The sequence below is a fragment of the Hesperophylax consimilis genome, chromosome 26 (assembly GCF_061612785.1).
Source record: "Hesperophylax consimilis isolate HC1 chromosome 26, BYU_Hcon_1.0, whole genome shotgun sequence".
Taxonomy (NCBI): domain Eukaryota; kingdom Metazoa; phylum Arthropoda; class Insecta; order Trichoptera; family Limnephilidae; genus Hesperophylax; species Hesperophylax consimilis.
In genome coordinates, this window is record NC_142861.1 from 10,298,429 (window position 1) to 10,562,639 (window position 264,211).

A 264,211-nucleotide genomic window follows, 5' to 3' on the forward strand; every position below is an offset into this window, starting at 1 on the left:
GGACTTCTTCCACCATTCACTGCTTTATACCACAATGTTGACCCGGCAATGCTTCGCTATTGCGAATATCTTCCTCTGGCATCTGGACTTCTTCCACCATTCACTGCTGTATACAACAATGTTGACCCGGCAATGCTTCGCTATTGCGAATATCTTCCTCTGGCATCTGGACTTCTTCCACCATTCACTGCTTTATACCACAATGTTGACCCGGCAATGCTTCGCTATTGCGAATATCTTCCTCTGGCATCTGGACTTCTTCCACCATTCACTGCTGTATACAACAATGTTGACCCGGCAATGCTTCGCTATTGCGAATATCTTCCTCTGGCATCTGGACTTCTTCCACCATTCACTGCTGTATACCACAATGTTGACCCGGCAATGCTTCGCTATTTCGAATATCTTCCTCGGGCATCTGGACTTCTTCCACACCCAAAATGAAAACATCAATATAAATTGAAATTTTTTTGCTATTCAACTATTTTTTTCAGAACCGTCAGATGACAAAACCATGCCCGGGATCCGAAAACTGTTATTGATTTGGAGCTTTTTTTTATCTTAGCTCCACAAAGGAGGCCCTGAAAAAAATAATTTCCCTTATAGTCCAAGCGATAACCGTAAAAATCCCACCCCATAGGCCACATGAATCAAATTAGTACTGGGCTTTAACCAGGAAAAGTACCTAACAAATGACATTATAGGTAACCTCCAGAGGCAGCAAAATATCTCATCGGCCACAAGAATGAAACCGATGTCAGAATTTAGATAAAAATTCCCTGTTTACGAATATATCGTTCGGCCAAAATTATATTAAGGAGAACCTTGTGGTCTACGAGGCTAATTTAAAAATGTCGCTAGAAGACAGGTATTTTTCGCTTGAATGATCGCTTAGACCACAAGGTTCTCCTCGGCTGAATTTCGGCCGTACGACATATTCGTAAAGAGGGAATTTTTATCTAAATTTTGACATCGATTTCATTCGTGTGGCCGATGAGATATTTTGCCGCATCTGGAGGATACCTACAATGTCATTTGTTAGGTACTTCTCCCCACACAAAAGTTAGCCGAACGATTTTTTTTTTCATAACAATTTGCAATCAACTTTTGCCGTTAGTTTTGGTAATGTGGCACGTCGGATATTTTCATCCCAAAAATGACACCGGAAGTCGTCGCTTTCCAGGACTCCTCCCGGGCCGAAATCTGGATGAATGCGTTTTTTTAACTAATCTTATTTGGGGTTAAAGCCCAGTACTAATTTGGTTCATGTGGCCTATGGGATGGGATTTTTACGGTCATCGCTTGGACTATTAGGACCTATCTGTGTATATAAAGATGTGTTGTGTGGAGAGTTTTTTTAAAGAGAGGAAGATTTGGGAAGGAAAAAAGTATGTGGGGTGGGTAGGAATTCGGGGGTCCGTGTGTCCAGGAGTGACGAACATCTGAATTCATCCCTCCCACTGCGGCTCAAGGCGATCGGTCAAGAGAGTCCTGCTGAAGAGGTAAAAAGATCTCTCTCACTCAGTCCGTCGCCCCAGTGCTTAATTGTCCAAACGACCATTTTAGCGAAAATGACTTTTTAACGCAATATTGTTAAGGATCAAATTACGCGTCGTTCGATGAAGAAAAAATAGTTTTATCAGCCTGCTACAATTAATTATAAGCATTTTAAAATGTCAATGTCCACAACAATATTCTAAAAGTGAGTCCTTGTTTGGCCAATCTCCTTACTAGGCCAACCTCCTAGAGGCGAGAATTAAAATTGCGTGCTGGTTTGTTCAAACTCCACCAACCGACCAATTACAGCACGATGCGAGGATCACGTGATGCCGCCATCTTATGTTTTTACATTCCAACGGTGTTTGTTTTATGGTGTTACGCGGAAGTAAAAAAGCATTTAAATATATACCAAGGAGTTTTTGATTGACAAAACAACAGGAAAATGTCAATAACTAATTACAAAAGTGCATACATACGCAGCAGTGCGGAAATAGAGCGGTAAGTGTTAGTTTTAAAGATCTCTATCAATACCAAATTTGTTTTGTTTTTTACATTGCAATGAACTTTGCTATACAGCGTGTTCATTTTTCTGTTTTCGCTCAGACTCTACTTTTTGCAAGTTTTTGCTGTCAAAATTGGTTTTGTTGACTGACGATTCATATTAAACTTAGTATTTCAATTCGAAAATTTCAGTATATCCGTATTTGTATGTAGCCGTTTGAGATTTACAAATTGATTTATAGTGATTAGGCAGTTTAATGAAATAAATTATAGATATATAATAAATTGTAGTTATATAATAAATTATAGTTATATAATAAATTATAATTATGATTTTTTCCTCATTTGTGTGTTTTGGGGTTTTGATTACTAATCTGAGTATTACAAACAAAAAGGGTAGGATTTTAAATTTTAGCCAAAAAACATGTATAGGTATATTATTCACTGAAATAATTTGCATAAATTTCATAAAATTTAAGTGATTTAGTTTTTTGGCCACGCGTACTGTTTAGGCGCAATTCCTAGTTGTAGTTTGATGGATGAATTGGAAATTGACGGCCAAAACGTAAGAGTACTAAATTTTACTTTTTCTGTGTAGATATTACATATTATATTTTATAAAATCCACCCTAAATAATAAAATCTAAAAAAGTTACTTGTGGCTTGGTAAGTCAGTTCCTACCTTTGTACCTAATCATAGAATTATGTTTTACTTTTTTTGAATGGTAAATATTCCATAAACCGCCTATTGCTTAAATGTGCTGTATTTACATAATTTACCCAAACCACGAACCTAATAACCTATTTTGTGCTTGTAAATAGTTGTTTCATATAGTTATTGTTGAAGCGAAGTGCAGTTTCAATAAGTTATACCAAAAAATAGGCGGCTTATGAAATAATTACCTTAATGAGTACTATCAGATTTTGTAAGAATGTTGTATTATTAGTGTTGATTCTCATCACTTTTGTGTGTTTTGTCTACAGGACCACAAAAGTGAAAAAAATATTGTTTTTTGACGACAAAAACAACAATGGACCCGGTGAACCTGAACCTGTTTGTCAAAATAATGTTATTTTCCTTCCTATAGAAACACCACATAATATTCCATCGCTGTCCAATGATGGTTTACATGAATACGATGATATTGTAAATAACGAAACAAAAATTAATAAACAGATAATATCACCAACGAGAAAAAGATTAAGGCAACCAGACAAATGGAAAAGAAATATATTAAAAAAACTTAGAGAAGAAGGTGAGGAATATATAAATATTGAAGGGAAATTAAGACCAGAGAATAACGCATTGTGGGATGAAACAACAAATGGCAGAAGTGGAGACGATCTGGCAAGCGCCTTAGTAAAAATTTTAAAGAGCGTTATAGAACATTTACCATCCACTTTTAATAAATTAATATTATGGTCAGATTCGTGCGTGCCACAAAATCGCAACTCTCCCATCGTATGGGATCCACCCAACCCTGCATAGTTGGACTGCGGACTTTCTGAGGGGAAGAACAATTCAAACCGTGGTTGACGGCTCCTCTTCCTCACCGCACCAAATCAATGCGGGGGTGCCACAATGATCTGTGCTGTCACCGACGCTGTTTTTGTTGCACATCAACGATCTCGTTGAATGTGCACCAATTCCCTGCTACGCTGATGACAGCACCGTTCACGAGGGTTATTTTTTTGACAGGCTTCCTTCCACCTATGATGTCCGAACAGCTCGGGAAGTTTTGAAGTAAAAACGAGATGGTTCGTGCCTGGGGTAAGGCCAACTTGGTCAGTTTCAACGTCTCAAAAACCCAAGCGTGTCTGATTTCGGCAAAGAGGGAGATCAATATACTTCGCATCCACCTTCTTTATTTGATGACCTTTCTTTAAAGAAAGGTAATAAAGTCTCCATCATGAAAGTATATGACGACGCTATCGTATAAAGTCTGGTGCAATTTGATGGGAGCACTTTCCATAATAAAGACTCCATTGAAATGCTTGGAGTTAGTATATCAGACCGGCTCAAGTATCGGGGATCCATAGAAGCCCAAGTAAATCAGGCTTCCAAGAAGCTGGACGTCTTGTACACGGCTAGGAGATTCTTCAACAGTGACCAGCTGCTGACCCTGTACAAGTCTCAAGTCCGCCCAACAGTTGAATTTGGGAGCCACCTCTGGGCTGGTGCCGCAAAATACTAAATTAACCTACTTGAATCTGTGCAAAGGAGGGCGATCCGTCTGATTGACAATCCGTTGTTAACAGACCGATTGCCTTCTCTATTGCATAGACGCAATGTGGGCATGCTGTGTCTGTTCTACAGGTATTTCAATGGACCTGCTCCAAGGAGCTAGCAGCATTGATCCCTGATGCACCGGTGCACGTGCGCGAAACTCGACGGACACGAGTGGAACACCCGTTTACGGTTGACGTTAGCTTCATGAGAACGGGTCGTTTTTTGTAAGTCTGCTCGTATGTGGAACGAGCTACCGGCATTTCTCTCCTATAATCCGAGCCTCTTCAAGACCCGCATTAATAAATCCCTTCCTACAGCCCCTACCTTAACCCGCCTCACAACGCCGCCCAACCGGGTGGTTACATACTTCCCCTGTCTGTACACTGGAAGGGACGCTCTTGTGAGGAGTAAGAGATTCAGCCTACTGAGGTCATCTTCAGATTGGTACAGATATTCCTTAAACTGTGCTTTATATACATTAAATTTAGGGAGGGGGATTAAAAGGGGTGGAATGCAATGATTTTATTCAAATTATATGGATATCCCATTTTCGTTGCTATGTCGTAACAACGAAGATGGAAGTCTGTACCTGGCACGCGTTTCAATGCCACTCAAAGAAAGATTTGTCCCGCATCCCACGAACCCTCCCCCCTCACGGATTACCCTCACCCTTCCCTCTTTCAGTCCCTACTGCTAAGCTACAAGAAATAATGCACATATTTTTATAACAACTCGAGCGCCACCTATTATACAATCTGAATGCAAATTTCATAACACCAGAGTTCACCTTTATGTATGGAAACCTTCGCCGGCGTGCGCAAAGCAACACACCAAAGTTTCATCGCAATCGGTTGAATGATATAGGAAATAATAAGAGAATCTTTATACAAATTTCACAATGCCATAGTTCAATATAATATAGGGAAACCTTCGCGGGCGTGCGCACAACTCAAAGTTACAAAGTTTTATCGCAGTCGGTAGAGTGGTATGGGAAATAAGATGTGAATTTGTATATAAATTTCATAACGCCAGAGCTCACTTTTATGTATAGAAAATGTGTAGGAAATAAGAAGGAACAAACAAAGAAAAAATCACTATTGTAAATATAAATATATATAGAAATATTGAAAATAAACTCATCCTGTATATAACTAAAGGTGGTCGTTTGAACAAACAAGCACGGAAAGTTCTACCCAAAAGTTGAACTATCTCCAATTCCAGTTTGTTCAATCTCCTTTTACAAAATTCTGGTGGTGCGTTTTTGTTCAATCTCCATTTTAAAATGTAAAAAAAAGTATCAAAAACTATCCTTAGTCAATTAACAAAGAATTACTTAAACTGATCAGACCTTTAGCTTGACGGAAATATCTTCATCTTAAACACCTTTCATAATGTTTCATTGAAATAATTAAAGAAAACCTCCTCCTGTAAAATTTGCAAATGGTCGTTTGAACAATTAAGCACTGAGGTGACGAGTCACCAAACGTAAAGAACCACTTGGTGTGACCTACGGCAGGGGTGTTGGTAATCCAATGAATGGTTCCGGGGCGACGGTACCCATACTCGCCTCCCAAGTTGATAATTATAAACTACAGCTTTGGCTATAGATATGTTTTTCAAGATTCAGTTCTTAAAAAATAACAATTGCAATAAATTTTAAATATTTTTATTTCAAAATATGGAAAAATGTTTCAGTAATATAATTTATACATAGAATAAAAAATGTACATGTTTAAAAAATATGCAAAGTGATTTTTATTTGCTTTTATAAATTCTGTAATTTTTACACGCAGTTTCTAACATTTAACCTTTGCACCATTTTTAAATATTTTTGGCACATCAAATTTACCATTCAGTTTGTTTGACACTAAAAAGGCGTTTTGAATAATAATACCTATTATGAACATGTTTTAATTGATTTTAAATCAGTCATACTTTTTACAGGTATATTTAAATTTATTCCTGAAATAATAATTAAAATTTTGAAAAGTCAACACAAAAATGACTACCCTACAAATTAACATGGTTAACATATTTCACAGAAATTCAGATGTAACATTGTTATCAAATTGACTATCTTTTTTTCTGACATTTGAAAGTTCTCCGTTAAACACGGACTCCAGGTCCATTTTCAACTTTTGAACAATTTTTGATCAACAAAAAAGAACAACTGTCATATTGATGTACTTATCAGCTGATCACAATTTGTAAGAAAGCTGAAACAGGGTCCTTTCAAATTTCAAAAAAAAAACAAAATGGGGTTGATTGTCTATTTGATAACAATGTTACATTTGAATTTCTGTAAACACTCCAACCTAAATAATGTTTTTTTTTTGCTGCTATATGAATGAAGTAACAATAGTTTGTGCCTCTTTACAGTAAAATACTCGGCAGAATTTTTTCATACCTTATTGAAACGGAATAAATAATACCATTAAAATACTTATAAATTTAGTTTTAAAATTAATTTCTTGGACGGAATGTTATAAGGACAATTCTCTCACTAAACCTAACAAGGCATACAACTAGTTCATAATAAAATAAAGTAGGTAATATTATTTATTTAACAGTACACAGTAAAAAAAATTAAATATATTTATTACAGTGTAAATGGGTACAAAACGCATTTTTTACGCGATAAATTCTTGTCAGTTATGATTATAAGTAATATTGGTCTCTAATTCTTATGAAAATCAGTTTTACAGTAAAATACTTAAAATATTTTTTAACATAAGTAGATATTATTTATAATACAAATTATGTTTTGATTCGTATTATTGACTTAGGGTGAACTGCAGGCAATGCGGTAACTATATTATTGTAGTACAAAATGTTTTTGAAAAATGCGCTTAAAAGACAGAAACAATTTTTTTTTGGTAATACAACTGTATTGTAAATTTGTGAAAGGTGAATTCTTGAAGCAAGTGTAAGAATGAGTAACTAAAAGCAAAGATGTAAGGAAAAATGCTGGCACTTTTATAAACATTTTGTACAACACCCCAGGAAAAAAAAAAATAAAGTAAAAAGTTTAGCAATATTGGTTTAATAAAAAAAATTTATTCATAAAAGTCAGGTAAATTTACAGAAAATAGAGACAAACTCAATATGCACATTTTATTTTTTAAATACTTTGTATCAGTTAGATAATAATGAGAAGTAATTATTTCAGCTTCGGATAATGGAAAATAAAGCATTTTAGTTGATACTTTAATTAAAAAAAAATGATTTTTTTAATTTAATTTAATTAAATCCAAACTCAGAACCTAACAACCTATTTTAGAAACATTTTTTTTGGTTGAATAAGAGAAGAAAATATACTTAACTTCTAATTTTAACATCGATAACAATGGCCGCTATGTGAACAATCGATTTTAATTTGAAATGCAATATTTTCCATTCCAATTACAATGCAATATTTCTCATTACTATCTAAAAACTATTTTCTGTATATTTATCAAAAGTCGTAACATCCGTAATAAGGATTTTGACAGCTAAAACTTACATTACATAACCTAACATAACCTATTGGCACAAATAAATTTTGTGACTAGTATATTAAAATATTTCTCTGCAAATATTATCCCTACTTTAAAAGTAAGCTTTACATTTTGTAACTGTTTAATTAATTTAAAAAATAATGATTAAAAATTGTTAACATAAAAAAATTAAAAATTCCATTTTATGAATATAATTGTTAAGAAAAAAACATATTTATATATTTACATATTTTAAATCATAACTTGATAATATATTACATTAAAATAAAATGATAAAGGGTTATACATTTAATTAGTATGTATACAGTTTTAAAACATTTAATTTCATATTATATTTTTTATCTGAAAAGTGTTAAAATTAAACAGATGGACCATTTTTTCCATTTTAACAATTTTGTTTTGCACAAGTCGGCCTTAGTAAAATTAATTTATTTTCTAATTTAGCCAACAGATAAAAATAGGAATAAAAGAAGGAATTGTTTAGATTTCCAAATCATATCAAATAGTTATTTTTCTACACAATAATGACAGAACTATGCCTGTATATAAATGACTATTTACAATGTGATTATGAATCCATAATCATAAAGAAAGAAACGTTATCAATATCATCAATTGACTTACAACTAAAATCCGGTGAGTATTTTCAATCAAAATTAGTTAATAATATCACCAAGTGTAGAAAAAAATACTCTATGGTAAAATTCATAATGTGTTCGAGACACTTAAAAATTTAAAAAAAAAATAATAATAATTTGCGTTTGCATTTTTCCCCCCAAAAATTGAATAAATTGGATTGAATCTTGTACGTTTTATCCAGTAAAATATTATATGCATGTGGATTTTAGTTGTAAGCCGATAATATTTTCAAAATAGAAAAAAAAATTAAGTTTATATCATAAAACCATGCATTGAAATAATAGTAGAAAATAATGCATTGGCATCAAAACATGTGATAGAAAATTTTTTTCATTATTTCATCAGCATTCAAAACTTCTTATAATATTTACAAATCGTTGAAATTTCACCACTTCTTCAACAAATAACATTAAAATCATTATCAACAGATTTTGGCAACAAAATACCATCAACAGATTTCGACACTTCATCAGATTTTAACATTTCATAGATATTCATTTATTGTATTCTAACATAGCATTACATTGAAATATGATCACTTCATCAACAAATTAATAACCAGTCAGTGGAATCTTTTTCAACAGATTTTGATAATTCAATACCATGAATAGATTTCGACACTTCATCAGATTTTAAAATTTCATCGACATTCATTTGTTTTGTTCTTTATTCAAAGTCGTTCAGATCTGTTGACGTGCTGCCTGGCGGGTATAGTACCCTGGAGCCATGTTGAAGTGGGTGCTTGGGTGATGGAGGTGAAGATTGGTGGATGGTTTGCTCTTCCACAGTCGCTGTGGTAACTCAGAAGACCGTGGAGCTCCCAAGAACCAGCGGAGTCGTTGAAGCACATCAATGGCGCACCTTCATCATTCTGGAAATCACGCAATTTATCAGTTTACAGATAAAAATGGTTTTGCTAAATTTACCATAATCCAAAACTCTTTCAAGTAAAGGGTTTTCCAATAAGAGGTGTTATTTTGATATTCAATCGTAAAAGATCAATAGTTTCATTGCTTGTGTGGCACGTAGCGCCGTCTTGTTGAAAGTAAACGTTGTCCAGATCAATACCATCCTAATCCGGCCATAAAAAATCATTAATCATCTGTCGATAGCGTAATCCATTCACCGTAACTGTTGCTCCAGCCTCATTTTAGAAAAAGTAAGGTCCAATGAATCCGCCGAACCATAAACCGCACCAAACAGTCACACGTTGAGGATAGAAAGGCTTTTCAACAATAACTCTTGGGTTTTCCGAGCCCCAGATGCGACAATTTTGCTTGTTGACGAAGCCACCGAGGTGGAAATGGGCCTCATCACTCAAGATGATTTGCATTTGACTCACTCAAGTGAATTTTAATAATTTCAATGCGTTATTGAAGCGTGTATCGTTCCATTTTTATTAATGGCGTAGTTTCTACTTGTCAAATGTCAAAAAATGACAGCTTCAAAAGTAACATCTACCGAAATAGCGGGCTATTCAAAATAACACCTCTTATTGGAAAACCCGTAGTTTTCAAAGTTGCTATCTACATAGCACAGATTCAATTTAATAGAAAAAAGAAAGATGGACGTTGAACCATTATTACAACATTGTTTTTTATTTACCAAGCCTTTGTTTCTGTCTAGATCAGTGTTTTCCACGGTGGGGCGTACTCCCCACGGTGGGGCATAACGCCTCAGAGGTGGGGCACCACGGTTCAGAGATGAGACACGTAGGCATTCCACATATAAAGGGGAATACTCATCGGTCATCCAAAAAAAATTTAGCACCATAAGCGATTTACTCATTAAAAAACGAAATCGATTGTATATAACTAATAGAGGGGACCTAAGACTGAAATTAAATAAGTTAGATCCGGACATAAAATTTCTTTGTAGCAAGCGTAACTGAATTTAATAATGAATTAGGCGTCAATATATGTGTGTGTTTGTACTAAATTTCAATTGTAACTTGTGTTTTATTTTTTGTTTTATTTTTTATTTTACTCTACTTAATTTGTGTTTGTAATCATTTCAGTTATAATGTATGTATTACAATAGGTTTTATTTAATTTCGTTAGGGGTTCATAGGGATTTGAAAATTTACCTGCTGTTTAATTAAATTGTTTAATTAAAAAAGATGTCGGTGGGGCATATGACTTTTGAAAAGACTACAGTGGGGCATTGTATAAAGAAGGCTGGGAAACACTGGTCTATGTCATAGACATATGAATATTAGTAGACCTGCCCTAAGTGATTAAAAGCGTATTATCCCCACTCCCCATACCGGTTCCATTGGAGCAGGCTGTGCTCGTGTATGGCCTCAAGTGAAATTTGAAAACGTGACGTCATCATTCTTGTGCGAACTATGGTCGAGGCATCATCGGTTCATTTTACGAAATAACACGGCAAAATGTTGACTTGTACTACGAAAACTTGTAAAAATAGATGTGAAAAAGAGAATAAACCCAATTGTCGTATTACATTCCATAAGCATTATTTTACTTTATTTTAAGCATATTCACATCGTATAATATAGATCAGTTTTAGAAACATATACTATCACATCGAGAAACGTCTGGACGCGAAACACAAAGCTGGTTGGTTGTTGGGAAGTAAATTATGAACATTTATAAAAGTGTCTTAACTAAATACTTAAACGAAATATTCGACTCTGAAAATAGAACCGAATTTTTTTGCCGAATTTGGACTTCGCAAATTTGTTCATAACGTGGCGAGTAATTTGTGCTCCCATGTAAAAATGTCTATTCATTCAAAAGCAGATTTTACTTTTAAGAAGTAAATGGTGATATTATAATGCGAGATGCCTATTTACTGTCAGATTGATTTATTGACGAATCACAGTCAGCCTTACTCCCTTCGTTCTTCAACAGTTGATTTTACCCCTCGCCATTATCTTCTCGTCTATTAATTCCTATGTCTGTGGGTCTATGTACACACCAAATGCACAATTTTCATTGACTCAACAATTTTCTCAGTATGTTCTCCAAAGAAGTTGTTATTAATCAATTTTGTGCCGGTCAGTCAGAAGAATATTCAGTGGTTTTTACTTTGAGAAAAAAAAAAGCTGATGGAAGATTTATCACGCATTGTGGGTACATCACTGTGTATGCTGATGTAGGATACAGTAGTTAAATGATTTCTTACATAACAAGGTGTCTTCATGCTGTCACTGAAGCCAGCACAGATGTGCTGGTCGTTGATAAGACCATTATAATGCTTGGTGGAGTTACATTCCACTGGGTCGATAATGGGTACTGGGAGGTAGTGAAGATACTGCTCCAAACTCGTAACTGGAAACAGAAAATACCGTTGAAAACATGTTTTGTTTAACCTTTGAAATGCCAACCTCCCGTCATCTAATACCTCTGTGGTATGCAAAGGGTAAATGTCATACAAATAGAAAGTATTATTTCAGATTACCCTATGGATATACAGGCACTCAATGGATTCAAATTTTGTATACGATTGGCAAATACTTAGATTGCTGTTAGCAATCAAACACTTTGATTTGATTTTGAGTTTATTTATTAATTACAAATTTAAATTCAGTTACGATTTTGAAAATTTCAATAAAAAAAAATTTCTATTAAAAAGGTAGGCACTTTATCATTTGCGTGAATTCTTCACACAATCAGTTCCAATTTTGATAAAAAAAACAGTTAAATTAAAAGCAAATTTGAATTCATTGAACCTGAGTTACGCAGGACAGACGCACAACCAAAATTAATACTTTTGATAGTGGTGAATAATGTTACATAAACGTATCTTATTTTCTTGTGTGGAATAATTTTAACATGCAAAAAAAGGATTAGTCTAATTTTAGGATTTGGCATTATTTTCAGGAGTCGGTATTCAAAACTGACGTAATACCGGTGGCAAAATTTTCTGGTAATCATAAATGGTGAACCTAATTTAATGAACCGAATGAATAATATTATACTGTTTAATGTAAAAATATATATAATAATAATAATAATAATAAGCCTTTTATTCTGAACTTCTCCCGAAGCTCAGTTTGCCTCTTGGCATAGGCCTCCTCTAACAATTTCCATTAGGACCTGTCACGCGCTACTCTTCTCCATTGATGTCCAGCCGTGAGTTTATGCCCAGGATATCCCATTTTAATTCTTCGAGAGCTATTTCTAGCTCGTGTAGTCTTTCTTCGATTCAAAATATATATAAATTATCTTAAATATTTTTCAGCAAAATGAAGACAAGAATCTCACCGTTAGTCTGATGTACGCCCCAGCCCGCAGTGACGCACAGTTGTCTCGGTTGAATAGGTTCGTCCGCTATGCAGACGGCATCTGCGGTACGATTGAGTGTTAATGGCTCGGTCAGCTGAATGGCCACAATATCCCCGTTGTACATCACTTGGTTGAACTTTACCTGAAAAAAAAAATGTATTAGATTTATTAGGTCAAACGCTTAATAACTGATGTTTATGTGAACAGTTGTCCTTGCTCTAAATTTCTCTTATTTAGTAAATCAAATACAAAATTTCCTCTGAACGCATTATACATATTTGTGAGTAGGTACTTAAATAACCGCCTCCTTAAGAATAAACCATATATTTTATTTCAGATGTTTTTATTTCAAATGGAATTAAACGATTTTTTCAAAATGCGCAATGATTGCGAATTCCACTAATTTTCAGCTCAACTTCAAAATTCGAGTTGGCTAACTATGTTTTTACCAAAGATATTAGAAGAACGAGATATGCTATGTTGGCCGCTGGACCGTAGGCGGAGTACTACCTAATTAGGGTACTTTGAACGGTATCGGGACGTGTACGCACAGAAATCTGTTCTATGTATTAGTGCGGATACCTTAGCGTAAGCGAAGGTGTGCAGTAGTATTGGTGAACAAAACCGGCGACACTCGGCAAAACAATTCCACACAGTATGAACTGCTCATAGCACATCTCGTTCTTCTAATATCTTTGGTTTTTACCATTTGAGTTATAGATAAGCGACTTACCCCGCTAAAAGGTACGATCCTCTTCACTTCAACACCGCCATCGTAATCATCAAACACCGTTCGTCCAACAACCGCCATCCAATCCCCGCGTCTGTCATCCTCCACTCGGTCGTCAGTCTCTATGTCTCCCAGCACACAAGTCCTGCTTGCCAACATCCATCCCGGCGAGACTATGGAGGCGGTACACTTCTCTCTCAGGCGACGATTGTGCAGGAGAGCAACGCTAGGCCACTGGGCAACACTGGAGCGATCGCCTCCCACGATTCTGCCGGACGTGGTGTCCGTATGAGAGTTTGAACCACACACTGGAATTAAGGAATTTCTTTTAGTTATGGCATGATTACATAGATGGTCGTGGGTTAATCAAGAAATAAAAAAATGGGTGGAATCATCACTTGCATGTACATATTCTGAGGGAGTTGTAGTGGTATGTTCATTAAATGAGTCAAATGCCAGCATTGATAGGAATAAGAGAAAGCAGTATCACAAAATATCAAGTGCTCTTGGATCACAGAATAAAGAGGAATATAACAAATGCCTTATAGACAGTCTTTGATATCATAACTTGACTATTAGTGTTTCATGATTCAAATATTTGTCCAATCGAGTCTTAAATTTCCAATACAATACCTACTGTATTTACAAAATTTGAATCAGATGGAAATCTACGATGTCAGGCGAGTTTAAGTAAGTTCGATTACCGGGCTATTGTGCTAAATGGATTATTTAAAATTTGTACAGAAGGGAATTTTAGTTTTTTTCTTTATTCTATGTGTTGGACAGTTTAAACCCCAAATACGCCAGAAAACTACGTAATGTTTTATTTTTATGTGATATCTCGAAAGAGCGCCTCTATCTATAGAGTGTAAAGGCCGGGGAGCTATGTCACCACCCGGTTGGGCAGCGTGAGGCGGGTATCCCTTTCAATAAGACTTGATACAATTGTGCATTCAGGAGAAAAAATAATACTATAGGTATGCAAGGTATAACACAGACCCGAAGCTCACAATAGTGAGGTTATGTTTTTGGAAAGAAGGGTGAGGAGTCCTACAGGAAGCCAAAGGTAAGCCCTGAGTATAGAAAATACAAGATTTAAAAGAAAACATTCCAGGGCTTTAAGGTATATTGATAGAATTGCACCGAGGCTGCTAAAAATACTATTATTAGCAGACAAGTCACCTCATTAGACGCATGCAGCTGTTATAACAATAATAACGAGTTTATTCCGGAATATGGGGAGGTTAAGAGTGTAAAGCACCAATAGCTGTAGAAAACTTGGAGAGACAATCTTATGTAATGTTTTTATAAGTGGTTGTAACCTCAAACAAACCGGATAAATAATAGAACTACTAATAACAGCAGGGCAGGCCATGAGCCAAACGGCGCCTGGCGCTGTGTTAGGCGTTATCAGCACGTTGGCTCGGAGCTGACTGCTCCAATTGCACCCGCACATGGCCGGCCCTGCATAACAGCTACCTGAGGATTTGTGTGCATCTCTTGGAAGTGGAAAGAACTAATAGCTGTAGGAAGTGCGAAGGGGATGAAGAGACACCTATTTATCTGTGGTGTCAGTGTTCGACCTTGATGCTAAAAACCTCAGATACCTGGGGATGTACTAAGTTTACCTAGTATATGGTTTCGGGAGATATCCAAACACCCAACTTCTGCGGTGTTTATAAGGAGTGGGCCACTGTTAAAGAAATGAGGCGAAGTGGGAGACAGCACAATAGAAAGCGTAATGGAAATATAGTTTTCTTACTATATATTATGATGATATATAATTTACTCACCGAAGTCTTGACAGTGCACTGCCACAACCAAATCACTTTCACATTTGTCTATCACTTCGACACTGAGCAAAATATTGTCCAAGTTAACCTTGCCTTCTTCAAGACTTAACCTCAAAAATCTATCTCTATTGGCAGCCTTAATATAATCAGTGTGTATAGCGCCAACATAGCCTAGTTGTTGGCAAATTTTGTTGGAGTGTTTTTTAGTCCAAGTTTCTGAACAGACAGATAACCAATCTTCTCCGCTTTTCTTTATTCTCAATTTGCTTTTCTCCAAGTTAATCTCGGTTGTGTTCATGTCTGATTCATTGCTGAATGTTTGGCTTTGGTTGTTTATCGTTTGATTGGATACGGAGAGACAGTTCCATTCGTCTGACAGGTCGGCACATTGGTCTTCCCCGTCGCAGACTTGTGACTTAGGAATGCATCCGCCGCCAATCTGGCATTTGAATTCGTCTATGGCGCAGTCTGAAATAATAAAAAATAACAATTATTTAAGTAAGCATGCAAAAATAGTAAGAAGTTAAATTGGCAGAAATGATCAGAGCACTCATTCACAGTCAATTGATATCAGCAGCATGAGAATGAGTCGTTTCTCCATTGTTGTATAACCAAGCTAACTTTTTTCCTCCCTCATTTATTCCAGGTCTCTTCACTAATTACTAAAGGCAAAATGTGCAGAAGACAGTCATTGAACTGACTAAATATCAAGCCATTGTGCACGTTAGTATCAGCACAGATGAGGTTTAGAGGAATCTCGGTCATCAAGGCTAATGAAGTGAGAGTCACGATCCTCGCCAATCAGAAAACGGCTAAAGAATAGGTTATTTCAATATTACTAATAGGAAGTTAATGATAGAAAAAGTCGAGGGAGCCCGAGGAAGACTTGGTATGATCAATTAAATCAAATACTTGAGTCGGATTATGTTAAGTTTCAGAATCTTCTGAGAGTATGAGATTGCAGGACATCAAGAGACTTATCTTAATTACTTTCGACAGTGATTCCTGAGATTATTTGAAGTATATAAAGGAGATGTCATTCTGATCTTCGGTGACTTTGATTTTTTTCAAATCAAAACATTAAAAAAATCAGTATGTATCACAGGACATCTAAAGTGATTGGGGTTGGGCGTTTACTTGGCAGAATCACCAGTGGTGACATCTTAAAGTTTTTTTTTGTTTATTATTGAAAAAACATTAAAAAATGTCACACGGGACCAAAATTTTCTTTTTTTAATCCAAATAACGTTACGAATCACCTGTTAATGTTCCATCCGAAGTTATTTTAATCCAAATAACGTTACGAATCACCTGTTAATGTTCCATCCGAAGTTATTTAAATCCAAATAACGTTACGAATCACCTGTTAATGTTCCATCCGAAGTTATTTTAATCCAAATAACGTTACGAATCACCTGTTATGTTCCATCCGAAGTTATTTTAATCCAAATAACGTTACGAATCACCTGTTAATGTTCCATCCGAAGTTATTTTAATTTAAATAACGTTACGAATCACCTGTTAATGTTCCATCCGAAGTTATTTTAATCCAAATAACGTTACGAATCACGGCATTAACTACTTGTACTAGATATACAATTTAAAATTTGAAAGCAAAATAAAATAAATTATGGCTATCTGAGGGAAGGCCTTTTAAGATAGCGGCCTTAATTTGTGACGGCTTGGAGGGAATGTAACACCCTGTTTGAATGTGAATGAAGCAAGGAGTGTGCGCCAAGATAGAGTTGTGTTGCGGGTCATCCTTTTTGCCCACCCCTTTGTGGAAAAGGAGTAATGGTTAGTTAATTTATTAGTTAGATCACTCACCGCAGAGTTTCTCATCCTCACCGCCGGCGCAATCCATAGAACCGTCGCACCTCCATCCTCGGGGAATGCACATCCTGGAGTCGGAACAGTGGAACTGTGAGTCGGTGCAGCCCGCCTCGGTGGGCTGACAACCGGCCTCATCGGAGCCGGAGGGGCAGTGAGTGCGCCCGTCGCAACGCCACGGTAACGGGATGCAACGCCGGGAATCACCGCCACATGCCACCTCGTCAAAACTGCACTGCCAAGAGTCTGGAATGTTGAAAGTACACATTTGTGATGAATTATTATTTAACAACATGTCAATGCAATTTGTCTGTCTATAAATATTTGTGTGTTTCGTGTCCTGTCCCTGTCAAGATGGCGATGGTAGCAGTATTTTATAGTACCTTTTTATTCCACCAGAATGCATGATTATTGCAACTGTTAAGTCGGAGTAATTAACATCACGCAAAGTCTATGTTTACTGAACTACTAGTGAATATTTTATGATTCAGTCATGCCCAACATTAATTGGTATTTACAGTTAGTAGGTACCATAATAGACTCGCTAACTAATAACTAAACACTTTACGTCAGTTATTGAGGCCTTTTCAAACAAAGTGTGATTTTAATAAATTGAACCTTAATGTTTTCAAAGCCAGTTTCAAATTCAAACTCAAATGTAGATACATTTTTTCATCATTAAAAAGAAAAACAAACATTCCCGGTTTACTAATAACCTGATAATTTTATTAATGCATATTTTTTTAAGGTAGCATGTATTTCTTTTTTGATAATGTTACTTTAGTAGTTCCAGAGAAAAGTCGTACATAACATCATGGCTTAAGAATTTTCTTTCTTTTTCTTTTTCATACAAGACATGTGAGAAGAAAGATTTAATAATTAACTTACGACATTTCTCTGGGACCACAATTTAAATTTCTTCTTCAATTTTATCAAAAATAGGTACTTATGTACATATATGATAATTAATTGTGACATTAATTAATCATTAAAAGTATATTTTTGACATCAGGCAGTGACAATCAACGTTTCATTTCTTACTCAGATTGTGAACAAATATGCCAAAATAAAGGGCATAATGGCCTTCAGTGATCACAATCAGTGCTTAAACTATTAAATTTCTTCACAGAAAAATGACAACTTTAAGCAATACAATTAAAAGGAAATTTCTACAAAACAATGTGGAAGAACTGATTGGTTAATATCCTGATGTAAGATCATCATTTACTAAACCTACGCCATTTCTTTAAAACTGAAGTTGCGAAGTTATTTATGCAATTTGACATTTAAAATCTTGGACTTGCCTGCCATTTTTTTCACAATACAGAAATGTTAGTCATTCAATGTTTTATGAAACGATTGAAGCATTACAATTCTTAGTGAAAATTGTTTTGAGCAATGGGAAACTGCTACTGCGAGAAACATATTTATGATGTCAAATAAAATTGTACAAAATTTAAAGAGTTCATAAACTGTCCGAACCCTGTCCAAACCCTATCCAAGCAACAATCAATATGGATTGAAATGTGAAAGGTGTGAAAAACGTTATTTCATCTAATCAAAATGTAGTCATATGAGATAGTATTTAATTGTGAAGTTCTAAGAAAATACCACAGGAAAAAACTCGTGAACAAAGTTATTAGAATATTACATTTTTATATTAGTTTAATAATAGTATTCATTTAACTTACTGCAGTTAATCTCATCCGTCCCATCATTGCAGTCCAGGATTCCATTGCAGACTAGATGCCTCTTCAGGCATTGCCCACTCTTGCACTGGAAGCTGCCTGGACATCCATCTTCCTCACACCCTTCTTCATCAGAACCATCGGTACAATCCCTGTTAGAGTCGCATCTGTCAGACAGAGCTACGCACACACCACCGTCTCTTATAGATGTTCCGTTTGTACACTGAAACTGTCCCGATGCACACTTAGAATAATGAGTTTCACTACCATGATTGTCTATTTGTGTTTCACTGTAATTGTCTTTTGTTGTTTCACTGTGATTGTCTTTTGTTGTTTGACCATTTACAGATGTTGGTGTTGTTAGAAGGTTTGCCCCCTCTTTGGAATCATTTTGATTCTGCAGGGGGCTATTCACTAAAAAATGAACCGCGGTAGTGGTGTCTTGGTTGGCTTCGAATTCGCTCTTTTTATCTTTGAATTTGTCACCTATATCGCTGCCATCTATTTTTGAAGTCATTTCGAACTTGTTTAATTTCTTGGAATAGTTTTTTTCGTCTTTTTCGCGTTTTTTGTCAGACTTTTTTGACGGTTTGGTCAATGGAATCACACCAAGTGTTTCGCCACTGGTAAATTCATCTTTTGAATCTGCTCGGTTGTCACTGATGTTATTTAGTTCCTCATCTGCTCTGGATGTTACATCCTTGAAGTCAAGATCATTGCTATCAAGGTTCTTTACATCCTCTGAGAATGTAGGCATTGTAGTAAACACTTGTACCTTTTCTGTGGTTTTGGTTTCTTCCAAGTCTATCTTGGTTTCATCAGTTGAAACATTTTGCTTAATTTGAAATGTGGCTGTAGGGGGTGTAGTTATAATATTTAAACCAATCACCGTTACGTCTTCATCATCTTGAATAGTCTTGACTGTGGTAACTTCAGCACTTTTGATTTCATTCAAAATTGGTACAACACTTAAGACTTCCGATTCCTCAGTTACCACTGGAACGATGGGCGTAGTCGTCATCATGACAATATCAATCAGTTTGGTTGTCATTACTTCAGGAGATATCTCAGAATTCATAGAAATCTTTGTAGTTTTTTCAACATTTTCTGTATCTGTTGAGTTGGTAATAGAGGATAATGATTCTTTTGCTAATTCTTTAGACGTTTCTTCAATAACTCTTATCTCTGGTTGAATAGTAGTTGTTGTAGCATTTTCCATAGTTTGTGTGGCATTTTTCTCATTTGTCAAAACTATTTCAGTCGATGACGCAATCAAGTCATCAGTTTCTACTTCTACAATTGCTGGTGGTATACTAGCTTCCTTTGTTTCTTCTTTACCCATTCCATTATTTGTTTGCACATTAGCATAAGTGACATTCTGCAAAATTACATCTGATGACACAAGCTTATCTCTGGTATCAAATACTTTCTTAGATTCAGGGTTTAAAGGAACAACTCCTAAAACTTCTGACTCATCAACGGCAGGCTTAATTGTTGAAGGAACGGCTTCACTGTTTCCAGTTGCTTCTTCGTTGGGGTTTGTCTGATTTCGTTCATCATTATCTAGTCTGGGAGATTTCTTCTTCAGAGAATCTAAAATTGGCATTTCAGTTGATGGTGTTTTGATATCTGACTCTACTGCGTTTACAACAGTGTCCAGTTCATCATTGGAATGTTCATCGGTGTCGTTCGTTTCAATATCATGACCATGATGCAAAATATTCACAAGGGTGACATTATTTTCAATGTCAGGTAAAAATGGACTCATGTCTGTGACAGAATAAAGGCTCTCACTGGATTTTGGTTCCGAATTATTTGAAGTAACAGTTATCTTGACTTCTGATTGATTGAATCCTGATACTTCATGAATTGGAAGAACAGTCGAAACAATTCCGTCCTTCATCATAATGTCTGAACTGTTCATCATTTTAGTTTCTGTGGAGTTCATTACTGCGTTGTTGATGGATGGTTCCTGTGTTGTAACAATGTAAATATTTCCATCTGGTCGTGGCTTAACTTCTGGATTCATTTTCACCACACCAGATAAGAATAAAGTATTCTGAGTTGTATAAATGGGACTTTCATTTACTGTCTCGCTGACTTCATACGGCTTTGTGTTCATCACATTTGTGGTTGTTTCTAAATCTTTACCAAGGCTTACTCTATTCATGTTTTCTTTGTAGAGAGTTGTGATTTCGGCGTCAGCTGAAACAGTTGTCGGTTGATCAAGCCAGTCATCTTCATCGTTAGAAGCGGGCAATTCTCTAGCTAAATCAGAAGACTCATTGCTGTTGATATCGTTGTTGTCTACAGAAACTTTTTGCATATTATTTCCAATGGATTCACTAATATTTTTTACAGATTGTGCCATAACTTCACTTGCTTTTTTCTTATCCTCTTCAATCTGGGTATCATTATACACTGTGAATATATTATTTTCAGGAATAGCTAAGATCGTTGGAGATGTAGAATTTTGTTCTGATGTCACATATTTTATAGACTCTGTTGTAGAATAATTTGTTGGAATACTGGAAAAGACAACTCTATTATCAGTATTGAATTTATTTTCATTGTCAACTTCTGTTGGCTCCCAAACTGGTGCTGGCTTAGACAGGATAACATTTATTTCAGATGTTCCATTGGATGCATGCTTCACTATTAAGCCATCATCTTTGTTCTCGTCCATCTTTCTGGCAGGCTCAGATAAAACATTGTTGTGAGTTTCATTTTCATATTCATCTGTGGATGTTGGGAATACAGCTTCTGGTAAAATCTCGTCTGGTTGTTCAAAATCATGCATGATGTGAGAGTCTTCTTCATTGAAGAACCTTCCTTGGGCATGGAGATTTTCCTCTAAGTCTCTAGACATGGTATCATTAAAACTATCCTCAGGTAAAGCCAGGTGCATTTCTCTCATTGTCGATTGTGTTGTTACTAAAGAGTTCGGTGTCATTTTCATTTCTTCCAGTTTTGTAGTCATTTCCATTTCAGCCTTCATCGAAGTGAAATCAACTTTTTCTGTGCTTGAACCAGATTTTTCAAGCAAAATTATAGGTTTCTTTGAATCGGATGATGGCTCAGCAGAAGGTTCTGTTATGGGTTCTGGTGCTGATGTTGGTTTTGCTGCTGGTTCTGCTGCTGGTTCTGCTGCTGGTTCTCCTGCTGGTTCTGCTGCAGGTTCAGACTTTGGCTTCTCTGTTGGTTCGGAAGTGGATTCAGATTTCGACTCGGTTGTTAGTTCCGGAGCAGGTTCAGACTTGGATTCTGCTGATGGTTCAGAGATCGGTTTAGCTGTGGGTTCAGCTGCTGGTTCAGCTGTTGGTTCAGCTGTTGGTTCTGCCGATGGTTCAACAGTTACAAGATCGATAGAAAGAAGTGGTCGAACTGTGAGATCAATAGGCATATCAGTCGATTTCTCGTCCATTCTATTCATTCCATTGACTGAATCCTTTGAGGTGCGCATTGTGGTTGCTGTTTGGCCATCAGTTTCTTCTTCAGGGAGAACTGAAGACTTTGGAGACCTATCAGAAGTTGATTCAGTTGTTGGTTTAACAATCAGAATTGGTTCAGCAGATGGCTCTGCTGATGGTGGTGTTGTTGGTTCTGCTGCAGGTTCAAAAGTAGGCTCAGCTGCTATTTCAACCCCTGGTTCAGCTATTGGTTCTGCAGAAGATTCGGATTTAGGTTCAGATGTTGGTTCTGCAGCAGGTTCGGATTTAGGTTCAGCTGTTGGTTCTGCAGCAGGTTCGGATTTGGGTTCAGATGTTGGTTCTGCAGCAGGTTCAGATTTAGGTTCAACTGTTGGCTCTGCAGCAGGTTCAGATTTGGGTTCAGCTGTTGGTACTGTTGTAGGTTCTGCTGCTGGTTCAGACGTAGGTTCTGCTGATGGTTCAGATTTAGGTTCAGTTGTTGGTTCTGCAGCCGGTTCAGATTTGGGTTCAGCAGTCGGAACCGCTGTGGGTTCGGCTGCTGGTTCAGACTTAGGCTCTGCTGATGGTTCGGACTTAGGTTCTGCTGTTGGTTCTGATGCAGGTTCAGAAGTTGGCTCAGTAGTAGTTGGTTCCGGTGCTGGTTCAGCGATAGGAGCGACGGATAAGCTGAGTGTATCTTTCTTTTCTTTTAAAACTTCTGGTTCAGATGTTGGTTCTGAAGCGGGTTCCGATGTTGGTTCTGCTGCAGGTTCTGATGTCGGCTCGGTGGTAGGTTTCGCTGATGGTTCCGATGCGGGTTCAGATGTAGGTTCCGTAGCCGGTTCAAAAGTTGGTTCTGCTGCAGGTTCAGAAGTTGGTTCTGCAGCTGGCTCTGATGTAGGCTCAGATACCGGTTCTTGTATTTTTGTGGAAGCTCTCAGAGAAGCGCCATCTTCAATAGCTGGTTCGGCTGAAGGTTCGGATGTAGGTTCTGCAGTGGGTTCAGACGTAGGTTCTGCTTCATTTGTCTTACCAGGTTCAGGAACTGGCGCATCATGTTCATATTCTGATTCGCTTTCTGTGATGCAAATCTTTCCACCAGAGTGTAGCTTCAGATAATCTGGGCACTTGCAGACAAAGTCCATAATATTTTTGTCGAACTCGCAGATGTATTTGCAGCCATTGTTGTCGATTTGACACTTGTCCACCACTCTTGCGCTAGTCACGGAGTTCATGGAAATCCTGTGGTCAGCGATGTAACCAAGGTGAATTTGGAGATAACGCATCAGTTTAGTCTTCAGGTTAGATTCTGTAATGGGATCCGGAGGATTTTCAATTCCGTGCTTTTCAGTCCAGCCGATTCGGTACTTCACCACGATGGATCCAGGTCTGAAAGAAAGAAAAAGAAATATATAAATATACAAGGTATAGATACCCTACAACATTTATTTAACTATCTATTCATGAGATTATTAGTGTGATTAAAGATGTGGCTGTCGATTTGGTTACAACTTTAGGTCAGTCTTGTATAAAATCGAAAAAACAGAAGATACAAGATAAAATCTATTTGGCACTAGTACTAGTCATTCTTTAAACAGTAGACCAGGAGTCCAAAGAAATTATGTTTCTTATTTTCTCTTATTTAATAAATCAAAACAAAAAAATCTCTGAAATTATAAAATTTGTACATACATAAGTAAGGTATTTAAGTATCTACTTCTTTAAAAAATATTTTATTTTTCGTAATTATACAATTTGGCCAAAGAAATTTCGTCAAGCCTGTAGGTACCATAATATTGATTATTACGATTTGACAGCTCGTAGTAGGAACCACTATCATGCGCGCTCTGGTGGGATATAAAGGTAGTGGTAAACGGATAAATCATCACAATGATAATTCATCACATCTTTAAAAAGTTATATAGTCATGGAAAGTGATGAAACAAAAACTTTATAAACTGGGTTAAGTAGGTTAGGCTAGGTGTTTTTCATCGTTTCCAATGGCTTTATATCACTTTTTAAAAGTGTGTTGAATTGTCACTGTGTTGAGTTATCATGGAACCAAAGGTAGTATCCAACAGGGCCACCATCTGAAACGGAACCGGAACGTAATAAACAAACAAAATAAAATAAATAAACTTTACTGTCCTGGTCCTAAGCTATGCTGCAGGAAAGGAACGGTGTGGCACAATGCTAATTTAAATTTTTTCACTTAGACTAAAATAATTAATGACATTTAAATGTTTTAGGATACAAGTTAAACATGGCAAAATAGTGTTAAACATTCTTCAACAAATAATTCTAAATACTTCCGTGGCAATTTGCAGGTAATGGAGGCATTCGTACTTGTAATTAATTACGGTGAAGTTATTCGCTCAGAGTGCTACAGTATTTTTCAGTTCTTGCCTCCGGAAAAAACTCGTCTTATTAAACGATGGCGACACATCCGCTACCAAAATGTAACAAAAGTGAAGGAGACACGACTTATTATTAAAAAGACTGCATTGCGAAATGATAACAGTAATCATGATTAAACAAGAACGTGTATAACTATAACGTCTCTATTCAGTTATGAAAAAAATAATTAAATAGCAAACAATGAATTCCTATAACCTTTGTTTTGTAAACGACGATGTGTAAAACACGTCGTATAACGTTTGGAATCAGGTCGCTAACAATAACAGTCCTTATGTAGATGACTTTAAGGTTTTAATTCCCGTTGAACGCCAGTCGCCAGTTTTGATTAATGCAGTTTTAATTAAATACACCAGAAAGTGTGTTTTTATTTATTTTGCGAAGTTCAAGCACATTTTTAAATATTTTACTTAAGGCGAAGCTTAATGCCAAATCACTATTTTGATTGAACGAATTGGTGTACATTATAAATACCAAAAAATATGCTTTAGATAAATTGAAGGTTTTCCTATTGCTTCGCTTGAGTAGAATACAAATAAAAAAATAAATTACTCAGTAAAAATATAAATGCAAATTACTATAAAAAATATGTTTTCAATAGAAATGTATGAACGCATAAAGGAAACAACTTAAAAAAATACAGTATTATAGCATTTATAAATACAGTATTATTCATCCAGCTAAATAAACGTTATTTATAATAAAAACACGTCATATGGGGCTTTTCTATAAATAAATAAATTCATTACATTATATATTTTTTTTACAAAATTAGAAAAAAACATTTATCTATATATGTTCATATAAGTAGCTATCCTGTGAAACTAAATAAGAAAGATAAAGTCGGCGTCCCAAGGGTTAAACGATCATATTTTTTTCGCCAATAGAAAATAATAGAAATGTCCAGAATAGATACAGAAGTTTGATCTTTAATTGTTCTATGCTATATGAAAATATTTTTTTTTATTCACTAGGTACCTACATACTTTTCATTGAATTTCCCCTTTTTTATTAAAATAATCGATATTTTCGAAGTAAGTATATATATTGTCCATCACTACGGTATAATAACATTAAATTATTGTGCAAATCAGAGTATTATTTTTTTTCAAACCGGTTATAGTCTCTCAGTTAAATGCAATCTCGTTATGCATTATGCAAATAGTGTATCTAATTATACAGATCAATCTATTCAGAAGTAATGCGACAGGAAGAATTGAATAAATAAATAAATAAATTGTCTACAGCAATTTATGCAGGTATTACAGGTTTTACTACCCAACTTCGCCCGAGTAAAATCAATGTGGCATCTTTTCTTATTTCACGGCAGTAAAATTGATTGAAAAGCTTCGAAGCTCATTATTGAAAAAGCTTTGCGAGCTGAAATCGGTTTAATTTCAGACGAATATTTTTCCAATTTCAGAAAACAGACATTATTTTATTCAAATCTAAGACTAGCTGGCTTCGTTCCAACGAGGTTTATTTTTTGTTGTAATTACAGTTATAAAAACTTGTATCTTTTCTAGTTTTACATTTCAACAGTTAAATGGATATTTGAAAGCTCCTTAGCTATTTAGTAGAAAATTTACACATAGAATATAACACACTAAACACAAATATCTACACGCAATAGTTTAGGTACTGTTAGGACTGGTTGTTTCACAAAATTTCAACAATTCATCAAATTTCAAAGCTAATATTCAAGTTCTGTGGAAGTCCTATTCAAGTTCTGCTACTATACGAGTACTGTGAAACAACAGGGACCATGGTGAAATAATAACAGAACTTGAATAAAACTTTCCCCGAACTTAATTTTTAACTTTGAAATTTGACGAATTGTTTTTTGTGAAAAAACGCGTCCTTCGAGAGTTTTTGCTGCTTTATAGCTTGATATAGACAGATTTCTGCTTTATAGTTAAGATTTACAGATGGTATCACGTAAGTATTTCAAATGATCTTTAAACGTTTGTAGTTGTTTTGATCAAAAAATATTTTTCGTAATACCGACCTTATGAAAACGAAAGGTCGAGGCTATGTTATATAATCATAAATGAGTTTTAAAAAAGCTTTTGAAGTAAAAATAACAAGCGATGTAGCTGTGATCACCTGGGAACCAGGAATTGCTAATCTTAATAGGTACGTAAGAATCTTGTCATGAACAAAAGAGATTTAACGACTAGACATGAATAGCCAGATGTCGAAATACAACGTCACTGTTGTTTTAGAAATTGGTTTGAGAATGGATTATTTTTAACACGATACGATTCACGAGAAATGCCGCTAAGGAGATGACCATGTTGTGTAACATTTGGAATAACAATAACACTCCTTATGTAGATGGCGATAAGGTTTAAATTCCCGCTTTACATCAGCTGCCAGTTTTGGTTTATACAAGAAAAAACATTGCCGAAAAGTGTGTTTTATTTATATTTTGCAAAGTTCAGGCACAAATATTTAAATGTTATTCCATCATTTAAAAAATAATTTAATTTGCCACATCTCTAAATAGTATAAAATTAAGTCGCCATCCGCGTCTGTCTGTTTGTGCGCTTAGTTCTTCTAAACTACGCAACGGATTTTGATAGGGTTTTCACTATCATTTAGAAAATTTCTCCCGAATTTTTTATGTATATAATACTTGCATATTATATTTATAGAAAGTAGAGAAAAGTCGAAGTTATGTAATCAAGTCACAAATAAAATATTTTCGGTCGCTTACATTGCTAACACTGGATAAACCTTACGAGATGCATCAAAATAATGTACTACGGAATTGTATATCTTAAAAAGGCCAATAGAAAGTTTCTTGATGATATATGTCTATCTCCTAAGAATAACTCCCAGCAACGCCGGTTATATTTTATACAGTAAAACCATTACCAAAAAGGTATTTGTAAAGTAGGAGATTTTAAATTTAAAGCAGTTTTTACAGGCCTTATACTTCATTTTTTCTGGGTTCATAAAAGTCTTAAAATGCTTTATTATTTCAATGGCCAAGATGTGTTCTGCTCGCAGTATTTAATTAAAGCATCTTAAATATTTGTAAGCGATCAAATTTTCAAACGAAAGACACATGATTTTGCATTACTTAAAATCTTGTAAAAGTGTTAAATCTTAAAAATTCCTGCAGTATCAGTTTTGTAGAGTTACTCAAGTATGACACCATGTTAAGAGCCTAAACGTCTGCGCCGTTTAGTTTAGTTAAAGTGTAAAGTAGGTGAGTGTGTAGATACTTACTGAAAGTCAATAATCTTCACAGAAATGTCGTTAGCTCCATAGTTGAGGGTCTGGAAGTCGAACAAACCCTCCCTGAGCAGGCTCTCCAGGGACTCGGCCAGCTTTTTGTACTCCGAGGAACTCTTGTTCAGGAGATTGTCATTCCAGACGCCATTGTCAACGTGAAACTCTCCTTCCACTGCCTTGGGAACTGTAAAATAATGCAAAAATACGGTGTTATTTTTATGATGAAAAATCGCATTCGTCCTGAACGTATGTGAAAAATAATTTGCGGTGTACCGCAGGGCTCCATTCTCGGAACACTTTTATTTCTGATTTAATTGTTATTGAATAATCGTAAATTATAATTCAATCAAGTTTTAAATTCTTAACATTGCACATCTCTTAAGTTTGTGACTTCGTAGGTCAGGACATACGCAGCGCAGGACTGCCAAGAGTGGAAGAGCCAAGGAAAATGACTCAAGAAGCAGAAAGTGTTATTAGACTGCAATTTATAGTTAGGTTCGATGCACGAATTTTGTTTTGCCCAGTTCATGATACAACAGAACTGTGGCAGAATTGAAGAAAAGATTAAAAAAGGAACAAACAAACTTAACACAGCCTAATCTATACTAACCTTATCTAATTACTTAACCTATCTATTTTTTTTTTAAACAAAGACAGATATACCCAGGTCACGAATAACTTGACAGTATTTCAAAACCTCCTACTACATTCATCATATGCGGAATATGTTGTTTGTGCAATGATGAAGGAATTAGCCTGCCGAGGAATTGAACTCACGACGCCTGAGTGGGATGCCGACGCATTTGTCGATTCGACCACTAACCTGTCTGTTCTGTTTTATCCGGTTATCGTTTTGTCCACATCGCCGCAAATTAAAAACAAAATTAGCGATGCGAGCCAAGTAAAGAATTTTCTTTTCTGTGTATGAAGCATTAATAATAACATTTAATATTTATTGTTTTTTTGTGTAGGTACTTCCTTGGGTAGGTACTAAGTACCCGTCTATTTGCCAAAAGCCTGTCAATCATTTAACAAAATTACGCTTCAATTCGACCTTGATGGATTTATTCATGTCAAAAATGTCAACAACAAACGCGTAAGAATAACATTTTTTATAACAATTCAACTCACAAAGAATGGCAACAAACAACACGCGATTATTATTTTGTAGATACGTTAATTTTCCCATTATTTTTCGACATGCTTTTCCGCCAATTGTCCAATGATCGTGATCATGAAAATTATTGTAACTATTTGGCAGTAATTGACGCCAATTTTGTCTATGGACCAACGATTATTTTTTTTAAATCAGATGGAAAGATTTTAGCGGTTAATTGAGATACTCGAAGTGGATATTATATATAGTTACTATCACAATCGAAACGTTGCTTGAAATGGCTTTAGCCGTGTTTGGTGATCAGATTTGAATAGTCAGGTACTTTCCAACCATCCCCTTCCCCTGCTCATTACATTTCCATTAGCTTCTCAACATACCCCAATGAGGAATTTCCTGCTTCTTCACTGGCTCTGGACAATTGGGATTCGAGAGCAGTTGGAACTCTTGTACGGCAATTAAAATAATGTTAAAAATACAAAAAATAGGCACACGGTTAAAACGCACTTTTAATAGAAAAAAAACACCGTGTATTAGTTAGATAATAATGAGAAGTAAATATTTCAGTTTCCAAAAATGAAAAATAATGCATTTTGGTAGCTATTTCGTAAAAATCTGATAATTTTTTCACGTCCATGTTTTGACATATTAATTATAAATTATTTTTTTTATGGTTTGTTTATTAATTTATGTTTTAATTAAACTCAAACTGACAACATAAGAACCTATTGATATTGTGGTTTAAATAAGAGAAGAATTAAAACTAACCTTACAACTTTGACATCAATAACAAAAGCTGCCAAGTAAAATTCAGTTTAAATTTTAACGAAATAGCCATGTATTAAAATGCATTGTTTTCCATTTTCGGAAACTGAAATACTTACATATCATTATCATCTTCTACGAAGTATTTTTTTAAATAAAATGTACGTATAATGGAGCTGACAGATTACGCTATACGCATCATGGTTTGGCCTATTCTCTCAAAGATAGAAATAGAGATAGAAAAATCTCAAAGTAAGGTCCAAAAATTATTGAAAACACGTTTTGTTCTGTTATTTAATGTGTTATAGACATGAAAAACTCACAGTATTTGTCAAGAGATTTTTGCTGTATTTCAAACGAATCGTGGTTTATTAATTATTTTCGCTTAGTTATTATCGTTTTTTTCTCTAACATTCGTATTTACATCTCCCTTTCAAAACCTCTTTGAACGCTTACTACGGGGCCTTAAGCGTGTCCCACTTTCTGTATATTTACCAAAATAAATAAATACAGCAATCAACTGTGTAGAGGATTTTTTAATTAAAGATTTGATATGTCTTTTTTCAAATCAACAGTTTAAAATATTCAAAAGCAGCAGTGGCGGTGCGTGATTTTCAGTAAGAGTAAGTCTAGATTGGTGAGATTGAAAAATACGACATCAAGTGACGGACTGCCACTGCTAAGTAGCTTCAGCTTGGTCACGACAACTCGAGGTGTTAATTTGCATAAAGAATTCAAAACATGTTTTGAAACATTTGTGTAATCATAACGATAATAAAAGGTTGTTCCAACAATAAACCAACTATTTAATATTGTTGTAAAACAATTTAAATGTTGATTAAAAATATCTGAATACTTTCTTAATTAAAAATAAATGCTTTATTACTATCGAAAACTAATTTGACTCGTATTAATTTTGTTATTTTCTGTAAAACACCCATTGCTAAATGCAAACATACTTTACAACAAACGGTTCATGTTTTGTTGTCATAAATATCAACTAAGTTACTACACATTTCTCTGTAACTACTTTCATAGTTCCTGAAGTACTTATTTTGGACTATTGTTATTATAATATCATACTTATAAATAAATACTTTATTACTATCGAAAACTAATTTTACTCGTATTAATTTTTTTATTTTCTGTAAAACACCAATTTGCTAAATACAAACATGCTTTACAAAAAACTGTTCTTGTTTATTTTCTATAAATATCAAAAAAGTTACTACATATTTCTCTATAACTACTTTCATAGTACCTGAAGTACTTATTTTGTACTATTGTTATTATAATATCCTACTTATAAATAAATGCTATATTACTACCGAAAACTAATTTGACTCGTATTAATTTTGTTATTTTCTGTAAAACACCCATTGCTAAATGCAAACATGCTTTACAAAAAAAAGTTCCTGTTTATTTTTTATAAATATAAACTAAGTACCTACACATTTCTCTGTAACTACTTTCATAGTTCCTGAAGTACTTATTTTGGACTATTGTTATTATAATATCATACTTATAAATAAATACTTTATTACTATCGAAAACTAATTTTACTCGTATTAATTTTTTTATTTTCTGTAAAACACCAATTTGCTAAATACAAACATGCTTTACAAAAAACTGTTCTTGTTTATTTTCTATAAATATCAAAAAAGTTACTACATATTTCTCTATAACTACTTTCATAGTACCTGAAGTACTTATTTTGTACTATTGTTATTATAATATCCTACTTATAAATAAATGCTATATTACTACCGAAAACTAATTTGACTCGTATTAATTTTGTTATTTTCTGTAAAACACCCATTGCTAAATGCAAACATGCTTTACAAAAAAAAGTTCCTGTTTATTTTTTATAAATATAAACTAAGTACCTACACATTTATCTGTAACTGCTTTTATAGTACCTGAAGTACTTATTTTGTACTATTGTTATTGTAAACAATTATAGAACTCGTTTTTACAACAGATTTCTCTATGACAACTTGTATTGTACCTGATTTCTCAGTTTATTGTATTATCTACTATAATACACTTATTTTTGTACTCTAGAACAACTCATCTGTTATAATAAAAAGCTTTAAAGGTGTGAATAAATAAAAATATAACTGTTTCGATCGGATTGTTGTCGATGATATTACTGTTTTCAATTATTCGTTCTAATAATGGTTAATGACCTATCTTCCTTTTTGTTTTTATATATTTACCTGCTCTATCCCGCCACGTGTTGCCTTGACTCAGTCTCTCTGTGCAGATAGAAAAACAACGTGTTTTGCATTGTTTTGCATTTACATCCAACAAATGGCACTGTTTCTCAAAATACCATGATTTTACTTGTTGAATGTGACATCTATATAATATAGGTAAATAGCACACACGTGTATTCGAATGCAACGTGTCAAAAATTCAAAGCAATCGGTGAAGAACTCTAGGAGATTCACGATTTTGAACAAACGAACATTTGTATTTAAATAGATATATTGAATCAGTATCCGGCGTGAAATTACCAATGCGGCCCTTTGCAAGTATTATATAAGATTAGAAGTTAAAAGCAGTGAGAATCACATTATAACAAGAGAATGTAAGTAATTACGTGTGAATCGCATCATTTCTTACATGAGAAACAACTTGGAGCTATTTTAATGAAATGTGTAATGTCGGTACAAGGTAATTACAATAATTAATTATGAATAACTCAAGTTATTCAGTTCAAATTTAGAATATATTTTAATTTATCATCATTTTGCTTTTACTTAGTTGAAAAATGTCTATTTACTAACGTAGATTCGTGAAAAATCACGTCTGAAATTCAATGACATTACGAAATAAATGTCGGTCCTACCCGATCGTGATTTGGCTCGAATGTTAGTGCGGTTGACTCCAGTCCCTGGAGGGGATGTTTCATTCGCCAGATTTTTTGCAATTGCATCTAATAACACTGTCTGACAGGAGAATTATTTCAGACCTGGTTGTGTTACACAGAGTCATTAACAATTTAATTGATAGTCCTGCCATCGTTGCCACTATTAAATTCCATGTGCCGACTAGGAATACAAGACAAAATATAACATTCTTCTGCAATACATACACGATCAACTATCAGACACACTCACTGACCAATAGGATGCATGATCTTGGCAACAAGTATAGGGGTGCTATTGATTTATTTATTGACTCCATTTATAGAATTAAGCATAATCTACACTAACACTTTGTCGAATCCTACAAAATAGAGTAGCGTTGGTAAATTAGATTTAATGATTTGTCTTATATGTAGTGTCGTTGTAATTCTTTTTTTTACTTTATGGTACTCTTAAGTTTTACTTATATTGCTTCATATTTAGTTTTTTTTTCATTATTTCTTGATATTTTCTCATTATACTTGTAATAACAATTTTAAAATTGTGTATTTTGTACCAACTTTACAATGGATTACATCTATTTACTGTCAGTATCTCTTGTATAATACAGATATTCTCCTGTGTACACTGCATCATGTATCACTTTTATGTAAAAGCCTATTTAGGCGTATATATAAATAAATATTCACAGCAGTTCGCAACTATCCCGCAGCCAAGTGGGGGAGTAGGTAGTACCCAAAATTACTATCCTCCTTATATCAGCTTAAATACTTTACATGTCATATTAGTATTTTACGTATTTCTGCGCATTAGTTACCTTTAATTTTTGACTGAATAATTGGGATTTCTATAGTTTAAAAACCTATAAGACGGAAAAATGCATGGGGTCGTCGGAAGACACATTTTGTTACAGACGTTTTGTTTGGCATCTTGGCCTGTCAAGAGTTAAGTTCATTTTTATTTAATTTATTTTCTTTTCTGAAGTCGAATAAGAAGTTTAAACACGATGTAAAGAAGCAATTCATCTGTATGAGCACTATTTTCGAGTTGACTTTGGTTACGATACCATCTATGAACGAGCTACTTACCAAAATTTTTAAAACATCTCTTAGTTGAAGACAAACAATACGATGGTAATCATTTTATGATCATGTCACACTCCAATTATTTTGCTTTTGAACACAATGTTGTGTAACATTCATAATGTCTGCTATTATGTATTATGTTTGGAGTGTTGTTCAGTATGACCGTGAAATAGTATTATGAATGTTAACTTTCCATCCCTGTCATCAATTACATACTAATTATTGTAGTAGTAACGCACCTAACTGTATTTGATCAAATCAAGAATCGGAAACTGTTTTGTTATTTAAAAACAGTTTATTTTCGAACTATAGACAGTAGAAACAAACGGAGATATGGCATAGAAGCGTGCTGACTGTTACAGAACATGTTTTCAAATAAATAACCACGTTTTACCAGGAATGTATCTGACGCATGTTAGATGCCTAAAAACACTTGCATTACGACTCGCGAAAATAAAGCTACGATTAATCTAGTCGATATTTCAAAGCTCAAGAGCTCACGAGGGAAATGATGAGAGAAGTTAAAAGTTGTTTCGCTAAGCTAAAAATTCTAGAAGGAGTTTTTACTTGCTATTCAAATTGTTTGACATTGTTGCTCGCCCTAGTATTTTGATGTGTGCTTCATAATAAATATTCTGTTTATTCATAATGACATTAAAATTATTTTAGGTTCGTTTAATGCTAAATCACATTTTAATGCAAAAACTTGAACGCTTAAAACAATGGGCGACAATTTGCTTAAGCGCTCGGATTTAGTTGAATTTTTAATTTGTAATGGTGATTATCGCCTAGTCGTAGACAAAAAATAATCTACTTTTAACTATGTGCGCTTTTCAAGGCAGATTTACACAACGAAATCCGGGCTTTGGTGATATTTTTTTAGTAAAAGGATATCCAGATTTTTAGCAAATTATCAACCAACTGAATTGAACCTACATAAATACAAGATAAATATTAGTAAGATAGACTAGTGTTGATAGGTTGGCCAAGATCACTCTTAATGGGTGAAAGCCAAAATAAAGAATAAAAAAAAAAAAAAAAAAAAAAACCATAACAAGTTACCGACAAAACATTTATCAATCGACCGTGCTAGATACCTTGGATGTCTAGCACAGTCGATCGACAAAGCTTTATGTCAATGCAATATTGACTAAAATCATAATCTTCACTCAGTTAGCAATATTTGCGATCGCGGTAAACAATTGATAAGAAATGTTCCGACCGACGATAGACAAATTTTAACGCGACCTCCATAGTATAAAATAAGCTTTGGCTAACTGTCAATATACACATCTTTTTGAAAAATGTCCTTCGATGCATATTTACTGGCTTATTACGGAGTTAAACTTACGAAGCTCTTAGAGTTGAAAGAAGTCTATACGCGGTGAGTTGAATCTGTTCGTGCAAAAAACGCTATTATTGGTTCGAGCTTGGAGAAACGAAATTTGTCACATAACATGTTGTGAATAAAGGGTGACTGGATAAATCATCACAATGATAACTCATCACATCTTTAAAAAAGTTATATAAAGTCATGGAAAGTGATGAAACAAAAACTTTATTAACTGGGTTAAGTAGGTTAGGTTAGGTTAGGTTTATTTTTTTTTCATAGTTTCTAATGACTTTATATCACTTTTTAAAAGTGTGTTGAATTGTCACTGTGTTTAGTTATCATGGAACCGTTTGACGTTTCGGAATGTCAATTTTTAGACAATACTTCCAGTGCTGCCAGTGTACATCGATTTCTTATTTATTACATTATCGATATCTGTCTAGTTATCGACAGCGCGACCGTGCTCTGGAAATCAGTATAAAAATCATCGGTAGTTACGCTTATCGACCCGACACTGTAAAGTTTTCAATTTCACTATGCTGGACCCCTAGTTAGCCAAATACGAAGTCAGTGCTGTCGCTATGTAAACATTGCTCTTTAAAATAATCTAATGACGCTGTTTACTTAATAAGATACTTGCGGAATAGTAACACACAAATCAGCAAAATCAACGGATAGCAACAACAATCTCCTCCATTTTCAAATTGTCATTGATCGATGGCACTGACTTGATCGCGTGAATCCGACAAAATCCGATGCGCGCCATCTGTAACTGTAGTCGGCCTTGATTCCCTTATTGGTGGACTTATTCGGAAATAAGGAATTATTAACTTTGCAATACGTCAAGCGATGAACTAATGAACGAACTGTGTATTTTTATAACTAGCGACATAGCCGAAAGCAAAAACTAAGTGTGCCATCCTGTAATCTATTTAACAGGTATTACAATGACTCAGACAGAGAAACTAGCAGAATCGATCACCTACGCACCGTTACACCAGCAAAATCATTCGATGAAAGTTAGTCAAATTATTGATGTCGATGGGATTTGCCTACGTGATATCTAAAATGTCTCCAAGCAAGTATAAATACCTAACAACATTCTTGATGCGTCATTCTGCGAATTGGACAACTCACATGTTGGTTGACCTTACACAGCGTGCAGTGGCTTTGCCAGCCCCGAAAGGATATAATACATCCTTTATATTATTAGTATAAGCTTTTATGCTTTTATGCTATACCTGCATAAATGAATGCACGCCTTAGTGACACTATGTTACCTGAATTGAACGGGTCGAGGAATAAAAGATACTTTTATTCTTTTTTTCCCCTTGAAAACTTTTCTAAAAATCTAATAATTTGTGCCACTTTACTTATGGACATTGGACATTGCGCAATTTTCTTTAAAATTTAATTTTGAACTTCGTAATTTTCTTTTTATTTTTCCCTTTGTACGTAAAAAAAAATACGTAGAGGTTTATTTGTCTGCTGCTAATGTTCTTCGTGAGGAAAACTTAGGACGGGTTGTTTCGGAGAATTTGAACAATTCTTCAAATTTCAAAGTTAATTTTCAAGTTCTGTTATTATTTCAGTTCTGTCAAGCAACTAGCCTATAATGATATAATAACAGAACTTGAATAGGACTTTCACAGAACCGGAAAATGAACGAAATCAAATTTCAAAGAACCGGAAATTAAATTTGATGAATTGTTTAAATTCTCCGAAACAACCCGTCCTAAGTTAGGATTCAGGTGAATTTTTCAGATAATATTTTACATTATTCATTTTTACTCATTTTTCTTTGTAATTTTTCCCTTTATGTGCTCCGAAATTCCGTAGAGTTTGATCGTAATCCGGTGACAGTAGGCACGCTTCCACGCCATATCTTTCTTCAATTCTCTTATCAATAATTCAAATTGTTCCACATATAAATGGTAGGTAGGTTCAAATGGATTAAATTTAAATATTTTCGGTTTGATTTTGCCGGCTTTACAAAAAAAAACAACTGTCGCCAGGGAATTCACAAAAAAAACCACGGAAATGTATTATGATTAAAAAATATTTGATTTCGTGATATTCAGTATAATTTGTGGTGGAATTGTGGTAGGAACATTATTTCGCAATCATGTGAATGCATTTTTTTCAGAATTCATCATAACGTTCAGATTTGAATGTGGCTTCCGCTCTCCGACCTTCGCTTTGATTCGGTCCAATTGATTTCTAAAGAATTATTATCATTGCGTGAATAAAAATATTTTGTGCATATCGAATACATATAATTATTGCATTATGTCGGAAGCGGACAGACGCTCCCGGCATGGAGCTCTGAAGAAAAAATGCACAGGATTCTTCGAACAGTCAAGCGCACTAATATATCCGGTCTGGAAGAGTTAAGCATCCACAAAAGGCTAACAACTGTCTTCCTAAGTAGTATTATAAGATACATTGGACAGGTTGTTTGCCAAACTGAGAACTCAAACCTGGAGAAACTCATGGTCAATGTCGAAGCAAAAGAAGGTCACCGATGAAGGTCACAATCCTCAGCAGTGAGGGAACGAATAAGTAAGAAATCAGAAGAGGAAGTCGGGGGAGTAATCTGGTCAAAGCTGGACACAAGAAAACTGACGGTGAAGAAGTTGACAAAATCTCTTTTAGCACACAATTTGTTTTTCCAAATAATTCCCATCTCGTTTACAGGTAGCTTTCATAATTCTGTTTATTATTTCGAGTCTTGGTATTTTACTCTGCTTGCATAAAAACAATTTATAAAATACATTAAGTGTGGCGCCATATTCTTCAGAAACTCAGCAAGAAAAAACTAAATTGCAATATTATTATCATGAAAAAAGAGAGATAGAGCCTTGAAAGTAGAAATCTATAGACGCATTAGAATTTCAATACTAAATCTGTCACCACGGATAAAATTGCTGAGACGTGACATTTTGACTTCCTATTGTTGCTAATCCTATTTCAAGTCTAAAATATGTCAAAATAAATGTATTACGAGTACAAAAGCGTCGGGCTCACACCCTGGCGTTGCGGATTTAATCTTTTTTTTTTACATTAGGTCCACACTGGAGGCCCTGAGGAAAAAAAAATCCGTCAGGGTTTATGACTATAATCTTTACTTCTACTAACCATCTTTAAAGATGCTGTGTGGAGGGTATTTTAGGGAAAGGAAGGAGAGTAAGTTCTGGGAAGGAAAAAGGTACGAGGAGTGAGTAAGAATCTGAGGGTCAGTGTGTCCACGAGTGACGGACGATGAGTCTTTAGAGATTCCGGCTGAAGAGGTCAAAAGGTCTCCCTAAACCAGTCTCTCCCGATCCGACCCGCCACGCGGTAGGTGGGCAAACGTATCCGCCGATAAGGTCTAGATAAACTTTACCTCATGATCCCGGGCACCCCTGCTAAGTCACCAAACGTAGCGAACCACTTTGGGTGACCTATGGCAGGGGTGTTGGACTTATATTTTCAGGTCACTCGCAACCTTTATTACAATAAATAAAACGTGTGACTATATTTGAATATCGTTTTATTCCAAAATAAATTGTGATCGATTTTTAATATCATGTACATAATGAGAATGGCCAGAATGTCATATTAAATAATCATAAATAAATTATATATATTCTTGTGATTAACGAATGATTTTCAGATAAAAAAAATGTCAAATGAGTTTGCAAATATTTTGCAATCGTTGCTACATTACATTCTCTGCTCGGCGTAATAACATTTAATTGGTTTGATTTGACATTACACTATTGACAATACATTATTTGATATATTACGTATACTACAAACCACGAGCCACTTCCATTAAAAATGGGGAGTCATTCATTTGGCGGCCCCAAGCGAAATTGGAATCAAAAGGAAAAGAGAAGTCCAGAGGATGTGCGAGGAGAGGCTAGAGGTCACTAAAGAGCGCAGAACAGGAACACATGGAGGTACCTTCTCATGATGGGTCCTCAATCCCAATAAAATATATATAAAATAAATAATGGCCATGTCAAGAGTCAGAATAATAGAAGAGTATGTATGAGACGATGTATGAATGTGAATGAGGCAAGGAGTGTGTGCCAAGACCGAGTTGTTTGGCGGTCCGTCCTCTCTGCCTACCCCTGCGGGGAAACGGCGTGATGGTTAGTTAGTTAGTTAGTTAGTTAAAATAAATAAACTTATAAACATACATACACCCACAGTAACAACACGACAAAATACAATATTCTACAGCAGCACACATAAGCGTAACTACATTGCCCACTCTCCGATACAACGACTTCACACCATGGGAAATCATTACTTGGGTGATGTTGACATTGTTGACATATTCAATACCAACTTAGCAAGTTTTGTGGATCATTTAAAACATTTATTTCAACAATACTCCTAAACACATCATGTAAACCAACAAATAGCTGTAATTTTCTGTTTTTGTTTCTTGTGTTTGTATGACTTGTTGCATAGCTTTTATCAAATGTAATTTTATTCTTATTTTTTATGTTTGAAAGTATTTGTCAAATTAAAATTATACTACCAACCATGTAAAAGCCCTCTGGGCGTTAAATAAATAAATAAAAAAATAAAAATGACAAGAGGAAGAACATGAAACCACATCTTCAGCACTATTTTTGACAAGAAATAGTGATGGTACTTACTGTGTACCTTGTGGTACACCAAACAAAATGTTTATTTTCACAAGTACCAAGTATCATTATTCGATTTGGTAATAACAACAACGCTACATTACAAGAATAAATTAGTTCAGACAAAGCGTTTCATGATTTTTTAAACGCATTCCGATGACTAACGATCCTATATACATACAAATATACCCGGTAATTTAGTCGAAGGTCAATCTGTGGCACGCAAAACTACTTTGGTAATTACCACACCAATAATTATTTATATCTGTGTTTTTCAGAGCAGAGATTATGATACCACACACATATCCTCACTTTAGCACGAATGATATATTAAATGGTTATTTTATTGTATTCGTTTATTCAAAACGTTTGATCAGGTGTTCATTAGGATGAGAGGATTGGGTCAACATGAAAATAACACGTTATGACACCAATCGATGATTATTTTTTATGTTTTTATATCGATAGCGCACAATAATCCCAACCAGCTGTCTGGTGAAGGTGGTACTTGTTGGGGTATGTTGTAAGGCTGTAAGGCTTGGGAGTGGGGACTGGAAAGAGATAGGGTCGAAGAAGAATGTGGAGTACTTGGCTAGTTTGATCTGGTCGCAAGACTTGGCTCAATCCATTTCAAGCAAACCTTAAATTGGTGGTATTTTAACAGTACGATACTGAGATTATCTAGGTACTAAACAAAAAACTTTATTAAAATTTTGTTTTTAATTTTAATTCGGTAGACGGTTTGAACCAAGCAAAAAAATGAATAAATTATTTAAATTATGTTTGTACAGTCAATAGTTTTTAATCAATTCACGTTTGGTTTAATTAAAAACATATATACGTCATACTGTCGTAAGTACGTATAATTTTTTTTAGATGTTTCAAAATTTCAACCACTTTCAGTTTCGTTAGTTGAAATTGAAATTCGTTTCGCATAAAGTTCAATACAAATTCCTTGTTTTACGTTTGTGTTCTTGGTATTGGAATTTAAAATGGGAATTTGCATAAAATGGTGAGGCGATTAGCATAATATACCTTGATATATTAAATAAAGTGTAGGCTCACAAAATAATAATACGAAAAGTATTTACATTTTTGTGTAGACCTGTTTTCAATCGACCATTTGGCATTTCATCTGTCTGTATTTTTTTGTTACGTTCCTGTTCCGGTTTCAAGATGGTGGCCATTTTAACATTTTGTATGCTGGAGTAGCTGATAGGTACGATAGAAAAAATATATTCTTATGGTGGGTAATGTACTGTTTTGATTATAAAAATATGTAAACACGTTATCTAGTAAGACATTTCAATTTACAAAAACATCATTGTGCAAAAAATAAGTAAGTTATTACGAAAATAGAATCAGCTGGCTCGGAGAAAATTTTGCGTCGGCGCACGTTGGGTGAATGGTTCAGACAAGATTGTTTTTTTTTCAAATGCGAAGTTATCGTTGTTTATTAATTAAGTAGGTAGGTATAAGTACCTACTCACAAATCTTATGATTTGAGAGGAAATTTTGGTTTTGATTTTTTTTAATTTTGAACTTTCTTTTTTGGACACGAGGTCTGCCGTTCTCAAAACTGCTAGCTATAACAATATATTACGCATCAGAACAAACAGAAAATATGAAAGTATTATCTGTTAGAAAATGGATCCATTTTTCAAAATTTTCAAAATTTTCACATTGATAACTTTCTTTAGTGTGAGTCATCTTTGCTTTGTAAGCGAAGGTTTAAACAATATTTTGTTTTGGTTAGGTTAGGTGAGATTGTTGTAACAGAAAACGAAATTTTTTTTTAACCTTATAAAAGAAGGTAAAAAGGAAGGTTAACACCTCAAGCTAATTTGTTTTTTTATAAGAACAAACTATTACCCTTAGTCAATTTTTTTGCTTTATGGTCTGATAGAATTCGTTGTGTCTTCCTTGCCGTTATAGAAATATGAACTAGACGGTGTTAGAAAGAAGAAAAATAACACCATGTTTTTTAAATATTTAAATATAGAAGTTAACTAGAGATCATTTAAAATGTACATCTATATGAAAAAAATATGATTTTGTTATTTTTATATGAAACGACAAAAATTTTAGGTGGCTGTCATGTTTTTTTGTCTAATAAAATGTGTTCTTTTTCGTTTTAAGTAATTTTAGTTCACGGTATATTTTTATGTTTATTTTCAAAAATTATATGTTGATTTTTAATAACAAAAATTTAAAAGCACATACCTATCATCACCTTTCAAAAATAGTTTTTATTTTTCGGATACGTTCATAAATATTCCATTAATTTGGAGTTTATTGAGATGCGAAAATATACATAAATTCTCTGACTTTCTGACGGCATCTATAAGAAATACAACGGTCAATATGCCAGAGGCCAGAATGGTTAAGAACTATCTAACTTTTCAGATCTAGCCACTAAATAGAGCTGAAGCCATTTCGTCTAACGTTTAGATCCTAAATCGTAGTTCTTCGTGGGCAATACTGGAATGTATAATTAATACTTGAATGAGGTGCAAATACACAATATGCCTTTTTTAAATTTCAAAATGTGAAAAAAAACAACACAACGCAATTAATTAAACATATTAATTTAAGGACTCTTTCGCACTTTTATTACATAACTGTCTATGGTATTGCCTTCAATTTGGCATAAAGGTAGGAAATCTTTCGCACTTTTATTACTGTTTAATACCATAAACAGTTATACTGTTTATGGTATTGCCTTCAATTTGGCATAAATTTAGGGACTATTTCGCATTTTTATTACGTACCTAATTGTTTATGGTATTGCCTTTAATTTGGCATAAAGGTATGTTGAGAATTTTTTCGTAAAGCAATAATTTTTAAATATTGAAGACAATATTAGTGATTTCTAAACGAAAATCTGAAACAGAAAAATCAGAAAAGGAAACGGTCACATCTAGGACTCGAACCCAGGACCCTTGTCTTTCCGGGACACTGCTCTACCGACTGAGCTAATGGGACCCTATTCCCCTCGGTCACTTTTAACTGTATCATACTTCGAATAAGAACCACTAACATTGTCTTCATTTTTTTTTCACCGCACATTTTTTTTTTATTGGCAACTATCTTTATGTATGATCGCAAGATTCAACCCGAACTAAATGCAATCTAGACAGCGTCTTTTTAGTCAATAATTTTTATACGTTTTGCCAGGAATTTGGTGTTGCCACAGTTTATTTGTTTAAACATAAACGAAAGCATTCAAAGAACGACAGATTAAAAGATCATATTGCATAATTCTGGGCTTGAACCAATCGAACGTTCCTCGCCTCGCCCACAAAACATTCCTATGAAACAATCTGTCTCGTGGACTTGATACAATGGATGAAGTCAATTAATAGATTTTTGTGCCTAGTCTTACTGGCATCATTATAAGCTGAATATGTTGTTTGTGTAATGGAGAACTCAGTTAACAGAGGGATACAGCTTAGCTTTGAATAACTTGGGTGGGAAACGCGACGTATTGGTCCACTCAGCTTTTAACCAAGCCCTCCAAATTCTCTGGAATGGGTGTAGAAGTAGGTAATGAAAGAAAACTGACGTCGCCTATAATTTACAATATGTAACACTAATACAAATTGTACCGAAACTAATGGTACAAACGGAAAACTGGTGAATCTGGATCAATCAATCTGGATATCAGTGACTATTCAACACATCAAGTGATATAAAGTCATGAAAAGCGATGAAAAAAACTAACCTATAAACCTTACCAATTTTTTGTTTCATCACTTTTCATGACTTTACCTCACTTTTTAAAGCGTGTTTATTTGTCACTGTGTTGAGCTGTCTAGTTACTGATAAATCTACACCAGGAAACCCAAAAAAAAAACCTCTTTTTCGATCTGAGCATTTCAACTTTTTAAATTTTCTAGGCAACTTGAGGGTTAAACAAAAGTTTTGGAACCGGTTCTCCCTAAATTTCTAGCGACCGATTTTTTTCAAATTGATTTAAAAATTTCAACTTTTGGCTCCGAAGTTGGAATTTTTAAATCAATTTGAAAAAAAATCGGAATCTAAATTCACCAGTTTTTTCAGCGTACTACGAGTTTCCAGACACCGTGTATAACATCATGTTATTAATACTTCATTTAGACTTTCTCGTTCAGTTCCCTCTGAATAAAAGAAGGTCCCACCCAGTGTAAGTTGTATCCACGATTGCACCAATAAAATACAATGGAATTGCCTGGCGATACAAAACAAATAAAAAACGCGCACTGAATGAACTATTATACGCGTGTGGTCTTTTTACTTTCGTCGGAAGAAATTCCAACTCAGGCGCCCGACGCACAGACGTCTGAAACGCAAATATAGCTGGACATAAATACGATTTCGATAATATGTTCAATGACAAAACAGAAGAAGAAAAGCGTACAAAAAAGAACAAACAAATCAACAAACCTAACTTAACTCAACCTAACCTAACTTAACCTAACCTACTATTTTATTATGTTCTGTTTTATCCGGTTGCCCGACAATTATTAATACCTAGTCAAATCTTATAACTAACTAGTTAACCAATTAGTTTCCTTGTAGGGATAGGCAGAGAGGATACAATGCAATCTTACTCTCTCTTGGTACACATTCCTGGATTCATTTACAATCGTATATTAATCGTGTATTATATACAATCATCTGTACGTACATTTGGACGTGGCCTGATGGCAGTATATGATTAACTTGACCGTAAAATGTCTCCCTCGCGCGTCCCTCACTTATTCTACTATCCACTTCCACCCCTTTCTTCTTTCGTCCGCTCTAAAAAACTACGCCAGGGATTTCATTTCGACCACATTCAACCTACCCCAATCCATTCTCTGCCAGATCCATGCCACACTAATATACATTAAGGTCAACTTTAATACCAATATCAGCTCTGCATTGTGAACTGCTAGCTTAATATCTATGAACCAAATTTGATTTTCTTAATTCGCTGGATAAGAAGTAAGTGGTAAATAATTGTTTAAGATTATTGATATAAATATGACTACAGCAAAATTCCACTCACATTTCAAACTCACAACAATATTATAAAATTTAAATTTAAAAATAAAAAGCTAGATACAAAACGTAGGGAGATCAGAAATAGATAACATCCTCACATGAAATGCAGACTGAAACCGAAACCATGTAATATAGGGTTTTCCAATAAGAGTCGTTATTTTGAATAGCCCGCTATTTCGGTAGATGTTACTTTTGAAGCTTTAATTTTTTGACATTTGACAAGTAGAAACTACGCCATTAATAAAAATGGAACGATACACGCTTCAAAAACGTATTGAAATTATTAAAATTCACTTGAGATAATCAAATGCAAATCATCTTGAGTGTTGAGGCCCATTTCCACCTCGGTGGCTTCGTCAACAAGCAAAATCGTCGCATCTGGACTCGGAAAACACAAGAATTATTGTTGAAAAGCCTTCCTATCTTCAACGTGTGACTGTTTGGTGCGGTTTATGGTCTGGCGGAGTCATTGGACCTTACTTTTTCGAAAATGAGGCTGGAGCAACAGTTACGGTGAATGGATCGCTATCGAGAGATGATTAATGATTTTTTTATGGCCGGAATTGGATGGTATTGATCTGGATAACCTTTATTTTAAACAAAACGGCGCTACGTGCCACACAAGCAACGAAACCATTGATCTTTTACGATTGAATATCAAAATAACACCCCTTATTGGAAAACCGTGTATAATTATACTTATTTCAGAAAAAACCTTCTAAATTTTAAGAAAACGTAAATATATTCCTCAGCACGGGAAATCCCAGTGAAGATATCATTATCTCTATTTGTTACAAAAAGGAAGATAATAAAACACTAATCTCTAAATTTCTAAATAGTATAAAATATAGTCGTTTTCCGTGTTTGTCTGTTTGTGCGTTAATTTCTTCTAAACTACACAACGGATTTTGATGTGGTTTTCTCTATCATTTAGAAAATTTCTTTCGGAAGGTGTAAATATACAGGGTTTTCCAATAAGAGGTATTATTTTGATATTCAATCGTAAAAGATCGTTTCGAATTTCGATCGATCGAAGAATAATTTCGTTGCTTGTGTGGCACGTAGCGCCGTCTTGTTGAAATTAAACGTTGTCCAGATCAATACATTCTAATTCTGGCACTAAAAAATCATTAATCATCTCTCAATAGCGCAATCCATTCACCGTAACTGTTGCTCCAGCCTCATTTTCGAAAAAGTAAGGTCTAATGACTCCGCCTGACCATAAACCGCACCAAACAGTCACACGTTGAGGATATACAGGCTTTTCAACAATAACTCTTAGGTTTTCCGAGCCCCAGATGCGAAAATTTTGATAGTTGACGAAGCCACCGAGGTGGAAATGGGCCTCATCACTCAAGATGATTTGAATTTGATTCACTCAAGTGAATTTTAATAATTTCAATGCGTTGTTGAAGCGTGTACCTTTCCATTTTTATTAATGGCGTAGTTTCTACTTGTCAAATGTCAAAAAATGACAGCTTCAAACATCTACCGAAATAGCGGGCTATTCAAAATAACACCTCTTATTGGAAAACCTTGTATAATACATGCATATTATGTTCATAAAAATTAAAGAATATTTGTTTTGAAATCAAACTGAAAAAAAAAAATTTCGGGTGCTTACATTGCTAACGCTTGCTTAAAGCTTGTAAGATTTATCAAAATAGTGTAGAACGGAATTGTATATCTTAAAAATACCTACAGAAAATTCAACGACGGTATATATCTATCTCCTAAAGATTAATCCCAGCAACGCAGGGTCACATTATTATTAATATTATCTTCATTTTACGAGGGATATTTTTGTCCAGCTATAATTGCGATTGAGACCACTGTGTGCCGATGCTGCTCTACACTTTTCGGAACAATCATATGCGTGGTACAAATTAGAATTGCTAATCAAAGCAGAATAACATATATTATATTATTATTACAAGTGTAACAATACGGGTATTACATAAAAGAATGCTGTTTTCATTGTACGTATTATTGTAATGCGTGTTTTATTGTTGGCGAGCGAACATTATCAGCAATGAAATAATACTTGATGGATATTTGCAGGTATTTTTATGATATTGATTTCCAAATCACCGGTTAGTAGCGCTTACATGATAACTCAACATAATGACAATTCAACATACCTTTGAAAAGTGATAAAGTCATTAAAAAAAAGTAAACTAGTTTTTGTTTCATCACTTTTCATGACTTTATATCACTTTTTAAAGGTGTCTTGAATTGTCATTGTGTTGAGTTGTCTGGTTACCGATAGCGCTATAAGATGCCAGGCAAGTAACAGAGACAGAGCGCATGCTAAATGGGCTAGAATCAAAGGGTTTTTAGCGAAATTGGTTCTCAATTCAAATCTATATGTATGCGTTTCTAGTGTTTATTAGCCAACAGTGTATTTGATAATTAAAAACGCGTAAAATTTTGGGCTGTAGTGATTCAAACTTTTTCACATTTGATGTAGGTACAATTAATTTGTCAGAAACTACATTCTGAAAGCAATAAGATTAATAATGGAATACTTACATTGTTTGTTCATGTAGAGCGGATGAACTCAGAAAGAAGTGCAAGGAGAATAATATATAGGGTGTATCGGCAAGTACCCGACAAACTTTAACCAGCTATTCCTCAGCACATTTGGAGTAAAAAATGTTATGGGCGCTTTGCTGTCCGGTAACATTTTTTTCCATTAAAAACAAAAAATAAATAAAAAAATCCAAAATCCGTCACTGTCATTTGCCTTGTTTCTCGCGTTCAACAGCTGTTATTAGCAAGTGCATCAAAAAGTGTCCTCGCTCTTTCGTACACACTAAATAATAATAGTTAAAAATGAGACGAATGGTGCTGTGCCATTTCGTTGTGATTGTAAAAGCGCGCCAACGTAGGTACGTACGTACATTATTCAACGAAACTCGAACAAAATATTGCCAGACGGGTTTTCAAACTTTGACAAAGTATAAAACATTGGTGACATGTGGTGAAAATATGAAAAGTAAATTTTTTATTAAAAAAAAATGTTACCGGACAGCAAAGTGCCCATAACATTTTTTACTCCAAATGTGCTAAGGAATAGCTGGTTAAAGTTTGTCGGGTACTTGCCGATACACCCCGTATAAAGTTGAATGGTAGTAAAGGTCACAATAGTAATATTATAGGTGAGTACTCTATCGCTTGTCTGAATCTTAACACAGTCAGTTCCAATTTTAAATGTGACACATAAGACGACACAAAAAACTCAGAATCTTAACGGCGTAAGTGAAGAAGTCGTTCACAAAAATATGCGGCGCGCATCCCCTACTATTGGACGGACCTACTGTCGAATTTGCCCTAACAGGCCTAGAAAATGGATCTTCCCGAGGTGTATATTTCAGTTAATTCTGATGAACATATTATTAAAATCTCTGATGTTTTAGACAGCGATGTTTAGATTTAGATGTTTTAGTCGCTTCGGGAAATTACTAATTCATCGTCTAGAAAAATATAATCTCGTGCTTGTCGCTAAATTTTATAGTTTTAAATTTAAAAAAATAAATGATGAAATATTGGATAAGTACTTTTTTTATACTTAAAATATTTATTTATCTCTAAATAATATAAACAAAGTGGATATCCGCGTCTGTCTGTTTGTGCGCATAGTTCATTTAAACTTCGCGACCGAGTTTGATAGGATTTTATCATTTAGAGAATTAAAATATGCATATTATATTTATATAAAGTAGAGAAAAGTCGATGTTTTGTGATCAAGTGTTAAAAAAATATTTATCCATTCCATTGCTAACGCTGGCTAAACCTTATGAGATAAATCAAAATAATGTACTACGGAATTGTACAGCGTTTCCCAAGAAGAGGTGTTATTTTGATATTCAATCGTAAAAGATCAATGGTTTCGTAGCTTTTGTGGCACGTAGCGCTGTCTTGTTGAAAGTAAACGTTGTCTAGATCAATATCATCCAATTCCGGCCATAAAAAAATCATTAATCATCTCTCGATAGCGATTAATTCACCGTAATTGTTGCTCCAGCCTCATTTTCGAAAAAGGAAGATCCAATGACTCCGCCAGACCATAAACTGCACCAAACAGTCACACGTTGAGGATAGAAAGGCTTTTCAACAATAACTCTTGGGTTTTCTGAGCCCCAGATGCGACAATTTTGCTTGTTGACGAAGCTACTGAGGTGGAAATGGGCCTCATCACTCAAGATGATTTGCATTTGATTCACTCAAGTGAATTTTAATAATTTCAATGCGTTGTTGAAGCGTGTATCGTTCAATTTTTATTAATGACGTAGTTTTTACTTGTTAAAGTAAAAAAAAGACAGCTTCAAAATAAACATCTACCGAAATAGCGGGCTATTCAAAATAACACCACTTATTGGAAAACCCTGTATTATGCCAACATTAATTGTTATTATTACTGAGTAAAGTCATTATAGCCTTCTTGTAACTATATTCCGTGCAGTTAAACACATCTACGAATTCTGCGAAAGTATTGCCAACTGGATGCAATCTAGGTACAAGCGAGTATCTAAATGTTATACTAGTCTTGTTATTATGGTCGCAATTGAAAATAGTTTCAATCGAGTAGTCCTAGTTGGTATATTTAAGTAAATCAGGGCTGCCTATAATTTCTTCAATAATTAAAAAAAAAATACAATTACAAAAAACGTTAAAAAATATATATTATAGTTTCAAATTCGTCGTAATCAATTCAATTCTGAGCCTGGGATAAAGACAATCGATTTTTTTGATAATAATATAATATGTTTGGCCAATGCAATAGGACTCGACATCGAAAAACCATTGTTTTGTGATTTATGACCACTGCTATTTTTCACTAGTATTTTCTCCGTATGTTTCGGTCCAAGGATGTTGCTAGGTGTGTTCAATAATCCGGATTGCACGACTGGATCTGGATGGGTGGGTGTTACCGGTTTTTCAGGACCGAATAATAATAGCGTCATCTACCAGTCCCATTTCACGAAGGTACCCATTTTGTTTGTTCGAATTGAAATTCATTGGGCCAATAATACTTTAAATTAAATACTAAATACTGCATGATAAATACGAGTAGTTCTGTGAACGTTGTTTCCAAAAAATTATATTTCTAAATTCTGTTATTAAATCAAAATTTCATCTGAAATCATAAGATTTATAAGTAAACACTAAAATTCCACCTACTTCAATTATAAACCAAATATTTTTTGTAGCTTTTGGTTTCAAATAGAGAATTATACAATTTAACCAAAAAAATGTCATTATTTAAAAAAATAAAAAATAATGTTTAATGAGCGACTAAAACGAACACCATCTTGAACCGGAAATGGACGGTACAGACTAATAAACAGGCAGATGAAATTCAAAACGGTCGAGTTAAAACCGGACTTCGCTATGCTCTGTCAATTCGGGGGTTTAGGATCGCATAGGCCTATCTTCAAAAACATAGTTTTTAGATTAATGCAAATAAATTTTGGAATGCTCATAAACCCACCTGTATTCCTAACTGATATGCCTAACTGTACTTAAAAGACTGTAGGTACGAGATAGAGCTTTGTGCCACTAATAAATATGATTTTGGCATTACCGAAACAAGCTTAACTAAAACACCAGTTTTGTTGTTAGCACCCTGTGATGCTAAGCACACGATTTATTATTTTATCATTACGTTACTACCATAATATGGTAATTCCTTTAAATTAATTTTAATGAATTGTACCACTGGTTCCTTGTTCAGTATTCGTATAGCAAAAAATCAACACATAAAAAATAAGTTTTTTTACTGTAATACATCTATTTTCAATTATTGACCTAGTTGCGTCATCTCTTGGCTTTTTTTACTGAGGATTGAACCTTCCTCCCCAGGGACTGGAGTCAACACAGCTAACACCTAAGCCAAATCCTAATTAGATAGCACCAACACTTACTTCGAATATTAACAGCTGTAAGTTTTGAAACACAATGTGATCCAATTTCAGAAAAATACGTGTGTGCGCGCGATTTTGTGCATCATTACCACAAAAAGTTTTTTTTGTACATTACAAATTGATGCAATCCTATTACAATACAAATGAAATAACTAAAATATACAAAATATAACAAAAATATAACGAAAATATACAAAGCTTTAAACGAAATATTTTACAATAACCGATATTTTAGAGTTCTTGCCTAAAATGACTTTTGAAATTATAGACCTAGAAGTATCATTTAGCAGTACCATACCTCTTGTCATGCTATGCTGGATCCATTACGTCCGTTCTTCCGTGTGGAATACATAGCAAGTCGTGGCGTCGACACTGACGGTAGTTGTTCGGTACAAATAAATTATAGCATTCCAGGAGGTATGGGCTGTCAATGTAATAGTTCATGATTTTAAAAACTGTTACTTAAAGGGTCCCATTTCTCCTAGATTGGAGACTTTCGTAGTGCATTTCGGAGAGCAAATCTATGTGATGCATGAATCGTGGGTATTCACCATGCGTTCTCATATAAAGATATCTTAGAAAATTTAAAGTTGATAGAATTCATTGTCATTGATAAGGAGTCTATCTACCAACTTTCAGTTCAAAGGGAAATAGGAAAGCGGGTTAATTTCCACTTGCAAGATTCCATTTCGTTCATCCATAAAACCAAATTTAAATTGATGTATTTAATAAACAAGCTATCATTCCATTACAAATCACTTAATTCATTGTATCCTTCCTTACAAAAAATCAAAGCCTATCATGTTAGAACATCTCAACATTCCGACACATATGTTGCAAGCAAAGTTGTAATATTATAGACATACCACCTTATTAAATCACACTAACTACAGCAACAGCAGTCTGCTCTGTACTGGTTTTGCTAAAAAGGGCGGTCTGCCAGCAAGTTTACAGGTTTTAATCAATTACAGAGTTTCGCTTTTGAAAATTCAAAGTAATCACTGGCCTAACGCCACCGCTAATGAATGGATATAATGTTCAGCACACACTATACAGCAGGGATTCTAAACATGGAGTCATTTCATTATGCTAAATATTCGGGACACATATTATGTGATGTAAAGGGTTCGAAATTTTTAAAAATTATTTTTGTATTTACGATTTCTATTTGCCTTTAGAGAAGAAATAACATTTTGAATATAACATTAGATCACATGAAAGTATTCTGTCATTTGCCTTAGGGGCCATTCAAGTATTATGTAAGCACTATAGGGGGGCAGGGGGGTCTTTGCTTGCTTATTTTTGATGACACGGGGGGGTGGGGGGTCGAGATAGTGATTACGTCAGCACTGCTCAGCAGTAGTTAGTTTTTTTACACATTAATACAACGGTCAATATGCCAGAGGCCAGAATGGTTAAGAACTATCTGACTTTTCAGATCTAGCCACTAAATAGAGCTGAAGCCATTTCGTCTAACGTTTAGATCCAAAATCGTAGTTTTTCGTCTGGGCGATACTGGAATGTATATTTCATACTTGAACGATGTGCAAATACACAATATGCCTTTTTTAAATTTCAAAATGTGAAAAAAACCACACAACGCAAGTAATTATTAAATCATATTAATTTAAGGACTCTTTCGCACTTTTATTACATAACTGTTTATGGTATTGCCTTCAATTTGGCATAAAGGTAGGAAATCTTTCGCACTTTTATTACATAACTGTTTATGGTATTGCCTTCAATTTGGCATAAAGGTAGGAAATCTTTCGCACTTTTATTACATAACTGTTTATGGTATTGCCTTCAATTTGGCATAAAGGTAGGAAATCTTTCGCACTTTTATTACATAACTGTTTATGGTATTGCCTTCAATTTGGCATAAATTTAGGGACTCTTTCGCACTTTTATTACGTAATTGTTTATGGTATTGCCTTTAATTTGGCATAAAGGTATGTTGAGAATTTTTTCGTAAAGCAATAATTTTTATACGTTTTGCCAGGAATTTGGTGTTGCCACAGTTTATTTGTTTAAACATAAACGAAAGCATTCAAAGAACGACAGATTAAAAGATACCATATTGCATAATTCTGGGCTTGAACCAATCGAACGTTCCTCGCCTCGCCCATAAAACATTCCTATGAAACAATCTGTCTCGTGGACTTGATACAGTGGATGAAGTCAATTAATAGATTCTTGTACCTAATCTTACTGGCATCATTATAAGCTGAACATACTGTTTGTGTAATGGAGAATTCAGTTAACAGAATGATACAGCTTAGCTTTGAATCACTTGGGTGGGAAACCCGACGTATTTGTCCACTCAGCTTTTAACCAAGCCCTCCAAATTCCCTGGAATGGATGTGGAAGTAGGTAATAAAATAAAACTGACGTCGCCTATAATTTACAATATATAACACTAATACAAATTGTACAGAAACTAATGCTTCAAACGGGAAACTGGTGAATCTGGTTCCATGATATCTCAGCACAGTGACAATTCAACACATCAAGTGACACAAAGTCATGAAAAGCCATGAAAAAAAATAACCTATAAACCTTACAAATTTTATGTTTCATCACTTTTCATGACTTTACATCACTTTTTAAAGCGCGTTGATTTGTCACTATGTTGAGCTGTCTAGTTAACCGATAAATCTATATCCTGTTTTTCGACCTGAGCATTTCAACTTTTTCAATTTTCTCGGCAACTTGAGGGTTAAACAAAAGTTTTGGAACCGTTCACCCTAAATCCCTAGCGACCGATTTTTTTTCAAATTGATTTAAAAATTTCAACTTCGGAGCCAAAATTTTTAATGATTTAGATTCACCAGTTTTCCCATCGTACTATGAGTTTCCAGATACCGTGTATAACATCATGTTATTAATACTTCATTTAGACTTTCTCGTTCAGTTCCCTCTGAATAAAATAAGGTCCCACCCAGTGTAAGTTGGATCCACGATTGCACCAATAAAATACAATGGAATTGCCTGGCGATACAAAACAAATAAAAAACGCGCACTGAATGAACTATTATACGCGTGTGGTCTTTTTACTTTCGTCGGAAGAAATTCCAACTCAGGCGCCCGACGCACAGACGTCTGAAACGCAAATATAGCTGGACATAAATACGATTTTGATAATATGTTCAATGACAAAACAGAAGACGAAAAGCGTACAAAAAAGAACAAACAAATCAACATATCTAACTTAACCCAACCTAACCTAACACAAACTAACCTAACCTACTATTTTATTATGTTCTGTTTTATCCGGTTGCCCGACAATTATTAATACCTAGTCAAATCTTATAACTAACTAGTTAACCAATTAGTTTCCTTGTAGGGATAGGCAGAGAGGATACACTGCAATCTTACTCTCTCTTGGTACACATTCCTGGATTCATTTACAATCGTATATTATTACATTTGGACGTGGCTTGATGGCAGTATATGATTAACTTGACCGTAACATGTCTCCCTCGAGCGTCCCTCACTTATTCTACTATCCACTTCTACCCCTTTCTTCTTTCGTCGGCTCTAAAAAACTACGCCCATGGATTTCATTTCGACCACATTCAACCTACCCCAATCCATTCTCTGCCAGATCCATGCCACACAAATATACATTAAGGTCAACTTTAATACCAATATCAGCTCTGCATTGTGAACTGCTAGCTTAATATCTATAAACCAAATTTGATTTTCTTAATTCGCTGGATAAGAAGTAAGTGGTAAATAATTGTTTAAGATTATTGATATAAATATGACTACAACAAAATTCCACTCTCATTCCAAACTCACAACAATATTATAACATTTTAATTTAAAAATAAAAAGCTAGATACAAAACGTAGGGAGATCACAAATAGATAACATCCTCACATGAAATGCAGACTGAAACCGAAACCATGTAATATAGGGTTTTCCAATAAGAGGTGTTATTTTGAATAGCCCGCCATTTCGGTAGATGTTACTTTTGAAGCTGTCATTTTTTGACAATTAAAAACTACGAAATTAATAAAAATGGAACGATACATGCTTCAACAACGCATTGAAATTATTAAAACTCACTTGAATGAATCAAATGCAAATCATCTTGAATGATGAAGCCCATTTCCACCTCGGTGGCTTCGTTAACAAGCAAAATTGTCGCATCTGGGGCTCGGAAAACACAAGAGTTATTGTCGAAAAGCCTCTCTATCTTCAACGTGTGACTGTTTGGTGCGGTTTATGGTCCGGCGAAGTAATTGGACCTTACTTTTTCGAAAATGAGGCTGGAGCAACAGTTACGGTGAATGGATCGCTATCGAAAGATTAATGATTTTTTATAGCCGGAATTGGATGGTATTGATCTGGACAACGTTTGCTTTCAACGAGATGGAGCTAAGTGCCACAAAAGCAACAAAACCATTGATCTTTTACGATTGAATATCAAAATAACACCTCTTATTGGAAAACCCTGTATAATTATAATTATTTCAGAAAAAACCTTCTTAATGTTAAGGAAACGTAAATATATTCCTCAGCACGGGAGATCCCAGTGAAGATATCATTATCTCTATTTGATACAAAAATGAAGATAATAAAACACTTATCTCTAAATATTATAAAATATAGTCGTTTTCCGCGTCTTACTGTTTGTGCATTAATTTCTTCTAAACTACACAACGGATTTTGATGTGGTTTTCTCTATCATTTAGAAAATTTCTTTCGAAAGGTGTTTATATACAGGTTTTTCCAATAAGAGGTGTTATTTTGATATTCAATCGTTTCGAATTTCGATCGATCGAAGAATGGTTTCGTTGCTTGTGTGGCACGTAGCGCCGTCTTGTTGAAAGTAAACGTTATCCAGATCAATACCATTCAATTCCAGCCATAAAAAATCATTAATCATCTCTCGATAGCGATCCATTCACCGTAACTGTTGCTCCAGCCTCATTTTCGAAAAAGTAAGGTCTAATGTCTCCGCCGGACCATAAACCGCACCAAAAAGTCACACGTTGAGGATAGAGAGGCTTTTCAACAATAACTCTTGGGTTTTCCGAGCCCCAGATGCAACAATTTCGATAGTTGACGAAGCCACCGAGGTGGAAATGGGCCTCATCACTCAAGATGATTTGCATTTGATTCACTCAAGTGAATTTAATAATTTCAATGCGTTGTTGAAGCGTGTATCGCTCCACTTTTATTAATGGCGTAGTTTCTACTTGTCAAATGTTAAAAAATGACAGCTTCTAAAGTTACATCTACCGAAATAGAGGGCTTTTCAAAATAACACCTCTTATTGGAAAACCTTGTATAATACATGCATATTAAGTTTATAATAATTGAAGAATATGTGTTTTGAAATCAAATTGAAAAAAAAAATCGGGTGCTTACATTGCTAACGCTGGCTAAACCTTGTAACATTTATCAAAATAGTGTAGAACGGAATTGTATATCTTAAAAATACCTACAGAAAATTCAACGACGGTATATATCTATCTCCTAAAGATTAATCCCAGCAACGCGGGGTCACATTATTATTAATATTATCTTCATTTTACGAGGAATATTTTTGTCCAGCTATAATTGCGATTGAGACCACTGTGTGCCGATGCTGCTCTACACTTTTCGGAACAATCATATGCGTGGTACAAATTAGAATTGCTAATCAAAGCAGAATAACATATATTATATTATTATTACAAGTGTAACAATACGGGTATTACATAAAAGAATGCTGTTTTCATTGTACGTATTATTGTAATGCGTGTTTTATTGTTGGCGAGCGAACATTATCATCAATGAAATAATACTTGATGGATATATGCAGGTATTTTTATGATATTGATTTCCAAATCACCGGTTAGTAGCACTTACATGATAACTCAACATAATGACAATTCAACATACCTTTGAAAAGTGATAAAGTCATTAAAAAAAAGTAAACTAGTTTTTGTTTCATCACTTTTCATGACTTTATATCACTTTTTAAAGGTGTCTTGAATTGTCATTGTGTTGAGTTGTCTGGTTACCGATGGCGCTATAAGATGCCAGGCAAGTAACAGAGACAGAGCGCATGCTAAATGGGCTAGAATCAAAGGGTTTTTAGCGAAATTGGTTCTCAATTCAAATCTATATGTATGCGTTTCTAGTGTTTATTAGGCAACAGTGTATTTGATAATTAAAAACGCGTAAAATTTTGGGCTGTAGTGATTCAAACTTTTTCACATTTGATGTACAATTAATTTGTCAGAAACTACATTCCGAAAGCAATAAGATTAATAATGGAATACTTACATTGTTTGTTCATGTAGAGCGGATGAACTCAGAAAGAAGTGCAAGGAGAATAATATATAGGGTGTATCGGCAAGTACCCGACAAACTTTAACCAGCTATTCCTCAGCACATTTGGAGTAAAAAATGTTATGGGCGCTTTGCTGTCCGGTAACATTTTTTTTCCATTAAAAACAAAAAATAAATTAAAAAAATCCACACTCCGTCACTGTCATTTGCCTTGTTTCTCGCGTTCAACAGCTGTTATTAGCAAGTGCATCAAAAAGTGTCCTCGCTCTTTCGTACACACTAAATAATAATAGTTAAAAATGAGACGAATGGTGCTGTGCCATTTCGTTGTGATTGTAAAAGCGCGCCAACGTAGGTACGTACGTACATTATTCAACGAAAGTCGAACAAAATATTGCCAGACGGTTTTTCAAACTTTGACAAAGGATAAAACATTGGTGACATGTGGTGAAAATATGAAAAGTAAATTTTTTATTAAAAAAAAATGTTACCGGACAGCAAAATGCCCATAACATTTTTTACTCCAAATGTGCTAAGGAATAGCTGGTTAAAGTTTGTCGGGTACTTGCCGATACACCCCGTATAAAGTTGAATGGTAGTAAAGGTCACAATAGTAATATTATAGGTGAGTACTCTATCGCTTGTCTGAATCTTAACACAGTCAGTTCCAATTTTAAATGTGACACATAAGACGACACAAAAAACTCAGAATCTTAACGGCGTAAGTGAAGAAGTCGTTCACAAAAATATGCGGCGCGCATCCCCTACTATTGGACGGACCTACTGTCGAATTTGCCCTAACAGGCCTAGAAAATGGATCTTCCCGAGGTGTATATTTCAGTTAATTCTGATGAACATATTATTAAAATCTCTGATGTTTTAGACAGCGATGTTTAGATTTAGATGTTTTAGTCGCTTCGGGAAATTACTAATTCATCGTCTAGAAAAATATAATCTCGTGCTTGTCGCTAAATTTTATAGTTTTAAATTTAAAAAAATAAATGATGAAATATTGGATAAGTACTTTTTTTATACTTAAAATATTTATTTATCTCTAAATAATATAAACAAAGTGGATATCCGCGTCTGTCTGTTTGTGCGCATAGTTCATTTAAACTTCGCGACCGAGTTTGATAGGATTTTATCATTTAGAGAATTAAAATATGCATATTATATTTATATAAAGTAGAGAAAAGTCGATGTTTTGTGATCAAGTGTTAAAAAAATATTTATCCATTCCATTGCTAACGCTGGCTAAACCTTATGAGATAAATCAAAATAATGTACTACGGAATTGTACAGCGTTTCCCAAGAAGAGGTGTTATTTTGATATTCAATCGTAAAAGATCAATGGTTTCGTAGCTTTTGTGGCACGTAGCGCTGTCTTGTTGAAAGTAAACGTTGTCTAGATCAATATCATCCAATTCCGGCCATAAAAAAATCATTAATCATCTCTCGATAGCGATTAATTCACCGTAATTGTTGCTCCAGCCTCATTTTCGAAAAAGGAAGATCCAATGACTCCGCCAGACCATAAACTGCACCAAACAGTCACACGTTGAGGATAGAAAGGCTTTTCAACAATAACTCTTGGGTTTTCTGAGCCCCAGATGCGACAATTTTGCTTGTTGACGAAGCTACTGAGGTGGAAATGGGCCTCATCACTCAAGATGATTTGCATTTGATTCACTCAAGTGAATTTTAATAATTTCAATGCGTTGTTGAAGCGTGTATCGTTCAATTTTTATTAATGACGTAGTTTTTACTTGTTAAAGTAAAAAAAAGACAGCTTCAAAATAAACATCTACCGAAATAGCGGGCTATTCAAAATAACACCACTTATTGGAAAACCCTGTATTATGCCAACATTAATTGTTATTATTACTGAGTAAAGTCATTATAGCCTTCTTGTAACTATATTCCGTGCAGTTAAACACATCTACGAATTCTGCGAAAGTATTGCCAACTGGATGCAATCTACGTACAAGCGAGTATCTAAATGTTATACTAGTCTTGTTATTATGGTCGCAATTGAAAATAGTTTCAATCGAGTAGTCCTAGTTGGTATATTTAAGTAAATCAGGGCTGCCTATAATTTCTTCAATAATTAAAAAAAAAATACAATTACAAAAAACGTTAAAAAATATATATTATAGTTTCAAATTCGTCGTAATCAATTCAATTCTGAGCCTGGGATAAAGACAATCGATTTTTTTGATAATAATATAATATGTTTGGCCAATGCAATAGGACTCGACATCGAAAAACCATTGTTTTGTGATTTATGACCACTGCTATTTTTCACTAGTATTTTCTCCGTATGTTTCGGTCCAAGGATGTTGCTAGGTGTGTTCAATAATCCGGATTGCACGACTGGATCTGGATGGGTGGGTGTTACCGGTTTTTCAGGACCGAATAATAATAGCGTCATCTACCAGTCCCATTTCACGAAGGTACCCATTTTGTTTGTTCGAATTGAAATTCATTGGGCCAATAATACTTTAAATTAAATACTAAATACTGCATGATAAATACGAGTAGTTCTGTGAACGTTGTTTCCAAAAAATTATATTTCTAAATTCTGTTATTAAATCAAAATTTCATCTGAAATCATAAGATTTATAAGTAAACACTAAAATTCCACCTACTTCAATTATAAACCAAATATTTTTTGTAGCTTTTGGTTTCAAATAGAGAATTATACAATTTAACCAAAAAAATGTCATTATTTAAAAAAATAAAAAATAATGTTTAATGAGCGACTAAAACGAACACCATCTTGAACCGGAAATGGACGGTACAGACTAATAAACAGGCAGATGAAATTCAAAACGGTCGAGTTAAAACCGGACTTCGCTATGCTCTGTCAATTCGGGGGTTTAGGATCGCATAGGCCTATCTTCAAAAACATAGTTTTTAGATTAATGCAAATAAATTTTGGAATGCTCATAAACCCACCTGTATTCCTAACTGATATGCCTAACTGTACTTAAAAGACTGTAGGTACGAGATAGAGCTTTGTGCCACTAATAAATATGATTTTGGCATTACCGAAACAAGCTTAACTAAAACACCAGTTTTGTTGTTAGCACCCTGTGATGCTAAGCACACGATTTATTATTTTATCATTACGTTACTACCATAATATGGTAATTCCTTTAAATTAATTTTAATGAATTGTACCACTGGTTCCTTGTTCAGTATTCGTATAGCAAAAAATCAACACATAAAAAATAAGTTTTTTTACTGTAATACATCTATTTTCAATTATTGACCTAGTTGCGTCATCTCTTGGCTTTTTTTACTGAGGATTGAACCTTCCTCCCCAGGGACTGGAGTCAACACAGCTAACACCTAAGCCAAATCCTAATTAGATAGCACCAACACTTACTTCGAATATTAACAGCTGTAAGTTTTGAAACACAATGTGATCCAATTTCAGAAAAATACGTGTGTGCGCGCGATTTTGTGCATCATTACCACAAAAAGTTTTTTTTGTACATTACAAATTGATGCAATCCTATTACAATACAAATGAAATAACTAAAATATACAAAATATAACAAAAATATAACGAAAATATACAAAGCTTTAAACGAAATATTTTACAATAACCGATATTTTAGAGTTCTTGCCTAAAATGACTTTTGAAATTATAGACCTAGAAGTATCATTTAGCAGTACCATACCTCTTGTCATGCTATGCTGGATCCATTACGTCCGTTCTTCCGTGTGGAATACATAGCAAGTCGTGGCGTCGACACTGACGGTAGTTGTTCGGTACAAATAAATTATAGCATTCCAGGAGGTATGGGCTGTCAATGTAATAGTTCATGATTTTAAAAACTGTTACTTAAAGGGTCCCATTTCTCCTAGATTGGAGACTTTCGTAGTGCATTTCGGAGAGCAAATCTATGTGATGCATGAATCGTGGGTATTCACCATGCGTTCTCATATAAAGATATCTTAGAAAATTTAAAGTTGATAGAATTCATTGTCATTGATAAGGAGTCTATCTACCAACTTTCAGTTCAAAGGGAAATAGGAAAGCGGGTTAATTTCCACTTGCAAGATTCCATTTCGTTCATCCATAAAACCAAATTTAAATTGATGTATTTAATAAACAAGCTATCATTCCATTACAAATCACTTAATTCATTGTATCCTTCCTTACAAAAAATCAAAGCCTATCATGTTAGAACATCTCAACATTCCGACACATATGTTGCAAGCAAAGTTGTAATATTATAGACATACCACCTTATTAAATCACACTAACTACAGCAACAGCAGTCTGCTCTGTACTGGTTTTGCTAAAAAGGGCGGTCTGCCAGCAAGTTTACAGGTTTTAATCAATTACAGAGTTTCGCTTTTGAAAATTCAAAGTAATCACTGGCCTAACGCCACCGCTAATGAATGGATATAATGTTCAGCACACACTATACAGCAGGGATTCTAAACATGGAGTCATTTCATTATGCTAAATATTCGGGACACATATTATGTGATGTAAAGGGTTCGAAATTTTTAAAAATTATTTTTGTATTTACGATTTCTATTTGCCTTTAGAGAAGAAATAACATTTTGAATATAACATTAGATCACATGAAAGTATTCTGTCATTTGCCTTAGGGGCCATTCAAGTATTATGTAAGCACTATAGGGGGGCAGGGGGGTCTTTGCTTGCTTATTTTTGATGACACGGGGGGGTGGGGGGTCGAGATAGTGATTACGTCAGCACTGCTCAGCAGTAGTTAGTTTTTTTACACATTGGCAACCCACACATTGTCTATGTTTGAAAACCGAATACATATTCGGGGATTCCCACCGTGTCAAAAAAGTTTGTTTAAATGAATATTATGTGCATTAAAGTCCTCTATCCTAAGTCTATTTTATAAGTGCTGCTTATGAATCAATAAAAAAACAGAATACATTAACAGAAAAATGCATATAGGTTCCAATTTTTACGTAATCATGGGAGGGGGGGTAAGAGCTTTGCTTACTTTTGGTGACAAGAGGGAAGAGGGGGTAAATAATTGTAATAAATCTGCTTACGTAATACTAGAACGGCCCCTTTGGCGTTGCTATCAACAAAACCTAGGCACGAAATTCACAATAAAATAATTGTTTTACAACTATATAATTTTTGGATTAATTTAAAATTTATGTTAAATTTTTTAAATTGTAGCATAAACTGCCCGGATTTAGTTAAACTCATTGAATTTCATATACCTCCGAGAGCTACTCGTTCCAAAATCATGTTTAAATGTAACAATACTAGGACTGAGTATTTCAAACACTCACTTGTACCTAGATTACATGAAATTAGTAATAGATACGCAGATGTAGCAGATCTATTTAACTGCGTCGAATGTTGGTACAAGAAGGCTATACTATCATATATTTTCAATCAATACTAATTTAACCTAAGTCTATTTATAAGTTTTGCATGCAGGACAGGCCTTTTGCAGGCGCAATTGCAGTCCGCTACGGGTGCCAAGGCGAGAAGATGAAATAGCGCCCTCGAGGTTTTTACTAACGCCAGGTGCCGTTTGGCTCAGGGTCGGCCCTGTTTGCATGTATTTGTTTCACTTTCTTTTATTTCCGTCAGGAGTTTCTGTTTGTTTTATAGTTTCTCTATGTTGCTTTTACGTCCAAAAGATGTTTTAAAAAAAGCATTTTTTTACCTTTCCCAGGTGATATCTATATAATATAGGTATACAAAAATACACGCGTATTTGAATGAAACGTTGTGTCAAAACTTCAAAGCAATCGGAGATTTAAGATTTTGAACAAACGAACATGTATGTGCGAGGAGAGGCTAGAGGTCACTAAAGTAGCGCAGGACAAGAACACCTGGAGGTACCTTCTCATGATGGGTCCTCAATCCAAATAAAAGGACAAGAGGAAGAACATGAAACCACATTTTCAGAACTATTTTTGACAAGAAATAGTGATGGTACTTACTGTGTACCTTGTGGTACACCCAACAAAATGTTTATTTCGACAAGTACCAAGTATCATTATTCGATTTGGTAATAACAACAACGGTACATTACAAGAATAAATTAGTTCAGACAAAGAGTGTCATGATTTTTTAACGCATTCCGTTGACTAACGATCTTATATACATACAAATATACCTGGTAATTTACTCGAAGGTCAATCTATGGCACGCAAAACTACTTTGGTAATCACCAATCGGCGAAGAATTCTCGGAGATTTAAGATTTTTAACAAACGAATAATTACATTTGTATTTATATAGATAAGATAATACTGTTGAGAACCTCTGCAATACTGTACACCACGGAACTGAAAGTGAATGTAATACGGTATTTTATCTCGTCGTAGTGAACAGGTTAATAACTAGTTATTGCCCAACCAATGGAGTGGTTGCTGATTGCAGTCGGAAAAATTCCTAAGCCTACATTGACTGAGATGAATGCGACTTGGTCTAATACTGAGCTATTCAAAATGTAAATGTCATAGTTGCCAGAGTTAATGTAGGCGCATGTGACCAAAAAATATACATATCTGTCAAAATATGGGCAAGAGCTGTGGGTGACAGGTGATTCAGTATGGTATGGAAATAACCTTCATTACTACATCCATAAAAAAAGGTTTTATTTATAAAATGAGCAATTATATTAACTTCATTAGTGGAAATGTTGCTAGTTTAATTCGTTTTATGTTTTAAAAATTGATAAAGAAAATACATACAATCCCACTTTCACCAACATATTTATGACCAGTACAGATTGGTCACTAAGGACAAGAAATTTAATTTATGAAGACTACAATTCTCATCTCATATTTTTTTAGCTGTTGGTTTAATTTTTCATTTGGTTTTACACCCAGCTTGACTTTTACATGGATGATAAGAACATACTATACCCATCGGAAATTATACACAAAGTTTTAAAAAGCATGAAATCAAGTTGAACTGATAAACTAAATAATATTAGTAAGACATTTAACAGTAACAATAAAATAGAAACTAGAACAGTACTATATATAAGACAAATCGCTAAAACTACATTATCAATGCTACTTTAATTTGTAGGATTCAAAAGAGTGCTGGTATAGATTACGCTTAGTTCTATAAATGGTGTCAGTAAATATATAAATAGCACGCCCAGACTTGTTTCCTAAATCATGTATCATATTGGTTAGTGAGTGTGTCTGATTGTGTATGTATTACAGAAGAATGTTATTTGAATAATCTTGACGATTCTGTCCACTTCAGTATCTGTTTACCTTTTTTTCATTTTGTGTATTGTTTCGCAAACAAATCATCTAAAATTATTAATTTCTTTTTAGTTCCCGCAAAGCCCAAATTCTTGAAGGTACTATTTCAAAATGCTCACGCACTGAGATAATATCGCTAAAAGCCTACGACAATGTGAAAATGTGAAATGAAATTCAAAGCACCCACAAGATGATGTCATACATTTTAGTTACAATTACAAACGGTACTTATTGACACTCTGCAATTAGAATTAGGAAATCCAGATGGTTCATCCAAAAGATAGACACCTTGACATAGTTATTTCAATGGTCCTTGTTCTTTTGTGTAAAGACTGTCGTACTTATTAAAAGAAACAAAAATTTCCTGTGTGTAATTTTCTAATCACAGCTGACAAGACTTTGATTTAAATACGGCTTTGAGTATGTGATACCTCCAGCCTAAAGTCTGAAAATATTCCTTGACTTTGTTAAAGAATGTTTTTTTCCTCCCAAAACTTCCTTCCCTTCCTTTCCTAAAAAGACCCTCCACACAGCATCCCTAAAAATGACATTTTGAAAATACACGTATTTGTGCGTGAGTTAATGGATAGATTGCAATGCTTGATCAAATACTCCAATATCTTGATCAACTCGATTGTAGTATAACTGGCATTAGAGTTTTTACGAAATATATCTATTTAAAACACAGGTTATATTCTTCTCTCCTTCTTCACACACCTGTTTCCAAGAAGTTTTTTACTCTGGACAATTTATTACAGCAACCGGTTGCGCCAATTTTATGAGAATACAGGATATAAAATGAACACTTTCATTTACTAAACACAAGATAATAGTAACAAATTCACGGTAACAAGAGAGAATGAGTGAGCATGCACTACTGTATATAAAGCATTGCCTATTGCCATCTCACTCTAACAACTTTACTAACACACAGTTCCTGTGCCCGAAGGCAAAAAGTCCTCCAGCGAGGAGATAGTACATATTTAAAAAACGACACAATATTTATCGAAATTTACTATCTTGATTGATTTGTACTAACGGACCAACGTATTATATATTAAACGAATTTAATACAAGGAGAATGTCACAATACAGAATAATTCAAAATAACAGCAATGACAAAAATAGGGCACAAAAAATAAAGGTAGTGTCAAGCCAAGACAAGAACAAGGTTTTGATGGAGTTCACGACTTCAATACAAAATATTACTTGCGTAATGACTGACAACAATCATCTAACTACGGGTTGTTTCAGAAAATTTGAATAATTTTTCAAATTTCAAAGTTAATTTTCAAGTTCTGCTATTATTTTAATTTTGTCAAGTGACTGGCCTATAATGATATAATAAAAAATGTGAATAGAACATTCACAGAACTCGTAAATGAACGTTGAAATTCGAAGAATTGTTCAAATTCTCTGAAACAACCCTCCTAAGACTTGCACCAAAAAATTGAAGATCCTGACTTGAGATGACAAGTCTTGCCATTTTGGACATTAGTGAATGATACCCATAATTTTTACAGTGTTGATTAAGGAAAAGCAAATTGTTATAGAGCAAAGGGTTATTGAAAGGGTTAGTGCAACAATGTAGGTGAATTAATCACACTGTAAATAATTTTGAAAATGCAGATTAGATTTAGGCCCTTCCACGTTTTTCTAAAGATAAAGATTTAATTTTAATTCAAGTATTAGAAATCGCCCATTTCTAGAACTTACAATCAATTCCCCTTAAGAAGCAACGATGTACGGATTCGATATGATTAATGTAAGCATCATCAAATGGAGACCAAATAATGCAGGCATAGTCTAGATTAGGACGAACCAATGAGCAGTAAAGAATTTTAGGGGTTTTAAAAAAAATTATTTCAATTTTTCATTAGTTTTAGGATAATTATATAATTGAAGCCAGAAGTAGGTAAGTCTATTTATAAATGTAAGTGAAAAAAAAATCTTGGAAGAATTTAATTATTTTGACGATCTTATTGTAGTTTGTGAAAAACCGAAAACCCATGTAAAAAAACATCAATGATATAGTTAATAAATAAGATAAAAAGAAGAGGGGCTATATGAGATCCTTGGGGCACGCCAGACATTACATCAATATTAATAGATTTAAAGTTATTTATTTTAACTATCTTTATTTTAAATTTCTTGAGATGTAGGAAGCGTAAAATGACATATTTATGTTGCACTTTCTCCACACTGATCGAACGTTTCAGACAGCTTTAGGATGTCCATCATCAGGGCAAATGTGTAGATTGACCACAATCAACAAGAAACTAATTAAGTACAAACTATTTAAAAAAGTGTTTTCTCTTCCGCCAATGCTCAAATTCATGCTAACGATAAATGTTCAATCTAGCAGTCTCCAGTCAGAAATACCTACAATTACGCAGCTTAATTCAAAGTACACGAGTTGCTTGCGGGTGAATTAATTCATTTGATCCATGACGTAATTTTAGAACCATTAAACCAGTCAGTGGTATCATTTGTAAATATTTCTATTAACTAATTTTACTAAACATACAAATCAACAAACGCAATGTATTTTATTGGTAAACGGAACGAAATTGAGAAAAAACCATCGTTGACTGCCGATTTGGATACGTATTTGAAATTTTTATTTAAATTGATTTCTCAGTTCGGGCCGATAATTTTTTTCTTTGTACATCTTATCTTTTCTCTCTTTTGTGCTACCCGGCTTCGCCCAAGTTTCAAACCTCGTTTTCGCAACATTTTTTCACATTTTAGAGAAATGTAAAATAAATGTATTATTTTGTTTACAGTTAATTTAGTAATATATAGCTCATGATAGAACTGATGTCATGAGCTAAAACAGTTGCATTACTATTGATATACTCAACCGTTAGGTAACTAGCTAACATCGCACCATTGTCTTGTGCACACTATTCTGTTATTCTGACTTGCAGGTGCGGTTCCTTGGTATGTGCATTTGTATATTGCACTGCTTGTCTTCAGTCATAGAACGCTATGAGCAGTCGTAATTCCCGCCAGGTCATTTGAGCTATCTTCTAGACTCAAGCGCAAGCAAAAACGAGCCCATTGTGCATATTTTGATGAGCACAAAACTTTATTTTCCCATATTAGGGGGACAGCTTGGCACGCCAAAACGGTGATATGAGCGAGACAGATTACACTCATACCGGAAAATATATTTTGAACCTCTTCGAACATGGGTATCTCACGCATCTGGAATGGATTACTACAGGAAAACGAATTTACAATGTTAGCGCTACAACATTCACACTTCGGCAATGCGTGCGCGGTCATTTTTGACGGTTTTGCGAGATTATCAGCGATTTAAAAAACTTAATTGCGTGTCCTTTACTAGAATTTTATTTTTTCGCATCATTTTACGAATTTAGTGCAGTAAATTAATTAGAATACACCCATTAATTAATTTCACACACCTGTTATTACACGCTAGGTAAATTTTAAAAGTTAATAGCACTGCCAGCAATTTCAGTCACAGACTTGTACCTACTTCTAGAAAATCAGTATACAAAGCAGTATTGATATAGCAAATCCCGGAGTAATTCGGGTGATTTTTTTGTTTGCTTAAATATAATAATAACTTTCTTATATTCACTTGCGCAATGTCACTTGGTCAATTGCGCAGTGAAATTAGAGTGGGTCACGATTCTCAACAACGAGGAACCGTCTTAAAAATGTCACTTCAAAAAAATAGTTCAAAAACAGTTATGTAAATGAAGAAAAAGTGTACCCAAAAATTTTACCGAATTTTTGCAAGCTTTTAGATTACTTCTGGGTTGTTATATATGATATTATTGTGTTATGAGTATATGTAACTACATTTGCAGATTCCGTAATGTATGGTCCGTCATTTAGCATTCACTATGTCACGAATAAAAGCTTAATATTTTTGACACGGTTCAATTTTTCGTTTTGTAATGCATTCGATGTAGGATTCTTGCTAAAAATAATAAAGATCTAATGCGCGAGAATTTGAAGTAAATCGTGATCCAGCCATCAAATTAGATTACATGCTTGTGTTAAGTTTTTTTTGTATTACTTCATGGTTGTATGACATATTAGCTAGCTGTTAAAACATTACCAACGAAACAGTCAACTTGATCAACAAGTTCCTTTCAGAGAGAAAAATTAACAAATTTGTCCTTTAGATTCAATAAATGAAATATCAGTAAGAACAAAAAATATTTTTGATTTGAACCTATTTGATTAACCAAATATTAAAACCTAAAAGAATCGGTTTTACTTAAAAATTAAATTATCTATTAATATTCTGTGGACTTCATTACAAATTCATTTTGTTTTTGAATTCTATTGTCTTTGACTTTATCTATGAAAAAAAATAATTAGCAAAAAATGTGCATGGTTCACAAAGTATATCCAATAAAAGAGTTGAAACCTTAACTAATCTAGTAAGTTTTCCTATAGTTCCAAGTATCAAAAGCAGGTGTTTTAATAATCTTTAACATTTCCGGAAATTCTATCCCAGCTAAGATTTCAATGTGGAAAGCCACGTGGACTAAACATAACCCCTAAGTAGTTTAATAATTTGGGTGTTCAGTTCAGAACGAAACATAAAACTTTGAGGAAGTTCATAATTTATTCCTAACGTAACATGAAACACAACAAAACACAGTAAATAAAAACGGTAACGGTTACAACTGGGAATCGAACCCAGAATCTGTGTCTTAACGGGTCATTGCCTTAAACCACTCGGACATTAATTTTTTGTCTTTTTATGTTGAAACTTTCGTTGCATGGAATTGAAAATTGATTGCGGTGCGATGCAGACCACCGAACACGTAGTCAAAGAATGACCGCTGCATTCGTTCCCCGGCGGGACTGATGAAGTCCACAGTCAATGCCTAAGGCCCTAGACTGGCTAACTAACAATATGTTCACCTCCTCACCATACGAAAGAAGAAGAATGTTTTGTTTAGATTTGTTAAGATTTTCTGTTTTAATTTAGTTGATTTTTAGTTTAATTTTTAAATAAGTTAATCCTTTCTCCGTTTAAGAATCCAATCGATATATTTATTGATTTACATTTGTATCATCGATGACATGTTGTGGAAGTTTATTCCATGTATATTTTTAAGAATTTATTGTGAATAGTCTTAAAAACACTCACCGTATATGAGGTTCATCTCAGTTGTGGGTGGAGGGCCAATAGGTTCAATTGGTGGCCCTGGAGTATAGGGGTAATTTTTCGCCTTGTTGAGTTCCACGTCATCTTCTTCGTTGCCGTGTTCATGATCGTGTTCATGGTCGTGTTCATGATCATGTCCATGGTCGTGTTCATGATCGTGTCCATGATCGTGTTCATGATCGTGTTCATGATCGTGGTCGTGGTCGTGGTCATGTCCTCCGCCGAGATGGTTAGTGTCTCCAGCGCCAAAGACGCTGCCAGTTTTGATCTGACCGTCGAGGGATCTGGCTTGGGACTCTTGGAAGGTGCTGTTGTCGTGTTGAGCCGCGATCGCCATGTCCTTGGAGAACATGCCAACTGAAACAGAAGATAATAATGTTATTATGTAATTCAATGGAGAGCAGTAAGGATGGAACACCGCACATTAATTAATTTTATTAGTTTAAAGAATTTTATTCACTTGATCGTTGGAGTCACAGTCACTCTGCTTGCTTTATATACCAAATATGTACAAATTGAAAGAAGATAAGGAAATGCAGAAAACGAATAGACGAAGTTGGCCCTGACAAACATTTTTCGAAAGAAGCGAAGTTAGAAGTGCGAAAAATAGTGCTGCTTCCTACCCTGGTGTAAGGCAGCGAGGCAAAGAACTGGCAGAGGAAGGATGAAAGTAGACCAAATGTTGTTGAAATGATATCCCTGAGGCGTATGTGTGTACAACCATGTATGATCGTGTTAGAAATTTGGAGATTTGCAAAGAATGCAAGTCTGTAAGCGTAATGAGTAAAAATGGTTTGGGCACTAAGAGGGACTCAACGAAGAAAGCAGTGTAAGAAGAACATATGACGCGAATGTGAATTGTAGAATAAGTTTGTGACTCCCGTGGAGGATATGGCACTGTCAGAATAAATTAAAAGAACGAGACGATTTATGAATGTGATTGAAGCAAGTAGTGTGCCAAGAGAGAGATGTTTGACGGTCCACCCTCTCTAAGTACCCCTGCGAAGAAACCGCGCGATGGTTAGTTAGTTAAAAATGTGACCTAATTGATTCTGAGTTGTGTGTATGTAGACGCTTATAAAATTACAGAACACATCATAGAAAGATGTCCATTCCACCTGATTCCCTGAGGCACACCTGGGCCGAATAAAGTGACTCCATTTGCCATTTTCTTAAGCGAACATCTACACACTATTTAGTTTTTTTTTAAAACGCATAATAAGAAATACAAACCAAATAAATGAAGGAAGTTCTCTTCCTGAATGGGATAATATAAATGAATAAAGATATCTGAATTACGATTGTACTCCTATTTTAAATCATTGCCATTTTCTATATTACTGTTGCAAAGTATCTATTGAAGCGGATTACGGGTGTTCTGTAATACAATGAACACCTGTTTACAAAACACCCAAATGACGCGTGTGGACATGCCATACTTCTTGCAATTAGAAAATTCATTCATGAGGCGTTTATACAAGTAGTAAGTATACACTTTAATAGTCCACATTATGGCCAATTCGAACGAGAACAGTCATTACACATTACTGCAATATAACTTCTGTCTATGCAACATTTTCATAGAACTCAGTCAAGCAAAGTAGGACTATGAATCTTTAATTCTGTAAGACTTTAACGCAATATTTCAACTTAACACCAAAACTTGGCTATAATTTCGGATAGTGTTATTTTAAGGCATTTTTTAAAATTGAACGATTTAAAACCATTGAGTATATACATCAATGTTTAAAACACGAATAGTGGCGACACATAGCGTCATTTCAAACAGAAATTTTAACAAAGTTTGTGTCCAAAGTTGTATTGTTTCGCGAATCAACATCTTTATTCTCTAGATATGTGTTAGATACTCTGTTAAAGCTGTGCTGCTATTGAAGGACTAGTATTAAAATCTAAGGTGATATTCTGCAAAACCATTATGTTTACCAAGCCATAAAAAACTACAATAATCTCCCTTCTGAACTGCGCTGTATTGTCAACCAATCAGAACAAATAAAAGAAATTAAAAAAATTAATTAAGCATTACATTGAAAAATCAATATTCTATACAAAAATATTATTATAACATAAAACTTATGTAAGAATCGTGGCTTCCTTATCAGGCACAAGAACAAAGTCAAGGAATCTGCAATATGCCAACATCTCCAGGAATCCATATCAGAGTTACGGTATTACCAGAGCTTTGAACGGAGGCTATCAACTCTCGCACGAGGAATACAAAGTGATAATTAGGATGAAGAAGAGGAATGGATTTAAGTTTTTGGAAGGAACTAGGAGAATCAGCGAGAACAAAGGAATGTTCAGCTGAAAATATTGAAAATTGGTTTGAAATTGAATGAAATTAAATTCTGTCATTAGAATTATTGTGGTAAATGTGAATACCTATACCACAGTTAGAAGAGTCAAATCTGCCTTTTTCTTTTACATTTGTTCTTCTTTAGGCTTAGTTTACCAGTTACGGGATATGTGCCTTCTTTCTTCATTTTGATAAATGTGAAGAAATTTACAAAATATTAAAAAAGTAAACGTGTTATAGCCATTTTGGCAGTATACGCTTGTGTTTTAGAATTTTGCGATTTTCAGCGGAAAATATCTACAACAGAGGCAAGGTCATTCAATAGCGTGATCATTTTTCCAACAGGCAATGATCGATTAGTTCCACATCTCGGAACAACATTTTCTATATTTAAAGTAATAAGGATATTATTATCCAGCATTTCAACAATTTTGAAAAACCAGAGTAGTAACAAATTTTAAATATTGATATCTTAGATAGGAGTTTTTGTATCAATTTTCCGCATTATTGGTGTGATCGTTCACCAGGTTTTTGGCCAATATTAACAATACATTATTGAGCCAGCACGTCGTTGGTTTTGTGACTCGTTTAAGCATATTGCTGTACGAGTACATATTTATATCTGTTCTGATATTCCTTTTATTTTCTGGTGTTCTTGAAACAAATTATTGCACTAAGTATCCTTAACCTTTGGGACCTGTTTTCTAGTGTTTTGACTATTTGGCTCCAGATCGTTCAATTGATCCTGACTTGTGCAAATATTTTTTTGTCTACGTTCACTAAGTTGTTCAATCACAAAAAATAAAGTGTATTAGCTCTTTGTCTAGAGTTGCAGACACTTTCAGTATCGTTCTGGTATTGGTCACCAATCATAAAGTGAGGCTGAAGATAGTGGGGAGGGGAAGGGGAAAGTGGAGAAGTACCTGGTTATTCCTTTGATCACCAAACACGCCAAAGCCATTTCAAGCAAAGTTTTAATTCTGAATGGTGGTCTTACAGCATGGCGACACTGAGAGTATCTTGCACTATGAAACTTTATTTCAAACTGTATTTCATTTCATTTTAATTGTAATTTTAATTGTATTTTTATTGTTATCCATTCACGGCCCGTCTTTCAAAGCATCATCAATGTAATTTTTTAGACATGTGTTACCAACCTCCGGCCAGGATAGCGATGATGATGGCCAGGATGAGGATGGCTCCAACTCCCCACCAGATCCAAGACTTGCAGCCAGCCTTGCCGGGCCTCTTGTCCATCGTCACTATCAGTTTCTCTCCCCTGGAAAGTACAAAATGTTTAAAATCCTCGAACTCACAAACAATAAAAATATATTAAAAACAAAAACATAAATTAGTTTCCACAAATTATTAATACTAACAAGAAAAACCACATGTACGAATAACCAGATTAAGGAAACGTAAAATTAGTACAAATTGTAAATTATAAAAAAGTGTAAAAACATTACATAACATTTTTATAAAGAAACAAAAAAAAACTGAAACCATATTAAATTTATTGATAAATAAAGTGTATTAGAAAAACACACGATACATAAGTTTATTTCCGAGACGTGATTTGACGATTGCTTTTAACTGTTACCACTAAGCTATTGTGACAACCATAAAAAATCAAAATAAATACTCTCACACTAAACAACAATGCGTACCATCTATTGTTTTATCCGCCAAGTGTGTTTAATACTCTCACACTAAACAACAATGTGTACCGTTTATTGTTTTATCCTCCAAGTGTGTTAAATATTCTCACACTAAACAACAATGCGTACCATTTATTGTTTTATCCGCCAAATGTGTTAAATACTCTCACACTAAACAACAATGCGTACCATCTATTGTTTTATCCGTCAAGTGTGTTAAATACTCTCACACTAAACAACAATGCGTACCATCTATTGTTTTATCCGCCAAGTGTGTTAAATACTCTCACACTAAACAACAATGCGTACCATCTATTGTTTTATCCGCCAAGTGTGTTTAATACTCTCACACTAAACAACAATGCGTACCATCTATTGTTTTATCCGCCAAGTGTGTTAAATACTCTCACAATAAACAACAATGCGTACCATCTATTGTTTTATCCGCCAAGTGTGTTAAATTCTCTCACACTAAACAACAATGTGTACCGTTTATTGGTTTTCCGCCAAGTGTGTTAAATAGTCTCACACTAAACAACAATGCGTACCATTTATTGTTTTATCCGCCAAATGTGTTAAATACTCTCACACTAAACGAAAATGCGTACCATTTATTGTTTTATCCGCCAAATGTGTTAAATACTCTCACACTAAACAAAAATGCGTACCGTACCATTTATTGTTTTATCCGCCAAATGTGTTAAATACTCTCACACTAAACGAAAATGCGTACCATTTATTGTTTTATCCGCCAAATGTGTTAAATACTCTCACACTAAACAAAAATGCGTACCGTACCATTTATTGTTTTATCCGCCAAATGTGTTAAATACTCTCACACTAAACGAAAATGCGTACCATTTATTGTTTTATCCGCCAAATGTGTTAAATACTCTCACACTAAACGAAAATGCGTACCATTTATTGTTTTATCCGCCAAATGTGTTAAATACTCTCACACTAAACAAAAATGCGTACCGTACCATTTATTGTTTTATCCGCCAAGTGTGTTAAATACTCTCACACTAAACAACAATGCGTAGCATTTATTAATTTATCGGTCAAGTGTGTTAATTGTTTTAATAATTTCATTTGATTTAGATACTATTCTGGCAAATATTTATAGTTTTTATTCTGCACGATGATACTGTGTTTAGATAATTAGCTATTATATTCCGCTTTAAAAAAATGGTGAAATCCTTTTCATTCTTTCAAAACATACTCAGTCAACCCCTTAAACAATCTCTCATCTGCGCACGCGCCAATCTATCACTCATCTCTCTTGCAAACAAAATAAATAAATAGCAAAAAACTGGTGACTAAATACGTAACTCATGCTATTTAATATTTGATTTACCTAATTCATTGTAGTTTTCACAAGAATATTTTGAAAACCGTTTATTCTAATCTGTTGACAGTCTCTCATCTGCGCTTGCGCCAGTCCATCACCCTTCTCTCTTGCGCACAAACAAGAAATAAATAGCGAAAAACGGACGACAAAATTGATTAATACATAAAATTTTATTTGATTTACTAAATATAATTGTTGCTTTCACAAGAAAAGCTTGTAAACTTTTATGAATATCGTTTATGTTCAATCACCGCCATCTTTATTAATACAGGCCGTAGAAAATTTTCAAAGAGACCTGTTCTCGGACTTTTGCAGTGGGTACGTATATATAATAGTATTGCATAGTGACGGGGATTAATACAGAATCCTGCTAAACTCAGTGAAAAAGTTCGAAAACAGGTCTCTTTAACTGTCAGTTCATTTTCTACAGAACGGCCTGTATTAATAAAAGATGGCGGTGATAAAATTCCATAACAATTTCTCATCTGCGCGTGCGCCAGTATAACACCCCTCTCTAAATGCGGCAACATTTACTTCTTTTGAAAAAATTCTAAAATCATTGTTGTATTAATAACTGGTTAATCCATTCAATTGGTAATTTATTAATTACATGCAAACTGAAATGACTGAACAATTCACACGGCTGAGCATGGATCAGTCTGGAACTTGCTGAAAACACAGTTCAGGTTGCGGAACTTTCATTAGAAATCAGTTGGCATCCTATGCCGTTGGCAAGGACTGTGTTTAACTTAGTTTGTCAATCGTTATTGCTTCGAATTTTGTAATTTGTGACCCGGATAAGCGAATAAACCCGAAGGTTAAATAGTCAATATTTTATTAACCCAGTGTTTTCCGATCTAAACCAGTAACTCTGTGAACAGTAGACCTCGCGTCCAAAAAATTATGATTTTAATTTTCTCATATAAAATAAATCAATTTTAATAGGTACTTAAATATCTGCTTACTTAATTATAAACCTTATATCAAGTAACATTTAAAAATTTTCAAAAAAGGAATTATACAATTTGTCCAAAGAAACGATATAATTCTTTTTTTAAACTTTCTTAAGGCGATGCACTACGTCGTGTAATATTTTAAATTGAGCCACTATCAATAACAACCCTTAGGTAGATGGCGATAAGGTTTAAATTCCAGCTCAACACAATCCGCCTGTTTTTATTTATGCAAGAAAAAAACATGGCCAAAAAGTGCCTTTTATTTTATTTTGTAGATTTTCAGGCATAAATATTTAATTTTTATAAATAACTTAATTTTCCACATTATACATTAAATCATAACCGAAAATGGGTTCGTAAGTAGGAGATTTTGAACTTTAAAGCAGTTTTCATAGGCCTATCCTTTTTTTCTGGGCTTATAAAAAGACTTATCTAAAAAATACTCGATTATTTCAAAGGCCAAGATGTATTCTACTCGCAGTATTTAATTAAAGCATCTGAAACATTTCTAGGCGACTAAATTTTCAAACAAAAAACACACGATTTTGCATTACTACGTATGGCATCGCCTTAAGGCGGTTAGGTGATTGGTTTATTTATGGCGGTTAGGTACTATAATGTTGATTGACAGGTCGTAGAAAGATCCACGCTCATGCGAACTCTAGCGGGATAAAAATGCAGTATTCAACACGGCCACCATCTTGAAACGAAAACGGATTTACACATCGACTAAATGCAAAACGCTCAGTCCACTATGGCATCCACAATTTGGGGTTTATGGTGAGGTTTATAGAAGCGAGAAAGTAAAGTACATGGGATTGGGGAAGTAATTAAAGTGAGAAATGTAATTAATTTGGCCATTTCATCACTCAGCCGGCTGGATGGAATGCCAGACAACTTTGTCAACACCTTTTTTTTTTTTTTTTTTTTTTACTATTTTTTTTAATATATTTTAGGAAAAGTTGACTGCAAATCTTTAATTATACAATGATACAATAATAATACGTAGATGCATACATACTATATGCATACATACTGTTCAATTTTGCAGGCTACCGACATCTGTAGTCTAGAAATTTGAAGTTACTACGTTTAACCAAAATGGTGTGAGTCCTTGCTTAGAAAATAGTGTCAATTTGGTCGGTATAGCAGGTTTCATTTTTACTGCTAGACATCACAATGACAAGTGTTTTTATTTACATGTAGTGGGTTTTGAAGTCTTTAAAAAGGCTCGCATTATGTGTTTTTTCGTTCTTTTCTCAACAATAACTCGATAATAAACAAGCTCATAAGTCAGAGCGATCGTAGCAGTGTTATTCGCACAGTTTCTTTATAAATATTGTACCTGTTTCAATAGTTTGAAATAAATGTAAAGTGGTATCAAGAAAACCAGTTTTTATTCAAAAAGGATCATCCCCAATTTTTAACATTTGATCCTTCAACCGGATTACGATCAGGAGATTGTATGTAAAAAAAAACAAAGAACCAGCAGCCAAAAGGATACAAAATTGATTGAAACTGGAAATCATTAAGGAAAGTGGACCACATCGCAAATCTGAGATAAGTATTCAGTGCTTTCCTTCCTATCATCCATTTTATGTTTATTCAGGTCTCATGTAATTTAAACGAGATTAATCTTAAATAGAGTCAATATTATAAATAAAATCACTACCCACTTGAAAATAAGAATATAATATTATTGAATAGTGTTCTCAAATAGTATTGTCAAGATTGTCGTGGTATTCTTTCAAACGGGTGTTTGCTAAAATAAAATAATTGTCAACCGATATTAACAAAATATAATTAAAAATGGAAAATATGAAGTCATTAATAAACAAACGCGGCGTAATCAAAGGAAAACTAACCCGATTCGCGGATTCCTTAAATGCATTGTCGGTAAATGAAATTAAATTAAGATATGAGCGGGTGAAATCATTGTTAGATGAATTCGAAGCAGTTCAACAGAAAATTGAAATGTTACCGGATTCAGACGAAATTGAAAATTATAGTCAACGAGAAGCTTTCGAAAACCAATATTTCTCAGTTTTGGCAACGGCCAAAGGCGCGATCGAATCCGTCGATCAAAGTAAGGTGGAAATTAAACTACCCAACCTCCAATTACGGGAATTTCATGGCGATCAGAAAAATTGGGTTAATTTCGTCGAAACCTTCAAGACTTTAGTCCATAGCAATAGTAATTTAAGCAACGTACAAAAATTCTTTTATTTGCAATCAACTTTAAAGGGAAACGCATTAAAGATAATTGCTAATCTAGAAATTTCTGAATTAAATTACATTTCCGCTTGGGAATTATTAAATGAACGTTATGCAAATTTAAGAACTACCGTTCATAAACACATCCAAGCTCTATTTTCATTAAAAGACATGAAACAAGAAGAGCCTGTAGCATTGAGGTATCTAATTGATGAAACAAACGTTAGTTTAAAGGCATTACAAAATATCGGGGTCAAGGTAGATCAATGGGATCCATTGGTTATTTATATAATATCAAATAAATTAGACACAGCTACCCGAAAAAATTGGGAACAATATATATTACAAGACGAATTACCGACGTTAAAGGAATTCTTAAAATGTTTATCTGCTAGAGCCCAAGTATTGGAACTGATGAACGCTTCTGAGAAAAAATTTTCTAGCTTACATAAAACACAACTAGGCAACAATAATTGCAAAAACGATTCATCAGTATTTTTAGCGGTAAAGGCTAACAACTGCATTTATTGTAACGAGAAAGGTCACCATATTTATTATTGTAAAAAATTTCTGAAATTAAAATTACATGAGAGGATTGATGCTACGAAATCAATCCAAGCTTGTTTTAAATGTTTAAAGGTGGGTCACCAGGCACAGAGTTGCAAGGCAACCTTTTCTTGCAGGCGTTGTGGCAAAGATAATCACAACACCTTACTACACAATGAGGTACCTCTGCGGGAGGCCTCCAATATGGATGCTGATAACGAGGTTTCAGTATCGAATTTTTCTGCATCGGATAAAGCAGAAAAAATAATATTATTGTCAACTGCCAACATAGGAGTTGTGGGTAGTAACAATAAAATTTTTAAAGCCCGCATTCTGATTGATTCAGGGGCCCAGTCAAATTTTATGAGAGCAGAATTTGCTAATAAATTAAATTTACCATGTGAATTGATAAACAAACCCGTTTCTGGGATCCATAATAACATCACTCACATAAAAAAGAGAATTTCAGTGGAGATGAATTCGCTTCATACTGATTATAAAAGTGAAATATCATGTCTGATTTTACAGGAGATTACAACAAATTTACCACAAGTGACAATGGCGAAAAAAGACTTCAAGTTACCACGAGGATTGGAGCTAGCTGACCCGAACTTCAATATAGCTGCACCCATCGACATCCTGTTGGGCGCGGAGAGCTTTTGGGAAATCCTAACCAACGATAGATTGAAACTCGAATCGGGACCAACACTTCAACGTACGCAACTGGGATGGATCATATCAGGACCAATCCACATGTACCCAAAGCAAAGGCCTGTATCAGATTGTTGTAATTTATCTATAAATAAAATAAGTCACCAAATAGAAAAATTTTGGAAATTGGAGGAGATTAATCCCACTAAGATTCTAAATCATGAAGAAAAGGCTTGTGAAGCCAGTTTTGCTAGTACTCATACTAGACAAGACGACGGTAGATACGTAGTAAGTTTACCGCGTCGAGCATGCATTGATCAGCTGGGAAGTTCATTGCTCACTGCTGAAAAAAGATTTAAAAATATAGAAAGAAAATTTGTGTCAAATCCCGAATTGAAGACACAATATATACAATTCATGCGTGAATATGAGGAATTAGGTCATATGGAGGTGTGTGACCAGTCAAAGGGGGATCGTGAATCCTATTTTTTACCTCATCACGCTGTAATAAAAGAATCAAGCACTACTACTAAAGTGAGGGTCGTTTTTGACGGCTCCGCCAAAACTTCAAATGGAATTTCTCTCAATGACGCCTTGATGACAGGACCTGTTATACAAAAGGACTTATACACCCAACTATTGCATTTCAGGAAACATCAAGTAGTACTGACGGCTGACATCGAGAAGATGTACCGCCAGATTAATGTGTGTGAAGCGGACCGTGACCTGCAGAAGATAGTGTGGCGCGAGTCGCCGCAGGAGGTGCTCAAGCATTACCGTCTGAAGACAGTCACATATGGTCTGGGGCCTTCCTCTTTCTTAGCCACTAGAAGTCTACGGCAAATTGGTATGGATAACAATATAAATTTTCCTAGAGCTAGTCAGGTCATAGAAAATGACTTCTATATGGATGACTTGTTAACCGGAGGAGATGACATGGAATCCTGTAGAGAGTTAAAAGAGCAATTAATCAACATCTTTTTGTCTGCGGGGATGACCTTGAGGAAATGGAGGTCCAATGTCTTGGAGTTGTCAGCCGAGTCGGGCCAAGCTAAGATTGCCGAATCAGGCAATTCTGAAAAAATTATTACTGACAATCCAAAGACTGAGAAAATATTAGGATTAATATGGAATAATGAATCTGATTATTTTTCTTATGTAATAATGAAACCATCAAGTCGAACCGAGAGTAAAAGACAGATATTATCTTGCATCGCATCAACCTTCGATCCATTAGGTCTTCTAGGACCGATTATAGTTGTAGCCAAATTGATAATGCAGAAGTTATGGCAGTCTAAAGCAGCGTGGGATGATCCATTGCCTAATGAAATATTAGCACCCTGGAGGTCCTACCTTCAAGAATTAATTCAACTAAATGTGTTGAAAATACCAAGAAAAATTATTTGCAGGCAATCTACATATCTACAACTACACGGTTTTTGCGACTCATCTGAGAAAGCTTACGGAGCCTGCGTTTACATGGTGTCAGTGGACCATGTCGGTAAGCGGCATTCACATTTAATAACGTCCAAATCAAGAGTGGCGCCATTGAAGTGTATTTCCCTGCCCAAGTTGGAGCTTTGTAGTGCTGTGCTACTGGCTAAATTAATTAAAAACGTAAAACAAGCGTTAAATATAGTGGAGATCGACACACATTATTGGTGTGACTCCATGATAACGTTGTGCTGGCTGAAAGGTCAACCTACGAGATGGGCTACTTTCGTTGCAAACCGAGTAGCCGAAATACAAGAACTTAGTGATCCAGATCTATGGAGACATGTATCATCAGCCGACAATGCAGCAGATATACTTTCAAGAGGAACCACTACAGATAAATTGATAAATTCTGCAATATGGTGGAATGGACCAAGTTGGTTGACCGAGGGAGTCAACGCTTGGCCTATATCAAATATTTCGTGTTCAAACCCTCCTGAACTCAAAGGCAAAAATATTCTATTATCCACAGATATTCAAGAATGGGAGATATTTGAAAAATTCTCATCATTTATTAAATTGAAAAGAGTTACTGCGTATGTATTGCGATTTGTCAATAACTGCAGAAGTGTTAAGGGTAAAATTTCAGACAATTTAAGTGTGGCTGAATTGGAATCAGGCTTGAAATGTCTATTGAGATCAGCTCAAATACACGCCTTTCAAAAGGAATTGAAAGAATTAAAAAACCATGGCATCGTCAACAAGAAAAGTAATTTAAAATCTCTTAATCCCTTCTTACATGATGGTCTAATATATGTAGGCGGTAGGTTGAATTTGGCTACACATTTATCTTACCAACAAAAACACCCAGTTATCTTGCCGGCTAAACATAAGCTAACTGAATTGATAATACGTCACTACCATTATGTAAACCTACACGCAGGACCTCAAGCTTTGTTAGCTAAAATACGATTAAAATTTTGGCCCATCTTTGGTAAAAATACTATTAAAAAGATATTACATAAATGTGTTGTATGTTTTAGATGTCGTCCCCGAACCGGTCATCAAATCATGGGAAATTTGCCACCCGAAAGAATTACGCCGAGTCGTCCTTTCGCTATCACCGGAATAGATTACGCCGGACCAATTCTAATTAAAAGTGGGACGCTGAGGAAGGCTTCCCTCGCAAAATCGTATTTATGTATCTTTATTTGCTTCTCAACCAAGGCCGTTCACTTGGAATTAGTTTCGGATTTATCTAGCAATGCTTTTTTGAACAGTTTAAAAAGGTTTATATCCCGTAGGGGACAACCTGAAAAGATCTTTTCCGACAATGCTAGTAATTTTAAAGGAGCTAGCAGCAGACTCAAAGAGCTGTACACCAGCTTGAGGGAAAACAACGACAATATTCAAAATTATTTAGTGAACAGAGGTATTGAGTGGAAGTTCATAACCCCTCGAGCCCCTAATCAGGGAGGTTTGTGGGAAGCAGCAGTAAAATCAGCAAAATTCCATTTATATAGAATCACTAACAATTCTTCATTAACATTTGAACTCTTATATACCTTAATTTGTCAGATTGAGGCCTGTTTGAACTCCCGTCCATTAACTTCCTTATCCGACGACATCCATGATTACCAACCTCTTACCCCAAACCATTTCCTTATAGGCACTGAATCCTGTATCATTCCTGAGAGAGACGTCCGGGCGATACCGGACAACAGACTAACTCAATATCAGAGGATCAGTTCGCTAATTCAATCTTTTTGGTCTAGATGGAAGCAAGATTACCTGATGGAACTACAAAAGAGAACTAAATGGCAGACCAGCACTCAACGGGCACTGCAAAAAGACGATCTGGTGATTTTAAAGGAAGATCATTTACCTCCACCTTTATGGAAAATGGCCCGAATTCTGCATACACACCCTGGAGCGGATGGAGTAGTACGAGTTGTTACCCTAAAAACACCTCAAGGAGTCTTTGTGAGGCCCATCACAAAGATATGTCTGATGCCCCTGGATTCAGACACTAAACCTGTAATTGACGTCCCGGACCTTACCAAGGATTGATTATGTACATTACACTATGATGCTTATCTTCTCGACTCCACCTTGGATGGATCAAGCAGAAGACCTGAGAAGAAAGAAGAAAAAAAAGGAACAATAATTGTGTTGTGTTCAGTGTGAACTATATTATTTGTGTTATTGAACTATTTAAATATGTAAAAATTAGTATGCAGACGTGTGTAATTTAGTCATTTTTGAATTTTTTTTGGTTATTTAATAGGATTAATAATTTTCTAGTTATTTTTAGTTAATTAATAGAGTAATTCAACAGCATTTATACAGTTAAATTTATAAGTTTACCAGTAGGGCATAAAAAAAAAGGGGAGTTTTATTTTGTTAATTTCTGCTATTTTGAATTATTTTGTTAGTATTTTTGTGGTATATTTAGATTAAGAATTTTTAGTTTATTCTGTTTGGTTTATAGTTTATTTTTAAATAGATTATCATTCAAAAATTTAGTGCAATTTTTGAATCCCGCCCCCTGGCAATATGTTCAATTTTGCAGGCTACCGACATCTGTAGTCTAGAAATTTGAAGTTACTACGTTTAACCAAAATGGTGTGAGTCCTTGCTTAGAAAATAGTGTCAATTTGGTCGGTATAGCAGGTTTCATTTTTACTGCTAGACATCACAATGACAAGTGTTTTTATTTACATGTAGTGGGTTTTGAAGTCTTTAAAAAGGCTCGCATTATGTGTTTTTTCGTTCTTTTCTCAACAATAACTCGATAATAAACAAGCTCATAAGTCAGAGCGATCGTAGCAGTGTTATTCGCACAGTTTCTTTATAAATATTGTACCTGTTTCAATAGTTTGAAATAAATGTAAAGTGGTATCAAGAAAACCAGTTTTTATTCAAAAAGGATCATCCCCAATTTTTAACACATACTATGATTCACTTGATCGTGCCATGTTTTAATTTAGAGTTACCAAGTTCTTCTTCCATCCACTTGCGGCTAATATAATCACTGCTATTTGCATGTATTCACCTGTTTTCACAAATAATCCAAAAGCATTGCAAGTGAAAATAGATTTATGCATATAATACGATAATTTGACAGCCTCCGTGGTTGAGTGTTAAGGCTCTCGACTAAGAAGCCGAAGGTAGCGTGTTCAATTTCGGTGTGCGCAAGTAAATTTTATGAGATTAATTTTTGTTATTTCACAATTAATTCATTAAAAATACTGAGAGTACCTTCCAGAGTGGAAGTATTCTCAGTATCGCCCCGTTGTAAGACCACCATTCAGAATTAAAACGTTGCTTGAAATGGCTTTAGCCGTGTTTGGTGACCACATTTGAATAGTAAGGTACTCCCCACCTTTCTCTTCCCCATCTCTTTCTCCTCCCCACTACCTTTAGCCTCACAACATGCCCCAATTGGGGATGCCATAGTCTCACTGGCTTCAGACGCGGGGAGCAGTTGGCACTCTTCTGCGGTTTTCACATAAAAATTTAAAAAAAAATAAAGCATTGAAGTATGTAGTTAGAAAGCGAATAAAGCGAATTCAATTTTTGGAATGCGATAATTTTTAATTCAATCAAAAGATTTCCGGAAATCATTGCAAGCAAACTAGATAAAACGCACTCAACATAGGGCAAAGCTTGCGTGAAATTTGCGGATTTTTTTTTACAATTATTATGAGTCATATTGCACATCTGTGACTAAAGTGGAAATAATCGTTTATGGATTTATCAATTACGATGATTGTCTATTAATTTCAACGGAAATCATTGAGAGGCTATTATTGGACGTTGCAGTCGATTTAATAAATTATGAAAAAACTGTGAATCGAATAAAAAGCAATATTTCAACCGTAAAACGTTCAAAGATAATCTCGTGGTTTAGCGTCGCGCGTCGTTCTATAGCGTTACAATAAAAAATAAGGTCTTTAAAGAAAGACAAACATTCTTGGGTTACGAATAACTTTAAAATATTTGATAACCTCTTACTGCAATAATAATACATTAGACAGGTTAGATAGCTAAGTGGACAAATGCGCCGGATTCCCACCCCGCCGTCGCGTCTTGTGTACAAATACAGCAAAGTCCTTAAGGCGAAGCTTAAGCGAAGCTTAAGCTTAAGCGAATGCTAAATAACAATTTTGATTAAACTTTATAACGAATTGGTGTAAATTATGAATACCGAAAATATGCTTTAGATAAATTGAAGGTTTTACTATCGTTTCGCTTGAGTTGAATACAAATAAATAAAATAAAAATACTCAATAAAAAATATAAATTTAAACTTCTAAAAAAAATATTTTTTCAATAGAAATGTATAAACGCAAAAAGGAAACAACTTTTAAAAAATACAGTATTATAGGTAAGATTATTTGTGACAGTTTCACTGGATAAACTTTTTTGCTTTCTTATAAAATTATTTACAAAATAAATAAAAACCAGTCTTGTGCTTGAAATCGAACGTTTCTAGAATCCGTTTATCAAGCGATTTTAATGCCTATTACCTACAGTATAAGGTAAACTAAGAATATACACATTTTTGGCTTGTAGCTTCCTCTTAAGAATATCTGTCCTTGTTTAAAAAACAAACAAATAATGGCTTAAATTTTGTGTGAGCAATGATGCAGGACCTAGCTAGTAAAATCTCTATCTTGTAAAAACCAGAATTCAGAATCGAAACTTTAATTGCAATGGGTTTAGACAGCTTTGGTGACCAGATATGTATAGACAGGTACTTCCCAACCTTTCTGTTATCTTCTAAATATATTTCCACAATATACCCCATTATACAACATAACCTCACAATACATACATATTATTTTAAATGCCATAAACACTGGCTCATGCGATGCAGTTAGTATTCATAACAAAGATTTAAACATGGTTAAACGTTTTAACCCTGTATGGCTAGCGTTGTTATTGTACGTTAATAAGAGAATCGGTCGTCTTTTTGACGAACATATTTCAAAGGACTATTTTTTAATTACATTTTTACTATTTTTATTTTATGTTGTAAATCATAGAATAATCAAGTTATGATTGAGGTGATTTTGCACAAAAACGGCGCTATACAAATCATCCAAATATCATTATTATTACTATAAACAATATCATAACAAAAACATACCTTTCTTAAAGATTTGAGTATTAAATCAAATATATAAAATGACATTTCTTTTTGAAATAAATTTAACGTTTCAACTTAATTTCACCGTTCAACACTAAAAACAGAACGATATTTGACAAAAAATTGGCGTTTTCTCATTGCCTTCACAAACTTTCAGATGGCAATGGAAATACTTATATTGGACAAAACCATAAAACTATGAATTCGACAAATTGAAGAGTAGGTAGTAGATAGTCTCCGACTCAACACTAATACTCAAATCTTTAAGAAAGGTATGTTTTTGTTATTATATTGTTTATAGTAATAATAATGATATTTGGATGATTTGTATAACGCCGTTTTTGATTATTCTATATTTTACAACATAAAACAAAAATAATAAAAATGTAATTAAAAAATAGTACTTTGAAAAATGTTCGTCAAAAAGTCGACCGGTTCTCTTATTAACGTACAATAACAACGTTAGCCATACGGGGTTAAAACGTTTAACAATTTTTAAATCTTTGTTATGAATACCAACTGCATCGCATGAGAAAGTAGGTTTATGGCATTTAAAATAATATGTATGTATTGTGAGTAGTAGGTAGTCTCCGACTCAACACTACCGGAATTCGCACAAGTCTTGCGCTAATAAGTTAGTGACGACTAATATTAGAAACATTTCAGATTTGATGCTCGTCATTTTGACGAACGTTAGCTATCAAGGGTTAATAACATTTCTACAGAATAAACTGGCGCCGCCTCAATGCATTTCTGCTAAAGATAGTTGTTATGTATAGTAAAAAAGTTGGCTCGCTTATATTATATAGAGTGACAATTCGACTTTAATGGACTGTGGCGAGTAGTCAGTACTTGCTTGTGGCTAGACTGGACTTATTCACTTTTTACAGCGGTTACGTTTCAATATTACCTTCGTTTTTATTCAATTTTTCAGTGTTATAACACGAAGTACAATGTTTATGTGCGTGATGGTCTGGGTATTTATGATCGCTTTCACTAATCAAAACTGAGCGAACGCTAAGTAAAAATAATTTTTTCATAATCGGAAGATTACTAGGTAAGTATTTTCAATTGTATTCGCGTATATTTTTCGCTCAATTTCCAAACAAGTACACTGCAGTATGGCAACTGATGGTTCTGATAGAATTGCTAGGCATATATGACAGCTGTTTTTCCTCCCGAAGTCAGCATTAATCAAATATATCAGGATAATATTTAATCACAATCTAGAACTCTCTCAGAACAACCTTGATGCGATAGACCATTCAGTGTCTTGAAATGACTTTAACTGTGTTTAGTGACAAGATATGGATAGCCAGGTACCTTCTTTACAACTTTCATATTTCCAATATCTTCATTCAGTCCCACAGCACACCCCATTGATGATTATATAATGACAATAAATAAGTCAAAATTTGATCTAAGATTTTTGCAACCTCCTGTTCCAAAAAAATACCTACAAAGTAACGTTCAAAGTTCACACTTTCACTGCACATTGTATAAATACTGTAAAAGTTTAGATTTGAGTTGGTACTAATAAAAAATATTATCTACTGAAAAACCTCTCATGTAAATTATATTTCACGTTACATTGACCCCTCCGTGAAATCAAACCACAAATGAAAACAACTGTTCTATTATACTATTATTAATTTATTATTTCCTTCCGTTGTCTAGAAGAAATCTCAGTTTATCACGGTTCACAGTCCAAAAGATATCGTTGCGATATTATTATTGGCGCTGTAAAAATAACACAATACACCTGATGCAGCAAAATACGAAATACCCGAACAATGTATACTCGTAGACAGTCACTCGCGAACATAATGCTGGCCGCCAAGTTTGTGATGAGTTCTTAGTGCATAATAATGAGAGAAAAAAATAATCCTTATGCAGGGTTTTCCAATAAGAGGTGTTATTTTGAATAGCCCACTATTTCGGTAGATATTACTTTTGAAGCTGTCATTTTTTGACATTTGACAAGTAAAAACTACGCCATTAATAAAAATGGAACGATACATGCTTCAAAAACGCATTGAAATTATTAGAATTCACTTGAGTGAATCAAATGCAAATCATCTTGAGTGATGAGGCTTATTTTCACCTCGGTGGCTTCGTCAACAAGCAAAATTGTCGCATATGGGGCTCGGAAAACCCAAGAATTATTGTCGAAAAGCCTCTCTATCCTCAACATGTGACTGTTTGGTGCAGTTTATGGTCCGGCGGAGTCATTGGACCTTATTTTTTTGAAAATGAGGCTGAAGCAACAGTTACGGTAAATGGATCGCTAGCGAGAGATGATCAATGATTTTTTATGGCCGGAATTGGATGGTATTGATCTGGACAACGTTTACTTTCAACAAAACGGCGCTACATGCCACACAAGCAACGAAACCATTGATCTTTTACGATCGATTATCAAAATAACACCTTTTATTGGAAAACCCTATACTACACAATTTGCTCGGTTTTTTCAACAAACAGTAAGTATCCGTAGAATCAATTTTTTTGCTTTTCGTAACAGCTCATATGGTATCATAGAAATCGTTGTCTCCCTTACCAATATAGTTTGAAATATAAAGTAAACGGTTTCAGAATGGAAACATACTTAGCTTCATATTTAAATATAGAAGTTAACCACAGAATAATTAAAATGTACACTTCTATGAAACCAAAGGTTCTGAAAAATAACCTTTTATATGAAGTGACAAAATAGTGAGGTGAGGTGAAGTAAAGTTTATAAAATATTTCACTAATAAAATACGTTTTATTTTTTGTTATCAGTAATTTTAGCAATTTTTAAAACTTTTCGTGTTTGAATTCAAAATTTTTATATTTAAAAAAATATACGTTTACATATTTTTAGTAAAAAAAATTGAAGGCGTATTTCAACGCCTTTCAAAAACAGTTATTAGTTTTCGGATACGTTAAGAAATATTCCATTTACTTGTATTTTATTGAGAAGCGGAAATACACATAAAATTCTCTGACTTTCTGACAGCATCTTTTAGAAATGTAATGTATGCCAGAGGCACAGTATGCACGGTCTTTTTAACACGATTTTCACCAAACTCGGGTAAAGCTAACAGGGCGATACTAAAAGTACCTACCACTCTGGAACGTGGTGAGCGTTCTCTAAACTAGTCAAGTGATGGTATTTATTTTTTAACTGTGAAATAACACAAAATAATGAAATAAAATTTATTTATTTATTTGGAAAAGTTGACAGCAAATCTTTAATTATACAATGATACAATAATAATATTATTAATTATGCCAATTATGAACTTTCCACTGATGAATAGTTAATGGTGTTACAATGGTGTACAATGGCATAGAGATGTTCTCTTAAATTAATTTCTTGTTTAGTTAGAAAATATTAAAAATATTAAAATAAAGGAGGGTGGGGGGGGAGGAGGGGGAAATATAGGATAAGGATTAAGAGGCAAAGGACGGGAATATATAGGAATTGAACTTCTAGTTTGAGTTTTGTTGATTATTGAGTTTTTGTTTTATGTCGCGTAAAGTCGAGTTAAATATGTCAATATGGTAATAATTTAAGTTAAAAGAGTGTGTGGATCTGTAGATAAATGAGTTTTGTTTGGAATTCGTCTTACAATGAGGGAGATTAAAAGTAAGCGACTGTCTGCTGTTGCGATTGGGAACATGGAATGATGGGCGTTGAAGAAGATCAGGACTATCGATTAAATTGTGTGTAATTTTGAATAACATTACCGAATCTGCTATATTTCTTCGGAAAGTTAACGTCTGTATATTGAAGAACTTTGCAGAGTCTTCATTACTGATATGAGATCGAAAAGAGCGGAAATTAAGGTACCTTAAAAATCTATTTTAAACACTTTCAATTCTATTTTTATGTATTGCATAGCCTGGGTTCCACACTTGTGATGCGTATTCAAGGATACTACGAACGTATGAGAAATACAGTGTTTTGAAAGTAGCAATATCTTTGAATTGTTTACAGGAACGGATTATGAAACCCAGCATAGAAGATGCGTTAGTGACTACGTGGTCAATATGTTTATTGAAATTCAGTTTACTATCAAGTATAACCCCAAGGTCCTTAATTTCTGATTTGGTAGATAAAGGTTGATGATTAATTGAGTATTCGTGTATAAATATGTTTTTGTTTCTAGTAAAGCGTACGATGAAGCATTTGGATATATTTAATTCCAGACAATGGGCATTAACATACGCGTTTAAACTTTGTAAATCCTTTTGCAGCTTGTGACAGTCTTCGATTGATTTTATAGGTGAGAAGATTTTCATGTCATCTGCATATAGGATGGTCTGCGAGTGTAAAAAGCAGTGACCAATATCATTGATATAGATATTAAATAGTAACGGTCCTAACAGGCTGCCTTGAGGAACTCCCGATGTTACAGCAACAGAGTCGGATTTAAATCCAGAAACCACTACTATTTGACTACGGTTGGAGATATAAGAAGAGAGCCAACGATAAAGATTGCCGTGAATACCAATCTTTAAAAGCTTGTTTAACAAGGTTGAGTGATCGACCTTGTCAAACGCCTTACTATAGTCGGTATAGACAGTGTCCACTTGTATTCTGTTATCCAAATTATCCTGCAGGTACTCTGTGAAGGTTAAAAGATTTGTGGTTGTAGATTTACCACTAATGAAACCGTGTTGTGGCGTATTCAGGCTGGGCTTAAGAGCAGAATATAGACTATTTTTTCAAAAATTTTGTTAAATATACAAAGTTTGGAGATTGGCCTGTAGTTTTTCACGTCTTTTTTTTGCCATTTTTGAAAATAGGAGACACATAAGCAGATTTCCATATAACAGGGACAGTGCAATCGGTTAGGGAACGATTGAAAATTAAATAAAGGGGTAAGGCTAGATTGTGTGCACATTGTTTGATAAAGATTGAAGGTATTTCGTCAGGACCGGCACCTTTGCGAGTATCAATTTCCTTAAGGTATTTTAAGACAATTTCTCGTGTCACCTCAATATTGCTTATATTGGATGTATGGTTCCCGACGTCAGTTGGATCAAGGGTAAGTGGATCGGAGGGTTTACTGAAAACTGAACTGAAATATTTTGAAAATAAATTTGCAATTTCCGTTCCATTATTGGCTTTCAGCTCTCCAAAATACATACATTTTGGGACACCTTGGGATGCGTTAGAAGATTTGACGTGGCTCCAGAAGTTTTTAGGGTTTGAGGAAATATTGTTTTCAATATTACTCAAGAAACGGGATTTGCTTTTCCGACATAAGTCTTTGTGCCGTTTACGAAGCAGGGAAAATGCGTCATAGTCAGCCTGGTTCTTGTGTTTTTTATATTTGCTAAAGTATTTTGATTTTTCCTTAGTTACCTTAATAAGGGCAGCACTGTACCAAGGAGGATATTTCGAGTTCCACGAAAGTTTATGAGGAATATGAAGATTTATGAGGTATTTCAAAAACGTATAGAAACCGTCAAGCGCTGGTTCTATTTGAGAGGTAGAAAAAATGGAAGCCCAGTCAGCTTGTTCAAGGGCGAAATTAATTGAATCGTAGTCTCCACGATTATATAGAAAAACTTTTCTTTTCGCATTTGTCAATGAAGGAGTTTCCTGAAATGGCACACTAATGGATAGAGCTTTATGATGTTCATCTTCGGGAACTAGCGGGTCGTCATTAGATTCGACGGAGATTAGTAGATTTGACAGAATCAGATCTAGGATATGGCCGCTTGAGTTTAGTTCACCGTTATATTGAGAGAGGTTCAGAAAATGCATACAGTCTACGAAGTAATTACTAACGTGAGTAGAGTAATTACTAGCTGCATAGTGAGCAGATGGCGTAGTTTGGATCCATGAAATTTCAGGAAGATTAAAGTCACCTAAGATAATAAAAGAATCATTGGGGTTATTTGATACTACGTCTGATAAAATGTTCAGGAAATTTTCGATAAATATTGATGTTGAGTCCCTCCGGGGATGTACACGCAACATATATGGACCAAACTGTGAGGTGTAGTATTGGTGCGAATGGTGACCCAAATGTCTTCAGCACAAGAAGTCCATTCTGGTCTGGCGACGCTGATCAGCTCCTGTTTAATAGCTATCACTACACCACCGCCAAGACGCTGACCGGTGGAAGCGTAATCGCGGTCTCTACGATATACATAGTATCGAGGATCGAAAAGTTCTTCGTCTCTGATACTTGCGCACACCGGGATTTGAACCCGCGACCTCCGGTTTCATAGCCGTAAATGAAACAATTTTTAGATTTCCTTCGACATTACCATCATTAGCTATTTATGACATTTCAGTTTATAAGAAAAAAAATAACATTGTTTAATTCATATTTTTCAATAATGAAATACGAAATATCTTCAAAATTAAGGGCGAAACCGGTTAGAAACTAGAACGTACATAATTTCAATAAAAATAATTAATGAGTATCTGATTGCTGTTTTAGTGTTGACAGTTGACAATGCTTTAAAAAGGCGAAAAAACTGCCACGCTTAAAAAAAAGCTAAAATACATCAAATTAATTTATGAACATAAATATTTATATATCCGCAATTTAAAGATAATTTACAGTATTTCTTCAGAAGCCATCAGTTATTTGGACGACAGTAGGCGCATGTAACTTGGTTCAGTAGCCCCGCTTCATGATCTGCAAAAACTGCATGCATTTACTATTTCATAATGATAGTAGGTAGGTACTGCTTCGGACCACTTTTGTTCTATGCCCGATTGTAAAGGTCTGTTGAAAGTTTCCGAGCAAATAAACGACGATCGTATTGTACTTGTACTTGAATAAAATAACTTACTTAAACAAAAATCAATAGAAAATAATTTTTATAAAATTATTAGAAAGCGTTATTACGCTGGCCATACTACAGGGTTTTCCAATAAGAGGTGTTATTTTGAAAAGCCCACTATTTCGGTAGATGTTACTTTTTAAGCTGTAATTTTTTAACATTTGACAAGTAGAAACTACGCCATTAATTAAAATGGAACGATACACGTTTCAACAACGCATTGAAATTATTAAAATTCACTTGAGTGAATCAAATGCAAATCATCTTGAGTGATGAGGACCATTTCCAGCTCGGTGGCTTCGTCAATAAGCAAAATTGTCGCATCTGGGGCTCGGAAAACCCAAGAGTTATTGTTGAAAAGCCTCTCTATCCTCAACGTGTGACTATTTGGTGCGGTTTATGGTCCGGCGGAGTCATTGGACCTTACTTTTTCGAAAATGAGTCTGGAGCAACAGTTACGGTGAATGGATTGCGCTATCGAGAGATGATTAATGATTTTTTATGGCTGGAATTGGATGGTATTGATCTGGACAACGTTTACTTTCAACAAAACGGCGCTACGTGCCACACAAGCAACGAAACCATTGATCTTTTACGATTGAATATCAAAATAACACCTCTTATTGGAAAACCCTTGTATATATAATACTGTTGTTATAACGTTGTGCATACTATGATACTGCGTTACAAAGTTGTTCATACTATGATTGCGTTATAACGTTGTGCACACTGTGATACTGCGTTATAACGTTGTGTAAACTGAGATACTGTGTTATAACGTTGTTCAATGATACTGCGTTATAAAGTTGTTCATACTATGATTGCGTTATAACGTTGTGCACACTGTGATACTGCGTTATAACGTTGTTCAAATATAATACTGCTGTTATAACGTTGTGCATACTATGATACTGCGTTACAAAGTTGTTCATACTATGATTGCGTTATAACGTTGTGCAAACTGTGATACTGCGTTATAACGTTGTTCAATGATACTGCGTTATAAAGTTGTTCATACTATGATTGCGTTATAACGTTGTGCACACTGTGATACTGCGTTATAACGTTGTTCAAATATAATACTGCTCTTATAACGTTGTGCATACTATGATACTGCGTTATAAAGTTGTCCATACTATGATTGCGTTATAACGTTGTGCAAACTGTGATACTGCGTTATAACGTTGTTCAATGATACTGCGTTATAAAGTTGTTCATACTATGATTGCGTTATAACGTTGTGCACACTGTGATACTGCGTTATAAAGTTGTTCAAATATAATACTGCTGTTATAACGTTGTGCATACTATGATACTGCGTTATAAAGTTGTTCATACTATGATTGCGTTATAACGTTGTGCAAACTGTGATACTGCGTTATAACGTTGTTCAATGATACTGCGTTATAAAGTTGTTCATACTATGATTGCGTTATAACATTGTCCATACTATGATACTGCGTTAACATTGTGCTATATAATATTGTCAAAATAGGTAGGTACTAAAATTTTATAGTTTACAATAAAATTACTGAAGCAGACTTCTAGTTCTTTTAGCAGGAAAACCTTCAAACGGTGAGCTCTGGCATTATAAAAATTTCCTTAACTCTTCTACTCCGTTATTTTTTGTTGAACGATACAATTTTCAGCTAGTTACGTCAATTCCACAATAATCTCCAAAACATTTAAATATAACCGACAAACTTTCAAACAAAAAGGCTCAGGTTACAAAAATATATTAAGTCTGCTGGTGAACTGTTCAACATCGGAGAAGATTTGTTTGCTTCCAAAGTTCTTTAAATATTTGATAAAACTAATAATACACGAATATAATTGATAAAAAAATTTATACATAATAATCAAATTTGAGCAAAACATTGTATATAAGAAAACCAAATAGCCGAGAAGGATTTAAACTGAAGATAATTAAACATTGAAAAGATGATTTTAGAAATTATAAAAATTAACTTATTAAAACCAAATCTTCATTGCTGAATACTAAAACTGATAATAAGTGCTTCGTAATTGCTTTTTACTGCACATAACTAGTTATGATGACTATACTAATTATCATTAAATGCAGCATCCTAAAAGGCTTTAAGTCTGTGTTCATGGTAAGTTATAATGATTTTGAAGCCATTGACAGTAGGTAGGTACTTAAGATATAGCACTTATCTATTGATTTGATACTTAAATTTACAGAAATTATTTAAAAAATTTATTTAGCAATCTTAAATTTAAAATAATCATTATGTCTGGCGATTTTCCATTCTACGCCAACTTCCCAAAGACCCTCTCCCCCATTTTGTTTTCCCTTCCGATTCCTACATTTTTTTCTTCGGGGATGCTGTGTGGAGGGTCTTTTTAACCAAAGAAAGGAGAGGAAGTTCTGGGAAGGAAAAAGGTATGAGGGTTGGGTTTACCACCATTCAAAATTGAAAAGTTGCTTGAAATGGCTTTAGTCGTATTTGCTGACCAGATCTGAATAGCCAGGTATTCCCCCACCTTCCTCTTCCACATCTCCTTTCCCCTCCCTACTACATTCAGTCTCATCGCATAGTCTCACTGTCTCCAGACGGTTGTTAACAGTTGGAACTCACATTCGGACGTTATTCACTTTAAAAAAAGAAGATATCTCACAGTTGCTTAGGGGTCTATATAATGCATCTTTGCCACGCAAATTAAAAAGGCTTCAATTAAGCCGTTATAGGAGGTAAATATCTTGCAGCAACTGTTCATACACTTTTCAATTTTATTTATGAAGTCTTAGCACGTTCAATTATTAAGCCGTCACGCATTCTCCCTCTGAAAGAGAAGTTAGCAAATAGAAAACGTAGATTCTTGCTTCAATATTTGCTGAAACTCTCAAGACGTCGATACGTCACTCCTACAGCATCCGAGAGATCGGTGTACCAGGCTCTCAAATTGTATGCTAATTTTATTCACACTCCTTCAGTAGTCGCTTTCTAATATCGACAGAAAAATTTTCATCTTTGACAAACAAGAGTTGAAACAATATTAAAAGTATTACGAATGGTTCTGCCTTCTTTGAAGAGAAATCGACTGCCAAACAGAAGCAGGAAAAAAATATATTCAATGTTTTATGAGACGAGAATTTTTGTCGCTTCTTATTGGCGTTTATTGTTCTTGACTACATAACTAAATTAATACCATCGTTATACATATTTACGTGGATATGCAATTATGTTACCATAAACAATAAGGTTTTGCACTTTCCTTGCATAAAATCACGTTTATACTTCTGTTTTTGAATTAATGAATTCCTCGTACATCCCCTATTTCTTCTTCCGTCCCTTTCATCTGACATATTCTTCTTGATATGCACCCCTCTCTCAATCCATACCATCTAAGCGTTATTCTAGTCATCGAGTTCTAACTTTTTGTATTAACTCCTTCACTATCGGCTCATTTATCGTTTTACTACACATGTTCCTAGGGAATTTATTTTCTACTGTTGCTGCCTCACTGCTATTCAAAAGAGTAGCTGTCATAACTTCAATGTTAACTTCTATCCTCGGTTTCCTTAAAAAACTTCCTTTACCAAAGAGTTCTGTATTCAGTTCTCCATTTCAGCCTTCCCAACTTTCTCCAACGTACTTCCCAAGTACACAAACTCATCCACCAGCTCCACGGATTTACCGTTCAAGACTGATTTATAGAGTGATAATTTTAGTCTGATAATGAACAATTATCACCTTATAGATTTTAATTTCTACTCATTAAATCTCAAGGTCAACAAATTGTGATTCTGCTAAGCTTAATTGATCAGAGTTTTGTAAGATCCCAATTACAGAAGACCTTCGAAATGACATTATAGATTCACTATTTTTGGTTTGTAAGAGGTACAGAAATACAAACTTTGTTAAAGGACATGAGTGTTATGTAATTATTTAAACACATGGATTTTAATAAACATGAAAGGCAAAAAGTAATTTTGAAAGGGGGGTGATGTGTGAAATGGTTTCATATTTTATATATAAAGCGATAAAGCAATGGAAAAGCACATAGAATTATTGACTAATTTCTTAGCATCGTCGAAGGTTAAAATCAGCGGAATCTCAGGGTCATTTCTACAGCAATGATTGATTATTTGTAATTGTTCTATGAACATTCAGCAAGCGTTCGATACCTATTAAAACAAAGCATTAATATGACGTGAAAACCTTGATTAAACCAGTAGTTGCGAGCAATAAACCTTTTCCAACAAAGCCTAACAGTATTGTTGTCCTACCAACTGGCTAGACTTGCAGAGTAACTACTTTTGCTGGATAGAAGGAAAACTTATCTGGTCGTTAAGAAATGATATAGCACTAAATTTAACTCGATTAGCATCATTCCAAGGGGAAAACGGTATTCAAACACATTTATATTGCTTGTCAAATATATTGACAAGTCCTCAAAGGTTTTCTGAGTAATCAGTAATCAAGTACTATTCGTAACAAATCTTGTTTCCAAACAAGCTCTTGTCTTTGTTTTATCTAAGGTAGACTAGCACTCTTCTACCAAGACTTTCTGAGTAAGCAGTAACCAATTGCCATAAACGTAAGACACCTTATTTATCAATAAGCGAATTGATATTGTATTATGTTAGTCCGATATAGGCCAGGATATTTCTACCATTTTTTTTTCTGAGCAACCAGTAATGAAGTACTGTATATTTGACCGTTTCTCAACAAGCCATTTTGTCGTTTCTGTTAAAAATAATGCCTCTCTCTTAAAAGCTCCCGAGCAAGTATTGTTATCAAAGATTATTAACGTAACTAACAAATTGATCTAGTTTCAACTAAATGTTACTGGAGAAGCAATTTGCCGTTGCTTTCCGCTTTGGCTTTCCGGCAATTGTAAATGAACATAAAATATCTTGTATTTAAATAAGCGCTTTTGCCATTACTGTTAGACCAATACAGACCAGCGTTCTTCCTGCAAGCCTTTCTGACAAAGTAGTAATCAAAATTTTTTCACTAGTCCGTAACTAAACAATCAAGTTTTTCGTTGCTGTTAGACCAAAAAAAACTTCTTCTAACATGCCTTTTCTCAGCAAGTTGCAAGCTGTTCGTTAGTCAGTTTCGACGCTTTTGTCGTTGCAGTTAGACCAGCCACTCCACCAAACCTTACTAAGAAATTAATGATCAGATGGTGTTCGTTTGTAAACAAGCGATTTCTCGTTGCTGTTAGTCATTGATAAACCAGCGTTCTTCCACCAAGGCTTTCCGAGCAAGCAGTAATCAAGTGCCATTATTTACCTAGAACGCGATAGCCACTCCGAGTAGGAAACAACTCCCGGGGCGGGCACCCGCACGGAGTGGCCCTGCATGGTCACACCCGAGGAGGCCCTCGGGTAGATGTACCGGTCGCCGAACGAGACGCTGAAGGATAGGAGAAAGGAACTTTAGACATCCAGAAAGACACATGGATTTGAAAGTGGAGTGTGTCGTGTTGAAGAGAAATGTCTGGTAGTGTCAGTGGCGCAAATGTGATACATTTCGGTGGCTCAAGTTGGCGTCTAGACATTTTAGATATCCAGAAAATTGAGTGAATCTTGTTGAAGCTTGTCGTGTCAATGGTGTAATTCCTTTATACGCCACGTCTATGCAATTAGTTGAAGTTCGTGTTTTGCATTGATTGGTGGCAATAGTAAACATAGAAAGGAGAAAAACAAAGATACATAAACTTGAAAGTAGTGACGTGTTGAATTGAATGTCAGGTCTTGTCATGTTCTTGATCGGTTACCGTATAAACTATCAAAGGAGTTACGCAAAGCAGCAGGTCTATAGAATGCAGTTTTGCTTTAAAACAATGGTATACAAAATATACAGATATCTTATAACATTTTTCGGTGTTTCAAGATATGCCACGACTGAGCTGCTGGTGGCTAAGTGACTCTATCCAATTATTATAATTGATAAATATAACAAAAAATTTAAGCAAATGTTTTGTATTGATACGTAGGCCAATAATAAATACGGAAAGAAATGATATAGAGGTTTGGGTTTGGGCATCCAGAAAGAAGAGAAGATAGATGATTTTTAAAGGCAGTATTAAAGTGGATGTACAAGATACATCATGTACTTTTTTTTTTTTTTTTTTTTTTTTTTTTTTTTTTTTTTTTTTTTTTTTTTTTTTTTTTTATATATACAATAATATTATTATTGGGTTTATAAAAACAGTTTATTTTTAAACAAGTTCTGCTGTGTAATTATTATTACGCGTGACAGCTGTTTCGCCCTCTGAAGGCATTATCAAACTGTGGGTAGCCCACTTACAGACGATAAATTTATATTATTTCTAGGTAGGTATTTTAATTTCATTTACTGATTTCTTAATTGATTTCTAAGTAAAATATCAAAAATTATTAATGGTTATTACCCCAGCAAAGTTTCCCCAATTAGTGTAATGTTTAAATTTGACTGAATGTCTTTATGTTAGTTATTCCCAAACGATGACTCATAGGGTTATTTTAATAGCATAATTAAGTACTTCATAGTGCACTCATATTTGCATTAGGTTTGAAGATATCTAGTAGGGGTGAACGAATTATATTTGTTTGTTCATTAATTAGAATAGCTTTTGGATTATTAGAGTTTTTGTTAATTTCTAACTGCTCTAAAAGATTCAGTTTACGGCCTTTATTTTGTATGTGTAACGGAGTTGGTTTATTATTATCATTAAGTGAGTGATTTTCATCTAGGAGATGTTTGGCAAATTGAGATTGTATTTTATTATTATTTTTAAAAGATCTTATATGTTCTTTAAACCTAGTGTTAAAGGACCGGCCCGTTTGTCCAACATAAACAGCGTTGCATTCGTCACACTGGAGTTTATAAATGCCACTATTTTGTAATTTGAGTACCTTACTTTTTGAGTTTTTAAGAGATGATCCTAAGTTGTTATTTGTGCGGAAGGCAATATCTAAACCACACTTTTTGAGGACTTTGGCAATTTTATTAGATGTCTGTCCGATGAATTCTAAACACCCGAATTTATTATTCGTCTTATTATTAGTCGTTGGGTAAATTAATTTAAGGTTATTTTTGGGTTGGGTTTTGGGCAATTATTTATTAGGTTGCAACCTAATAAATAATTGCCAATCAATATTCCCAAATAAATTCGCTAGAAGAAGTGCAATGGTGATGAATCCAAGGGCTCCTGCATTATACGGACAACCTAAAATTCACAAGGATAATATCCCCATACGTCCCGTTGTTTCTTTTATAAACGCCCCAACGACAATACTCGCCAAAAAACTTAACTTTCTTTTCAAACAACATACTAAATTCTACCCAAAACATAGCGTTAAAAATTCTCTCGAACTTGTAAATAAAATAAAAAACATTAATCTACCGCACAATTGCCAGTTCATATCTTTAGACGTGGTCAGTCTCTTTAGCAATATCCCTATTCAAGAATGCCTTAAAATCATTGAAGATATTTTAGACGAATCTAATATAAACCCAGTTACTAAAAAAGACTTATTCGATCTATTTAAAATTTGTGTTGAAACTAACTACTTTGAGTTTAATGATAAATTCTATCAACAAAACGACGGATTACCAATGGGATCGCCCCTCAGTCCACTTCTTGCAGAAATATTCATGGATTACATTGAAAAACAAATTTTAAATTCAATCTTTAGCAAACACATAATATACTATGTTCGTTATGTTGACGACATTTTGGTCTGTTGGAAAGGTACCAACAGACAATTAGATCTTTTTGTCACATTTGCTAACTCCATCAACCGTAAAATCTGCTTTACGGTTGAAAGAGAGTGTAATAATAAAATTAATTTTTTAGACCTAACTATCGGTAGAGAAAATAATAAACATACGTTTGAAATTTTCCGTAAGCCTACGTTTACAGATACGACCATTAATTATAAATCTTTACACCCATGGTCACATAAATTATCTGCCTACCACTCAATGGTACATAGGCTTACTAATATCCCACTTGACAAGAAAGCATACGAGAAGGAAAAAAATACAATCCTAACTATTGCTAAAAATAATGGCTTCAAGGGTAGAGACATTGAAAAAATAATTAATAATAACAAACACAAAAATAACCTTAAATTAATTTACCCAACGACTAATAATAAGACGAATAATAAATTCGGGTGTTTAGAATTCATCGGACAGACATCTAATAAAATTGCCAAAGTCCTCAAAAAGTGTGGTTTAGATATTGCCTTCCGCACAAATAACAACTTAGGATCATCTCTTAAAAACTCAAAAAGTAAGGTACTCAAATTACAAAATAGTGGCATTTATAAACTCCAGTGTGACGAATGCAACGCTGTTTATGTTGGACAAACGGGCCGGTCCTTTAACACTAGGTTTAAAGAACATATAAGATCTTTTAAAAATAATAATAAAATACAATCTCAATTTGCCAAACATCTCCTAGATGAAAATCACTCACTTAATGATAATAATAAACCAACTCCGTTACACATACAAAATAAAGGCCGTAAACTGAATCTTTTAGAGCAGTTAGAAATTAACAAAAACTCTAATAATCCAAAAGCTATTCTAATTAATGAACAAACAAATATAATTCGTTCACCCCTACTAGATATCTTCAAACCTAATGCAAATATGAGTGCACTATGAAGTACTTAATTATGCTATTAAAATAACCCTATGAGTCATCGTTTGGGAATAACTAACATAAAGACATTCAGTCAAATTTAAACATTACACTAATTGGGGAAACTTTGCTGGGGTAATAACCATTAATAATTTTTGATATTTTACTTAGAAATCAATTAAGAAATCAGTAAATGAAATTAAAATACCTACCTAGAAATAATATAAATTTATCGTCTGTAAGTGGGCTACCCACAGTTTGATAATGCCTTCAGAGGGCGAAACAGCTGTCACGCGTAATAATAATTACACAGCAGAACTTGTTTAAAAATAAACTGTTTTTATAAACCCAATAATAATATTATTGTATATATAAAAAATAAAAAAATAAAATGGAGTTCTACAAATTAAACTTAATAACAATAAATACATCATGTACTTGTTTATTTATGAATAAAATACTATGGCATCTATGTACAAGGATTTGATAGAAGATTCTCACGATCAATTTTATAATGATGTTAGATTTTAGTGGTACTGATTTTGCTGGCCAAATCATAGAGGCGATTCGTATTAATTAGCATTTACAGGGATACTCTGCATATCTTGTTAGCTAGTTTTGGAGGGTTTTTCCCTAAAGTTAGAACACGTGATAGAAGACTATTATACATTTTTTTATAGAATTAACCAAGCGTCTTTTAAACATTGAACAACTTCCCCGATGATTGACATTGATAGGCTGTCAAAGCGTTGACTCAATCAAGACGTGGAAAGATTTGCAATACGGCACAATACGCCAAAAGCCAAACAACATAAATGTGACAGTGTTCTAAGAAGTTGTCGTGCACGATGAAGTAAGTTTAGGTCGGTACGTAATTTAGAAAGTCACAAGGACGTCTGAAATGCTTGAACTAAAAATATAAATAAATGTTTCCGTTTCAGTGAATCAGTGAATCATTGAAGACAGTTTGAAAACCTACAAGAGTATTGCTTCATTGGAAATAGTTTCAAAGTGTTTTTGTTGGACTGGATGAATTTGGTATTCGGAGTGCATTAGTAGCCAAACCGTATATTGCGATCTGAGTATTGTACGCATATCGTTAGTGGTATAATATTACCATTTGTCTTACAGTATTGGGTTTGAGATCGAGTGAACGCAACAACATTTCAGAAACTTCTTTTTGTATGCCGAACATTGCATAAAAATCATTTTTAGAATGGTTAGTAAGTTTTTTCGAATATATTTGTTAGAATCTCTTCAAATTATTGGTGATCTGGTTAAAAACGGGATTGCAGGCCTTTAAATAATGAATTAACAAGTGTACCGACAAGTGTTCCAACATCGTAATAATATATTCCTATTTTACTCAAAGTTTATCAGGAAACCTGTTAATGAATTCGTCAAAGGCCTGCAATCCCCTTTTTAACCGGATTACAAATAATTTGAAGAGATTCTTAACAAATAATAAATACTCATTTTTCTCCGTGTGAAACTCCCAAACGGAGATTCCCAGCTTTCTGTCTGTGATCACTATGGAATCTGTGTTACTCTAATAATTTTGACGTCAAAAAATTATACAATATCTTAAGAAATGAGAAAAAAAGTTATTCTAAGGACCGGTTGTTTCGGAGAATTTGAAAAATTCATCAAATTTCGACGTTAATTTGCAAGTTCTGTGAAAGTCCTATTCAAGTTCTGATATTAAATCATGATAGGCTAGTTGCTTGACAGAACTGAAATAATGACAGAACTAGAAAATATCTTTCACAGAACTCGCATATTAACGTTGAAATTTGATGAATTGTTCAAATTCTCCGAAACAACCCGTCCTAAGTCGATCCTTAGCGATTTTTAACTATTATTTGGTTGGAGAACTCTGGATTAACCAATATTCGCTAGATAAATCAACAGTAACAAGATTTCACTTAATTCCAAAAACAATTCTTTAGAATTAAGATGACGTATTCTGACGTAATAAAATATTGTGCTTATAAAAATTTCTACTTAGCGTATACCTACATGGAAAGATCGATTGCTTCGTAAGTAATAGATGACACGCTTAAAATATACTTAAAGTATGACCTTTGAGTAGCTTATTATAATTACCTAATATACAGGGTGACTAATACTACATTAAAACTATTGAAAGACGAATAAGATGAACGAAGCTCTTGGTGGCAGCAACGTGTCATGTGAACAATGTTAAACTTTAATTACGTACCAAATACTTCACACCGTATTTTTACATTATTTCACGTTTATTTACAGTAACTGATAATAAGCATGTACTATAAAATTAGTTAAACAAAAAAAAGATTATTACATTTTCATCGTTCAATTGAAAAATAACTAAATCAGGCATTGAATAATACTAGAATTGTTTTCCATACAAATTTGAACCGAAACAAATGTTTCATTTAGCCCAATAGCTCAACGCTCTGTATCACTTAAAATCGCCTGACATAGTGGAGTTTCGTCCCATTTGTGTTCGTAAACACTGTTTTATTTTGGTAATTTATGCCTCGTTTAGGCAAATATTTTAATTACGAAACACGTCCACGATACATTTCTTGTCTTCTTCTATATTATGATATCAGTGGACAATTTATTTAAATAGAAGAATCATTTTTCCGAGCGGCATTACCAATATATTGTAGGTTAGTTCTGCATCTCGGAACAACAAAAGTCCTGTGACTGCGTGTTCTTGTGAAATTGTCGGGAATATAAAACTTAAATGTTTGTACAGGGTTTTCCAATAAGAGGTGTTATTTTGAATAGCCCGCTATTTCGGTAGATGTTTCTTTTGAAGCTGTCATTTTTTGACATTTGACAAGTAGAAACTACGCCATTAATAAAAATGGAACGATACACGCTTCAACAACGCATTGAAATTATTAAATTTCACTTGAGTGAATCAAATGCAAATCATCTTGAGTGATGAGGCCCATTTTCACCTCGGTGGCTTCGTCAACAAGCAAAATTGTCGCATTTGGGGCTCGGAAAACCCAAGATTTATTGTTGAAAAACCTTTTTATTCTCAACGTGTGACTGTTTGGTGCGGTTTATGGTCCAGCGGAGTCATTGGACTTTACTTTTTCTAAAATGAGGCTGTAGCAACAGTTACGGTGAATGGATTGCGCTATTGAGAGATAATTAATATTTTTTTATGGCCGGAATTGGGTGGTATTGATTTGGACAACGTTTACTTTCAACAAAACGGTGCTACGTGCCACACAAGCAACGAAACCATTGATATTTAACGATTGAATATAAAAATTACACCTCTCATTGGAAAACCCTGTATTACGTCCGGAATATAGATGTGGCAATATTGGTGGATTCTTTTGTAAGTTACCCGACTTAAAAAGTAAATTTCAATATTTGTCACTTTCTTTAAGCCGATGAAAATGTGTTGTATTCATGTGTGAACAGATTATCAATGTCCGTTTGTTCAATGATTTTTCCATCTACGTAATGGAGTATGTTCACAAACTTTGGACATAATTAAAAGTTAACATCTCTAATTCTGATCATGTTTCTAAAAACGCATAAGTTTAATATTTTCGTTTCCAATTATTGATTATAAAAAGATCTAAAACCTAAACGGTTCGAACTGGCTGTAAGGCAAACACGGTTAAGAAAACGCTACTGACTGTCTGTCACCGTCGTTGGCTGGCGTGAAGTCAACAACGCCATATTTACAAACCGAAACGAACATTTCGTTTTGGCACCAAATCACAACATTCTTTAAGTCGTTATGGAAAATTTATTCGGCAACATAGAGTAAAACAAAAAAGTCAGCCACAATTACTGTAAGTATTTTCTTTCGACATTATTATGAACTGACAACGTTTTTTTTCTTGAATTTGTCTGACACCTGATTTAACACCGACCCTGACAATGTCCTTTCGCAGCGAAACTCTGCTATTATTTAGATTTTTGAAAGCTCTGCTAAACGAGCAACTTTTTACGGCATTTTCTTGCCGGCAATGTATTGCCGTCTTCTTCTTTAACCAGAGACCTTACCCCCACGATCTTCGCAGCTGTACGAGTGAAACATTCCAGAATCCAACCATATTTCAAACGTCATTTGTTTGGACTATAATCCTCACCCTGTATATCCAACATATTGCATGGATGAGAGATTAATAAATTTATAATATCAATAATTTAAGACAAAAGAAGTAGCCTCTACGAAATTAAACCAAAACCCAACATCTGACGTGACATATCACGATGGATTGTGTCTATTAGACCCGTTATTACCAGGGATCGCTGGCTAAAACCGAATCTATAATCATATCGAAATATTGTGTAGGAGACGAAATTTAATATTATTGTGGATGTGTAAAAGTGAATGTCTTAGAACAGATCAGTAATAATGGCTATTGTGTGAAACGTCAGAGCCAGGTTGAAGGTCGTTCCGCCTGTGAAATTGAGGCAAAACAATTCATTACATCTTGAACGCTCTCCGAAATGTTGGCTAAAGAAAGAGGAAGTATAACAAGACATAACAACCTTAAAATAAATCACGATAATACTTTTGGCTGTAAAAATATCAAATTATTTTCAATCTATTGATGTTCACAAATATGTATACATTTATACTTGTCGCTTATTGTTAATCGTCTGTTATTTTGTTACTGTCTGTCGTGTCTTCTTCGGGCATTTCCGAATCTTTCTACGTATGTACCTACAAACCATCTAAGCTCTCTTTTTTTATTTTCATTCACTATGCTTACATCATCCTTGAATTCTTTTCGAATCTCCACATTTGCATCACGGTAAAACATGATTTTACCAAAAAATCCCTTCATCCTTCCTTGGTTAGTTCCATGCCTCACCATTTTCATACATCAAGAATGTTATTACTACTCCATTGTGATCTGCTTGCCTCGCTTCTTTGGACAAATTTTTATTAGCAACTGCGCTCTTCATACTCCAAATAATAATTGTCTAAACTCTAACATTGACATTTTTTAGGATTCACTGCCCAAATTCAAACGTGGCATAATGTCAATAATATAAACTGTTCAATGCGCATACGTACAGACACACACACACAAACAATCACACATACATAATTCACACACACCTATATACTACACACGTCACCTGGTAATTAAGTAATAATAATAAACATTCCACTTGAAGTATCTAATTCCTGTATATTGTTTCATTACTGTAAATCATGTACTGTTTGTTTCTCTAATATCAAATATAATTTTAAAACACATATCGCGTCCTGTCCCTCATTCACGGAGTTTCCTACATTCGTACTTCTTTCAATGTCCTTATTAGCATTTTCATCTTCAGCGAACATATTTATCAAATACATATCTCAACTACATATATTAAACATTGTTTTCGTACTTTCTCTTTCAAACAAAGCAACTAACATTTAAAAAGCATAATTATTCTTAATTTTGTATCCAAGGGAACATGTCCAAAATTGTTTAAACGGTTACCACATCATAATAGTTGCCGAAGAAACTGATTAAAACTCTCACTTGTTTAATAAGAAGCTATTTTAAATTAGGTACACACGTGATTGTAAAACATGTTTGATCTTTAATCCTAAAATGCCCACTATATATTGAAGTAAATAATACTCTACTGTTATTAATAATGCTTACCGTGCTTTGGAGACAGTTTTACGACGCGTTTAGGCTAATAAACTTTTGCATATTTTTGGATTATTTTATTGTATGCTAGAGCAGATCCAGTACTCATTTGAAAACGTATCCCAAAATTGAAGACAAGAAAATCGAGAATGTATGAAATTACTGCCACATAAAAACGTTGAAAATTACATATGAAATTTTTGAGAGGATGGTAATTAGAAGCCATGAAAGTGTTGTCGGGAGGACGAGGTATAACTAGGTATAGATTTGAAGAGCCGTTTAAAACGAAGTTTAAAAATATGTAGCAAGAATGGAAGAACTGACAACCTAAGAGGCTTCTTTATAATAATCCTGAAGGACTAAAGAGTTTTGGGAGGTTCAAAAAATACATAATAAATTCAGATGACTGGTGTGATAGACAACGTAATGTTAGAGGGATCGCGCTGATATATAAAAAACGTTTACGATTTAAGTGTAGGCGACTGTTGTGAAAACATTTAATGAAAGACGACATATTCAAAATAGTGCAACATTATTTCCATAGTGAGGAGGACTAAGATATACAATTTACATAATACATATTATAGTGATTTATAGTGCCCCACGGCATAATACCCCAAATGATGATGGACACTGCAATGCTGTCCGAAACGTTGGCTAAAGAAGGAGGTAGCGAAACACGGCATAATACCCCAAAAACAAATCACTATAATACTTTTGGCCGTGAAAATCTCAAATCAATACTACTATACCTATTCATATTTTGTATATAAAATAAAATAGACAACAAAAAACTTATGTTTTTTTGGTTTTAAAGCAAGAATTTATTGCGTTTCATTCGACAAATATAATGTATGGATAATTCCAAAAAACAAGGTGTACAATGTACCAATACTGCAAAAAATTGTGACACTCACCGTACTGTCAATGCATTTCGACTATGTTACTTGCCACGAATAACAAGCAATTTTACACAATCCTCCAAATAAAATGTGTGAAACATATTCAGCGAAAAATAGCTTGACCCAGATGCGGTGGATCGTCTTCTCAAAGAGGTATTTTCGCATTTCAACAGACTTCACTTTTAGATCTCCACTTGCATGCAGATAATGTTATGTAAGTATTGGAATTTGAAGTCAAGTCTTCGAAGAGGATTTCACAGCGGTAAATTGCCGGTAGATGATTTTTCTTGGCTCATGCGATGACGTGTTAATTTGACGGTTTATTCGTGTTTTTCTTCTGACATCAAAGGTGAAAATGGAAATCACTTTCTATCGGATTCAAAGGTCTCAGTGATCAAAATATGCCCACATCGATTCATTGTTAATATAATATAATTTTTTTTTTATATATATTAACTCCACACAGGAGGCCCTGAAGAAAATAATTTCCCTCAGGGCCTATGTCATCTTTGGGGATGCTGTGTGGAGGGTCTTTTTGTGGAGAGGAAGGAGTGAACATGGGTCTTGAAGAGTCCCATGTTGTAGGAGGGAGGAGACACAGAGGCCGGCAGTTCGTTCCACAGCCGAGCTGTTGAACTTAAGAACGAATCGTAGAAGCGACCCGTTCTCATGTGACAAATGTCAACCGTGTACAAATGTTGGTCGCGCGTTTGGCGTGTATCCCGACTACGCACCGGTGCCGAAGGGATCAATGACGCTAGTTCCTCAGAGCATCTTCCATTGTAATACCGATAGAACAAGGACAGCCTACCTACCTGACGCCTGTGCTCTAAAGATTGCAGTCCGTTTGTTAAGATCGGGGAATCTATCAAACGGACCGCCCGTTTTTGCACAGAGTCAAGGGTTTTTTTTAGGTATTTAGGGGCTCCGGACCAGAGATGGCTGCCAAATTCGACAGTAGGGCGCACTTGCGATTTGTACAGGGTCAGCAGTTGTGTACTATTAAAGTATCTGCGGGCCCTGTACAGTACGCCCAGCTTCTGAGAGGCCAACTTTACTCTGGCTGTTGCTGATTTATTAAAATCCTTTCATAAACGCGACAGCAGGCCGTTTCGAATATATCGGAACATATTATGTAGGTACATGCATCTCCGTTTATTAATGACGAAATGCGAAAACATTTGAATTTGTATGAAGACGTGTTCCGACATCTTCTAATATTCGTGTTTAACTGATAGTTAGTAAATCTGTCAAATCTTTCGTTAAAGGCCTACAGTCCCGTTTTTAACAGGAATACGAAAAAATTGACCAGTTTTTCAACAAATTTGCAATACTTTGTGTCATCAAGTTTTCTCCGTCTATAAAGAATTGTGTCTGTGGCAGGCGGCCAGCCGCGAGGTCGATAAATTTTTGCACACTTGACCTTCAAAACAACAGGAAGGTCTCTGTCTACATGATATTTTGAAAAACAACCACACATTACCCTTTCAGAATGTTGATTATAATGATGAAATTTTGCGCATTTGAAGTTCAAAATTAGAGGATAATTACTGTCTATAGTTTCTGATATATTTTCTATTATGGGATCGGTATGAAAAATGCTTTCGAACTTCTCTGTTAGAATAACAACCTGATCGACTAATTATAGCTTTACAAAAACCTTACATACGTTCTTTCTCTTTCATATTCCGTAATCCCATAAACCTAGTAAGTCATGTGCCACGCACCAAGCATCACGCGCGATATGCGTGTATTAACATTACACCACCCAAGAACACGCCTTGGTTTTATCGTGTGGCAACCATTTAGCCAGTTTGTTACCGTTCCGGTCTAATTTAATCGGTAAATGGTCTCAGAATCTACTCCATCTGCAGACTGCCATAGAAATCAAACGTGAAACTAATCAGTCTAATCACATTCAAAACAATAAACGCACAAACGAGGTTTTACTGGCTTCACTGCATTCCGATGATAAAAGTATAGGTAATGTTGAAAGTGGTGAAAATGTTTCCATCTAATTTCACAAACTTTGTTCCATGATTGCACAGTTTCGTAGATTTTATTGTACTTTATAATATTTTTATTGTTTTGTGTTGTTCGTTGTTTTTGTGAATGATTTGCAGCGCATAGCGTTTAACTTGAAAACTGAGAGTAAAAAATCTACCTATATATGTGGCATATTTTTTAATTATTTTTTTATTCGAGTTTACAAAAGTCTAATTTATACACATTTATAGTATTTATTGCATTTTATTTTATTTAATAATCACTCTACAATTCAGATTAAATCTGTGAAATGGTGCAGACTTTATGGTTGTCGGCAGCGCATTGAAATATTGCATTCATTTGATGTAAATTTTATTTGATGTAAACTACAGGGTTTTCCAATAAGAGGTGTTATTTTGAATAGCGCGATATTTCGGTAGATGTTACTTTTAAAGCCGTCATTTTTTGACATTTGACAAGTAGAAACTACGTCATTAATACAAATGGAACGATACACGCTTCAACTACGCATTGAAGTTATTAAAATTCACTTGAGTGAATCAAATGCAAATCATCTTGAGTGATGAGGCCCATTTCCACCTCGGTGGCTTCGTCAACAATGAAAATTGTCGCATCTAGGGCTCGGAAAACCAAGAGTTATTGTTAAAAAGCCTCTCTATCCTCAACGTATGACTGTTTGGTGCGGTTTGTGGACCTTAATTTTTCTAAAATGAGGCTGGAGCAACAGTTACGGTGAATGGATTGCTCTATCGAGAGATGATTAATGATTTTTATGGCCGGAATTGGATAGTATTGATCTGGACAACGTTTACTTTCAACAAGACGGCGCTACGTGCCACATAAGCAACGAAACCATTGATCTTTTACGATTGAATATCAAAATAACACCTCTTATTGAAAAACCCTATATTTAGTGTTTTGGCTTTGTCTTTTTTTGGTAGCCTTATTTCATTGCGGGTTCGTGTGTTATGTCTGTAAATATCCTTGTTGTTTATAATATTCTGTGCAAAGTGTTTTGGTAATAGGTTATTTATTTTTTTATGTATAAATACAATCGCGTTCAAGGTCAGCGTCTGTTTCACATGTGACATTCTCATTGCTCTATTTTGGTAAATCTCTGGAACTATACGTAACCCACCTTTGTTGAAAGTAGTTAACTTGTACGTTTCTAACAAGTATACCTACTTGTGGGAGATCCCACGTACGTTTTTTATGCTCCAAAAAGCGAGGACTTATAAGAACGCCTATAAGAACGCGATAATCAACGCGCATTGACCGTTGATATTTTCAATGTAACTTACAGAGACAGTAATTTTAGCGACTATATTTTGACACGTGCACAAAATGGTTAAACTGTCCCATATATTTTTTATAAATAAACATGTAGAAGTTGACATTATTGTATGACTTTACGTTGGTGAGTGGTTTATTTATTTTACGTTTGTACAACTATAAAATTTTGATAGGAAACAGAGCAAAGCACAAGTATAAAAAGGACATGGGGACAGTTTTACTCTTTTGTGACATGCGTCAAAAGATAGTCGCTAAAATTAATGTCTCTGTAAAGTGGCGTTGAAAATGGTTCCATGACAACACATAAAGTAAACTATAACCTAACGTAACCTTACTTTTTCCATCGCTTTTAATGACTATATCACTTTTCAAAAGAGCGTTGAATTACCACTGTCCTAAATTTCACGGTTACCGTTTATTTGATATTGTTGCAATGTACGTAATTCTACTATTTGTTATTACTACCTACAACTTACTGTATCAACCTTTATGTTCTACATTTGTAATCTCTGTAATACATTGGTGTACGTATACTAGTGTCAGGTCCATAAAAACGCGAATTTAAAGCGTGTTCCATTTCGCAGTCGAGGATGCGTGTTGCGGGGAAGAAACTATGGGTTCGGATTGATTCGGCTCTTTCCGCCGAAAGTATGCTGCCCTGTTGTGGTTGCATGTAAACCAAACATTCCTGTACGCATGCCGACATTTTATTCGGTCATTCGCTGAGAATCCGTATAATACGATGAAACGTTGACCATAAACGTCGACGGTCAGCAGTCGACTAAAGTAATAAATAATAAATCTAGAAAAACGCTTCGTTCGGCCAGCTTCGTTACTCGTCGGCTCTTTCCGCCCGGCTGCCAAAACTCTGTGCGGAATATTTCCTTCTATTTTCACGAAAATTGGCAATGTATTTTTTTCTAAATGATGGTGATTTTTTAATTTGTTATATATTTATTTAAATAAATGTATTTTTATAAAAATTAAATTATTGCTCATGATCAAAAATATAAAGACTTGATAATTTTCATTCTTCCTGCAATAAAAATTGAATTTCGATGTTTCACATCTGCCAAGCGTCCCGTGACGGCTATTTTTTAATGTTATTATTTTTCCTATGAACATTATGTTGTTACGTGCTTCATTGTGATCTAAGTATCATAAACCAATAATTGGTCTTTCCGATCATTTTATAATAATTACCTTCATTGTAAGTAGTTTCAGAATGTTGATTAAAAAATTAAAAATTATAGCTAATTGATTAAGTAGGGTTTAAAAGCTCTACGATTTATCGATAATGAATTAGTGGTAAGTACGTAACTGTAATCGTATTTGATTACCTTGTACGTAAATGTTGGAATTTAAAATACACTTAAAATAGCAATGTACTAATGCCATTAGCTTGTTATTGGATTTTTGTTATTTGATTGTAAGTGTTTATGAAAATAGCAATCAGAATACAAACTATTTTTTTTACTATTACGTATTAGGATAAAGCACGTGTAAAATGGTAATTCCAACCCGCTTTGAGGGTAATATTTCTTGGACAATCTTTTCTATTGAATATTATTGTCATTATGTCATATTGTCTGAATCTTTGTAAAGTGAAAGATTTTGTCGTAAACATAATACACGATTCACTCAAAATGGAGGATTAGTCGTTCCGAAATGTATCTTTAACTACGGTGAAAGAACCCTAAACTATATTGTAAACAACACATTTAATGATCTAAGAAAATGGCTATTAGATGCAGATGATTTATATCGATGAATTCACATTATGACTTTTGATTACGATAATTTTTTGCTACCTTATGAATCTTCTTATATCTACGAAACTATTCATGTGACTTTACATTTGTAATGGTTTATATGCTTCTTGAGCTACTTTTATATATTAATACTATTTCATTTATCCCTTTGATTAATGTTTAATGTATCATCATCATTATTGTACATTTATATCGTTTGAAAATTTACCATGTAATTAGATAAGATGTTGTCAATAAACAGTTGTTGACAAACTACATAAGTAGTCCTAATTAAAGTCAGAGAATTTAAACAATTCATCAAATTTCACAGTTAATTTTAAAGTTTTGTGAAAGTTCTAATAATAATATAACTTTTACAGACCTTGAAAATTAAATATTAAATTTGATGAATTCTAGAAATTTTCTGAAACAACAAGTCCTTCGTTACATCAAATTTCGGCAAATGGATGTAAAATGGTCTATAGAATACAGTGATTTAATGTTTTTGTGCATTTTGTCAAGTTTTTTAAAATACCAATTAAAAACGGACGTGCGTATCTGTATTGTTTTGTCGTTAGTTTAAAATCATGACTTAATAAAATCAGAACGGGTTGTTTTACAGAATTTGAGCAATTCACACAAATTTAAAGCTTGAAATTCAAGTTCTATTCAAGTTCAGATAAAATTTCATCATCGGCTAGTTGCTTCACAGTATTTGGATAGTAACAGAACCCGAATAGAACTTAAAAATATACTTCAAAATTTTGTGAAACAACCCATCGTGAATAGTCCAGTTTTGAAATACGTATTGCAGTAAGTTGGTTGTTCGTTCAGTTACCCAATCTTGATCAGACAGCAAGATTTTATGTAAAAATGTTCGTTGTCTTATTGGTGTTTACAGAATAATATTGTCTTTGGCAGCTTAGTATTATTATGCTATGAGAAAAAAATCCAGAACCCGAAAATCCAATGCTCTACAGCTGGGCAACTAGGCTGAGGAAGCAAATTGTGTTGGTAAATGCACAAATCTAAAGTATTGTATCAATGTTAATAAGCAAAAGATCAAAGAAAAAATCGTTTCGAAAAATTAAACAGATTTTTGTAAACTACTTTTACTAACCTCATGTATTTCCTATGCTCGTTGACTGGAACGAAATACTCATCGTAATGTTCTCCGCCAAGATCTACTTCAGTGTCCTTCTTCACAGGGATGCTGTTTAATCCTGTCACATTTGGTGGTAGACCTCCATTATTGTCCACTGACTTGCCATTTGACTTAATAGGAGCCATGTTAACAAGCTCTAAATTCACAGCTTCTGGAATCTTGGTATCTCCATTATGCTCTGATTTGGTTGGAGATGTCAGACCAAGGGTGATGGTGGTATTTGCTGCACCTTTGGTACCATTGCTGTCATGTTTGGTCTTATCCCTTCCATGGTGGTCTTTGGATTTCTTCTCATAATTATCAACTTTAGCATGAACGTTCTTTCCGTCATGCTCTTTAGCAAATTTGTTGTTGTGGATGTCACCACCATCATCATTATGGAAAGCTGGGTTATCAATTCCAATGAATGTGTCCGTTCTACTGGATCTCGGAGTTCCCACGTGAGTAAGATTTTGAGTGCTTTCGTAGCTTTGGAAGTTTTTATCGCTGATTGCTACGTTTTCGTAGTTGGGAATGGTTTCATTTGAGTCGTAGCTCGGTAATGAATCGCTTTCATTGTGGGTGTTTGCGGAATGTCCATTCATTTCATTATCCTGGTGGTGAATTTTGAATTTGATCTTTTCGTCGGGGCTGACGTTGATTTCATCCTGGATGTTGAAGGAAGGGGGGGATTTGAACATGTCGTGAGGATCATTTGGTGTGAGACCAACGTCGTCTGGTTCTGCTATTCCAGAGACGTTGGTGATGGTAATGTGGTGAGCATTGTCATTGAAATGCTGGCCGTTGGGGACGGCGTGTTGGTCCTCTGGGTCTGTTATGATGATGATAGCTGAATCCCTATTGGCTCGAGACACGGAGTCCTCCTCCATGATGGATTAATTTTCTGCAACAAAGAAACATAAACATTAGAATTAATCGTAACAAAACCAATCATTTCATTTAAGAGGCAAATTAAAATAGGCTTCATCAAATAATTTTTGTACTTGGCCGTACTATGAATTACAATATATATTGTGTATTTTAGATAATTGAGGACACAGCGGTATGATATGAGGGTAGGAATCAAATCAGCTAATAGTATATTATTGATATACTGAACAGAGATCTAAAATCTTTATCTTTGCCAAATTTTATGCAAAAATTTCTTCCTAGGTTAGTGGTAAATCAGCATTTTTGAACAGAGTCGTTCAGCTACGATTAATGAATGGATTACTTGTATAACGCCGTTTTCGTGAGCAAATCACCTCAAGGGCGCTTAACAACTTAATTTATGCATTTAATCTATTCCTATCACTTATAACTTATTACTTGAGGCTTATAACTAAGTTTCATAGCTACATCATACGTGGACCTAGTGTCTTATTTACTTCAACTATTTTGCAACTATTCCGAACATAAAATAAAGAAAAACGCAAGAAATGCGAAGTGGGCGTGTTTCTGTGATCCAAAAGTCTGGCCATTTGTTCCTTACTTTCCAATACAAAACAGTGTTTTATCATGATTATGAAATTCAAATCCATTGGCGATTTTATCTCTCTTTAAATACACGTAGAAATATTGCCCTGATTAAATATATTTTATCTTGTACTAAGCGGTCACATTCTGGCTCAAATAAATTTATTTGTACCAAAGCTATTTGATATCGCCATAATCTTCTTTATTGTAGAGCGAGCCGCACCAATTTGTTCGTGAATTCCCCGTAGGGAGAGCCACGAACTTTTTAAATGTAGTTGATCAAAAGACAGATGTGTTTTTCATGTCCTACAACGCACTTATAAGGTTTTTGTCACTGAAAACACATTGCATAAATGGTACTATTATAATCAGTAATGTTATAAAAAAATGTATAAAATGAATAAAATAAATTTCTATATAAGACGTCAGGCAAAAAGAAGCATGGGTTAGAACCAAAATGCATTCAGACCCCATATTCCGAATTTCTACCGACTTATAATATACTTACCTTGAAAACCTTTTGTTTTTATTTGAATTTCGATTTTGTTTTCTTGAATTCAAATTTACATGAAAGGCATTTCTAGTGTGTGTTTTGTATTCAGTGATTCCAGGAACACAGAAATAATTGAGCGATGATCTTTAAAAGACAGTATAACAATGCTTGGGATTTTGGCAAAATCCCGTTTTACTGCCAAGGTATACTCGTTCGTATTACAGCTGAAACCGGTAAGTTAGCTTCAAACTCAAACACAGACTAGAGACTCTTTAGATTAATGAATGAACGTAACCTTTTCTTCCGTGTAACCGTTGGTACTTTATTTGTGATAAAATCCATTGTTTTTCGTGGGAAAATTGTGTAGAAGGCTATGTGTTATGGGTGTATTGAACCGTTCTAGCTTTAAAACGATCTCAAAACAATAATATTTTAATGTAAAAGTTTACATCATTAGACCGCGAGGGTGTACAGAAAAGAAAAACATTTCTTTTCGGTTTCTCTTATTATATTGAATATTTTTTTACCCACAAAATACTACGTAAAAAAATTCTTTATTTTATAATAAAGTTAAAATATGCTTCCACATTCTCGGGTTATGGCGATGCACTACGTCGTGTAATATTTTAAATTGAGCCGCTATCAATAACAACCCTTACGTAGATGGCGATAAGGTTTAAATTCCAGCTCAACACCATCCGCCTGTTTTGATTTATGCAAGAAAAAGACATGGCCAAAAAGTGCCTTTTAATTAAAAATAATTCACCATAAAGATTAGTTATAATTAGTTGTTTTTCGTGGGAAAATTGTGTAGAAGGCTATGTGTTATGGGTGTATTGAACCGTTCTAGCTTTAAAACGATCTCAAAACAATAATATTTTAATGTAAAAGTTTACATCATTAGACCGCGAGGGTGTACAGAAAAGAAAAACATTTCTTTTCGGTTTCTCTTATTATATTGAATATTTTTTTACCCACAAAATACTACGTAAAAAAATTCTTTATTTTATAATAAAGTTAAAATATGCTTCCACATTCTCGGGTTATGGCGATGCACTACGTCGTGTAATATTTTAAATTGAGCCGCTATCAATAACAACCCTTACGTAGATGGCGATAAGGTTTAAATTCCAGCTCAACACCATCCGCCTGTTTTGATTTATGCAAGAAAAAGACATGGCCAAAAAGTGCCTTTTATTTTATTTTGTAGATTTTCAGGCATAAATATTTAATTTATAAATAACTTAATTTTCCACAGTGTACAATAAAATCATTACCGAAAATGGGTTTGTTAGTAGGAGATTTTGAACTTTAAGGCAGTTTTCATAGGCCTATACATTATTTTTTCTGGGCTTATAAAAAGACTTATCGAAAAAATACTCGATTATTTCAAAGGCCAAGATGTATTCTAATCGCAGTATTTAATTAAAGCACCTGAAACATTTCTAGGCGACCAAATTTTCAAACCAAAAACACATGATTCTGCATTATTACGTATGGCATCGCTTTAAACAAGATTTTGTATAATAGTGTTTAGATAAATTGACTTCTGGGTAAGAATACTTTATTGTAGACTGCCTGCGTTGATGCGGTAGTCACGATATTTTTTTGAAGTATACAACGCTTTCGCTACGAGCATTTCGTAAATCAATATTTTCCAATGTGAAGTGATAATGAATGTTCATTTATAAATTGATTTTCTTTTCGTTATTTATCAATCAAAATGAGAAACACAGTCTTAGTTGAAAGTTTTTTTGATTTCTAATTATAACTAATCTTTATGGTGAATTATTTTTAATTAAAAGGCACTTTTTGGCCATGTTTTTTTCTTGCATAAATCAAAACACACGATCTGTCATATCCCAATCGGGAATCGGGATGGTGTTAAGCGGGAATTTAAACCTTATCGCCATCTACGTAAGGGTTGTTATTGATAGCGGCTCAATTTTCAAATATTACACGACGTAGTGCATCGCCTTAATGTTTACGTCTACGGTTTACATCCAATAAATATAAATACTTATTTATTTTACTTATTTTATTCATTTTACGTCCGTAAGGCTTTTACATAAGTATTTTGACCATGAGAACATGAGAAAGAAATAATAAATTCACAATAGATAAAAATACGCAAATTAAATAAAAATATAAGAAACAAAAATTTAAAAATTACAGTGATCAGATAGGTTTACAAAGAGACAACCAAAGGTTCAAAAATGGTCGGAATAGGTTTTTATGATCCACAAAATTCACCAAGTTAACATTAAACACATCAATATTACCTAAGTGTTGATTTCCCTAACGTGAATGTAGTAGCGCTAATGCATACTACGGTAGAATAAAATATTGTGTCGTGTTGTTCTTGTGGGTATGTGTAAGTTTATAAGTTGCAGGAGTTTGGAACGGTCCAATTTAGAGTTAAGTATTTTAAATAAGAAAGTTATTCTGCGTCTGTCTTATAATGTATGAGTATTTAATAGGAAAGGATATTTTTTTATTTTAGCGGGATATTTAGTTTAAAATTCATAAAACGTAGATATGAATTTTGTGAGAGGGAGACCAAACTATTGACTTGTTTTGGATTAGGCTTCTGACTAAAGATACAAGGGCTTCAAATGCAATCAAATTAAAAAAATAAAGTTGTTAAGTTTTCTTTAAAATTTAATTTAAATCAAATTTTTTAATGTTATTATTAAGTTTTGCAATAATTGAAATTTTTTTTACTATCGTGAGAGCTGTTTCGACGTTCAGTGCAATTTTAAAACTATGGCTAGGCCACTTTTTATATGATTCTATTTACCTCACCCAATTAATAAATTATGATAAAAGATTCTCTATTCTGTAGGGTGCTTTGAAATAACCACAGAATAACCGAATAACATGAAGAGAACTATTGATATTTCATGAAAACGGTGCTATGCAAATAATCAAATCAATATTATGAAAAGGATGTTGCAACAGCTAATAATAATTTATAATTAATCAATAGCTATCGCCTTGCTTTTTACTGTTGGCCATGGCTGCTATTTGTTTGGAAGTTAACGTGGAATCGTGAATTTTGGCTATTGCGTAGTGATTCGTGATATTACCTACTCATGGTCTAAATGGACGCAGAAGAAGATGCTACGTGTAAACATGACATGTTATTTATATTATTTTGAAGAATCGGCAGACTTCGGAAGGAAACGCATAAAGAAAATAAGACTTTATTAAAATAATTTATGTAAAATACACATTAAAAAAAAGTTTACGTGACATTTGTATAATTCCAACTACCAACTATCATTATAGGCGTAAAAAGTTGCTTGTGTCATGAAAGAGGACTTAGCTAGACATAAGGTTGACCTAAAATTTGTATAATTCCAACTACCAACATTCATTATAGGCGTAAAAGGTGGATTGTGCCATGGTAGAGGAATCAGCTAGACAGGGGATTGACCTAAAATTTGTATAATTCCAACTACCAACTATCGTTATAGACGTAAAAAGTTAATTGTGCCATGATAGAGAAATCAGCTAGACAGAGGATTGACCTATAATTTGTATAATTTCAACTACCAACTATCATTATAGGCGTAAAAAGTTGCTTGTGTCATGAAAGAGGACTTAGCTAGACATAAGGTTGACCTAAAATTTATATAATTTCAACTACCAACTATCATTATAGACGTAAAAGGTTGATTGTGCCATGATAGAGGAATTAGCTAGACAGAGGATTGACCTAAAATTTGTATAATTTCAACTACCAACTATCATTATAGACGTAAAAGGTTGATTGTGCCATGATAGAGGAATTAGCTAGACAGAGGATTGACCTAAAATTTGTATAATTCCAACTACTAACTATCATTATAGACGTAAAAAGTTAATTGTGCCATGATAGAAGAATCAGCTAGACAGAGGATTGACCTAAAATTTGTATAATTTCAACTACCAACTATTATTATAGACGTAAAAGGTTGATTGTGCCATGATAGAGGAATCACCTAGACAGAGGATTGACCTAAAATTTGTATAATCTCAACTATCAACTATCATTATATGCGTAAAAAGTTGCTTGTGCCTTCATATAGGACTTAGCTGGGCAGAGCATTGAGCTTGCAACGCCTGCAAGGTCGCAGCAACACTTTCTACAACGCAACACTTTCTACAACTCAACCACTAATCGGACATTAATAGTATATTGTATATATTGACAAATAAACCGCCCCACACAACAACGCTGTCGCTAATCAAAATTCACTGATTAAAATGGTATAATCACTACGTTTATTTAATATGATTGCGGCAAAACAACGTAATCGGTCTTGCAGTGGCTATATAGACATAATGATATTTCTGGTGTGCTTTCCTATCTTCAATATAATGCAGTCGTACTAATCACGTAGGTTACTCGGTTAATTTTATTTATTTTTTAAACTGATAAAATATAAATCTCCCTGATTCATCATCAACTTATAATAATATACACCTAATCATAAAGTATAAATCTGTTTTGTAGGCTTTGTGAGATGTCTGCAGTATCCAACGTTTGAGCAAGACGTTAGAGCAAGGGTACAAAACATTTTTGAGGTTGGGAGCCAGCTTGTATTTTAATTTTCATAGCCATCTACTTCTAACAACAAATTTATTGCAACAAATACACAAGCATTAGTGAAGTGATGGTAAATTACTACATATGGATAAAACATAATTTATTACATTAGTTGTAGCTGAGTGCGATTTGCATTTAAGTGATGATAATTATCATCAGATTCATAGACCAGTTTAATGTACATATTGCAACAAGGAACATATTTTTGCCGTAACCATTTTCCGTACCTTAACATCTCTGATTTTATCTCTATTATCATCAAACAAAGTCGTTATCCGCGTCTGTCTGTGCGATTAGTTCTTCTAAACTACGCAACGGATTTTGATGGGGTTTTCACCCTATTTTATAGATTTTTTCAGGTTTATGTATATAATTCATGCATATTATATTTATAACACACGTCAGCTAGTTACTTTTTTATTTTAATTTTCGCCCTAGTGAAATACCATTATTCAGAATCGAAACGATATTACTTGAAATGACTTTAGCCTTGTTTAGTGGTCAGATATAAATAGCTACATAATTTCTAACTTTCCCTTTCTCTATCTTCTTCCCCTACCCAATCCTTTTAACCTGGTTTCCCAATCTGGAGTTACAGAATGGACCATCTCCAAAAGAATATCAGAAAACTTTCGAGCACGTAAACTCGACTACCCTGACAAGTCGGCAATTGCCGACCATTTAACTTAAATCGGCCATTACTTTGGATTTGTTTAGCCCCACTACTGTGGACTGTATTCTCAACTTTCAATAAAATTGGCAATATTTTCGTCAATGGTACAACCAATTGATCGTTTATAGAGGCAAATGAAGTGATTGCCATTGAAGGCTTATATGATGATGATAATTTTGATTTGCAGCTTTACTGGTCGTCTTCTGAGCGGTTCAGTGATTTTAAGGAATTATTTTGATTAAATAGGGGACATTCAGGAAAATCTTTTTCTTGTATTCTTATTTTAAAGGTTATATACGTCAATCTTGTTCGTTCATCTTTAATCTAGATTTATTAGTATTATTTTCAATGTTAACATTGTCTCATTAATATTATTAACAATGTAAATATTATTCAATGTGACGTTACATTATTAACAACGTTAATAATGTTAACAAGATAAATAACGTGTTTTTTTTATAATGCGCTTGCATAATTTGGATTAACTAGATAATCATTTGTGGAAAAGTGTGTGGAAGGGTTTAGTTTTTCCTGTGGGGAAAATTTAGCCCGGACATAAAGTCGGAAAAACAATACATTAACGACAAAAATCTCAATACTGAGATAAGCTGTATAAACTGGGTATATAAGTGATATCAATTTGTACCTTCAAATTATTTTCAACACGCTCAGAGACCTCCATGACGCACAGCAGTCCAGGTGAATAATATGAAGGTGTTAATTAGTAATGTTATGTTATTAGTTACACCACAAACAGTATGTGCAAGCGGATGAAAGCACTTGTTCAAACCTATGACTTGCGAGCCATCTGTTAGATCATCACCAATAATAAACAGTCTATAAAACGTTTATGAATCATTGCTATTGAACACAAAACTAAAAAAGAAATATCAGTTTTAAGATGTGCACAAATGCTTTGCGCATAATCGTATTATTATCTTAATAACGTTGCAGTTTATGAATGTTGTAAACGGGAGTGGTGCCCTCTGTTATTTTCAAATAGAACCGTTGAAGTTTTCAAACAGTAAACGGCGTCATCGGGTTTTTATCTGCTAGTATTTAAGATTTCGATAAAACATTGAAATCAGTTATTGCGATTATATTTAAAGTGTATTTGCAGCGTCACTCTGTCATTATTAATATTTCCGTTTGAAATTTCGAACTGCGTTAATATAATACTGGCTGATAAGCCAACATTGTTACTTTGTAATACTTATGTGGTCAGTAGAATTTCACATGCATTTTTAAAAGTTTATTAGCTATAATTTTACAGCTGCATATTTTTACACGGGAATTCCCCAGTGAGATGAACGGATTATGGTTTTATTGTAATATACTATTTTTTAATGCTTAAAAATTCCGTGCTCCATGCAATTAATGGCGAATTCATAAAAAAGCGATTATAGCGTCACATATCATTTCATACATTCTTTTGACCTTTTGCTGGATATCTTTGAATCTAGCTGTTTTGAAAAACGAATACTTCCCCCTTTCCAGGATGCTCCCTATATCCTATATCCTTTTTCTTTAGCCAACATCTTGGACAGCATTGCAGTGTTCTTCATCGGGGCAAGTGATTGTTAGATACTGTGTCTACTATTGATGGTTCACTAGTCATGATTTATGTTAAAGAGCGGGAGCCACGGTAACAGCTCAATATTTTCGTACGGCTCAAAGAGTCGCCTCAATTGGATGACGACTCAATTGAACGGGAGCCGTGAGCTCAGAACGTATGAGCAATGATAATACTGCGATCGTCCAATACAACTCCCAGATCCCATCATAAGTGTATGAATGCTCGTACGACTCTCGGTACCGATAAGCCGCCTCTTACAACGAGATAAATAAGATGCTAGGTAGTTACTAGGTTTAGGTACATATGTCCAAATGTCGGACTATCAGACGCCAGACAATGAGTATGTAATAGCAATTAATACTTGGATAATTTTCATAGCACTATTTTTCTAAAATATATCCTGATAAGAAAAGAGTAACCGTTCAATTGACCCGTTGTACGGTTTACCGGGAGTCGTACGAATGCGGCTCATCAAAAAGAGCTTGCTCAATTGTGCGGCTCGTTTATGAACGACTCATCGCTAGTGTGTACCACTCTATCCTCCATTTGTATCAATACAAAGATTCAAGCATTTATACGGTGTACAAACCTCATAATAACATCACCAATGAGTTTCAGTTTGCTATTTATAAAACGTAACCAATAATGTTTATTTTATACGGATTTTCTCATTGTGTGCATTCTTCGAATGGATATTATAGCAACAACGCAAAATAACCTGAACCAACATAATAAAAATATTTACATAAATGAATATGCGGGTATTTATAAATAAACACACATGTTGAAGCTATGAAAATTATTTTGAAACAAAGTCTATTCAAATTAATATAATTTACTTTGTAAACCAATATTTTAATTTAAGGCGATGCACTACGTCGTGTAATATTTTAAATTGAGCCGCTATCAATAACAACCCTTACGTAGATGGTGATAAGGTTTAAATTCCCGCTTAACACCATTCACCTGTTTTGATTTATGCAAGAAAGAAACATTGCCAAAAAGTGCCTTTTATTTTATTTTGTGGATGTTCGGGCATAAATATTTAATTTTTTTTCGATCATTTTATGAATAACTTAATTTTCCTCGCCATACAATAAAATCATAACTGAAAATGGGTTCGTAAGTAGGAGATTTTGAACTTTAAAGCAGTTTTCATAGGCCTTATACATTATTTTTTTTATGGGCTTATAAAAAGACTTATCTAAAAAATTCTCAATTATTTCAAAGGCCAAGATGTATTCTACTCGCATTAATTAATTGAAGCATCTGAAACATTTCTAGGCGACAAAATTTTCAAATCAAAAACACATGATTTTGCATTACTACGTATTTCATCGCCTTATATCTAGAAACATCAGTCCTCCATTAGGATACAGAGTAAGTATATCAAATTATATATATTATAATTCGTATCTTGATGAAACAACCAATGGTTTAGAAACATGTAAATAATTATTAAACAGTGTTTTAAACGACATTGAAAAGTGTACTATGCTTTGTCATTCTAAAATAGAGTAGGTACGAGATAACTGAATAGGTATCTGCCCCTAGTAACACAGAGCGGCTTAACATAGTCCAGAAAGGAATACTAAAGACAATTCTGAAATTTCTGGTTAGAACTCCGACAGGCGAAATATTTAAAAACTTTCAAATGTAAAATATACAAAAACTTTAAAAAAATAATACAACTAGAGACTAAATTTAAATATTTCAAAATTACAGGCCGCCTCAGAACAGTAAATCCGATTGAAAACATTGATATTATTCTTATGTTTTCAATTCAAAACTCGAAAAGTAGTAGACAAATATCGCAGAAAATTTCAAAGTTTGTTTGTATTAGTATCAGGAGTGTTTAGATATTGGGTTGAATGGTGAAAAAAGTCGGGGACCCCAGAGGAATAGTATTATTCATATGATTTTTACGCTCCACCAAGAAGGTCAAAAACAAATTAATACAATAAATAGATCTATTCCAGGTAAATAAGTACTGAATTAGCTCCCACCCAATAACGCAAATAACTACCAGTATAATAAGTAAAAAAATAGATTCATGTGTTGATGTTTATATCGCGTTCATCAGGTAAGAAGGTAAAATAAACAAAAAATTTTAAATAAATACATTCAAGGTCAAACCTTTATTACATACCCAGTTGGGCAAAGGTTATTGTCTCAATTTGTGACTAAAGTACAATATTTTGATAGTGAATTTATTAAATTCTATTTTTCTTAATATCGAAAAAAAAATTATCAGGAAGATTATACTTTGTAAGATTCTCTTATTTGATCGTTGCCTCGTTACTGATAATCATGAACCCCACTTCAAATCTTTGGTGGACACGCTCCATTCTAATGACATCAATCCTTGCGGTTTTGGAAGCCTGTGATATTTGACCTATTATATCACAAACGTAAGTTACGTGCAGTAACAAGAATTCAAAACTTAAGAGAATTGTAATTAACGACACAGTTTCATTAATCAGAAACAATAGTGGCCCTAAATTGGAGCCCTGTAGTACACCACAGATTTCCCATACTGCTTGAATCCTATCCAATGAAAACTTATTCGACTGTACGTAGCTCAAAAAACTTTATGAAGGTAGAAACGATTAAACGATAAAGTGCGTAGTTACGATTTGCAGTAGTACGGGTGAGCAATGTTGGTGACACGCGTTATGCGTGCGGTTTCATACTTATATTGGTTCATGGCCCACCTCACTTATATCTATTATCAATGAGCAATAAATATATATATTTTTTTTTTGTAATTATTTTTTTTTTAATAATATGTTTATATGGCACATCATTCATTTTACATTTTGGGTCTTTTTACTACTCTTCCATTGAAAGCATTTGCTTGTGTATGGAATGTAGTATATAATATACACGGTGTCCGGAAACTCGTAGTACAAGCGGGAAACTGGAGAATCTACACCACATGGGGAACCCAAAAAAATATAAATTTTTTGATTTGAGCATTTTCAAAAAAAAAAAAAAATATATTTTTCGGCTATTTTAGGGTTAAAGTTTTTTCTGGTGTTTAGGGTTGAATAACAGATGTTTTAACCCTGCAGGGCAGAAATATTTTATGATTACACCGGGTTAAATGAAGGGTGATTTCAAAATAATGCTTCAAATCCGAGTTTCTTCATTTGTTTTACTTTCAAATAGTTTTAATTAGTTGGGTACTTTGATCTTCAGTAATAATTTATAAGAATTTGATTAAAAAAAAAAAAAAAAATCAACTTCAAACTCGATTTACTCGATAACGAAAGCTCAAATAAAAAAAAATATACTACAAAATCGACTCCAAATGTGATGTAGATTCACCAGTTTCCCGCTTGTACTACGAGTTTCCGGACACCCTGTATATATATATATAATATAGTTCATGGGTTTCAAATGCTTAAAAGACCTGCGTATCATAACAAAATACTTATTGATAAAAAAAGCAAGAAAAAGTAATTAATTCGTAAACACCTCTTCTAGACAGTTGACGACCGACCGTTATCGGATTTCTTTAATGATAAAATCACTTCCTCGGTACACTTTCGTTTTAGCGTATTACGATAGCGAATTAAGTGGCATAATGCAGGTAGTTACGTAGGAGGTCATATACCCACATTTTGAATTAAAAATAATCGACGAAGAAATAAAGACAGGTTCCGTAAATGTCGCGTCATTTGAATTAAAAATGAAAATACTGATTAGTCACAAACAGTAGTAATTGACATAAAATAGAGAAATCAATGGACAAAAATCGGTCTTCGTATTGTGACATGGAATCTATCAATTTCATATCATTTCCTACAAATTTCTTCGACTTTCAAAACAATATGTATCATCGGCATTTTGTTGGGTTAGGTTAGGTTAGGTTAGCTTAGGTTGGGTTTGGTTAGGTTGGGTTTGGTTAGGTTGGGTTTGGTTAGGTTGGGTTTGGTTAGGTTGGGTTTGGTTAGGTTGGGTTTGGTTAGGTTGGGTTTGGTTAGGTTGGGTTTGGTTAGGTTGAGTTTGTTCATTTGGTTGGGTGTTCACTGTTCAGACTTCATCATATTTCAAAACCATTAAATCGACTTTTGAATATTTGGCAATTGATAGATTGACGTTTTGATTTATTTACCAGCTGACGTGTACCCAGCGTTGCTCGGGGACTTATGAATGGCTTGGGGTGAAGTTGTGAGATTGTAAATTCTGGGTGCATTATTAATGCGGAAATAATATTTTTTTCTGTAATGAGTACTTGTTTCACTTTTTTTTCTTTTCTTTTATTTTATAGATTTTTAAATATTACAATTTTCATATTCCATACTAGGCTTATGCCCTTTTTATGGTAGTCATACAAATTATACAATGTGATAAAAAAATAATATATAGGTGAAGATACAATAAATATTTTTTTAATTAATTTTTTGAAATAGATTCAGAAAGTCTTTAGAAATTCTTTAAAGAATTCTCACCCCTTTTGCGTTGAACATATATAGTAAAAAGGGATATCTTATTAGTTAATTTAATGTCGGTGCTCAATGCGTTGAATATATTAGGGGCAATCGACCAGAATTGTTATTAATTCACTTGATCGTCTTCCTTGGGCGTCCTCGACTTCTTCACCTATTCATTTCCACGTCATGCATTGTCCATTTACCTATTTCTTCGTTTGTCACTAATTTCGTCTCAGTGTGGCATAAATAATTATTTAATTTATGTCTTCCTCGGCGCCCCCGACTACATCTATCATTCACTTCATGTAGTATCATTAAATCCATGTTTCTATAATACGTTAATTTTACTCAGGTGTTCATAACCAGCTGTTACAAGCTGATATAACTTATAATGAATTGTAACACAAAAGATTATCATTGTTATCAATAATGATACCTACGTTAGTAAATTTTACTTGATTTGATTTGAAACGTTATTAAATTTGGGTACCACGAGAGTATTGCATGAGTCAGCTATTAAAAGATGGCTCGGAAGTTTCGTGCTTCGGGTAATACACAACAGCCAATTTATCATTAAATAAATAACACTGTAATTACGAATGTGAGTGCGTGACGAGTTATGTAGCTGGTCACTGCCATCTGTTGAATGGCATTGCAAGATATCAGCGGTAGGGCGGTGATCGTAGTGGCATCCAACAAGTGGACCCAGGAACAACTAATACAACTAACTAAACAATTATGAATTGTTAATTGTGTGAATATGAACATAATTCAAGCACAGCACATCGTATATGTTTGGATCCTTCACCAGTTTTTCGGAGGCATATATAAGATGAACCAAGTGACTCCCGATGCCGTAAACTGGCTGGATAACCTCAGCATCCCAATTTGACATTCATAAATCCTCTACCATACGAAGAATAAATAATAAGGGACCAAATAAACACGACTAGAATACAAACCTACGAGAAATGCGCAAACCACATATGTGGGGGGTTATTGTTGAACAGGTGCCAGTGCTAGCGAGCCCATCCCTTTTTATGGCAAAAGCTGGACGCCAGGAGGCTCAGTTTTTTTGTGATTACAAGAGTTGCTTCCAAATTGCTTCCAACTGCTTGGAACAAGTGGGACTATGGCATCCCTTATGTGGGGTGTGTATTGAGCTAAAGGGAGTAGGGAAAGTATGAGAGATACATAACCCGGCTATTCAGATATGGTTACCAAACACGGCAAATATTTTATTTAAATTCTGATTGGCGGTCTTTCACCAAGAATACTGAGAATATCTACGAATCCTCGTGAAGAATAAGATGATATTATTCTGTGTTTGGATAACTATTATAAATAATTACAAACTCATATCTTTAATCTCTCTCTTTTTCATTCACCACTATCATAACCTTAAAGGTTTCAAATGTCATTTTAATATGAAACTAACAACAAACTCAAATAAACAACTTGACAACGTGACTTAGACATTCGCCACTGTACAGGAACCGTGACGCGAAATAAAATAAATAAAAACAAGACTCGAACAATGGAGTATTCACATGTCTTGTCTTTGATAGTCAGGACACGTCCCCACTCGTTGGGAGACAGGACTATCGACTTCAAAAGGGCGTCCTTACATAAAGTAGTGTCTCCCGAATTGTCGATGATTGTGTATTAATTATACCTTCGGGATCCTTTGTAGTCAGGAGTTGACTTCCTCACCTTTTTAAGGCTTTGTCGCCTATGGTGACAGTTTTTTTAAATTCAATTTTCTCTGAAGATTTCGTAGAATGTGATTATATCATTCTGTACCTAGAATTATTCTTTTCCCCGTTACATTGATTTTTAATATTTTTGAATTTTGTTTTTGTTTTTCAAGGCGTTGTAGGAAATTACTATTGTATCATCATTTTGCATCAGAAGCTTTTTCAACACATAATACATAATAATAATTATAATAGATACATAATAATAATTGTAATACACATAATAATAATTACAATACATTTATTTCACATAAAAATCATACAATAAAACATGCGGAAACTTTGACTAGCCAACTAGGAATGGATCCTGTTTTAGGCCAGTCAAATTGACAAGTTTAGTTCATATCATAACTTAGCACTTAATATAAAACAAAAGCGTTAAAGTAAATAACATGCAGATAGTAGTAATAAAAAGACAGATCACCGCAGGAGTTGTAAGGTAGAAAAAATGGGAAAGGTAGTGTATAATTTTGCACCTACGAACACACTCATATGCACACACTATACATGTCATCCGTTAATTACTCAATGTATTTACCACAAATAAAAAATTATAAGGAAATGGTAGTTGGTAGAGAAAAGTCAATGTTTTGTTATCAAGCTGTAAAAAATTTTTTTTTCAGGAACTTACAATTTCTAACGCTGGCTAAACCTTATGAGATATATCAAAATAATGTACTACGAAATTGTACATCGTAAAAAGGCCTACAGAAAATTCTGCGATGGTATATGTGTATCTCCTAAGGATCCCCAGCAACGCCAGGAACACGTCAGCTAGTATTCATGAATATACAAATCTTTTGTTTACATTTACAACATCCAATGTCTAAGTAATAAACGAAAATCAGGAAATGCATTCATCATAGGATATTACATTAATGTTCCGTTGACCTTTTCAACGTAATACCGCCGCGTTCATTAGAGCATATCGTACCCAATGATGCAATGCTATGTTTTATATCTTTGCTTCAGACCTAACCTAACTTTTACCACAATCCGTTCAGACCAAATTATTTAACTCGATTCATCAATATCAATACATCTTAACTTGTTACTCGCAATAAGGAACTTGAGTGAGAAACATTATGGCTTAAAAACATATGTTCATTGAGTTATATATATAAATAGTGTCTATATTCCATTATCATTATCATGGTGAAATACTGTTCCCGTGCGGGAATTAGGAAGGGGGTGTGGCGGCTGTAGATGTCGCCCGAATACTTCCAATCGCGAACGAACTCAACGAACGGAGTGATTCAACGTTTCGGACAGCATTACATACAGTGTCCAAAAAAACAGTGGACAAAACGGCACTATACCTCAAAAATAAATTACTGTAATTCTTTTGACCGTGAAAATCTCAAATTATATCTTGTTGAATATTTAAATTGGGCTTTCTTGATTTCATACCGACCTTTGTGGGATTGGCCTAAATGTTAACCGACAAAACCGAGGTACGTATGACGTCACGCGTACCTGGCCGAATTTCGATCGTTTTGGCTGGCTTTGAAAAACTACTTTGAAAACGACTTTTATAAAAAATAGATAAAAAGTTGATAATATTATACATAATTCATTAAAATTAATCAAACATGTACTGGAATTCCTTATTGTAACGTTTTGATGAATTTTATTGATTTTATCATCTCTCTTGCAAATTAGAAGACATATCATATTTAAAAAAACCAGTTTGTCATTATCTCCAAGATTGTCATATCACAAGCAGCCACTTTATCCTCTAGACAGCAACTAGGTGTTGTGATTGGATTGGACCTTGGCTCCGATAAAACCAGCCTTGCTGTCATTTGGTATCGGTATGTTATACACTCTCAATAACAATTGAAAGGCACAATCTCGCTCGTTAAATAGTACTGTTCCTTAAAAATAAAATAGTTTTTTAAATATTCATATTTTAAAAGAATGTTGGCCTTCTAAGAGAGTCGTTTTGCCTTGTTTCACGGACGATTGGATGCCGATTTCAAGAACCCTGATGCTGTTCAGTGGATAGCAGTTTCGAAACGTCTGCAAAGGGAATGCTGCGTTTGTTTTACAGGTGTTCCAAAGGAAGGTTCTTCGAGGAAGTTGCATCATTGATCCCCTTGGCAACCCAAATATGTGTACCAAATTACAAAAGCGTTAAATAAACTCATACTAAGTTAAATAAAGTTCAATATCTACATCAAAACACGTGAAAACTTAAACTAACCTCAAAAACCGTATAATAACATCTAAACAAGTAAAAGATGGGATGTTTTTATGGCTTTTTGTGTTTCCTCACTCGTAGAACAGGATTCTCTTCAAGACCAAGATTCACTCCCTTCTTTCCTTTAACAAACCCTCCGCATAGTATTCCCAAAGAAGACGGTTTAGTTACGCCGTGTTACACTACCTCCTCCTTTAGCCAACGTTTCGGACAGCAATACAGTGTCTATCATCAGGGCAGATGAGTGAAAGGCGGACTTAAGAAAGAAGTAGCGCAACACGTCATAACAACCCAAAAATAAATTACAACCATATTTAAGCCGTGAAAATTTCAAATCATATAAGACGGTTTATGTTTAACGGTTAATAAGATTTTTATATAATTTAATGTTACAAAAAAGCACTAACATTACCATAAATTCTTCAGATTAAGAAACTATCCACACGTTTCTTAAATTGATTCGTTTTCGATACTCGAAAAGTAGGTATAATAATTATTTTTCGATCGTTCTTTAAAATTAAGCACAAATTTATCCGAAGATGAAAATAAACATCACTAGTCTCTTGCAAATTTGAACAAATGTTTGGCCCGTTAGTCATGGAATCTATACATGTTTACTCTCAGGCGTTTGATAACATTTACACCGGTTATAAAATCGGCTTCATAAAGTCGTTAGTTTCACAATCTCAAGGCTGTTGAGCGCCAGAGACGCCGAAAGGTCGGTTTTAGGCAGGTACCTACTTACTGGCCTAAGATTTGGGCGTTTGAAATTAAATTTTTATCGAAATGTTGATCACAGCCAATATTCTATTGTAATACCTAAAGGCTCTGGTAAACGAGTAGAACCTATAAGCTGAAAAAAATATTTTTTGAAATGCATAACATAATATTTCCCTTTTCAAATTTGTCTATAAAGAAAGTACTTACTTACCGGTGTGGTTATTAGGCGCACAAGCGATGTGAAAACGTTCTATTTTTGAAATAACATAATATTTCCCTTTTCTTGTTTGCCTATAAAGAAAGTACCTACTTACCGGTGTACTTTTTAGGCGCTCAAGCGATGTGTAAACGTTCTATTTTTGAAATAACATAATATTTACCTTTTCAATTTTGCCTATAAAGAAATTACCTACTTACCGGTGTACTTTTTAGGCGCTCAAGCGATGTGAAAACGTTCTATTTTTGAAATACATAACATAATATTTCCCTTTTCAAATTTGTATATAAAGAAAGTATCTACCTACTTACCGGTTTGGTTTTCTATGTGCTCAGGCAATGTGAAAACGTTCAATTTTTAAAATACATAACATAATATTTCCCTTTTCAAATTTGCCTACAAAGAAAGTACCTACATACCGGTATGGTTTTTAGATGCTCAGGCAATGTGAAAACGTTCTATTTTTGAAATACATAACATAATATTTCCCTTTTCAAGTTTGCCTACAAAGAAAGTATCTACATACCGGTACGATTTTTAGGTGCTCAGGCAATGCGAAAACGTTCTATTTTTGAAATACATAACACAATATTTCCCTTTTCAAGTTTGCATATAAAGAAGGTACCTACTTACCGGTGTGGTTTTTAGGCGCTCAGGCGATGCGAAAACGTTCTATTTTTTGAATAAACATAACGAAATTAGTGGTTCATTAGAATAAAAAGGTACCAAGTAAATTTAATTTGTAACCTATCTCTTTCAGTTGGGTACAGAATATGCATTTGTTTGCTAGGAGAGTACCTTTTTAATACATATTTTTTTGTATCTCTATCGCCTTCTTATTATATCTCGCCATTTATACATAAATCGAACTGTCTTTGAAAAATCCCCACATGTAAAGATAAAGAAGCTCTGTCCATTGTTATTTATTCCATGGAAAACTTTTGCATAGCTACATGCATGAGAAAAAAATATATCGTTCTTAGTCGGCAATTAAACTGAACCATTAAAAATAGAATATTTCTAATATTATCATACCATTTACATGTGTTAGTAAGTTAAGTTATAATACATATCCACGAGTATTCATTTGCGTATTAAAGGCCATACTTTAATATATTACTGAGGAACTATAAAAATGCTAATTCATGTGAAGTAATTTGAAATATACTGAGAATGAAATGAGCGTTTTTTTAAAGACCTTCTAACCCCATAAAAACTGAATTTATTTTTATGTTTATGCCAGCAAAAATATTAACTCAAAAATAAAATTTTTGATGTTTTTATAAGATAAAAAATAAATAGGTAAATTTTGGGTTAATGTATAAACGAAGTCAATTTAAGGTTCCAATTAAAATAAAGTAGGTAAATTTTAGGTTAAAATATAAACGAATGAAGTAAATTTAAGGTTATGATAAAACAAAGTAGGTAAATTTTAGGTTAAGATATAAATAAATTAAGTAAATTTGGTTAAGATAAAAACAAAGTAGGTAAATTCTAAGTTAAGGCGATGCCATACGTAGTAATGCAAAATCATGTGTTTTTGGTTTGAAAATTTGGTCGCCTAGAAATGTTTCAGATGCTTTAATTAAATACTGCTAGTAGAATACATCTTGGCCTTTGAATTAATCGAGTTGTTTTTAGACAAGTCTTTTTATAAGCCCAGAAAAAAATAATGTAAAGACCTATGAAAACTGCTTTAAAGTTCAAAATCTCCTACTTACGAACCCATTTTCGGTTATGATTTTATTGTATAATGTGGAAAATTAAGTTATTTTTAAATGATTGAAAAAAAATTAAATATTTATGCCTGAACATTCACAAAATAAAATAAAAGGCACTTTTTGGCCATGTTTTTTTCATGCGTAAATCAAAACAGGCGGATGGTGTTAAGCGGGAATTTAAACCTTATCGCCATTTACGTAAGGGTTGTTATTGATAGCGGCTCAATTTAAAATATTACACGACGTAGTGCATCGCCTCAAGATATAAACGAATTAAATTGAAGTAAATTTAAGGTTAAGAAAAAACGGAGTAATTAGGTAAATTTAAGGTTAAAATTAAAACCAAGTAGGTAATTTTAAGGTTAAGATAAAAACGACGTAGGTAAATGTTTGCCTTTTGTAGAGTGACATTTTATAATATTACAAGGAGGTTTTAAAACTTCAAGAATTTATCTCCAATGAAAATTCATGTTTAATATTGTTATTGATTAAAATTTACCTACCACAATGAATCGTAATGCTTAAATAAGTAATTTTAAATTTAAAACCTATTAATAAAATTACTAGCAGTCGTGTACTGATACGGGGTTATTTCTGTTACCTTCAAGGTCAAATTAAAACATTTTAATCAACGTTCACTGAATTTTAAATCATAATTGGTTATTTGTAAAGCGTCATAACTATTGATAAACACTTGCTAGAGTGTTGGGTTTCCAAGGAAACGAATTAATGAATTCTTAAACGAGAGGAATTGAAATTATCTGCACATTATTGCAGATGTGGAAAATTACGCAATAGTATTACTGTGAACAGCGTCCAAAAAATTTCTCTTAAATCATAAGATTTTTAAGTAAGTCAACTTATATACGAACCAACTTAATTATAAACATATATTTATTTTACGTAACATTTTTTTATATATTTCAGGTAAGGAATTGATGCCCAAGAAAGGTTACCATCACAATGATAAATCTTTTTTCAAACTTTCTACAGGCAGGTAGTATTGAAAAAATGTAAATAAAAACCTGACGAATACACATTTGAAAAAATAATCTTCACTGAACCATAAAATGGGCACCATCATGAAATGAATACGGAACGCACAAACAAATTTACAGACAGACAAATTTCAAAACGGTCGTGTTAAAACAGCACAGTCAATTAAAACATGACCCACGGAGGAAACAACATCAAGACCATGTTGATTGTTTGGGCCATTTCGTCACCACCCTGGCTGCACTTTGCGAATTCTTTCTGTGGGGCTACCTGAAGGAAACTGTGTTTAAACATCGGCCTCACTCCTCAGAATAACTCAAGGATCGAATTCGGGTGCAAATCGCCGTTATGCCTGTCGATAAAATTTCAGAAATCGCCTTCATCAATGTATCATATTTCTGATGTCTTCTTCAAGATTTGATACAAAAAAGCATGATGTTCCGAATAAAATAGAATCAACCCCATTTTTATAAGTTGGGCCGGTATTTTTTAACTCTTGACAGGCCAAGATGCCAAACAAAACGTCTGAAACCAAGGGTTTCTTCCGACGACCGCATGCATTTTTCTGTCTTATGGGTTTTTAAACTATAGAAATCCAAATTATTCAGTCAATTATTAATGGTAACTTATGTATTTGCGCAGAAATACGATGGAAACGCGATGCCATACGTAGTAATGCAAAATCATGTGTTTTTGGTTTAAAAATTTGGTTGCCTAGAAATGTTTCAGATGCTTTAATTAAATACTGCGAGTAGAATACATCTTGGCCTTTGAAATAATTGAGTATTTTTTAGATAAGTCTTTTTATAAGCCCAGAAAAAAATAATGTAAAGGCCTATGAAAACTGCTTTAAAGTTCAAAATCTCCTTCTTACGAACCCATTTTCGGTTATGATTTTATTCTATAATGTGGCAAATTAAGTTATTTATAAAATGATTGATAAAAAAAATAATATTTATGCCTGAACATCAACAAAATAAAATAAATGGCAGTTTTTGGCCATGTTTTTTTTCTTGCAGAAATCAACACAGGCGGATGGTGTTAAGCGGGAATTTAAACCTTATCGCCATCTACGTAAGGGTTGTTATTGATAGCGGCTCAATTTAAAATATTACACGACGAGCGCTAATATAAGGAGGATAGTAATTTTAGGTACTACCTACTCACTTGGCTGCGGGATAGTTAATAACCCTTCAAAACTCCACTGTCTTTTTTGCTGCACCCTGTAGTTTAGTGTGGCGCGTACGTTGGTTAATAATTTATATTAAAAATTTAAATAAACATGACTGCGATCTTATGCATTAACTAAATGTAACAAACCGTCATCTGATTTTGTGTCAATGTAATTTACTTGGCAGCAAAATGACTCGAGCATTGCATAGTGAACTTGTATACACTAAATATTTTACATCGCTCAGTTATGATATCAAATGATACGGCATAATTCCTTTACCCATGATTATAGCTTGTGGTCGGAGTTCGACCTCATAGCTCTTAGCCAGAGCCCGACAAAGAGTTAAAATTGCCCTGCCTACTTGTAGCTTGTGTACAATGTGTACTCCACCTAACAAATCAGATTTACTAGCAAAATTTTAAAATCTGAAGAGCAAGCGTTTCTTAACTAAATTTAGTGAGAAAAGCTGTGGCAGTTCGTGGTCTTTTCAACTGAGTGGTTAAGAAATTCAAGAGAAGACATATTTAATCAAAATGTACGTACTGTTGTCGGTGTATACTGGAGAAAGCTCAACATAATATTGCAAATCTATCGACAGTATGGCGTTTGACGAATCTTTCGTAAAAGTAACTAAGGAATACATCATCTTATCTAAAAAAAGGGTTTTATTTTAAATACGAAAGAAGGATAAATACAAATACATTGAAATCTTTTCATTTTACTAGTAGATTTACAGATGCAATTAAGTAAACGGTTGGAGAAATGCAGGAATAAGAAAATAAATTAAAATTAAATAAATATTATAACATTTAACTTGCAAATTCCTTATTGTACCCAAAGACCGGCCGGCCGCGCCATCTGTCAATCTCCGGAGGTCACATGGCATCAAATATCTTGCTTCGCGGCGCACCAAGACAGTCTTAATTAACATATTATTGAAATGTTAGGAACTTATCACGGTGTGTTTTTTTACGTATTTTCTTATTTTTCACTTCACTTGGGCGTACAGGCCATCGCTACTGTCAATGTGCAAACTGAAGTGCTCGTCTCAAACCTTTACGACTGGTGGTCTGCAAACGCAACACAATACCCAAACCTAATGAAATTTGTTAAAATCAAGACCTTGCAAGTAGTGTCCGTAATGAGAGACTATTTTCGGAAGCTGGTATAGTCTACGAAGAAAAAACGCAACCGTCTGCTACCAGCAAACGTTCAGTAGTTTTTACTCACCACAATTTGCCTCTGATTGATTTTAAAGAGTAAATAACTTAATAAACACTATTCGGCATTCGACTGAATGGTAGACAGTATTCGGAATTCGACTGAATGGTAAACAACAGTATTCGGTATTCGACTGAATGGTAAACAACAGTATTCGGTATTCGACTGAATGGTAAACAACAGTATTCGTCATTTGAGGGAATGGTAAACAAAATTATTCGGTATTTGACTGTATGGTAGATAGTATTCGATCGAATAAAGACTATTAAAAAACAGCCGAACACCAAATAGTGGCCGATTATTCGTTGCAAATGTAATATGAACGGTTCACAAAAACCTTCGCGCCCTGGGCTACTGTCTAGTCAGCCTGAGTCTGGCCCTGCTTTCAGGTTATAGTTTCTTATAGTTCCTGCTTGCGTGTTCCTCGAACTGAGGTGAGGTGATTCAGGTCTCCTTTGTTACCGACCGTTGAAATACTTCAGAGCCAATGACCGGAAGTAGAGTCGCTGACATTTTACTAACTTAGGTAACTCCCGCATTATGGCCAAGCAAATAAAACAAAACATACTGTTCTGTAGTAAAGTTACCGATTTACGAAGTTTCTGCATTACGATTTAATCGATTTACTCGTTTTGCATCCTTTCGATTACTTACGATATGGAGAACAGTCTTCTCATAAATACGCCTCGAGGCTGAAGCGATAGAGCGAAAGGGAAAGAGAATATGAAGAAAAAGGTCGGTAAGAACATTTCTATTCGGATCTGGTCACTAAACATGGCTAAAGCCATTTCAAACAACATTTGGATTCTGAATGGCAGTCGAGCGATACTTATAGTATCTATCACTATATTGACGTTACATAATAAATATTATTATTCTTATTTTGAAATTGTGAAACAAAATTCATTAAAATTCTTGATTCATGTTTATGTATAAGTACCTAAATCCATATATATGTTAATAAATAGTGAAATGCAAAACGTCAAAGTCCGTTTCTCACTTTAACCCCTGGGATATTCTTAAATTTATTCGTCAAACTACTAAATGATCTGTCAGATACATGATCTGTTAAATACATGATCTGTCAGATAAATGATTTATAAGATAACTTGTCTGTGAGATAAATGATCGTCAGATAAATTCTGTCAGATAAATGATTGTCAGATAAATGTTCTGTCAGATAAATGATCTGTCAGATAAATGATCTGTCAGATAAATGATCTGTCAGATAAAATTTAATGTTTTAATGTTCTGATAACATTTAATGTTCTGCCAGATAAATGATCTGTCAGATTAATTATCTGTTAGATAAATGATCTGTTCGATTCATGATTAAATATTCCCGGTTGACATTAATGATCTAATAGATTCGCTATTTTTTATCCTATCCTTAAATAAAATACTGTTTTTGAAGACAGATAAAATATTATTTAAGATTTTAATATAACAGATGCGTAAGCAAATTAAAAATATTAAAATTTGAAACTTTTTCACGATTAAATTGAATTTTTGTAAACTGTAAAAATACCGCTTCATACGAAACTAAAAAACACATTTCTTTACACGAATGTATTATAAAGTTTATTCACTATTTTTTGTTACATGTAAAAATTATTAATTAAAAATAAACAAACATTGACAATTACAATTATTTGGAATTATCTATGGTTAACTTTTAATTGCAAATTCAATACATAAGTTACATATCTTACAGTAATATGAAAAAACAACGACATTTATTAACGGGTCGGTCTCAGTTTGTGCCATAAATTACACAAAATTAATCTGCTGATATCGAGTTACCGTCAGAGTCTGTTAAAAGGCAAAAAAAACCCGAGTGGTTTTAGCACATATATTATTGAGTTCACATCTTATTCAGCGTACTTGCGGAAATGCGACATAACGTCGTGATGTAATGTTTACTTAAAATCGACAAAAAAGAACAAGAAAAAATATTATTAAAGCGATTACACCAAACTAGGGTTTGCAATCTCGCATCTCGCAATCCCGAGGGATTTCAATAATATTTGATTCATGTGTGGGATTTAAGAAATACTAAATCTCGGTTTTTTACGATTTAATTATTTTTATCAAATTCTTCTTAAAATTCCCACTTATTACGATAATTTTCAATGTATTTTTCATGAAATTACTAGTACCAAAGACGTTTGATCTCAAATAATTATGAGTCTTTCATAGACATATGTCCTATGTCTGTGGAGTCTTTTCATTTTTTACAATCTTATTTTTTTAGTATTAATATACTTAACTTGTAATTGCTTAATTTTTTTTTTAATAATGAAACAAATAACAAAAATGTTGACATCATTTCAAGGTAATACCCATATACAGGGTTTTCCAATAAGAGGTGTTATATATTACCATACAATTCCGGCCATAAAAAATCATTAATCATCTCTCGATAGCGCAATCCATTCACCGTAACTGTTGCTCCAGCCTCATTTTCGAAAAAGTAAGGTCCAATGACTCCTCCGGACCATAAACCGCACCAAACAGTCACACGTTGAGGATATAGAGGCTTTTCAACAATAACTCTTGGGTTTCCCGAGCACGAGATGCGACAATTTTGCTTTTTGTCGAAGCCAACGAGGTGGAAATGGGCCTCACCACTCAAGATGATTTGCATTTGATTCACTCAAGTGAATTTTAATAATTTTAATGCGTTGTTGAAGCGTGTATCGTTCCATTTTTATCAATGGCGTAGTTTCTACTTGTCAAATGTCAAAAAATGACAGCTTCAAAAGTAACATTTACCGAAATAGCGGGATATTCAAAATAACAACTCTTATTAGAAAACCCTGTATATTATTTTTACTGTAAATATTGACATAACTACAATTTTGTAGGCAAAGTTTCAAGTTTCTCTGCAAGTTCGACCATTTTTTAAAACTTTAATAAATATTACACATAATCATTTTGTTGGTAAATTTATATAAATTTAATTTGACGACAATTAAAATTCGGTAAATCTCCCAATCCTGCGATTTGCACACCCTACACAAGATACCAAAAAAAGCTATTTCAGAGGTAACAAGTGATTACGACTAGCAGTGTTTTTTACTTTTATAACACGTTCTATATTTATACAATTGGTAAAGGTAAGTTAAACGGAACGAATCTATATTATTGAATTCGATTTTACGGCTGTTTTACATTCTGCAGTATCATGTTTTTTATTTTGTCAGTGAACAGGTGGGAAGCATCATAGAATACAGAACAACACAAAAAATGCGACGTCGAATTGTTTAGTGTCCTAAAAGACTAGCCAATCGGGACAGCCAAATAAACACAGAACTGTCTTTCATCATCATTATTAAATTCAAACGGGATAGCGATCTACGTCAAGCAAGTATACGAGAGATAGAGCGCGTGGTAAAAATATCAGAACTAAAGGGTATTACGTTAGTGGCGACATTGGTTTCCTTTCAAATTTATCTAAATGGGAGGCAATTACGGTGTGTATTTCTATTTATACAGTGGGAAACATATAAAGACATGAAAGATAAGTACAGATTAATTCGGCAAGTTTAATTCAGAATTCTCGGTCTTCTAGCTCGAGCCATAAGAAATGAATTATTGAATTTAATTCATACGTACCTACTTTACAATGGAAACATTATTTGAAATGTGACTAGCATTATTATGGAGAGGTTTGGGGGATTTAAAAGAAGAAGAAGAAGTGCATTGCGGAGGTCAACAACTTTTGGCGACCGTCTCGCGTTTTGCCAAGTGCGCCTACGGTTCCCAAATATTTTAATTTTTTTGAAATCAGTCACTTGTTCAAAACATATATGTGTGAAAATATTTGTCGAAAGCTGGACGGCAGAATTCTCACGAATAAGATGAAAAATAAAAGTTATATTTTTTCACAAAAAGATATATTTTTCACAAAAAGATATATTTTTCACAAAAAGATATATTTTTCGAACAAAGATATATTTTTTTTACAAAAGATATAATTTCACAAAAAGATATATTTTTCACACAAAGATATAATTTTTTTTCAAATATATAATTTTCACAAAAAGATATGTTTTTGCACAAAAATATACTTTTTACAAAGATATATTTTTTCATAAAAAGATATATTTTCACAAAAAGATATATTTTACACAAAAAGATATATTTTTCACACAAAGATATTTTTTTGCAAAAAAAGATATATTTTTGCTTAAAATATATATTTTTCAACAAAGTAAAACAGTTTTGTATCACAGATGATGTGGTCTAATATTACGAGCACGATTTTTAAAAAAAATGTAATTCTTCCAATAATGAATACTGGAAATTCCTAATCCCACCGCTAATTTTTTATATCTAGCATCGAGTAACTAAATTAAAGTTATTGGTGAAAGAAAGATTTATAAATAAATAACACATTTGTAGTAATACAGTGTGGACTGTAGACAGATAAAAATCTCATAAAAATTCTCCGCATTAATACATGACGCTTTATTAGCTGCAAGAATTTTGTACGAGTATGGTTAAACAGTAAACACAATAATTTTAATTGTTTTGTTTGTCTGTTTTTTTCCACTATGCTGAAATAAAATGAAAGAGCCTGGTGGCAAGGTTAATGCACATGACTTTTTATGCAGGTTGTAGGTTTGATTCACGCTAAAAAGAGCACGAAATAGCTAAAAATGGACAAACACTCAAGTTATGCATTTTTCCCTCTATGTCTATCGTACGAATCTTTAAACATTCTTGTATATCTCGTATATAACTATTATTATACCAACACCTTAACTTTTACTGAAAACATGTTAAAAAATTTAACCAAGCGTTTACAGTTCATAAAATTGTATTTGTATCGGTTTTTTAAAATTTAATACACATTATTTATTTAACATATTTAGCCTCAGTTTTTTAACACCACCAGTCACATTAATTTGATATCACTAGAGATCGACGATTAAGGTACGTTTGCCTGTTTTTACACTTCGATGTTTCCTGTTAAGACGAATCTATAAGCCAAAAATGTGTATATTCTTGGTATACCTTATATTGTAGGTAATAGGCATTAAAATCGCTTGACAAACGGAGTCTAGAAACGTTCGATTTCAAGCACAAAACAGGTTTTTATTTATTTTGTAAATAATTTTATGAAGAAGTAAAAAAGTTAATCAAGTGAAACTGTCACAGATAATCATAGCTATAATACTGTATTTTTTTAAAGATGTTTCCTTGACGCGTTCATACATTTCTATTGAAAAAAGATATTTTTTTAAAGTTTAAATTTATATTTTTTATTTAGTAATTTATTATTTTTATTTGTTTTCTACTCAAGCGAAACGATAGAAAAACCTTTATTAAAAAAAATTATCTTAAGAATATTTTTTGGTATTCATACCGAACACCAATTCGTTATAAAGATTAATCAAAATAGTGATTTAGCAGTAAGCTTCGCATTAACTGTGATACGGTTGGCGGCCAATGCCCAAATACAAAAAAAAATCAAAACGGTAGTATTTTAAAATTGGTTACTGTACTGACCTTTGGGTTTCACGTCGTATCCGAAACCAATTGGCTTCAAACTCTTAAAAAGTTGTATAAGTACACAAGTCATATTTTCAAACATTATAATATCTAGAGAAAACTTATTGTTTACATTTTGGCAAACATTTTGACAATCCGTGGTTAGTTTAGCAAACTGCTACGTCTCTCCAATGACCTGGGGATAAAACAATAGTCCGTGACGGCCATTCATATTGAAGGTAGGTACCAGGGCAATGCTAACACAATAAGCCATTAAACTCTCCTTAGCGGGCAGGATAAATATTATTATAATTATTAATATTATTTTTTACCCACATTGTAATCAAATGTCAAATACTTGAGTCCCTACTCATTTCAAGTTTCGGAATAACAAAATAAAAGATACATTTTTTTGTGTGGAGGTTTATTCTCTCTGACTACCCCTGAGGGAAACAGCGTGATGGTTAGTTGATCTCTTTAAGTTATCCGTGTTAATAGGTGGTAATAAAGACTTCACTCCAATTTGCCGCAAGCTAATAAACAAAGAGTGATACCATTGTTTGAAATGGCTTTATGTATCTTTGGTAACCATAACCAGGTATTTCACTATCGTGCGAAATGACTATTTTTAATTTATTAAGAATCCCTTCAAATTATTGGTAATTCCGGTTAAAAACGGGAGATCAGACCTTACGAATGAATTAACAGATTTCATGATAAACTTTTTAGTAAATTACGAAAATATTTTCAAGTTGTCGGAACACGTGTTCATGAAAATCCGAATATTTTTGCATTACAACGAAAATTCTTTGTATCGTTATGATACATTTTCGAGGCAAATCGACAAAACATTCTTAAATAATTGATGTTTTACTAATAAGGCCTGTTAATTTGTCGTGAGGGAAAAAATCGATTTCTCTCCGTGAACCCTCATTAGAGATGACGAAGACCTACTGGTTCTGGGCTGTTAGGTCTCTTGTGTGGTAGCCATGTGCTTCCCATCTATCCTCTTCCCCATTTTTCTCCCTCACACCCCTCAACATCACAATGTACCCCCTTGTGGATGAACTAGTCCTTCTAACTAGTAACAGTTGAGTCTCTTGTCCGGTAGTCATGTCAAAAATAATTTATTGCTTATTTTACAGTTTGATTTCAGCGTTTTGTATTTAAGTACAGTTCACATGGAAGAAAACTCAAGTCTCGACACGACAGTTTGCCCATAATACCCGATAGAGTTAAAACTATTGGCGGAATACAAATGAGAATATCATTACAGCGTATGAAAGCAGCGCGCAAATACACGCTGCAGTTTGTACCTACAGTTGCAGTACAGTGCTGAAAGTGCAGTGGTACTCGTTGCATAATAAACATGTGCGTGAAAAGCTGCACACATGAAATGCATTTATTATAGTAAATATAATACAGAGAGGCTATGTTTTCAAGTCGTATGTTTTTAAAGAAAGAAAAAGATTGCTTACGAATAACCTGACGATACTTGATTTTCTCCACTGATGTCAGAAGACACAACGCTAAATCTGGATATCAGCTGGAGGCAAACCACGTGATAATCTTTTTGGCACCAGGTAGGTTCAAATGACGTCATTCGTACTTTGATCGCCGACGTATGCACATCGAAAAAGCCTGACGCTGCGTAGAAGTCAAGTTAAATTTTTGCAGCACAGTCCATTGTGGGACTTTTCTGCGCAAGGCCTGAATACCCGACAGCCAGGCGTTCTCTCATATGCCATGTGTTGATGTGTTCGTTTTTACTGCAGTGGTTAAATTATAAAAAAGTGTCTAAACACTAACAAAAGATTGGAAATTTTGGAAACGAGCCGATTTTTTTGACATATGTGGGATTGTTAAAAAGGACTAGAAAAGCAAACCTTTTTTACTACAAATATGCTCCCGAATCGGTGGTTAAAATCCTTCCCTTATAACGTGCTGATACACCCTGTATATCTGCGCTAACTTGACCATAAACAATAATTCTTTCAATTGATCTAAATTATATACGTAAACTTACAAACTCATAAACAGTACTGTGCAAAGTTAATCTACAGTTCTTATACCACTCAACAATATAGTACAAAACAATATGCAACAAGCTGTTATTACATCTACAAATTTGATCCAACACCTTTACATATTTTTTATGTAGCTCATAATATTTTTGATTGCAAAAAAACTTAATATTTATTGCACGGGAATGACCCGTGCAAACCGGTCAGTTTGTCTAAAATCGCCGGTAACTACCCACGCTTTGGAGCATAGTTTTGTAACTCTGACGAGAGGTTAACGTGCCGGAAATTAGGTTCTTAAACTTGAAAAACAATCCAGATTAATGTATGCTCAATTAAAGCTAATCATTTTGTAGATTACCTCCTATAACTTCATGGTATAAATGCAATGAAGACGTAATATATAAAGAAGGTATATTCGAAATAATTTGGTAGATTTCGAAAAATAAAATTCGTGAAGATAGCATAATTAACCTGCCGCCTAAGTGCTGACGAAAACTGAACGTAAACCTTCTCCGATTTATAGTAAAAATACAAATAAATAAATAATACAACAATTTAAATAACTCTACAACAAAAATATGTATTTATAAAAGTGTATACTTTCGTGCGATTAAGTGCGCGATTTTAACGAGTGTAACACGTACGGTTTTCGCAATGTAATTGTTATAATGCGCTGTGTAATTTTTTGACGTGTAATTTATTTTTATGCAATTTATTTCTGTGTAATTTATTTATGTGTAATTTATTTTTGTGTAATTTATTTCTGTGTAATTTATTTCCGTGTAATTTATTTACATGTCATTTTATCATGTGTAATGTATTCCTGTGTAATTTTATAACGTGTAATTTTCATGTGTAGTTTAATCATATGTAATTAATTCTTGTTTAATTTAATCATTTGTAATTTCATCCTAACACACACCATTCAAAAACGTAGAAAGCGCTGTATTAGACTGAAATTTTCTATTCGTCATACATAATGTATAATCTATCTAATTTGCGAAACAGTTGGTAAACATGGTTGATTAGTCCGTATTGAATAGCCAGCATTCCATCAACTATTCGCCGCAGGAAAAACGCTAGTTCTTGCAAAATACCTACAGTGTGTCATTTGCTGCGTGTGACCATTACTTATGAAGACTAGTCATTAATAATAATTATAACTGTAAAATAAGGTGTATGAAAGTGGATGATGCTAGGGACTTAATGATTGAGTATAGACATTAAGCAGGGTAATAATATGTTACTTCTTGCAAGGCTTATAATTTAGAATACTGCCAAAGACTATTAATTCTAGTAACAATTCTAAGCTCTATGTGAGTGGGTAAAACTGGAAGCTACCACATTTAACCCTTTGGGAAATTTCTGGAGATATTCACAGACAACAAACAACCATAGAGTCTTTTTGAGATATACGAGTATATCTCTCAGACTGACAGGGTCTCATAAAAGTTACGCTATATCATTTTGTATTACAGTGAGGAATATGATTTAATCAGAGTTAGAATGAGAGAATACGGCGCTTTCAGTTTGCATTTAAAAATTGGCCACAAACGCTCCCGAATTTTTCTATAACACAACATTTAGAATTTGAAAAATATTTGTGTGACACATTTTCAATGACAGTATAATACTGAAAAATTGCGAATAACGGAGTCCAAATAATTCCACATCTGAACAGAGAATCTTTACTTAAAATGACCATCATCTTGAATCGGAAACGCAATGTACAAACAAATTTATAGACAGACGAAATTGCAAAACATCAGAACAGACTTAATACAGGTATTCGCTACGCTTAATAAATTAGTTAATTATGTAGGTACCTTGTCTCCGCGTGGGTATCAAATGAATAAGTGTTGCCATGCAAAAGACGTTCGTACCGTGGTATTGCCACAGTAATTCAGGAAAAAATAAAGAATGCGATACAATTTAAGTGGAAAGTGGGAGCACTGCCAAAGTAGGTCGAAAGAAGCCTTTTGGGAGAAACAGCATTCTCCGATGCAACCATTTATCAAAACACCAAATTAACCGTTGGAAGGGCGAAATCGCTGTGCCGAGTGCATCCGGCTTTACTAGGGGACTCATTGATAGCCTAAATAACAGCCTCAACGGTTTTAAAGATACCGGGAGGTCTAAAATAATAAAAATAATCGAAAAAAGAGAAAGTAATTTCAGTAATTAACATTTTGTTTGCTTTGAGAATTTCAAAAGACTTCAATAATTTAGGCACATTTATCATGCTGTACAAAACCCTTGGTAGATGCCAACTATAGTATAACTCTACGTTATGGTCTCCCTTTTACAATATTCATTCCGATAATATTGAAAAGATTCAACATAAGTTCCTGAATTATATAAACTATAAATTGCATATTCCTGTAGAAAACATTGATTATAACTACTTACTAGAAAAATTGTCCCTATTAAAGCTTTCTGAAAGAAGAATAAACACAGATTTAATAGTACTACATAAAATACTTCATTACAAAATTGACAGTCCTGAGTTACTCCAATTAATCAGCATCCACATACCCAAAAGATCTTGCCGAAATTTACTACCCTTTTATTTTTACAACACCGGGACACTGTCTTATCAAAATTCCCCAATTCCAAGACTTCACAGTCTTGGAAATAAATACTCTGATATGGGAGATATATTTCATTTTAAAAATAATCAATATAAATATTGTTTATTTCAATTCTTTTATATATCGAGACACAAATAGACATCTATAATTTCCGCAATAGGTATATATATTTTTATTTTGAATATCTATTTATGTGAGACTTCTTATCATTTTTACTAATGTATCTTATTTTATTATACGCTTTTGTCGTAACATTTAATATTTTTTCGTTGTATTATGTTTCCTTTATTGTTTTAATTTTGTAGAATCTATAATAACTGAGATACTCTACTATTAAACTTTGTATTGTGTAAAAGCCCATTAGGGTGTGTAATTATAATAAATAAATAATTATTGTTTCAGTGCAATGGCATTGCCATTTTTTAGGCGACAACACTGTGCTTGACACTTGTCTGATGAGTCTTGGTATTGAAGTTGGCTTGCGCTTTCATTGTTTTAATAGACTTAATTGATTGGAACGACCATTTATCACCATAGTATGTACCACTGTAGTAGGTTATAGAAGTAGCAGAGATACGAACGATCGATAAAACCCTATGTCAATAAGACATTGACGAAATCCGTTATCTATGGTCAGTTAGCGATATTTGCGAGCACGGTTAGAATATATTCGTAGGTCGATAAAAGCAGCTGCTTTTAGCAAGATGTTAGATAAACTGTTAATATACACAACGGATTGGATATTGTCGATCATTATGCAAAATAATTGACTTATCAATTTTTTGAGGTGAACTAACTAAGCTCATAGAATTGAAAGAAATCGTATACTGAATTAATTCATCTAAGAAGCGATCAATTGATTCCATTCCAGCCTGGAGAAACAAAAGTTGTAAGGTATGACTAAACACCTCATGAACTAATTAACTCCTTTTTCAGTATCAAAAAGTACAAGCGTACTGCAAATGTTTATTGAAGTTATTATTTTAATTCGACATTGTAAATTTATTAGTATTTTTTAACATACACATCTATATTAAAATGTTTTTTAGAACTTGGATTGGTTGAGGATTGTGCTTTCCTCCCCAGGGATCGAAGTCAACATACCTTGCCAGATACCGAACGTGTACGACGAGCATTTATTTCGTATATTAAATGCTGTTATGTCGTCCTATTTCAGATAATGCATATATTTCCACGCGTGTTCACGTGATTAACAAAATGCATTATCATCAACAACGAGTCAGTGGAGTTTCAGCTCGATCGGATTTCGGGAAATTGGTAAATTTCCGCTTCTAAATTTTTTCTTCTTTTAACTTCTGGAGTACCACAGGGGTCAAATCTTGGCCCCTTGCTTTTTCTTATATTCATAAATGACCTTGGCTTGAAATTAAACTGTGATTATGCTTTTTTCGCAGACGATCTTAAAAGTTGTCATATAATTAAGTCTGTTACCGATCATCTACTGCTTCAAAAGGATCTCGATACACTAAATAGCTGGTGTACTGTCAATGATATGCACTCAAATGTTGAAAAAATGTTACATTTTAAACTTCACTCGAAATAAGGTTATAAAGAATTTTACCTATTTCATTAATAAGATTATTCTTTCTGTCTTCTATAAGAGATCTAGAAATTACTCTTGATTCTAAATTCATATTTGATTCACACATTAATGACATTAAGTCCAGATCACTTAAAACGATGGGACTTATTCACAGAATAAGTAAACCTTTCAAAGATCCTCTATCAATTCTAACCCTTTTAATATGCCTTAATTAGAAGTAAACTTGAATATGGAAGCACTATTTGGAATCCAGATTATTGCAAGTACGAAAAATTATAGAACCGGTTCAAAATAAATGCTTTGACTATTATCTTTCAAATGTGGACTACATGACCATCTTAGATCATACGACGCACGTCGTGAATACTTTAAGATTAATACACTTAAAATAAGAAGGCAATTGACTGACCTAATATGTTTGCATAAAATTATCCGCGGCCATCTTGATACCTCATTATGTCTTAGCAATATTGAAATGAATGTCCCCAATTCCCATTGTTTAAGACACCATAGCATTTTCACCTGAATATTATCAAAAATAATATCGCCTATTTTGCCCTCTGACCCAAATGTGTCGACTGTTACTGCTAAAAAAATGTTTAGATAATTATATTATGTATCACTGTAACTCTCTTAGTATTATTTGTCATTTTACTGAGCTCATGTATAATTTTATATTATTATTATTTAATTGTACGTAATCTGTATTTAATTACATTTTTACCTGTATGTATGTAATTTGTATGTTTTTGTCTGTAACTTAACTTAGTTTTTGTAACTGGATAGTTCTCACGTAAGTGAGAACATCTGTAAAAACTCAGTTTAAATAAATTATCGAAAACAAAAATTAAATTAAAATAGGGTTATTTTAAAAACCATAAACGATAAAAACGAATATTGTTCAAAATTGTGTAATTGCTGATTAATGGATTTTCACTGTTGAAACCGGGAACTAAAAATAGCAGGTAACGATAATATAATATGTTTTTCCCATGTAATGAATAATCACTTGACACTCAAACATTTTGAATAAATTCGTTAATCGAGCTCCGGTTTCGAAACTTCTAAATACTTGGGTTAATTTCTTCAGCGAATTTCAGAAATATGTGTTACAGCAAACCCGCTACACACAATAGTAATTATTTCAAGCAAAAGCGAGCTTTATTTGCAGCTTTCGAATAGCATCTGAAGCTGTTATCGCACGCAGGTGATATCGTTAATCGTCAGTGTATGAAAAACGTAGACAGGTTGATTCGTATGAATGTGTAAGTGAGATATTCGGCAATCAGGAAGAGAAAAGATTTGTTCGATAAATTCCGATCACGAGATTGAGATTTCTGCATCGTTATTAATGATTTCTGATTAATTTATTTCAACGGATGCATTTTTATTGAGATAAATAATTTTAACCCAGTTTTGTGAATAACGCTTTCTACGAAACAAAAATTGAGAAATTATATTATGACCGGCTAACAACAACATTATTATTTGCATTTAATTCCCCTCAAGATACGTTTTAACTAATTCACAACCTTCCGCTTTCCTATCTTCTTCCTTTACCGATGTGTTTAGCCCCATAACACACCTGAAATTGGGGATACCGTAGTCCCACCAGCTCAACATATTTGGGTTAGTGGTATTTTTTTTAAAACTTATAATTGGAGTACTTTGAACAAGGCTGGCTGAAAAACTGTTACTTAGCAACAGTTTCAAATTAACGGTTTCAAAATAACGGTTTCAAATTAGGGGTTTCATATAACAGTTTAATAATAACAGTTTCAAAATAGCAAAGAGTGGGAAAGTTGAGAAAGGAGCAGCTGACAGGAGAAACTATAGTGCCATTGTTAATAATCCGAACGTCAAATTCTGTCAAAAGTAGATACATTAAGTAAATTGAATATTGTCTATGTCTATGGCTTCATTAGTAAAACAGCTTTTACGATGTCAACATCGTTTCAGACACAAGATGTGATGTAGCATGTTTATTCAAATATGTAGGTAATATTTTCTCCTTGAAAATGTCTTAAAATGTCAAAACGAGCGAAAGTTCTGGCATCTCTGGCAGCTTGGAAAAAAGTTAGGTTATGTTTTTTTTGACATATGTAATTCTAGACGGTTTAATTATATCAATGTGTAACTTCGCCCGTGTGTTATTCCATTTGTGTGTAATATACATAGGTGACATTCACGCCTCTATAATATCGTCATAATGATGAATGATTTCTGGTTTTATATATAGGTCGTTAGGTATCTATCTTAGTAAATATAATATAGCTTGTGAAAAAAATTGTATTGCTCTGGTATTTTGAATTGAAAAGTTTCCAATTTCATTACTAGATGTGAATAGCCAGTAATATTCTACGCATTATATTTTTTCTCCTTGAAACTGTTTATTCGTCCAAACGAGCAAAAGCTTTGGCATCATGAATTGTACAGATGTTTTTCTGTCTGCATGTTCTAGATCAGTTGATATTTTCAGCTCGTTACATATTTCTGACATGAACTGTGGAGCTTCAAAACATAACTTTAAATGTAAAAAACTGTTATTATTAACATTTGTTTATTGTAGAAGTAAAAAACATGACACTTATCCCTGATTCCACAAGAACAAAAATAAGAAAATAGTTATGAGCATAATTTTACCATCAAAGTAACAGTCAAATCAACAAAAACACCTCTGATAATTAGATGCTGCATAGTTTTGTGGCGTTGCTAGTTTATCAAATCGCTGATTAAATGTCATAGAAAACAAAACAAATTACATTAATTGTGCTATACGTATTATTACTAACCATTAAATCTACATGATGAACTCTTAACGAGGTTAAACACGCTGTTGTATCGTCTGCAACTTTCGAGTGGATTTCTTTAATGAAAGTAAGTTTCGATCGCCCGAAGCTCGCTCACACAGGTATATGTACCACCCCAAATAATACACTTGTCTGCATCTGCAACACACTACAAACAACATTCACAATATATACCACATCACTACATAACTACACATACATCAATTCATTATCATCATTATCATAAATAACTTGTTCCGAATTTCTCAGACAGGTTCCTCGTGACACGGTTCAATATCGAGGTCAACTCATCTGTTACCAATCGTGGAGAATTGGGAAGAAGATGAGATTTGGGTTATTTCCATGGAGTAGGTACTTTTATGTCAGTTTATATCTACAGTGAAAATAACCATTATGTTGTAGGATGGAGGAAACACAGTAGCCGAGCTGTTAAGACTCCGATTTCCGAAAATAACATACTGCCCTTGAACTCTTTAAGTTTTTAAGCTGTTAAAAAACATGTCCTTTTTTTAAATATTCTGTATTCATTGGCCGAGATGATTGCAAAATATGCACCGAAAATTTTTAAAAACACATCTGATTTCTTTTTTTTAATTTTTTGACACAATAGAAATATATAAAAAAAATATATATATATTTTTTTATATAATTTTGTAATGCGAGCCTCGCTGGGTTGTACCCGTGCTCAGGCCCCCATTTTACAATTTTATGTGACTAATCATGTATGTAAATAAAATTGACTGTATTGAAATTATGTTAATTAAACAAATTTAGATTAAATATTCCGAAATAAAATTAATTAAATTAAAAATAAACAATAGAAGCAGTTATAAAAACTAAGCAAAATTTAAATAATTATTGGTCCGGTTGAGTAGAATATGTGTACTATGCATGTATATTTTTTTTAAATAAATTTATTTTGTAATTTAGCCTTTTTTGTTTTTTAATCCATATTTTAACTATGTTTTTGAATTTTTTTTTTGTATTTAACATATTATATGTATGAAAAAATTTACAGTGTTTCTTTAAATGCTACTTTCGTGCGATTTTTGCTGTCATGCTACATTTAATATGTTCGCTTACATCTATTAAATATAATTGTTTTTTACGTATCTCCCTTTCAAACCATCTTCACTCATTTTCTTCCTTTTGAACGTTTACTACGGAGCAACACAAGATCGCGTCGTGAAAACGACAAAATTATCTTTTATTATGTGAAAACCGCACAAGCGTTCCAACGGCTGTCAACCAGTGAGACCACAGCATCCCCAATAATTGGGGTATGTTGTGAAGCTGAAGGATGTGGGGAAGGAAAGCAGATGGGGAAGTGTTCAGATCTGGTCACCAAACACGGCCAAAGCCATTTCAAGCAACGTTTCAATTCAGAACGGTGGTCTTTCACAAGGGCGATTCTAACAGTATCTTCCACTCTGGAACGTTCTTCAAATGTACTATATAGTACTATCTTAAAAGAATTAATTGTAAAACAACACAAATTTACTAGCGACAAATTTAAAATAATTAATCTTAGATGAATTTTATATTATGACAACTTCCCTTAAAATTCAAAAATTCTAAATTCAAAAAAATATTTACTGCACAAAAATACAGAGTACAAAGGGTATAGCTTATAGGTTACATCCTATTTCTTCCAGCTAACCCAACAAATACACATTATATTACATAATCCAACAATTACATGTTAACAAATGTATGTAAATAAAAAATAAAAAACAAAGGTATTTAATTTATGTATTCATTTAAATGTGTAGTGACATTTGTTATAAAGAAATTTTTTTAGTGATGATTTAAATTTAAGTATGTCGCTTATTTGTTTGATGCTACGTGGAAGGTTGTTATATACTTTGGCCATGTAGTGTGGTCCTTTTTGTTTTCTGTGAACCTCGTAGCGTGTTTATGTGTTGAGTTTTTTTGTGGGAACTTTTCTGGAGATGATCGAACTAACAGGCATAACTCCATTATATATATGTCCGTCACTTTCATAAGTTTGAGATTTTTAAAAATTGGTCAACATGAATCCACAAGATCATAATTTTTTCGTAGGCACTTCTTTTGGATGATAAAAAGATTTTTGGCGTTTACTGAGTTTCCCCAAAAAACTATTACGTATTTCATCATTGAGTATACGTATCCATAGTATGTGGTGATTACTCACTCGACGTTTAAGATATTTTCAAGGGTGCCTAGAACAAAAGAAAAGCTACTGATTTTTGCTACAACTTTAGATAACTGTTATTTCCAGTTTATATTTGCATCTAGTTGTATTTCCGTGTATTGTATTATTATTGTATTCTTACATGCTCCCTTCAGCCTCGCACCCTGCAGAAATTGGAGATGCCATAGTCCCACTGGTTCTGAACAGTCAAAAGGAGATGAGACTCTTCACTCTTCAGACTTCTCTGCGATATTCACAAAACAAAAACAGCGGAACTACATGGCAGGTGCCCATTTTTATTGTACACCATTATACTAACCTTCATTGATTGATGTATTATTTTTTTCATCACTCTCATTTCATGAACACAATGTGCGAGATAATTAAAAAATTCCACTCGTTAGTTCATGAGGGGAATAATTAAAACTTAAAATGATGATAACGAATTGTACGGGAAAGTGTAAAGAAATAATCACAGTACAGAACATTCTGGTCTTAATGAGGTGTGAATAACTTACAAGCGGTTCGACAGCTCATTTAAGGCCCCGTTGTAAGCGTTCAAAGTTAGTTTGAAAGGCAGATATGGAAATACGAATGTTAATTCCTTAATGTAATGACATTTAACGTCATCCGATTTCAGAGAAATGCGTATGTGTCCGCGTGTGTGTGCATAATTGCAATCACAATTTGTTAGAACGCATTGCCATCGACAACGAGTTTATCTGCCGAGTGTCAGCTCGATCGGATGTCGAAAATAGGTTTAATTTCCGCTTCCAAGATTTTCATTCATTTATCACCAAAAACAAAAGACAAATTCAAATAGATATATAATATTTCAAAACGATAATACTAACAGCAGACTCGTGAAAAATCACGGGATAGTTTATTGTATTACTGACACATCAGTTCTCATTATGAAAAAGACAATTAAAATAATATTCAGTTTAAAATATTATACTGTAGGTAGGTGCAATGTCTTGTCTTTTTTTTAAATTTTAATTTTACTTAATTAATTTATTATTTTTAAATGGTTGTTTCTCAGTTGTGTAAAATTTTAAACACGTTTATTAGTATGGGGGTAAGTGCATAAACAATTAAGTACATGGACAATTACGTCATTAAAAATAAACAGTTAAATATTTTGAGACTGAAAAAATCGTTATTCAAAAATTAAAAACAATAAACATTTAATCTGATCCAATCTTGGCTGTCTTTTCTCCAACAAATTGTAATTATTATTGTTTTGTGGCACGGGGCTTTCTCTGCTTTCTCTGACGGGTTGTTCAAAAGACGTTAGTGTAAAAACTAAACGAAATTTTACATATTTTTTTATGATTTCACACTTACAAGTGAACTAAATCAAGTTTGCAAAATAATATTTTAATTAATTAATACTGTTACTCGACCGTTTTTCATTTTGTCTATCGGTAAATTAGTTTGTACGTGCCGTTTCCAGTTCAAGATGGTGGCCATTTTATTGGTTCTGTAAAGATTTTTTTGTTCGCGTGACGCATCAGCCTGAAGAAAGTTTGAAAAAAGAATTGTCATTGTCAATGGTCACGGTTGTTGGGACAAATTGAATAATTCCTTATTTGAAATAATAAAAAAAAGTTACATAAATATATGGTTTTATTATTTAAGTAGGTAGGTATTTAAGTACCTACTTACAAACCTTGTTATTTGTAAAGTTAATTTAAAAATTTCACCCTTTAAGGTTTTGCTTACCCCCGCAGACTCTAATAGATCCAAATGATGAGGTAAGTACTTTTTGAATATGAACTGTCAACTTACCTGAAACAAAATAATAGGAATATTAAAACATTGCATTTACATAGATACACTAATAATAAAATACGTTTTCTTCCCCATGTCATATTTGCAAAATATATAGAAGAAGATACTGATATTCTTTGCTTTCCAAATAGTTAAAAATGCATATATGAAGATACTGATATTCTTTGCTTTCCAAATAGTTCAAAATATATATGAAGATACTGATACTCTTTGCTTTCCATATTGTTAAAAATATATAGAAGAAGATACTGATATTCTTTGTTTTCCACATAGTTAAAAATATATATATGAAGATATTGATATTCTTTCCTTTCCACATAGTTAAATATATAGAAGAAGATACTGATATTCTTTGCTTTACAAATAGTTAAATATATATGTGAAGATACTGATACTCTTTGCTTTCCACGTAGTTAAAAATATATAGAAGAAGATACTGATATTCTTTGCTTTTCACATAGTTAAAAAGACAAAATTTAAAAACATTTTTAATAATATTTTGCCGATAATTAAGGAGAACGATAAATTGGTCGCTATTCAGAAGGATTAAGACGAGGCAATACCCTAAAATAAAGCCAGAATCTTAACGACGTAAGTGAAGCAGCCGTGCACATAAATATGAGACGCTCGGCCCTTGTGTATTGGACAGACCTGAGATTGAATTTGCCCTAACAAATACCTAAAGTATAGTGGGAATCTTAAAAACATAAGTGATGAAGTCGTGTTTAAACAATATTGTGCGCGTGGCCCAGCGTAATGGACAGACTTACGGTCGACTTTGCCTTAGCAGGCATACAAAATCGATCTTTACTCGTGTTTATTTGAATAATTTCTGATGAACGTATTAATAAAATCTCAAATGATTCTAGAGGCATCTCTCGGGAAGTTAACAATTCATTGTCTATAATAATAAAATCTGGTGCTTTCGGCTAATTTTATAGTTGGTACGGTCCTGTTTTTGTTAATCTAATCATAAATCCCTCTAGAAACATTTGAGATTTTAGTAATACGTTCATCAGAAGTAATTTAAATGTGAGCGTCGAGCGAACCCCAGTTATTAGAATATTATGTCGCGATAGCGAACATTTAAGGCGATGCACCACGTCGTTTAATATTTTAAATTGAGCCGCTATCAATAACAACCCTTACGTAGATGGCGATAAGGTTTAAATTCCCGCTTAACACCATCCGCCTGTTTTGGTTTATGCAAGAAAAAAAAATTGGCTAAAAAGTGCCTTTTATTTTATTTTGTGGATGTTCAGGCATAAATATTTAATTTTTTTCCGATCATTTTATAAATAACTTAATTTATCACATTGTACAGTAAAATCATAAAAGAAAATCGGTTTGTAAGTAGGAGATTTTGTTCTTCAAAGCAGTTTTCATAGGCCTATACATTATTTTTTTCTGGGCTTATAAAAAGACTTATGTAAAAAATACTCGATTATTTCAAAGGCAAAGATATATTCTACTCGCAGTATTTATTTAAAGCATTTGAAACATTTCTAGGCGACCAAATTTTCAAACCAAAAACACATGATTTTGCATTACTACGTATGGCATCGCCTTAAGTCATTTTTAGCAACTTTTACATCCGTCTTTCACCAATAAGGTATGGCCTGACAAATTATGCCATCAGTAGATACTGTTAAAATAGCCATCGAAATGCACAAAATTAATGACAGAAATCGTTCATTCTTGCATAAACTTTGCTAACGCATTTATCCAGTACATGCGAAGATGTGCAGAGTCCGCCCACAAAATTGGTGGAAACCCCCACTTAGGGTGGAATTTTCGAAAAATACATATTTACAAAGTAGGTCGAGTGAGGTATGATTGTTCACTATGTTTTCATGCTGAATCGAATGAGAGTACTCCCAAGTCGATAGATTCAAAATATTGAAATTTTTTAGTGAAGAAACATGAAAACAACTCAAGAAAATATTGAAGTGAAAAACACTACGTGACAATGAAATGACAGCTATACAGCAATAAAATTATTACAGGTAAATATTATTAAATGCCTTACAATTTTAATTGATATCTGTCTCATCAGAATTAATGCGGAATGGAGATTTGTTGTTCTAAAGATAAAAAAACATATTTTAATTTGTGAAGCGGGTTTGGGAACAGCCTCCCCGGGAACCATTTATTGGATAACGAAAGACCTCTGCCATAGGTCACCCCAAGTGTTTCGCTACGTTTGGTGACTTAGCAGGGGTGCCCGGGTTCATCGGGTGAGGTGTGTTGGTCTCTACGCCATCTAACCCATCGCTTTACGCTGTAACTGTAGGGTTATATATCAATCGTTACTCCGGGACACACTGATTTCTAGATTTCTACCCACCCATTATACCTTTTTCCTTCTCAGAACTTCATTTTCTTAAAAAGACCGCCCACACAGCATACCTAAAGATGACATAGGCCCTGAGGGAAATTAATGTCCTCAAGGCCTCCTGTTAAATTTGAAAAATTTTGTAAAAAAAAAAACTAAGAAAAACTTGATGAAAAATAAATCAATTTAGCCAAAATTTCAGATAATTGTCCAAGGGCACGACTTTTATATTGGTGATGATTAATAGTCATATTTTTATTTTATATTATAGAAACAAACGGTACATGATTTACAGAGATGAAACAATATACAGGAATAAAATATTTCATGTTGGGTACCTATGATATGTTTCCTTGTAATGTATGCTAAGTGGTATGTTTATTCCTTAATTACCAGGTGACGTGTGTAGTTTATAGGTGTGTATGTGTGACGTGTGTAATATATGTTTGAGAGTTTATGAGTGTGTGTCTGTATGTATGCGCATTGAATAGTTTAAATTATTGACATGATGCCACGTTTGAATTTGGGCAGTGAATACGAAAAAATGTCAACGTTAGAGTTAAAACAAATATTATTTAGAGTCATGTTATTTTATTGGTCTGGTCCGTCTACTATTCTGGCGGAATAAAACTGCGCAATCAGCTTCACTTCTCTGGCCAGTTCGGTTTGGTTTATCAAATAATAATATAATTTGGTGTGTCTGTCCTGTCGGGCCGAACAAGGCTGCCTCCGATCGGTTCAAGTTTGCCAAACCTGTTCGGTAAAGTAAATAAATTACTCTGAAAAACTTTCATAAGCGAACGGTCAGCCAGCCAGTCAACCTACTAACTAAACGCCGGGACCATTTCTCTGTTGCCTACTTATGGATTCCGCTGCTCGGATAAATTGAGCGAAATATTAACGGTTACAAGGAAAGCAAAACTGAGTGAAAAACATTCTATTTAAAAATGGAATGTTTTTCGCTCAGTTTTGCTCAGAGTAAATGTGATATGCAACTGTATATACATGATTGAAGCTAAGGTAGTAATGTTCTGTGAACACCTCACTAGGAGAACCTGTGCCGAGGTGTTCGCATGGGTGTTATTCTGCCGTCATAGGTGGAATCAAAATATCCTCCTTGGGAGTCTCCACCGTAGTTCCATCTGTGTTGACATGTTCATCATAATATTATATAGACACAATGTAGATAAATGTAAAGAGATTGATTTTTATACAAATCTACAGTTTTATTCCTAGATTGATACACACTTGACTTTCAAAACAAGACGAAGGTCACTGTCTACACCTGATGTTGAAAAACTTTGTGTGAAGTTATTCTTATATTATAAGTTCTGTTGTTATTTCAGATCTGTGAAAAAACTGGCCTGCAATGAAGTAATGACAGAACTTGAAATTATCTTTGAAATTTGATGAATAATTCATCAATTCTGTTAAACAAACCTGGCCAGTTGTTCTGTTTGTTACAGAATTGAAACAATTCATCAAATCTAAAGTTAAATTTCAATTTCTGTGAAGATTCTATTCAAGTGAATAGAATTCAAGATCTTAAATAAAACACTTGAATAAAACTTTCAGAGAACTTGGAAATTGAGCCCCCGCATTCCCAATTTCTCTTTAAGAGGAAGCTTCAAGCCAAAAATGTGTATATTCTTGGTATACCTTAAATCGTAGGTGAAAAAAATTAAAATCGCCTAGAAACGTTCGATTTCAAGCACAAAACCGGTTTTTATTTATTTTGTAAATAATTTTATAAGAAAGCAAAAAAGTGAATCAAGTGAAACTGTCACAGATAATCTTAGCTATAGTACTGTATTTTTTTTTAAGTTGTTTCCTTTACGCGTTCATACATTTATATTGAAAAAATATTTTTTTAGTGGTTTGCATTTATATTTTTTATTGAGTAATTTATTTTTTTATTTGTATTCTACTCAAACAAGGCGATAGAAAAATCTTTAATTTATCTAAAGCATATTTTTTGGTATTCATAATGTACAACAATTCGTTATAAAGATTAATCAAAATAGTGATTTGGCATTTAGCTTCGCCATATATATATGCCTTTGTTATGTTATTCCCTCGATAGAAAAAAAATGCAAAGTAAGCTACGAAAATTATTATAAACGCGTTTTGTTCTGTTATTCAATATGTAAAAGACAATTCACAGTGTATCTTTAAATGCAACTAAAGCATGTGTCGAGAGATTTTTGCCGTATATCAAACGAGTCGTGGTTTATTAAATATTTTTACCATTTTCGCTTTATTGGTATCGGTTTTTTTTCAATATTAGCGCGCTCCCTCTAACATTCGTGTTTACATATCTCCCTTTCAAACCTTTTTGGTTTGTGAGTTTTTTTAGAATTTTTTTATTGTGTCACATCAAATACGCAATATTATCATAACTCTCCTTTCCTACAAAATTAAACATTTACAATGCAGTTACGTTTTCTATAATGCATCTCGAATTCCTCTGATCACAACTGCAATTCACAAATCCACCGCAAATTGCATGACTTAGTTCGTGCTTTGGTCGGACAATCTCGCAACTCTCGACAGCTCTCAGCGTAATAATAGGAATGTGCCTATAAAGCTGGAATAGAAAACGAAATGATAAGTGCAACGCTCGGTGTCTACCTGTTTCCTTCTATGCAATATGTACTTAGCAGAAAGTGCAGTAATGTCTCCGGTGCAATAGGTACCTACCTTGTCGCAAATGCAGTAATGTGTACATAATTGCCAGGTGTTTAACTGCAAATGTAGTCATAGCTTAACTGGCAGTATCGGATTTATTATGGCTGTTAATAAAACTGAATGCTGTAGAAATGAGATCTCTGAGGCGTATGTGGTGCAGAGATGTGAAAAATGGGTACCCAAAACCATTTGAAATGTAAAATGGAAATGGGTCAAAACTTTTCCATTTGAAAATGCGAAATGCAAAATGGTTTTTAGAAAAGCATTTCAAATGCAAAATGCAAAATACCTATTTTCAAAATGCATTGAAAATGCAAAATGGTTTCTCAGGTCAAACAATTAAAATAATTATACAATTTTTAAACAATTTTGTCATTTAATAATGGACATCAATGTAAAACAAACATATTACATGATGGTAAATCCAAAAACACCACGACTACAGATTATGAAACAACAAAAAATTTGCGCCGGACTAATGTTGCCAACGTAAAAACATAGAAACTGCTATCTTACATTTATATTACAGCGTCATGGCCCCATGTTCAGTATTTGAATCAGTATTTTTTGTAATGGTATCACTCAATTGCCAGGGCTCCTACCAAGGAGCAACTTGACAAATGTAAACTATCTCTCATAGCGAGGTTGAGGAACGACTGATATTTGGGGCTTAAGAAAAAAAGATGAGTGGAGATAGTAGGAATAATGTTGCAAAAAAGCATTTAAAATGGAAAATGCATTGAGAAAAGCATTTAAAATGCAAAATGCAAAATGGTTATTAGAAAAGCATTTCATTTGAAATGGATTTATTTGAAATAAAGCACATCTCTGATGTGGTGTAACATTGGAATTTAAAAAATATATATTTTGTGAATGCCGCACAAGAGTCCCAACTGCTCCCAACCGTCTGGAGCCAGTGAGTCTGTGACATCCTCAATTGAGGTATATTATGAGGCTGAAGGTAGCGGGGAGGCGAATGAGATGGGGGGAGGAAGGTGCGAGAACACCTGGCTAATCGGATCTGGTCAACAAAAACGGCTAAAGCTATTTCAAGCTGTGTTTCAATCCTAAAGGGTTGTGCGCACAACAGTGTGATACTGAGTATAGATATCGCCGAATGTACGGAGAAAGAAGTGTATGGATGATATGCGACGCAAATATGAATGGTAGGAGAAATCGGGGACACCCGAGGAAGACATGGCATGATCAAGTAAATGAGATACTCGAGTCGGGACATCTCAAGGAACAGAATAATAGAAGAGTATGTGTGAGACGATCTATGAATATGAATGAGGCAAGGAGGTGTGCCAAGTTGTTTGGCGGTACGTTCTCTCTGCCTACCCTTGGGAGGAAACGGCGTGATGATTAGTTAGTTAGGTAATATCAAAAAGTTCCCAGTTAAAATGTTACCCATTAAAATGTTCCCAGTTAAAATGTTCCCCATCAAAATGTTCCCAGTTAAAATGTTCCCCATCAAAATGTACCCGGTTAAAATGTCTCCGGACAAAAGGTTCTTAGTTAATAGTCGCACAGTGAAAAGAACTCAAATAGATAACACGAGTATGGCTAAGTTAGGTTAAGTTAGGCTAGGTTAGGGTCGTTTAGGTTAGGTTGAGTATTCTGCCAATTTTCTCAACATTATGACCAAAAACAATGCTTATCTTCTTCATTGAGATCATAAATTGTCATTTGAGCTTTCACCTGCGTTTTTGGAAAGAGAATTATAATCTTTTTATTTTATTTTTGGAATAACGTTAGGGGGAAAATCTCCAATTCTAATATTTTATTATTTAATACAATATTAGATAAATATAATTATTTCATACAATAAATCTCAAATTGTAATATTTAATTATTGAAGACAATATTAAACGAAAATTTGAAACCGAAAAATTGAAAAAAAGGTTACATGAACAACTTGAATCTTTCAAATTTTCGTTTAATAATCGCTAATATTGTCTTCAATAAATTAATATTATCTCTTTTCTCCCACATATAAACTTCTGTTGTGGAAATGATAATTAAATAGAATACATGGTCCAGCAGCAAGTACCCAAAAGATTTTAACCAACGATTCCAGACCATATTTGCAGTAAAAAGTGTAGATTTCATTTTGATATCCAATCATTTTTACCAGCACACCACTACACGTTCCAACGAATCACGTGATACGAGCCTGTCTCGTCTATACCATGATGCTTGAACGAGACGGAATGCATAGCACGTGACCCCCTAGGCTGTCTCCTACTACCCAGTAGCGGCGTGTGGAAAATATTTTTTGTTTTATCTAGCAATACATACAGGGTGTATCGGCAAGTACCCGACAAACTTTAACCAGCTATTCCTCAGCACATTTGGAGTAAAAAATGCTATGGGCGCTTTGCTGTCCGGTAACATTTTTTTTCCATTAAAAACAAAAAATAAATAAAAAATCCACACTCCGTCACTGTCATTTGCCTTGTTTCTCGCGTTCAACAGCTGTTATTAGCGTCATTGATCCCTTCGGTACCGGCACCGGCACCGAACATTTGTACACAGTTGACATTTGTCACATGAGAACGGGTCGCTTCTACGATTCGTTCTTAAGTTCAACAGCTCGGCTGTGGAACGAACTGCCGGCCTCTGTGTTTCCTCCCTCCTACAACATGGGACTCTTCAAGACCCATGTTCACTCCTTCCTCTCCACAAAAAGACCCTCCACACAGCATCCCCAAAGATGACATAGGCCCTGAGGGAAATTATTTTCTTCAGGGCCTCCTGTGTGGAGTTAATATAAAAAAAAGTGCGTCAAAAAGTGTCCTCACTCTTTCGTACACACTAAATAATAATAGTTAAAAATGAGACGAATGGTGCTGTGCCATTTCGTTGTGATTGTAAAAGCGCGCCAACGTAGGTACGTACGTACATTATTCAACAAAACTCGAACAAAATATTGCCAGATGGGTTTTCAAACTTTGACAAAGGATAAAACATGTGGTGAAAATATGAATAGTAAATTTTTTATTAAAAAAAAATGTTACCGGACAGCAAAGTGCCCATAACATTTTTTACTCCAAATGTGCTAAGGAATAGCTGGTAAAAGTTTGTCGGGTACGTGCCGATACACCCTGTATATAGCCCTATAGTAAATCCGGGCCTGTCCTTTGCATCTGTAGGTGTTTAACTGCAAGTGCATTAAGACTAAATAATGGTAAGGTCGACTGGTAGTCTAATGCAGCCAGGAGATTGTTGTACAATATGCAGTACACAGTTTCTAATGCACATTCCGGGCATAATGACAAGACTGGCTTGGATGCTGTGACCATCTGAATCTTCTGGTGACAAGGCCGCCGGTGACAAGGTGATCTCTATCAACCCTACTAATAAACGTGGCGCAAATTCAATAAAATTGATAAACAACCGTGCATTTAAAAACTTTTTCAACTAAAATTGATATTGAATTTAACAGTCATAAAAAATTGTACACATTACTTATTCAGTTGAAGGGGGAAGTTAATCTGTTGTATAAATCTGAAATTTCTCACTAAATTTCGGGATATTTCCAAGGTATTTTAAACGAAATATGTCGTAAAAACAGTTACCATTTTAAGAAATTATATAAAATTACCTTCTACATTTTTATATTTGATATATGACATGGTAAAAGTTTTTTAAAAAAATACGTAGGTATGTTTTTATTCCAACCGACAAAAAATTTACAGAATACGAAAACATAAACACTTTATTTATGAAATCTGTAAGAAACTGTCATTTTACTTTTTATCTCGTTTATACAATAAAAAAATAAAATGCATTTTCTCAGAATTCTAACAGAATAACAAAACATTTTGTACTCATTGTTAGCAAAATATAAGCGTTGTAATATTTCCACAGAATGTAGGGACAAGGATATCGTGTTTGGTGAAGGAATTCTAGCTCAATTACATAAAATCAAGTAAGTAAATAATAATTAATGAAATATTGTACACAATGCAATGTTTGGTCGGAGTATTGTCACATTGCTAGTCAATCCAAGGGAGCCTGCTATGCCTCAATACAAAGGACTATTCCATCAAAACCGTGGTTTCAGCAATTCCCTCATTTTTCCAAAAAATAAATTTCTTCACTCATTCGAATGAGGATCGGACATTGTTCCGTTCCTTCCCATCTTTTTAAAATTCACGTCGTTGACTCCCCAGATTGTATATTCTGTGGTCTAGAAGTGGGAACTTTAGATCACAGATTTTTTGGTTGTCCCTCTCTAAACAAATATCCTCTCTTCTATCAAGCCTTATCTAAAATTGCCTCCCCTCCATTCAACATCTCATCTCTTCTAAGTCTGAACTCGATTCCAATTTTCATTATAATTTTGAAATTTGCCTATTTAAATAAAATTAATATTTAAATTCACCTTTCATTTCTCAATAATTTTAAATGATGGCCAAGAACACTCTTGAAGGGTGAAAGCCAGAAATAATGGAAAAAAAAAACAAACAAAAGGATAAGTAAGAAAAACAAAGTGGACGTCAATAAAATGATTTACCTAATTAAATCTATCCTGTCGTAAGTATATTTGCACGTTCATATTTTTTTACCATCTTTCCTGCTATAGGTACGTCATTCCATCATGATCTATTTAAGCCATTCATACTCAATTTCTACCGTTTTATAACAAGTTTCGCGTTAACTCTTTAAGTATTTAAGTTCCAAAAAAAATATATGTTATTTTTTAAGATGAAATCTATACATTTGTTACGCCGAAACGTCAATTATATGAAATTCCCTTAATAGAAAAAAATAGCAAAGAAAGCTCCGAAAATTATTAAAAACACGTTTTTTTCTGTTATGTTATAGGCATGAAAAAATTCACAATAGATTTTTGCTCTATTTTAAACGATTCTTGTTTTATTAAATATTTTTGCTTAATAATTATTTAAATATCTCCCTTTCAAACCATCTTTGTTTTGCATTCATACTACGGGGCCTTAACGATCAGAAAATAAAACAAGAACCATGATACTGCTGTGAGTGTAATTATGTATAGTACACAATGTTGCCCAGTTGAAGGGTTTGTTTCTTGACCTCCCGCTGTAGTCAAACACACACTAATAATTTAATTCAAACGATATGAATTCATGGTGACCGGATAAATCATCAAAATGATAATTTATCACATCTTTAAAAAGTTCTATAAAGTCATAGAAAGTGATGAAACAAAAACTTTATTAACTGGGTTAAGTTGGTTAGGTTAGATTAGGTTTAATTTTTTTTTCATCGTTTCTAATGACTTTATATAACTTTTTAAAGGTGTGTTGAATTGTGGATGTGTTGATTTATCATGGAACCGAATTCATTTATAAGACCTTTTCAGATAAAAACTATTGTATCGCTCGTAAGAATCAATTTACTGTGCCAACATTTCGCTAATTGTAAATTCGTATAACTGTAGATTACAAGGAAAAAATATCATTCAATAGCAAACACGCGGAAATCATGTGATCAGAAAGTTGCTTTACGAACACACTGTATAATAAAATACTTGCATTTAATTGCCTTTCCATTTTCTAACAAAGCCAATGATTGCCGTCTTTAAGAAACTTTTAATTGTAAGCAATAACACAATAATTGGTTACAACCGTTTATTTTCTCGTTTGGATTAATCAAATACCAAATGGTGGAATCTGACTAGATTCTAGTAAAAAATGTCATTATTTTTATTAGCGAAATTGGTAATGTTCTGTACTCTTCAAATCCATACAATTAACATAGCCTTTATGCTTAAGGCGATGCACTACGTCGTGTAATATTTTAAATTGAGCCGCTATCAATAACAACCCTTACGTAGATGGCGATAAGGTTTAAATTCCCGCTTTACACCATCCGCCTTTTTTGATTTATGCATGAAATAAACACTGCTAAAAAGTGCCTTTTATTTTATTTTGTGGATGTACAGGTATAAATATTTAAGTTGTTTTCGATTATTTTATATATAACTTAATTTTCCACATTATACAATAAAATCATAACCGAAAATGGGTTCGTAAGTAGGAGATTTTGAACTTTAAAGCAGTTTTCATAGGCCTTATACATTATTTTTTTCTGGGCTTATAAAAAGAGTTATCTAAAAAATACTCGATTATTTCAAAGGCCAAGATGTATTCTACTTGCAGTATTTAATTAAAGCATCTGAAACATTTCTAGGCGACCAAATTTTCAAACCAAAAAACATGATTTTGCATTACTACGTATGGCATCGCCTTAAGGTTAAATGTCACGTCAGTTGAAGAATTAAAAAATGTCATTTTCACCAATAGGAAATAAAAACAATGGAGAAGGACCACGAACCATTATTATGGGCCCTTTATACGATGCTTCTTTCGTGCCGATCCCATGTGGAAACTTTATCCGACCCACATAATTTGCCTTTGCTTGATGCCTGTGACAGACCATGCTATACTTTCATGGCTTATATGGTTATACTCCCTAACTACTAGAGCAGAGGTTCCCAAAGTGGTCTATATAGACCCTCAGGGGTCGATATCGGCTTGCTGGGGGTCTATTTCTATTTGAGGGTCTACGAGATTCAAATCGGAGTATATACGAGCCGATCCCCATTTACCTCAAGTTAACATTTAGGAGTTCCGTTAATGACACAATACACCTAACACAATAGCACAGTTTAAGTAATACTTATAATAAATCGGAGTAATTACTTATTTGATATTTGTATTTTTGTATTTCGTAAAGTTTTTTATTGAGGTATATAAATAAAATTATTCGTTCCTTTTCTCGTCAGTATTAATATATTGAAGCAAAACATTGCACATCGGAAGCCGCGAATTTTCCTAGATCAACTTGTTCTTGAAAAACGTCCAGGGTAATAATGATGATCAACATTTAAATGTGTACTTCACGCAGACTTCAAAACTAAGTTTGAGGACATTGACTGTGGAAGTGGAATGTTGAAGAATCGAATATCATATGACATACATAAGTTACCATTAATAATTAACTGAATAATTGGGATTTTTATAGTTTAAAAGCCCATAAGACAGAAAAATGCATGGGGTCGTCGGAAGACACACTTGGTTACAGGCGCTTTGTTTGGCATGTTGGCCTGTCAGGAGTTAACTAAATTCACAATGTTAGAGAAATTTCTACATTACGACTTTCCAAATTTTATCAGATTCTGACTAGATTCAAAACTAGAATAACACTTATTTATGTTAGATTAGGTTAGTTAAGATAAGGTTGGCTTAGCTTAGATAGAACTCACAATCAAGATGATATTTATACGTAAAATAATAAACAAGATATTGCCAAAATACTTCTCAAACAAAAATATATGCAACAAGAACATTCACGCAGATATTGCACAAGATCGTGCAATGAAATCAGTCTAACAAAAAAGGACAAAGCCAATACTCAAAATAATTTATATACAAAGGAATGCAATATTATAATTTGCTGCCGGAAACCATAAATACAGTCTGCACCAATCTGTATTGTAGAAGCCATATTAATCAAAATAAAATGTATGTATGTAATTACTAATCAATTTGACATTGTATGTACAAATGGCTAAATAAAATTAAGGCGATGCACTACGACGTGTAATATTTTTTAAATCGAGCCGTTACCAATAACACTCCTTATGTAGATGGCGATAAGGTTTAAATTCCCGCTTAACACCATCCGCATGTTTTGATTTATGTAAGAAAAAAACATGGCCAAAAAGTGCCTTTTATTTTATTTTATGGATGTTCAGGCATAAATATTTAATTTTTTTCCAATCATTTTATAAATAATTTAATTTTCCACGATATACAATAAAATCATAACCGAAAATGGGTTCGTAAGTAGGAGATTTCGAAATTTAAAGCAGTTTTCATAGGCCTTATACATTATTTTTTCCTGGGCTTATAAAAAGACTTATCTAAAAAAATACTCGATTATTTCAAAGGCCAAGATGTATTCTACTCGCAGTATTTAATTAAAGCATCTGAAACATTTCTAGGCGACAAATTTTCAAACCAAAAACACATGATTTTGCATTACTATGTAGTGCATCGCCTTAATAAGTAAAATCTAACCAAAGACGAGAGTAAAGAAGAGAGTGATCTGTCGGTTAGGTTTGTTGCATTATGTTAGGTAAGGTTTGATTAGATTAGAAAGATTTCACAAATTGCCCAAAGATTTGACGCGTTGGTTAATTAATCCAGCCTTCCATGCAACATAATGAAACTCTATCTCGTACCGTACGAGCGGTATTTTTGTCACGATTTCAATCAACAAATCTCATCAATGACAGTATGAAGTTATTACCAAGCATCAAACCTTCACTTTCGTTCAACTAGGTACTTCAACTGTCGAACGACAGCTGCAATTTGACAGCAGGAAAGTGACAGTTGCAATATAGACAGATGAGGACTGCGTGTATATAATATTTATTATTTTCCTATATGCGGCAGTAAAAGCTGTCAATCTAGTATAATTACAATCATGTTTTTAAGTCTGGAGACTACTGCACGTCGTAATTACGGTTTATGTGACGCGTATACAGTTTCATTGTGCATGTTCGCAAGATGTTGTAGCGTAGTGGTCTAAGTGTTTGAATTTGATTCAATTTACTTGTACGATAAAAATTTGCACGTGTTTTTTTTTTCGGGACTAAAATAATGAATTCTTATAAGAAAATTTGTATTTCTATTGAAAATTCAAATGAATTACATAAGAAACGTATCATTTTCAAGAAAATGTATACCTAAACCAAAAGTAATTTATAAAGGAATCGTAATATAATAGGTACACATTTAGTATAAAAATTTAATTTTAATAACTTTTGATGGTTATTAAAAAGCTAACATTCAAAAAGATAGCAGTGAAACGGGAAATATTACTTGATGATAGTATTGTTAATTCTGAATTTGAAATATGAGACCGATAAAAATGATGTAAAAAATACAATAAGCGAGTGTGAAATAAAAAATACAATAGCCGAGTGAATTGAGACATTTTTCCGGTAAGAGATAGATTCTGAGTTCGTTTCCCAGTTGTGACCATTAAAGTTTTATTCTATGTGTCTTATTGTATTTCAAGTTTCGTTTTGATTTATCATTATATTGTTGGCTAACGGATGTATTATTTTAATGAAAAATGTTATTTTTAATTGTCAAGTCTCTGACAGCCCAGAATTGTTGAAGCTACTTTGCCATACCCGCCGGCCATAGTGGCCAAGTGGAGATAAATTTGATTGTAACAATAAACTCACTACTATTTGCGCTATTATAATATTTTGCTAGATTATATCTGTTGGCAAGTCACCTTTTCTGTATATTTTATCCTGTTTAAATGAAGTGCTTCATACTATTGTAGCATTCTATGCCTTAAGAAAATTTCAGCTGTATCACATTCAATGTCGTTTTGTATACATATTGTTGTGTTCTTAAATGTAATACTAATATTCGCCTATGTACCACTGTGTACTTATAATCTCATGCATCACATTATTGTAAAAGCCTTTTATGGCGTTTAATAAATAAATTATTATCTTCTACTTCAATGATTAGCAGTTACATTCTGTTCAGATGTTTGTAATTATGTCAATACCTCAGACAACATTTAGTTTACTGTACTATACTGTCAATAGAATTTATGTTAAAAAAATATGTAAAATTTATCTGTTGGCAAATAATTGTTTTATTATTATTTTTACTTCACTAAATTTTGTTTATAATTGTACATAATGCAGTTTTTCACAATAATATGCAACAAATGTAGGCGATAAACTTGTAGTATTAGGAACAATGTGAAAAGTTATGTGTACCATCATTGATAATTATTTTATTTATGTCGATACCACAAAAGTGCTGCCAACTGTCTCGAACCAGGGACTCCGGCTGAGAGTAGTGATTAGGAGAAAGAGATATGAAAGAGGAACGTGAGGAAGTTCCTGGCTATTCAGATCTAGTCACCAAACATAGCTAATCAACATCTCTGATTTTTCTTCAGAATTTTTATTTCAAAGTAGCGTTTCCATAATTTTGTACATCACTGTAAAACTGCACACTATGAGCGCACATTATATTTTATTACGAGCAAATAATATACGCAAGTTGAACAGTCACTTACATGGCTGCATTAATTGTATATAATATATTTTTTTCTTTTATATGTCAAAGTAATGGACATTATGGACAAGCGAATGATTTCTAATCGAACGGTTCCGAGTTCAATCACCAGCGGGTCCCGAGATCAAAGTAAAAGGTAGCCATGGGTAAATCTGTACATTCTTTTTTCAATAAAAAACGTCTGCGAAAAAAGAGATCATCTATTATTAGAAACAAGTGTGAAGCAATTCGAGAGGTGTTATTATTTTAAGAAAAAAATTATGGCTAGAGAAATTCTTTTTTTTTTGCAATAAAAATTTCAAACTAATTAGGCTATTATTTTTCAATGTGTTGAATTTGAGGCGAGAAAAATCCACGGTATTATTTTATTTTATATATCGCATTATACTCCACCGTGTTAGTTTTTTTGTTGTTGTTGTGATAACAATCATCATCGAAAATATCTATTTCGGCTGTGTGTCTGTAACTCTGGTTCAATGAACTCTACATGGATTTGCTATGAAATTCATCAATCAAAATCGGAACTGAATATGTGATTTCATACAAGCAATAAAGTACAGGGTTTTCCAATAAGAGGTGTTATTTTGATATTCAATCGTAAAAGATTAATGGTTTCGTTGCTTGTGTTTGCTTGTTTTGCTTGTTGACGAAGCCACCGAGGTGGAAATGGACCTCATCACTCAAGATGATTTGCATTTGATTCACTCTAGTGAATTTTAATAATTTCAATACGTTTTTGGAGCGTGTATTGTTCCATTTTTATTAATGACGTAGTTTCTACTTGTCAAATGTCAAAAAATGACAGCTTCAAAAGTAACATCTACCGAAATAACGGGCTATTCAAAATAACACCTCTTATTGGAAAACCCTGTATTTCGGCTGTGTATCTGTTTGTAACTCTGGTACATATATACAATACACATGTAACATTAACTACATATAGATGATACGAAACAATGAAAGAAAAAAGAATAGAAATAACAAGTTATAAATAGTGATTTTTGGCATTGACATGCCTCTTGAATTCTTCAAGGCTACTATTAAAATATTGATAGTCTTGGAGGCGTTGTTTAACAGCACCATAAACGTTCGTTCTGCCACGTGGGATACATAGCAGATCATGGTGCCGTCCCTGGCTGTAGTTGTTCGGTACGAACAACTTATAGCATTCCAGAAGGTATGGACTATCTATTAAATTATTAAGAATTTTGTACGCCGTTACTGCAAGGGCCCCACTCCTCCTCGAGTGGAGACTTTGGTAGCGCGTTTCGACAAGCAAATCTAAAATTATTTAAATCTTAATTTATTATAATATCCCATGATTTATCACGTGTCTACCTAAATTGCACATCGTTACTCACAGACACTTCATTCTTAACAAAACATACTTTACTGTGGGTTAAACCGGCGTTTATTAGCGAAATTTGAACTCATCAATAATTATGTACTTTCCACTAGACTGATTGGTTGGTTGGAGAAACAAAAGTCTACCGAAATGAAGTTTATACAATTTAATAATTCAACGTCATTTCAATTTGGTCTGCCATCAATCAACACAGTATTCCAATCTTATATTCTCACACGTTTTTATCTTGTCGACTTTCCATTCGTTTCTCTCTTCGTAACATAATATTTTATTAGTTATAATAATATTTCAATAGACGTTAAATACTGTTATTACTCTTCACTGAAGAGTTAATCGATATATAAGTGTGTTGTGTGCTTATCCGTGTGCCCAATTAAGCTCAAATTTCTCTAAAACAATACTCCTTTATATTCATAAAAACAAAACACAATAAATCACAACTAACACGTTCATTAGAAACACAGGGTCAAAAACATATCCAACAAGCAACTAAAAATGCAATATTTTGGCAATAAAAGCGTCTTCTATTATGGTACTCAACTCTAAAACAAAACTCAACTCATTTAAAAATCACAACAATAATAAAACATTGAAATCTCAAAGTAAATGCTGGATACAAAACATGGTCAATCTTACTTATAAAGATTTTCTAATGGGTAGCAGTAGTGTTGGTATAGCTAGACGAAGAATAGCACAGTAAATAATATGGTCGGATTATAAATCTTTTCTATACTTTTTGTAGACTGGAACCACTTTGCTCCAAACCTCAAAAACACCGTCAATTTCGCATTTCACATTTTTTTGCTAACCTCACGTTTCGTTAGATGACATTTGTAATATCATTGATCGGGTCTATTTTGATTTACATCAAAATCCGATTGATTCGATTATGCGTTCCGTATTTTATTAGGTAAATCGATTTTAAAAAATTCTCTGATTGTGCTGCAAATGGGTATTACTGCTTTTTTAGATTTTCGTTGCGCGATCAATAATTGTCAAATCAACCAGATTTTAAAAAAAAGTCGATCGTATTACGTTTCTATTCCTAGACGTCGGGCAGTTTAAAAACCTGTCAACTACTAATACTACTGTATTACGCCAGGTATATGCAGTGCGCATCCGCGTGATTATGAGTAAAGTTAACTACTAACCCGTTTTTATCCCCCCATATGATCTATTATGAGTAAGAAAGAGGGGGACACTCAACTACACATTAAAAAACCATGTAATATATTTAAAATTATTTCAGAAAAAACACTAAATAATATATTAAGTGATAGATTAGTAAAATATAATAAGGTTAGTTATCGAGGTTTTACGTTACTAACATTTTATAAAGATTCCATGAAAAGTAACGTTTTCATTGATTTTTCAGAGATTGATGAAATTTTGACTTCCTCTTGTTTTTGATTGATGAAAAAAACACAAGAGAAGATCATCGTCTGCATGATATTACGAAAAACCATCGTCTTCTAAAGCAGAAAGTCGACATTTTCAAATAAATTTTACACAGTTGACATGCAATATAAAATTTAAAATACTGTCTACATCTGATTACGATCGAAGTCTGCATAAAGCCCGGGCCACGCCGGGCACTTCAGCTAGTATTAAAATATAAAGAAAAATGTTGAATTAATAATTATTTATTTTTTTATAAAACTGCACAAGGGTCCCAATTGCTCCCTACCGTCTTAAGCCAGTGAGATTGTGGCATCCTCGATAGGGGTATGTTGGGAGTACCTACCTAACTATTCGAATCTGGTCACCAAACACGGCCAAAGCCATTTCAAGCAACATTTCAATTCTGAATGCTGGCCTTACTTAAGAGTATCTTTCATTCTAGAACATTCCGTAAAACAATATATATTTTTAATTAAGAAAATTGTAATTTCCGCAAATTATTCAAATTAAATTTACTTGCGCACGCCGGTATTTTAACCCGCGACCTCCGACTTGCTAATCGAGAGCCATATCCCTAGACAACGGATACAATATTATTTATATACCTAATAAATGTAGTGTTTTAGAGTAAGTGGGTATAATCCAATCTATGTAAGTAGGTGTGTTTTTATAGCATTCTGTTGAGAATGTTATTATAGTGTTAGTCGAGGAATGTTGCTTATTGGCAACACTCTAATTTAAAATCACGACTTTGTTTCAATGTATTGTTCAACGGGTATTTTATCATTAGAAGTAATGCTACTATACACGGCGTTCGGAAGCTCGTAGCTTAAGCGGGTAACTAGTGAATGCACATCATAGAGAACACCAAAAATATCAATAAATAAAAAAATATTTCAAAAAAATTTGAACCGGTCAAGACTTTCAAAAAATATTAAAAGCTGATTTTTTTTTATTTGACAAAAAAATTTCACTACGGAATTGATTTTCTCGAAAATGAAAGACCAAAATAAAAATGTTACACTGTAAAATGTGATGTAGGTATATTTTAAGTTTTCTTTTTATATATTCCATAACATTATTATTAAATTTATTTTAAATAGTTAATATATGCATCCAGAGGGCGAAACAGCTGTTATGCGTAGTAATAATTTTAAAATAGATTTTTTTTGTAAATTAACTGCTTTTTGTGAATTGAATATATAATAGAAAATTATAAAATAAATCTAAAAATTAAAATTGATGACAATAAATGAATGTGTACCTGAAAAGCAAACGGAAGCAAATCAGAAAAACGAAACATATTCAGGAGAGTCCTTTTGTTTTTCGCAAAAATCTCTCGTAATTTTTACAAATATTTTGATCGATAATTGTAAAAAAAACAATATTGCTTTCAAACTATTGTATATCTATATAAATAAAAATGTAAACGTTGGTTTGTCCAAAATCTTATATCTCCGAAAGTTTTTTTTTTTTTTTTTTTTTTTTTTTAATTTTTTATTGAAACATATAAACAAGGTTACAATATTATAACAATATAAACACCAATATTTCAATCACTCTCCTAATAAAGCAGCTGCTTATGTTTAGGTGAGGACAACAAAATATTTTTACATTTGTTTAAATTAAACAAAAAATATTAGTAATTTAAGAAAAAATAACAATAAAAGTAATAAAAATATTGGTTAGTTAATAAATGATTTAAAGAATTGAAAAGGCAAAAACATATTTCTAAACAATAAGTAAAGTTATGAGGTGGTACAAGAGTATTTTAATTTAATTTTTTTAAATTTTTTTCGTAGTTTCTTCCGATCGTATATCAAGGGGTAATTTATTAAATAATTTTACACCCTTGATGTTCACCGATTGCTTTCAAATTTTGACACAGCATTACATTCAAATACGTGGGTGTTATAATATATTTATATCATATAGATGTCACCTATGACAGGTAAAATCGTGTTTTTTTGCTAAGCAGCGCCATTTTTTGGATAGAAAAGCAAGTTTCTCTATCTGCACAGGCAGACTGAGCTACAGCAACGCATAGCGGGGTAAAATTATTTATCAAAATATATATTTGTTAAAAAAACCACATGTTTCGTGTTTTGGAGTTGCATCGTTCTTTGGTACAAAAATTAATTGATGTAGATTCACAAGTTTCTCGTTTGTACTGCGAGATTCCGGACACGGTATATATCTAATGGGTACGTTGACTGGCGTAAATGGCAAAGGGAACACTGATATCAAACTCGCTGAAAAGAGCACTAGGTGTAACTATATATATTTGATAATAATTATAGTGACCTTTAAAATATAACATTATATTTTAAGCATGATAAAGGAGCTAAATAAATATATGAATTATTTATTTATATATATTTAAAAAAAAAAATAAAAAATGATCTTTCCAGTGCCCGGAACCAGGAGTCTTTGGCATCCCTAATATTGATCTATTGTGAACCTGGAGGGAGTGAAGAAGGAATGGGGAAGCTTTGGAAGTATCTGACTACTCAGAACTGGCTGATAAATATAGCTAAAGCCACAAGGCAAAATTTTGATTCTGATAGGTTGAATTTCACGGAGGCAATACTGAGAGTATTCATTGCTTATTCTGTACAATTCTGGAACACTGTGAAGTGAAAGTATATTCATATTCTTTCTAACCCGTGACCTCCGGGGTCGGATCAAATAAATTTACCACGCTGCCACAGAGATCGTCAGTCCCTTTACTATCATGTAAGAATCTCTTCCAATTATCGATAATCTGGTTAAAAACGGGATTGCAGGAGTTTAACAAATGAATTCACAGGTTTCCTGATAACAACTGTTAGTAAAACACGAATATGTGGTCACGATGATGTCGGAACATGTGTTAGAACACGACACTGACAACGTGATAATATATTCGTATTTTACTAATGTTGTTATCAGAAAAATTCATTTGTTAAAGGCCTGCAATCCCGTTTTTAATCAGATTACCAACAATTTGAAGACATTCGTAATAAATTAGCATTTCTCGTTTTTTCACAGTGGGTGTTTAACACAACGCTGTTTTTCATACCGATCCCCATATGCAAACTATATCGCGACTCGTATGAAAAATCTTTGCTTTAAGGCGATGCCATATCTAGTAATGCAAAATCATGTGTTTTTGGTTTGAAAATTTGGTCGCCTAGAAATGTTTCAGATGCTTTAATTAAATACTGCGAGTAGAATACATCTCGGCCTTTGAAATAATCGAGTATTTTTTAGATTAGTATTTTTATAAGCCCAGAAAAAAATAATGTATAGGCCTATGAAAACTGCTTTAAAGTTCAAAATCTCCTACTTACGAACCCATTATCGGTTATGATTTTATTGTATAATGTGGTAAATTAAGTTATTTATAAAATGATCGGAAAAAAATTAAATATTTATGCCTGAACATCCACAAAATAAAATAAAAGGCACTTTTTGGCCATGTTTTTTTCTTGCATAAATCAAAACAGGCAGATGGTGTTAAGCGGGAATTTAAACCTTATCGCCATCTACGTAAGGGTTGTTATTGATAGCTGCTCAATTTAAAATATTACACGTCGTAGTGCATCGCCTTAAGGCGATGCCATACGTAGTAATACACAATCATGTGTTTTGGTTTGAAAATTTGGTCGCCTAGAAATGTTTCAGATGCTTTAATTAAATACTGCGAGTAGGAATACATCTTGGCCTTTGAAATAATCGAGTATTTTTTAGATAAGTATTTTTATAAGCCCCGTAAAAAATAATGTATAAGGCCTATGAAAACTGTTTAAAGTTCAAAATCTCCTACTTACAAACCCATTTTCGGTTATGATTTTATTCTATAATGTGGCAAATTAAGTTATTTATAAAATGATCGAAAAAAAATTAAATATTTATTCTTGAACATCGACAAAATAACATAAAAGGCACTTTTTGGCCATGTTTTTTTCTTGCATAAATCAAAACAGGCGGATGGTGTTAAGCGGGAGTTTAAACCTTATCGCCATCTACGTAAGGGTTGTTATTGATAGCGGCTCAATTTAAAATATTACACGACGTAGTGCATCGCCTTAAATGATTATTATTTTCGTACTTACGATTAAATAAACTTGCGATTAAAGAAGAAATAACAATGTGGCACGGTACTAAGTCGTTAAAAATGGTAACACCTTGAAAATAACCGTAGATCACACGAAAGCAACAACTGTCGTTTACGTCAACATTCACCAAAAATGATACAGTAATACACATTCACAATCAGTAATAATACATATAATAGTCTTATTTTAAAAAATGTTTTAAATATAAAATGAAATATTCATACAATTTTTTTTACATGATATTATTACGTAAGTCAATGACAGACGGTATTCATTATAAAGAATTGGTTTTCATTATGAATACCAAAAAATGTGCTTTAGATAAATTGAAGCTTTTTCTATCGTTGCCCTTAAGTAAAATTCAAATAAAATTTTAATTAATACAAAAAATGTATTATTTTAATATAAATTTTATAATATGAACGCATAAATTAAGTAATTAAAAAAAAAACAATATTATGGCTGAGATTATCTGTGAGAGTTTCCTTTGATTAACTTTTTGCTTTCTTATAAAATTGTTTAATAAATTAAAAAAAACCACTTGGCGCTTGAAATCGAACGTTTCTAAACTCTACACATTTATGTCTTGAAAGAATATACACATTTTTGGCTTGCAGCTTCCTCTTAAGTCGAACACAATTATAAGACGTAATAATTACTTGCTTCTTCTTAACTATAGGAATGAAATAAATAATATAATGTTGTGTTTATTTTTCAGATTATGGAATCGTGAAAGATGTTCACAAGATGCTATAAACACACAGCACGACCATCTCGTATCAAGGTCATCAGAGAATGGACATCACGAAGAAGATGGGCATATTTAAATTTCTATTAATTGATTAATGATGGGAGATTAGATTAATGTTGATTTGAAGGTCACTCAACCCTGGCTGCCGATTCGCTTGAGAGTGAAAGGACTACGTAGAATACACTTTAATTCTGTTCGGATAATCACAGCTCAGTCTTCTTTCTCTTTGCAAAACGAAAGTGGTTGTAGGTTGTTGGGAACGTTTTTGAATGCAATTCTGAGATGTATTTCTTTAACTATCCCGCAACCAAGTGGCGGAGTAGGTAGTACCCAAAATTACTATCCTCCTTGTATTAGCTTAAATACTTGACATATCATTTTAGTATTTTACGTATTGTTGCGCAAATACACAAGTTACCATTAATAATCGACTGAATAATAGGGATTTCTATAGTTTAAAAGCCCACAAGACAGAAAAATGTACGGGGTCGTCCGAAGACCTACTTGGTTACAGACGTTTTGAACGAAATTTCTCAAACAAAGATATACAGAGTTTTCCAATAAGAGGTGTTATTTTGAATAGCCTGCTATTTCGGTAGATGTTACTTATAAAGCTGTCATTTTTGACATTTGACAAGTAGAAACTACGCTATTAATAAAAATGGAACGATACACGCTTCAACAACGTATTGAAATTATTAAAATTCACTTGAGTGAATCAAATGCAAATCATCTTGAGTGATGAGGCCCATTTCCACCTCGGTGGCTTCGTCAACAAGCAAAATTGTCGCATTTGGGGATCGGAAAACCCAAGAGTTATTGTTGAAAAGTTGTTACTGTTTGGTGCGGTTTATGGTCCGGCGGAGTCATTGGACCTTACTTTTTCGAAAATTAGGCTGGAGCAACAGTTACGGTGAATGGATTGCGCTATCGAGAGATGATTTAATGATTTTTTATGGCCGGAATTAGATGGTATTGATCTGGACAACGTTTACTTTCAACAAGACGGCGCTACGTGCCACACAAACAACGAAATCATTATTTTTTTACGATTGAATATCAAAATAACACCTCTTATTGGAAAACCCTGTATTATTGTTATTATAATATCATCGTATAATCAGTTTTGTTTTTTTCTTAGTCCTAACTGCCCCCATATGCCTGATGCCAGAGGACCTTGACATTCCAAAATGGGGTATGTTTATGTTGTGAGGCACAAGAGACTGGAAGGAAGTGGAAGGAGTGCAAATATCTGGCTATTCAGATCCGGTGACCAAAACGAGCTAAAGTAACTTCAATCAACGTTTCTTTTCCGAATGTTGGTCGTAGAGTATCTTCCATTCTGATATTATTAACCAAGTCCCAATGCGTCAATATTGTAGCAGGCGGTTAAATAAGCCCTTAGGTGTAAATTAAAATGCATTAGGTTTCTCTTGCAGATCTGTTTTACTCAATGACCTCTGCGGATAAAGTGGATAGCGGATATTACATTCAATCACCTGTCACTAAAAGGTGTTGATTACATTTCTGTATCATATTCCTACAGTGTAAGGTTGGCTTACAACTTTCTAAGTAACTACAAGTTCACATTTTCTAATATCTGAAACCTTTCGAAAAACGAGTAATTCAAATATGTAACAATGTCAATGATTTTTTTGTCATATGAATTTGACCACTAAACACCAATTAGTGTTTTAATAAATTAATCGTTTTGTCTCCGAATGAATCTAATAAATCAGAAATTCGCATTATAAGACGAGAATTTATTTCAAAGAACAGTACTCGTTATTTTTATGGAATTTTCTCAGCATTCCTAATCTCTGATTATTCACTAAATTAACGGTCACCAACCAAAATATGCACTGTAGTGCGCTATTGCAAGAAATAGTGCATTTCAAATGTTTCCAGTTAAAAAAAAAAAAACGTTTTCAGCCATTTGTTTCGCAGAAATTCCAATGAAACATTGCCATCAAATACCATTCGATGCCAATTTGATTTTTTACTTTTGGAAGGTCCCCGATAAATGCCGATTCTAGATGCATTTCAGCTTTCTATCAAATTGTAATAAATGAGCAAGCTTAACAACTTGATAATTTTCGTCTTCTGCTGATCACAACTTGTTCACAAGCTGAAACGGACTTGGAATTGATATTTAATGGGAACCTTTCACCTGCAAAAAAAAACAAAATGCCGCTGAATGGACAATGGAAATTTGATGACATGTGATTTTCTGCAAAACCACTGGACACTAGACTGTAATCTTTTGAGTTCTACATGAAATTCCTTCTAGAATTTTGAATACAAGGTTCGAAATTGTCTTCACTTTTTTTTCAAACTGACATTTTGTTGCAGTCTGAGGATTTTTGTCACTGTAAACCTTATTCATTTTCTTAGGTACCTGTATGAAAATAACAGATGAATCATTTGTAGGAAAGATGGGTCACGACTCGTTTTATTAAGACCACGGTATTAGCTCAATATTTTCGTACGGGTCAAAGAGTAGACTCGACAATGAGAATATTGTGCACGACCGATGGCTCCCTAGTTACGGCTTCCAGCTCGTACGACTCTTGAGACCTGTACGTCGCACAGTGGGCTGAAAATCGCCTTTCATAGACATAGAGACTTGAATTTTCAAGGGTATTTTTTTTGGCTAGAAATGGATTCTGCTGATCATTACTATGCTATAAAATTTCGTATGAAGCAATTGCGGGTACAAATATCAGTTAGCGTGTACAGTTATCATTTTTTTAAGAAAAAAATTTATGGCACTGACATTATAAATGAGGTTATCTCTGGAATCATAAAGTTGGCCATTATATCCTTACACACAGATATACTACAATTTATTTGAATTTTTTGACATACTTCGTATTACGAAGTATGTCAAAAATGTATGTTACCACAATACGAAGTATGTCAAAAAAATACAAATAAATAGTAGTATATCTGTGTGTAAGGATATAATGGTCAACCTTATGATTCCAGAGATAGCCTCATTTTTAATGTCAGTGCCATACAATTTAAAAAAAAAAAAAAATGACTCCTTCATTTGTACACGCAATTGCTTCATACCTACTAAATTTTAAAGCATAGTAATGATCAGCAGAATCCATTTCTAGCCAAAAAAATACCCTTGAAAATTCAAGTCTATGAAAGGCGATTTTCAGCCCACTGTGCGCCGCCTGGTACAAAAAGAGCTAAATCACTTGTGCGGCTCATTCGTGAACGACTCATCGCTAATTTTTAGTATTGCTTGAATTAGCAGACTACAAAGCGAAGCTTAGGGTTATTTTTGAGTGCTGGCCCTTAAGTAAGAAGAACCTTTTTTTGACTTGTTAATAGCATTGCAGATATTTTTGTGGCTGATTTAAAAGCCTTGTCAATCCCTTGATAAGCCATTTTTTTATTATTATCACTTGTTTCCGGTTTTTAACATTATTTTAGTTTTATAACTTCAGATAAGAAAGGGATTCAGGTACTCAAAACATTCACTATCCCAAAAGCATTAAGACTTACATTATTTCAATTGAAAGTATTAACTTTCTTTTTAGTGTTTACAGAAGTATTTCTTGGTATTTTGTGACTAATTCTGACAAGTGTATTTCATAACATCGATTATTATTATTTTTTTGCAACATGGGCAGAATTCTGTCCACATGAGATTTGAAAACTTTGCAACCTACTTTGCGTGGTAGTTTACAAAGGCTGTAGAATGTAAGATACTGTCAGTACATTGCTAGAAATGTCTTCAGTTCTGTTCATGAGTTACACCTGAATAATCACTGACTTTCCCACTTACCTCAGACCCATATTCGATTACTTATTAAAATTATTTTCATTTTTTTACATTTACTTCACACACGAGGCTCTGAGGAAAATAATCTCCCTCAGGGCATATTTCATCTCTGGGAATGTTGTAGGAGGGAGGAAACATATTGGTCGGCAAATCATTCCACAGCTGAGCTGCTGAGCTCAAGAACGAGTCGTAAAAGCGACCCGTTCTCATGTGACAAATATGTTGGAAGTAGTGAACATATATGTTGGGCGCGCGTTTGGTGTGTTCCCCAAATTTAAATTCTTCAAAAATTAGGTGTGTTGGATAATCTCTTGGTTTTTTTCAATATTATTTTTATAATTAGACGTTGTACAATTTTAACAGGGAGTAGATTTGATATTACAATGCGAGTTGCCTGTATACTGTCAGATTCGTTTATTGACAAATCACAGAAAGGGAAGCAGGCTGGTCTATTAATGTGAATGTCTATACTTCCCAAATTAAATGAACCCACTTTTATTTGGGAGATTATAAATTCAAAGCGAGTAATAAGTAGGTACCTATACTACACCCATCAAGCAAATAATAAATCTGACCTTCCACACAACAAAGCGTACTTAAAACGAGACATTATAACTACACATCTCTCTATACTAAGTAAGCAATGCTGACACAAAACATTATTCAAAATATTAGTATTAACTCTTTAGTCAAGGTTAAAATACTTTCATAATATTACTGCCAAGAGAATTCAGGTATAGAAAAACAACTGTTAGGAATCAATAAATTTATATTTTTACCTGTCGATACCAGTTGCTCAGTAACCTTTGATACGTAGGAAGGTTTCCAGGTATCAGGTACTTAAGAGGAATACACAATCTTAAAATGTGCATATTCTTAATATCTCTTATATCACCACGAATATAGGTAGTAAACAAGAAAAATCTGCTAGCAAACAGACTTTAAACACAATAAAAGATATAAATTTGTTTTAGACCACTTTAATTTTAATTACACTCTACCGGTTTCGGAGGAAGGAAGGGTGCTTCCGTCTAATACAAATTTATATCTTTTATTATAAATTATGACGAGCCACAAAGTAAATGCTTATTACAAATGTGTAGATTTTGTTTATTTTATGAATAAAATTGTAAGAAAGAAACAAAAATAATCAAGAGAAACTATCACAGATAATATTAGCCTTAAGAGATATCATCTCCATCCTTTATTATAGTCATTTCAGGTAACGTTTCGCAACCATTTCTGGAATCCAATCATTGTTCCTTACTTCTCAGTTATGTGTGATTTGGTGTTATGTTCTATGTTATTCTTATCGACACTGCACACCTCGATCAACCTAACCTAACCTAACCTAACCTAACCTAACCTAATCAAACCAAATGTAATCTAACATAGTAACCTAACCCGTCTGAACAACTAGAATCCTAACCCAACATAACCTAACTGAACCTAACATAAATTTCTAGCATAAGGCGATGCACTAACCTAATCTAACAAAGTAACCTAACCCGTCTGAACGAACAGAATACTAACATAACTTACAAGCCAAAAATGTGTATATTTTTGGTAAACCTTATATTGTAGGTAACAGGCATTAAAATCGCTTGACAAACCGAGTCTATAAACGTTAGATTTCAATCACAAAACTGGTTTTGTAAATAATTTTATAAGCAAGCAAAAAAGTTAATCGAGTGAAACTCTCAAAGATAATCTTAGCTATAATACAGTATTTTTTTCAAGTTGTTTCCTTTACGCGTTCATACATTTCTAATAAAAAAGTACATTTTTTTAGATGTTTACGCATATATTTATTATAAAGTAATTAACAACTTTATTTTAATTCTACTCATGTGAAACGATAGCAAAGGCTTCAATTTATTCGATGCATATTTATTGGAATTTATAAAGTACGCCAATTCGTAGTAAAAATTAGTCGAAAATAGTTATTTAACATTAAGCTTCGCCTTAAATAGCATTTGACCGTTACGGTTGAATGTTAATATTTTTTGGTCAGGCATACCTACGCTTTAATTATACCTTTGACTTTTAATGTTTTAGATGGGTCCGTAATTAAAATAATTAGTTTTAGGAAAAATATGATGGCTTTCTTTAACGGGATTTCTCTTTAAGTTTTATGATTGTTACTTAGTGTAGGTAGTATTAGTATAGTAAAAATTTGGTTGTTTGTCTTAATCTCGACAAACAACACATTGTAATAAGCACAGAAAAATATTAGCGTAATTTTTGTTTGCATAGGTTAAGATTGAGAAATGAGAAATTCTAGTGAAAAATATGAAGACTTTTAAAATATGTTAATCCACGCAATATTAAATAGATCTTTAAAACACAAAAAATATTGGAATCTTCCGATTATAGTGTGACCTCATAGATAACCCTCCGGCATGCCATAGCGGACGTGAATGTTAACTAAATGACGTCATCTGAGGCAAAACCCATTGGCGCTACATAAAAAAGTACCTGCCTACGAGGGTGGTCTGAAAAGTTTCCGACCTCAACGCAAAGATGGCGGTACTCGTCAATAAAAGCTAGTGAATGTAGCTCTGCATCTTTTGAGAATTACTCACCAAATTTTCGACCATTTTGGACGCGCGGTTTTTAGTTGACAGTCGTTTGAGTGAGTCGATGTGTGTGTTTTTGTGAAAATGGAAAAAATTGAGTATCGAACTGTTAATAAATTTTTATTTTTGAAAGGCAATACGCCTACGCAAATCAAAGATGATTTGAACTCTGTGTATGGGGACTCTGCACCATCATTTACCACATGATATGTACTGAAAAATCTGCAAATCCTGCTCTCTCGTGATTGTCTATACCTAAGTATTGGAGTGGCTGCGAAGAAAATGTTTCATTTAATAAATTTTACTATTTTTAAATGGAGAATTGCTTTAATTTTTCAAGGGAACTGGAAACGCGTAATGTTCGCATCCGTTGTAGGATATCGACCGCGAGACTGTCAATGGTAGATCACGCACCTAACCCATTCGTCAGTTGACAGGTTTATCGTATAATTTATAGTTAATTATTGCGACGTCACTAGGGTTTTCCAGACATTGATAAAGCGATCAATTAGATTGTGCATGCCCTATAAGGAAAGACATAAAGTGTATACGGCCATTCTATTTCTCAAGGCAGACATAGAATAATGCAATGAAGAAAATAGTACCTATATACAAAGCATTGATATTTGAAATCGAAGATACTAAAATACTTTAATATTTAAATTTGTGTGCGGTTTATCTAAGGATAAGGGCAGGTGGATGAGTTTGTGTATTTGAGAACTGACAAGTAGGTACACTACGTAATATACGCAGTTTTTTTTTTGAACAGTGAATCCTTTGAGCAATTGAATGAGTTTGTGCATTTAGGAAGTATAATATACAATATACCTATGTAGTTTTGAACAGTGAATCCTTGGAGCAGGTGGATGAGTTTGTTTATTTAAGAAATATGTTCGCAAAAGATGGAAAAGCCATTGACAGCAGGGTTAATAAATACAGGGTTCATAAATAAGAGGTGTTATTTTGATATTCAATCGTAAAACATCAATGGTTTCGTTGCTTGTGTGGCACGTAGCGCAGTCTTGTTGGAAGTAAACGTTGTCCAGATCAATACCATCCAATTCCGGCCATAAAAAATCATTAATCAGCTCTCGATAGCGCAATCTATTCACCGTAACTGTTGCTCCAGCCTCATTTTCGAAAAAGTAAGGTCCAATGACTCCGCCGGACCATAAACGGCACCAAACAGTCACACGTTGAAGATAGAGAGGCTTTTCAACAATAACTCTTGGGTTTTTCGAGCCCTAGATGCGACAATTTTGCTTGTTGACGAAGCCAAATGGGCCTCATCACTCAAAATGATTTGCATTTGATTCACTCAAGTGAATTTTAATAATTTCAATGCGTTGTTGAAGCGTGTATCGTTTCATTTTTATGAATAACGTATTTTCTACTTGTCAAATGTCAAAAAATAACAGCTTCAAAAGTAACGTCTACTGAAATAACGGGCTGTTCAAAATAACACCTCTTATTGGAAAAACCCTGTTTATCAATAGTATCCCCGAAACTTGTTGACCGGATCACGTATCCTATTGGTTAGTGAGTGTGTCTGATAGTTTGTTAAAATTTTATATTTTGCCTTGTATTCCTAAACAACACATGGAATTCAATAGTGGCAACGATGGCAGGACTGTCAATTATGTTGTCAATGACACTGTGGAACGCAACCAGGTCTGACATAATTTTCATGTAAGACCGCGTTATTAGATGCAATTGATTCATCTAACTGACATAATTAATGTATTCAATTGTAATTTTCAGCTTAAAATTTACATACCTAAGAAATTTGTGCTGAACGCTTTCTATATTGTTAGAGTGAACTTTATACAAAGGGGACCAAATAGGTGAATTATATTCCAATGGGTTTCGAGGACTTAGAGGGTTCTCATACAATCAAAGCACTTAAAACCAGTTAAAGTTCTGCAAAAGAAGCCAAGCATCTTTAAAGCCTTATTAGTTATATATATTGTCAAATATACAACAGATATAAAAATAATAACTTTTTTGAGGAAGTAAAACTATTTTTCTCCGTCATTCTAGAATTCTATATGACTTTCAGCAAGTCATATAGAATGACAGTGATGTCATTGAATACGGATGCCCTTACCAGATTCATAATTGAAATTTAATACAAATGAAGAGTTGCGATAATGTTTGAATGCCAATGATAATGTCGGTCATATAAGGCTTGCTGACTTTGACGCGGCTTGATGACATTGAACCCTGATGCCATATTGGTCATCATAATAATTTTCAATAGACATTATACTAAAAGTTAAGCGAGTTTTGTACAAATAAAATAATATCTGACCTAACCTAACTTAATCTAACAGAGTAAACTAATCAATCTGAACCTAACATAACTACAGAATTATACCTAACCTAATTTTAAAATAATAAATAATGGCGCTAGTTATCGAAGTAATGATGTAAGAAATCACCAGAACTAACTAATAATATTATGATTTTTAATAAACTAGTGGAGCCCGCAATTCTTCGCCATTGCTTATATCTTTATCGGACATTTCCGAGTACTTCCACCATCATTACTGTACACCACAATGTTACTGTAAAAAAAACTACATTACATTGAATTCAAATTTACTAAGTAAACGTCATCTTTTAAAAAACAACACAAGGATATATCCCGATGCTACAATTTTTCAACAAAAACATCTAAAAAATCTAAGAGAAGAACTGGAAAAACGAAAGTCAAATGGCGAAAATGATATTACTATAAAATATGTAAACGAAAACCCTAAAATAGTGCAAACACCGCCAAAAAACGATGCAAACTCAAGATATACTACCAGAACGCGCGGGGACTACGCACCAAATTAAATGAACTACGTTCTACAATATCGCTACACCATTACGACGTATATGTGCTGACAGAAACTTGGCTCGACTCGGAAATAAAATCAACAGAACTCGGACTTATCAACTACAATTTTTTTCGCTGCGATAGAAACTCTAAATCCAGTTCCAAAACAAGGGGAGGCGGAGTACTAATTACAATAAAGAAGAAATTGGTGTCAAGAAAACTCAAAACAAAACTCAAAACAAATCGAGTGCGTATCTCATTCCGGTGCAGAGACATTGCGTTAAGGCGATGCACTACGTCGTGTAATATTTTAAATTGAGCCGCTATCAATAACAACCTTTAGGTAGATGGCAATAAGGCTTGAATTCCCCCTTCACAACATCCACCTGTTTTTATTTAGGCAAGAAAAAAACATGGCCAAAAACTGCCTTTTATTTTATTTTGTGGATGTTCAGGCATAAATATTTAAATGTTTTCCGATCATTTTATAAATAACTTAATTTGCCACATTATACAATAAAATCATAACCGAAAATGGGTTCGTAAGTAGAAAATTTTTAACTTTAAAGAAGTTTTCATAGGCCTTAAAAATTATTTTTTTCTGGGCTTATAAAAGGACTTATGAAAAAATCCCTCGATTATTATTATCCCGATTATTATCCCGAGATGTATTATACTCGCGGTATTTATTTAAAGCATCTGAAACATTTCTAGGCGACCAAATTTTCAAACCAAAAACACATGATTTTGCATTACTACGTAGTGCATCGCCATAACCTGAGCTCTTAAATTCTGCTAGTTTGCATAGCTTAATTACAATTTAACAATAATTTGGACAACCGAAAGGGTTTTCTTGCAAAATTAATGTTGTGCACAAACATTCAGATGTTTTATAATAAATACCACCCCATCTTATTTAATTGCACATTTTTTTAATCACGATGAAATACTATTATTTATTTATGTATGGATCTACTGTTCTTTATAAATATTTTTTCATTATTATAGACATGCAATTATATAACTAGTTGCGTAGGACAACTGCATTTATGCGCTTGTTACTTTAGCGCTACGTAATGCCAGTATTTTCTAGAATAAAACAAATTTAGACAAAGCAGGTAAACTGTCACAGTTTTGCACCTGTGGTACATTAATCACACCGAATGAATCAAGGAATGACCCAACATTTTATTTTGCAACACAGCTGTGTCAGACACAGAAAAAATCGGCAATATAATTTCATTCAACAGACCCAGGAATAATCATATATCTATTTGAAACTAATGGAGTGATTCGGATTGTACAAATTATGACAAATCAAATGTTTTTTTGTACTCAATGATATTTTTCTTGAAAGATTGTTTGGTGACAATTATTATTTATAATGCCTTATTTCTTATTAAAAAAATATGTAATCATCAAATGTTTTTTGTAATGGCAAAATAAATAAAATTTACATAACAACCTACAGCAAACTTATCTGCATTCCCTTGGGTATACGGGGAAAATTGTTGATGCCAAAATGTTACTTATTTATTGTGAATCTCTTCAAATTATTCGTTATCCGGTTAAAAACGCTATTGCAGGCCCTTAACAAATGAATTGATAGGTTTGCTAATAAAATTTTAGTAAAATATGAACTTATTATCACGATTTTGGCATAGGTACATGTTCATTTAAATTATAATAGTTACGCATTTCTTCGTTGTATATTATCAAGGTAAATACAGGTGCATAAACCGTGTTCCGATATTTTAGGTATTTTCTAAAAGTTTATCAAGAAACGTCCTGCATTCCTGTTTTTAACCAGATTACCAAAATGCTTAAGATAAATTATTAAAATTCATTTTTCTCCGTGTAGGTTGGTCACTTAAGACACGGTTTCACTCAAGGTTTTATTTTTAAAAGTTAATTTTAAAGTTTTGTGAAAATTCCATTCAAGTTCTGTTTTATATCACTACGGGCCAGTTGCTTCACAAAACTGAAATAGTAAGAGAACTTTAATAAAACTTTCAGAGAACTTGAAAATTAACTTCGAAATTTGATGAATTTTTTCAACCTATCATTAGTTTTTTATTCGCTACAAATCAACAAATTGATGGAAATAATATATTTGATGAAAATGGACTAGTGAAAACACAATTTTCCGGATTGATTTTGAATTATATGTAAATCTATCAAGTCACTCGAGCCACGTAGTGCTATATCTGTCAACAAATGACATAAACGCCACGCCATCTATGAACATGTAGATTATAACGAACGCCGCATTTAACCTTAAATATCTTTCACGTTGAACTTGAGAAGTATTCGTTTTTCAGCATTCGCAATCGAAGAAAATGGCGCATCAAAACAATATAGAAACATAATGCCAGGTTAAACCATTGCTTTGCCACATAATAAACAGCCACAAAAACATCAGCCCAACACCTCCAGAATTGAACCCAGACATAGTGTTACGGTACACGGTAGAAGTGACTATTTCAGCGACCACTGATTACCAGTTTCACTTTTAAACTAAACCACAAACCCCGAGTCCACCTGACAAGTGGCCAGTTAACAATCCTAAAGTTATACCAGTTAAACGTAACACATATATAACCACTTGGGAATAAAACTGACCACAAGAATCTGGTATTCAAACAGCCACATTAGTGAAAGGTAAGCACTACAAATTATTACCAATGTACGGATTAGTAGGTACCTACAACAAATATGATTTATTAGCACAGAGCGATGAAATATCACGAAAGAAAAACGGTTTCCTGGTTACGAGATTTTTAACATCTGCTATCACTGAGTAATAAATGTTTAATAATAAAATAACCAAATGGAAATACCCGGTCTTATTTCTGTGCTCCGGGTATTTTGTTCTTGTCGGCAGGTTCACGTTTTGACGTTATCTTATTATCTACTAAAATAAAGTCGCTCTCTGCGTCTGCCTGTTTGTGCACTTAGTTCTTCTAAATTACGCAACAGATTTTGATATGGATTTCACCATCATTTAGAGAATTTCTCCCGAAATGTTTAAATATAAAATGCATGTACATTCTATTTATAGAAAATATAGAAATGTCGAAGTTTTGTAATTGGTAACGCTGGCTAAACCTTATGAGACACATCAAAATAATGTACTACGGAATTGTATATCTAAAACAGGCATACAAAAAAGTATTTTGTGGTCTATTTCCTAAGGATAACCCCCAGCAATGCCAGGTAAGAGTCAGCAAGTTTTGTACAATAGCGCCACTGCGGAAATTAACACTAATTACCCTTTGACGTTTATGTGCTCCTGATATTTTGTTCTTGTCGGCTGTTTGACGTTTATTTTGTATGTTATTTATAATTGCGAGGTTAGCGCCACGACGGAAAATAACACAAATTTCCAATATATCTGAACACATGTTCATGCACCTTCATTTGTCTTTATAACATACAGATGTCCAAGTACACCAAGTTCGGGAGATGATTCTATATAATATGTAATATGATTCCCATACAAAATTATTTTTCATAGAAGATATTTATTTTCCCTTTCAAACATTTCAACTTTTTTAGCTAAAAACTACGTTAAAACATTGGAATTTTGACATTTATGAATTTATGCGAAAATATTACAATTTTTATGAACACAAGCTTCAATATCGTGATAATAAATTCGTGTTTAATTAAAAGTTTATCAGGAAACCTATCAATTAATTCGTTAAAGGCCTGCAATCCCGTTTTTAAAAGGATTTCTAATAATCATTTCTCAGTGTATCCTTGTATTTTGTTTATGTTTATAAAATCTTTTAATAATATCCTTGCACCACAAGTGGTTATTGAACAAGACATACAACACGAGTGAATTTGTATTGATGTCGTTTTAATTAAGGGTTATATAGAAGTTACATCGAGTCGTTGGCCACTTGATTATAAATGCAAATGGGCATGTTTACAGCCTGATGCAATAGTTATCTAAATATACTCGGTATGGTGGTAAAACTGGTAACAAGAAGTGCGACAGATCAACCAGCTGCTAACTTTACAGTATGCAGGAGAAAGTGGAAGCTGTATTGAGATAAAATTGTATTAAATTTGTGAAACACTCGCTACGCTCAAAGTTTGAATATTGTGATCACTGCTAAATGAAAATCGTTGCTCAATGAAAGCTACAACTGGAACGATTTTTGGCATATTATCCCAAGTTTGCACAACGTTTTGAGCGTTGGCTTGCCATAATGTGCCAAATGTGTAGAACCTAAAATAATAAGGTAAATGTAAATATTTGACACCAATCGTTCGAGTAGATTGAAAAAGTATTATATTTCTATGTTGGAAACTGACAATTCGTGGTGGAATTTTATTATAATGATATATTGAAACAATTAAAAACACTATCCACTTATTTTATTTTTTTACCGTTACCAGTGTCACATTTTTAGCCATCTTTAGACTGGTACAATTATTCCTTAAATTATAGTATATATATGCAGTCGTACCAACATAACCTTTGAGGGGGGGTAAGGATTAAAAGGGGTGGTATAAAATGATTTCATTACAATCATAAGGATTTTCTCATCTCCTTGCTATGTGGTGTGTTACAGCTGATTTTTCAATTATTTGGTTACTACCAACAGGCATAATTATCTCGTTTTTACAGATAAATTTAGTAGTAAATTAATTTATTTAATGAATACCTTAATTAAATGGTTTTCACTCAAAAACAGTTTATAACTTTAAGCTCAAATAATGTAGTAGTTATCTCTAAATCACTCTATTTCATTATTTTGATAACAAGGAATTCCATCCGTTTTTTATCAATAATAACCTTATAATAAATACCAGTTTATTTATTAGTCACCAGTCTCAAAAAGCCTACGTTTTTTAGAGTCGAGACGTTTTTTATTCTTAAGATTACCCACTTTTAACATTGAAGAACACTAGGCAAAATCTAAGCTCCTCGTCACTAATGTTATTGTATTGAACCAAAGTGCAAAAATATATCAATGACATCACCAGAAATCAAAAACACAACATTTTCATCGGTTCGGATGTGGACTGTAGACCATAGATATTTATTTATTTTTATTTATTTATTCTTAAATATATTTGTATCACAATGGTATAGTATATTGTCCTCCACGCTAGGAGTTCACCTGTGTTGTGGCACCTGTGCATTATAATACACCCACAGTAACAACACGACAAAATACAATATTCTACAGCAGCACACATAAGCGTAACTACATTGCCCACTCTCCGATACAACGACTTCACACCATGGGAAATCATTACTTGGGTGATGTTGACATATTCAATACCAACTTGGCAAGTTTTGTGGATCATTTAAAACATTTATTTCAACAACACTCCTAAACACATCATGTAAACCTACAAATAGCTGTAATTTTCTGTTTTTGTTTCTTGTGTTTGTATGACTTGTTGCATAGCTTTTATCAAATGTAATTTTATTCTTATTTTTTATGTTTCAAAGTATCTGTCAAATTAAAATTATACTACCAACCATGTAAAAGCCCTCTGGGCGTTAAATAAATAAATAAATAAAATAAATAATGACTGCTTGTGATGTCAGAATTCAGTCGTACCAACAAAAATGTGTGTTTTATTCGTTTTTAAATAACGATTTATAAATTCGAGGTATAATAATATATAATAAAACTTATATATTCCGAATCAGCGTTTATTTATCTGTATGAATTACCACAATGTATTTCACTGGAGTTCCTTATTATATACCTAACAAAGCTGTCGGCGAAATGGACTTTAAAAATTGGCAATAGTTAGAGATATCATATTGCAAAACCACAATGACATTGTTCCAAAATAATTATGACAGCGTAATGCCTATTGCAAGGTTGGTATCAAAGACCGAATCCAGTATTTCATTGAATTTAGCATTGGCAAAACGATAAACAAACATTGAGAAAGAGAGACGTAATTAAATTCGTCAATATTTTTCGTCGTCAGTAGTTCATCATTTACAATATCACGGGATGTTATAATAATTGAACAATTTGTGAGGCTGAAAGTATTTATTAAAACAATGCATCAGGATCATTGCCTTTCAAATACAAACATTCTTAATTTTCGATGGGATCAGAAATTTACCTTTCGAATGAACACCGTTAATAAATTTGAAAGAATAACGAAAATAAAGTATTATTAATTTACAAAATAATTTAAGTACTTTCTTTATCGCTTGTCTGAATCGTTCCCACAATCAGTTCCAATTGTGAAAAATTGTAAAGATTTAACCGGAATTACAAACAGATACAGAGACCCACCATCAAAATTATTATTTGTAATTCTATATGAGGTAAGTTAAGTAGAGTAACATGTTAAAGAACCAAAGAAATGCAATCATGCCTTTTATTTTGAGTTCATTGTACTGGAGTTACAGACAGAGGCACAATCAAAATTAGTATTATTTCTAAATGTCTTTGTGGATTAAGGTTCCATAAATTACAAATAGGCACAAATCGATCTAACTGTAAAGACGGGTTGTTAATTTTCAAGTTCTGCAAATGATATTTTCAAGTTGTGTTGTTATTTCAGTTTTGTCAAACAACTAGCCTGTATGATATAATAACAGAACTTGAATAGGATTTTCACGAAACTCGAAAATTAACGTAAAAATTTGATGAATTGTTCGAATTCTGTGAAACAATCCATTCTTAAGGCGATGCACTACGTCGTGTAATATCTTAAATTTAGCCGCTATCAATAATAACCCTTACGTAGATGGCGACAAGGTTTAAATTCCCGTTTAACACCATCCGCCTGTTTTGATTTATGCAAGAAAAAAACATGGCCAAAAAGTGCCTTTTATTTTATTTTGTGGATGTTCAGGCATAAATATTTAAATTCTTTTCAATCATTTTATAAATAACTTAATTTGCCACATTATACAATAAAATCATATTCGAAAATGGGTTTGTAAGTAGGAGATTTTGAACTTTAAAGCAGTTTTCATTGGCCTTTACATAATTTTTTTCTTGGCTTATAAAAAGATTTATCTAAAAAATACTCGATTATTTTAAAGACAAAGATGTATTCTACTCGCAGTATTTAATTAAATCATCTGAAACATTTCTATGCGACCAAATTTTCAAACCAAAAACACATGATTTTGCATTACTACGTATGGCATCGCCTTAAGTTTCGTGTTACCTGAAGCATAATTATGACGAAGTTATGTAATAAATTTTTTTATTTACGATGTTTTCAAGTTATTGCGTCTGAACAGAGAAAACACGATGGAAATAACCCTGTACACATAAATCATTTCGAAGATTAAACTTCCTGGAAACATAAATTTACTCTTGACCAAGAAAATAAACGAAAGGGAAAACCATTTTTAAAAAGCGCAAACAAGAATACAAAATAATACTAAACGGTTTTCAGAGTACGTGACAAAATGACGTAAGATCTAATTAAATTAGCTGAGATGTACCCTTCGTTGCTGGGGGTTAACCTTAAGAGATAGACATATGCCATTCTTAACTTTTCTGTAGGCTTTTTAAAGATATACAATTCCGTAGTATATTATTTTGATGTATCTCATAAGGTTTAGCCAGCGTTATTTTTTTTTTTTTAAGTGACACCTCACAAGAGCGTCCCTGCCTGTGCAGTGTACAGACAGGGGAACTGTGTCACCACCCGGTTGGGCGGCGTTGTGAGGCGGAATAAGGTAGGGGCTGTAGGAAGGAATTTGTTAATGCGGGCCTTGAAGAGGCTCGGATTATAGGAGGGAGGAAAAACAGATGCCGGTAGCTCGTTCCACATACGAGCCGACTTACACAAAAACGAGTCGTAACGGCACGTTCTCATGAAGCCAACGTCAACCGTGAACGGGTGTTCAATTCGTGTCCGTCGATTTTCGCGCACGTGCACCGGTGCATCAGGAATCAATGCTGCTAGCTCATTGGAGCAGGCTCCATTGAAATACATGTAGAACAGACACAGCATGCCTACATTGCGTTTATGCATTAGAGAAGGCAATCGGTCTGTTAACAACGGATTGTCAATCAGACGGATCGTTCTCCTTTGCACAGATTCAAGCAGGTTTATTAAGTATTTTGGGGCACCAGCCCAAAGGTGGCTCCCAAATTCAATAGTTGGGCGGACTTGAGACTTGTACAGGGTCAGCAGCTGATCACTGTTGAAGAATCTCCTAGCCCTGTACAAGACGCCCAACTTCTTGGAGGCCTGATTTACTCGGGCTTCTATGGATCCCCGATACTTGAAAAATTAGCAATGTAGTGCACGAAAATATATTTTTACGACTTGATTATAAAATATCGACTTTTCTCTGCTTTCTATAAATATAATATGCATTCATTATATGTATATATACCTAAACCTTCTGGAAGAAATTTTCTAAATGATAGTGAAAACCAAAGATATTAGAAGAACGAGATGTGCTATGCGCAGTTCGTACTGAGTGGAATTGTTTTGCCGAGTGTCGCCGGTTTTGTTCACCAATACTACTGTACACCTTCGCTTGCGCTAAGGTATCCGCACTAATACATGGAACAGATTTCTGTGCGTACACGTCCCGATACCGTTCAAAGTACCCTAATTAGGTAGTACTCCGGCTACGGTCCGGCGGCCAACATAGCATATCTCGTTCTTCTAATATCTTTGGTGAAAACCCTATCAAAATCAGTAACGTAGTTTTTAAGAACTAAGCGCACAAACAGACAGACACAGATAGCGACTTTATTTTATACTATTTAGAGATAACATAGGTCCGGTATATCAGTTGATTTTAAGCTCGGCTTTGATGTATGGCAGCGAATCAAGTACAGTAAATAACTAACCATCAGAGGCAGAGAAGACAGACCGCCAAAGACATCGGTCTTAGCACACACTCCTTGCCTCATTCACATTCATACATCGTCTCAAACATACTCTTATTTTATTCTGATTCTTGACATGGCCCGACTAAAGTATTTGGTTCACTTGATCGTGCCGTGTCTTCTTTGAGCGTCCCCGACTTCTTTTAGCTTCCACATTCGAGTCATATAGAAATAATTTCTCAATTGAGTTGGGCAGTTTTCGTTAAAAAATTCTAATTTTTTCGCAATCAGCCTCGAAATATCTACATTTATAAATTATTGTAATGTGTTTGTATATTCAATAAAAAAATAAATAAAAATAAAAAAATAAAATATATTCTCCTAACAATTCGTTCACTCGCTCCACAGTCCTCAAGGAGAAAAATAAATAGGTCTGATTTATTGTAATCCTATTAAAAATTTAGAATATATCGGAACACGTGTTCATGCAGGTGTGCTTTTCCTGATAAATATAATGACGAAATGTCAAAATATTAGAATTAGAAGATTATTTATTAGTAAATCTGTCAATTCATTTCAATTTCAACAAGGGGAAAACGAATAATTTTAGCAGATTTTTAATAAAATATTGCTAAGTTTTCTCCATGCAAACCATCTAAGAGTCCCTTTCTTAATCTTGCTCACTACGCTTACATCAATCTTGCATTATTTGCGAATCTCCTTTTTTTTCAATTCTTGTAAATGTACCGATGGCTTAACGGAAAGTTTTTTTGCCATAATGCTTATGAATCATCCCTTTTCATGAATATGATTATTTTACCTGGTGCAATTCCACGAAAGCAAAATTCTCCTATTTCATATTAGGTTGGTCTAGGCCGACTGGTTTTGTAACGAGAACAACAACAAGCAGGAAAACCTGCCCATAATCTAACATTCACAGCAAAAGGTTTAGTTTCAATTCCTATCTTAGTTTATAGCAAAGTACATATAAATTTTACTTTTCTACTAATCGGTTATAATTACATAACTGCAAAGGTAAGTACGTTCTTACTTAAAATTGCCTTAGGGAAAAAAACTTGATTGGTTGACTAATTTTGAACAGGTCAGATTTATTATGAATTTTTCACAATGTTTACGCAAGTGTTTCTCACTAAACACTTTCATACTATTTTTCCTTGGTCAAACAAAGTCACTATCCGGGTCTGCCTGTTTGTGCGCTTAGTTCTTCTAAACTACGCAACGGATTTTGATAGGATTTCCACTAACATTTAAAAAATTTCTTGTGGAAAGTTTGTATGTAAAATACATGCTTCTTGTATTTATAGAATGTCGAGAAAAGTCGTTTGTAATCAAGTCGTAAAAAAATATTTTCGGGCGCTTATATTGCCACCTTTGGAATATGTACTGTGGAATTGTATATCTTAAAAAGCCATACAGAAAAGTCCGCAATGGTTCACCATATATATTATGTCTTTTTTCTTAGGATAACCCCCAGCAAGGCCGGGTATTTGATACGTGTTGTAGGCAACGGAACTTAAAATACCTCTAAATTATAGAATTTACGTTTTTCAACAAATTATAATGAGCACAATAACATCGGTCACCAATTCTACTGCAAATCGCAAGTGGGACCCCACATTAATTTTAACCTACACATAAAACGCACAACTTTCATAAATTCCGTACACGGAGAAAACTTACTTAAAATAGTCATAATTTATTAAAAATCTGCTCAAATTATTTGTATTCTTGTTAAAAACGGGACTGCAGGCCTTCAACAAATGAATTTTCAGATTTCCTAACAAAAAACTGTCGATAAAACACGAATATGTTATTAGGATGTCGGAACACTTGTTCTTAAAAATTCTAATATTTATTTATTTATTGAATATCAACGGTATAAATATACAATACACCATAATTCATGACACAGAATAACAATTAAGGCGATGCCATACGTATTAATGCTAAATCACATTGTGTTTTTGATTTGAAAATTTGGTCGCCTAAAAATGTTTCAGATGCTTTAATTAAATACTGCGAGTAGAATACATCTTGGCCTTTGAAATAATTGAGTATTTTTTAGATAACTCTTTTTATAAGCCCAGAAAAAAATAATGTATAAGGCCTATGAAAACTGCTTTAAAGTTCAAAATCTCCTACTTACGAACCCATTTTCGTTTATGATTTTATTGTATAATGTGGCAAATTAAGTTATTCATAAAATGATCGGAAATTTTTTTTATTATTTATGCCTGAACATCCACAAAATAAAATAAAAGGCATTTTTGGCCATGTTTTTTTCTTGCATAAATTAAAACAGGCGGATGGTGTGAGAAAAGAGGAATTTGAACCTTATCACCATCTACGTAATGGTTATTATTGATAGCGGCTCAATTTAAAATATTACACGACGTAGTGCATCGCCTTAACTGTGGCATTTGATCAAAAAATGACGACAGAATTTATAAAAAATTAACACTAGAAGGAGATACAAGTACATACAAAATATTATCAACAAGTAGGAGTAGACTTACGTTATATTAGTTATGATTTAGAAGATATAATAGTATAGTCTTCTTGTGCCTAGCTTCTGTGCAGTTAAACAGATCCGCCACATCTGCGTACCTATTACTAATTTCATGTAATCTAGGTACAAGCGAGTGTTTGAAATGATCAGTCCTGGTATTGTTACAATTAAACAGGGTTTTAGAAAGAGTAGCTCTTCAAAACTTCAAAATACCCAACCAAACTAAATAATTATTTTTTTAATCAAAAGGTATTGCAAATATCTAGTATGGATAATTGCTGCTTTATTTATTTATGTATTATTAGAAAATATAAGCCATTAAAGAAATCAGTTGTTCACGTTAAGTTAAAGATTAAAAAATAATATTTCCCAACCAACCTACTATATAAATACAATTAAATATAAATTTAAAAAATAAAACACCGTGAAAAGGAGTTTTTTTGTGTCAGAATTTAAAATTATATACGACAACTTTGTGTTAGAGCGTAAAATCACTATTTTGAAAATTAAATTTAAACCTATCAAAATAGTTTTTTTTAATAATTCTTTTTTTTATTTTACACTTTATTATATTTTCATAATAAAAGAGGCAAAATTATGGTTTTAGAAATTAACATTGAATCACAATTAATTGCCAAACTTACCTCTAAAATAGTGAAAAATATATTTATGTCTTTTTGCCCATATTTTATAATTTGAAACACAAATAAATAATGTAGATCATATCCGTAATAGATTTTTGTTACACCCTATGATTAAAAAAATAATTATTCAGTTTGGTTGACCCTTTGATAAAAAAAATAATTATTCAGTTATGTTGACCCTTCGATTAAAAAAATTATTATTCGGTTTGGTTGACCCTTTGATTAAAAAAATAATTATTCAGTTTGGTTGACATTTTGATTAAAAAAATAATTATTCAGTTTGGTTGACCCTTTGATTTAAAAAAAATATATTCAGTTTGGTTGACCCTTTGATTAAAAAAATAATTATTCAGTTTGGTTGACCCTTTGATAAAAAAAAATAATTATTCAGTTATGTTGACCCTTCGATTAAAAAAATTATTATTCGGTTTGGTTGACCCTTTGATTAAAAAAATAATTATTCAGTTTGGTTGACCCTTTGATTAAAAAAATAATTGTTCAGTTTGGTTGACCCTTTGATTAAAAAAATAATTATTCAGTTTGGTTGACCCTTTGATTAAAAAAATAATTATTCAGTTTGGTTGGGTATTTTTTCCTCAAATCCAGATTTAAGTTTTGCATGAAAAAGGCCGCGCACCGTTCTCCTTAACAGCAAAACAATTGCGTGTATTGGCATGATACCTTCGTAATTATTGTAAATACATCAACAATATATTATGTTTTGTTGAAATTCAAAGGCCTTGTTAGAATTACAATGCGTTTTAGCTGTGTCAATCAAAATAAATCAGAAAAACGTTCATAATAGCGGCTCCTACTCAATTTAATTTTCAAGGCCGTTTGATTTAATTCGTGCGTAGGAAGAGGTGACAGTTATTATGTATAATTTTGTAACCTACAAAGATATAATTAGAATAATTTAAGACAATGGGTTGGTCTTAAAATAATTTCTGTAAGTACTGAATTAAAGGTATGATAATTTATAATTCAAAACGAGAGCAAATATAATTATTGTATGAAGTGTGGCTTCTCGTTGCAGGAGTTATTAAAATGTGCAATAATTTCAAAGAAAGTCATTTTATGTAGGTAAGTTTCAGAAGTAAAGTTATTATTTTAGTTTTATTTTGTTGTTCGGACAATTTCAGTAAATTTCTAAAAGTTGCATTTTTGATAGTCAAGAATTGTTTGCATTGATTAGTTTTCGGATTCCACTGTGTAATACTAGAAGTCGGAATTGATTTCAGTGGAGAAATTTTGGGAATAACTACCATACGTATTTCTCACTACCCAGAATACTTATGTGGGGAAATAATTATACCGAGTGGATATCTTCACATAACAAATACAAAAAATAGTTAATGACACAGTTTAGTTATGTATACTGTATAATTTTTACTATTCATACGTAAACGACTAAGGGCGATAATAAATTAATAAATCAATAAAGTAGTTTTATCGCTTTTTAAATTATGGCATGCTTCCAATCATAAATACGACAACCACAACCTAAATTATGGCATGCTTCCAATTAAATAATACAAACACAACCTAAAAATTGAAGCAGATAATTATGACATCTAAAGATGACGAATAAAATGAAAAACATGGCGTAGTAACGTTATCAAATATTGTATTAGAATATAGAACCTACATTTGATTTAAAATATATTTCGGTTATGGTGGCAGAACTGCATTTCAGATTTAACTAGGAATTTTCTAAGGTTAACAAGAAAGCGTATGCAATATATGCATACCTTTAGTGGGTAGATTTTATCAATACCAGAGGAACGGATCCCACGACGAGTGAATCACGCAAAGCAAAGAATTAAGGAATTTGACACTCACGTACGAAAGGTTGTACCTAACAGGATGTGAGCCAAGACTTCCTGTAACAACCATTACCTTAAACAGCTCAGAGGTGCTAATACACATCTACGTGGTGCTACCAGACATAATGATTAATTAATTTCTTTATTAATTTGGTTTTACGCCCAGCTGGGCTTTTACAATGTTTATACTAACAGGTTTTAATGAGCTATTGAAAATTATACAAAACATATCTTTATAGTACAGTAATGTAAAACTGATTAAACAATATTGAAAACAAAACATGGAATATAATATAAACTTAAACAACATTAGAACACAAATCATTTTAAGTACATTTCCTATGCTACAATAATGTATGGGATTCGGCAAAGTGCTGGTACAGATTACACTTCATTTTGTTAACAGTCAGTAAATATATCAATACTACCCCAAACTTGTTGCCCAGATCATGCTTCTTAATGGACAGTGAATGTGTCTGATAGTTGATTGTGTACGTGTTGCAGAAAAATGTTACATATGTATTATACGAACATTCATAAATCACAGTGTCATTTTCGGTCAGGCGTCGTCAGTCGGTTAATTTGTAGTTTTGATAAATAAAATCACAACGATTTTTAAAAATATTAACTTCACACTCACTATCGTTCGTCGTTTATCAAATTATTCGATTTTTCAACTAGATTCCGAACTACCCGAAGCCAGGGGGACTTTGCCAGATTAAAGAGAGTTAGAAAGTGAATGAGTTAAAGTTAAGTTGAAGTTAGTGAATGAGATGCGAAACAGGGTGCTTGGGAATACCTGGCAATTCATATTATTTCAAGGCATTTGAAGCAAAGATATTAGAAGAACGAGATATGCTATGTTGGCCGCCGGACCGTAGCCGGAGTACTACCTAATTAGGGTACTTTGAACGGTATCGGGACGTGTACGCACAGAAATCTGTTCTATGCATTAGTGCGGATACCTTAGCGTAAGCGAAAGTGTGCAGTAGTATTGGTGAACAAAACCGGCGACACTCGGCAAAACAATTCCACTCAGTACGAACTGCGCATAGCACATCTCGTTCTTCTAATATCTTTGATTTGAAGCAACGTTTGGATTTTGTGTGGTGGTCTTCACCAGGGCCATATTGAAAGTATACCCACACTAAAAGTGGATACAAATGCATTATAAATGTATTTCTCATATTTTCGTGTATAATATATTATTTGGATATTTATTTTTTAGCGAAGTCTTTAAATTTGTATTTGTAAATATATTTACCTGTTCAATTTCCAGTAAATCCTGTCAAGGTGGTAGCCGTGTAAGATAGTATATTTTTACTCCGCCAGAGTTCGCTTGAGCGTTACGAACTGTCGAATCGGAATAATTACAGCAAGTCCACTGTTCCGAGAGCTGGCAGTTTAGTAATTTTGCGTATCGCTTTCCTTGTTTTGTGACAACTATTTCGGCCTTCAAATCAAATTGTTACAAAAACGCATTTCCTTATTTTTGTCAGTCTTTAGGGATCACACTTAAATAATGCTGTCAGTGGCAGTACATGCGTACTCAATTTTAAGCTTATTAAAAAAAATAAATGCATACTTATCACTAAGTAAGCATTTAAGTGATTTACTAAATTGTATTTTCATTGAAAAGTAGTGTCAACAAAATAAGTCTTTGGCGCCTAAAATATGACCTCCAAAGTTAGGTAGGTACTCAGAACGAATGGGTACCTATTATAAATCAATATTATACTTAAGTATATTTGTGTGAGGACTGATTTATGTATATTTGATATCTGTATTTAGCTTGCATCAGTTAAACTTAGTGTAATACGTATATACATAAGTTCTCTAATCAATCTTACGTGAAATTAATTATCTATATTAAATCTGTTCATTTTTTATTTATATTAAGAAGATTGTGCAGCGTGCGGCGTGGTGTTGATTTTATACAAATCTATAGAATTATTGTGTGATTCATGAAATTTTACACACTTGACCTTCAAAACAAGAAGAATATTTTGTCTATGAGATTTCTTAAAACCAACCCATGCCTTTTTTCCAGCAGAATTATGATACTTGACATTTTTCACAGTTGGCATTCAAAATAAGAGTAACATTAGTGTTTACATTTGATTTCGAAAAGGCACGGGCAACACCGGGGACATCAGCTAGTTCCGAGCATGCATTCTCAGAGTGGTAGAGATTCTCTCAGTTTTATCCTGGTGAAAGAAGACCAATCATAATCAAAACGTTGCTTTGAAAGGCTTAATCCTGTTTGGTGACTTGATTCGAATAACACTTCCCAGTCTTTTAAGCTTCCCACTAAATAAAAAATGTATTTATTTATTAGTTTACAGATTATAAACACGAACGAAAAGAAAAATGTTTTCCTACTTGTGTATCCGTCTAAGGCCACATTGTGCGTAGTGTTGTTATGATATGAACATCAATTTTAGTACTTGTCATAATAACATAGACCCACAAAAGAGGCCCTGAAGAAAATCATTTCCCTACAGGCATATGTCATGGATGATATGTGGGAAGTCTTTATAAGGAAATAAAGTTTAAAATTTTATAAGAAAGCAAAAAAATTAATCAAGGGAAACTGTCACAGATAATCTTAACTATAATATTGTATTTTTTTAAGTTGTTTCCTTTATGCGTTCATAAATTTCTATTAAAAAAAATTTTTTTAGTAGTGTACATGTATATTTAAACGATAGGAAACCCTTTAATTTATCTAAAGCATGTTTTTTTTTAATGTATTCATAATGTAAATCAATTAATTATAAAGATTAATTGAAAATAGTGATTTAGCATTAAACTTCGACTTAAGTTTTAGTGTGTCAGTGTGTCTAGGATATCGGAGGCATGAATCTATTTCTCGAAAGAGTTCTGCTGGAGAGATCAAAAGGTCTCAACCAACCTCACACTGGGAATCACTAATAAGTCACAAAACATATCAAACCACTTGGGGTGACCTGTGGTAGAGGTATTGATTATCCAATAAATGGTTTTCGAATACCCGCCTTCCGAATAAATACCAATAATTATTGTGATAGCAAGAATATATTTCCTAAGTAGCAAAAAGAGAAAATTGTAGAAAATAATTTTCACAGTAAATATAGAAATAAGAATAAAGTTTACGTAAAAATAATTAAACTTTGTAGAATTCGGTTAGAAACAAGTCGCACTGTTTGTAAAAATGTGATCCGAGTATTCAAATATGCAATATAACCCATACCTCAAGGTAATAGTCGTTTGAAAGTAAAAACTTTTTTATGGAATTCTTGGTCCTTCATCTGCAGTGGTATGATTCAGAATGCAGAACCACGCAGAGGTGACGCATAAACTAGGCATTTCCTAGAGGGGAATAATCTCAAGCCTTTGTTCTCGGGATTTCCTTGAGGTCTGCGAAGTCTATTCTTGTTGGCTTTGGGTTTATAGCGATTCGTAACGATATAGCTGTTGAGGCTACGATTTAAATATTAAAAATATTTATCCTGGGTTCACAGAAAAGACTTGGAATGCGACAGTATCCATTTCAGTAAATGTATGAACACGTGTTCTGCCGTCCTCATAAAACGTTCGCTTTTGACTGATACTTTGTTAGGAACTCTGTCAGTTCATTGATTGAACGCTTGCAGTCCCGTTTTAACAAGAAAACGAATATTGTCATCAGATTTTTAATAAATTCACAGTATTTCATAGCAGTAAAGACGGGTTGTTTCGGAGAATTTGAACAATTTTGAAAGTTAATTTACAAGTTCTGCGAAAGAGTTTTTCAAGTTCTGTTATTATTTCAGTTCTGTTGAGCAACTAGCCTAAAATTATATAATAACAGAACTTTAACAGGACTTTCACAGAACCTGAAAATGAACGTTGAAATTTGATAAAAAAATTCGCAAAAAAGCTTCATATACTATGGTACTAAACTCTATAACAAAATCCCACTCTCATTAAAATTTCACAAATATATTTAAAATTTAAATCTCAAATAAAAAGCTGGATACACAATATGGGGAGATCAGAAATAGAAAATATTTAATACCAAATACAGACAGAAACTGAAGCCACTCAATTGCACTAAAAAACACCATGTCATATATTTATAATTATTTCGGAAAAAACACTAAATGATACATTAAAAATTACTACTAAATTTTAATCATATGTACTCAGCACGGAAGATCTCAGTAAGGATATCGTTATCTCTATTTGTTACAAAGTAGGAAGATAATAAAATATTTATTTCATATATTCATTGGATCGGCAGCTTACGTTGTAGCTCGACGACAGTCATCACGCTTCCATGCCATATTTCTCTTTGTTTCTATCATATGTGAATTCAAGACGTCTTTCACAACTATTGCCATAAAACACCATACCAATGACACAATGCTCGAGACAAGAGTCAACGAGTTGTTCCAACCTGTGTGCAAATCATGGTCCACATATTGGAAAAGGCATAGTCATGCAATACAATACACATTACTTAGCCTGCAGCATCTTACTAATAATTATTTTGACCTCAATTTACCTGCTTAGGCAGCAAGAATGTATTCGACATTTTATAGAAAGGTTTATAGGTAGATAATGGCTATAGGGCGTTCAACACGGTGCTTTTTTCGTCCCGTTTCCATATCGATGATTAGAGTTAAAATGTTTTATCTCCATAAAACATAATATTAAGAAAACTGAGTTTGAAGTTTCCAATCCTAAAAACATTAGATTTTGTGAAATAAAAACAAGTTTTTAGTTACATATCAGAGTTTCTGTTTGTCCGGAAAAAGGCTTTATAGGTGTGTATGAAAAACAGTAGTGTTCTATTAAGATACCGATTTTCATACAAGTAATTAAAAATGGCGGAAATTTTATGATATCTGTCGTTTGTAATTTTTTTATGCAATGACTAAATACGTAACTAAATTATTAAAAAAATATTTATTCAACCTTCAAAGTTAGTACGTTACGAATATATTCTCAAGATGTCGGAACACGTGTTAACGAAAATTCGAATATTTTCGTATTTCGTCGTGATGAAAGCAATTTTTTTTTTCTTTGAATATATACAAATTATATTTGAATAAATGCCAATTGTGAACTTGTATTACTGTTTTGTTGAGGGTAACGGCCAAGGCAAATAACAGATGCTCTGATGTTATCTATGGTTATGTTAAAGGTGTTGCTAATTTTGACGATTCAATATCGTCCCAAAATGTTATTTCTTCTCTGATATCTGTATGAAATTGTAAACATAAAAATATGCAAAAACTTCTCTCAACTTCAAAAAAATTATGTATAACTGTATTAAGAATTTCCTAGTGAGACAGGCACCGAAAAATCATTTATAAACATATTCTATCTACATAAATATAGAAGAAAAAAATTATAGTTTAAAGCAAAGATTTATCGTATGGGTCCCGATATAGCTTCCACATGGAAATCAGTATGAAAACAAGCATCGTGTACACGGCCCCTTGGAATGATATACAATTGGTATGTTTGGGTATTGTAACTGGGTGGATTTGAACCTGCTTCATACACGGATGACCTTTTCTCCATGTGACATAGATAGGCAAGGTGATAAAGAGAGGACAATAGTAAAACATATTGTTTCATAATACCGCGAGAGTTTCAAAAGCACGAAGCTAGTGGAACTATAGGTCCCATTTTTTCAGGGAATATTGAGACAGGAAGAAAATTTAGATATCTAACGTATAGTGTTAATTTTAAAATGATACTCAATTTTTTCGACCGGTCGGTGGCTGAGTTGACATCGCTTGGGTCCCACTCTGGCGTCGTGTGTTCAATTCCTCAGCTGGCTAAGTCCTCCATCACAACACAAGCGACATTTACTCTGATGAGGAGATTTTCAAATATTGTCATTTCAAACCCGAGAATGTTTGTCATACTGTTATTTATAAACACTTTTTCATGTCTCTTGATTTTTATGAAAACTTGATAGCTGTACGACGTAGATGCAGGTATGCACCGTATGCAGTAGCGTGACATATCTAATAAAAATCAATATTGTAAACATAGCCATATTTGAACAAACGTCTAATCTTATGCAAAAGATTAAGATATGTGTGGGTGGGGTCAAGCCATTAAAAGAGATGTTTATTCAACCAGCTGCAATTTTAATGCGTTTTAATGTTAATATGTCTCAAATATTCGTTTAAAATTTTCCATGTTGCAATATAACTTAATAATATTACTATTAGTGGTTCTGTGAACAGTAGATCTGGCGTCCAAACCAGTGTATTTCTAATATTTTATCTTAGGTATTTCATAAAGAGAAAAACAAAATTTCCTCGGAAATCTTGATTTGTAAGTAGGTACTTAAATACTAATATTCTTCGATTTGTCAAAAAAAAATACTACCTCAATTCTTTTTTCCTACTTCCTTCGGGTAGGTAGGTACCATAATATTGAAAATCTCAGACCTTGTTAAATTTAGCATTCTAGTGAATGTTAGCCATCTAGTCAAAGTTAGTCAACTAGTCAAAGTTAGCCCAAAGTTAGTCAACTAGTCTTAGATAGCTATCTAGTCAAAGTTAGCCATCTAGTCAAAGTAAGGCTTGCTTGAATAATTCGATATCTTAACTACACACTAGTCATAATATTAGACTGCATTTTGATCTGAATAAACTCCAGAAAGTTGAGCACTATTTCTTTCTTTTAGCTAAGACCTCTCGGCTCGACCAAATAAATTGATTATCTGTTTGTGAAAGAATCTAACGAGTATGAAATTTCATCCGAAGTGAGATAAAATTGACCTTACTTCTGTCATGCAAACGCAACATATTTCTATTGGTCCATCTCTTCAGCGGAGATCAATGAAGGGTTCAGAAAAAATCAGTAAAACCCAGCAAAAGCTAATGACTTCGAACAAAATCATTGATACAAAACGTGTTTTGATGATTGCAATATGATTCCAAAACTAACTAATGATGACCTTAATGAGTTAAAATTTATTACTCATCATTTTATGGGAACCCCGATGAAATTTTATTTCAAAATTGTGATGTTCTTTTAATGATACCTGAGCAATTATTGCAAGTCAGAAAAACAAACAATAATTTCACGGAAACCTTGACGAAAGTGGTTAGGTGTGCATCCTGCGTTTTGAATGTAAAAACTAAATATTTTTTATGAGAGGAACTTAGATGACAACCGACAATTTGTTTGTGTTTAGTAGAAAGTTGTGTAATGTATGAACACATGTATTCTTCACATTAAAAGGTACCTGTGAAGAAAATGAAACAATTATATGTTTATTATCAATTATATGCTTTTGAAGGTTATCAATTATATCGACGTAATATTTATTCAGAAGAAGAAAATAAAAATTAATCTAACCGAAATATGAAACAGAAATACACAGAAAATAAAAGGTAACGCTCATAAATGGGGATCGAACTCTAACCACTGAGCTACGGAGACCTGATTTTTTTCGTCATTTTTAAATACGTCTTAGAGAATTTCACTTTTGTTTTCGTGAATGAATTCAAATCCTGGAAGTGGAAATTCACACACTTCCTGACATCCAACCAAGCTGAAACTCATCAGATAGACTCGTTGTAGATGAAAATGCAATCGATTAGTGGCAATCACGCATACATATGCGGACATATAAGCATTTCTCTAAAATTGTATGACATTACCTAAGTTAATTTACGAAACAAATGTCGGCCCTACAAAATCAGGATTTGGCTCAGTTGTTAGCTCGGTTGAATCCTATCCCTGGAGACGAAGGTCCGACCCTCAATCAAACAAATAAAAAGATTTTTTTGTAAACATCTGTTAAGTTTTTATTTAAACTGGTTATTTACGGGTTGATTTTTTATCGATCCACTGACGATAATAATTTTGATATTTATTAAAATGAAATGAGATCGATAAAAATTACAAAAAATAATCAGGTATCAATAGTTCGGTGGTTGGAGTGTTGTCCCGGTAAGACGAGCACTCGTAGACTGATTATTATTGTCTCCCAGGAAAGTAAGATAGATAGTAAGAAACAAATCACAAAGGTAGTTACTTACAAGCTTCCTATAGGCCTGGGTTGTCCAGCTCTAGTCCGCAAGTCCTTCTGCGGACCTCCTACCCTTTATTGTATGTCACTTAAACCTGTAACAAAATATTTATGTTTAACAAAATAATTATATAGACCGCCCTAAACTCCTGCCTCAAATTAACAGCACACATACATATTTTTTTAATATATAATTTTTATTTTTTTTCACCCAAATCATTCCCTTTTGACTCAATCTCCAAAGAACGAAACGATTTCACATACGTCATTATTCCCGATTCAGCACAGTGTGTTGTTGATGGGTGGTTCGCGGTTCTGTGGGCCCTAGAGGTAGGTACTTCCCCATTGCCGTGGCAGAGCACAATAACAAAGTCAAAACCTGGACAAGAACCGGTCGGGTGCCCCCCACTGACCCCGGTGGCCGCTGCTGGATGGGATGAAATTTCAAAACCACTTCCACAAATATTTGAAGCCCGTGAGTTAGTACTGTTAAAAAAAATCGCCAAGTTTATTTGTTTGTGTGGTTTTGACAGGGATGCAATATTTGATAGTTATTTATTTGAGGAACATAAACAGTCTTAGTAATACAATATGCATAAGAGGATAACAAAAAAACAGACCAATTATTAATATTCACAGATAGATATTCAGAAACATAAAACTAACCTGTTAACTAGAATATTTCATAAAAATATAAATAAAAAAACAGAATAAAGCAGCATATAAGAAAAATAATAATACGAATGCAAATTCAACAAACGATAAACCTGTAATATGCCTACAAGAAACAGCAATAAAATAAATGCGATTATAACTATACTTAAATAGACTTGGGTTGGAACGGGAAAGGGGAGGAGAGGGATAAGGAAAAGTTGCCACGCAAGTAATATTAAAATATTAGGTAAAATCAATTTAACAGTCGTGAATATGAGTTAGAATGTGATACAATGAAATTCTGTAGTGATAGTAACTAGCAGTGAATATGTCAGCACGAGTGTCTATATTTGCAAATTTATTATTATGGTAGTTACATGTCCTTTGCATAAATTCATTTTGATTTGAATTGGTATTGCATCTATCAATGTAGAAAAGGGTATTTTGTCTGCTATATCGAATTGGCGCATGGAAATTTATTTTGTTCAGCAACTCCGGGCAGTCAACGTTAGAGTTAATAATTTTATACAAGAGCATCTGATCAGCGACAATCCTCCTGTTGAGTAATTTCGTGATTCGAAAATGTTTCTCGATTTCGTCGTAAGAGTTGTATATGTTGAATGATTTAAAATTGAGGAATTTGAGAAATCGTTCCTGAACTCTTTCTAACCTGTTAACATAAACAATATAGCGCGGGTTCCAAACCGGTGAACAGTACTCCAGGTGAGGACGAACATGTGAATTGTAGAGAGTCAGATATGTCTTAGTATTTTTGAAAAATTTGCATGTTGTCAGTACAAAACCTAGACTTTTTGATGCTTTGGTGACAATGTTATCAACGTGTTTATCAAAGGTAATTTAGAGTCCAAGAAAACCCCGAGATCACATACATAGTCTTTATTTGTTAAAATCGATCCGGAAATGGTGTAATCATGCAGTATTTTCACACGGTTACGTGTGAATGTGACTTTGCAACATTTAGAAATATTGATAAAAAGCTTATTTCTGAGACAGTAATCCGTCAGTCGATCAAGATCTGATTGTAAACGCGCAGAACAGTACAGATATAGAAGTAGTAGAAGATTTGAAGACTTTTTTGTGTTAATTTTTTGTTCGTTTTTTTTAATTGAACATTTTCGCCAAACTTTGTACATTACTTTTTTGTCACAAACAAAAACTTACCTACGTAAACTATTAAACCTAGTTTTTTTTCTTCAGTTTTCATGATTTCGATTTACTTTTTAAAGGTGTTTTGAGTTGTTCTCTTATCTTTTTTACCGTGTCCCATTTCTGCATTCAATTAAACAAAGTCTGAAAATTTGAAATTTGAAAATTTTCAAAGTTTGAGAATCTGCGTGTAAGATAAAAGATTATAAACCTAATTTATTTAACCTAGTTTTTGTTTCATCACTTGTTTCATGACTTTTTATAACCTGAAACCCTGCGATAGAAATAACATAGGTCAGCACTCTATTCTTCACCGGCATTCTTACTAACTCGTCTGATACACATTCTAACTCAATGACCTGACTAGTGTTATTTACTCAATTGACTGTTAAATTTCTTCTTTCATCCTGCTGAAAACCATGTTTATTCTCCTGACGATCTTCTATCATAAACTTTAATCAGATTTGGAAGAAAGGTTGCGCAGTTTGATTTCCTCATCAAAACTGAGCAATAATTTGCAAAAATATCTACGAGTATTTTCAACACAGACTTGAGACACGGAAAGGGTCTGCTATTGTGCTTTTAGTTTAGGTTCAGGCATCAGACACTGTATACTTTATGCATTGTGCTTTGAGTTAGAAAGATTTCCAACAAGATTTGCAAATAATGTTTTCCGGACAAGCACAATGAAAAGCAAGACCCATTATCTTTCTTGTCTTTGAAGTAGTTTGATTGGTTTTTTACTTCTTTAAAGGGAACCTTTTTTTATATTTAAACTGACCATAAGAAGGATAAGGTAAAACGAAGGCTGACTGAATTTAGTAAAAGTGCATTCAATCTGTACTTGAGATAAAGCTGATTCACCAATTAGGTGTTCTAAAAATAATAATATGAGTATCGATCAAGAATCAAGATTAACGAAAGAACGTGATTTAGACTGGTAGAGTACATGAGTGGAGAATTGAGCCTGAAGTGTATAATAACATGCAAGTAGATGGAAGATGATGATAGAAGATGAGAAGAAAGAAAGGGAGAAATGAAAGGGTTCTAGAGATATATATATATAGGGATTCTATATTATAGAGCAAGATGAAGTGAATTAAATACTTGAGGTTGGCCACTAAGGTGGGTCACCATTGTATGGGGGAAAAAAAAACTTGTTTTGGTTTGTCTGTTAGTGATAAAAGGGTGTTAAATGAAGATGTTAAATCACGTAATTTTTTTAATAATATTTGGATATCATCTTCTTCCTCCGGATTGAGTTTGAAATTTCACAAAATAGAGAAAAACCCACCCTTGTTAAATCTCTAAAAAATATTAGATAAACAATTAAAAATGAACTTTTTTTCAATAAAACACAAATTAAAGAGAATATTCTGACTTATTTATTAAAAAAATATATGATTATAATTAACATTATCTCAAGACAGTTTATTCAAATACCAGCAAAATCCTTCTTACTCTCAAATTTCGGAATTATTTTGCGAGACTCAATATTTGCCTTATAAGACCATCTCTTGCAGACTTCGTACATAAAGTAGTCGAGGCTTTAGTAACAGTCTTTACAGCTCTTTCAACTGCTTGAGTATGACATGGCAGACGCAGAAGAGGCAATTTACCTTCTCCCCCCTCTGCTACAAATAATTGAAGTTCTTCATCCGATATATTCTTCAGTATTGGGGGTTCGGTTACATTTTGCTGCCAATTAATAAGGTCGTAGTAATATGATGCATCGAGGTTTATGTTTGAAAGTTGGAACAGCCTTGTTTTACTTAGTTTCTTACTGCGTGCTTTTAGAATACGACGCGCAGCTAATTCCCGGATATGCTTGTGAGGGTCAGTTAACATTGCAAGTAGTAAATTTTCGGGGTGTGCGAAGTAACTGTTTCTTTCTATGACTGGATCAATTATAGTTTTTAGTTCAGGGGATAAGTATCTAGACGCTGAAATTAGCTGCCATAGGTGACGTGCTCCATCTTTACAGGTGGGATGAGTTTTAATACTGAACCAAGTCGGAGCATAAACTTTAACAACGTACGTTGCTAAAATAATAAGATTCTCTGTAGGAGCTTCCGTTGCAACATAAAGACGAAGAATTCGGTTAGCACGCGTAAGCCATCTGGCATGAGACATTTTTCCAGGAGATTTGTGGCCTAAATCTTCGGGTAACTCCCCCACCGTAACTGCAGATACGATTTTATACAAATATAACTGATCTGTACTTAAGTCTTTAGTTAATAATTCAGGCAACTCTCCGTCAATTTTCTAAAATGAACAATAGGCTTTTTTTCACAGTTTTCTAAAGCTAGTCCTATTGTCCCTGAATATGTTTGAGGTCCAGATGTCTTACCGTCAAGATGTGTGAACAAATGACGAAATGGTAACTCGTTCATGTGAAGCAAGCAAATTATCCATTGCAATGGTTTATCCAAACGTTTTTCAAGCAAACGTATTATACCTCCATGTTTTCGAACGTTCACGTTCGTTCCGTCACATCCAATAGCCATTTGGTTCAAATGGTATTTCTTCCTTTAAAAAATAATCGACAATTGTTCTTTCTATAACTTTCGACGTGCCAGAGTTTGGTGCAATATAACCCAAATATATTGAGTCTGGCTCTTTTATCATTGAAATATGCTCTTCAATGATTAGTTCTCTTTAATGCCTCCCCCCTTTTTCCCTGATGATTAATGTTTTATCTTTCCGGCCATCAAAATATAATGCGGGTGTGAAAATATTAAGGCACAACAACTATGTGTTGTGCCTTAATATTTTCCCTTGTTTTTTTTCGTTCTCTGCGAAGTTTACTTTTGTCAATAACTGGAATATTAGACTTGATGTCATACAGAACTGCTGAGGCAATGGCTGCCGCTGCTCTATCCGAAACTCCATATCTATCACAAGTTTTCGACAGTGTAGAATAATCAATAGTGACCGCAGCCTGCTTCTGAGGCATTTGAGATACAACATTTGGTTTGAAAACATCATTGCAATCGGATTCATTTAATGCATAAGACGTGGAAATATCGATTAGAGAGGTAGTTGGCTTACCCGTGCTTTCCTTTTTAGACGTACGCTTGGATTTTTGCTTCATAAGTTTTCTTTTCAACGGAGTTTTCATTCGTTTTGTTGTAGCGGTATCCACATTTCCTATTATCATTTTTCGTATAGTACGTTGGTCACTAATGAAACTCTGTTCATTTACAGGTATTTTTTTTATCTTTAGGACAGTCACATGTACTGAAATCTTTGCATTTGCAAGACGAAATATCAAACAGCACTTTACTTCTGCGAAGGAATTCCTCCATTTTTTTCTCCGGTATTTTAGGATGTGACTTAAGAAGGTTTTTGCATTTAAATGATATGACATGACCTCAACATGCGTGCTACTTGCGAGTGTGTAACGATGGGAATAGAAGCATTTCTCCATATTTTTTCAATTCGTGCTGTCACAGTACACTCTAATTGCTGAAATTTTGATTCTAGTTTGGTCTCTTGATTTAATTTTATTTGATGCCTGGTCCACTCAAAAAACTTCATAATATCACAATAAGTTGGTAAAACATTGTCTTTAACGTCGCAAATTTCACCAAATATGGGACTTTTTAACGCATTCCGAGTACGTTACATTGCGAAAACTTGTGCAACGTGACCTACCGCTTAAAGAGCCGTAGCGATACTGACCCCAAACTCCGACGTCGGTTGCGCAGAGTCGCTGCGCTTAGTGCAATCGGTGCTTCCCCCGCCCTCACCTCGAGCCACTAATAATCAAAACTCGGATTTTTTGTAAATGAATTCGTAAATACGTACCATATTTGCCATAGAATATTACAAAAAATATAGTATAAAAGATTCGTAGTAACTTTTATACGCACTAGAAAATACCTCTAAAAATGAAAATTTTCAAAACTTTGAAGTGAATCCGGAGGAAGAAGATGGTATCAGAAATTTTAAAAATTTTAAACACGTCGGTTTGAACCCATTTGGCACCCTTTTATCACTAACAGAATCTAAAATTATCATTTTTTTTTAAATTACCCACCTTATTGCCCACGTCAAGAGTAAAGATTAAAAAAATGTCTATGATGGAGAGAATGAGATACTAGAGACGGCCTCCGTGGTCGAGGGGTAAGGCTCACGATTAACAAACCGAAGGCGAAATATGCGGCATGCGCAAGAAAGTTTTTGCAAATTAATTTGTGTTTTTTCACAAATTTATTTATGAATATAGCATTTTTGCGGCACTTTGTTTGGTGGCCAGATCTTAATATCCAGGCACATCCCTACCTTCTTCCTCTCCATCTCCTTCCCATCCCCACTACCTTTAGCCTCACAACATACCCCAACTATAAATGCCGTAGTCCTACTGGATCCAGAAAGTTGGCACTCATTTTCATAATTTTTTTTATTTATTGAGGAAGTAAGAACGATAGTATCAAAACAGAATTATTGTGAAATGGTGTGGAATCATAATTTTATAAGTTGGTCAATTAGCTATAAAATTATTCAAAAAAAAATTTCTCACTACTCTTAATGTTTGTTTCGAATATATTTATGCTTATTATAACATTACATTGGCGCATATTTCACAAATCAATATATAAAATAATCGAAACAGTGCGACAGGTATCAGGAGTATCAGGAGACAAAAACGTAAAAACAAAGTAAGCGGATGTGGGTGGATGAATACAGATAGGAAAATGATAATTACTTATCATCTGGCGCATTATCAGGGTTTGTACACTTCTGTCATAGAAAGGTAATTTTAATCCCAGGCTTGAAAAGAATTTTTAGGATCAGTCTATCCCGCGAGCCTTGGGGAACGCCGCATTTCCTAAGCTTTTGTATGTTCGTCCACCCACCCGTAATAAATCACGACATTGGATTAAGCACTATTGTGATGGTACCATGTGAAAATACCCAGACAGGTGATCAGGAATTCAACCGACACATTCCTGAACCTGTTGTGAAGGAAATAAAAAGTAAACATACGTGATAGACGACATTAAAATGCAGCATGTTTCAGACCCTTTGTATTATTGTAAGGTTCCCCAAACAATAAAATAGGGGACTTGGTTATGAAACAGGATGATGCAATAAATCCTCAAAAAATTTTGTAAAATATTATATTATTATCAGGATATCTACCGCCTATCAACCAAACAAAGTTTAATTTGTAAAATTTGCTTTCAATTACTGAAGCATACCTTGAAATCATTTAAAAGTTTTGTATCTAGTGTTATTATTAAAAACACCGAGTTGTTTTTGAGGTTATATAGATTTACCGTCGTACTAATTAGATATATCCTATTATATATATTCTATTCTTATACGCCGGTTCAACGTTGGTGTGGTAAAGCCGGCCTTTTACGTGGTTTAACTCCGTTTTAACCATACAAACGTCGTGTCAATAAGCTTTTAACTGTTCCGACATTACGTGCCGCATTAGGTTAGTACTCCACAACTGCTCTAGGAGACATAAGCTGTCCTACCGGCTGCGCCACGTTGTTGTGATTGTGCAGAAACACGGTGCGGACTGACTGTAATATAACCCCTCAAAATCTCTCTATTTCTCGAAACTAAATATCCTGAAATATAGCATTCTTATAGCATGGCCTGTCACAGGTATTAAACTAACAAAGCACAGTTATGTAATTAGGTAGTTATGTACCCATAATTGTTCTAGAAACAAATAAGTGTGTACACTAATTCGATACCATAGTTCAAAAATGCGGAAACAATTTCTGAAACAGTCGAATAAGTCTTTTAAATTCATGGAAGGTAAACTTTGTCATTGTAAAAACAACAAATGGTAATAATAACTTGTTGCATCAGGTTAGTATGTCTATTTTTCCATGTACTTACATCATTGTAATTCTGCTGACTCTATTGTGTGTCACACGCACATATGTATCGGCGATGTCGAAATGCGTAGGAATTATTTATTAATACATTTTGAAACGAGTTTTTCCCATTTGGATCAAGGTTAAAGAGACGGTTAATTTAGATTATTGCAATAACTCCATGAATCGATTACAAAGACACTGCGAAGGCTGAAGTGCTCCCGTTAAACCAATTAATACAGGGAAAATATTATAATGTATTTATTAGTAAAATGGGGATAATGAAATCCTAGCAGGTGAAAATAAGCTTATTATTTTCTAACTTGTAACTTCCCCTCGGGCGACGACTAATTACTGTCATGTAATCAAATATTCCAACTTCACATTCAATTTCAAATAGATTCGCTGTTTTTTGTACTATTTCAAAATAAAATAATGTTTTTGATAGCAGAAGAGAGAATATTTCCGATTTTTGTATTACAAATCGACATACAAATACAATTGAAAATACTAACATTTTGAACGCAAACATAAATGAAGCTTGCAACGTGTAATTTACTGGTGGGTTTTATCATGTTAACTGCAATTATCACTTATATTTAATTACACAAATGAATTTTAAAAAGTTAGTCATTTAACCCTTTTTTTGTTTTACATAAAAATATTTATTACAAAATTTGCAAAACTCGACATATTTTTCAAATGCAGAATTTTGTTTCATTGAATTAATTAAATGTGTCTTTGGTAAATTATTAAATGTAAATACAAAGCGTGGTGTTCTATCTTTCATAGTTTATCTCACCGTAATATAAAATAAGATAGCATGGCTTTTATGCGTTCGTCTTAGGCTGAGAGAAATATCTACTAAAAATTCTACAAGGGTTAAACTAAAGTATTTAACTTAAAGTGACTTAATCTAATCAAACTTACTTAACCTAACCTAACCAACTTGTTTGATTTGAAAAGCGCACAAGAGTCCCAACTGCTACCGACTTTCCGTAGCCAGATGCATGGAGAAAAATGAGTATCGCTGATTTATTAAAATCCGTTTAAAAACGGGAATGCAGGCCGTTTCCTATTAAACTCTTGGTACAGTGCTAAAATATCGGAACACGTGTTTATGCACCTTTATTTGTCTTTTATGTCCTATATACACAAACGTGATAGACGAAATGCTAAAATAATAGATTTTTTATGAACACGTGTTCCGGCATCGCGAAAACACATTTGTGTTTTACTGAAAGTTTTTATAGGAAACCTATCAATTAATTCGTAAAGGGTCTGCAAACCAGTTTTTAACCGGATTACGAATAATTTTAAAGATGTTCTTAATAAATTTGTAATATTTTATATCAGTAAGTTTTCTCCGTGTGGCATCCTATCAATTGAGGTATTTGATGACACCGAAGGGATTGGGGAAGTGAAGTAGGTTAGTTTAATTTATTTTCTAATACCTAAATTGAAGAGATACACAGTTCAAGTATTAAATTCAGACCGTGCTAATTAGCCCTTCAAGGAGGTAAAAAATTGAATATTTAAAAAAAATCATAGTTATGAAATTACTGATTTGATCAATTCACTCCATTTTACAGTAAATAAATTCTCATAAAAACATTTCGTTGGTTTATCTTGTGTCGGATGCTGTGTAATTCTTTAATCGATGTTATTTGTCTCCGGTGCAATATTAAAATTCTTTAACTAGTTTGAGCAAAGGCCAGAGGAAATGTGCAAGGCCGTTTATTGAAGCTGGAAGTGGATAATATAAGTGAATCACATCAACTTTTAATGAATGACATTAAAATTAATTATTGATTCAATATTTCAGTTATTTGATCGAATCCGGTTACACTAATTCTAATTCTCCAATTTAATTTACAAATAGCTTACGTGTACCCGGCGTTTCTCGGAGGTATAAATGGTTTGGAGTTAAGAGGAAGCTAGAAGCCAAAAATGTGTATATTCTTGGGATACCTTATATTGTAATTGCTTGACAAACGGAGTCTAGAAACGTTCGATTTCAAGCACAAAACTATTTTTTATTTATTTTGTAAATAATTTTATATGAAAGTAAGTATATCAAAAAAGTATTTTGTGCTTTATTTCATTCCCGTATTGAGTACGGAATTCTAGTATGGGGATCTGCTACAGCAAATAATATTAACCACTTAGATATTGCCCAGAAGAGCATTATAAAAACCATACTAAAATTACCCATCAGAACCACCTCAAAAGATATTTTTAAGTGTTTTGACATTCTAAATTTAAAACAAATATATGCCAAGAATATTTTAATACATCATTTTAAAAACAGAAAATCTCCTAATGAAACTCGGATACATGATACAAGAGCCTCAAAAAGGGATATACGAGATGTTCCAAAATTCAAGATAAGTTTTGGCCAAAGAAACCACATATATCTGGCAACCAAACTTTACAACATCCTTCCTCCAAGTTTGAAAAAGATAGAAAAAATAAATAAGCTTAAGGAAAAAATCAAAACATGGGGGAAAAAAATTAATGCAGACATACTAGAAAATGTATTAAAAACATCATAGAAACTAAATAACAGAAAATCAAAGAAATCTACCAGTCCGCTTCAGCACAGGACTACCTAGTGAGGAGGACTAAGAACAAACAGATGAAATATTATATATTATCCTATATTTTAACTCTCATCAAACCTGTAATTAAATAGACACTAATAAAAAATAAAATAATAAATAAAAAAATCAAGTGAAATTGTCACAGATAATCTTAGCTATAATACCTACTGTATTTTTAAAAAGTTGTTTCCGTTATGCGTTCATACATTTCTATTGAAAAAATATTTATTTAGTAGTTTACATTTTTATTTTTTGTTGAGTAATTTGTTTTCTACTGAAGCGAAACATTCAATTTATGAATGGAAAACATTCAATTTATCTAAAGCATATTTTTTGGAATTCATAATGTACATCAATTCGTTATAAAGATTAATCAAAATAGTGATTTAGAATTAAGCTTCGCCTTGTTTCATTTGATCGTGCCAAGCCTTCCTCGGACGTCCCCGACTCTTTTTACCATATGGTACATTCTTCTTACACCTATATCTTCGTCCATAATGTACTCCTCATTTTACCACAAAAAATCATTGTCTTCCTCGGGCTTCCTCGATTTTTTCCATCATTCAAACCACTTGACTTAACTTGACGGCCGGCATAGTCCAGTGGTAACGCATTGGACTGCCATTCCGAAGGTCGCGGGTTCGAACCCGGCGTGCGCAAATAAATTTTATTTGATTAATTTGTGTTATTTCACAATTAATTAATTAAAATAATATATAGTATATTTGCGGCACGTTCCAGAGTGGAAGATACTACCAGTATCGCCCTGGTGTAAGACCACCATTCAGAATTGAAACGTTGCTCCAAATGGCTTTAGCCGTGTTTAGTGACTAGATCTGAATAGCCAGGTACTTCCCCACCTTCCTCTTTCCCTTCCCCACTTACCTTCAGCCTCACAACATCCCCCAATTGGGGATGCCATAGTCTCACTGGCTCCAGACGGGAGCAGTTGGGACTCTTGTGAGGTATTCACTATAAAAAAAAAAAAAAACTTTCTAAACATTCCTGGCACCAATAAGAACAAACTTTGAAATTTTCAGCGATATCATTCGACCACTTTTCGAGTTTTACCAGCACAAATATAAGCTAGCTGATTTTTTATATATTAAAAAGATTCCAAAAGACAAACAACAGATACAATGTATGGAACTGTATATTATCTCCATTTATTGTTAGTAGACTATTGTAGAAGTGTATTATAAATTTGTACAGCGCCCTTAAGGTGATTTTGTACAAAAACGGCGCTATATAAAACATCCAAATATTATTATTATTAACTCGTTACGAAGCTTAACTTGTTTAGAAAACAAAGTTAAGCTTAAAGTTAACATTTGTTTTCAAATTCGTTTGTTAAGAAAACAAAGGAATTTGGAAATCTCGCAAGTGAAAACATGGCTAGACTCAAATATACTTACACTTAACATATCAAAGACAAAATTCACCACATACAGTATAAATAGCACGGGACAGCCAAAAAACAACACAAACACCATAAAAATACACGAATGTTTAAACACCAACATCTGCGATTGCCCTCCTCTAGAAAAAACAGAACAAATAAAGTATCTAGGAATCGTAATTGACCATAACCTTAGATGGATACCTCACATCAAACAAATCACAAATAAACTTCTCAAAATAATACACATTTTCCTAAACATAAGAAACATATATAAAATAAAACAATTGAAAACAATATATTTTGCACTTTGCCAATCAATAATAGAATATGGAATTATTGCTTGGGGAGGAGCAACAAACTCGGCTATCAATTACATAGAAACAGCACAGAAAACGATCTTAAAGGTAATACTAAAAAAAATAGACTGACTGACACAGACCAAATATTCAACAGCTGTGACGTACTAGATATACGCCAATTATACGTTAAAACACTACTAAACTACATTTTTGACAAAAAAATTAATTTCAACATACACAAAATAACACTAACAGACCAGTTAGACAAGCGTACAAAGACAACATAAAAACTCCGACAGTAAATTCAAGCTTTGGACAAAGACACTACCAATACCATGCTATAAAAGCTTTCAACAGTGTAAAACTTGAAATTAAAATTGAGGCAAATAAAAATAAATTCACGCACAAAATTACAAAATGGATTAAAGAACAATAAAGACAATATTACGAAAATTTCATAGCATAAAATAAAAATAAAACCTACACGGAACACACAAAACCAATATAAACACACATCACTCACAAACACACAAGATTATATTTTAAATGTATTATTTTCTCTTTAAATGTATTATGTAGATTATATTTTCATATTATAAAATGAAGGCCTCAGCACGGGCAAGCCACCCAGTGAGGCCAACATTACTGGAAAACTTTGAAATGTAAAAAATATTGTACCAAATAAAAATAAAAAAAGTATTATGTCAGAGAAATTGATTGGAGCTTATTATAAATGTTTATTAACTTACTCTACCACAAAAAATTGTGTTATAATTTAAACATTTACATCACTATTATCAGCTCTGTATTAGTGTACGCGTAGTATCGCATAACAGAGTTCAAAATATAATAATATGATTTGATCAAAGACACGATAATTGTTCCAAAGTACAAATTTGTAACAAAATACGAACATAATTCTTCAATCTTCAATAATAACACAATTATCATGTGAGTGTTCATTGCCACTATAACCAACTAACAATGGGATAGTTCTATCATTGCGGTCTATCAAAAGGGCTATAATATAATAATAGAACATAGAGAACAAGTAAACAAGAAGAATAGTAATGCTAACACGTTAGGTTACCGATTATTATTATTGTCAATTTATTCATTTGTCATGACGCTATCAGATTGCAAATGGTTCGACATTGCTAATTTTTTTGTGCAGTAACAATCAGTTTTGTCTCGAGATATCATATCAACGTTTTGATGCTGAATTGTAATCTCCCGGTAACTGAAACTGCATACTAAAAAAACTACATCGAAGACATTTAATATACATTGTTTTCCAATAAGAGGTGTTATTTTGAATAGCCCGCATTTCGGTAGATTTTACTTTTGAAGCTGTCATTTTTTGACATTTGACAAGTAGAAACTACGCCATTAATAAAAATGGAACGATACACGCTTCAACAACGCATTGAAATTATTAAAATTCACTTGAGTGAATCAAATGTAAATCATCTTGAGTGATGAGGCCCATTTCCACCTCGTTGGCTTCGTCAACAAGCAAAATTGTCGCATCTGGGGCTCGGAAAACCCAAGAGTTATTGTTGAAAAGCCTCTCTATCCTCAACGTGTGATTTGGTGCGGTTTATAGTCCAGCGGAGTCATTGGACCTTAATTTTTAGAAAATGAGGCTGGAGCAACAGTTACGGTGAATGGATTGCGCTATCCAGAGATGATTAATGATTTTTTATGGGCGGAATTGGATGGTATTAATCTGGACAACGTTTACTTTCAACAAGACGGCGCTACGTGCCACACAAACAACGAAACCATTGATGTTTTACGATTGAATATCAAAATAACACCTCTTATTGTAAAACCCATATTCCAAAAAAGCAGTCCTTGCTTGTTTTACCTGATGCATTAATTGAACAGAAATATCATCGGTAGTCAAGATAATATGTTGTACGTGCCTAACTTCTGGGAAGTTGGCATCAGATGTAAGGTAATGTGAGATGAATTCAAAGTGAACAAGATCTATAAAAGACGTGAGATAATTTTATTATTTACATAATGGAGGCTTGCTAATACTGGAAATGCGAACCCTCGTTCGTTCTAAGAAGCGATGAGTGTTGATATGAGATAAGGCACACTTCAAACAGTTCGATAATAAATTAAAGTTCTGCCTTGCTTGCTTTTTAGCCCGAAAACTATTTCGGCATTGTGCTATCGTTCAAGTGCCAGTACCGGGACTGAATCCTTGACCTTCATTATTTGGGACCGTAGGAAAGTTACCCCACCCACTCAGCCAAATGTGTACGCCCAACACCCTGTCATCGACCACCAATATAATTTGTATATGAATAGACGTGATTACACAATTCTGGTACTGATGTTATACATAAATTGTGTAGATTTTCTTCTAGAGAATGGCCTTAGTCCCGATGACTCCATTAATACTGGAGTAAGTTTGATTTCCAAAGAGCTGGTCAATCTGTACCTACAGAGCTGATCAGAGGATATTGCATGGAAGCGTGCAAGCATACAAGCTACGAAAAAACTGCACAAACTGAATATTTTTTTTTAATTTAAGGCGAAGCTTAATGCCAAATCACTATTTTGATTAATCTTTATAACGAATTGGTGTACATTATGAATACACCAAAAAATATGCTTTAGATAAATTAAAGGTTTTCCTATCGTTAAGCTTGAGTAGGAATACAAATAAAAAATAAATTACTCAATAAAAAATATAAATGTAAACTATTAACAAAAACATTTTTTCAATAGAAATGTATGAACGCGTAAAGGAAAAAACTTTTATAGCTAAGATTAACTGTGACAGTTTCACTTGATAAAATTTTTTGCTTTCTTACAAAATTATTTACAAATCAGTTTTGTGCTTGAAATCGAACGTTTCTAGACTCAAATAAATGCCGCCCACCCTTCTGATTGACGGTCAGGTGCACTAAGCCACTGTGCTACGCCAGTTTATTTTAAACTTCCAAATAATTGCCTTGCATTGTTGAAAAAATACTTGGATTTTCATAAACATCGTGATAATATATTCGTAATTTACTAAAAAGTTTCTCGGGCAACCTTTAATTCATTCGTAAGGCTTGCAATCCAGTTTTTAACCGGATTTAGCAATAATTTAATAAGCAACACTCATTTATCTCCCAAATTAACCAACTTTAAAGTGAGAAAGCGCTATGAAAAATAAATTGAATATGCTTTGATGTATCTAAGATCCAAATTACACCTGTCTCTTCGTAGTTATTTCAATAATGATGATGAATCGTAACTTGTAACTTTCCAAATACACACAGAACCGATTGGGTAGGCACAATACTAATTAATGAAGTCGCTTGAATCCCACCAACCCAACAACTTTACATCGGAAATCAAATAAAAGCAAAAAAACATTATTTTCTTCGCTAATTGAAAGACTTAGACCAATTAGGTCTATTCAAATACTTCAGACTAACTTGTGATTACATCATAGCAACAATTTATACTCAGATGTAAAAAATCTATACACAAACGTATTTCTGAAGCTTTTTCTTGGTAGTTGCTTTCTCTACTTATTTCTGGGATAATGCTCTTTTTTACAACATTAGACACGTTGTTACATTGTAAAGGTGCTTGGCTGAAGAATCTTTATAAACCTTTTGGAATAAGCTGAATTAAGGAATCATTAGAAAATTTGTGTAAACGTTTGACGTCACTGTAAGATTCCTAGTAAGAAAAACGTTGGGTGATTTGAATAAATTAAGTAAAATACATGTTTGTTACATCTCTCGTGTAAAAGAAAAACCCTTGTTTCATCATCGCATATAATATTCTAACTATTTACAAGAATCTAAATAATTTCACAAAAGATCAAAACTTTCTAGCCAAAGACATGGAAATTGTGTATGCACACTATGCAGCACCCCATTGCAAAACCAGATTAATACAAAAACTTTAATCAATTGTATTGCCCCATTTCACTACTTACAACCTTTGAACATTCTCTGAGATAGAATATTATTTCTTATACCTCCTTGCAGTCTAAGTCTACAGTAGGTATTTTCTCCGAGACAGAATTCTTCCATTTTGTATTTGCTTAAATTTTAGTGTTTAGTTTTTAATCTTCCGCATCTAACAGTTTTTTTTCTGTTTTTACTTTGCTTATAACTCTATTTAATTTCTCTACAAAATTAAAACTAAGTATGGTTTGTTTAAAAAAATGTTAACAATTCATCAAACTTCGAAGTTGATGTTCGAGTTCTGTGAAGGTTCTATTCAAGTATTGTTATTATATCATAATTGGCCAGTTCTTTAACAAAAACTTAAATAGTAACAGAACTTGAATACAACCTTTACAGAACTTGAAAATCAACTTTGTAATTTGAAAAATTATTCTGTTAAAGTTCTGTTATTATTATTTCACTTCTGTCAAGCAAATAGCATATAATGATATAAAAGCAGAACTTGAATATGACTTTCACAGAACCCGAAAATGAAGGTTTAAATTTTATGAATTGTTCAAATTCATTAAACATCCCATCCTTAATATTTTGTGTTTAATTTTAAAATCTTAGATCATAGAAATATTATAATACATTTTTGTTTACACGTTTTCATATTTCGTTATATATATTTTTTTGGATTTTCACTCTATATTAATTACCCTGTATTCTGTAATACAAAAAAACCACCAATAAAAAAATAACTATCAGGCTACTTCTTACCAATTACTTTTTACAATTTTTTGTTTAAATTCCAATATTCGACTAATGACAAGCTGCTGGAAATGAACTTAGATCCTTTAAATCACGAGGATATTAAATGTACCATTATATTTTATGAAGTAAGAGTAAAATATCCTATAATTAGAATATATTATTATGTTATTTCATAGAAATTATTTGCAGCATTTACCGGAAACAACCTCAAATATAAATTCTATAAATGGCATGAGTACGATAATTTTTACTTTTAAACAAGGAAATGCTTCGACGCAAAAATATTTCCGAATAACATCAGAACCTCACAACACGCCATTGAAGTAGACATCACGTGTTAGGAGAATGTTAATATTTATTATCAAATGCATTAGATTCTATCGATCCATGCAAAAATTTTGCTGACAGAAACTGTAGTAAGTCTGCGGAATTTTTGAACCGGGAAAATCAAAATGCAAAAATTATGTTCGATATTTAGAATTTTATAAAAGCAAACATATGACCTTTTTTTATTAGGTACAATATTTTTTACAATTTTGTTTTTCCAGTAATGTAGGCCTCACTGGGTGGCTTGCCCGTGCTGAGGCCTTCATTTTATGAAATATAAACTACATAATACATTTAATGAGAAAAATTATACATTTAAAATTAAAAATACATATTAATATATTTAAAATTAAAAAAAAAAATAGTAGGTACATTTAAAATAATCTTGTGTGTTTGTGAGTGATGTGTGTTTATATTGGTTTTGTGTGTTCCGTGTAGGTTTTATTTGTATTTTATGCTATGGAATTTTGGTAATATTGTCTTTTTTTGTTCTTTAATCCATTTTGTAATTTTGTGTGTGAATTTATTTTTGTTTTCCTCAATTTTAATTTCAAGTTTTAAACTGTTGAAAGCTTTTATTGCATGGTATTGGTAGTGTCTTTGTCCAAAGCTTGAATTTACTGTCGGAGTTTTAATGTTTTCTTTGTACGCTTGTCTAACTGGTCTGTTAATGTTATTTTGTGTATGTTGAAATTTTTTTTTTTTGTCAAAAATGTAGTTTAGTAGTGTTTTAACGTATAATTGGCGTATATCTAGTACGTCACAGCTGTTGAATATTTGGTCTGTATCAGTCAGTTTATGTTTTTTTAGTATTACCTTTAAGATCGTTTTCTGTGCGGTTTCTATGTAATTGATAGCCGAGTTTGTTGCTCCTCCCAAAATAATAAAATTTGAATAAAATTAAAATCGTTTAATTCGCATTTTTAAGAAAGACATATATTTCCAGGATACTAATAACCTTAAAATAATTAGAAAATCTCCCATTACTACCACAGTAAGCGGAAAATGTTGATTAAGCGCTTAGCCAGCGGAGAAATCGAACTCACAACCCTAGACGTGATGCCAACTCATCCACTGACCGGTCTGTATTGTGTAGAATATAGTCGCATATATGGTACACCGTCAAAATATCACATATGATACGTCGATATTAATGGGGTTAAACACAATTATTATTCGGCATTAATGAAAAAAACTCACAAGAAATCTTACGTTAAACCGTGGTTTAAGTAAAACCAGACGACCTTGAATATTGAGTATAAAGTTATACAATCATTGTTCAGTCATAACGTGAAATCATCGTTTAACCTTTAAAACTATGCAGGAAACCTTCTGGTTTTCTCAGTATCTTTGCAAAAGATCAGATACAACCCGATGGAGATATTTGTTGAAACACAACCATAAATAAACAACACGACTATGCCAAAAATATGACTCATAAGTGCGATATCCGTTAAAAACAATATATATGCATATTTTCACGGTCATTCTTTTTTTGAAAAATAAACAAATAATTTGCTCCTCTTATGCTCGGCGTATTTTCTCTGAAAAATACTTTTGGGTGAGTAAGAGAATGTTCTATTTTTAAATAATATTTATGCACATTTTTATTCTACCTAGGAATAGAGTCAGGAGAGAATATTATAATAAATTTTAGTATAAGTAGCTACTTAAACACTGTTTTCGAGAAAATTTACACGATGATCGGGTTAATTTTGCAGCCCTTGGAATCGCTACTCGCGACTAAGCGAATATGAAAAATAAATTGAATTTAAAAATAAATTCAGTTAGCTTCCATTGGTCTATAGTCATTTAGTCTAAAGCTGAGCAGCGTGCACGCTATTACATACTTGATTTTTATTCAAATATTCTTGAGAAACCGGTTTGCCTGAAGTAGGTGAGCTCTAAAACCTTGAAATTTGCACAACTTCTTTTGTTCAAAATTTCTAATTCAAAGCAACTATTTTTATCTTGAAATTTCACTTGCACGAGTTATGTAACTTTGAAAAGGATTACGGACTTTTATCAAAATACTCCCTCCGGTAGGTACTATCCACTTACAAAAATTCAGCTTTTCCCTAATTTTTTACAGCTGAATGCTATCATTGATTGAGATATTTCTTAAAATTGCTAACGATGTTTAACCAAATAAGGTTTCATTAATATTCCAAAATATAACCATGAATATCCCTTATAATACAATGTGAAGATACGGCCATGTTAATATAATATATATATACCTACAACAACCTACAGTAGTATGAATGTACTAGTATGCGTTATAATTTATAATAGTCGTTAGCTGGAACTAGTTTAAAAATTCTTAATTACGCGCTATCAAATAGCTCTGGGTTTCATCTTGCCTCGGGCGACCAATCATGATGCGCGAAATTTATTAATGGACGCTCTCCACTCTCCAACCAATCAACGCACACTTAAAAAGTTGCCAGTCAAAAATGTTTGCCGCCAATAAAACATTGTTGATGAAGGTAGTGATTTATCATCTGAATGAGATTGAGTTTTTGATATTATAGAATGAAAAAAAAATAATAGACTTTACCTTTTAGACAGATGAATTAATATTGGAAATATACAATAAGCAAGCAATAAGAAATGTCAGAAGTAAGTAAATATCATGGGTATATTGAAGTTCTAAAAATAATAAAGCCAAGAATGAACATGCAAGAGGTGACATTATTGTGTACAACTACAAAATGTTGATAGTAAATAGAGCAAAGTAGTAGTATATAAAAGAAATGGGGAGGTTTTGCTATGACATTGACATTCTAAAACTAATGCAAATATCATGGGTATATTGAAGTTCTAAAAATAATAAAGCCAAGAATGAACATGCAAGAGGTGACATTATTGTGTACAACTACAAAATGTTGATAGTAAATAGAGCAAAGTAGTAGTATATAAAAGAAATGGGGAGGTTTTGCTATGACATTGACATTCTAAAACTAATGCTGCCTGTAAGTGAAGTTAAAAATGTCACTGATCAATGCAGTTGAGTCGCTCTGTCGATTGACGCTTTCTGACAAGCTTAATTATGCAATTTGTATTTTTTTTTATAAAAACGAGGCTAGAAGTTCACAAATGATTGCTGATACCAATCCTGATGTGTGGCAGTGAGGTATAAAACTGGGAGACGAAGGATTGAAGTTGACTTCATGCTGTAGAAATGAGATCATTGAAACTTATGTCTAGTAAGACTCTTCTTGAGTCTTGTTTCAAGGACAGAATGATAGAAGAGTAACTATGTTTGAGACGATGCGTGAATGTGAATGAAGCAAGGATTGTGTGCAAAAACAGAGTTTTGTGGGGATTAACAAATATTCTACCCACGCGATGGTTAATTAGTAACTTAGTTTAAAGAAGTGAAAATATTGTTGGATGCTCTTTTACAAATATTTCGTTTGTGTTTCAAATAAATCCAAATGACTACGACTTCAATGTGGTGATTAAAAGCCCAGTTGTTTGGCAGAAATTAAAATGTTACATTATCATCAGATGGTCTTTCAGCGTCATTTTATTTCACTTTTGAAATATTCCCGTTAAACCCCGATTCTAGTTTCGTTTCAGCTTTCCACCAAATTGTAAAAGCTGGCAGCTTGTACAACATGATATTTGTCCTCTTCTGCTGATCACAATTTGTTCAAAAGCTAGGAGAAAATAAAACTAAAGAATCGGCATTTAACGTGAACCTTTCAACTGTCAAAAAAAAATTGCGCTTAGTGGCCATTTCATGATTTTGTCACACGTGAATTTTTGCGAAACAAATGGGCTCAAATTGTTTTGAATTTAATTTGTAACCCGTGAAATCTGTTGAACTTGAAATTAGATCCCGTAGCCGTTTCGCAATTCAGTCTTCGACGACTAAATAAGAAAAAAACTACAAAGAATTTAATTCGCAGACATAACGGAGTATCGGACGACCTCCATCTTGGAATTATGCACCGTCTGAAAGATCCGGTTTGAAACAGAGAAGAAAGGGAAAACGGCGTGTATGGTCTCTATTTCGGTAATGAAGGTTATTTTTTGGCCTTTTTCATGAGGTGGTATTGCCGGTGCAATGGGATTGGTGTGAAAACGACCTGAAATTCGAAGTGGATAAATTTTTATCAATATTTTTTATGGCATCCTAAATTGATGAATTTCGACTGTGAAATTTTGATTTGTTCCCATTTATGATTATTGTCCACGCTATTATAGTACTTTTTTAGGTTTTATTTATATTAATCGTTTATTTACATATATCTTTTGACAGGTTAGTAGCTGTGTAGACAAACACGTCGGGCTTCACCTCAAATCTAGAGGGTTCAATTTCTTTGCTGGTTAATTCCTTGTTTTGTTCATTCAAAATCGCACGAATGCTCTGTCCAGGGTAATCGATCCTCAAGTCATTCAATTCGAACAACGAGTGACTCGAACCACTCGTTGGTCGAGTGGAATGACTTCATCGAGTATCGACACAATCTACAATGTACACACAATCAAGGTAAGTACCAAGCGGACTCAACAGTTTTCACCAAAAGAGTCAAAGTTTATAAAATAAAATAAAAACTTAAATACACGACTCTTCAACCGCTCGCCATTGTAGCTTTTCTTGCTTGTTTATGTAAAATATAAATAGTAGGTACATAATACTCCACTCACAATGAATATATTATTTAATTGACAATCGAGACTAAAGATTAAAGTGGAACTTATACAAGATGCGGCAAAACAGATATTGCAGTTTTGAAGAGCTATAAAAAAACGGCGCAACCTGCAGTAATAGGGTTTATTTTATTTTATTCGGTTCATCGTGCCGTTTTATGCCCCAAGTCCTGAAGATCACATCAGAAAGATGATAGCCCCCAACAGCGATACATAGATGAATTTTGAATCTTTCGGCCTCATTTTGGCACATCTCTACAGGTATAGCGGCAATTTCCTCCCGAATTTGGTCCTTGAGTTCGTCCAAAGTGTAAGGCCAATGTTTTTAAACATTTTCTACCGAAAGAAGTGGCAAAATGAAGTCGGAAGACCCGCTGGGTGGCGACGAAAGAACGGCTATCTCCAAGAAACGTGCCGAAGGCGAAGCCCCGGTGTTGTCCGGACCAAACCAAGGTAACGACTGAAAATGGCACGACCCTACCAACACAGTGAGACTCCTCTCAGGTTCCTACCCCCATCATACGGTATGTACCGGCCCTTAAAAACTGCACTGTCTGTTTTGTTGATCTCTGTATTTGCGACATCATGAAAATCTGATATTTCTGAGTTTTATTTAATTTTATAATAAACCAGTATGTCGGTTTTTATTAAGCTATGATTGAAGTTACAAATTTAGTACTGAACTACATTTTTCTTGGAAAGAAGTGTTATTTTTTCAAATCTATTCTGTAAACAAATCGTTAATTTTTTCAAATAATGTTACCTTTGTTCTAAATACGAAATGATAATCTTTTCAATACGTACCTTTATTCTAATACGTAATGTTATTCTTTTCTTATAAATTTTGTAACACAAGTTGATGGGAAAAACAGGTCTCGATAAAGTTATTTATTTATTTCTTAATCTATTGACAGAATAATAAAAACCAAATCACGTGCAGGGATTTTATTAGAAAAACAATCTTGACGTGGTAATATTTATGCGTTAGAAATACAAATTTTCTTCAGATATATAACTGCACATTTTTATATGTACAGGGTTTTCCAATAAGAGGTGTTATTTTGAATAGCCCGCTATTTCGGTAGATATTACTTTTGAAGCTGTCATTTTTTGACATTTGACAAGTAAAAACTACGCCATTAATAAAAATGGAACTATACACGCTTCAACAACGCATTGAAATTATTAAAATTCACTTGAGTGAATCAAATGCAAATTATCTTGAGTGATGAGGCCCATTTCCACCTCGGTGGCTTTGTCAACAAGCAAAATTGTCTCATCTGGGGCTCGGAAAACCCAAGAGTTATTGTTGAAAAGTCTCTCTATCCTCAGCGTGTGACTGTTTGGTCCGGTTTATGGTCCGCCGGAGTCATTGGACCTTACTTTTTCGAAAATGAGCTGGAGCAACAGTTACGGTGAATGGATTGCGCTATCGAGAGATGATTAATGATTTTTTATGGCCGGAATTGGATGATATTGATCTGGACAACGTTTACTTTCAACAAGACGGGGCTACGTGCCACACAAGCAACGGAAACATTGATCTTTTACAATTAAATATCAAAATAACACCTCTTATTGGAAAACCTTGTACAAGCTGAAGTTCCCGGCGTTGCCCGTGCTTTACGTGTTTTTTTTTCTAAATTAGATGTAGACAGTATTAATGTTCGTTTTACACGGAAGATACTGTTAAAAATGTGATTGCATGACCATTTCCTAATAAAATATTAGTCATTCAGAATATATCTGAACGCGTGTTCACGCAGGTGGCCTTGTCCGAATAATTATAATGGACGAGATGCGAAAATATTATTATTTTTAAGAACACGTGTTCTGCCTCAGAACATATTCGTGCTTTACTGATATGAATGTTTGTTATGAATTTTGTAATATGATTCGTTATAGGCCTTTAGTCCCGTTTTATAACAGTAGAAAGAATAATTTGACTAAATTTTAAATAAATTCACAATATTTCATATCAGTAAGTTTTCTCCGTGTATTTTAAACGTCAAATGTGCAAAAATTCATCAATAATTACCAAATTCTACTCTAATCTTCCTCTCGTTTTAATGTTAAAGTGTGCAAAATTTCATCAATATCGGAATCAAATTGCAGATTTGTCTAAAACATAAACCCACACTTTGTTATATAGGCATGTATAGGTAGATTTCATGTAGTTGTAGGTACATACCAAAGATATTAGATCTTCTAATATCTTTGGTACATACCAATATATACTATTATATTGCTTATACTATAAGAATGGTAGCTATTGCAAATGTTGATGTTTTCAATTATTTCGGATTGTACAGGAAATGTATTAATTACGTAAGAATTGAAATGATTTTGGCTGGAAATAACTTTGGCCATCTAGATCAGAATGGTACCTACTTCGCAACCTTTATCTACCCTGTCTCCTTCATTTCTCCACATCCTTAACCTCACAATATAGATTGAGATGCCATAGAACTCAAAGCAGTTAAGACTCTTTTGTGGTATTTAGACAGGTAAATAAAAAAATTAAGCAACGGAATCTTTTTTCAGAAGCCTTTAGTATAAGGAGTGTTGCAAAATCAAAATAAGGGTGCGATTTACTTACGTTTTTTCCTACAAAAATTGTGTACGAATTTCGAATTGAATAAAAAATCAACGCATGGTCAAACATGAAAATCTTGATATGGGGGACTTTTTCAGCAGATAGTAAAATCCTCATTGCCTAGATAGGAACCCTACGCTCTGAACCATTCGGCTACTAACCAGGTTAATGTAGATATCTCCACTAAATGAAAAACAATCGATTTCATTTTATATTCTGGGTACCTCTACAATAATATCGTTATTTATTTATTAATCTTTGATAAATCAACAGTTGAATTTTCACATTATACCAAAAATACGAAAAGTAATAACTATAGACAAAGAATTAATTAAAGAGATTTATATATAACAAAAACGAAAACCATGATTTATAACACAGGGTTTTCCAATAAGAGGTGTTATTTTGATAAACTTACATTATTTTGATTAGATAAACAACATCAGAAAGGTTACTGATTAACTAACTAACTAACCGTCAAGCCGTTTCCACGCAGTGGTAGGCAGAGAGGACGGACCGCCAAACAACGCGGTCTTGGCACACACTTCTTGCCTCATTCACATTCATACATCGTCTTATACATACCCGACTTAAAGTATCTGATTCACTTGATATTTAGATTATATTGTATTAAATTATTACCTAGACACGAGAGACTGTAGATCTTCCATAGTGTTAGCAATCACCACCGCATCATCAGCAGACAACAGGCAACATACTTTCAGATTACTCAAAATTTTATTTACTCATGACATGTCAAAAAACAATATTATGGACTTTTTTATTTTTCAGCTCGCAATATAAAATGTCCAACATAAATATATCATTGTTATGTTTACATTAGATAGGTACTATAATGTGGTAAATATTCATTTAATATTTATTATGAACATCCAACTTTCTTAAAAGTCAGAAATACACATCACCAAATCAACGTTTTATTATGAAACAAGATAATATTTAGAGAATTATTAATATTTTGATTGTGTTCAAAGGTCAAATGAATGCGTTACGTTTGCTTGAAGTTCAAACCAGATATAGAAATCTAAATAACTTACCAAAACTTTCCAAATTACATTAAGTACATAAACATTACATTTAATGGTTTTATTCAAGGCGAAATTCTTTCAATATCACCCTGTTCAAAGGTTCAAAAACCGCCATTTTGAGATTTAAAAAATCTCAAAATGGCGTAGCTATGTTAAATAAATTATCTTGAAAAGCTATTAAATTATAAAAACAAATGTTCCAAGTAACTACGCTTTACTAGCCGGTTTCGTACGTGACATTGCATAATGAATGAATTCCTAATTAAATTTTTACACGGCTTCCGTGGTTGAGGGGTTTTTCTGTTGACTAGAAAACCGGACGTCGCAGGTTCAAATCCGTGCATGCGCAAGAAAATTATATTTGATTAATTTGTTTTATATCATAATTTACTCAATTAAATTTTTTGGCTTTGGCCGCGTTTGGTGACCAGATCTGAATAGCCATGTACTTCCCCACCTTCCTCCTCCCCATCTTCCATCTCCTTCCTCTCACCACTACTTTCAGCCTCCCAACTTACCCCAATTGGTGATGCCATAGTCTCACTGGCTCCAGACGGTAAGGAGCAGTTGGCATTCTTCATCGGTTTCACAAAAAAAAGAAGAAAAAAAAGTACCTACGTAGCATTGTATTTTGTGAAGAAAACGGTTCCTACCTACATAATTTAAAAGTATATTATAAATGTTAACCGTGAAATGTAAACATAAGTATACTTGTATACATATGTAGAAATGTTTTATGCTCGCGAAAGTAACATAAAATATATCGTTTTAGGTAGGTACTTAAATCCCAAACGAAAGCAAAAGTACAAATGCTTCTCGTTTCACGTTCTGTTTTTGAAAGATTCGAACGCGAAGCGAGTTTAAATATTTGAATTGGGAATTCCGAGCCATTAAATATTCCGAACAGAAACTGGCCGCCTCACTAGGCGGAGCGTGACGTCAGAACAAAACAATGCTCCGGCGAACCAGAGAAAAAAAACAAGCATCTACCAAACTGCTTTGTCTGTGGATTTGTTTTGAGGATGAGCTAAAACACACTTGCTAAAACATAACAACTACGTCATAATATCAGAATAATCTTCATTCACTGATGATTTGTCAACAGATATCAAAAATAATTTTCGCGCTGTAGGTACCGACTATCAAATCCTTTTTTTCTTCTAATTTTACTAATGAACGCTTGTCGAATGTTGGCTCTCATCAAAGCTATGATACTTCGGTTAATTAATTTGGCTAAGCCAGGCGAAGCCCCTCTATTCCAACTTTCTTCCCTCGCCACATCTTTCAGTCTCACAAAACAGCCCAGTTTATTGGGGTTGCCACAGATCCACTGGGTCTGGGCAATCGGAACTCTTGATGCTTGGATGGTTTGTCAGGTAAATATGACACAAATTAAGGTAAAAGAAGAAATCGGAGAAGCCCACGGGAGTCATGGCACGATCAAGTGAATTAATACTTCACTCGGAACACGTCGAAAGTATGAATAACAGGTTTGCATGATGAAAAAAGTGCGTAAAAAACAGAGTTGTAAAAGTAATTGAACCCACGACCGTAACCGGTGTATTTAATTATTCACCAAGTCCTGTTTTGACTCGAGCATTTGGCATTTCATCGGTCTCTACATTTGTTTATTACGTTCCGGTTCCGTTTGAAGATGGTGGCCATGTTACTATATTTTAACTACGTCAGAGTTAGCGTGATCGTGGTTGCTACTACGATCTTTGAAGCAATCAATATTATAGTACCTACCCGCCTTAAGAAAGTTTGAAAAAAGAATTTTCATTGACATCGTGACATTTCTTTGGACAATTTGTATAATTCCTTATTTGAAATAAAACAAATTTTACTTAAAATATTTATGGTTAACAATTAAGTGGGTAGGAATTTAAGTACCTACTTACAAATATAATTCAGATGAAATTTTGGTATTGATTTATTAAATTTAAAAATTAGAAACATCATTTTTTAGACGCGATGTCTACTGTTCACAGAACTACTAGTATAATTGGTTTCGTCTAAGGAGGACAGAAACTAATTCAATTCACCGCAATACAATAAACAGATGTATTTTAACAAGTTATCTTGATTAATTGGTGTCAATTAATTAAAATATTTTCGTAATTATTAATTTATCGTCCGTTAATTTTTTTAGAGTGGTGTTAAGACATTAAAATTGATTACACGGGACAATTTTGTAAATTAAATACTTGACAATGTTTTTTCTTTCTATTTAAATTAATGTTTTTTTTTATATTTGGCATCTGCCATTCCAATAGTACGGTACAGACGTGTTTTCTATAAAACCCACATGAATTTTTTGCGATACTTTGTACCGTAGCTTATGATCACAGGGGCCTATCTACAAAAACATAGTTACGGAATAAACGCAAATAAAGATTGGCAAACTCATATGCCTAGATGTATCTTTTTCCTGTATGTAGGTACGATATAGAGCTTTGTTTCACTATTAAATTTGTTTATGGCATTACCGAAACCAAACTTAACTCAAAACAACAGTTTTTTTAGTTAGGCCCCTATGATCCCAAGCCATTTGAAGAAACATTTGAATTTTCGTTCAGATTTGCATACGAACGGTTCTCTTGCATTACTGTTTTAGGAATTATCAATGCTTTTTAGAAGTCATCGCAAATGTGCATTTAAATTCACGGTTCGTGCAAATTACTGAATTTTTAATATAACATTAAATTTAAGTACAATATAAGACTAGTTTCAACAGTAGACATCGCGTCAAAAAAGTATGTCGCTAAATTTCTCTGATTTAATAAATCAAAAAAATTTTTCTTCTGAAATCATAAGATTTCTAAGTGGGTATTTAAATACCTACCTTGGTACATTAGCCTTGCATTTCTAATTTCTACCGATTTGCAAACATATTTTTCTTGAACACTTTCCGTTTTACTAATTAGATTCTTTCACGCCCGTTCAACGTTGGTGTGGTAAAGCCGGCCTTGAGCCTGGTTTAATTTGTTCAATAAAACAAACTTCATGGTAATAAGTCAAGTTTTACACTGTTCTGACCTAACGCGCTGCGTTATATTTACACCACGTTTTTTAGTAAGTTTATGTTACTAAAAAAATAATATTACCACGCTCCCTCTAACATTTGTTTTTACATTATCTCCCTTAATTATAAACCATAAATATTTTACACATCATTTTTAAAATTATAAATTATGGAACTATACAATTGGTCCAATTATGAAAACTCATAGTAGGAACAACGATCGTGCGAACTCTGGCAGGATAAAGAGGCAGTAACCAACTCGGCCACCATCTTTAACTGGAAGCGAAACGTAACGAACAAATTTACGGACAGATGAAATGCCAAATGGCCGAGTTGATAAAGGAATTCGCCGCATTTAGTCAATCAGACAGGATCAGCTCTTTTAAAAATTAATTTATCCCAGGTTATTGTTATCCCAAGAGAAATCGCTATACACCATTCTCTGATCCAAAGTCCTTCAAGCTGTTGTCAAACAAAAATCTATCATAGACTTCAACGAATAGTGATTTGAAGCTGGTATAGTTTACAAAGAAAAACGCAATGGTTAGCTGACAGCAAACGCAGAAAAACTTCTTTTTATTCCCAATTTGGCTCTCTTTGATTTTAAATGTTTAATAATATAAAACTCTCCTATCAAATGGACAAATTTTTGATTGAAATGCTTTTATATTTCAGAGAATTTGAACAATTCTTCAAATTTAAAAGTTAATTTTCAAGCTCTGTGGGAGATTTTTTCAAGTTCTGTTTTTATTTTAGTTCTGTCAAGAAACTAGCCTATAATGATATAATAACAAAACTTGAATAAGACTTTTACAGAACCTGAAAAATAACAAACACTCCGAAACAACACGTTCTTAATTTTCAAGTTTTGTGAAAGTTATTTTCAAGCTCTGTTTTTTATTTCAGTTCTGTCGAGAAACTAGCCTATAATGATATAATAACAGAACTTGAATAGGACTTTCACAGTACCCGAAAATTAATGTTTAAATCTGATGAATTGTTCAAATTATCTGAAACAACCCGTCCTATGTATTCGGCCGAATAGTAAAGAGTATTCGGCCGAATACCGATAGTGGTCGAATATTAGTTGCATATGTAGACTGTCATCCGCTTCACAACCAAAATCTTCTGTAGATGTGAAGTATTTAGTATTCAGCCATATTAATTCAGCCTGAAAATCTCTGATCCAACTGGAATCAACCTTTTTAAAACATGTCAGACAAGACTCGTCATGTTTGGAGACATCTCACTTGTGAAATTCCAATGATTTTAGTCGTAGGTGTCTTATGTCCTTTTTTAGAGTCATTATGCCTTGCATTTGAGTCAAACAATGACACTAGTATGTCCCAATGCACATTATTTGGCAGACGTAATAAACCCACGATCGGGTTTTAACCTACAAAATAATCTGTAGGCGATTAAACACGATTTGGCCCACTGAGTAATTCACATTTTCTTGTCTGAGGAGAATGGCATTAAAATAAATGTATAATGTAGGTAGATAGAAAGATAATAAATGTATTTTTTAACATTATGCAACTAGTTTTACAACCCGGTTTCGCTCGAGTATATATATTTTTTTAATCTTGAATTATTGCAGATGTATCCACCCGAAGCTGTAAAGTTGGTACCTACATACTTTTCACATAGCATAACTCGCGTCGAAAAGAATCTATACGATTAAGGCGATGCCATATCTAGTAATGCAAAATCATGTGTTTTTGGTTTGAAAATTTGGTTGCCTAGAAATGTTTCAGATGCTTTAATTAAATACTGCGAGTAGAATACATCTCGGCCTTTGAAATAATCGATATTTTTTAGATAAGTATTTTTATAAGCCCATAAAAAAATAATGTATAGGCCTATGAAAACTGCTTTAAAGTTCAAAATCTCCTACTTACGAACCCATTATCGGTTATGATTTTATTGTATAATGTGGTAAATTAAGTTATTTATAAAATAATCGGAAAAAAATTAAATATTTATGCCTGAACATCCACAAAATAAAATAAAAGGCACTTTTTGGCCATGTTTTTTTCTTGCATAAATCAAAACAGGCAGATGGTGTTAAGCGGGAATTTAAACCTTATCGCCATCTACGTAAGGGTTGTTATTGATAGCGGCTCAATTTAAAATATTACACGACGTAGTGCATCGCCTTAAAGATTAGTCTCTATTGTTTGCCGTGTTTGGTGACCAGATCTAAATAGCCAGGTAGGAAGGTAAGTTTTTAGATTCTCACGGCCAAAAGCATTTTTGTTGTTTGTTTTTGGGGTGTTATGCCGTGTTGCGCTAACTCCTTCTTTAGCCGACGTTTCGGACAGCATTGCAGTGTCCATCATCAGGGCAAAAGAAGGAGTCATCGGAGGAGTCGGCTAAAGAAGGAGTTATCGCAACACGGCATAACACCCCAAAAACAAACAACAAAAAAGCCAGGTAGGAACTTCCTAAATTTCCTCCCCATCTCACGCTTTTTCCAACTGCTTTCAGCCTCGCAAAATACCCTTATTGGTGATGCCATAATACTGATAATAGTTGCACTGGCTTAAATCAGAGGATTAAAAAAAATATACTACTACCACCCGGTTTCGCTTTAATGGCGAAATTTTTTTTTTCTAATTGGAAATAACAGGTTTTTTTTATTTTTAGACGGAAAGCTTTCATCTCTAAGCCCCATAACTCATGATGGAAATGACGTTACCACCTGAAATAATGCTACAATCTGAAAAATTTCGCACATAAAAGCTGCATACGTTTCATGACCCCAGAGCTCATTCAGAATTCGGGAGTTATGACTACGACTTTTTCAGTTTTATTATTAAGTTTAATTTTGTCTATAAGTAGGTACTTAATCATATTAACAGCTGTAAACATTTATTAATTAACTAAACGATGAAATATTAAATATCTCTAAAAATTAATTGCTATTCAATCAAAAATACTATTAATTTTTATGATTTTAGCGGTTAACAGAACGAACCCTCGATTTTTAAATCTAAAACACAACACACAATTTAGAATCAAGACTACGTATTAAACACTTTTACATTACTAATATATTGCTCTAATGTCTTTCAAGATTCTTATATGCTATAAAATCCTTTTAACACAGAAAACAATGTTCCTTTGATATTTTTAAAACTCCAAGGACTTAAAATACAATAAAAGAACATGAAACAATAAAAACGAAGAGTTAATAATGTATTAATAAATAAAATAACATATTATACAGGACCTTTAAAATGGCACACAAGGAGACAACGTATCACCTTTCATTTGAAACGTGTCTTTACATTCTAAAAGTTTCGTATCCGAAAATATGGCCGCTCCAAAACATAAAAAAGCATAAAATAACCCACCTGTAAACAACCATTCGTCGAAATAATCCTCATTCACTAAAAAACTCACAAATTTATCAATCACTCAATATTTAAATTAACACGTTGGAACGAACAACACAATCAGGCACAAAAGTACCTACTTTCGAAAAAATATTCCTGTTGTTTTTTATTCAAATATGTGAAGGGGCACTTTTCATTATCCTTGGAACGCGTACCTACGTGGTTTTTTTTTAAATATAACGTCTACCGGCGGCTGCTCGCAGCGAACTGGCGAGTGGCGAGCGGGCAGGTACTAGGTTCCCCCACTTTGGCCGGCCGGGGTTATTGCAAAGAAGTTGTATCAAAAGTTATACCTGCGCGATACCTGTAACCCTTGAGCGGATGCGGTTTTTATGATGCGTTATAGTCGCGCACGGGTGGGTGGTGACCCCAAATAAAACTTTGTTGATCGCTGATTGTTAGATAAACTTCATTTATCGCAGGTGAGTATGCATTATCTATATAACGTGCGTTATAATGCTCGTGTGTTTTTATTTGATCTCCTGAATCTAATTTGTTACAGCTTTTATCCGTAGAATCAATTTGTTCCCTTTTCGGAATAGCTCATATTTTCTTTTAGAAATCGTTATTAAGGCGATGCCATACGTAGTAATGCAAAATTATGTGTTTTTGGTTTGAAAATTTTGGTCGCCTAGAAATTTTTCAGATGCTTTAATTAAATACTGCGAGTAGAATACATCTTGGTCATTGAAATAATCGAATATAAGTCTTTTTATAAGCCAAGAAAAAAATTATGTATAGGCCTATGAAAACTGCTTTAAAGTTCAAAATCTCCTACTTACAAACCCATTTTCGGTTATGATTTTATTGTATAATGTGGAAAATTAGGTTATTTATACAATGATCGAAAAAAAATTAAATATTTATGACTGAACATCCACAAAATAAAATAAAAGGCACTTTTTGGCCATGTTTTTTTCTTGCATAAATCAAAACAGGCGGATGGTGTTAAGCGGGAATTTAAACCTTATCGCCATCTACGTAAGGGTTGTTATTGATAGCGGCTCGATTTAAAATATTACACGACGTAGTGCATCGCCTTAAGTATTCCTCGGGCGTCCCCGACTTTTTCTATCGTTTAAACACCTCTAAATAATCCTGGTACTAATAACAACAAACTTTGAAATTTTCAGCGATATCGATCGACTACTTTTGAATTTAACTCAACCATTTGGAATTCATTTGTCCTTCCACAGACCGCCTTCTATACAGTGAAGTTAAAATGGCGAGGTTGTATGGATGTTCACCGATAATACACAAGTACCTACGACCTAACCTTACCTAACTAATTAACTTAGTTGGAAAAAATAATTTAGTAGTTTACAGTAATGAGGTTTTCAAAGAATGCATTAATGTTTATTAACTACTTTTCTTAGAAATACTTTTCAAAATATTTTGGAGCAGTTATGATTAATATTAGTTGTATCTAAATATTATGTACATATTTTGAAAGGTAATTTATGAAATTCTCAGTATATTCAACCATTACGTATTGTATTAGAAAACGGCTGTTGTAGGTACTTACTTTTAAAAGGTTAAAGGAACTTGTACGATGGTTAAGTAATGGTTAACTGGTAAATACATGAGTCATAATTTCTTAGAAAATTAAAATGATTTCCTTCAGTGCCTATGTCATCCTTGAGGATGCTATGTGGAGTTTCTTTGATGCGCCTGACCACATCACTCCTGGATACACTAATCCCTAGATTGCTCTTACCTACTTACTATTACCTCTAAAACGACCCTCTGTACAGCACCCAAAAGTTGACATAGAACCTGAGGGAAATTATTTTCCTCAGGTCTTCCTGTATAATAATAATAATAATATTAATGTAAAAAAAATGAATATAACCGTTTTGTATCTTTCATCCACATATTCTGTCCACGACAATTCATGACATTTTTTTTAACTGCCGCGAAGCAATGTAGTGGAGTTTCACTTATTTATCTCCTGTTTTCATTGAACCTGCCCATCGGAATTATTTTGCTCCAAACTTCTTACACATTTTTAGCTAACAAAATATTCAAAAATAAGCTAAAAAAAATATGTGTTTTTTAAATTCTGTTAATATTTATGTATTTGTACTATATTCTATTCTAACAGATGGTTTGCAATATTTAAAACACAGATGTCTGGTGGGAATGTTGTCCTTGTTCTACCGGTATTTCAATGGAGGCTGCTCTGGGGATCTAGCACAATTGATCCCTTCGGCACCGGTGTATATTTGGGAAATATGCCAAAAGCGCGCTCAACAGTTGGCATTCGTCACATGAGAACGAATCGTTTTTACGATTAATTCTTGAGTTCAACAGCTCGGCTGTGAAATGATTTGTCTGGCCGTGTGTTTCCCCCTTCTTACAACATCCAATTATTTTCCTCAGAACCTCCTGTGTAGAATTAATGTAAAAATGTGCTTTTGTCAGTTAATTTTAGGTTGTAGCGACTCACCTTCGTGTAATTTAAATATGTTAAGAGTTGCAGATTTAAATTTAAATTTTTCATCATTATGATTGGTGGAGGTACAATATTATGTACGTAATAAATTTGAAGGTTTCGTACACCCCATATGGTAATTTCAGGGTTGAAAACGTTCAAACGTCACCCAAGATTGGTTCAAACCACGTTCAAACAATCGAAATTATTAAAGTGTTCGTTTTTCGAATCCTTGGCCGTTATTGAAATACCAACACGATTTATTTGTTATATTATTTTTAATGCGAAATTCTTAGAAGTGGGTGGTTCCACCAAAACATAAAGTCAAGCCAAGTCAGCAAATCTCTATTTTATTGACATTAATTTAAATGAAAAAGTTATTCAATTGACGCATGTTAAAAAATATATCGTTACCTATTTCACTATTGTACAGGGTTTTCCAATAAGAGGTGTTATTTTGATATTCAATCGTAAAAGATCAATGGTTTCGTTGCTTGTGTGGCACGTAGCGCCTTCTTGTTGAAAGTAAACGTTGTCCAGATCAATACCATCCAATTTCGGCCATAAAAAATCATTAATCATCTCTCGATAGCGCAATCCATTCACCGTAACTGTTGCTCCAGCCTCATTTTCAATGCGTTGTTGAAGCGTGTATCGTTTCTTTTATATCAATGGCGTAGTTTTTACTTGTCAAATGTCAAAAAATGACAGCTTCAAAAGTAACATCTACCGAAATAGCGGGCTATTCAAAATAACACCTCTTATTGGAAAACCCTGAATTTAGTCCACGTTTTGCTTCTTTTTTAATGTGAATATATAAGAATCCCAATTTTCTGGAGCCAGTGAGACTATTGCATCCCTAATCAGGGTATATGGTGAGGTTGAAGTGAATCGGGGAAGGGAAGAGAAGGGTAAGACGAAGGGCCATTGTCAATCTATCACGACAAAATTCCAAGTGGTGGTTGAAGTAGCACTGAATACAGCACTTATCATACACGCAGAGATGTGCTTTATTTCAAATGGAAATGCAAAATGCAAAATGGGTATTTTCCATTTTGCATTTTAAAAGCTTTTCTCAATGCATTTTCCATTGTAAATGCTTATTTGCAACATTCTTCTTACTATCTCCACTCATCTTTTTTTCATAAGCCCCAAATATCAGTCGGTCCTCAACCTCGCTATGAGAGATAATTTACATTTGTCAAGTTGCTCCCTGGTAGGAGACCTGGCAATTGAGTGATACCATTACAAAAAATACTGATTCAAATACTGAACATGGGGCCATGACGCTGTAATATTAAATGTTAGATAGCAGTTTCTATGTTTATACGTTGGCAACATTAGTCCCGCGCAAATTTTTTGTGGTTTCATAATCTGTAGTCGTGGTGTTTTTGGATTTACCATCATGTAATATGTTTGTTCTACATTGATGTTCATTATTAAATAACAAAATTGTTTAAAAATTCTATAATCATTTTAATTGTTTGACCTGAGAAACCATTTTGCATTTTGAAAATAGGTATTTTGCATTTTGCATTTGAAATGCTTTTCTAAAAACCATTTTGCATTTTGCATTTTCAAATGGAAAAGTTTTGACCCATTTCCATTTTGCATTTCAAATGGTTTTGGGTACCCATTTTGCACATCTCTGCATACACGGTATTTATATAGATAATTTTTTGATTTGCTTGATCGTGCCATGTTTTCTACGGGGGTGATTGTTTTTTTAAGGACGGCACATGATTCCCAACTGCTCCTAACGCCCTGCAGCCAGTGAGACTATTGCATCCCTAATTGGGGTAGGTCGTGAGGCTGGAGATAGTGGGGAGGGGAAGGAGATGGGGAAGAGGAAGGTGGGTGAGTACGTGGCTATTCAGATCTATTCACCGAACTCGGCAAAACTTATTTCAAGCAACGTTTAGATTCTTAATGGTGATCTTTCACAAGTGGAGTATCTTAAACTCTGGAATACACAAAAATATACATTAAATTTAATCGCTCACTTCGGGATTCGAACCTGCCATCTGGACTCGAATCCGAAGATTCAAGCACTTGACCACGAAGGCCGTCAATTACACGCTATATAACGAATTGTTCGAATTGCAGCAATCAAGAAATGACTACTTTATGTGGGATGAATTTATTCGTTTTTTATCCTTGACTTGCAAACATATTTGCATTTTTATAAAAATCGAAAGGCAGCCAGTTGCAACTTGTAAAAGATTTACCGCCCATGAAGGTGAGTTAACGGCTGCAGGTAATGTGTAGAATCTCAAAAACAAATCTCATAGACAATAGATGCAAGGGATATATACAGGGTTTTCCAATAAGAGGTGTTATTTTGATATTCAAAGAAAAATGCCATTTTTTAATAAAAATGATCGAATGTTTATTTCATTATAAAGAGGAAGGTATGCCGTTAATAGTGAAAAATAACATCAGTCAAATGACCACCACGACCACGCCTACAGGACCATATCCTTTTCATGAAATTTTCCATAACCAAATCGCAAAGTGGCTGCCTTATGTCCTCGATAGCCTCACGAATTCTATCTTTGAGGTCTTGAATCGACGCTGGGCTGTTGACGTAGACCTTCTTTTTCACGTGGCCCCAAAGGAAGAAGTCGCAAGGTGTTAAATCACCAGATCTCTGTGGCCAATTGTGATCACCTCTTCGAGAGATAACACGGTCCGGAAACTTTTCCCGTAAAAGATCAAAACCATCCAATTCCGGCCATAAAAAATCATTAATTCATTAATTAATATTCAAAATAACACCTCTTTTTGGAAAACCTTTTAGCATCATGCCGACTGTCGCTACGGCCAAATCCACACACGTCTATATCAAAATAATTTTCCTCAAAAATATTTTTATTTATTTATGAACGACCGATTATTTATTCATTTACAGAACAATCTTCACATTCTGACACTCTCAACATCTGGGAAGACATTTATACAAAAAAATAAGGCTATGGAGCAGAGGTTCCCAAACTTTTTTGCCCCGTAGACCACTTGCCAAATTTTTTTTCCGTAGACCCCCTGCCTGCCGAATATTGAATTTTCCTAAAACTATTAACGTCCCATGTGATAATAATTTATTTTTTTAGTAAAAATATTCCCTTCCTTTGCCTGCCCAACAACCGGGTGGCGGTATAGTTGCCCTGTCTTTACATTGTGCAGACAGAGGCACCCTTGTGAGGTATTACACCAAATGAAAATGAAGCAGGATAAGCAACGGGAATTTCTTTCTGTAGCTAGCCCTACAGAACTGCCCTTTAAGTAATTTGTTAGCGCTTATTCCGGTCAGTTCTTCATGTCTATGATATCCGATTCTTCGGCATTGCATTTCCATAGTCAAAATGTCCTCAAACTTAGTTTTGAAGTCTGTGTGAAGTGCATTTAAATGTTGAACGTCATTATTACCCTGGACGTTTTTCAAAAACACGTTGGGGAACTAGGAAAATTCGCGGCTTCCAATGTGCAATGTTTTGCTTGAATATAATATTAATTCAACAAAAAAAGGAACGTAGACTCTATTTATATACCTCAATTAACAACTTTACGAAATATAAGAATACAAATATCAAATAAGTAATTTCTCAGTTTTTTTTATTTGTGTTAGGTCTATTGTGTCATTAACAGACCTACTAAAAGTTGACTTGAGGTAAATGGGGTTCCGCTCGTATGTACCCCCATTTGAATCTCGTGGACATCCAAATTTTTTTCTCGCTGACGTAGACCCCCAGCATGCCGATATCGACCCATGGGGGTCCTTATAGACCACTTTGGGAACCTCTGCTATAGAGGAATTAAATGCATCCACTGTTTCAGAGATCTCATTCGAAAACACCATTTCTCGTGTCATGCTATGTTGTTCTAGAACATCTGTTCTGCTGTGTGGTATCTTGAACAAGTCATGGCAACGACAACGATTGAAGTTTTCGGGCACGTTTAAGTCATAGAATTCCAGGATGGATGGGCTATCAAGAGAGTTATGGATAATATTAAAACTAAGTATTGCAAGATTTACATAACTTCTGGTTTCGCTAGTTGCCTAACTCCCTTTTACCATCTTTGAAGATGCCGTATGGTGGTCTTTTTGGGGAGAGAACAGAGTGAACCTGGTTCTGGAAGAGACCCGTGTTATAGGTGGGAGGAAACACAGAGACCGATAAATCATTCCGAGCTGTTGAACTCGAGAATGAGTCGTAGAAACGATTCGTTCTTATGTGACAAATGTCAACTACAGGGTTTTCCAATAAGAGGTGTTATTTTGAATAGCCCGCTATTTCAGTAGATGTTACTTTTCATTTTTTGACATTTGACAAGTATAAACTATGCCATTAATAAAAATGGAATGATACACACTTCAACAACGCATTGAAATTATTCAAATTCACTTGAGTGAATCAAATGCAAATTATTTTGAGTGATGAGGCCCATTTCCACCTCGGTGGCTTCGTCAACAAGCAAAATGTTCTCAAACTCTTGGGTTTTCCGAGCCCCAGATGCGACAATTTATAACAACAAGCAAAATGTTCTCAAACTCTTGGGTTTTCCGAGCCCCAGATGCGACAATTTTGCTTGTTGACGAAGCCACCGAGGTGGAAATGGGCCTCATCACTCAAGATGATTTGCATTTGATTCACTCAAGTGAATTTGAATAATTTCAATGCGTTGTTGAAGCGTGTATCGTTCCATTTTTATTAATCGCGTAGTTTTTACTTGTCAAATATCAAAAAATGACAGCTTCAAAAGTAACATCTACTGAAATAGCGGGCTTTTCAAACTAACACCTCTTATTGGAAAACCCTCTATGTAAATATACATGTTAATGTTCGTTTGTCCAAAATCTTAAATCTTTGAAAGTTCTTCGCCGATTGCTTTGAAATTTTGACACAATGTTGCATTCGAATACGCGTGTGTTTTTATATACCTATATTATATAGATGTCACCTGTGATAGCTAATTATTTGTTTTTTTTAACTCCGCCATCTGTTGGGCGCGTGATTGTTTTTCTAGCTTCACATACAGACTGATCCAGAGACTAACTAAATAACCATCCATCACCCCGTGTCCATCAACTTGGTCATGAGCAATGTATATAAATATTTTGCGGGTAAATATATACTGGTACCTAAAATATGAACGAGACTTAAAAATGATTCGAGACAATGTCAACTCAATGACAAACTGTCTCATATTTTGCCTGAAAGGTAGGTAACTATCTGGTAGGTAAGTATGTGGGTACATAGTCCAATGGAGACATACGGGTATATAAATTTCCGTACTGACAGACAGACTTGGAATAAGCCCGTAAAAGCGACTTTATGACTTGGATGTACAGGGTGCAGCAAAACAGATAGTGCAGTTTTGAAGAGCCGGTACATCCCGTGTGGTGAGGGTAAGAACCTGAGAGGTGTTTCATTATGTCGGGAGGATCGTGCCGTTTTTAATCGTTATCATGGTTTGGTCCGACAATGCCGGGGCTTCGTTTCTTGAAAATGGCCGTTCTCGCCAACCAGCGAGTCCTCCGACCAGAGGCGGATTTGCAGTCTTGGCCGCCCTAGGCCACAGACCATGTAGCCGCCCCTTTCTCAGTACCCATCATATTGACCAGGAGTATCCAAACTTTTCAGTAATTTCCTAGGGTCAAAACCGTTTTAATTTTCCTGCCATTATCATTCATGGTTCATGGGGTGAGATTTGTCCAGGTCTTGGCGGCGGATACGTCTGCCCACCTGCTGCGTGGCGAGCCGGATCGAGAGAGACTGGGTGAGGGAGGCCTTTTGACCTTTCCAGCCGGACTATCTTGACCGCACGCTGTGTGCTGTGTGTTAACACGCTCTTGCATATCGCTATTTCGTACGTAGAATATTAAGGTACTTAGGAAGTAATTTCTTCTTGTCATCTGTGACTTTTTTGTCACGATTGGCCGCTCCTAATATCTGGCCGCCCTAGGCCCGGGCCTACATAGGCCTAAGGGCAAATCCGCCTCTGCCTCCGACTGCAATTTGCGGCTTCTTCCTGTGGGGATACCTGAAAGAAAATGTTTTTAAACATCGGCCTCACTCTTTAGAAGAACTCAAGGATCGATTTTGGGAGGAAATCGCCGCCACACCTGTCGAGATGTGTCAAAATGAGGCCGAAAACATCAGAAATTACTTACGATAATCAATGTATCGCTGCTGCCCCTCAGCAGCGATACATTGATTATTATTTCTACGTAGAACACAGTGAAACATGGTTCATACCAAGATCGGACCTAAATTTTAAATTCAGAAACTCTGTCTCAGCACATATTCAAAATTTAATGAAATTGTGTTATACGATTTCAGGCAGTGTAAGAGAGACAGAGTACGAAATGTTGATTAATTGTCTAGATCTAATAATCAGAAGGTACTAAGTCCGTGTTGACATCTGTTTCCTTTCAGTTCTACCTACATGTAATCTTTTTATCGATGGTGCGTATTTCAATGGAATTTATAAACAATTGAAAATACTTATTTCGCTTGTGCGTGTGTCCTGCGTAACTCTGGTTCAATGAACTCTGGAACTCGGATGTGCTTTGAATTTATGTCTCATTTTCAAATTTTAAACCGAATGTGTGAGTGATTTCAGAAAAACCACAAAACCTGTAATCCGAAAATCATTTTTATTTCATTTTTCAAAATTAGAACTGATTTTTCAACAATTCAGACAGTCAAGTATACCTAATCGAGCAATGGGTGTTCTGTTTTCGATTTAATTAATATCATTCCTCAAAATAATAATGTGAAAACATTTTTGACCGGTCAGTGGTTGAGTGGGTATAGCGCTTGGGTCTCACCCGAGCGTCGCGTGTTCGATTCCTCGGCTGGCTAAGTTCTCCATCACAACACAAGCAACATTTTCGGCTTTCTGTGGTGGTAGTGGGAGATTTTCAAACATTGTTGGGTTATTCGTAACCCAGGAATGTTTGTCTTTCTTTAAAAAAAAAAATATATATATATATTATTAACTGCTTAGTGCGGTTCAGAGCCTAGATTTCATCGTTTGTCCCATATATTTAGGTTATACAAAATTGGCACATTTTAGCAATCGATCGCTCAAGACGTTTTGAAAGCTTGCCATAATATGCCATAAATCGTTCAAGTGGAAAATATACCGTTTCATTTCCAATTTATCCGAAAAAAATCGATTTTTAAAAACTAAAATGTATGTACTTACTTATATCGAATTAAAACTGGTTGAGGCCTTTAGGTACTAGTCGCTTCTGTGACTTGTTTAGTGGAATAGTTTGCCAGCCTCTGTGTTTCCTCTGTCATACAGCACGGGTCTCTTCAAGACACAGGTTCACTTCTTTTTTTCATCATCAAGACCTTAGGCAATAAAAAAAAAATTTGAAAAGCTTCTAGAAAAGTAAAGCAATTTGTAATGCCGTAATACCAACTGCGTAGAGTTATCGATACTATGGCGTCACCTAAAAGAGCATCTGGATATTTAAATCTAGTCACTATCTAGCTATAACTATTTTAGGGCGAAGCTTAATGCCAAATCACTATTTTTATCAATCTTTATAACGAATTTGTGTACATTATGAATACCAAAAAATATGCTTTTAGATAAATTGAAGATTTTCCTATCGTTTCGCTTGAGTAGAATACAAATAAAACAATAAATTACTCAATAAAAAATGTAAATGTAAACTACTAAAAAAATGTATATTTTTTAATAGACATGTATGAACGCATAAAGGAAACAACTTTAAAAAATACAGTATTATAGTTAAGATTATCTGTGACAGTTTCACTTGATTAACTTTTTTGCTTTCTTATAAAATTATTTACAAAATAAATAAAAACCAGTTTTGTGCTTGAAATCGAACGTTTCAGGACTCCGTTTGTCAAGCAATTTTCATGCTCATTACCTAAAATATTTAATATTTGCGTTGTATTTGAATATGTACGTATTTTTATACGTAGTTGATGTTGTGGTTTATGGTCAACGCACCCAAATATTTTCATCTCCTTACAATAAGACAATGCAACTATTTATCATGTATAATGAAGAATAGATACAGTTCAGTCACTTTTAGGTTAAATATTCATGGAAAAAAACTTTAAAAGCGCCACGGAGGGGCTATATTTCACGCTTGGAATGTTTCCTTCAAACTACGACAGGAAGTAGTCTATTCATTCGCTTTCCTGAGTATGGGACCGGACCCTACGAGCCAAAGACTAAAGCAAGACACCTGGTCACATTACAATATTACGTCATTTCAAAGGTTACAGGTAAAATGATCGTAAGCAAAATGATTGTAGGAAACTAATAAGCAAATGATTGTAAGCAAATAATTGTGTCTGTGTATCATGTTAGAGTAAAAAGGTTCGATGTGTAATAATTTATTTTATGAGATAATGTACAGGACACTGCATACACTGATCAATAAATACATTTTAATACTTGTCGTTATCATATTAAAAGCTGGTTTTACAGAGTTTATCTATGTAAATAACAGTTAACGATTGATATATCTAGAGAATATACGTAAATAGAATGATGCACGTAAACAGCCTGTTATTTTTTCAATAAAAGAAAGATTGGTGTTGTTCTCTAGTCTTCAGTCACCAATGTTTTATATTTACGATCAAATGGTAACTTACGATCAAATGGTAATTTACGATCAAATGGTAATTTACGATCAAATGGTAATTTACGATCAAATGGTAATTTAGGATCAAATGGTAGTACGATCAAATGGTAATTTACGATCAAATGGTAATTTACGACCAAATGGTAATTTATGATCAAATGGTAATTTACGATCAAATGGTAATTTACGATCAAATGGTAATTTAGGATCAAATGGTAATACGATCAAATGGTAATTTACGATCAAATGGTAATTTACGACCAAATGGTAATTTATGATCAAATGGTAATTTACGGTCAAATGGTAATACGATCAAATGGTAATTTACGATCAAATGGTAATTTAAGATCAAATGCGCATACAATCTTTTTACAAACTTTTTTTTGCAAAACGCATTTCTTAGCACTAGAACAAGATACGAAGTTGAAATAAAGTCGATGTAATGTAATTTTTCATAGTTACATTATGGTATATAGTAGTAAATGATAAAAAAATGTCAGGGATGCAGGAGAAAGATTTCTGCACTGAAATGAGATACAGTCTTATACCAAGGCGATACTAAGAGTATCTTCCACTATGGAACGTGCCGCAAGAATACTATAAATTAATAAATTGTGAAATAACACAAATTCATCAAATAAAATTTACTTGCGCACGCCGGGATTCGCACCCGCAACCTTAGGATTGCTAGCCGAGAGCCTTACCCCACGGAGGCCATCGAGTATACTTAAATGAAAACAAAAAATTGTAGTTAATTTACCTATCAAATATTGAGAGAACATATTTCTAGAGAGAAAGTATTTTTACACCAAAAGGCAAAAGAAAAATATGTATGAACTGAGATTATTTTAGTAAGAATGTTTTTAGCGTTTGGGTCAGACCCAGGCGTAGTGTGTTCAATTCCTCGTAGTGGCTGCCTAAGTCCACTATCACAACACAAGCAACATTTTCCGCTTACTGAAGCGGTAGATTTTCAAATATTGTCAGGTTATTCGTAACCCGGGAATGTTTGTCTTTCTTTTTAAAAAAATAAATATATGTCATAGTTCTATCACGGTAGTTTGTTAATATTTTTTGAATATTTTTTTTGTTTAATTTTGGACAATTCTTTGATAAATAAAAAAATTTAAAAAAATACAATTGAAATCACACAACCTCCAGTCTGAAAAGCCGATATTTATGTTTTTATTCACAAAAAGGTTAAGTTCGGTGTTCTCCGCAACGAAAACTAATTTCGCTACCACTACACTGTGATTAAAACGTATTTAATGCAGTAATTTTTTTTTAAATTTTAATTAAGTATTGAAGACAATAATAGCGATTCCTAAACGAAAATTTGAAATAGAAAAATCAGAAAAAGATTCGCTCGCATCTAGGACTAGAACCCAAGACCCTTCAGCCAACCAAGCTAATATGACCCTATCTCCTTCGGTCATATTTAACTGTATCATACTTCGAATAAGAACTACCAACATTGTCTTTATTTTCTCACCGCACATTTTTATTGACTGCTATCATTATGCATGATCGAAAAATAAAAGGATTTAATTGTATAACGTTTAATAACGAGTGGCTGTGGAAATCTTCATTTTGCCACAGCTTTGCCGCGTACTAGTAATGAGGCCGAATAAAGGGAAGGAAATGAGGAGAGAAAGGTTGGTAAGTATTTTGGCTGTTAAGATCTGGTCACCAAACACTACTAAAGTCATTTTAAGCAACGTTTCGATTCAATCCCCCGTAGCTATTAATGCAACAGGTAGTAACTAGTTATTGGACAGGTAGGTAGCTAGGTACCACCCACTTATACGAGTTCAACAGCTGTTTATATAATAATGTGTAGGTAAGTATATTTTTATTTTATTTTATATTATAGAAACAAACAGTACATGATTTACAGAGTTGAAACAATATACAGGAATAAGATACTTCATGTTGTGTACCTATGATATGTTTCCTTGTAATGTCTGCTAAGTGGTATTTTTATATTGTTTATTCCTTAATTACCAGGTGACTTGTGTATTATATAGGAGGGTGTGTAATGTATGTGTGAATGTTTCTGTGTATGTGTGTGTGTCTGTATGTATGCGCATTGAATAGTTTAAATTGTTGACATGATGCCACGTTTGAATTTGGGCAGTGAATCCGAAAAAATGTCAATGTTAGAGTTAAAGCAAATATTATTTAGAGTATGAAAAACTCGGTTGATTGTCGAATTAGATGCTACATTTATTTTATAATTTAGCGTGTAGAATAGCACTGTATGTCGTGTACATATTATATATGATAGGGTACAGGTATCCCTCATTCACCTGTTCCTCGTTCCATATAAACACGTGATCAGTCATACAAGTTTTACTTTCAATTCTATCGACGAGCACATGGCATGCTTAAAATATTTGTAACTTTTCTTACTGTACAACCTAATTATCATTCATATTTAATGACTTGGTGAATAACTGTGCTTTTGAGATCATGTCTAACTCTTTTGTGGGGCAAAGCTCTCTGCGATAACTTGCTTATATTGTTAATACTTCGGTCGTTGTGTTATGCGCTATACAATTATTATTTTGCTAAAAAATCACTACGAACTTACGAATTAAGGCGATGCCATACGTAGTCATGCAAAATCATGTGTTTTTGGTTTGAAAATTTCGTCGCCTAGAAATGTTTCAGATGCTTTAATTAAATACTGCGAGTAGAATTCATCTTGGCCTTTGAAATAATCGAGTATTTTTTAGATAACTCTTTTTATAAGCCCAGAAAAAAATAATGTATAAGCCTATGAAAACTGCTTTAAAGTTCAAAATCTCCTACTTACGAACCCATTTTCTATGATTTCTTATGATTTTATTGTATAATGTGGCAAATTAAGTTATTTATAAAATGATCTAAAAATAATTAAATATTTATGCCTGAACATCCACAAAATAAAATAAAAAGCACTTTTTGGCCATGTTTTTTTCTTGCATAAATCAAAACAGACGGATGGTGTTAAGCGGGAATCCAAACCTTATCGCCATCTACATAAGGGTTGTTATTGATAGCAGCTCAATTTAAAATATTACACGACGTAGTGCATCGCCTTAACACAATTTATTCATGAGGTTAACACCCAAACACTATAATGTATTGTCGGGCAATTAAGACGAGACAATACCCTAAAACAAAGCTAGAATCTGAAGGACGTAAGTGAAGCAGTCGTGCACAAAAATAAGTGACGCGCGGCCTTAGTGTATTGGGCAGACCTGCGGTTGAATTTTCCTTATCAAATCTGTAAAATGAAAAAAATAATCGTGGATTCTCCAGCGGGTACAAACGTCAAAAATCTACACTGGATTTCTGGGCACACTAGTGGAGAATCATATTAATATATTTATATCATTGAACTATATAATTTACTGTCTAGAATGAAATTCAATGGTGTACGTATAGTACACTTATCAAATAATGTTTAGTAGCTACATTATACGGATTCCTGTCAAGTAATGGAGCAAAACAGAGAAAACTTAATGCACTACTTAGTCATTATTAAATTCCATATATAATGGAAAATCTAAATCACGCCATAATAAAACCATGGAATATCAGATATTTGACGTTAGATTTCGGATTAAACCCACAGAGCTATACGATTGGAGGCGCTGTTGTATACTAATGTATCTTGTAAACACGTTCCACTGTTAGAACGCGATAAGCGAAGCGCGTAAACATAATTCGGTAGTTTTAGTTAGAACGTATGGAGCGTTGGAGGTCAATTGGAGGGTAAAAGTGGAAGCTCGTTTTTCGTACTGTGTAGACCAGAGGTTCCCAAAGTGGTCTATATAGACCCCCAGGGGTCGATATCGGCTTGCTGGGGGTCTATTTCAGCGAGAAAAAAATTTGGGGGTCCACGAGATTCAAATGGGGGTACATACGAGCGGACCCCCATTTACCTCAAGTCAACATTTAAGAGTTCCGTAAATGACACAATACACCTAACACAAATAACACAGTTTACTTAATAAAGCATTCAACAGTCTTCCACTTGAAACAAAAATTGAGGAAAATAAAAATAAATTCAAACACAAAATAAAAAAATGGATTAAAGAACAAAAAAGACAATATTTCCAAAATTCTATAACATAAGAGAATAAAACATATACACGCAACACAAAAAAATGTATAAGGCAAGCGGCACACACAAGCACATAGATCATTGTAAGTGCCGATTTCCATTGTCTTCTAATGTTTTTATTTTGGTGTGAGAATTGGATTTTGATTTCTAATCTTTATTTTTGGTGTAAATTTATCTTTATTTTAATGTTGTTTTTTGTTTAAATGTATAAATTCGTATATTTTAAAATGGGGGCCTCAGCACGGGTGAACAACCCAGTGAGGCCAACGTTGCTGAATTGAAATGTGAAGTACTGTAGAGTAATGTATCAATAAAAAATTAAAAAATTTAAAAAAAATACTATTAATAGACTGAGAAATTAGTTATTTGATTTTTGTATTTTTATATTTCGTAAAGTTGTTTATTGAGGTATATAAATAAAACTATACGTTCCTTTTCTCGTCAGTATTCATATATTTAAGCAAAACATTGCACATTGGAAGCCGCGAATTTTCCTAGATTCCCAACTTCTTTTTGAAAAATGTCCAGGATAATAATGAAGTTCAACTTTTAAATGTACTTCATACAGACTTCAAAACTAAGTTTGAAGACATTTTGACTGTGGAAGTGGAATGTTGAAGAATATATCATATATATAGGATATCATATAACAAGAAGAACTGATTGGAATAAGCGCTAAAACAGAACTTGAGGGGCAGTTCAGTAGGGCCAGCTACAGAAAGAAATTCCCGTTGCTTATCCTGCTCCATTTTCATTTGGTGTAATACCTCACAAGGGTGCCCCTGTCTGCACAATGTAAAGACGGAGGAACTATATCGTCACCCGGTTGTTGGACAGGTAAGGGAAGGAAATCTTCTTACGAAAAAGAGAAATGATTATCACATGGGACGTTAATAGTTTTAGGAAAATTCAATATTCGGCAGGGGGTCTATGGAAAAAAATATATTTGGTAAGTGGTCTACGGGGCAAAAAAGTTTGGGAACCTCTGGTGTAGACCAATCAGCAAACTTTGCAGCTCAAATGTTGGGCCAAAGCAGTGAGTATCATCTTGGCTGATGAACGAGAAATCCACTCACTAATCTAGTAATTATTTTAAAACTAGAGACCTCATCAGGCACATGAAAGGGGTTGATGACAAGGCACCTCGTTCTGTCGAAGAAGGATTATTTTTGGGACACCCTGGCTTCCGCTGCCTAATCATGCACGCCATGGAGTTCGACATCAAAGTCGCTACAAAACTGTAAGGTATCGCACAATGATTATATTACTATGAAGCAAGCACTTTTTTTTCAAATCATATCAAATCAAATCAAAAAGTATTTATTGTAAAATAAAAATTACAAAAGGTGTAGCTTATGGGTAGACCCCATTTCTTCCAGCTAACCACATTTATTTAATTACAATGTTTATATAATATCTATTATTTGTTCTATTATAATAATTAAAATGTTTATACAGATACAATAACAATATACCAATGAAAAAATAAAAAAATACAAATATATATTCCAATAAAAATAGGCGTTTCATTTACGTGAGGTATTCACTCAACGTGTAGTGACATTTATTAACAAGGAAAGTGTTTAGTAACGATTTGAATTTGTGTGTATCTTGTATTTGTTTAATGTTACGTGGAAGGTTTTTATATACTTTAATGGCCATGTAGTATGGTCCTTTTTGGAATATTGTTTTGTTTGCTTTTGGTATTAATAAGTTTTCTGTGAGCCTTGTAGCGTATTTATGTGTTGAGTTTTTTAGTGGGAACTTGTCTGTAGATGATCGCACTAACATGCATAACTCCATTATATATTATATATGTCTGTGACTGTCAGAATTTTCAGATTTTTAAAAAAAGGTCTGCATGAATCTAAACGATCAGATTTTGTAATTTTTCTTATTCTTTTTGCCTGACATAATCAGCTTTTGGATTATGCCCCCGCTTTCCCAATTTCTACACATTTTTCATAAACACTTATATATTATTTTTGAAGATAACATCTGTACATGTGTAAAGCCGAAACGGTAATAATCCAATATTCCCTCGACAGAAAAAATCTAAAAGTCTGCTCCGAAAATTATTAAAAACACATTTCGTTCTGTTATTCAATATGCTTTAGGTATGAAATAATTCACAGTGTATCTTTAAAGGTAATTTAGGAATTTGTCGAGAGTTTTTTGCTGTATTCTAAACGAGTTGTATTTACGGACGGGTTGTTTCGGAGAATTTGAACAATTCATCAAATTTCAACGTTCATTTTTGGGTTCTGTGAAAGACTTATTCAAGTTCTGTTTTTATATCATTGTAGGCTAGTTGCTTGACAAAACTGAAATAAATACAGAACTTGAAAAAATCTTTCACAGAACTTGAAAATGAACGTTGAAATTTGATGAATTGTTCAGATTCTCCGAAACAATCCTTCCTAAATATTTTCATAATTTTCGCCTAAATATAATCGTTTTCTTTTGTCCTCCCTCTAACCTTCGTATGTATATATCTTCCTTTTAAACCATCTTCTTCTTCTTTTTATCACTTACTACGGAGCCTTAAATACCCTTAAGCAATGTTGGGGACGAAATGAAAGAATAACTGTTTTTTTTAATCCATAACTTTCAGATAAGTATTTTCTCTGTCTATGCCTTCAATATTTCAAATCGCCTACTATCACCTGTACAAGTATGAGATTATGCAAAGTTTTTTTACGTACCTTCATATTAAAACTACTTTCATAGGGGTTTCCTACATCATAATGGACACTTGTGGTTTTTCTCTGAATCAACTATAATATTATGTTTGATAAACGTTACAAAATGGCTAGTACCTACATTACATTGTTGTAATGAGTATTTGCAGTTTGTTACAGAGCGTTAAATTCTCTCAATATCACCCTGGTAAGGTAAAATGATTCAGAATCAAAAGCTTCTAGAATTGACCATGTTTATTAACTGGATCTGAAAAACCAGGATTCCCATATTTTCATCTTTACAACCCAGTAGGGTATTTTTAGAGTTTTTTTTTGTTATTCCCTAAACAAATTATTTGACGAATACATTTTCTACAACGATTTCAAATGTGACATTTTCGGTTTCTCTCCAAAACTATACGTTTGTTTGTATTCTTAAATTCGGCGGCAATGACGTCACGCCAGACGACGTTGGTGACAGCCGTCTTACAGATATTGGCGGTTACTATGTCATAATGACGTTGTAGCCTGTTGAAACCGTTTCGGAATGTGCAATTTTAGATCGTTTTTTAAATCAATAACTATGAATGAAAATAACATATTCTTAGTACGATAATCATAATGAATTTGAACATTTCATCAAATTTAAAAATTGATTTTCACTTTCTGTGAATGTTCTATCAAAGTTCTGTTATTATTTCAGTTTTGCGAAGCAACTGGCCAATTATGATATAATAAAAGAACCTTCACAGAACGTTAAAATTTGATAAATTGTTCGAATTCTACGACACAACCCTTCCTAAATCTTGCACACATTTTTAACAGTATTCATAATTCGTAAAAACACGTCATTCAGGATTTATTATATTATTTTTATATTTATTTCGTAAATGAAAACATTTTGTACAAATTTAGGGTAGTCCCACAAAGCTGTTATATGGCAACTTGTCTGTAGGTTCTACCAATTAAACATTCTTAATATGATGTATAAGAAAATATCTGTAGATAGATACATTTATAGTTTTAAGGAAACATTAGAATCGATCACATATTAATATTAGATAATTTAAATCACATCTATAAAATTTATAAAATATCTCAATATACCTGCCTAATAACATTATACAGGATTGGGCAAAAGTAATCACCCTATTGAAAAACGCTATAACTTTTGCAAATGGAACCAAATGTTAATTCGGTTTTGATATTTGTAAAGTAAACAAACGCAGAATACAAATCAACAAGACAAGACAAAAATCAAAACAAACATGTATGTAGTATATAGCCGCTGTCGGCTGCTGGTGATGAAGCTGAAGAATATTATTCTACATGCAATTTTAGTAGGGTTTTTAGGTAACAATTTTTTTCCTTACCGAGAAAACACAAGGCCTCTAAGTGTAACAGTCAGGTAACATTTTAAACACCCATATGAGGTAGAAATTGTGAGGCGCATATGACGCCGTTCTATTTGTATAAAGAAAATTAACTTTAAATTCTGTAAATTTAAATGATTCACCACTTCATGGAATATAAGAATCTAGAATATAAAAAAGGTATAGTTCTATAGGTTTTAAGCAGTTGGCAGTTTTCATATATGATTTTTTTAAATAATTATAAATGTATATTTTTAAATGGCGTAACGAACACTGGAGCGGGAAAGTTTAAAAAAAATAATATTAATAGCTAATAGAAATTCCAAAAACTCTAAAAGCTGTTTAAAAATAACTAAAGGAATGTAAGTTTGAAAATAATAGACACATTTTTTATTAAATGTTTTGGAAAATAGGTATTGAATACAAAATATCTATATAATTGTATGTGATTCCTAATAAAAAAGTTTATGTAATTATCTGGAATTCAATATACGAATCCCATCGAATTTTATGGGAAAATTTGCATTTTTATAGGTTTGGTGGGAGGGCATAGCGAAGGCTTTACGACGTAATAATAAACGGAGCCTCTTTATAGCCTATTATAAAAAATAGCGTTACGTATACAGATTATTTTAACCTTTAAATTTTTTATAATTGTTTTGTCAGAACAGGATGTATAGTTTTCAAGACTTATAAAAATATTTTGACTCCAAAAATTGAATATGCATTTATACTTTTAGAAAAATTCAATAGGTATCCTTATCACTATCTAAGTTACAAACCATTTCTTTAGAACTTTGTGATCATTCAAAAATATAGTTGCCAAAAATATGAAAAAAATTAGTTTCAAAATTAACTAACTGACTAACCATCACGCCGTTTCCCGCAGGGGTAGGCAGAGAGGACGGACCGCCAAACAACTCGGTCTTGGCACACACTTCTTGCCTCGTTCATACTCATACATCGTCTCATACATACTCTTCTATTTTTTCTGATTCTTGACATGGCCCGACTCAAGTATCTCATTCACTTGATCATGCTACGAGCATGTCTTCATCGGGCTTCCCCAACTTCTGCTAACATTCGCATTTGCGTCATATATTCTCCTTACACTCCTTTCTACATGCCCAAATCATCTAAGCGTCCCTTTCTTAATCTTACTCATTACAATTACATCAGCCTTGCACTCTTTGCAAATCTCCACATTTCTCACACGATCTCATTTCTACAGCATTCTGTCTTTCTCTGTCAGTTCCATGCCTCACTTCCATACATCAGGGTAGGTACCAGCACTCCATTGTGGACATTAATGGAGTCACTTGCATTTGCCCTTCTAGTTAATTCTGAATTTTAAATATGCTATCAACAAATATGACATATAATAATTAGTTCCCAATGGTCAAGTGGATAAAGACGTTGTTCCGGTAAGACAGAGATCCTGGGTTCGAGTCCCGGTTGAACCGTTAGCTTTTTATTTTCTCTGTCTTGTTCTGTTGCACGTGATATTTGGACAGTACTTGCGACTAAATTCAAGAATAAAAATCGAAAAAAATTAATCTTGCAAATTAAAAATACTAATTTCTGAAGTGTGTTTCTGTGTAATCTCGGTTCAATGAACTCTAGAGCTTTTACATGAATTGTGTCATGGTTTTAAAAATTGAAAGTGTTGGTTGGAAAATCCACACGCAGAAAAAATACTGATAAAAAATATTGCAAATTTATTAAGAATTTCTTCAAAATCCTGTTAAAAATGGAATTGCAGGCCCTTGACAAATGAATTGATAGATTTTCTGATAATATCATAATATACCAAAGTATTGTCACTATGCCGGAACTCGTGTTCAATAAAAATTCTCACATTTTCGAATTTCGTCATTATATAATATGAATACAAACGCATGAACACGTGTTTTTACGTATTTACGAATCTTATCATTTTAGTTAAAAAAATTTTTACTATATTTTATTTATATTCTATTTAAAAATTTAAGAAAAAATGGTTTGACTGACGATTGAACCACCTACCAACGTGTGTGTTCGTGATTAACACCAAAAGTTGATAAAATGCATTGTCATCGATAGCGAGTCTATCTGCCGAGTTTCAGCTCGATCTGATGTCGCAAAGTGGGTTAATTTCCACTTCGAAGATTGAAATTAAAATAAATATATATTTTTTAAATCTCGTTTAGAATATTTTATCATCTTCTAAACGAGATTCTAAATAAAGTATTCGTTCTTATTTTGAATTGCATGAATGAATTATTTCTCAGTACTTACCAGACAGCTGCAAATATTGAAAATGTTCGTGGATGTTACAGTCAACACTAACATCAAACAATACAACACCTGGCGAACGTTTTCACTGTAAAACCAACCATTTATACCATTATTGGCTGATTCAACAATTCACAAAAAACTAATGAATCGTTTCATTTAAAAAAAAACGCCTTTTATTCTCTTACCCTTGAAGAAAACTAGACATGAAGCGAAAAAATAGTTTTCACATTTTGACCTCCAAATGACCTCCAATTCTCCCAACGCTCTAACTAAAACTACCGAGTCTACACGCACCACTTATCGCGTTCTATAGATATTAGTATGCACTTCTAGACCATTTTGCACGGGTTCTATCTCTCTTATGGTACGTATAAATTTGCGACCTGAAACGCTAGCTGAGCCAGGAATAACGTGAAAGGAACGAAGCAACTTCAAGCGGCGTTTCACGCCATTTGCGGTTGCTTCGTTCCTTTCCCATAAGTCGAGGCTCAGTTCAGCAGTTCAGCTCGCGTGTGTATAGGTAGCATTACACTTGATAAGATTTAATATTTAAATAGGATACTTAGATTTATATTTTACTACTGGAAACACTGTCTTTAGACTCACAACATACCCTATTCGAGGATGCCATAGTCTCACTAGCTCCCAACAATTGGGACTTTTACGTGGTAAAATGTACTATACCTTCATAAGTGTTATATCTCTGCTTACTTCCAGATTTCTATGTTGGGAACTCTTATTAAAAGTAAAAGATTCTTTTACTATAATTGCGTCTGGATTTAGCTAAACTGTTCATTACCTGAGGGTTGGTAATTCTCTGTTTCTAGAAGCTTGTTGTCTGGCAATAATATCCCACAGGCAATTGCTACACTCTAGCGACATCTGTCGGACTCTGGAGTAAGCTTTACGACTAGTGCCATCTATCGCTTGAATACCCAACTTATTACCAAACATCACAATAAGTAAGTAGGTACTGTCACCTATTTTTGCCATTTAAAGAGACCCTTTTTGTATGATAGTTATTCATCACCAATTTTTAAAATGTCACACTTGTAAATACGTGCAAGGATATTATAAAATACGTAGGTAGTGTTTAATTTAACAATCTCAATTAAGAGCAATATAAGAGAGAATGTTTACGGGTTTGATCTTCTGTTTATTCTATGGTTATAGACACAAAGAATGTTTAGTATTTGCAATCATAACTCCATTAGCTAAATATCTAAACAAAGTTAGTTTTTATAATAAGCGATTTAACTGAATCAGAACTACAATAATATCATATATTAAGTACTAGCTGGTGTGTACCCGGCGTTGAACGACTTTTCTATACTTTCTATGAATGCAATACGCATCTATTATTTATTTATTTATTTATTTCACGCCTATTAAGGCTTTTACATACATATATATAAAAAATATTTACGAAATTATACATGAAAATAGTGCAGGAAACGACTATTAAAACAATTGCAGAAAAATAAATATAAAGTCAAAATATCACTAAACTTGATTTGATCTACACAGAATGCAGGCACAACATATAAAAAATCCAAAATATTTTTTTCTATTTCAGTTGACAAAATTATTATATGTTAGTCAAATCAAATTAAATACCTTTATTCAAATATTCCACTACTCGATGAAAAAAAAAACTTCAATAGGGTATGCTTATATATTGAAATTGATGTACTAAATATATCAACAACATCTGAGTATTTGTTTCCTAGCTGTTGAATCCGTCGCATAGGAGTATGATATTGGGACGTTGACATAGAATTGCTACAATAATATGGTAGGTACTGTCTTGAAACCGACCTGCTTGGAGTATGAAAAGAGATTACATATAATAAATCAGGGGTATCAAACATTGA

At 33.6% G+C, this 264,211-nt stretch overlaps 2 protein-coding genes across 3 annotated transcripts; one reads left to right on the forward strand and one right to left on the reverse strand.

Annotated features, from left to right (window-relative positions):
• Positions 1-5,881: 5,881 nt before the first annotated feature.
• LOC149411091 (uncharacterized) lies at positions 5,882-241,038 on the reverse strand. Of its 2 annotated transcripts, XM_089647423.1 has the most exons (14): positions 240,779-241,038; positions 209,118-209,202; positions 113,581-114,508; positions 97,538-97,660; positions 72,668-72,789; positions 69,179-69,553; positions 27,721-27,910; positions 18,662-23,457; positions 16,968-17,216; positions 15,141-15,608; positions 13,351-13,655; positions 12,597-12,759; positions 11,515-11,660; positions 5,882-9,238 (listed from the first exon to the last, which is right to left on the reverse strand). In XM_089647423.1, exons 3-14 carry the CDS (start codon positions 114,492-114,494, stop codon positions 9,038-9,040), a joined length of 8,052 nt encoding a protein of 2,683 aa, XP_089503549.1. In that variant the 5' UTR covers positions 114,495-114,508; positions 209,118-209,202; positions 240,779-241,038; the 3' UTR covers positions 5,882-9,037. The 2 variants fall into 2 exon arrangements, with proteins under 2 accessions (XP_089503549.1, XP_089503550.1); XM_089647424.1 differs by lacking the exon at positions 97,538-97,660.
• On the forward strand, positions 78,794-83,209 carry LOC149411092 (uncharacterized). The gene is made up of 2 exons (XM_089647429.1): positions 78,794-79,733; positions 81,364-83,209. Exons 1-2 carry the CDS (start codon positions 78,794-78,796, stop codon positions 81,450-81,452), a joined length of 1,029 nt encoding a protein of 342 aa, XP_089503555.1. The 3' UTR covers positions 81,453-83,209.
• Positions 241,039-264,211: the final 23,173 nt, after the last annotated feature.

Coding starts and splice junctions, on each gene's coding strand:
- LOC149411092 (XM_089647429.1), top strand. CDS start 78,794: ATGGCGAAAAAAGACTTCAAGTTACCACGAGGATTGGAGCTAGCTGAC. Junction 79,734..81,363: donor TAGAAGTCTACGGCAAATTG/GTATGGATAACA, acceptor TGTATGTTTTAG/ATGTCGTCCCCGAACCGGTC.
- LOC149411091 (XM_089647423.1), bottom strand. CDS start 114,494: ATGGAGGAGGACTCCGTGTCTCGAGCCAATAGGGATTCAGCTATCATC. Junction 69,554..72,667: donor CATCGCTATCCTGGCCGGAG/GTTGGTAACACA, acceptor CTTCTGTTTCAG/TTGGCATGTTCTCCAAGGAC. Junction 23,458..27,720: donor GTGAAGATTATTGACTTTCA/GTAAGTATCTAC, acceptor TCTTTCTTTCAG/ACCTGGATCCATCGTGGTGA.